At 29.9% G+C, this 250,567-nt stretch overlaps 6 protein-coding genes and 1 pseudogene across 10 annotated transcripts; 5 read left to right on the top strand and 2 right to left on the bottom strand.

The window, feature by feature from the left end:
* The first annotated feature begins 11,062 nt into the window (after positions 1-11,062).
* Positions 11,063-17,828, top strand: LOC132951998 (uncharacterized). The gene is made up of 8 exons (XM_061024100.1): positions 11,063-11,172; positions 11,250-11,418; positions 11,499-11,601; positions 11,752-11,905; positions 12,020-12,143; positions 12,207-12,365; positions 15,080-15,397; positions 17,656-17,828. Exons 1-8 carry the CDS (start codon positions 11,063-11,065, stop codon positions 17,734-17,736), a joined length of 1,218 nt encoding a protein of 405 aa, XP_060880083.1. The 3' UTR covers positions 17,737-17,828.
* A 4,387-nt stretch (positions 17,829-22,215) lies between these two features.
* LOC132951997 (calcitonin gene-related peptide type 1 receptor-like) lies at positions 22,216-137,197 on the top strand. Its single transcript, XM_061024099.1, has 10 exons — positions 22,216-22,327; positions 96,231-96,319; positions 96,391-96,513; positions 115,677-115,783; positions 115,994-116,085; positions 123,030-123,156; positions 128,918-129,135; positions 135,044-135,332; positions 136,671-136,867; positions 136,930-137,197. The coding sequence occupies exons 2-9, from the start codon at positions 96,232-96,234 to the stop codon at positions 136,827-136,829; spliced, it is 1,203 nt and encodes a 400-aa protein (XP_060880082.1). The 5' UTR covers positions 22,216-22,327; position 96,231; the 3' UTR covers positions 136,830-136,867; positions 136,930-137,197.
* Positions 136,827-213,787, bottom strand: LOC132951995 (calcitonin gene-related peptide type 1 receptor-like). Of its 5 annotated transcripts, XM_061024094.1 has the most exons (13): positions 213,587-213,787; positions 205,766-205,907; positions 205,075-205,219; positions 184,713-184,827; positions 171,195-171,317; positions 157,342-157,448; positions 155,344-155,435; positions 151,817-151,943; positions 151,420-151,640; positions 137,848-138,039; positions 137,491-137,734; positions 137,244-137,384; positions 136,827-136,994 (listed from the first exon to the last, which is right to left on the bottom strand). In XM_061024094.1, the coding sequence occupies exons 3-13, from the start codon at positions 205,126-205,128 to the stop codon at positions 136,926-136,928; spliced, it is 1,485 nt and encodes a 494-aa protein (XP_060880077.1). In that variant the 5' UTR covers positions 205,129-205,219; positions 205,766-205,907; positions 213,587-213,787; the 3' UTR covers positions 136,827-136,925. The 5 variants fall into 5 exon arrangements, with proteins under 5 accessions (XP_060880077.1, XP_060880078.1, XP_060880079.1 ...); XM_061024095.1 differs by lacking the exon at positions 205,766-205,907; XM_061024096.1 differs by lacking the exons at positions 205,075-205,219; positions 205,766-205,907; positions 213,587-213,787 and adding an exon at positions 202,935-203,060.
* Positions 213,788-214,880: 1,093 nt separating this feature from the next.
* On the top strand, positions 214,881-215,601 carry LOC132951735 (nuclear cap-binding protein subunit 2-like). The gene has a single exon (XM_061023657.1). The coding sequence runs from the start codon at positions 215,021-215,023 to the stop codon at positions 215,498-215,500; it is 480 nt and encodes a 159-aa protein (XP_060879640.1). The 5' UTR covers positions 214,881-215,020; the 3' UTR covers positions 215,501-215,601.
* Positions 215,602-217,168: 1,567 nt separating this feature from the next.
* LOC132951736 (uncharacterized) lies at positions 217,169-219,056 on the top strand (annotated as a pseudogene).
* A 167-nt stretch (positions 219,057-219,223) lies between these two features.
* Positions 219,224-222,345, top strand: LOC132951733 (exosome complex component RRP4). The gene is made up of 6 exons (XM_061023655.1): positions 219,224-219,517; positions 219,851-220,088; positions 220,173-220,307; positions 220,372-220,545; positions 220,608-220,736; positions 222,155-222,345. Exons 1-6 carry the CDS (start codon positions 219,396-219,398, stop codon positions 222,233-222,235), a joined length of 879 nt encoding a protein of 292 aa, XP_060879638.1. The 5' UTR covers positions 219,224-219,395; the 3' UTR covers positions 222,236-222,345.
* Positions 222,346-222,562: 217 nt separating this feature from the next.
* Positions 222,563-244,804, bottom strand: LOC132951734 (GTP-binding protein Di-Ras2-like). The gene is given in 4 exon segments (XM_061023656.1): positions 222,563-224,317; positions 237,498-237,614; positions 237,616-237,870; positions 243,882-244,804. Coding segments are annotated over 3 exon segments (594 nt in total). The 5' UTR covers positions 237,805-237,870; positions 243,882-244,804; the 3' UTR covers positions 222,563-224,029.
* Between the last annotated feature and the right edge of the window lie 5,763 nt (positions 244,805-250,567).

Raw genomic sequence — 250,567 nt, 5'->3', positions numbered from 1 at the left:
TCAGCAAAAATCATAATATTAATAAACGAGGATAAAACATTGAAACAGGATGTAACATTGTCGGTACAGTCGGCTGTTGTAGTCTTCGCGCGCGGTGGTTACGTTCGAGGAGTCGTTTTCACCGTTTTCAGCTGCAGCTCCGAACGTTTTATTCCATATTTACATTACCTACATTATGATACCGCGATGGCGCAACAACCGCGATGTTATATTCTACTACACAGTGCCAGGTGCCAGACGTCTACAACAGGTCACAGTATAGTAAATCACATCGAAAGCGCTTTTCAAATACCTATTAATTATTATACTACCTAACCGTCATCGCGAGCTGTAATTTTTTTTCTCTCGAAATTTGGTCAAAACCTTCCACGTATCTTTTATGTGGCTAAATGGTATACATATTATTAAAAATTTAAATCGCGTTCACGTTATCGGCACTTGGCGTCGCGGAACCGGACGCGTGTGTACGTCGTGACGCGGTTCAATTGCAGAAACGAACCGATTTGCATATTTTTTTTTGATAACGTATCACTATCGCAGTACTCGCATAGGTACGAACGGCGTTTATCAAGAAAAAAAAATTATACACATAAATTAAACACAGTACATATTATTTTATAAGCTCGAGAAGCGGTTCCGATTGCGTCGTATATTATAAATTATAATATTATTATTGTCATTATAACATCCTCATTTCGAATCGCGTATAATATGTGACCGCACAGATATAATAAGGGTACCTATTATACTACCTAACTTATATAATAAATAATAATGGGTAATAACGTATATTAGGTGGTACCAAAGTGCATTGTGCGTTTTACGAAAAAGCGATACATTTTTGTGATTATTATATGGTTAGTTGCTGCAGGTGCGAAATCAGGTCGCGGTATAACATCAACACACTATATTATTGTAATACGCGAGTACCACCTACCTAAATATGTTTGTATATGTGTGTGTGTGCATACGAAAACGCATTAATTGATCGATTTTCAAACAAACGAAAATTGGTTCGTTGTATATATTATTATAATGTATAGTTACCTACAATTGCATAACTACGCGACAGAGGTAATAATTATTACTGTCACACAAATATTGTGGTCGTATATAATATATACCCGCGCGTGTGTAAAACAGTCGAATGGGAAAACGCAGAGGTGCCAAAAGTAGTTGTTTTACCTATGGCTGCATAATGTATATGATATGGCCCGTGTCGTAGTAGGTAATTTTACGGTCGGATGGTAATAAACTTATAAATAAAATATGAATCTATAATCGGCGTGTAGTGTGTGCGTATAGAAGCTATACTCGGTAAAGCGGTTCGATGGCGGTCGGATTAAGCGCCATGTGGTTTAGGTAAATGTCGTCTCCGGTTTATTGCAGCCATAATAATATATATATATTACGTGTTTACGTGTGCAGTTTAAGACCACTACGGCGCCTCTGGGAAAACACACGAATCGGCGTGTTTTTTAAGAGGTACCCGAGTCACATTTTTGAGCGAAATCGTTTCATGGTAAATCGTTTATCTTCCCGTGACGTCGTCGTTTTGTCCGAAAAACTCATTCGTCGCATCATTTATGTTCGTATAAAATTATTGTTTTCGATATCCATAATATTATGCTAAAAGGTGTGTAGGTAACCTATTATGTCTATATACGTAACGCAGGCATAGGCAAATAATTATTTATTTATTTCATCTTTATTAACTTTGCAAGACGTGTAGTATATTGTATAACATTAGAATATTCGTTAAAATAGACATACCATAATACAGTTTTTGGTGATATTTTATTAGAAAGACTAATAAATACATTTTTTAAATTCTGAGCGTATAGCCATGATAAAGTATTGATTTTAGAATGATGTATGCGGCTTTTTATTTAGTTATTTTTGTGTGTCCGGAGATACTTTTTTTTAGTAGAAAAAGTGCTCTGGGGTCATAAACTTCGATTAAGGTTTATTGTGGAAAATTGGATCAAGCGTTGGTACTTTTAAGAGGTCAAATTTGAAAATTCTACTGTACTTTTTAAAACAATTGGGAAAAACTAAAAAACAATACGATAGTAATATTATTAAAATAACTGTTAAAAATAAAAATATGGACCGTATTCGCTGAGCATGGTGTTTTGTCTTATACAATTGTTTATCATTGAATTAAAATTTAACAGATACACTACAGTGCCTATACTCAATGACGAGGTACACTATAGACTACTATTGTACATAATATAGTGGTTACCTATATAGAATTTTCTTTTTAGATTCTGAGCGAAGCGATGGATGTATTGATTTTACAATGATGTGTGTTTTTTTTGTGTCTGTCATCACCTTTTAGGACAGTAAAAGTGCTTGGATTTTCTTCAACAGTAACTTTTCTGATAGGAAAATGAATCTAGTTGGTACTTCGGGAGGTCAAAAGTAAAAATCTCAGTAGTTTTTAAACGCGACGTGAAAAACAAAAGAAAAATTAAGGGGAAAACAGGAATTTTTACGCAAAATCTGTTTTCGAGATAATCATCATGAGATTTTGACTGCATGTTTGTATTAGCATTTTCTATACACAATAACATTTTCCAAATATTTTGAGCTATTTACGGAATTTTCAGTTTTCATTTTTTTTAGTTTTTTTTTCTATAAATATCAATAAAATTTTATCCGTTTGATAAAAAAGCTTGAAAATTTAATAGAAGTCTCCTAGGTGATTGTTTCAAAGGCAGATGAAAAAAATTAAAACTCCTTAGTCACAGTTTTCATTTATAAGCATTTAAAGTTCAAATCTTGACAAAATACGGAAAAATCACGAAAATTAGCAAATTATTTTGAGTTGAAAATTCATAAAAAATTTTCTTTTTAAATCTAAGATTTGAAAATGTAATACAAGATTATCCATAAGTTTGTCTACCATTATCAAAAAAAAAATGTCTACAAGTAAGTAAAATTAAATTTTATGAGCGTTAGAAATTCATATATTTACAACATTTGTTATTCACTCGATTTCTCATGTAACGATTTTCTTATTTTGTTGTAATTAAAAAACGTATGACTGTAGATCCTGATATATTATTACAATTATAGCAGATGAAAAATATTAAAAATACATAGGCACAATTTTTTTTTATAAGCATTTTAAGTTCAAATGTTGAAAAAATTTATCAAATTTAAAAATTTATTAATTATTTTGTAGTTAAAAATGTATAAAATGTTCAACTTTTATAGCTAAGGATTGAAAATTTAAAACAAGGCTCCATGTAAATAGGTTATATATAAATTACTTTATTCACAATAATATCATCAAATATCCTTGGTAATATTATAGGGATCATTGAATTCAAATTTAACACCATCCATTACAGTGACCCACTTGTGACCTACTGTACAACAGAGCGACATCCACTTACCCACCTTTTTTCTTTTTAATTTATAGTACTGCCCTATTACTGACTATTTAATCTAAACTACCTGTGTGAATCTTCAAATTAATTAAGTGCAAACAGTTTTGCGTTTCTCCTGACATGTTGTTTTTTTTAATGTAGGTCGGTTGTAGGTACCTACGTCCTACATAATATATAAGTACCTATGCTTGCTAACTGCTTTGCTGTAAGACTACGACTCGTCCAATTTGTAAAAAAATAATGCGTCTAGTTCTAAAACTTTACGGAAGCCCGGTAATTGTCATACCGCTAAAAGTCACTTCGCATAATTGTAATTAACGGTACAATTAACATGTAATTTACGAGCAAGGTCGATCTGTTCGGTATAATATATTTTATTATGCCATGTACTTTTACAACTTGCACCTTTGAATTTAATTGTGTTTATGAGAATTTATTATTGTTTTGGTGATTGCGCGTTTATGACACCAATAAAAGTATACTAAGTGAACTTAATTATATACATTCACATTTAAACGATAAACTTTTAATTCATATTTTATATTTTCCCGTAGATTTTGAAACATTACTCCCAAATTAATTTACTGCAATAAACTCAACTTAAATGAATATAATATAAAAATAGATACATTATATTACATTATAATATTTTGAACATAATATATATACGTGTATTGCAGAATACGTAGATTGTTATAAATTGACTTTGGTGGGCTTGGCAATTACTATTTATTTCTAATTTGATAATAATTAAATATATTGATTATTTTACAGTTGAAAATAATCGTAATAATAATAGTAAATATTAATTACTCTTTAAGTAACTTGATCTTTAAAATTACGAAAGTATCTAAAAAGCAAGTTTCCTTATACTTACCAAGATAAATCAAAAGAAATAACCATTATAATTGAAAAAAAAAAATTTAAAACGTAGAAAAAATATTTAGTGATTTTCCACATAATTACTGCTGTTTTCAAAATATATTTTGGGTTACTTGATACAAGTCTTTAAAGCCCTTTTGGTAATAGAGTGTGTCATTTCTGCGAAATCATTCAATAACCTCGGTGCAGGTGTCTTTGGTTTTATTTCTGAATGGCTTTCCATCCATAAAAGCTTATAACTCTAGAAGAACAAAAAAACCAGTCTTAGAAAAAACAATTATTAATAGGCACCTATAGGTACTTAAACTATTAATTTATATTTAAAAATGTATCAATGATGTAAAATTTGTATAACTTGTAATATGTTTGTGAAATTAAAACGACCCAATAATATATAACTATCATTTTATTGATATAATTATTAAAACTACTGAAATTATAAAAAAATAATATAACATTTTAACTAATATATTGACTATATTAATTTTTGTTTAATGTATAAAATAATAACATAGTCGATAATTGTACCTATATTTCACATTTTTCAAATAGAAAGCATACAACCATACCTACACAACCAACATTTTACTTATTTTCAGCCTTATTTTCAATTTTTAATCCTTAGCTATAAAAGTTGAACATTTTATAAATTTTTAACTACAAAATAATTAATACATTTTGTCAACATTTGAACTTTAAATGCTTATAAAAAAAATTGTGCCTATGTATTTTTAATATTTTTCATCTGCTATAATTGTAATAATATATCAGGAGCCTTGCATTAAATTTTCCCGCTTTTTTACCCAATAAATAAAATTTTATTGATATTTATAGAAAAAAAAAACTAAAAAAATTGAAAACTGACAATGTCCGTAAACAGCTAACAACGAGTCAATTTATTTTCAAAATTTTATCGTGTATAGAAAATGAAAATATAAACATTTGGTAAAATGTTCATGTATCTACAGTCATACGTTTTTTAATTACAACAAAATAAGAAAATCGTTACATGAGAAATCGAGGGAATATCAAATGTTGTAAAAATATGAATTTCAAACGCTCATAATAATTTAATTTGACTTTCTTGTAGACATTTTTTTTTTTGATAAAGGTAAATAAATTTATGGATAATCTTGTATTACATTTTCAAATCTTAGATTTAAAAAGAAAATTTTTTATGAATTCTCGACTCAAAATAATTTGCTAAGTTTCGCGATTTTTCCGTATTTTATCAAGGTTTGAACTTTAAATGCTAATAAATAAAAACTGTGACCAAGGATTTTTAATATTTTTCAAATATCATTGTAACAATAAAGTAGGAGCCTTGTATTAAATTTTCAAGCTTTTTTACCCCACAAATAAAGATTTATTGACAATCACAGAAAAAGAGACTAATAAAATTGGAAAAAGAAAATGTTCCGAAACAGTCCAAAAACAAATCAAAATATTTTTAAAATTTTATCGTGTATAGAAAATGCAAATATGAACAACCAGTGAAAATTTCATGTAGGTACATACGTTCATTAGTCTTAGAGTTGCACCAAAAACCAAAATCGATTTTGTAAAAATTTCCGTTTTCCTTAATTTTTATGTTGTTTTACCCGGCGCTTTTGAAGAATATTGGGAATTTTAAATTTTGACCTCCCCAATGCATCAACACAGTATTCCCTTTCCCATCGAACAAGATACTGAAATTGAAAATCAAAGCATTATTTCAACTACTAATCGTGTACACAGACACAAAAAAAAAATAAATACAAGAACACACATCATTGTATTATCAATACATCGTTCCACTCAGAATCTAAATAAAAATATTAAAATACGAATCATTATATTAGTGGTGATTATTTGATCTAAGATAACCATTTGTCTAATCGTCTATTATTTAAAATAATGTAATTAGTACTTATATACGACTGCAGATTAGTTGACTATTCTGACATTTTAAAACAATTAACTATATAATCATTAATCATCCAGTCCTAATGGATAATTATAATATTAATTTTATTACTCAAATCGTACGAGGTAAACTTTTATAGTATAACTATAAAAATGTTTAAAATGCATTTTTCTTTCATGCCCAATCTTATTATAAACTTTTAGACATGTAATTTACTAACTTTATACATAATAATATAATTACCTATTTAACGTGAATTTTATTAAAAATGTAAGAGTTATAAATATGATAAGGATATAGCAATTTATGTAGTTAAATATGCACACTGCAGAACAAGTGGTTTGGAATTTTAGGTGTACACATTATTGAAGTAAATATTGATTTCATAAGCTTTTATAGTTTTATATATATACCCATTAAAGGGTCCAAATGAAATTCGAAATAGTTTCAAAGAACCAACCAATAAAAGAAAAAGTAGTGATAATAGTATTGAATTTACTCGTACTTCAAGTTGCATGTCATAAATAATTGACAGTAATTTTATGTATACTTATTGACCTCTATCAAAAAAAAAAAAAAAATAACGAGGTTTACGAAAAAATATATTGCCTGCAGTAGAGTATTTGTTTACTGTTGTAGATGTTGGGAAATGTATTTCCTAATGAAGGATAGGTATTAATTTGGTTGAATTATTAAAATTAAGTAGTTAAGCCATTTAAGTTCTCTCAGGTTCACTCAGCTAACGTACTATTATATTATTTATAGTGTATTCTAAACTCTATATTATAGTTAAAAAAGACACACCCAATGTGAAAATGTTGCTTTTTTGGCACTGACGACAAGTTTTGAGTAAAAACAGAATTTATAAAATAAAATGATATTTATTCAATCAATATGATACATTAATGTGTGTGAGTATTTAATAATATTATGTAAGAAATCATAATATTAATGTGAAAATCAGTTATTTGTTTATTTTTTTGCATAAAGAATAAATAATAACGGTAGTATGAACACGTCGGAAAAATGTGAATTTCGTTAAAACTATATTGACATAATTTTTAAATTTTTTTTATATTCAACGATAGATCATAACTATTTCGTCTACACAATCTGGTGGACATTAACTAATTCGCATTTGAGGTGTACTTGATGGTTTTTGTGTCCAAGAGATAGAGCCACCTATACCTATGGCTTTATGTCTGTGTTCTATTTAAATAATTATACGTAGGTAGTGGGTACTACAAGATAATATTATTATCCTTGCTTTTTTTGTTTAGAAAAAACAATTTATTTTATGAAAGTAGTAAAATCCAAAAAGTCTCAACCTCCCCTCCCCCACAATCATAAACACATTTTCAAGTTTTGCCATATCTAAGATTTGATAAAATATTGAAATATTTACAATATTAAAATATTAATGATATAACTAAATTACACGTTTCAAAAAAAAAAAAAACAAAATCGAACATTGTGTAATACTTTTGGAACGTTTTGTATTAGGTTGATCTACGGTAGGGGCACACAATATTATGTTCCTATGAGTGTAGAAGTATGCGATGTCTGTGTGGACCACGGGTGACGATATTATTATGATGACACAGGGACTAGGAAGTAGTTAACGATAACATTGACAACCACGGGATATCGGGGCAAGATAAGTGCATGCCAAGTGTAGAAGAACAGCGAGTACTGGGTATGCATGGAAGTCTCAGTGCCAGGTAAGTGGAAGAAAAGTTAGTGCTGGAGGCTGGAGATAGATGAGCTGTATATGCAGTCCAGGAAGAAGACATTGCAATAAACACAAAATGGATTTTCAATATTGTGATATAATTAGAATTCATTCAAATTTAAGTACCTATATGAGTTTATAATTAAAGGAGTGGAATAAAAATTGATAGTTAATGTAGTTTAGTACGTCATTATACAATGGTTAATCCGTTTAGTAATAAAGACATCGTATGGCCAAGGCCGAATTTCCACCTCGTTAATTAAAATTTAAGTGTTGAAGTACCGGCGCAGGTATGAGTATTAAAGAGTTTGAGAGGGTGTCGTTACAAGTTTTAAAACAAAATAATATATTATATAATTATAAGATTATAATATATTTGAGTGCTGCAATACGTTTTAAATAAATGGACACTTTCAGATTTTTCTTGGGCAAAAGCGCCCGGTTTACAGTTTTCAACAGGGGCGTACCCAAGGAGGAGGTTTTGCGGTCTGGATCCTCCCCCCCATTTAATCTAAATGTTAATTGTTTTTAATGACATATCATTTTTTTTTTGTACTTTTTACAATTTGTACCCACTCCTAGACAACTTCCCGGGTAACGCCCTCGGTGTTCAATATAATAATACACCCAACATAACATACTTATTTGATGATATTATTATGCTCAGTTCGTTACAATCTTTGACTAATTATTATTTATTATTATTAGTATTTCAATATAAAATTCCGTCAGACCCGCAGGTAAGCGCATTAAGGCATCAGATTATCAGACTGCGTATGCGCGTGCTTCCCTTGAAGTTATTTCCCAGCGGTAAATTGCTGCTGCAGGCTTCAATAATATTACCAGATTATTATGGTCGGACGAATGTTTATTGCAGCTAAAACGGATTATTTTTTTTCTTCGAACATTACTTCTAATACCAAAAGCCGGTGAGTAATACATTTTATCGCGCTAAAAACGATTTCAAACGAAATAATAATAATGCGACGGACATATATTTTACCGTTGCAGCAGGTTCAATAATAAATTGATGCGAAACCAACCAAGTGCCGGCGAATCGACACATTTTCAAAATATCGTCGGAATATTGTGTTTTCGTTGGTTTCGGCAAGACGCGTATCATGTTCCATTGTAATATATTATTATATAAAATTATATCGATGATCGACCCAAGATTTTCGCGCTAACGTCATTATTTATGTTTAATGTAATGACGATGCGTATGTTAAATATATTATACATGCGAACATCTGAATATTATCGTCTCGGTCGGGCGTAGTTGTGCTAATGCATAATATAGCCCAGAGAAGTTTTCGATCATTTGATACTCGTTTACGCAACACGAAACCCAGCATGTCGTCGTGTTGCTTTAATTAAGTACAATTTCGTCTGAATTTTAACGGTTCTCGTTCCATTCTAATAATAATAATAATAATAATAGCATTGTATTCGAGGGACGACACGCATGGAAATTCTTAGTCGCGAAAATCTTTCACGTGAAGCTTATGCACTATATAATAAGATTAAATTCGTACGACAATGGCTCCGAGCAAAAACCATACAACACTGTACTTTGGAAAAATATTTAGCAATCAATTTTCTAGCTACCAGCTGGAGCTATATTTGGTTTTTAACCGCATGAAATCAAAAACCAGACAAGCTCGAAATATGTCATATTTCGCATGAACTATAAAGATGGGATTCGTATTATTTTTTACACAGATTTATCGGAATTTTTTTGTCAGAATCTAAATATTTTCAAATTACCTATGTAGTTGTCTGTTTTTTTTTCCCATAACCCTTACTATATTATTATGTGGCTACTATTATTGCTGTGTATGCGAAGCGTACCACATAACAATAAAATATGAATGCACGTCGTCGTGAAGTCCTTTAACTGAACATTACAACTTATAAATTATGGTTCATTTGCAATTGTTTTGCTGCGGCACAAAAGTTTTTCGCTCTGGTTACCCGGCGATCCAGTTGCGGCCCTAAAACCCCAGGAAGTCGTTGAGATGGATTTCGAGGATAATTTTTTTCTAGCAATAGTTTCTAGTTTTGTGCTTGGAAAAAATATTCGGGTGCTGAATCTATCGTTTCGCTCGGTACCTATATGGTATATCTATAAACTATTTAAACGCATGCGATAGGTACAAATGCATCGTAAGAAATCCGTAGCTGGTGGTTACAGACCCGAAACGGTATAATACGTCGTGTATGATGTGTTCAACGAGCTCGCAAAAACAAATGGTAAACCTTTGCCGGACCTTACTCGGCACATACGAAATACACACTAAACGATTACACTCGATCGGTCGAAAATATTTTTATTGTATCCTCTATAAGCGAATTTCAATAGGTAATTTCTGATGTCATGATTTATACAACATAAACATTCACCTATACAAGGACACGCGGACAATTCGAAAATACGTATAGGTACCTAATGTCTTCTGACGTGCAGTGGACGGTAATATAGTGCATTTCTGAACAGGTATGCAATGCCCACAAAAATATTCTATTTTGTTATTAATTATCTGTTCAGATTTTAATCAGTTTGTTGTTACCTATATTTATTAGGTGATGATATATACCTAACATACATTTTTATATTTATATAAATAATATTTAAAAAAAGTTATTTGTTTCATTAAAAAAGTCTAACTGACAGCAGTTTACTTAGATAATATTATTTATTTATTTCAATAGTTTTGTTAATTTAAATATTTTGTATATTTATCGGTTTTGAGTCGGATATCGTTCATGATTGATTAAAGATCATACAATATAAATACAACGGTACCTATCTATGGTTGCTAGTAAGAAGTAGGTTGGTATTTATGTACTGTGTTATTTTTAAATGTTTGTATACATTTATATAAATCTAATAATTAATTGATATTAATCATATAACATTACATTTTATTTGCAATTTATATTCAATGGAAATATTTGGAAAATGTTCAAACTTGTATGCCTGGCTCATGTTTTTTAAATAATAATATGTTCAGTATCTATGCTTACAGTTAAAATTTTGTTTTGTTCGGTCGTCAATGGTTTTTAATGTAGCTCATGAGCATACATACTAAATGTATTAAATATATTTTGTTTTAAATTTCAATAAAATTAACAGATATTATGCATCAGACAAGTAAAGATAAAATTGATCAAGAAAAAATTAAAATAAATGAAGTGGGCAAGGCATTTTTTGAAATCCAATTTGATGCTAAAGAAAAAATTATTACTAGGTTAAAATTATATATTTAGTTGTTGGTAGAATATTGAAATCGGTGTTTTGTGAAAAAACCCTTATCACGTTCCACAGGTTGAATGATGAGATCAAAGATTTCAATAATAAAAACGAGAAGTTAAAAGGTAAAATCAATCGTTTAAATAAAAAATTGAAAGATGATTACGAATATTTAAAAAAGATTTTGGACGAGAAAACTAATTTTGAAAAACAATTAAAGGCGGAAACCGCTCAACTAAAACAAGTTTGGACCACTTATTTCGATAATTTGAAATTTGAATGTTTTTAATGACAGTAGGTCTGTCATGCTTAAAAATTATATAGGAATTCGATTCTATGGACGAAACAGGCACAAGTAAATTAAAAGAACAACACGATGAATTCATTAGAGAAGCCGGAAAATATAAATCGATTACTGCTATATACGGTGGGTAGTACACTACAGTACCTGTATATACATATTGTACAATTTAAAACGTAATATTAATATTATATTTTGTACAAATAAAATAATATGTCAACGTTACAAATCTTATACAAGGTATAAAATGAAATACAATTTTTTTTTTCATATCAGTGGGAAGATTAAATAAGTTGCATGAATTTTCCAAACAAGAACAAATACTCGAAAAGAAATACACAGACATTAAAGAACAAAATGTAATCACGGATAAAAACTATGAAATTGCATTGAAAAATCTCGAGGAGAATAAATATAAAAGTGAACAAATGTAAGTACTTTTATGTAGCTGATTTAAAAAATGATAAATTAAGATGCTTCTGTGTAATTTTAATATTCGATAACCGTATAATAAATGTATTATTATTGTTTATTTTAATTTTAGCGCTAAAAGAAACATGTTAAAACGATGTGTAGATTTCTCACTACACATGAAAAAACAATCATTGGCGGTTGAATGTCCTGTTGAAGGGGCGAGTACCAAAGATGTCCTCGATCTTAAAGAAATGGTATGGTACCTACATTTATTTATTGCGGATACTGTTAGTAAAATACATTTTTACTCATTACAGGTGGACATAGGCAATAAACAGAACGCGATTCACGAACAAAAAATTCTCAATTTGAAGGAAGAAAATAAATTACTTAACGAGGCACTTAAAGAATTATCGAAATCGAACCGAGAAAAAATTATACAAAAAAATATTGATGATTATTCGAAGGAGAAAAACGTAAGCTGAATAAAGTTATTCGACACACCTTCATAATATCATTATTATTGAACCGAATCTTATCGATAGTATTATTTTTAATGAATCACTGAGCACGCTCACCTTTATTTTTACCTATGTATTTACTCAAATTCTGTTTTTTGGCATTTGTAGTTAAGACTTGCACACCATAATTTCAAATATATAGATTTTTCATGTCATTTAAAAATTAAGTGGGTCCCGCAAAAATCACAACATAAAGTTATATTTCTCAAACAAAAGCAGCCTTTTTTCTGTAAATTGTTAATCACATTATTATTTTTTTAAATTTTGATGTGTATATGCACTTATGGATATTTGGACGATTAGTTTTAAAACTGTATGTACTATTGTACTAAGCATATTATAGAGTCTATAATATAAACCATGACAATAGATTCAGAGGATATCATGATATCATGATGGTAATTAATATTTCTCTTTTAAAAATGTATAATGTTTACAAATTGTTCGAGTGTGTTAAGTATTACGCACTATAATAAATTACATTATATCACTTAGTATCTAATATAAAGATAGTACATAAAGTTTAATGGTTCAGAAACTATTCATTAGAATTTTAAATTTAGATGGATAAACGTTTTCAAATTAATCATCTGCTAAACTTTATTAACAATTTACAATAAAATAGTATGGTTCTTATTATTTAAAAAAAGTCTTTGTATTTCACACGACACTAAACGGTTTAAAAATGTAAATATTTCAAAATATAGTCATTATTCATAAGCTATACTTAAAAATAAAAAAAAAGTAAAAAAAGGTGGGTAAGTGGATGTCGATCTGCTGTACAGTAGGTTACAAGTGGGTCACTGTAATGGATGGTGTTAAATTTGAATTCAATGATAAAATATCATTGTATAAGAAAAACGATTCTGAGCGAAAACAGTCAGTCAGCCCATGATATTACCAAGTATATTTGATGATGTTATTGTGAATAAAGTAATTTATAAATAACCTATTTAAGTGGAGCCTTGTTTTCAATTTTCAATCCTTAGATATACAAGTTGAACATTTTATAAATTTTTAACTACAAAATAATTAATAAATTTTGTCAACATTTGAACTTTAAATGCTTATAAAAAAATTGTGCCTATGTATTTTTAATATTTTTCATCTGCTATAATTGTAATAATATATCAAGAGTCTTGCATTAAATTTTCACGCTTTTTTACCCAACAAATAAAATTATTGATATTTATAGAAACAAAAACTAAAAAAATTGAAAACTGACAATGTCCGTAAACAGCTCAAAACGAGTCAATTTATTTTCAAAATTTGATCGTGTATAGAAAATGAAAATATAAACTTTCAGTGAAATTTTCAAGTATCTACAGTCATACGTTTTTTTAATTACAACAAAATAAGAAAATCGTTACATGAGAAATCGAGGGAATATCAAATGTTGTAAAAATATGAATTTCTAACGCTCATAAAATTTAATTTTACTTACTTGTAGACATTTTTTTTTTGATAATGATAGACAAACTTATGGATAATCTTGTATTACATTTTCAAATCTTAGATTTAAAAAGAAAAATTTTTATGAATTTTCAACTCAAAATAATTTGCTAATTTTCGTATTTTGTCAATATTTGAACTTTAAATGCTTATAAATAAAAACTGTGACTAAGGATTTTTAACATTTTTCATATGTCATTGTAACATTATAGTAGGAGCCTTGTATTAAATTTTAAAGCTGTTTTACCCAACAAATAAAATTTTATTGATATTTGCAGAAAAAAAAACTAAAAAAAATGGAAACTGAAAATGTCCGTAAATAGCTCAAAATAAGTCATAATATTTGGAAAATGTTATGGTGTATAGAAAATGCTATTATAAACATTCAGTAAAAATGTCATGTACCTAAGGTCATTTGTTTTAGAGTTTTATCGTGTCCTAAATAATGTATTTGAATGAATCTTCTACAATCTACTCTGAGTGAAATTTATTATTTTCATAATACCTATGTATTTAATAAATTATTTGTTAATTATTATTACCAAGATTATTACATATAATTATTTTAAAACTATACAATTTATTACTATTCTTTAATCGCCTTTAACCGAGAGTATCATCACAGTCATGAATATCAAGATGATAAGTACCTAGTATACTTATTGTAGGCAGTTCATCGCAACTAGAATTTTGTGTGTAAGATATTATAAATATTGTACATTATAAATTCCCATGTATTTGTCTAAGGGAGGTCAGGCATACGATCGGTGAACTTGTCCGCATCTTTGTAAGACAGACAATTTGATCGTAAAAAAAGTTGGCATAATTAATATAATAATAGGTATCCATATTATTAAAATTATATATAATATATATAAATGCCTATACAAATATATTATACATAATATATTAAATTAGTATACCAACAATATAAAATTAAAGTCATATTTTATATTTAATTATTGCTTTAAATTATTAATTGTTAATGATTTTATTTGCAGCTCATATTAACTGTAAAATCTATAATGCTATATACAGGTTCATTAAAGATCATAGTTATATAAATATATAACCTACAGTATATTTTGACTTAATTCCAATTAATTCGCTTACTCATAATAATCTATAATTGCCTATATATGTATTATTTTTCCTATTATCGTATATTTTTCTACTATATAAGTAAAATGCAATTGTTTTATGTATCGTTATCGTTGTACGTCGACCTGGGGCCTTACAATACTCGACAGGATGTGACAATTTTGGAAAGTGAACTGACGAACGCGAAGAATTTGCCAGGAATACATCGGCAGGATAAGGATAAAGTTACGGTAGGGCGCGTGGCTCCAATATCTCTCGTGACCAATGTCGAAAAAGACGATGCTAAAATGCAGTCCGTGGACCAAAACTTATATGTGGCCCAGATGAAGTTGCGTGACAATCTGTCTGCCAACGAGTTGTTGAATCGTCGGATTTGGAAGGCTCAGGACGTGTTGTTAAGTGTCTACGAGAAAGCGTCGGTTCATTTGGAAGAGGTATTTTTGATATCAGTATAAAAAATTATGAAATCTGTTCGTTGGTAATCCCATAACTTGAAAACAGCTGGACCACTTTGGTTCATTTTTTTAAAAAATGTTTTAATAGTTTGAATAAGGTTTATACGGGAAAACAATTTGGAAAATTTGACCAAAAAATTGGAACACGTGACAATTATGATAGTAATAATAGAGTAATTACCTAGCAGAAATTAGTCGTTTTTTAAATATAAATAGTTGCCACTGGTCACTCAGGTAGATGAGTAAAAGCATTCATAAAATTGTGGCATTTGTTTAAAGAAATTATATCTTAAAACAAATATGAGAGTTGCATTTATGTTTTAGCCTATGTACTCAAAAACTAATTGACTGATTTTATGAAAATTTAAAATTGTTCTTAGAAATATCAGGAAAGTTTATAGAGAATAGTTTAAACTATGGTCGATTTATATCAAGTTCTGTATCCAATCCACCACAGGCGAATTTTCCATCTCGGTTGAATTAGTTCACAAAGTGAGGTCACCGACGTCGATTTACCGTGAACTGAGGTACACTATAACAAAAAAAAACTTATAATATATATAACGCAATATTTTATATTTTTCCATGCTAAAAATTGATGTTGGTTTATCCAAGGTTAATAGACTCAATAACTACTGGACCGCTTTAAATAATAATAGATTGCTTGTGACTTGGAGGATGTTTATAGATTTTTTTTTAACCTCTATAGGTAGTTAAAGGGTAGTTCACACAACATGTGATTTTTTCAGTTCACAAAAAAAAATATTTTTTTTATTTATTTAAATCGTTGCCATTGGTTACACATTATATTTTACATTTATATCATACTAGCTAAATATCCCGGGTTCTCCCGTGTGCATTTTTTTTGTGGCAAATTCTATATAGAATATTATACGCTTTCTAGGTATATCTCGCCCTCAGTTTGAGTGTATCTCAGTTCACAGACAAGACGGCGTCAGTGTACCTAGTTTTGTAAAATATATCGACCTATATGGGCAACTGCAAGTCGCGGATTGGATTTAGCATTTGGTTTATTTACTAACGTGGCTTAAACTACTTACTCTCTAAACATTATTGACATTTCTAAAAACAATCTTTAAGATTTTCGTCAAATTAAATTCAGTAGTTTTTGAGTATATAAGCTACATTCATACATTTGGTTAAAGATATAGTTTCTTTATTCGAGACCATAAGCGCAACAATTTGATGAATCCTTGTAACTGATATTCGTCTGAGTAACGAATGGCAACCATTTATATGTATAAAATGGCAATCATTTAAAAATTTCGAAATTTTAAAATCCATTCTTATTGCACATCTCGATCATTAAAGGAACCACTTTTCAAAATTTCAGGTTAGTACGTTTTGTAGTTTTTGAGTAATAGTGATATGTATATACTAATATGTTATAGAAAATATTATAAACATTTTGTGAAAATTTAAAAAATTTAAGGTTATTTGTTTTTGAGTTACAACAAATAATCAAAATCAATTTTGTCAAAAAATGGTTTCGTGTAAAAATTCCAGTTTTTTATAAACTGTTTTTGTTTTTATCGACTTTAAATTTCGACCTATCAATAATTACAACTTTTCCATCAGAAGTTAAAAATAAAAGTTTTTTTCAACTACTACTTTTATCACCAACACAAAAAAAAACAAATCATTATAAAATCAATACATTAATTGCTCTGCTCTGAATCTAAAATGTGTACAATAGAATGTATTTATGTAAATAATTTATGTTTTCAATAATACATGCATTTATGGAAAAAATTACGGTTTACTTATAGTAAATTTGAAACTCTATTTAGTTCATTATATGTATGTCAAGTGTATACAAGAACGGATACAAGTTTTTCCAACTTTGCATGTGATAGGGTTTTGTAATAACGGACACCTATTTTTCACCCCATACAACTAACGTTTTAAAATGACCATTATCGTGAGATTCTATGTCTTATAGTTTAAGAATTATACTGTAACGAAAAAATCTCAAATTTTAATTTTCAAATAACAATTTACACAACGCACTTAGTTATGAGTGTAATGTGTATGTCAAAGTCACCGCGAGTGTACCTACGACATACTTATATAATATAATATGTACCTATATAGCTGCAGTAGGTTGTTTACAAATGGACTATATTTTTATATTATATTTATTATAAATTTCTAACACGCTTATGTAAATTAAATAGTACATAATTAATATAATAGCATAAATCTTTCGTTTTTAGATAAAATCTAATACAGACGACTCCAGGGAAAAAATGAATAGTTTTATTCAAAATCTGGACAAAGAATTAAGAACGCTTTAGCATTAAAAAAGGCAAATTCAAAAAAATAAACCATGAGAAACTTGATACATTTTTATATAGTTCAAGGATGTTTGAATTAAAAATAATGATGTTCCAAGAAACAGTTTGTTTTAAGCAAATTGGTTCATGATAAAATAGTGCAATACAATAAGGATCTTTTAAAAACTCATGTTCAACAATATGCAGTTACAAATAAAATATATTTCCAGTAGACATTTTGGTATTTTGCACTTTACTACTTAAGTAATACTAGTAGGTTTATACTATCTAAGGACATTGAACTACATAATATTTTCTATTTGTGACTATTAGATCCCATTTCATTAGTTATATTATTTTTACTAAAAAATATTAACGCAATCGAAGTATATCCATTAAAGGGTATACAGCGAAATCTCCCCTAACGGACACCTCTTAATAGTATCGTTTTATTGGAAACCAACTACAGACTTTCTTCAATCTAAATCCTCTGAATAGCGGACAAAATTTCAGCTACCAAGGGTGTTTGGTATTTAGCGGTTTTACTGTATTGATATATAATTCACTTATTTGTTATCATCTATTATTCTATAGATAGTTATTATATTCAATGTATAAAATATAAATGCATGTCCAGTTATTAAAACGTATCAATACAAATCTTGAAGGAGGTCAGGAGTAAGATTAGATTATTAATACGGGTTTTTTAATCATATTACATTACAATTGAGTTAGACGTTCTTTTTGATTACCACATAAAACACTACTTCCAGATACACTAATTATGTTTGAAGTCGTATTCTTAGATTCTATACTTATAACTCTGACGACGATTGTATTGCATGATTGATAATAGTAACAACTGTCCATGGACATTGCCTTAAGTAAAATCTATTCCATCGTTCTGGATAAAAATATAAAAAAAAAATGTATAAAATAGTAAATATAATATGTTACCTATACATTTAAATTTATTTATTTCCAAAGAATGTGTTGACTTATGTTCACTACCGAATTCATTTTAATAATACACCTTTTGGTAGGTAGTGTGTAATAAATAACTAACAAACCATGGGCTGTAATAGATAGTGTAAGTGAAACATTTCCACGTACAATTTATGATAATGGCACGCTTTAAACATTGAGTATATTTAGAAAGTATTTTTGAACTAAAGAACGAAAAAAAAGGCGAACAGAATACACAGGCAGTAGTAGTTTGGTGGGTGGAGGAGGACACAATCTTCTAGCTTCGTTTACTTCAATTCGCAAAGTAAGGTACCTATACTGATTCAATTTTCAATATATGCAAATTAATATTTTGAGCATATTTTTCATTCCAAAAATAACGTATTTACAATTTACACATTTATCGGAATTATAAAATATAAACTATAAAATTCTTGAATAATGAAAAAGTTTATAAACTACTGCAGAATATAATTTAATCAATTTATTGAACTCTACAGTATGAAAAAAGTTAAAGGGTCTCAATATAAAAAAATATCAATAACTTTTGCGGTATAGTAATAGTATTAGGCTTTTTATATGTATGATGCGGAGATAATAGATGAATAATGCAAAAGGTTAGCGAGCATATTTCCCTGAAGTCCTGCAATAGTGCATATACGTTATAAACTGTAGATTATAATTCGATTTTGGAATTAATGTCTCCTCAATAACGTGTTGAATTTTTTTCAACCCTCACCGATCAAATACATGTAATTATTCTGTATAACTTAAATGCAATCATGTGTTATCACGTCCAAAAAAAAAATTTGCGTGTCAATATTGCGAGTCAATTACTTATTTTACCTAATTAGTATGTTCATGGTAGGAGGGAGAACTCATTTTTTTTATAAATCATATTATAATAATATATACTTAGTTGTATACTTAAATTAACGAATTATTTATAGGAATCGTGTATTATATTTTAAAGCTATTAACCAAGCAAAACCTATATGCAAAACATATTAGAAAAAAAAAATATAAAATTTATAAAATAATTTAATGAGAAATAATATATTTTGAAAATTGTATCGTGTATATTAAAATCTTAGTATAAACGTTTTGTGAAAATGTCAAGTACCTATCTAATATTGTTTGTTTTTGAGTTACACCAAAATAATAATATCAATATTTTTTCTGTTATAAATCGTGTAGGTACACACGTACACAAAAAAAAAACACACACATCATTGTAAAATTAATACATTCATTGCTCCGCTCAGAATCTAAAATAAAATAATAATTTAAAAAAAAACGACAATTATTATGACTTTATGAGTTGGTAATTGGTATAGAAAGTATAATCAATTTAGACAAAATCTCCAATAGAGTTTGTGAGTGGAGAAAAGTTTATTATAGAAAAAAATCTATTATTCACATATTTAACATACATACGCAGTATTTAAACACATGAACAGGGTGATTTTTTAAGCATGTTCACAATTATTTGTATATTTAAATTATATGCATATATGCATATTATATTAAAATATTGATTTTTGGAATTTTTAAATGTAATTAACGATGCAATTTTCAAATATTGAAATTTTCACAACATTTAAGGATTATTCTATGACGATCCTAACATTGGTTTTTCAAATGAGATACATGTTTTAATAAAAATTGTGAAACAGATGATATTTTTCTTAAAATGTTGATGTATTGTAATTATTGCAATTTAAATGAGAAGTTTCTGAGAAATTCTACTTTAACAACTAAGGATAATAGCCTATTATATATGCTTTATATATGGATACGAGCTCAGTTATTATAATAAATTAAATATATGCATATACAATATATATGTTAGTAATTACTACTTAGTAAAGTATAATAAGATAATTATTCAATATTAAAAAAATACTTATGGATTAATACTGATCATTTTCAAAACAAAAGTAAATTATAACCTTTTAAAAGACTAATATCCCTAGAATTTAAAGTACTAAGTAGAATAACCAAGTAATATCTTGAATTCCGCCTAAAATAGGTCAACATTCTCAAAAAAATCATCAGATTCACAATTTACATTAAGACATGCAGATTTCTAATACCATCAAATGTTTTTACTTCTGGGGGTAAAATTAACCTATTACGTTTTTACTGGAGAATACAATAAACCTAGGATATTTTTAGTTTTTATCCCACGGTAAGATGCTTCAGAGGGGGTGAAAATAAACTAGTATATTTTTACCCCTCAGCAAAATACATCCAGATTCCAGAAGGGGTTAAATTAAATAGATTTTTTACTCCCTCGATAACAATATACTAGGTTGTTTTTTACCTCTCTCCAGTTAAATATACTACATTTTTAGGAGCTGCTTAATAAATCACCATGTATATAATAAAATTATACAAAAAAGTATTAGTAGTAAATAATAATAAAAACCTATTAAATGCTATTTTAAATAATTAAAACACTTAGTCGATGTTTCTTTTTGTCGTTTGTGCAAATGTATTGATAATTTCACAAATGGATATAATAGTTACAATAATTATATGCTCATGGAACAAAGCCAACCAAACCTGTCAGTCTATTTCATTCCATTGTTGACCTTAACCATGTTTTCAATTTTAAAAAGGGAGTACAAATTATGCCACATTTTAAATTGTAAATGAGTTTGTAAAAAAAAAAAGAAAATTGCACCTCTATCCACCATGGTAACTATAATGTTGAAGTTTTTATTTTTTTACACCAAAATTAGCAAGTAATAAATCATCTTTCAGATAAAAATGTTCAAGTATGGCATCCACAAAGTAGAGATCAATCAACAGATTATAGACTAAAATATAAAACCACATATCATTCTTAAGTCGATTCACTTAAAAACAACACGCACTTTTGTAGAATTATTATTATATTCCTGGCATTATAGAAAAATCCCAAAAATATTGTTTTGGTATCGATCCCGAACGATATCAATTTGGCAGTTGTATCCACACGATCATGGGTTGAATACACACCAAGACTTAAGAATGCTTATTTACTACACGATTTTTGTGAAGTTTCGATGACTAGTTCACAAAACTGATAACTGAAATTTACTTTTTCGTGGTTACAACATTTACATATTAAAAACGAAAACAATTAAAAATTTTTCTTTTGAAAATAACTTTTATAAATACTGTACACCATGATGGCAGTGCATCGAAAACGTATAGTGAATATTATTTTTTTTTTTTAAATGCTTCTATTATGATTTTCTGTGGATAACTCAACTCTTACACCGAGCGACGTATTTTTGTGTTTTAATTTTAAACGAATAATTTAATAATGAAAAATGTTAGTTACCTACCACATTGAAAATTGAAAATTTGATTTGGTGTCCTGCGAAAAAAATTGATACGTATGCTAGATACATATTATAGGTATATACTATTGTAATTGTTTTATTCTCAGCGGTGGGACAGGCGTAGAGCGTTTCCATGGCACGAGTGGGAGTGGAACGGTTATTTGGGGTACGCTTCGGTTTGCCGGCGCCTAAGCTTTTTAAGTGCTCTTCAGTATCAGGACGGACACATGTTGACTCTAACGCGTCCACTGGACTTCAACGCACTGTTGGAGAATTATTTCAAATAAACTGTACCGTAATATTATACCAAGGTAAGTGTCAATAATTAATCGGTACTGAAAAATAGTTAGACATATAAAATTTATTAAAGCAAAGTTATTTTATTTTGCAAAAAATATAAATATTATTCAAAAAATAATACTAATAAAAATAAATTCCACGGTTACTTACCTACAGCACATTTAATATTTTTACATATTATAATCAAATGGACAGTATAATAATATTATGCAACGTAATATTTAATATTTGCGGAAGTTTTTTTTCGTTTTTCATACGATTACTTCATAAATTGCTCGACGATTGGTCTGGAATATAACAGTCAATTATATTTTTATAAAATTGTTGTGGTTAATTAATAATTAAATAATTACGAATCGTACAGTTATATTATCTATAGCCCTTGATATTATTAATTTAGAACGGCACTAATAATATGCAGTAATCTATACGCAAGTTCTTGAATAAAGCTTAATTAAACTTAACCAAATCAAAAGTGAAGTATGTCAAACTAAATTAAGGTAGAAGATTTTTATAATGTCATTAATTTATAAGTAGTGATAACAATAGTCAATAATTATTATAACTGCTTAAGTTGCCGAAAATGTTCATAGAAATATAATAAAATGTTGTTTTAAGACTATTAACCGTGGACAGTTATACGTCCTTATTTACGAAGGAATAATAATTATCAAGATCGAATAATACTCTTATTATTTTATTGTATTATTATAGGAATATGAGCATTTATTATAGTAAAACTTATAGCGAATACTGTTTAAAAAACAATATAACGTACAATGCGACTTATATAATCAAGAAAGTCTAAATTGATTTGATATTATATACTTACTATAGTTAGCTCAATAATAATTATTTTTTAGATTTAAGCAAAGTTTTAATTCGTCTACACTTTATTAATTATAGTTGCATTTAAAGTACAATTACGGTCATTTATATCCTAAGAACAAATTAAACTAAAATATAGTTTTCAACAAATTAGTAACAATACATTATATTCTAACTCGTTATAATAATATAAACGATTGGAAGGGATTTATTTTTCTTCGTATATTAATTTTTGTGGGTTATCGTGCTGCAAGATTTTACTGTGAAATAATAAACTATAAGTAGATAGGTACCTATGTGTTTTTTCGATGAAATTATAATTTGTTAAGCTTGGTAAATATTATATTTGCAATGATTATATTATTACTAAATACTAATAATATGTAAGTATGACATTACAAATAACTACACGTTGTAGTGGTGTGAATTTAAATTTGAAATACTTAATTAAAGAATTATTATACAAAACTATAGTAAAAAAATCACTATAGTTTGTTCAAAAAGTCAGTTCAATAATTATTGTAAATTGTATACTTATAAAATACCGATTTATGTAAATATTGAATATTTATTTCAATGCGTTGTTTATTAATTAATAAAAATTATATTCAATACGATTACCCAAATTATATTGTTACTTAATGGGTAAACGCAAAGACTCGTGAGGTGAATAATTTTTTTTTTATTCGTATAAAAACAAAAAGGATTGATAACTACTGAGACAGTGTGAAATTTTCCCATTGCCCCCACTGACTACCTTATTAAATTACATTCAAACTAAATATATTATAAGGGTCTTGCAGTAGAAGGACATTCGATCGAAAAAATATGTTAGAGAACTATTCCCATACAAAGTGCTGATTCCGAGTGTGTATCTTTATTTGCCATGATGCATTTTGTATTGCTACCACCAGCATATTATGTTATCCTACTTTCGGATTTATATTACTATTCAAATGTTATTTGATATAAATGATATGTGATTTTGATTAAAATCAACTAAAAAAATTCTTTTGTCCAGAGGTCGAAGAAAAGTATTATATTTTTCATAAAAGCCTACTTAAATACTGGAAAAAAATGTGAGTCTGCCTTGGCTTTAAATAAAATAAAAATATGTTTAATAATACATTACAGTTAATACACATCATTTGAAATGTTTGAACTATTTTAAAACGTGCATAAGACCTCCTAAATTGAATTATTAACACTCGCCTACAGTTCTTAGAAAGTATTTAAAATGGTATTAAATGATTCAATATTTGCTAAAATTACTAATATTATTTATTCGTGTTTATATTATATTTATATAATATTATCGGTATACCTTTTATACTCTGATATATATTTTGTGCAGGTGTTTGGGTTAATCTTTCGGTATATTTGAATTTGAAAATATTTTTATTGTAAATAATATCAAGTTCATGAAAATTGTATTATAACATTTTAATTGTACTTACCTAATATATGAATGATAATATTATAATGCGAACTTTTTTTAAATTAAATAATAGTAACACTAGAAACTCCCTTCATATTCTATAGGTTAACTTCCATTTAACGTAATTTTCTGTTTGACAAAATATTTTTATGAACTGAATCACTTACAACCAATTTCGATTAATTTTATTTAATGATTTTCTTTTTGAATGAACAAATAAAAATGTTTTATTATTATTTATCTACCGTACGATTTTTGTTGACAATGAGACTTTATAATATTATGGAAGTTTAAATGTAATATTGTGAATATAATATAAATAAGTTTAAATTTCATTATCAAAAATATTCTTAACTTTTTCCGTGAACAATTTTAATTTAATTAGTTAATATAGATTATAGATACTATATATAAGTAAGCAATAAGCTAAATATATATAATGTACAAGCTACCAATCACAAATAAGAGATATAAAAATATTTAACATTCGATATTTTCGTTATAATGTTTCGAAATATTTATAAGCGAAATGTCTAAATATTTATTAATTAATGGTAACATTAAATTAATATTTTGTGATCATTTTGTCATAAATTCGATCCAACTTATCCAAACATCGACAATTATTTGCTAATCATTTGACAGCTACTCTTTTTTTGTCATAATTTTTCAGTTTAAATGTTACTTAAACAAAAAAATAAAAATAATTATTTATAATTTGTGTAAATCCTAAAGAGAAAACGCATTAACGTTAATGGTAAAATTATATCAGAGGATTAAAAAAAAAAAATTAATAAAACGATTATATCATCAATATTAAAATTATATTTTTTGGGAAACATTGATAATAATATAATATATTTAAATTATCTCGTCGCAAGACGAAAAGATAGAATAGGAATTTTACGAACTTGAGACTAACTGCAAGTTGTCCGTCGATCACAACCGGAAAAGTTAACGGAAAAGGCATAATGAAAATATGAAATTGTTTGTGGGTTATCGGTGCAAAGTGCATATAATTATTATTTCCGTCAAATCTGTGTTGCGCATTTCGTGTAAGTTAGGTTAGATTTTTTGTTACACGACAAACACGCTGAAATATGTGAAGAATAGTACATGCCCAATTGTTTAACTCAAATGTATCGTAATCGTAAAAAAAAAGCGACGTGAGCCAACGACGTGACGTCACAATATTATTATAATATTATAATATTATACATTTTAATAATTACCGATCGCTCTCGGTTTCGATCAATTAATTTCGACGACACGGAGACAATAACCCCGATTATGCGACACGACAACCGCACGTTACAATACAATAGCTTAGGGTTATTTGTGCGAATCGTCTACGGATTTTCGGCGGTAAATATATTATATATATATATATAAAGGTACATTGCGCGTAACGGACGTTATATTAAATACGTGGGTGAAATATTTCTTTGATTGTTGCGGAGCTGTTTTAGATTTTTTTTTTGCTCGGGCGGCCCCGTCAATACACGTCAGTCTGGTTAGTCGTCCACCTATATAATATTATATTATTATATAAACGTGTAAAAACAATCCAATTTCGTCGTAAAATCAATACGCCTGCATTATATTATATTTTCGAGAAAATGCCAATGTTTATTTTATTTTATTCCAAAATAATACCTATAATAATGAGGTGGTTAGCGAACGTGTGCGTCTCGACGACGTGCCGTTTTTAGGATGACTCCCGGTGTAAAGCGATTATTCAGTACGAACGAACACACGTTGTGATATATGGTTATACGACGAGAAGACAACTCAGATTGGTGGTGCCGCGGAGCAGATATAAATATAATACGCCTTTAAATACGATTCGACAAAACTTTAGCTCGTGACAGGGAAATAATAGTAATTTTAATAATTGGCAGTAATATAATGATCTGTAATAATGATATGATGGCGGTGGGCTCAGTGGATATTCCAGACGGAATATTGGATGGTCGTTTGCGTGCAGTACTTCAGACGACGACGACACTTAACGACAAGACTTGCTGTTTGTGTGATAACTGCAGTGATTAATTATTAAAACTGCTGCAGACCGAGTTAGAGTTTGATAAGAAAATATAATATAATATTGTTAACATGTAGTATGTGGCTTAAAAAACAATTATATAGTTGACGTCATGTGCCGTGTCGTGACAACGTAAAGAACCGAAAGGTAATTATTTTGTTTTATTCAATAGGACAGTCACGCTAGCATTTTTTTTTCCATCATCAGGATTTGTACTATTTTCTCATTCGTTACTCTGTTCGATTCCGACAAAGGTAAACCGCGATGAAATCAACAAATTGTAATAAAATAAGTAAACACTAATACCGCCGCCGCAGTCTGAGACAGAGAACAGAGACACGACGAATTTTCGCCATTCCGCAGAAAATAATATAATATTATATAGTTGAAAATGTTTTTCCTCTTTTGTTACACGAACTATCGTTAAAAGTTAGTAGGATAGTAACTATGGAACTATATATTGAGATTAATTTCAAAAAAGTTTCTTTATTCATGACTTAAAATGATTTTCAAAAACTTTCTTTTCTCATTTTTTTCTCCCTCGCTTTTCTTTATCCTCTAATTACTCGTAAAATACGATTTAATACACACCGTCGGTCTGCAAATAAAAATACCGAAACATAATGCACTACGACCAATAAAATGTTACCCAATGACGATTGACGAATATTGACTACATATTTTTGAATAGGTATAATACTTGCAAGGAATCCATTATTTATATTCAATATATTTATCTAGGTTACATTAGTAATTTATGTTTTAAAAAAACCTGCAAGTTCAAACAATGAAATATTTCCATTTTATTTTTAACCGATCGATAAAAATAATATGAACGTCGATGAATTTTCGTTTTGTACCTACTTATAATAACAACTATTTATTTGTTTATGACGTGTATAGCTGCAGGCGCCAAGCAGTCATAATAATATACCTTATCACTGCGTTAAAATACGCGAATAATCTTGTATCTCTTTTTTTGAGTAACGGCAATATTTCGGTAATACATGTTTACGATATGAATGGTAATCGTTTTTACACAAATAGCTATTACACGATATTTTTAGTTATCATATTTTGTTTCAAACCAACTGAACAAAATAATATGCTATGTTGTATAATACAGTCTGAAATAAAACAGATGTAATCCATCGAAAACTTGGCAAACGCGATAAATAAACACGACTGAAGCGAACATGGTTTAAAATACTCAATGACAATGTTAATACTATATTTTTGTAATAATTCACAAAAGTATCCATTTTTTGTTTTATGTACTGTCATTTTTATCGATTTAAACATTCATTTAAAAAAAATATTGTATTGTAATAGCCAATAGGTACCTACTAATTCAATTTTAATGTCAACATTATTACATTAAAATATGCTTTGTATTGATAAAATAAAAAAGAAATAGGTACCAAAGAAGCGTAAAATTCAAGAAATTTATAACCCACCGTATTATGCTCTTCTGGTTATTTGGGTTACGGTTTGGAAAATAATTCACTGCAGATCAATTGCAAAATCAGAATTAAAACCTAATTCATGCTGAATCCTATGTTATTTTAGATTTAAACTGCCTATTTATTTATTGATTTAAACATTCAGACTCTGGCACCGAAGTTACCTTACGTGCGATGTGTATGGAATCTGAACTTTCATTAGGTTAAATGGTGTACTTCGCTGTTGGTTTTCGGTTAACACTTTATTGGCCAATAAAATACCACTAAAAGTTTCAGTAGTATTTCTATAGATTGGAAATCCAACTTAGACAAATTTGTTTAAGAATCGCCCCATATAGTTTTCAATAATACTGTAATAAGCAAATTTCAAATGACAAAAAGCAAAATATTAAATATGTCAATGAATTGTAAAAAAGCTCGTCCGTAGTGTTTAATATCATATCCAGACAATGTTAAGGTTAACCGTGTTTTTAAAACGTGATAATATTGTCATGTAATTCAAAAATATAATAAAACCGTTTACGAATTTCAGTCTAAATATTTTTTTTTCATTAGTTTATTTTTACTGTACACTATTTGTGAACATGTTATAGTATTTTGTACAATTGATGTGATCATACAGCTGTTTTATTCAAAACGCGTTTTTCTATGATATTAGCTTGAAGTTACTTAAAATTAATCGAATTCATAAGTTATATCTAATAATGATTACTGTCGAAATTCGGTTTTATCTTTTGTCGTTAAATAAAAAAAAGGCCGAAACCCACCTGCAGAATATAATAAAACTAAAATACAATTTACCAGACATAGAAACATCATCCACTAATAAATTTCCCTTATCAAGGAAAATATCACGATGTAATTTACAATGTAAACGTAATTTAATATGCATTAAACAATAATTAGAGTCTATTATTTTTAGTGGAAATCGAACAAAACCTCGTGCGTTACATTTATGCGTTGAATGCACTGTACAATTTTTATTCAGAGTTCATCATCTATACTTTCCATAATATTGTAATATATTATTAAGGACATTCTATAGAAAAAATATGTTCGAAAACTATTCCGACACGATTCCTTGTGCGAAACTTTATTCGTCATGATGTAGATTGCATTGCTACTACTAGCATGTTGTTTTTGTCGTTGTCGTTAGTGTTGTAGTGTCGGGATATCCATGAGGTCAGTAAGGCCACCAAATTTAGTTAAGTATTTAGTCGTCGGCTCGTTCATGACGTTGGCCGGGGTACACTGGGTGGAAGCGATTTACCTTTGTATCCCCCCCCCCCCCCACCAGCGTGTCATCGTATACTTTTGGATTTAATATGTTTCTATTCAATTGGATATAGAATATAATAATATTATGTAAAACGAATTAACTTTAATTTCAAAAAATCTACTGTGCATCGTGTACCGGCTATGCGTATAACGATGAACTGTTCTGTACGAACTATATTCAAAGTTCTGCTGTGTTGTATTATTACACCCCGCCATGTACATATTTTCTGTACAGTTTTATAATAATTTATTATTTTACATTAGATCCTGTAGACTTGTCAAAGTATATGCTACTACATAAATGAGACGTTACGACGTGATTTTAATGTAAAATATAATGTTTTCGATATTTTTATCGTGTTATTATTATACGCATAATGATGTAATGGAATATTTTTCGACGAGTTTATCAAGTGAAAATTGTAATTTAAAGTGTCTAAAAGTTTCTTTGCGTTTTATTTTTAGTAAAAACTTTTATTTTATATAGGTAGTACGTTATAATAATAAAACACAAGGCAATAGAAAAAACAAGACGTGTATTATATATATTTACTGATTGGCAATAAACTGAAAGACGTGAAATACGTTAATTCCTATTTCTATCAGTTGGTTGGTGTAAATATTACACTGCATTTAAATAACAATTTACAACTATTATAACATCCTATCTATGGTATTATAATATAGTGGACACGGTTTCTTTCTATACGCTATGACTGGAAAATTTATGAATAATCAATGAATTAATTTCAATATGATAATTTTGATGGTTTTCAGTGTTTGTACAATATTTTAATTCAAATATTAGGTACAGCCCATAATATTATTATATATTTACCGGCATTATAACACGGTATTCGAAATATCATTATAATTTGCTACTATATTTATTGTCAATATATAATTACAGTGTACTCGCCGCTTATTGAACTCACTTTGGGACCAGAATTAACTGAATGAGTGAATAAGGCGAAAGTCCAATAATTAAGATGCATATACATACTTATGCATTGCAATTACAAATAAGCAATTTAAATTTGGCCATGCACTGATAAATATACATTATTATATTGTATTTATTTAGGTATTTCACATGTACGTTGGGCTTACTCTTTAATAAAGTAAAAAAAACATAAAAAATATATAGTATTTTATTTTTTTTTAAATTTTGTTTCGTAAATAATGACTTCAAATGATGTAAAAAAATGCTTTCAAATCTTTAATACTTTTTGATGGGATAAGTCGAGGAAATAGTGTTAAACGTCAAAATATAAGCGATAAAAACGGGAAAATGGACTAAAAATTCAAAATTTATATTAACCAGTGTAGTGAGTCCAGTAGTCGAACATTTGTCTACATGAACCAGCATGTTGATTCCAATAGGTAAATTAGCTCACTAACCGTGAGTCCAATAAGTGGTGAACACTGAAGTATCTATTGATAAAATTTTGAGTTTTTTGAAAATACATATTATACGTATTAACAAGTTATCAAATTACTGCTTAACTCTACGAAAAAATACACCCACATTCATAGTTGTATAACAGTATTGGATTGATAGTACAGTATTGGAATAATCTGATGGTATCAAATGATTCCGTTATAAAGAGTGTTTTCTATAATTACTGTATTTATAATTAATACATAATATTGTATTAGTGTGGCAACAAAACATCGTTTCCCCTCCCCAAATCTGTGCTTTGGATCCGTGCATGTGACATTAAAATGTTAAGTATAAATTACATTTTTATAATGATTCTATGTAAATATTTTTGAAATACAAACAAAATAAATATACAAGACTAAAAAAATATGTGTAATAGATTCACAAAAAAACTAAATATGTGGTTGGAAAAAGAAAACACCGTGGTGGCTATTTTGGTATGTTTTAAATATTACTCATTAGTATTCATTACATTTTTCTTATTACTCACACACTTATTTTAACATAAAATCTAATAACTATATATTCCTGTATTTAATTATACACACCAAATATGATTATTAATATTTTAATAAAATAACAGTGTATCTACTATGTAATATACTGATATACTGCTTTATAATATTTAAAGTTCATTTTTATGCCAATAGTCATAAAAACCATTACCTAATCAAAATTAACCTTTTCGAAATATAATTAAAATGTTTACATTATTATCGGCTGTGATTATCTTTTTCTTAATACTTTAGTTTCAATCTTATGTTTCAACCGTAATAATATTATTGTGTCAACAGTAATACATTTCCGCACATTTCTGAGATCTTATCATTATCACAAACTGCAGACTTTCACGAGCTCATCTAAACAGGCTCTAGACATTATTTCGGTATAATATTATATCTAAATTAACAGGCGATAAAGTGTGAAATGTAATTTTATTTGTCCTGATCTGGACAATAAAATCACAATTGGCTTAAACACATTACACTTCCTAAAGTCGTATTATATTTATTTAAAAATAAGCGGTGACACGTTTGTTTGATTGTGTTAACTGTTTTAATCCACCTTTTCGTGTAACTTGACTTTGTTTTGTATTTCAAGATTATAAGGGCCGATAATAAAAAACAAAAACCTTTAATAATGTTCATTTTCAGAATGACTTTTAAAGTTCAAAATTGGTCATGCTTGTTGTCTTTTTCATTAATAAGATTATAACTTATCGGTATTCATGGTAATAATTTCTTCTCTCGTGCGACGTTTATAATGATTTACATTTTATTAAGCTAATATATATTACGAAAAAAAAGCATTTTTTATTTACTAACTTTAATTAGAGTGTTAAAAAATATAAGATTGCATAAACATGCGCTAAAAAATGAATATTTTATACAAAATTGTTGGATTCTTCTCGCTGTAGAGATTCAAAAATATTACGTTCAAGTTTATATTTTTAAATATTCAGGCACGAATACGCACATTTGTCACATAAGTTTGTAAGTATAAGTCTTAGCTTTTACTTATATAAAAAAATTCACAAATGTTCTTATATTGAGAATTGTACATTTGTACCTACACAAATAAATATTATTTAAAGAAGTGGTTTATACGCTATGTTGATTTTTAGATTCACAACCGTTTTTTCGCTGAGAATATTTTATTTCAGAATTGCCTTAATGTATTGTTGTCCTTTCTATTGAACGAATTCTTTTGCATTTTATCATTTTATATATAATAAAGTATATACGTATTCTTCACTCGGACATTAACAAATTGCGCATAATTACATAGTCTTGTAATGTTTGGTGTAAAATTCTTTAACAAATCCAATTTATTGTAAACTGATTGAAATTTTTTAGTTCCGAAACGAAACTAGTGTGCTTACATCGATGTGTTATTGTCATCGAACCTTATCAAACTAACACAGTTATGAAGTATGTTCAGTGACCGAAGGGTGTCGATAATTTTAGGTATATTACACCTATATTAAAAAATACGTAAGAATATTAATATATGCTACACCTAAATTACTTTTTAAAAATAATTTTAAAAATTATCCGATAAACATAGTTTTTGAGTTGTTTTTTTTTTAATAACTCATAACTTCATACACTATATTATGTAGTAATAAATAAATCGTAAACATGAACGGATTTATAATTACTATAGTACACACCTACCTATGTAAATAATTAAAATACCATACAATACTATTAGTGTATATACATGTGAGTGCGTTTCCGATTTACACTGCATATAGCAGCAGGATACAGGTTTAGTTATTTATACTTTATGTAGTGGGATGTGAAGCGTAATGGCACTGTCGTATAATATAATTGTCTCTAATGCGTACATTTAACAGTTTTGATATTTTTTTTTACCATAATACTTTATATTACCCATTATAACGTGTTTTAAATTTTAATATAGTTAAATAATTTACGATGTATGCTGAAAGTATACCTGCCAACTATATACGATTACTAAATTTTAACGGCGGAAATAAAGGCACTATTATGGTATCCAAAAACCATCTTTGAATTGAAACACGTCAAGTATAAGTATACATGAAGGGTAAAGTTCTGCGGTGGACACGACGAGCACACAGTGACCAGATGACTGACCCTACCCGTACGATATATGACTTAGTCGGTATAGAAACTATATATTATTATAGTACGCATTACCTTCAAACGTAAGAGTTACGTTCTGAGTTACTTTCAAGTTACAAAATATAATTCATATAACTATATTCGAGTTGTGGTTATTTCTGTTGACGTTAAAGACAAAATGAATAATTTCAAATCGGTTGTGTACTAATTTTTTAATTGTGTTTCCCTGTATGGCATTAAAAAGTCGGGTAGGTATCTTAACAATAAAAAACACATAACTACTGCTTTACTTTTGATATATTATGTTATATATAAATTATTGTTATAATATTATGAGGTGTGATGTGTTGCTAATAATAATATTAAATATCAATCTATGCACTTTGAAATGCATAATACTATATAATATTTGGAGAAGTTAACATAACCTTTTGATTTAAAATTATAAACAGTCACCTAACGTCTAACACTCTTAGTTCTTACCATAAAATATAGCTTTAGAATTTGAATTATAGGTTGCTTTCAATAAGCCACATAGAATTTTTAAGATGTATAATATTATGCGGGTATATTATATGACTCTAGTGTTATAATATTATGCAAAGCTTGTAAAATATAAATATTATGTTTTCTATATTTATTATAACGTTAAGTTAACTAAAAATTGTATTTGAAAAAAAAACAACTAAACAAACAATAACAATAATGTCGTAACTTGTAGGTATTGAAAAATTATATTATATTATACGCGTACGTATGAACGGGTGGGCCACATGTCGACATTTTACTGCTAAAAGTTTGACTATAGTTGTGGACTGTGGTGTTATAAATTAGTTTGCAAAACCGATTCTCAGTGGAGATTTTTCCATTGTGTTCCGGAAACAATTATTATAATTCGTCAAACCAAATATGTTAATGCTTTTGTTTCAGCACAATAACATAAATGGTAAGCCCATCACGTCCGAACAAATATTTTAAGGATTTCAAGTTCTATAACAATATTGTAAATTTGTTTTTAGTGTATGATACGTTTACGTGAAACTGTGGGATAACAATAATATCAAATAAATGTTCTGATCATCCTGTTATATCGAAATTCGGCGACGTTTACTTCTTGATTGAAAAACAATCGTGGAAACTATTACGAGAAAACTACGTATGTGTATATAGTTCTCATTTGGAGAATATACTACAAATAAACTCAACGCTGAAAATATTTGAATTCAAATCTAATCTACAATGAACTCGTAAAATTCTATTTAAAACCATTAATGATCTATTTACCCATTTAATAGTCGCGTCAAATAACTCGAGCGACTATACTATTACAAAGATTCGAAATATATGTAATGAAATCTCCGTATATTAGACGTAACTGTAGTGAACAATAGTAGCAAACTATTTCACTCGAAAAAAGGAACTATTGAATAACATAAGAAACTATAATAAAATAAAATTCGTATAATATTATATGGTATTGTGTAGGTGTAGCATTAACCGTGTTTTTCATACCCATAAAAACCCAAAACGGGTTGTGTACCCGTAAAAACAAAATATGTATTCGCTGGATGACCAGGACTGGTATTATTTTATAGTTATTGCGGAAAGTATAGAGGATATACAATTTTTTGTTTTTGGCTTATTTTCAGCAAGCACAAGATAGTATCCAAGCGGATATGACACTTAAAATGTGCTCGATATCTCTAACAAATAAAGAAAAAGAAAAAAGAGTGTGCACCACTGTAGGTAACTATATACAGCGTGATTCACCAAACACGCTTACTCCCAATTGTTTACATTTGATAATGAATTTATTCAAAATCTGATTTTTTTGAATTTTTAAATGATCTTTAACCATTTGTACAAAATATAAAATATGTTCATCGATTAATACGAATTGTCAAATTTTTAGGTCACCGCATAGTCCCCATATCTGCAGCCACATCCATAATCATGGACTATAGGTACGGAGTTATATTATCCTTAGTACACTGAGTTAAATAATTCAAAAACTATTCGTTCGAATTTTGATTTTGATAAGTTAACCTAAAAATTACCCGGTAAATAATTTACATTGGAAAGGTTGGGGGAGGGGTGTTCTTATCGGAAAAACAGAAGCTTGTATCTGTAAAAATCGTTAATAGAACACCTATGTTCCATTAATAAAATATGAAAAATGGGCATGCTCGGTGGATCACTCTGTACATCATTATACAGCTCTATACGTGTCCAAGTCGTAAACGAACACTCGCAACTTGCAGGGCCACACTACAACTGCGCTTCGCCGCAACATGAAATTAATAAAAGTTTTTGTACATTTTAATGCGTCCGTCGGGTCTTGCTGATTTAATTGCACCGTGCGAATATTTTTATCTGTAGCGGCCGTCACGCGATTGCTTTCGGGTCCGACCGAACGAGCGCGTTTCCTTCCTATTCGCCCCATCGTCTGCGCTTTCGTTCCGCGTCCTGACCGAGACACTCGATTACGGTTTTTCACGACGCCACTGCACCACTGCTCGTGTTGTCTTCGTTCTACGAACGCACTGCAAACACTGCGCATTTGAGTTCGGTGGTTTCAATTTTAAGGCTTAATAGCCTTCAATGATGATATAGATAGAACGTTGACCGTTGTGTCAGCCTTAAAAGGTGTTTGTCGCGGGTTTTTTTTTACAACGTTTTGTTCTAAGCGAGTTATCAGAATTCTAAAACAATTTTTCAATTTATTATTGTTATAATTCAAGGAACCAATATACTCATAAATATCTTAAAGACGAAAACATCTTAAAAAACTTACATTTCAGTCTGCTAATAGGTCAGAGAATTATTCTATCTATTATTAAAGGTCATTAGTTTGTTACGGAAAACTGAAACATCGGAACATGAATTGTATACCTCGTACGTTAGTAAGACGGAGACAACACTTCTTGCAAGAGTCTAGGGGGGGTGTCGTTTTAATGGTATTCGGATTGTTTTGCATTGTTCATGCTGGACGCGCGCGTGACAGCTGCTGAAAACGGACGACTGTCCTCGTGAATAATTTTCCATGCTCACCTTACACCTATGATACCAGGGAATCACCTAGTGATGTATATTTTCATGAAAATTATATTTTATTTATTTCTTGATATAATATTATAGTCATAGTATATTTAACCTAAATAATTATATTTAAAACAGTGTACATGTATTACCATTTACCCATATAAATATTATTTTGACAAAATTTTTTAACCACAGTATAGGGCATCTAAAATAAAAATAAATTTATCTCGGTTATAAAATGTGCATTTTTATCTATTATTAAAAATGTTGTATTTTTACTTCAATATAAATGTTGAGTGTATACATGCTTTTTAAAACTCCTACTGATTTTTTACTTTTAACCCACTCAAAGTACCAACTAGATTCACATTCGTACCAGAAAAAAATGCTGAAGTAGAAAATTTGATGTATTTCTACTACCCCAAAAGTTGAAAACAGACACATAAAAGAATTTAAAAAAAAAAAACATTTCATCATACATTCATAAATACATTCATCTCTCCGCTCAGAATATGAAATTGAGGGAGCAAAAATAAGGAAACTATAGCGTTTTGAAATTGTTGTTTATTTAAATATTATAAGATAATTATTATTATATTTATCTGAAAGGACCAATCGGGTGTGTCATTAATTACACGTGGACCGCAGCAGTCATATTAAAATTAATTTAAATTGTGTAAAACGTGGTTTTCACTATAACACAGAGCGTATCAGTTGATGTCAGTGAGCATGATCGGTTTATATTATACTTTAATCAATTGGAACGGAAATAATTATCAATTTCTATCAGTGAGTTATGTTATTACTGAATCGGCTAAAGCGTCATAGTGATCATAAATGTTGAATCATACAATTTAAATATTAAACAAAACTATCGTAATAGAATATTTTGAGATACTGATGATTTTAATCATAAAATAATACGTGGCTACATTAAATATTTACTTATATGCATCATCAGAGTTTTTTTTTAAATAAAATGAAACACTTCAATTTTTTTAGTTAAAGTATTGAATTTAGTGACAATTACGATTTCAAATATCTTAAATCGTGATAACAAAGCATGGATGATACATTCTAAAATATACATATCTCCTCCACTCTAATAAACTATGCAATTATTGTAGTTTATAAACAATTTGAACACTAATTTGGTTATTTAATATTAAGTTGGTAACAATTTATAGATAAATACGTATTATGTCAAACAAAATTAAAAATCTGAAATGTCCTTAAAAAATAAAATGTGAAAATAAATCGTTGGTAATAACCATTTTATATGTTTTATTAATAATTAGTGGTTATCAATATTATTATATATTTTTTCATAACGTAAATGTGATAAATTCGCAAAAATACTATCAACAAAACTTTTGTTGTGCGTGAAGATACGTGTGACGGACGTAGTCAAATATCGTCGATGTATTTAACATAGGTCAGCGATGAGTGGGAGACAAGATGTCTCGTTTCACCTGTTGTAATTGCCAAACTCCACGTACCAGATAGCTTTTTCACCACCAAATATGGATAAGACCGAGGGACACACATCCGTGGTATTTACGTTTGTTTCGATACGATTTTCAAACTATTAGGAATATGAATTAAATGCAACAGTGATTTACCATTATAAAAAATTCAACTATATTGTAAAATTTCAATGACACATTAGTATAATATTATTATGTACAAAAATGCGCCATAAAGAAATTCAATTTAAATATCAGAGGACACAATCTTGTTTTATCTACTAGTAGATCATACATTTTGTATTTGTTTTTATGTCAGTTCGATTGATTTTTTCTTTTATAAAAAGTAAGATGAAATATTTTATGACTTCCAACTGTTACAGTAATTGTTTGATAACTACCTAATAAAATGTTAAAAATGCAATACATTTACTTTTTGCCAATCAAATAATTGATGTACGAATTCTTGATGGAAATTGTAAATCCTGAACGAACCGAGAAATGTATTGGTTTAACAATATTGGGTTTTTTTTCATGTATATGCCTGCTATTCAGGTAAGAAAAGGAACTCTAAAAGTTTTATGTCTCAACGTTTGAGATGAAAATTTCATTTTGTGGGTACTTTAAAAAGGTCATACTTTGATTTCCACAACTATTTTCCTGTGTGCAAGAAAAAATAAACTGCCGACAAATTGGAAAATAATAGGGAATAATATATGATTTGTGTTTTCTTTTGTAATTCAAAAAAACAATAAATAATAAAACTTCATAAAATAACACTGGTAACAGGTTACAGCTTGAAATCGTCTTTGAACAATAATATTATATTATGACAATATAGGTAGATAACGTTTATAAAAACAATAATAATATATAAAACTTGTGTTTATGTGAGTGAAGCAAGCCGAGTTTTCAATACCAGTTATGCCTTGCATCTAAACTTACGCATTTTATTTTTAGACGCTTAGCGTGGCAATTAATACATAATTTATCACACGGCGCATTGTATAGGCAATTATGCTACGCCACGTTTTAAAGTAACATTTTTAGTTGTTCAATAATATCTGACTTGTATTATTGTAATTTTTGTAAAATTGGTTTTGTTATAAGTTGTAACACGGTTCGTGTCTCAGCGCTATTGTCTTGGTGTAAGATATTATTAAGTTTTAACCATCAGATTGTGTCATTTACTGTTTTCGTTACATCAAGTACTAATGGCTGAATACTGAATAGCGTAATTTGATAGTTGATTATTATACAATTATAATATTAATTGATAATTTGATACATGAAATATGTTTAAGTACTTATAGTAATATTTATGTAATACGAGTAACCTTGTATCAAAACGCATTAAAAAAAAAACAAAATCACACACTTTATGGACGAAAAAGTGAATACAAAATTGAGAGAAAAATAACAGTGTACCTATTAATAATATATATTTTGAAGCAATGGTTATTCACCGGACTCGAAAACAATTTTGAGTGGAGCTTTTATAAAGCACTTGTTGGGATTTAGGAATATAAATATTTTTCACAAAACTGTCGATAACATTTTCTCTGCTTTCAGGAATTACTGAAATAGTCGAAAAAAAAGCAATCGACTAAGTTAATTACCCTGTTATATAAATAATTACTATACAGAATTATTGGATCGTGGATTCCACTCGACGAGTCGAGGCCTTATGATGAGTACATAATTATTGTTCAAAAAAAAATATAATACTCACCCTTCTACATAATCTAAGATAGTAGTCGTGTGAAGTCGTTCGTTCATCGAAGATATTCAAAACACAGATAGCTGAAGCTGTCAATTATTCTTCGAGTTGACGTCTTATTATCAGCGGAATTAATCTGTTTTCCCCAATTCGTACATTTCACGAACAATCATATCTTTTCACAGTTGAATGCCATTTGAACCAAATAGGATAATTTTTAAGAAATTAATATCACACAAACACTGTTGATCGAATCGTTTCACGAGCAGACTGTGGAAGTTTCTCACGACTAGGACGATTAAAAAAAAAATAATAAAAAAAACGAATAGAACAACAATACGTTTTGGCACATACCATAGAAAGGTGTTGGACATAATATTATAATCGTAATTTTTTGTTTACGGCACAAACATTTTTAATATTTTCATGTACCTACCAAGTTTTCCGAATTTTAATCGCTTATATATAATTATTCATCATTCAGTTATATTTATGCACCAAATATTTTAATATAATACGATGAAACTCGATTATTTTATTTCTTATCGTGTGAATACATTCTTCGAATAGGCTGAACAATTTCACGTTAATAGAATATTATCTATCGATTTTTTTTTTTCGTTCCAAAAGCTATTAATTTGTTGTTTACTTTTTCGAGCACATTCTGTAGTGTATAGTCGACGAACCGCTGCTATCTTGGTTTCATTAATACCAGATGAACCATAGACGGTACTCACTTACCGTCTTCAAGAAATCATCAACTAGGTATACGCCCGATCTGATGTTTGTTCAGCAACGCGCGTTTGTTTACACACTCGTTGTACGTTATGTAGATCGAATTCCTTTGCTGGTGAGGCGTGATAGGAATACAACTATGACATTTTTCCAATCGAACGTGTATTATCTAATATCATGAACCTACGGATGCCAATCACTATCGAAACGACTTGACGGTGTACAGTGATGATATCGGGCTTATTAAAAACCACGAGTTGTGTCGTGGAGTTAATCCGTGACCGGTGTTTAAAAAAATAATGTTTAGAGATCTCGAGTCGTGACATTGCATTGATTATAGTGGTGATGAAAACAGGTGTGGGAAATATTGTGACAAAAAAAAAACCTCGTTCAGATAATAATCATCGTCACTCTTCATAATATTAATATCAAAAGAGTTGCGAGTGAATAATCACATACAAAATAAATAATCGAAAGACACTGATGACGAAAAAATGAGGAATCACTGTTATTCATTTAAATAATTGTTCAGTTGTTAATTTTTTTTCTCTGCACAAGAAAATACATAATAATATATATTATTATTATATCCATCATGATGATTATTGGACACCGCGGAAAAAATGTTTTATTGCGTGGCACTAAAAAAAAAAAAACCGCCAGTTATTTATCATCGGACCGAAATGCGTTTTCGGTAGTAAGAGTATTTTTGTATTATGTATAATAGCAGTTCAAATGGCTAATGGGTTTCGGCATGAATATAGATAAACTGCATTGTTAAAGATAGGTATTTTTCTACAGCCGGATCGGTTTTCCTTTACGACCGCGTCACACGCGCGGGAATAAACGTTTTCCTAGTTTTTTCTTTTTTTACAGTCCCTTTAAGATATGTATATATAAACATAAAAGACGCGCATAACGGCGGCCCCAGCGACAACGGTCGTGTATACACTTGCACAGGTATATACCTAACCTAACCCAAAGCGCATAATACGGTCGTCAATAAAACCACAAGAGCCGAGCGTAATCGTGCGATAGACAATGTAATATTTCGAACGTATCGATGACACAATAGCGCGCGCAAGAATAATATCACACGCGTACATCGTTCAAATGTACGAAATAATGAGTACCGAACGGGATAGGTCGGTCGTACAGTATAATATAACAATGTCGGTTATGTACATTGAGATGATACTGTTTTCGGTACCATACTATACATAATATAATATGTTATATTGCATTACCGCGTTCGGTATAGCTGGTACGTGGCCGCCGAAGACAAATTTAAGTCACTTTAACGTCGGCTCGAACAATTGCGATATTTTTGTCTCCATATCTCGGCCATACCCGGCGTGTCATATTGTATGAGATATTTTTTTACACAAGTTATCAATTATATACAGTTATTTAACAGTCATCGTTATTTCGAAAATTTTTTAACTTTTAGAAATTATATTTATTATATTTATTTTATGTAATTTCTACTCATTACAAAACAGCACTTTCACAATTAAATCGTAATTAATCGTTTTTTCCGTTTTTACTTTTTTAAATTATGTTAAATATACTTTTGTTTTAAAATTGATATTGTTTTTTCACGAATTCGAATTATATGAAAAATATTCCCAAAACCGTTAATAATTTCAGAGTTAATGATAGTGTTTACTGTTAAAAAGAATAACTACATATATAATATATATGTATGCATATTACATATCATAATATATGCACCTACTATACTTACTTGGTATATTATGCACTACTCGTGAACCGGGTATACAACAATAAAGAAGTTTTTCTTTTCCTTACCGCCGCACTGTTAAAATATCATTTTTCTTCTTTTACTACCGCCGCCGCCGCGTCGTAAAAACTAAAAAGTAATACGCTTTGAACGCTTTATTTACGTTTAATTTGTCGTTGGAAATTGTATTTTTGTACAACGCACTACGCTGCACGGTAGACTGGAAGTTTTTTCTTCAAAACGCCCATGTACAGTTATATAACTTTGATGTTCAGTTATGGAATATTGAAATGAAACGTACAACATCGACAAACTAAATAATATAGAAAATACGGTAATGGACGACGACGATATCGACGACGACGAAGGCTTGTACAAGAACGAATTTCGTATATATATATGATTTATTTTTAGAGTCTTATTTTTGAGGGACGCGGTAGCTGGTATTTACTTACTTCCGTTTGTATATATATAGTCAATTCGTCGTTACAAATTGCAGGGCCATTCCCGTGGTATTCGGCCGTTTTTCATTATTTACGTCTATATATACTACGTTGTTAAAATGTAGTTTGGACGGATTAAAAACAATACCTTCAGATGAATTCCGAAGAAATAATAAATGTTTAATTGTTAGCTCCGGAACGTTAATTGCTTTCGAGTCGAATGATGTACTATACAATTAATGGGTTTTATTCGTAAGGGAAAGGGCACACGCGTAAATATAGTAGCAGGTATAAGACACTCGCGACGTTCCTGAGTGGTCGCTCCATGAAAGTTTGAAAGCTGAAAAATCGTCACACACATATTATATTGTAGTACATATATACACCCATGTCTGAAAAGTTTCGTCAAACTATTCCAAACAATACCGTCCGACAGTGTAGGTGGTAATAACCACAATATACGCTGAGACATTGTGGTAAGTATTAATAAGACGCGACTAGATCGTTATCGGACTCGCTGTGAAACACGTTTCGAAATCGTTAAGATTATAATATATATATAGTGTGTCTTAAAAAGGACGCTGGATCATAAAATGATATGGATGAAATTTTTTGCTGTAAAAAAACAAAAAGAAACTTACCATTCTGTTCCTGGAAAAGTTTAAATTGAAACGTGAAAAACAATATAGGGCATATGACACCCCCCCCCCCCATATTTGCACTACAGGAGTTAATTAATTGTTCCATGAAATTGACCATCACCCGATCGCAGCAGAGCTAGAGTTGAAACTTTCAATGTCTTGTCGGAACCATTCTTGATATAATATATAATATAGTGTGTCTCAAAAAGGACGCTGAATTATAAAATGATAATATAGATGAAATTTTTTGCTGTAAAAAAACAAAATGAAACTTACCATTCTGTTCAGGAGAAGTTTAAATTTTGAACGTGAAAAACAATATAGGGAATATGACACCCCCCCCCCCCCCCACATATTTGCACTACAGGAATTAATTAATTGTTCAATGAAATTGACCGTCACCCGATCGCAGCAGTGCTAGAGTTGAAACTTTCAATGCCTCGTCGGAACCACTCTCGATATTCATTTGATCCAAACGAGGCCAATGGAAATCAGTGAGCATTGGACGGTATCGAACTCCATTCACTGTGCAGGCAGAACATTTCTTCCTTTGTCCTAAATCCGGCGTTCTTTTTGAGAATACACTCTTTACATAAGTATATATTATTTATTATAAACAATATTTTCGGTTTAGGTTTATCCGGGTTGTTTGCAGACGACGAAGTCTAACGTTTATTATAGTTATTATTTTGTGTGAAGGTTGAACATATTTTCATATCTGAAACAGACTCCAGGTCATGAATTGCGGTAATTATGTGATGTTATACATCGAAACACGAAACTATTTTCGTATAACAAAAAAAAACTCAGTATCAAGTCCAAAAAATTATAAAGTAGTTATTAACAATACTCCTCAATGCCCGTGAACAACCCCACATCAACCAAAAACACCGCTTACAATAATTTACATATTATTACTATAGACATCATGAGGTAATATTATCAAAATAATTTCCCGAGCCAAAGCGTTAAAATTTATAATGAAACAGTTTTCGAACAAATGATTCACGCTAATTACTGTCTGTTCACATTTGTAATCCACGCGCAATCCCAGTTATCATGTATATGTGGAAAGCCACGAGTATACGATTTGTTGGTTTTCACGTCCGTTGGCCATCGGAGCCATCGAGACACGACTGTCCTACCCAATGTTATTATAACGTTTTTTCAGACTGCGATGGTGGAAATAAGTAATAACTACTAACCTAGGCCCATAATATTATAATCACGCTGTATGAACGGTGAGCGAGGACGTCCGGCGCACTACTACCTATGTACATAATAATAATATTATATTATATTACATCGGTTCGCATTTTCGTACTAAATCAACACGTAATAACATGCGTGCATATTGCATACAGGGTGACTCACCGCGGTTTTCCGTTTTCCGGCATTAGTCAAACACGGGAAATCGGGAAAACGTTGCGGGCCCCACGACCCCGTATATTTACATATTATAATATTATACATTCGCCAATTTACCGGAAATACGCAATAACGGACGATTAATTATATCGGGCCGAGTGCGTTCATATAATATGATTATTGTTGTTATATTATTATAAATCGTGTTAGATTATTGTGGTATTATTGTGTTACGAGACGCTATATCGACGCAGAGACACCGAAAATAGTAAATTGGGTTTGCAGCTCGTCCATTAGTCATTACCCGCGGAAACGATACGAATTTGTAGCAAACTATATTATTATAGTTAATTCTCATCGACGACCGATGGTTTATGGTCAGTGGTGTGGGGCTTGGGTTTTGACCTGTTACACACAGGTGTGGTTATCTTTTTATCCTACCGTATTGCCTTGTAACCATTACCACCGCCAAATTTGTAATCGCCGTTTTTGTGCCATTGCAACCTGCGTAGAGCATAATAATATTATGTAACAATTAATTTACGCTATAGACTGAACATAACAGATCGTTGGCATAATATGGTAATGCCAAACGTAAGTACGTGTATTTTTTCGAGAAAGCCTATTGCGTCGCGATCAAAGTGTAAGGTATCAGCTATTATGGGAGAGACCATTTTCGTCCAAAAATGAAACTTCACTAGAAATATTAACTATTAAATATTAACATTATTTATTTAATTTGCATTATAGCTGATAAAAAACAATATAATAAATATAAATAATTATGATAAAAATCACTCCAGGCTTGAGACTGATATCCGCACTGATCTTGGATGGCGTGCATGGGGTGATTTTCATCTATATCGTCGGATCGTATTGACATTTCATATTCACTCGGTTTGTATTTTTTATTTAAAACTATACCCCAACGTGCTTACTTATTTCGGTTCAGTGTGGCCAGGTCGGAAGACGACGCTGCTGTTTGAAAATCTGCTCGTGGATTCGAGTTTTGAGGTGAGCAATGATTAAATTCTTACACATATGAACATTTGAAATCGATATAATAACAAATAAATTACAGCGCTTAAAACCCGCATCGATACAATTTGTGTTTAAATTGTCAGTGGCTTAGGGTTTCCCACATAACTTTTTCGTATCGGCATTATCGACTGGATTGAAATATTTTCGATACCGGAAACATCTATAGCCGACCGAACGGTTTTCAATTTTCAATTGCATGTGTACGACGATATTAATCGTTTTGACAAGAAAACATATTTTACTAACTATTTTGTATACTATCTAATGCTGCATTAAAAATCCTATTCCATTGTACGTAAAACCTTGAGGTGAATAATTCATGGTAACAGGGCAGACGCGTTAAAATATTAGTATAATATTTGCGATTTTTAAATTGGATTATTCAAAGAACTGTAGCTGAAAATATATCTACGTTTATATTATTTTGTTTTAATTTATGGTAATTTTTCAACTTATATTCGATATAGGTATTATAGGTATATTATGATAAAACGTTGGCCGAATTTCCAAATTAATATTTATGTGACACCTACACCGCAGAATTAGATATTATTTTCAATGTGCCTTAAACAATTAAAAAATAACTCATCGTTATAATATATAAGTATAGTAACCTGCGATGACTTTGTGGCTTGTATTCTTGTTTGAAAACCCGAAATGGGGTCCTACTTTTACGGCAGACTACGATGTCTGGCGCACAGACAAAACGATAAATATAATATGCAAACGCCTAGAAGCGTAATCGACGTGGATATTACATTATTCTAACCGGTACACAGCTGATAGGTTTTATACGTAGCTTTAGGTTATTGTTTCATTTAACATAGTGAGAATCGAAAAATTGAAATAATTGGTTAAAATGGCGACGGCAATGATAAAATACGAAAACCTCGAGCATCGAATATAATATATCCATGCACAGCCGTGTCATATGACATGACTTGCGTGTGATATTACATCGAAACAGTGTAAATCGGTTTTGCAGAAAACGAAATCGCAAACGTTTATAACGACACAGCGATATCGTCATGACGCCGCTGATATCATATTATTGTGCATATAGGTAACATAATAACCAACGTAGATACATCCACCTTGACAATAACCCCTATTGTCGACGGATAACATTATCTGAAAGAATCTGTATACGCTCTCCACGGTCGACGTATAATCGTGGACCCGATCCGCGACCGATTTTCAACGCAAAAACAGTCTTTCTCGGCCCGAGACGATCCCTCGTGTTGAAGCGAAAAAAATTGCAAGAACAGGTGGTCGCATTCTCGTAAATTCTCGGCCGCGCAGTACGATATTATGTCATCTGCAGCTGCGGACACGTAGTCGGTGAACACATAATATGCATTACATAATATTAATATCCAACGGTCCAGCGGTCGGAAATTGTTACAACCGTATAGGGTAATATGGCGAGCAAAGAAAAAAAGATAATTTTTTCATATAATTATTTACGACGAAATAATATTATTATCCCGCCACCGCTGCTGGACGGTTGACTTCGAGTTGATTTTATCAGAACCTAGCAGGACAAAACATATTATTATAATAATACGAAATTTATCAAAACGTCAAAAACATGCACGGGTATTGTATTTAAATCGTAAAAAAAAAATAGTAGATTCGCGCTTCAAGCAACAGTGACCACGACAGTCTGCTTATTTTAGGTTTTTATCAAACTGTACATACAGTTTAATACCATTTAAATTAAATAGGCAGATAGGTTGAGTTAGGTTTTGGGGAGACACCTTACAACTTCCGCAGTGATTACAAGTCGAAACCTTGTGACTTTTATAAATTATGTTTTTGAATTATTTGTTTGACTTCATTTGGAGAGAAATAAATTACTGTATTTTTCAGGATATCTGCAGGTAAGGAGTGGTAGTCTTTTTTTAATGAGTTCACCAGTCTATTTTATACGCAGTTGGGAAAATGTAATACCTTGTGCTCCCGTGTGCAACTGTGCTCTTGCATTTCGTCTTTCAGCTATTAATTAGCATAAGTAAGTATTTACTTGTCCAGAGATAAATAATTACGAATTATTATGAAGTGAGTTCTTGCCTCTGCTTATGGTGTTCGACATAGCTAGAAGCCGCCAATTGTATCACGAGTGTAGTTAGGTTATTGACTGCTTCTTCAATGCTATGAATAATTTTTAAACGAATTTATTGATCTTCTATAAGTTGGCCAGGTATCTACCAGTACCCTTATCCCCTATTAGTACGCCACTGAAAACAAAATGATGTAAATAATACATATTTTTGTTTCCTTGAATTTCAGCTTTTTAATATAATATTTGACTATTTTACAGTTCATACTGTCAACTTTAGACCATCAACTCGTTAACTAATGAAACGTTTGATGTTGCTTTTTACACGACTACATCAACATCATTATATTAAATGGAAAGAAGCATATCCGATAACATAAAATCTCTGTCAACTTAATATTGTATAATCAACTAATTATTTTTTTTCTTCTAATAATAACAAACATTACAAACTTAAATTTTAAATTTAACATAACATTATACGAGTTGAACATTGCAAAATATGACCACTACTCAACATTACTCATCTCGTTATATCATATATGATTTAATTTAAAAAAAAGATATTTTTATTTTATCAGTAAAATAAGGAAATTCATCATAACATTATTTCTTTGATTCCTTCTCTATCCTTTCCAAAAAAAAAAACAAACAAGCAATAATGGAAAATCCTCAATTATTTAAATATTATTCAATATGAAATCAAAACAATAAAACAAAATCACCTGACAATAGTGCTCGGGATTAAAAAAAAAAAAAATTCATGGTAAAATATAATACTTCAATTAGTCCTTTTACAAATTCAAATGTAAATCATGTGTTTAATAAATTAACGATTTAGGTACTGCACTGACATGGCATATATCATCGATCGTACGATTGCTAAAATGTCACGTGGACAATTTTTAATTACTCTTTTGGTCCGTTGCCAATTCAGTGTACTATACACTTTTCAATTATTTACCGTTTGTATAATACAATTAAAAATAATTTTCGCAGTTATTTATTATGTTTTTCAACTCTGTAAATCCACATATAATGACGTATTTAAATGCTCTTTAAGTGTGACGCTTGAAATAATATAAAATCGTGTGCTCCTATAATGAGCGATTTCAACTATCGTTTTTGTAAAAACAATCCAGCCCATATTGTAATATTAATATTAATAATTATAATATTGTGTCAAAATGTGTGTGCTTGATGTGGCTTAAAACTGGAATGTAAATTGAATTACGCGTTCAACTAGGTAAAGTTACAATATCATATTATATATTAGTATACGTCATACTTACACCATATTATATACATGCTATGCAAAACCACAGCCATATTAATAATTATAATACCTAAAGTTTAGTTTCGTGTGATTACCGGTGTACACATTACTATAGAATAAAACGTTCATCGGAATCAAAATATAAAAACTGAATCCAAATGATATTGCTTGTTGTGACTGTAGTAGCCAGCTAATTGAATAACTTTTATAGTATTATGAACTATGGATTCAAATTTTAAGTCAAATGTAATTATAATCATCAAATGAAATGCGATTAACTATTCATTATTTTATGCTAATATGAAAAATTAATTATGCTATTGAAATTTTCTCTTCTTTGTCGTACATTTTTTTTCCCGCAACAATATGTGTGTGTTTTTTTTTTATTAAACTTGTAAGTACGATAAATAATCATTCAAACAATTTATGTGTAAGATAAATAGAATCGAAATTATCTGCACCAGCCACCAATGTGATCACATTGAGCGGAACTCACAGTTGTTCATCACTAGGGCTAGGATTTATATGCATCGAAATGTTTTTTTTTCAACCTCTGATTACTGCTTTTGTTTATAATGTCCACAAATCACGTCACGTTAAAGCAAATGGTAGTTTATTTATTTTGCATATTACGTATTATTTTTTTTACATATTTTGAATGAAATTCATATTAGGTATTGTATGTTTCAACCATAAACACGTAAGGTGCATGTCTTATGGTATATTTCAGCAGTGATGGTAGGAGAGAGAAGAAAATAGAATTTTGTGTATCGGAAAAATACGCTACATAGTATTTAATTTATTGTAATATTATAGTGGGAACAGCAATTTAATTTATATCTCATAAATTTGTCATACAGTCGTGTACAACTGCCACATTATAGATTCGGTGTAATATTTAAGATTATTCTACAACTACACTAACACTACCTATAGTACCTACAGTAAAATTAGTATGTGTTTTGTCATGGTTGTCGTGTATTGTGAGCACTGTTCCGTGTTGTCTGGGAAATAAATTGATTTTGACTTTTGTCATTTAAAATGTCAAAAATACAAAGTATCGGGGCAATACTTCGACAGTATGTCGACTATATTTCCAATACAGTTTTTGAGACCGATTGAAAAACACTATTGTTTTTAGTATTTGTGACTGAGTAGTTGTACCAAAGTGCCACATTTTTTCAAATGTTTTGTATTCTATATTTAGTATTCTTCATAATATCGTATACGTTTGTATACTTTTAACAAACCAAATGATTATTTTATTAATTTCTATCGCATATAAGTCCTAGTCCCATTCATCGCTATACGCGTGTTTTATCACGAGAACACATACATTAAAATAAAATCATATGAACGATCGAACTTTGGTGAGATGATCCATTTGGACGAGAACTGCGCACGGGAAACAATTCAGGTACTATAATGTTATACTGTTTCGGTATTTAGCCTCGTCTGCTATCTCCATCACGTCATATCATTTTTATATATACTTTTATTATTCTCGTGAAAACGGCTTATCGTAATCGCACTGGACAGTCGTGGACCACGTCGAGTCCGTTCGCGATACGTGAACACTGATTGAAACGTTTTCGAATATAAAATACGCACACCGACATGGCGTCCAAGGCGATTTCTTTTTTCAGAAGCATACCCTAAATAATCTCTGTGTATCTGATCATAATATAATATTATATATATATATATATCTTCCCAAACTTGTTCGGTTTTTTTTTCCTCTACTTTTACGACCCACGCACAAACGTCTTTATCTTATACGACTTTTATTAACAATATTGTATACATATTGAGCATGCGATATATCATATTAGACAATATTATACTTATTGAAACATGTCATATTGTAGTCATATTGGCATAGACGACAGTTATTTAGAATTGTAGAATATGGTTTGGTTTGTTTTAATTTTTAACTGAATATATTTTGTTTTTTAAGTACCTATATATTATATTATATACACGCCATTATACTGTTCGCTAATCGCGACGCTTACATAATAATATTGGATTTTTTTTTAAAACATATCGTTAAGACGCATAACATAATAATATATATTTTTACTACACATTGTTCACCAGCAAGAGCCAAAAAGTACAATGATCTTTCGACAAACCACGAAGTATACTTACCTTGGTTTAAAAAAATAGAAAAAAGTCCATTGTCCGTTTCATAGGTACTTACATTAATAACACGAAAGCACTATATAAACTTATGTATCCAATCGAATCAACAGCACATCCATCAATATTAGCAGACGCTGACGACGTCATACTCGTTTCGCGTACATCAGATTATAACGTACATGGCGAAATGGCTTCTAGTTGGAAAACAGTTTTCATATTATAAACGCAAAGTATTTATATTGAGTTAATTGTTCATTAGTATAACACATTGTTACAAGCCGCGTTAATGCGCATAGCATCTTAAACGGTTCGATAGCTCTTAATATATTATATTATATTAATATACGTTCGAAGCTGGCCGGCGTGTTTTTCTGATTTATCGTGTCGAGCTGATCGAAAAACGGGGAAACCTGTTATGCATTTATTTTAAATTCGTAACGGAAAAAAATATTAATTTTTGGTTGTTATGTGTCAAATTTTCAAACATTTTCACCGATCGGCAGTGGTTTTTAACTATTTATGATAGTTTTTTTCTCAGTATGCTTTGTGAATCAACCATAAGTCTCGGCAGTTATTCGACATTGTTATAACATATACCTGTTTCGATATAAATAAATTAATACTATTTATTATGATACAGAATATATTATAATTTAGACGTCTTTGTCTTACACCACGTTTTCTTGTTCCTCACTTTCTGTTTCAGATATTTCATAAAATTCCTGTGAAGTATGATATCATATTTGATTATAACTATATAATATTTGCGCACGTTTAATAATTTTCCTGGTCGATTTCAGCATTGTGTGAGATACCAGTGGCGAATTAGCGCAATAGTGTCGAGGGTATAGCGAACAGACTTATTCTTATAAAATATAATATTTTTACTTTGCAGACGGAGTTGAGTAATGGTTGAATAATTGATGGCATGTCTTTATATAATAACGGAACGTGCAGAGTTTAACGTATTGCACTACAATATTATCATTGTGACAATATGTCATGATATGACTTGCGATCACTTCACGTTCGTGATTTCTGCGAGCAAATGGCTCGCTGTAAATTGTTGAGTGCACATCAAACGATCGTTCAGTCGCGAGATTATATAAAGTACATACTTAATTTAGGTGGGGGGGGGGGAAGTTACGTTTTGAGAGGCTGGTTGGTTGAAGAAGTGACGATACCGGATATATAAATTGTCATAAGATAGGTAATTTACTATAATTCGTTTAAACGAAATATCGTTTTCATTACGCTCGCACACACACACACCCGTCCGACGAGACGAGTTATATAAATTACACTTGGCGACTGTAATTTGTAAATTACGACTCTCTCTCTGTATCTATAGCGCGCGACCCCGTCGTGGTGGGCTCGAATCGGCAAAAACTGAGCGCGGGGTAATAAGGGACGCGGAAATTTATTCCTAAAACCGCGTAATTGGTAAAATTTGTCGGGTAACATTTTGGTGCGTTAAAACATAGTACAAAATAATGAAAATATATAAGGGTTCCGCTCGAATTGGTGGTGCACTGACCACGGCTAATTATTATGTATACGACGAGCGGCTGCGTGGACGGCATATGCGAACGATAAAGTATAATATACAACGCGTGTAACATTATAATATTATAGTTACCTGCCGCAGAGGATAAAAAGCGTAGAGTGCAGTTTTTGCCCCTGCCGTAGTATAATATCATACTGAAATGAACGTTTTTTTTTTCCGGCAAACAATTCGTACGCGTTTCTGCGCGATCGTTATATAGTTATAGTTGTTGAATAATTTACTGCAATAGATTTCGTTGATATATTATACAGCCGACGTGCCGTAAACTCTTCAGTTTTTTATTCGTCTCACAATTTGTCGGAAAAATTATCTCTGATAAGACTGGAGCGCGCCGACTACGTATTATATTATACGACTGGGAAAACACGATGGCACCTTTTACAGGCGATAAATTGATGACCTCTGCTCTATTGCGACTTACACGTGAGATGGTTGTATTTATGGATATGGTGTTGACAATATTTCGTTGGTAGTTGCAGCAGCCTCCCAAGTCGATATGCTATGATTAATGACGAAATACACAATAATTATAATTTAACTATATTAGGTATGTGTATTTGGATTATAATGTTGGGCAATTAAAACTGTACGAATTACGATTGATCGATGTACCACATTTATCCACTAGAGTAGACAACCGTGATCGATACTATAAATTATATTTATAATAACACATAATTTAAGACTGAATAATGTCAATATATTTTATATATTTTATTGAAATTCGTTAATACTAAACAATTTATGTGATATTATGCATATTATTGATGATATTATACAATTTGACTTTGAAAAGTGTTAGTAAAATATAATAATCATGCTACACTAACACTGATAGTATTAAATGTTATTGCGTATAACATGTTTTTTGATAGTTATTATATCGGCATTGACGAATCTACCTAATGAATGTATAATAATTGTGAAATGTAAGTATTTTAAATTGTATAAATATACTGTATAGCCCAGAACCATGTAAAACTTTAATCATCGCTGTTAACCCAGGAGTTTTTTTGCCCTACACTGCACATTATTATGCGATATTTTGGTATTATATACTGTGTGACCTGTATTTTAGGGACTGCGGCGAGACTTTTGATGACGTATCATAATAATATTATATCTGTCCTGAAGGGCGCCGTGTCGGCAATATTAAATTATTCACCATCGTACACCGGACACCGTACGCATTGTTTAATTGATGCCACGACGTCGGTTTCTCGTCCGAAGTTGTTTATTATAGGCGAAACGCAATGTTATTATCTACTCCGAACGAACGAACGGTGTAAAACGCCATAGTTTTGTCCGCACCCGAATTCGCCATGCTCGGCGCCATACAACATGCACGTAACGTATTCGATATTGTTTTCCCGGGCTAATTCATATTGCAGTAAGTTCACAGTTGCAATAGGTACATTTCGTGTTCGTCTGGCGTATTTTATAAAGTGCAATGTGTAACATTCGTTTTTCTCAATAATCTCGTGCATTCATTTAATAAACAATCTCGTCGTATTATCAATTGGTCGTCATGATATAATATACTGTAATATATTTTATTCTTATCGTGATTATTGTACACAACACAATATCGATACGCAATTTCAATCGTATATTTGTCCAACCTTAAAATTACCGACGATATATTTTTTTGTAAGCTCACCCCATTGAGTAAAGAATATTAAGCACCCCTATTAATAGACTCACCCCAATAGAATCAGTGTCGGCAACGGTTATCGGCACACACGTTGATGTCGACAAAAAAAAACAAAAACGTGGGGAAGAAAGCGATATACGAATTCAATTAGACCTGAGAGGTCGTCTCCTCCAAATGCCTATAATACGTCATCTCACCGGAAATCGAGGTGAAATTCCAAGTTCTGAGTGTCGTCTCATTTCACGGATCGTTAGAAACTAAATTGAGTTAGAAACATATTAGTATATGACGTCAAAAATATAGTTTATGAATTTGATTTCGTTACGTCTGACCGGCGTGGCGGCGTATAAAGACGAAACGTTAATTTATTTACCGATGCACACCAAAATCTATTTCCGCACCCACCGTGGAGGGGTATACCTATGGAAAAGGGTATTACCTAGGAAAAGGTCTTTGTGGTCATAGTATACAACATACTCGTGTTATAGTTTTCGTCAATGTAATTGTTGTTGTAGTTGTCGGCCCGATATAGATATTTTAAATCGTGGACCGAATTCAAGTCATGTCATGTATTATACCTATATAAGACATGGGACCGTAGCCCGTATGTGTATATACACATGACGTATTGTAGAGACCTGGCGAGCAATTTAATTAATCCTTTTAGCGAGACCCACGAAGTTGGATGGAATTTCGACGTACCTAATTTCTATGTCGTCGGGCATTACGCAACTGTATATTATAGGTTCGCATATATATTCGAAACAGATAAATTCATTTCACAGGTTGTTACTGCAGCTTTGCCGTAGTTTTTCTTGAACAGTATACGTTTGAAAAAAAGTTGTGCCTCGAATATTTCAACGTTTCCCATCCCATATAATTTTAAGATAGTTCGGTTGATAATATGTTGGAATTTAATAATTATAACCTGTTGATATTTGATAATTAAATAACATTCACAGATTATTAAAACAACAGGTGCGATGTCACGTTAAGTAGACGTTTGCGTTGCGTACATGGCACTTTTACAATGAAATTGTACGCACAAATTACTAAGCTGCGCCTCTGCACAAGTCCGATATCTCAGCTGTTATTCTCAATTCTACCACTATTGGTATGCGGAAAATAAAACTTTATTAATATTAAGTTTTAAACTAATAAATACACGAAGGTACCTGAGGTATCTTATAAAGTAAATAATTTAATATTTAACTAAGCTTATATCTATATAACAAAATAATTTAAACGCTATAAACACATATTATACATAATTAACAATGTTTTAAAGTATACTTAATGGATGGTAAATACTAAATTACAATATAAACTCGTAGATAGTTCTGCAGGTAAACAAAACAAACATTGAGAACCGATGTGATATAATAAATTCATCTTGTAAATACAATAGTTCCTACCTACTTATTTCAAAAGCTATTTGAAATATTTGCATTATTTTCAAACTCGTTTATTTATTGTGTTATTATTGATGCCGAAACGCATTGTTGTTGAGTACCTACCAATAATATCATTATTAAAATTTAAACGTAAGTACTCAAATGAGAGCTGACAACAATATAAATTAATGCGTTCTTTGTATTTCTTATATAATAATTAAAGTTTTGTATACATTTTGGTTCAATTACATAATAAAATACGATTTTTAAACTGCCTATTATTATTAATATTATAATATTCTAGTTAAAAATACTTAAAACGTTGTAATGAAAAAGCGGATTTATTGTGACTACTTAAAAATAATGCGGAAGTAAGTTATCCGAGAATATAAATAGCATTCAAATGTATGAACTTTGAAGTGCAAATTACGCTTTTGTTTTTAGATTCTCAGCGAAACGACGAATGTATTGATTTTACAATGGTGTGTGTGTTTTTTTTCTGTTATTTTTTTAGTTGAAATTCATAAACAATTTCTTATTAAATCTAAGATTTTTAAATTTAATACAAGATTCCTATTAAGTTTGTCCATTTTTATCAAAAAATAATATAATAGTTTTATAAAATGAATTCAACTTACAGGCTATAATAAATAATAACAATATAAAATATCCAGACTGACAAACCGTCTCCGCTCATAATCGTTTTTCATACACTATGATATTATTGTATCATTGAATTCAAATTTGATACCATACATTATACATTGACCCACTTGTAACCTACTTTAAAGCAAAGCAACATTCACTTACCCTTTTTTATTTTGAATTGTATTATGTATTGATTACAATTTTGTTTCTTAGATAGTCAGTGAATATAATATTGGTTACAACTGTACAGCAGAGCGATACCCCGTTTTTATCTACATTTATTTTACATAGGTGCCTACTGAATATTATTTTGGATTTTCATGAGCTGCTTACGATTTGAAACTCAAACTAAGGGCATACAAAAACGTGTACATGCAATCAATGAACTTGCGATAACTTTTTGCGACAGCTTCACATTTCAAAATATAGTAAACAACAATGTATATGTAGCGTGTTATACATGACAGCTATAACAGAGTATTTTCGCTAAAAATTGAGTTTAAATTGAAATAAAAATAACAGTGCATAGGGTGTATTACAGATAGATATTATAAAGGTGTCGTAATACTATGATTTTGTCAAATCAATGTTCATTTATGTTAATCCACACAGTCTAAATATACCAATGCGATCTGTAAAATATATATAAGATGGACAATTATTTTAAACGTATTATAATAATTCACGGTGACAATATATTATTTAATATTGTCTAGTGGCGCGTTCCGATGATTTTCCTGGGATGTTCAATTTGCTCGAAAATTAGATATAAAATAAATTCTTCATTAGATGTATACTTTAGTATTAACACTTTATACACTTGTAAACGATTAAACGATTATATAAACTCATTAGTTGGTCGCTTCAACATTAATTCTGCATTACAAGTAGTTAATATATTTTAATATATTATATTAACAATTTGTAATTTGGACTATGGCCCACGAAGCTAGCCGCTGATTATATTAAACATAATATATTATCGTGATTTATTATAGTTTTAAGTTTATTATAATTAAAGGTCAGTATCAACTAAAATATCTAATCATATTTCTTCAACAGAAATCAATATTATACTTACCAAATGTGAGGTTCTAATATTATGTGCTTCTGACGTCGAAAAAGAAGTGATATAAAAAGTCCGCCGTCACTATAGTATAAAATAAAAACAAATAAAGTGTGCAAATATTTGTTGATAAAAAAACGTGGTTAAAAATAGTGGTGCGACACGTGTACATCGCTATAATATTATTGCTAATTGCTTTATGCCCAGATATATATTGTATATAGCTATATTATATACTATCATTATGCAAGGCTGGGCATTAACGAGTTAAAATGTTAAAGTTAAGTTAAAAAGTTAAAATAAAATTAACTTTTTAACTTTACTAGTTACTTTTGCTTTTTTTATTAACTTAACTGTTAACTTACTAAATGTCTTTCTTAATTAACGGGAAATTAACGAGTTCATTTTACATTTTAAGAAGTAAGTTAAGTTAATTTACTTTTTTTATTAATTTAATTATATTTCGCTATTTCAGTCTATTTCGTTTTCATGTCAAAAAATATAAATCGTAAATTGTTTAAAGTTAAAAATGTATAACATTCGAATCTAAATTATATGAAAATACTGTTTGAAGTATAAGCACTATATCCTATAATTTAGTTTCGGGTTGGAAAAAAATTAGGTAGGTTAGCGTTGTGTATACACTTAATAAAAAGTTAACAAAAAGTATTGACTTTTAACTTAACTGAGTTAACATATAGTTAAATTAACTTTTAACTTTTAACTTTTTGTTATTGGTGCATATTAACTTAACTTAACTGAGTTATAAAAAACCATTAACTTGCCCAGCCTTGTCATTATGTGAGTAAATGTGCGATAGTTTAAAATATTAATTTAAATAATATAATCTAGATTCTAGATAATACACGAGAAAAAAGTTATTACTATGAAAAAACGTTTATTATTATTGTTATTAGGTATTATTAAAACGTTTAGTCAGTATTTAAGCTGTCAATTGTTTACTTCTGAATAATAAAAAGAAAAAAATTGAGTTGCCGTCTTGGGACGGTAGACAGAAGTGTAGAACTTTCTACTAATAAAATATTTTGATTAATGGTTTATATTAAAGTAAAAAAATGGGCGGACTGAATTTTACCGGGTAGGTGTATGTGTGATAATTAATAAGCATAGGTTTTACCGAAATCTTAGGGTATAAGAGGCGCCAATATCCGCTGACGAATGCGCGCGCACACAGATACAATATATATAATGTATGTACTTTAAGTGCATTGGATGGAAAGCGTTACATTAACTGTCAGTGGTCGCTGATTCTGTCACGTGTTTACTTCCATATACGAGCGGATGAAACTAGCTAACACGCGTATATATTATTGTATTCATACACCTTATAGAATGTGTATATATTGTATTGAAAGCGTTACATTTGTCAGTGTCGCTGATTCTGACACGCGTTTACTCCCACGATTCAAGCAAAGAGCAGAGAGTCTCCCAAGAGAAGTTTACGCTTAGAAAAAAAAAAATGATACCTATAGGCAAAAATAATCTTTTTTCTATTACGACATTTCAAAACCATTTTCATTTTGGATGTGATTGGGAACTCGTTGAAAAACACTTCTCTGACATGGAAGAAAAATTCATTACATCCCTGTAAAATATATAGTCACATACCGCGCGTGTCTATTTTATTTTATTTTTCAAATATGGCTCAGTGTAATTGAAATGGATTTACGTTGAGTTTACGATTGCATTACAACGAAGAATATCATATTATTTGTATCTGTTCCATCAAAACGTATAACATTTAATACGCTACACGTGGACTCGATGTCCCGACAGCAATCGCAATAGTACAAAATAATATACAGTGGATATTATAATATTATTATTATGTTTTCATCAATTCGCTAAAGGATGACATGGCGTGCTATTAAAATGTAATCTGAGGTTATAAAACTGACATTGCCTCTTTATATTTCGTGATTGTCTGGAGAATCTCGCGGAAAAATAGAAATATTAATATCGAGTTTGCGTTCTGCATCTCGCCGAAATATATTATTATTATTATTGTATGTTTTTGTTTCGAGGCGATATTATAGCACCGCGCCGCTACCAATCGATTGTTTAACTTTCATTTCGCTCAAAGATTTTATTGTTCGACGTCAAGCGTTTTGGCTTCGGTTGTTAATATCATACTCGTATAATAAGCATCGTATATATTTCTCGACGATATCCCCAGGGATCATTGCCGATTGCACCGGTGCGGTGTATACAAAAATCAAAATTCATCACTGGCGCGGGGATTAGGCCCCGAACAGATATTGCCGTCTTTGAAGTAGGTAATGTGTTTTTGATTCTCCCGAGCGTACCAAATCGACGGAAAACTATAACTCAATAAACATTACCGTAATAACGAATATCATTATTGTTATTAATATTGTTCGAGTGTACCGTATAAATATTATATCGCTCTCGGTGAATCGATTCCGCCGTGACGGCTTCTATAACACTGCACGCGCGTTTCATTCGTTCGTATAATATACAATGTGGCTGTCGTTGGCGCATATATTGGACTAAGCGAGATGTGTATATTATGGTTGTCAAGACTCGTAAATATAGATATGCCTGAACAGATAGGTATAGATTTTTGTAGCCCAATAGTACGACCACTTAAAACACGTTTTGATTACATTCGCATAATCGCTATAATAATATCATTTAAATATAATATGCGATGACTTCACGGCCACATGTGAGTGCGTTAAATTACTCTCACTGTTAGTAGGTCAAAAGTTAATTTAAGAAATGCTAAAGGTGAAATATATAGTTAGGACGAAATTACCTTAATGAGTTTTTGCGTAGACATTCCCGTCACGGTAGAAGAGATTATTGACAAACTGGCAAAACAGATGTCGTCGCTTAAAAAGTTTCATTAGGTAGTTTAATTATTATTAATTTACCATGGTTTTTCTCCTTTTTTTTTCACAAAGTTAATGTTTATTTTAAGATACTAAAAAAGGAAAAGTTTTGTACGTTGCTGTAATTAATGAATACGATTATTGCGGCGGCAATATTTCGAGCCCCTCCTCCCTATAATATAGTAAGGACATAACATTTTTAAATTCCGCCCCAAAACGAATCCAACAATCAACATAATATATCAACACTGCAGAGTTATGCACGGGTAAATCCGTTTTGTGTCTCTCAGATTACTTTGAAGCATATACACGCGATTGTGTACAGACACGCGTAAAGGTTTTGTAACAATTATCGGGGGGCGCCGGTCGTAGATTCCCCGTAAAGAATACAATATTAGCATTAGGCGGAAACATGAAAAAAAAAAATCTGGCCGTAAATAACAATAGACATAATATTGTATTCTATAAAATGAAAAAAAAAACTCTGGAAACGTGGAAATGTACGGGCACCTATAGGTATCCTTCATGTGTTACAATACGTATTCGTATGGATATAATATAAACAGACGAGACGTGCGACGCGTGTGCTTTTCAAAAATAACATTGGTCTTGGTCACTATAAAATTGTAGCCGGCGTGGTATACGCGATACGTCTGGGGGTGAGAGCGGAGGGGTGGCGACCGGATAGGCGGGGCAGGGGGATGATTAATGAGTATGGAAAGGGTATTCGGGTTTTCTGTGCATAGCGCGACCGAAATATGGTGATGTTATATTAATACGTGTATATATATAAAAAAAATAAAAAACATACCCCTCGATTTCACCCCTTCTCCTGACATATATCCATTGCCGTCGTGCAGAGCGCATTTGCAGTTTCGTAAAACTGTACAACATATATACCAAATACGTATATAATATAATATAGCTGGATCCGGTTATTAATTAGTCGTGCGGACGTGACCGCCAACCGATCACAAATCGATATCGATGTACATAATAATATGTTATTATGATATGATGTTAAGATAAACGGCGAATCGATCCATATCCGTAACGGATTTATCGTTTACCCGGTCAAGGCTCGTACCTTACATCGCGCACACGCGTATAATATAATAGTGTATATTAAGGGCCGCACATCGGAATAACCCTCGTCCGATCCCTTATATATTGTTATGCGGGTATACACACACATAATATATATTTGCGTCGCATTTCGCGTATCGTCCGTCGTCCGTGTTCCGAATATAATAATACATTACACAACAATATTATTTAGTGCACGTGCGAATTCGACTAGGGCGCGCGTGTACTATATACAACACTGCAGCTGTCGTAGACGTCGTCGTCGCCGCGGGAAGACGATTTTACGCATAAAAAATAATCGCACGAAAGTCCGCCGTGGTGCATAAAATAATAATACTGCCCAAATACTAGCAGTGGCGTATTCAAAGTTTGACCGGGTCACGTGTTTTTTATTTTATCATACAACTCTGGATACCGCGAGTGCCTGATCCACCCACGCCAGCTCACATTAAAAGACCTTTTTTTTATTTTATTTTTTTTTTACGATTTGCGTACGAATACGAATTACATATTAGTGGCCGTTAATAAGAAGCCAAACAGCGGTTAACTTGGAGTTCCACCGCCCACGCCCCGCATTAAACAGCTTTTTTTTTTTAAAAATACCTACATAATTTGTAAATTATTATTTTTCTCTTTTACAATTAGTGGCCTTTATAATAAGAAGACATGCAACTTGATACTGAACCGACTTCTTGAATTTTTATTTCGATTTATGAAGAATTATTTGGGTTTTTTTTTTCAAATTTAATATTTATAATGTCAATTCTACAATTTTATTGCATTAGATAAATACAATATTATTATAAATCCCTCCCGAAAAAAAAAAATAGCGAGCTTAACTCCCGTCGTTTGGGTCGAAACGGCGGTATGTGATGATGACGATAATAATAATAATAATATATTGTTATTGTTACACTCGAACGCACTGTGGTGGGGCGCAGAAAAAATATGACTGAGAAACGACGACGGGGCCCATTTAATTTATACGCCGGACGTTTGTTTTATTAACGGCTAGCGCAGACGTCGCGAACAAACGTAGATAAACATGTTATTATTGCGAGTGTGCTCCACGGAGGGGTGTTTATTTTTGTTCCAGGGTTTTCGTATGGAACGCGAGATTTCCTCGAAACAATAAAAAAAAAAAAATGTACAAATGTTTTATTTTTTCCGTACGAAAATTTGACTGCGCCGACACAGTATACTGTGACGTTATACGAATTGCAAATTATTGTATATAATACACACCGCAGAAATAATTTAGCTCGGGATTTCTCTCTTTGTATTCCAAACCACTCGGAGCGGCGGTTAGTGCGCGTTTGCAGGAACGCTAATCGTCGACCTTAATTATTCGAATTCGTCGAGCCGGCCAAATACGGCCAACCGATACTCTCATTTGATTAAAAGATAAAACGATGTTTTTCACTTATTTGAGATTTTTACACATGACATGAAATCTATACTTGTATTAGGCAAACGTATGGAAATATCATTGGTGAGTAGTGTTTTTTATTGGAAAACTACTTACTTATAGAAACTATTGAGAAGTTTGTATCAACACAGTGCACGATCAATAGTATCGAAAATTTTAGAAACTTGAAAATATGATCTAAAAGTACATTTAAAAATTTCAAAAATCAGAATTTGAATACTTTTATAATTAAAGGAAAAAATGGGGATGAGCATGCTTGGTGGATCACCCTATATTATATACCTATGTACAGTAAATGTTATAATTAAACGTAAATGCAATTTGTGTGCGCTCTTATCAGTTATGACATCTCCCCCGCAGAGATATTTCACGGGACGAACGTTCGTTAAAGTACAATTGTATCATACAAATCTGCAGTAAGTATATGCAGTAATATGAATATTTACAGAACATTTTGAAAAAAATATTCATGCTATATTATTTTATATCGTTATGGTTTTTTAAGTTTGGTTACTTTTTTTGAATGACAAAATATTAATTAATTTGATACTCCTAATTAGAATATTTTCCTGAGAATGTCTATATAATTATTATAAAAATTGAATTTGTATCTATGCACTATCCATATAATATGTGACTTCACTCCACACATTTTAAATTAAAATTTTAATTCATAACTATACTGGTTTGATAAATAAACAAGTACACATTTTAACTACAAGAAATAGTAGGTTATAATTTTTTTTTATTCAAAATATCATGTTGTAATAACTTTAAAATTATATATATGTATATAAAAAAAAAACAATAGAATTTATCCTGAAAATGGCTGTATAGTGATAGGTAGGTAGGTATAAGAATTTACAATTATTGTATTGTAAATTACTATTTTACTTATCATAACCTAACCTTACCTAAAACTAATCATAATATGTAGGTATCATATGTTTGTATATGATTTTACATTTAATCATTATTGGGTCTCTCTATCTTTTTGGTGATAAAATCGATAGCTCGGACCGAATGACGTCGGAAACATCAGACTACGTGTATGGACCAACGCTGCGAGCGCTCATATAATAGTGAAATTTCATAAATTCAGTAGCAAATCGTACATCTCCGTTATAGACACATTTTTTTCGGTTGTATGTTTCTTATAACACGACGTCGTTTAATGGCAGTTTACGAGCGACTGAGTATAAATATAAACGCATTAAAGCCGAGCGACGTTTCACGGATAAAACGGGTCATTGTGTACGGGCCGCGTACGAACAACGGCCGTATCGTATACCACCGTAGCAGTAGTGGTATACCGTTAGTATATAGGTATATACCGTACCGCTTGAACTCCGGTTAGCCAATTTATGCGAGTGCGAGAAAACCGTGGACGAGGTGTTCGGACATTGTAATCGCGATGGTAGGTAACACGTTTTTTGTGTGTTTTTTTTTCGCACATCGAAACCGTTCTATTTACGCTTGCTATCGTGATTCGTGATTACATCGGCAGAAACGTTTTTCGTTTTGATATTAATAATATTTATTTCACATTTTTTCACGCACGTTGACCACACCACGATGGAAGTTATAGCACTTTGAACAGACTGTTAAGATTGAACGTGGTACACTATGCGGCCAGTGCGTAATAATATATGATGCACAAATTCAAAAATCCAAATATATATATATTATACACGGGTTATCCATCCAATGTTTCGAAAATTATAATTACCATCCGGGCAAACACGTATCTCAATATATATTACACATTTCAGAAATGATTATCCCGTCAATAGAGAACTTACTAGTTACAACAAACTGAAGAATTTTATATTATATCCGCAATAACAACATTGTTCCCATTTTCAAATCTTGTATTTTAATTTTTGATTTGTAATCAAATACAACATATACTATTAAAATATTAAATTATTATCATAAAATAGGTATATTATATTATTATACATCAGTAAAATACCTATTATTAACATTTATAAATAATTTTTTAATGTTGTACCTGCGTTTTAGATTATAATTATTTATACCAATCTCAGCTAATATTTTTAGAGCAGCTGTCGAAACTTTTTTGTTATAAAATTACCAACGGACTGTATCAAATTTAAAAAAAAAAAACCTCTGAGACTATTAGGTCTTCGTTCTTATAGTACAGTTATTTCAAAACATTGTATTTTTAGTTTTGATGAATCATTGAGGAATAAAAACTTACAAAAATATAACAATATGTGTCATTGTGTCGTATTATATCATTATAATGAAAAAATTACGTGCGATGTGTTGCGATAATTATAACACGGCGCATTGTATAGGCAAATTAACACCACCAGTGTCACTTTTACCTTAATATGCAGCTTGTACCTACCAATATTGTCTGTGCATTGTTATAAACTATAATAATAATAATATGTGAATTTTGAACATACTAAATAATTACCTCTGTAAAATATAATATTATTATTTTACTGCCTTTTCAGATCGTTTGTTATACTACCTAACAGTTGTTACTCGTTACGTACACAGTACGCGCCATTGCGGTGCAACTGCAATAATTTGGAATAACGATGGTATTATTTCCAACGTATACGGGAAACCATGATGGACCCTATATAATTTTGTTCCGAGCACGTATCGACAAATATATAATTTAATAATCTTGTGATAACATTAAAATGTCAAACGATCACGTGAAATTGTGCGGTCTCGTGGTAAGACCGGTGGAAACAATCTAATTACATAATAATTTTGTTCGCCGAAAAGTTGTATTTATCGCGGTATTGCGGAGTTCGACATTTATATTACGAACACTATTTAGTACAAAATTAAATGTCACAACATTATAATTACAATAGTAAATAATGTAATATATTATGAAATTGATGTGAACAACGTGAATGTTATATTTTGATACATACACAAAATATAGTTCTAATATTAATATATTATAATAGTAGAGCGTGCTATAAAAATAAACCAACTAGTGAGATTTATTTTTTTGATCACGTACCTGATTATCATAGAAAATCCAAAGAGAAAATATTTCTCTGAATTTTAATTTTTGATGTTATATTGTTTTCTCATTTACTAGTCAAAAACTTTTGGAACTACTATTTCGATGATGATAATTTACGGCCAACCATAGGTATCTTAAAAGTTCTATATCTAATAAATGTACACAAAAAACACACACTATAATCCGAACTAACAATTTCTAAGAAAGTTAAATCCATGTATTAATGATATTATACTGTTATATACGGTAAAAATTGAAAATTATAGGTTTCTTTTAGAATATCCAAACCCAATATAAAATTTATAAAAGAAATATTGTTTTATTATATTTGATTATTATCAGACATAAATTATCATCGTACATTAAAAGACAAACATCTAAAATTTACCAAGTATTATGTGCATACTTTTTAAATTTCACTTTTATGCTTTTGATTTTAAAATATTTTTCTACTTTTTAAAAGTTACGGTTAGAAATGTATTATAAAATATGCTCGTCAAGAGTGTGAATGCTCATACTTATCAGAAGTTTGGATAAAATTACATTTCAAGAACTATAACCTAGGCGCGGTACTATTGTATGCATTTTGAATAGTACTAAATAACTCTTATAAAGTTATTTATAAGTTAATAACCTATAGTTAGTTGGCAATTCTACACAAGCGTGCAATATAATTCGTGGTTCATGAAACTTTAAACAATACGTTGTTAATACCTTATTAACAAATGAATACAATATATTTCACCAAATATGATAAATGCTTTTAAAATTATCAAACGTTAAATGTTAATTACTCAATTTGTCTTAATAATTTAATGAAAATATATTAATGTAAGAAGTCTTGTCTGTAGTGCAGTTTAATGCCATATTAATTGCATTGGTACTTTTTATTTTATTTTTTTATAGTGTTGCGTACAACGGTCTTTTTATTTTCATTACTGCACTTTCGCATTTATTTCCTTTTTTTTATGATACTGTATCATAATTATTTAAGGAACAATAATAATATAACGATCTCACATCTGGGCATTGAAGAATTAAATTATAATACGAACATTTGCAAATCAATTAACTTTTAAAGTATAATATCAAAAATTATTCTACTTACCAGTATTTACCATGACGTATTAAAAAAAAAACTTTAAAAAAATTCAAAAAATTATTTTCTCAAAATATTAAGGTGTGAAATAATTGTCGGCATTTTTCTTAAGTTGGCTTTGTCGCCCTTGTATGATAATATATATTATCCTTTTCGTGAAGTTGTACCTATTTCACATTCACGAACCCAATACATATTTTATTTTTTAATTTGGTTTAAGATGTTAAATACCTATGTGTTACAATAATCTGAGTGAACAGAATTCGTGTCAAATATTTAATTTTGATTTGATTATTGTTCATCGATTAATCAAATAAAAAAATGGTTACCTTCTAATTATGATTTTTTTTTTTATCTTATTAGTCGGACGTTTTCATTATTAATGTTATTCACTTTGTTTCTAACGTTAGCTATTTTTCTTCTATAACCATCGTATTGTACTGAAGTAAAACGATTTCCAGAATCGTTCCAAAAATTAGTTTTGTTACTTCCGTTTTCGGGATGATAGACGAAGACAGTAAATACGGTGCCCTCTTTAATAGTGTTGACTGTTGATAGAACATAAGCATTATGTGGCCTAATGTATATTATTTATTTATTATGAATTTAAACGGGATGAAACCCGATAGTAATTTTTACAATTATTACATTTGTAGGACTTAAATCTATTTATGTAGCCTGAATGACGGTAAAAATAATCACAAAAATAATAAAAATAATAATAAATTATGTATAACGGGTAAAATAATTACAAAAACCATCAAAAGTATCGGAATTAAATAAATCAACCTGTACGTAATAAGCTAATTTCATTAATCTATTTATAGACGAAACAAGTGCATAATTTGTCGTCGACGTAATTTGTCAAGACGTTTTACAGTCTTGTCTAATCACGCTCAGAACACTTATTATAAATTATATTATATAGCTGTTTGTGCATCTGGTATATAAATTATTAATATAATAGTCCGTGATTATTCTCATAAAAAATAAAATTTAGGTATCAAATTATAATCATTTTTTAATATTATATAACGTAATTTCAAACTAATCAATATCTGGTAGTGTCACCGATGGAGGATTTCCACCCTCATGTTTTTCGTCTCATTGTTATTCATGCTTTTATGATATGCGCTTATTCTTCAAATTTGTATAGATTGTGTATTATTTTGTTTGAAAGTAAAATAATAAAAAAAAAAAATAGGTATCAATTATTTCATTACACAAAATATAAAGAATCCTAATTGTTTAAATATAATTATATATTATACTAGCTGATCTCGCACACTTTGCTGCCCGTAAAAAAATGACAACTGACCGACAGCGGGACTTTGTTTTATATACTTATATACTATGTTAATATTATACGAGTTATACATTTATATTAATATGTCACGTCCGTAGTAATATTTTGGCATCGTGGACTAAAATTTTCGAAAGCGATATCGAATCAAAACACGATGTCTGAACCAGCTCTACATCGCTGCAGTTATTATTTTGTTAATTAATTGTTTCATGTTTTATTATAGATGGAAAATATACTCGTCGTTGTTTCGCTGCAGGTATATATATATATAATACACTGCTCAGATCAATATTATAGTTGTTAATTAATATCCTGAAAATAATTATGTTCGTCGAGACCTGTCGGGTCGTATATAATAATATCTGCACAATGTTTTCTATGTGCACAACGAAACAGATGGACGGAAATACAACGAGACAGCGTGTACGATGTTTCCGGTGTTCCCGTTTACAAAAATATCACTCTCGCGCTTCCGGCGAATAAATAGAATTATTTTCGTACAACAATATTATAGTTTCGTTAATCCTCGCAATTAAAGGATCGCAATAGAACACAAATCTGCGTTTACTTCTGCTCCATTTCACAGTAATTAAAACGTTAACTAATTTATGGTACTCGTGCGGTTGAACAATGTACTTATTGTGCAGTGTAATCACCGTCGCCCAACGTTGATGGTTCGATATTAAAATAATATAATAATTATATTATACCACGATGCAATATAAATATTATATTTTAATATCGAACCGCGATGAGATGGTATATTATCGTAGATAACATATCAGGATATTATTATCTTATACCGCGGAAACAATATTAAAAACATATATTATTATGATTACCTGCATGCGTTGATTGTTTTTTTGTGCGAGGACAGAGATCGATAATGTATAACGTCTGCAAACGTTCTTATACGATATTGATATTATAAACGACGTGGTCAATTTTCCAATATGTGTCCGCTGCGGGAGTTCCGTACTTAGACTTACGTTTTTGGGAGGGGTGTGTTAAATTTATAAATCATATCGTACTCGGTGCCACTGATTCGCATACACCAGAATTTCACGAGGGCATTCGTGCGAGCGTGTGCAGATATGCAACGAGTGTATAGTTACGTTTTGTAAAATATAACAAAATATTATACCATGATAATATGGTATGTCGTATATTGGTTATTATTATTTTATACCGCGGAAACAATATTAAAATCATATTATTATGATTACCTGCATGCGTTGATTGTTTTTTCATGCGAGGACAGAGATTAATAATGTATAACGTCTGCAAACGTTCTTATACGATATTATTATAAACGACGTGGTCAATTTTCCAATTTGTGTCCGCTGCGGGAGTGCCGTACTTAGACCTACGTTTTTGGGAGGGGTGTGTTAAAGTTATAAATCATATCGCACTCGGTTCCACTGATTCGCATACACCAAGATGTACGTATACACACGAAACCCGCAAAAAAATCAGTGGAATTTCACGGGGGCATTCGTGCGAGCGTGTGCAGATATGCAACGAGTGTATAGTTACGTTTTGTAAAATATAACAAAATATTATACCGTGATGATATGGTATGTCGTATATTGGTTATTATTATTTTATACCGCGGAAACAATATTAAAAACATATATTATTATGATTACCTGCGTGCGTTGATTGTTTTTTCGTGCGAGGACAGAGATTGATAATGTATAACGTCTGCAAACGTTCTAATACGATATTAATATTATAAGCGACGTGGTTAATTTTCCGATAGGTTAAGCAAAATCGTTTAAAGAATAACGCGTTTCTAATACGCATCGGACAAACGACGTGTGTTTTGGGTGTGCATAATATAAACCGAGGCTTAAAAATATCTCAAAAACTATTATTAAAATTATTACGCGCTCGGAAAATAATAATAATAATAATATATTACTGGGCAAAGTCGCTGCGTGTCGTTTCATAATAGTATTAGGTATGCATAACATCGGGGACCAAGAGTGTGATATATTAAATACGGACCTATGCTCGTTGTAAGTCATCCTTACTCGATGCACGCCGATGTGTTTATCGCAGATTATTGACGACGGGTCGGGGTCATATTTAGGACTTACAGCCGCCGATTCGTCGACATAATTTCGGGCCTCGGGATGATCCGGTGCGGACATAATAATCATCGTTTTCCAGACCATGGGAAATCCTCGATCGGACGTTTTCGCCAAAATTATCGCTGCGCGGCCGGTCAGCTCGATCGACTGTCGGATTAATAATACCCTTACGGACGCACGCACACTTACCTAAAATTATATTAACTTACGATTAAGCTCTAAAAAAGTACGATTTAAGCGCAGAGTATTAAATTATACCGTACTCGACCTTTGATCGAAATTCGACCAGAAAAGCCGGATTTAATTGTAAAATCATCACGTTCAAAAATATTGCATTTCTTATCACGCACACACAGTGTTCGGCGTTTGTGCTTCTTCTCCTTTTATTTGTATGTACGTTTAATGTGGGCAGCATTATTGTTTTATTTTATATAAATTATTGGTTATGTCACATTTTTTAAAAATGTTGTATTAGGTAGTGAGTATAACCCAATACTTGACCGGAAAAAAATGTTTTTTGTTTAAACATTTTTAAAAATTTTGTTAAACTGGATAAATAGTGCCACTGCAGCAGCCGTTTGTCTATTTTCGCAATTTGCTTGCCTTAATAGCAACGTATTTTGTGTAAAAATGTTTCTGGCACAGCTGTACACAACAATAGCTTTTCGATGATATATATATATTATATTTCCCCCTACTATATTATACTTATATTTTATATACAAGTGAACTTATTGGTATGACAAAAAAAGTGTTAACGTAATAATATATATATACCTAGATATGGCAAGTGGTGTAGTCATTTTTGAAATTTTTTTTCTTTTCGGTCGCGTCCCATTTTGATTACAGCTACGCGTCGATTCGCTCGGGCAGTCATATACGTATTTTATAGAGAAAGTGTGTGAGTGGTAGATGCGACGTTTCGCGTGCCTGACCAAATAGGATTTTCCGGCAAATGCAGTGGATACAGGATGACCCAGATTTTGGCTGATTCGCGTGGTTTCTCGTTGGCTTTCCACGAGTTTGAAAAAAAAAATCGTTTTACGTAGCATTTTTAAAAATAATATCAGATTACCCTGCAGTTGGTTTTATATTAACCACTTACATATTATTATTTTTTGGGTACTTTTCTACCCATTGTGTGTCGTGGCTACTCTTTTCTAAAAGTAAAACGTTCGTAGGTACATAAGAAAAAAAAAAATGTTTGAAAAACCACAATTCGTTTCGTGCATCCCTTTTTTCGTAAAACATAATATTATCATATTTATAAATTCCATAATATACAACATTCCGTTGTTATTATATTTTTTCTACAAAAATTCACAAAGAACCCCTCGTCGGGCAATATGGTTCACCCTGTACACACTGCAGAGACCTCCTTCCATGCCTGCAATATACAGCATTCGCACACATAATAATATGGTATAGCCGCACGTACCTGTTGTATTAGCCCGACGGCAGTTCTGACAGCGGACGCGTTTCGGACCAGATTTCGCCCTTATTATATCTAATAAATATTTTATGCTACCGTCGAGAAAATGCGTCATAAATCGTGCGAACCATGTGAGTTCCGAGCACGTGTGAACACATAGTATATATAATATAATATAATGATATATATTGCGTGCCCCCCGGAAACGATGTGTGCTCGTCATCCTTTACTCTGCAGCGCAATTTTTTCCTTAATTTCTTTCCCGATGCGCCGTGAGACCCTGAGACGTCACACAATCCCCGTTTAATAATATTGCTGCAGCGGATCGACAAACGTTCGAATTGAATGCACTGCGCGTGCGTGACGCGTGACTTACGGTTATTTTCCTATACGGGTGTTTCACGCTCCGATTGTAAATCAAGTCATTTTCAAATTACCACTGGATGGACACAGTTCAAACTTTTTGCATTTTCGAGCCATCCGCGATCCGAATTGTCAACCGATAGTTTTGATAAATTCAAATAAATGAATAAACGTAATAAAAAATCAAACAAAAAAAAAAACAACAAATTATTTGACGGATACAAAGCCACCACGGGTCACTTTGTATATTTTGAATAATATTATTAAATCGGCCATCGGGTACAACTGCTGTGCTAGTAATTATTCAGACGATTTGGATTTATTGACGTGTATATTTTTAATTTCACAAATGATTGAATTATTTTACCAACACTTCGCATAAATGTCCGTGTATTACTTATTACGTGCAGCCGCATAATGTATATACATGTATCTAAATTATGAGCAAAATATAAATCCAAATAATCCGGATAACCGATATTGTATGAAAGTCCTAATTGTTTTCGGGGTATTTATAACGTAAAATAATGTATATTATAATTTATAATGTCATAGTCCAATAAACGATTTATATTTTAATCGCGGGTATACGCAAAGACGTGTATTATAATAATATTTCATAACGAAATTATTTAATTATATTCATCATATTGCGTGACATCGGCAGCGCTGACCAATTTAATGTGACTTTTTAAAACGCAAGTGCAGGTGTAAACACGGTCAACCATGGTAAGCTTTACTCGATGCCGTATGCGTTTTCCACGACATACCGCATTATTATATAATGTACCTATGTAATGTGTATTACCTATGTATGATTTCATCTGTTCGTCAGGGCAGATTTATTTCCCTGCTGCACTGCAAATCCCGCGTGTTCGTAAAATCCGCGTGGCCTTAATAGTAGGTACTTGTGCTTTGATAAAAACACGTGCTCTTACCGTGCGATCAATCATGCTTTCATCTCACGCGATGTGTAATCACACCAAACACTTTAATTTAATAGAGATTTTCGCGAAATAAAGTAGCGATCGAGTGATATAATAGTTTAATATAACTTCCTACTCTACCAGCAAATACCATCAGTTATACTTATTATATTCATGCGTGTATAGTGTGTACATTCGGTCGAACTGCATTACGTATTCGGAATTCGAAGCTGTCGAACTTGTGGCGCCGTCGTCACCAACCAATGAATAAAATATTAACAACAATAATCCTTTGAAGCACAAGTCAAGTTCATCAAGTAGAACAGAGTACCTACACGTGACTTTTCGCGAAGTGTTTACACGCAGACTACAGCTGCTTATTGCGCGGATGATAATACTATCATTTATCAGAATATTTTTATTCGAATGGCCGCACGCCCACACGGCAATATTATATATTATAGCGAATTCAACTAAAGTAATGTTATGATGACAGTGTGACGTATAGTTGGCTTTTCACCGGCAGAAAAAAAAATCACATTTAGATTTTTAGTGTTACGACTCTACGGCATCGTTATTGCACAACGCGAAAACAAAACTGACGCAGATTTAGGGCGGCCGTTTGTAACGGAGAAAAAAAGTATACCTCCGTTACGAAGTGGAGGATAAGATTAATTTTATAGCGTGAAAAAAAAATGGAAGCGATTAGATACCGCCGCGGCCGTAGAGGACGCGTGGAAAACGGAACGATGATGGATTAGATAGCGGAGAAATGCGGTGTGTAATAATGTGCAGGGAAATAAACTGAGCGCACACGGCGAGGTCGTTGTGCAATTTTCGGACGATCGTCAAAAGCCTGGAGATGAAAAATTTACACATATCATAACAATATATTGAAGTGGGCTCTACTTAGTTAAATGTTAAGTGGAAAATTTTATAGAAATATTGCTTACACCGTACATTATATAACAATTATCTATCTTATATATTAGTATATCTTCTTTGCATTGGGATAGGAAATTAAACATTGATAATCACTTATCAGATATGAAATCAGTCTGACCATCTAGTGATAATATATTGTAGGAAACAATTAGAACACAATATTAAAAAAATATATATTTCATTGAAATATTTTAAGAAGGATGAAAGTTTCGAGTTTGAAACATTTCAAAGTGAAAATTGCATGTGAAATATTTCATATTCATAAGCCTAGACTCATCATATTTAAAGTTAAACTTACAATGGTGCATTATGTGATTGCGTTGTGATGATACTATAGAACGCTTAATCCGCTCTCTTTTCGTCGCGTTTACGTACCTATTGTTATTCGGTGGTAAAAAACTGTGACACGCCGAGTTGGCGCTAACAAAGTCACGTGGATCAGCACGATATGGGCTTGTTTAATGTAAGACTGTAACGATAAACTACAAAACGAATAATAGCGATATAACAATCAGGAATTTTCATTGAAGTTTACACAAAAATGTATTGTAAATTAATGTTGAGCTTTTATTTTTATAATTGAAATATGAGTAGACACTGTTCCATTGTACCTATAGTGCCTAGCCACTAAAAAAAAACGTGGCCAATATTGACATAATATTGTAGAGTGTAGTCCAATATAATATTATATTTTATTAGAAAAAGAAAAATTTCAACTTATAATAAAGTGAATTTCTTTTTTTATGCATCATTCAACTTAATAATGTTCAAAAAAAAAAAAATAAATATTGGCTACCTGCTTTTAAATACATTTACTTGGCTTAACGAGTAAGCTATATTAAATAACTTGCGATAAACTAGGTAGGTATAATGGTATATTTTAATATATTTTTAATATGGTTGACGGATTTTTCAGTATACCGGTGATTGCTCAAGACGTACCATTTGAACAGTATACCGTATAATACCAAATAATAAGTGCATTAAAAAAAAAATAGAAATAGTATAACTAATAATATTATGTGCTTTGGTTTCAGCTTAATAAATAGTATTGCAAGTATTAAGTTTAAAGCATTTGATACAACTGTGGTATTATTAATCCCACTGCACTGGTATGATCGTTATTACTTTTAAATATCGTTATTACAATATTAAAGTAGTTATAGTACAGTGGTATTAAGGTATATTATATTGATCTTACAGTATACCAGTAGAACGGTATTTGGATACGTTTTTGTTTTATGCTATTACGGTACGTACTAGTATTATAGTGATATATTATCATCACATACAGGTATTACCATGAAACCACATTACCGGTATCGAGTTCAACCCGTCAACCCTAAATATACTTTAAATATGACATATATTATATATTTATGAAATAATATAGTGTATTAGAGCTGATAAATATTGTTCGTAGAGTATTGTTCCTACGTAAATTTGTAATCCAAACATCATTGGTAATAATAATAACTCAGAGAAATATATTTTATAATGTTGAATCATGTTGCAGTTAGTTAAGGAACCTGGATTTTTTTTACACAGGTGCCTATAATTAATATAATTCAGTACTAATTAAAAGTGTAAAATTGTGTAAAAATGTAATCTTGACATTAAGGACATTAACCTAATTTAATAGCAACGTTTGAATAGTAGTTTGAACTTTGAACTACAAATACTAAATGGATTATTCTGAATTATCCAATGAGTACATAAGAAAAATTCAAAAGTTAATTTGAATTTCATATCAAATTATGTGTTGGTTTATAGAATAAATTACTTTCCTTTGTCGTTAAAAGAAAAACGCGTATGACAGAAATAATAAAATGGATGATAATGATTTGTATAAAATAATTTTGCATGTGATTCTTTATTTCGGCAATTTAAAAAAAGAAAAATGAGAATAATAATTGAAAGTACCTACATAAAAAGACAAGAAAACTACTTCAAGGGTTAATAAAATATGATATATATATATATATATTTAATACATTAATCCCAAACCACGAAAATATAATACAGATTTATACTTGTATTTCAAAAATACAAGACTAAAATAAACGTTATGAAAAAATTTTGTATATCTGTGGGTTTTTTTTCAATCGAGTAACAATAAACTAATATAATTAAGACTACAAAGAAAAAAACTAAGACCCTTCAAAAAAATTCCATTCATATTATGCGTTTGTTATAATCATATTTATTAATATTTAATGTCGATTGGTATAATACAGCCTGCGATAATCCTTTGTATCCTCACGAGAATCAACATATGTTGTGGGCCTAAGGCGTGCACAATTTAAGGACTTCGGTCCTCAATGAAAGTATGAGACCATCGTCCCTCATCTAACGCAACGAAACATTATTACGGAATATTGTGCATCTATGTTCAAATATAGATTTATGACTTTATGAGTAAGATATTATAATACATGATTTGGTTTCTGGTATACATTTTCCATGAAATTTCAGCGTTATATCGCCCATGGTTCCACATCTGCGGTCGTGAATTTGTTAGCGACACGACATTCTATAACTACACCCGTGGCCCATCTAATATAAATAAATATAGAACTGAATATCAACAGTTTTGAATTAAAACAATCCCAAACTAATAAGTTCTAAAATCTAATAATAAGTACTAATGTACCATATAAGTCTATAACCATACTCAATCACAACTTCACACTAACAACTATAAGTAGTCTATTATAATACATGTGTCCACTGCGGGAGTGGCGTACTCAGACTTACATTTGAGAGGGGTGGGTTAAATTTATAAATCATATCGTACTAGGTGCCATTGCTTCGTGCATACACCATGTGCCTATGCACACGAAACCCGCAGAAAACTCGGCGGAATTTCACGGGCATTTGTGCGAGCGTGTGCAGATATACAACGAGTTATGTATCGTTATGTTTTGCCACAACCAAAATGTTAACAATAAATTTACATAGGACACCTGACATACATGTATATACGTGTATAATATATATATGTTATCGTTATATTATAATACCCACGCAGATATAATGTAGAGAGAGGGCTGTTCCTTGGCAATGAGTTACTGCAGCACGCGTGTATTGTATTATTAAATAATATATACTGTCCGTTGGTTTTACGACACTACCCCTATGCCGTGGGGAGAGTTGCCGACGCATAAAAGTCAATGCGAACAGAATTGTTTGCGTATAATAATAATTTACAGGGTGGCCAGCCGTGTTTCGCCGTCTATATTTATTTATAGCAGCATTAAGTCATACGCCGATATAATATTATTTGTGAGGAAAAATAAAATAAAAAACATACCTAAGCGCATTATTTGGGCAGTAACACGCGTATAACGTCTTATAAGGGTTGAACATCAAATCACAATACGACAATACGTAAATAGGTATGCAAAAATGTATGAATAATATTGTCATTCAAATTTGCCGTCACTATAGGTATAATATATGATAATATAGTATGCGTTGAGGACGATTTTCATGAATGGAACGTTCGCACAAACAAACAAAATTTTGTAAACGATATTATGTATTGTATTAGCATCGGTGTCATATTTCACATTTATAACTTTATACAAATAAATATAAGAATATTATAGGACATGCCACACGTGACTCGGTGTACATTACGTCTACACATAGTCGAAATTTCTAATATTTCGTTGGGTTTTTCGTGTTATTTACATCGGCGTGAAATCTCACCGCATAACAAGCAAAGTCGTGAAATTCACCACTCGTAATTTTTACTCTGATAGTCATAATAGTTATATTAGTACCGTTTAGTTTCCAGCTCGTAACTTTTGATAACTGCTCATAAGAAAAACAAAACGTTTTCGTCCAAACTTTGTTGTGATTTGAAATTACTTATCATAATTTAATATTATACTGTACATATTTATTATTATTGTTTTTTGGTTTCAAAACGAGAATATTTTCTTCCCCGTATAACTCTTAAACTTTAATAGAATGTCATCTTTGGAATCAGAACATAAGACACACGTGAATGATAATGTATAATATTATTATTGTATATGATATTATATTTGTTTGTTTATGAGTTTTGAACTAGTTGAACCTTTCAATTTCACACATATTGTACAAATCCTTATTTTTCTATCTCATTTTTCATTTTGTTTGGCTACATATTGTTTATTTCATTACAACGATAATTTAAATGTGCATATGTAATGATTTTAAAGACCATAATAAATATATCATGATTACCTAACTCAGTATACATTTATTTTTCATCGTAAAACTTTAACAGATAAGAATAATTTTGTGATGAGATTCCAAGAACAATCTTGTATAGATAATAAATGAATAAATAATATGCAATTTATCTAGCGTTGAGAACTGTCTACAAATAGTTTGTTTTAATATTGGCATTAATAAAAATTTGAAATTTGAAAGGTAGTAAAACAGTTTTAAAATAAGTTACTTATAACATTGTGATATTATTTATAACTGAAACACTATATTATTATCAATTATACCGTAAAATCATTGAATTAGATATTAAGTATAATAGTTGACTTTTCCCTCGAGTTTCGACATAACGAGAAACATGACTGTATTACATAACGTAACAGTTTTTTTTATGCTTTATAATACTGTAAAAACCTATACGCACATAGACTAAAGAGTACGTCGATATAATACATTATGTTGATATTCCAGGGTGAAATATTGTTATATAACGATTTTGTTATTTTTAAATACGAATTAGGTTTCGTATGAAACTGTTTGAACACGTCAGACTTACCACGAATATCACACCTGTGTACATATCTACTATTATACTTGACGAAATTAACAGTTTCGAGTTTCGCTCAGATTGTACTTTAATATCCACTTTGCAGTACGCGAGTATAGCACGATTTTGACATCGGGGCGATGGTACTTATTGTTCGGAGCCAAGAACAAATCGACCTTGTACCAACAATTATTTAACAATTAGTCTGTACACGTTTTAGACTTTTGTACGTACGATCATACTGTCAGCTACTATTCACCGTACGCTTATTGTGATTTCGCAATTTCTGTATGTTTGGACGCATGTTGATGCGCACTAAAATATTACATTTACTGCGCATAGGCGGACACGGCGATAGTGAATAATTTTAGTATGAATAAAAAAACCAAACACGAGAGGCACATTATTATAATGATATTATGCGCTCGATTATTATACTGCTGACAACGAAAATAATAAATTACGATGTCAGTATACGATGTCATTAATTATAGACGAGTTGACGCTGAAAATGTGTGAAATATATGATAAGGGAAAATACATATAATTATTACATTACATTATTTTGATTTACGAAATACAGGTTTAGATAGACGATTTACACTTTTCACGACCCTTCTGTGTATATACTAATATATATATATGATATATATAAATACCTATATTTCGAAAGTGTGTTCGTTTGAAATCGTATTTTAACTCAATGTATTTTGGCATTTTACTCAATTATGCTTAAATTATAATAATTAAATAATACATTTTGTTGTATGTGTATACAAATACATACAATTTATAAATATTTTATTCCTGTGTAGCGTACACACAGTTGAATATTCAAATTCAAACTGGTTGAAATGTAGACTATATTTTTCCGCTTATTAATATTTGCACAACGATGTGGCAACAATTTACAGGATAAGGTGAATTAGACTACCTAGACCAACGAAGGTTGCTTTAAGTCCCGAAAAACGACGTAGATCGAAATAATCAAGTCCGAAAATGTTAATTCGACAATAGGTCTGGCGTGGAGGTGCTCGTCCTGACTATGTGGAATCACGTCTGAAGATGGGCCGTTTCGGGTCTCTACTATATAGTGCGAACCCTCTACTCTACTTGTCCCTTGCGACTCGTGCCGCCGTTCCCACGGTCTGTGTGGTCGATCCCCTGAATTAGCTAGCCTTAGCTATATAGTGTCTGCGGGAGTGTGTGTCCACGGGTCTGCAGATGTGTTTGTGGCTGGCCAATTTTATGATCGATGCGGGGTTTTGCTAACTGTGTAGTTTTGTCATAGCTATATTACTAAGTTTTTATTAGACCCACGGACTTCTCACAGTATAGTTTTCATTACTCATTCATAATTCTGTGCGTTGTCCCTCCTACCCCATATGCGGCTTATGCTAATTGTTGCGAACATTAAATAACGGTTATTTCTTTTACAAGGTCTCGTCGCAACGCTAAGATCATCCCGACAATATTGTGTGTGAAATAATATACGACATATATCATTTATAGTTATATGTAGGGGCGGAGTAAGGTCCGTACGCAACTCCTGCTTTGACAACATAATTACATAACTATTTAGGCATATAGCCATAAAACAATTTATAATGAGAAAAATAACGATAGAAACGAGTAAATTAAAAATTATTTTAAATTCGCAGCTCGTGGATATCTATTACCTATTCAGTAGGTGTCCTAAAAACAGATAAAATATACCATACATTTTGCACTTATAATATTATATCATACTCAAACGATATGGTGAATATTATACATTATTATGTTAATCCTGTACGTTTACATTATAATAAAATTACAATTTATGACTTCCCAATAGTACTGCAATAATAATAAATATTAAATATTATTATAACGATAAAGCGTGTGTAGATACAGAATGGTTCAAGGAGCACGCACGCTCACCACCAATGGTATCCTTCGGTTATGCATTTATATGAATTCTGTTTTTTTTTTCATCTATGAAGATAAGTTTGTAAAGTTTAACAACTGAGAAATTACTCGCTCGAATTTTGATATAGATACATCAAAGTTTTCAAAAACATCATCTCTTTGACAATAGCAGCAAAAAGTCTGTCTGTTCAGAAATTCAAAAGAGTAGTTTCTGTGTTATTAAACTTTACGAACTTATTTGCAAATAATATGATCTTTAAAAGGCGCATACTAGAAATTCTAAAATCAGAATTTTAACTAATGTGTTAGGTGTATTAAATATTGAATACGATAGGGTTGAGGATGCTATTGGTACAATTTCAAAATGTATCTACAATGTTCAAACGTACCTATATGATATATCATCGGGACATTGCATATTGTTACCACCACTTCCACGTTTTAAATCATTTGTATGTACTATAATGTTAGCATAACATTACTGTACATATCAAAGAAATCTCGTCCGGGTTTTTCAACGTCGAGTGATTTGATGGTATATTATATTCGTGTGCGGAGTCGCGTGTATAATTAAAAACAAATATCGTAGTCTTCCGCAACGTCGAGTGGGAACTACTGTAGATAATAATAACATGAAACTTATCGCAAATACATGTGTACGCGTAGATGTATATATATATATATATATAATATATATAGATCACAATGCGACGATTACGACTATGGCGTTCGCATTACGCGCGTGTCATAAAATACGATGTCTGTTCATTCCTGTGTGCAGTGATGCTAAAACGGAGTATATATATTATTATAATATTATGTATATACATAAATATATGTTTTAAACTACGGTTTTGTATATCCACGCGGTGAACACGGATACAACGCCTCCACGGAAAAAAAATAACAAAAACACACAGTTATAATAATAATAATAACTACGCCGTTCTATGTGAAAGCTAGTCTCGCTTTTGCGAGCTGTCGTCCGTGAACTTAACGTATACATTATACAGACTTCACGGTTATCATGTACATATGTATATATATATTATTATTACTATTATTATTATATATATACACACACAACAATAATAATAATGCATTCGACGCGAAAATACCAAACTTCCGGGACGGTAGAAGTTGAGCGTTCGGCCTCTATAAACGTTGTTACCATTGAATATTAGCATACAACATAATATTATTATACCAAAAATCGACAACCATAATCGTTTACGACCGCACTGGTGACATATTATACTATACGTCATATCAATATATATATGTAAGGTATGCATCCAGGGCTGAAACCAACCGGCGGCCGTTTACGCAGACACCCACATGCGAGAACTCCTCACTGACGAGTCGCCGAAAACATACTCAAGGCATGAAGACTGTGTCTACACAAATTATTATTGTAAGAGAGTGATTTTCAGCAATTTTGACATTTTCTAATATCGACTGTTGGTCGGCATAATAATTTATGATTACGACATTGCAAGACTATTGAGCAAGTCGTCAATAGTTGTATAGTATAAATACGTAATTCAATTAGGTACCTTTATCTATGATAATAGATCGCATATTTGATATACAATTGTTATATTTTATCTAAAAGCACAAACCTCAGACGTCTCCAATAAACCACGAGTTTCATTTATTATAATAAATGATTTATGACCATCGAAAATGTGACAGTATTAGTTTTATAGTAGTTATTTACCTCCACCTATATAACGATACCGCAACGTCTATGTCGAATCACTTGAGTATTATGGTGTGTGTAGGTCTCATAGATAACATGTAGTGATAAAAGTTCAAATAAAAGATCACTCCATTAGTCTTAGAACATCACGATCATCTCCGACGTTCAATTACTACTCCGAGTATAAACAATGAGGCTTATTGTGTTTAAAACCATTTATCTTTGAGATTTATCGATTAGTACAGGTCCGTAAAAATAACAAGAAATTGAATTCACTTGGCGATAAATGTCTGGTAAAATCAAATATTATAGCCAAAACTTGGAAATACGGTTAAAACTTATTATAGGAGGTGCCCAACGTTTCAGACAAGAATGCGCAGAATACTCAGAAAAATTTGTTTAAATATTCTATATCAATTTTTGCATTTAGGACTTATAGGTAGTATAACTAGCGTTATTATAAATATGTATCATATGTTCATATAATGTATTAGTTTTTACATAATATATGAATTCATTAATATTACAAGATACTAAACATTCGCCATGATTTTAATTTTAATTACAACACAATCATTTATTGAAATTATTGATTATTATAAATCGTATATCATATTATAAAATAAAAATCTACTCACGTTTACCAAAATTTAATACTATAATAAATAAACGAAGTGTAAATATAGAGACAAATGAATATAATATTGTGCAAATATATTATTCAAGTGTCACCACATTGTCTCACGCTGCAATAGCAATAACGAGTATTTATCAATAGTTGAACATTATTTTAAAAGTTTCAAGTTTAATAATAAATGATTACCACTATATATATAATTATTGCTATTACCTAAGGTCCAAGAAAACTCGGTTTATATAAATTATCCCGAGTAATGTATACACTATACACTACCCATGTAAAACATTATACTAGGAAGCGAGTACCTTAACTTCATTGTGGTGTATTGTCGAGTTCACTTCGATAAGTAGACTTTAGTACTTTAACTATAGTCTATACATCAGACCTCCACCTAAAACATACAATATGGGTAATAATATATAATATGTTTTATTTTTCAAAAACTTATTAAATTGCAATAATAACATATTTTGTTTAAAATAAATACTTTATGACAAAATTATTTACTGCTATTTTCTTCTTTTTTTCAAGAGTCAAATCATTTTCTGAAAATATTATTATTTTATTCACAATAGTATCTCTCGTTGGATCAATTATTTGGTTTTCAACCATTTGTTTATTATTTAAAATCCTTTGAATTATAGATGAAATAATCTACCCACATAACATAGTCAGACAGAGAGATTTCTCCGTGAAAATGTACTGCAAAAATATATTCTGTCAACTACCTACCTATCTTATAAATTATAAGTGCCTACCTACTTGAAAATTGTTTAAACAATTTTTTTCTAAATGACAAGTATTTTTTAAGAAATGTATTTGATACTACTACTACTACTACGATAAATAAAAACAAATTCAATTTTGCGACATTCAGATAATTGTACACAGTTAAAATTTCATTACTGATTATAATACTATTAGCATATTATTAAACATACCAAATTATTATATCATATTACTGAATACGGTGGACACTATTTATCTAAGGGGACTGGAAAGTATATACATATATATATATATATATTTCAAGAGCATTATTGGTTTTACACTAATGACGTGTGCATATTTTTTTACTCGTTTCGTTACCGAATAAAAAATAAAAAAAGTTTCATACAGCTGCAACTCGGTATAAATTACAAATATTGAACGCAGATGGTACACGAAAAATGTCTCGCTTAACGGTTTTGATCATGATAGGTAAAGAATTTAAGACAAACTGTCTAAAATCGCATTCAATTATTGTTACAACACGTAACGGTAAAATATAGTTATTTGCATGTATTATATTATAATATTATTATGTTGTGCAATATACTGTAATAATATGTATATATTGTCGAAGCCACTTGATAACTATAATAATGTATTGTGTTGGCCCTCAGCCAATACACTCTTGATTATTCGGGGCTCTCAGCCAATTTTCTCATGATACATGAAATACCGAACACGGTCAATCGGTTGTTCTGACTGCAGGCCGGTTGTAGGACGCACGGACGTTGGTACATCGGTAAGTTTGACGTCGAAAGGCTTTCTAAAGTAAACTACCACAACCTCCCACCGGCAGCTGTGTTGGCCGGATGTGCGATCTGTGAAACATACGGACAGCGGGTCTGGTCGGTGAAGGCACCAGTTGCAATATTGTGAGTACAACAAGTACAAACATGCTCAATCGATCTATACTCGATGACCACGTGATACGCGCATGTGGTAATAACGGTAAATGATTGCCTATGGTTATAATATAATGTTTGTTACGCGAGTAATCGGATGTTTTTATGAGCTACAACAACACAAATATCTGGGTTACTACCAATAAAAGAAGTGCTGCAGCCTTGCACCAATATAGGATCAAGAGATGGGGTGCTAGTGCACCACGCGACTTGGCATATTTTTTTAAGGATTTGCAATCGCAGATATAAAAAAAATTTACTGCACACTATTGTAACCGGTCGTGGATGGGTGCGCCTACTCCGATTCGGCAGTTGAGGTACACATGTTTTTCCGTAATTTTCATCACGCGAATAATGATTATACAACCGAACATCAGAATAACCGCAGTAAGCGTGATGGATAATACATAACCAGCTTCTTACGACCGTAAACAACACTACCCCGCCAGTGCGTCTCCTCTATAGCGTCTCCTCATTACGTACGGAACGTGTGTAGTTACGATGTGTACCTACTGCTGCAACATTGCATTATAATATTATATTATATTACATTACGATATTATAGATGATATTATCATTATTGCGACAACAACATCCGTTCCCGAAGCGGTCACCGCACGTATATGCACTCACGTGTGTTGGATGTAAATAAATCGGACATTATATTATGTATATAGCGAATCCAACGGGATGATTCTGCCCGTACGTAATATTATAGCGTAGAATCGGAAGCGTTTCTGAAACCATAAATACAATATACCATGAATCATAATATTATACCACCGCATACGACCTACAACCCTTATCGCACATAGGGATATTGTAATAATATATTATTGTTATAATATCGTAAGAGCAGAGCACATAGCTCTTTCAACCATCCGTTTGCACGTCACACACACGTAAAATATGCGTTATTATCCCCAGTAATATTATGCATACAAAATATAATAGTGCACCCACATGGTACATACCGGGAGTATAAATTTATTTTTAAACATCACACCATCCAAACATTTTAGTGTGTACTTACTCAAGAAACTGTGTTCAAGATAATCGAGTTTGAATATGTTGAACGATACTCAAAAAGTCGTAACACAGAAATACGCGTATTTCACATGACACATTCAGATCTTACGGTTTCGAAATCATGTCACATAATGTATAATAGTATACAAAAATAAAATACTGCTCAAGTGTAGACAACGTATTTTTATCCACGAGAAACAACCACGCACTTATAGTTTAAAATTAAAAATTTACTATGTACGTATACTAATATTATGTTATGACGGTACGAAATGTGATTATAACGCTGTGTTATTGGGGTGGTGTTTTTTTCTTTTGAACTGCACCCCACCGCGCAGTATGGAGAACAGACTCATCGTTAATCTCGTGCACGTTGCCCGCCTTAGAAACTTTTCCGGTCGATTGGGAGTGATATCCACTGCTACCAGAAAGAAGAAAAATCCACTCGAAATCACTTGAGAACGCTTTGTGTCTTGCCCGCACCTGGTGTGTCTGATAGCGAGCGTTTACGATTTATTCTCGATTTTTGTGATTTTATCAAAAAAAATTCCTTTGTTTGATTGATTTTTGTATTTTAAGTATGCAGATACATATAGGTATGTATATTATACTAGCCGACCCGTCACAGCTTCGCCCGTGATTGGTTGTTTATTTTGTTTTTGGACAATGATATGTATAATTTTTTATTTAAATTTTATCGTTTAATGTGATCGGCAAGTGAATATAAAAAACGGTTAATGAAAACGTATTGAAATGTTTCTAACGGTATTAATGGTATTAATTTTTATAGCACTTCATTACCCATAAAAAAACGCAAATCTTAAAAAAATGATGATTGTTAATCTACTTTTGGGTGTAACATGCTGCAGCCTGCAGTAAGTGCAACTCAACCACCCCGGTAGGCAATCCGAGTACGTCGGATCGCGGACAAAGGCAACTCTTTCACCAATCACCTTGGTAGACAATTTTCAACAATTCGAATTGATCCAAGCTTGTACTTGATCTGCCCAAAAAACCAATGGCAACCGATAATAAAGAAACACAAATAATTTCTACTGTTGACTGTAACCAATGGGAACTATTAATAAATAAAAATAAAATTTCCAATGTAAACTTCAATGTCCCTGTTTGAGCAACTCTTTAAAATGCGAATTTTGGTAAATCCTTTCTTATTGCACGGTGAAAATATGAGAAGAACCCCTATTCCAAATTTCAAGTCTGTACGTTGAGTAGTTTTTGAGATACAGTGATCAGTGAGTGAGTGGTATTTGGATTTTATAAGTATAGATTACACGCGACACGCCAAGTGGGAATTTGTTTAAAACGAAGACACTTTGCAAGCGATTTCTTTTTTGAGAGAGATTAAAAATATTGTTTTGTTTTTATTGTATAAATTCTGGTAATGTAGAGATACCTATACCGGCTAGGTTATAATTTATACTTAATTTCGTAAACGAATTTATCGTCTTTACCTACTCAGATTCGACTCTTGGGTACTATAAAACGGAGTTAACTTCATTTTTTTTTCAAAATGCTACCTATACATATTATATCATAATTTATCATAATATATAACCAAGAAAATGTGTATATAGAGTTATACTAAAGTCATTAATGTGGGCTGAAATAAAGAGACGAATTCAGCTAGATTCGAAAAAAAATGTTTAATGTCCATTTGCATAGTCAATTTGTGTGCCACATAAGACATAGTTTAACATGTTTTATGTATTACATAAATTGACTTTGCATATGGGTATTTGTGTTTGATTAATAATAATAACCGTCCACTGTTGTAGGTGTTATAATATCACATTATTAGCAAAACGCGGTTCACGCTAGATTTAGAATTAAGTAGACATATTTTATAACCTGGCATCTCATGACCATACATGCCTGTATATTATACTATATGGAAAATACTAAATAGATAGTATGTACAAAATATAAATAAATAACGGTCATTTATTAAACAATTTTCATTTTATTTTCACGTAAATTACTCCGTATTTTAGTTAGGTATTTTAATATATTATTATTTATGATCAACAATTCTTTTTTTTTGCATGATACAAAAATAAACTCTATTTACTTGTTTCTGAGTATACAACAGCTGATTATAAAAACCTCCTGGTTTTTTGTCCAAAATCAAATAATATAACTAAAAGTGAAAACAATTATGAATAAAAACCAATTGCGATATCGCAAGAAAAACAACAGATATAGATAATGCATAAAATCGTTGTAAGTTTATTCTTTTACTCGCGCATATTATCTATGCTACGATAAGATATTTCATTTTAGAAACTGTTCATATTATAGACAATAACCTTCTCTGGCTCTAACAACACAGTATACTTACAATGTAATAATTCATATGGTTACAAAATAAAATTTCCATATTGTATTATTTGAGCTAAAAGTGTCTTACTTGTTCCATTAAACAATAATTTATACGTATATGGTGCATTATTATACTTGAGCTTTTGTAAAGTGTAATGACAAAAGACCACAAGATCATTTTAAATAAAACGGCATTTTGCGTGTTAAAAAAATAATCCAAATGCACGGTCGGATCTGTCACGGGTCTTGAGCATTTGCCTTAGTTTAATCTTCTTAGTACTAGATAGTAAAGGATATTATATTTATCTGTCGATTGTCAATGATAAGCCATTGAGTTTTTAAACAGGTTCTCGGTGGATACAGATTTATTTTTGGGTTAATTCATTATATTATGTATGTTAAAAAGGTATGTATAGGTGTGCATAAAGGATTGTAAAAGCCAAACTGAATAGATATATGTACCATAATGTTAGAATTTTATACATTTAAATGAATTATTGTTCTAAAATATATATATGAAATATTAACTGATTTAATTGATTGAAAAATGTAAAGTTTCTTATAAATGTCAAGTTTTGAAGAATTGTACCAATTTTAGTTATACAATATATACCTAAACATTTTGGCAAACGACAGTTTAATTTTTGAAACTTGCATTAAATATTAGATTAAATTTACGTGATCAATTTGGGCCACTTCTTCTACCACAAACATTACGGTACGGCGTACGCGTAATTAATAAGAAGAAACAATGTATTGTAAAAATCTATATACATAAAAACTAATGTTTTTCTGTATGTTCAATGAATTCCTCTCAAACGTATGGACCCATTTTGATGAAATTTGTGTATTTTTGAATAAATCCTTGAATGGTTTAGACTTTAGAATCACAATTGGATCCGATAGGTCCAACCAGGATTGGTGCTCAAACAGGGATTTTGAGATTTAAGATGGAAATTGTTATTTATAAATGGTTGGTATTGGTCATATGAGAAATAATTAGTATAAATTAATATTTTAAATGGTTTCCATTAGTTGGGTAGATGAGGTAAAAGTATCCATCAAATCGTCACGTTTATAGTTTCGAATAAAGAAATAATATCTTAAAACCAATATGAGAGTTGAATGTATATTTGTAACTATTATATAGGTTCTTAAAAACTACTTAACCGATTTTGTGGAAATTTCAGGAAAGTTTAAAGAGTAATTGAAACTACGTTCGATTTATAAAAAGTGCTATATCCAATCCACCACAAAAAAATATTCCATCCTGGTCAATGTAGTTCACAAATGTCCCGGGTGAGACAGCTATAGTTATTAATAAAATTGGGTTTGCTTAAAATTTAAATAGTAATTTACACTAGTTTATAATATTGTATCATTACCAGTCATTTATATAATGGTGAATTCTATAGTAGATTTCAAATAATACGAGGACCGACAAACTTTCGAGTATCCAACTAAGTTAAGATTTTAGTTATAAATTCATCACTATAATAATGCCCCCTGGTATGTTTAAATCTTCCTTATCATTACGACTTGCGTGGTGAACATTTATTAAAGTGTGTTAACTCGCCTTAAAATGTATGAATAAACTTACTAAACTTCTACATTAAGGGTTTGGCTAAATTTTCAACTCATAATAAACTAAACAAACACTTTTCAAGTATAAAATCGTAATAACAATACTGTTTAATAAATATTATGTTATCCGTTTCTAAAATAAATTTCAAAAAAACTTAATAACCAAATCATTAGTAATTGATTAGTCCAAATATAATATTGTGAGCTGCACAAAAAAACATAATATGAAAATTATATTGAAAATCTTAAGTAATGATATTTAAATGTATTATAAGTAGGTACCTATAATAATTATGAACGTATTACTATTATGGCACAATTAATAAAATATATAAATACGGTATGTATTCGTTTTAATTAATAAGATTGTATGAAAATCAGTTTCTACACGGGCGTAATAAATTTAACATTTTATATTAGAGTTTAAAATAAAATGTTCTGAATTTTTTTACCGCCACGACTATACTGAGTAATTAATAGTTAAAAGTATTGATCAAAAAAATCTTGGACGTAATAGTTACGACGTTTTGAGATAACCACGTATAACCTTTTAAATTTATACGACTGGAAATTTGAATTTTATCTAGTTTTATAAATCAAATAACATTTAATCAAACGATCGATAGAAAGAGTATAATATACAAACTTTAAAATATGTGAGTATAGCAGGAATGCAGGATAAACCTTGATGTAATATTTCTTTGACAACCATCGTCACCTCATATGCAATTATAAGTGGCAAGTGGACGTAGGAAGACTTGGAAACCAAACCGAAAGTTTAAATAATAACTATCCGAAGTTGAGAACCGATCACCGTCCGCCGAGTTAATGCAAAGAGTTTTTGACGAGCTGAGGAACGGGTCAACTGTCGAGATCACATTGGCAGGTTGGGGTCATGTCACCGGCCCGGCGTTCAGGAGATGTAGCTCAATGCCGAACATCGCAGGGCAGACTGCTCATGCGGACGATGAGTTCGATGATGGACTACCGTCTGCCGCTACGACGCAGGAGCCGGTGACGACCGACTCTCCGCCTGCAGCCGACGACTCGGAGCCAACCGGTTCGGCCGACCCGTCAAGTGGCTCAGCCGAAATTGATGTGGACAACACAGCTGTGCAAGTCTGAAATTCCTATGCTACATTACGCTGGTCGACATGGCAAGGACGACGTCCGTTCCCGTCCGACACGTCGCCGCAGCAGGTTCGGTCTGCCGAAGCGGACGGTCAGCTGCAGTCAAGCAGCGATCTCGCGGATCCGAAGAGACGGCGTTGTTACTCGATGCCGAACATTGCGGTACTGTTTTCGTCAACAGACACAGAGGAAGACCCGTCACTATCGATACGTCTGAGTTCGGCCGTATGATGTTTCCCGTACAGACGACGGTACACGAGCTCGCGGCAGGACCCTAATGAAGTCCGCCAGCTTGATGGTACAGAACTGGTAACCGCGGCGGAGGCCGAATAACCCAAGCGCCGCCGTTCGACGTGAAAGAGAACAAAACGTTTTTTTCACCGATTGTTGTGTTGCAGCGCTTGAAATTAGTACGTTCTATATAACATACATAGTCATTAAATCTGAAATCAATATTAGAAAATGAAGACGATTTTGAAACACACTCTCCTTCTCATAAGTAATTACGATCATTAATGATAGATAGCGATGATGATGATGATGACAAAGACGCGTCTTAATAATCGCGATTATTCAGTAACTCAAAGTCTTACGATGAAACAACTTGAAGAGTATAAAAATTAATGAATACTTTTCATTAGTACAAAATAATTTATAATCGATAATTAATTTACACTCATAATATGTACTCTATACTTTTAATATGCTTTCAATAAACTATATAAAATGCATAAAATATAAAATGTAAAAATGTAAAAGTGTAAAAACTATATAAAATGTAACTTGTTGTAATTATGTACAAATTTAAATCGATATCGGTATTTTTCCCGTAATTTATAATTGATAACTAATTTACACTCATAATATATTATTATAATATGTATTCTCTATTCTATACTTTTAATATGCTTTCGATAAACTGAATTATATAAAATGTAACTTGTTGTAAATATGTAAAAATTTAAATAATAGTATGATAATGTTCGGACGCTTGTTGAAAAAAAATGTATACCTAGAATATAAGATTGCAATGCTTTCTGCAAATCCATTAATTATGATTTACACAAAAAAACGTTTATTTTTATCTATTTAATATGTTTTTATTTGATATTATTATATTATTTGTTATTATTAACAGACGCGTAAACACGTTCTAAGTAAACACGCTAGTCGAAAATTAATTTATGTGGCTTGTGAAAATCGTGGCTATATTGCAGGTATACTTTCATTTTTTTTTTTTTTTGAAACCAGTGAAAAGATCTCTTTGTTTCGATATTCAACGAAAAAAAAAAATCGAAAAGTCATATGTCTTTAATAGCTCAAAAAGTTTGAAAATATTTTGACAATTTTCGTTTCGTACAGTAAATGCTTATGTAAATATTTGGTAGGTAAAAATTTCAAGTAATAATATTACCATCTACCGTTATATCTTTGAGTTACCTACACCAAAAAAACAGTATAGATTTTAAAGAAAACTTACACATTTTTTATATACTAAACAAATATTACGACCTTTTCATCAGTATGGTGCTTTCTGGGTCGTAGATTGGAGACCTATGCTGAACAGACTGGAAGCACTGGAAGTGATGATCGAAAACCAACTGCTTATCATTATTTATGCTTGCATGCAGGGCCGTTCAGAGGGGGGGGCAACGGGACCATTTTGCCCCAGGCCCCATTGTTGGAATATTTTAGGGGGCCCCCAAAAAGTCTTGATGTATAATAATTAAAAACAAAGAACTATCACCGACCACCGTTATTGAGACAAAAAATATCTTCTTTGCGTCATCCACATAATATTAATACTTAAAATAAAATTAAAATATAATTTAACACTTATACAGTCATACAATGCGCGAGTATAAAAGCATGACGTCCAGTCACGTAGTCAAAACAATTTCCTCCACCTCTCGTCTATGCCACCGTTTCTACTTAATAATATTTTAATATATTAGTATAATGTGTATATGTGTGTAGTATAATGTGGATAGATCGCGATAACGATACTCGATTTGCAATTTGCTACGATAGGTGACGGTGCACGCAGCACGCGATATTTTTAGACAAAAACCTATAACCGATACATTGTAGAATTGATTATTCTGAATAGTAAACCACAACCTGCACGGCCGCACCAGTCGGTTGCTTATTACTCGACAGTAGACGTATACCACACTACCACAGTGTCACTGTATTTATATAAATTTATTACTAGCACAGTAAATAGCGATTAGCAGAAACACGAATATTAGTAAGTAATAATTGATTAAAATATATACATATTATTCTTTATTTTTATTAAAATGATTAATTTTTAATATTTCTATTAGTCTTTAAAGAAGTATATCTTCGTATTGGGGCATTAAGCTATAGTCTGTATCATTATATGTACCTGTACTTACAGAATAATACTAAATTATACCTAATACGGTTATACCTATTTACATTCATAATTACATGTTAAATTTATTGAAGAAAACATTTTTTTTTTACTTGTTATCTAAATATTTTATAGCATTTTCCAGTGGCAGACTGGGAGAAAAAACAGTTTACATGTCTATAAAATTGTATTCTATGATTATCATAGTGGTTTACCCCTCGTAAATTAATTAAAAATTGAATATAATATATATTATAATAATATTATTTAAAAAATATAAAAATGTATTCATTTATATTTGTGGTTTACCTCTCGTAAACTAATTTAAAATTGAATAAAATATATCCTATAATATTATTTAAACGAGAGACTTTTTTCCGTTTACTGTACTCGATTACTTAATTTAATTTATAATAATTTAATCAAATATATAAGAAAGGACTTCAAAATATACTACCTCAAATATGTATTTGTCTTCGAATACTTTCTACCATTCCCACGTCTGTGTCAACGGGAGAAAGATCTTTCAGTAAACTGAAATTAATAAAAAGTTATTTACGTTCAACTACAGAAGAAAACCGCTTAAATCATTTAATACTTCTCTCCATCGAACACAAGTTGGCAAAGACTCTAGATTATGATGATGTTATAGACAGCTTTGCTGAAAAAAAAGCTAGGAAAAAGGTGTTTTGATATACATTTTAATATTTTATTTAAAATAATAAAATAATATACGTAAATTTTTTTTAATTTTCTTAATCTACCTTATCTATTTATTTAATCCTATAAACATCCAAGTTAATATTTTCTTTGAATATTTATAACCATCTAGGAATAAATTGTAGTTTTTTGTATACATGGTAATACATTGCTAATAATGTATTGAATAATATTGATATAAATAATATAAATAATATTCAATTCTATAATGTAAGTATGTAATGCAGTAGGTACATGAATTTAAATGAGCTTGATTGGTTGAGGTTTGGAAAAATACGTTCATAAACATTTTGTTATTCTCAGTGAGTATTTTGTTTATCATATCTTATTATTATGGTCGAAGGGCCCCCAAATTAATTTGCCCCTGGCCCCGAAAAACCTTGGGACGGCCCTGCTTGCATGTCAAGCCTGAAATCGTTCAGTGAAGTAAGAGCGCTTACTCGTGTTCTAGGCCTGGGTCGGCAATTAGTATCTAAGGGGGTTCGTCGATGATTTTAGGGATGGGGGTCCAAAAAACTTTTTTGTTTAACAAGCTGGATATATTATGCTAAAACAAATAATGAAAAAAAATCAACCGTGTTATTATCCCTCTGTGACCCACGATTCGTAACGAGGGCAGCCTATTCCCAACCCCGTTAAATTCTAGATGGTAGCAAGGCCGTAATAAACCGAATAAGGCGGGAGAAGTATATATACTACTATATTTCCAAAATATTGTTGCCTAATATTTTAATTAAATATGTCTGGACACACCAAGAACGAGCACGGTTATATGTAAAAGGAAGGACTTGATGACTGAAACTGAACAAAACCGATTGATTTCCTAATTCCGAAATTCTCTTAATCCTTATAAAAATAAAAATTTCCCTGAAATCTTACCTGTGGGTATCAGAAAACTTACACGAAAGTGGAAAAAATCGTTTCCATATTAACGATATACAGTCGTACACTTTCGTCGTGTTTTTTCGTCACTCAAAGTACTAACATTTACTGGCAAGTAGCAATTACGTCGCTTAGTGGTTATATATTTTGTCAACTCCGAAAGACACACACACACTTAATTACAGGGAATGTGTATGTTTGCGTCATGTTTTTATTGTGACACTAACAACGTCGGCCAACTTTAAGATACGTTTTCTGTTTTTAGATTTATAACTAGGCAGTATAATGGGCACAGATACATTTCGGTGTTTGACTTTTGGTTTAAAACTTAAATAATTTATCGGTTTCACTTCAGGACCTATGGTAAACGGATTACATTATTATAATAGTTGGTATGGAGAAAGTATAAGTTTACGTGGTTAAATGAATTAACCAGAAACTAATGTTAGTTAATTTGCTTGTCCCGAATGAGATCGATTTTAGTATGCGTATTGATGTGCGTATTTCAAGTACCTATAGCTAATACAACTACATTATGATTCATATTGACCAAACGCAAAAGCTATAATTGAAATTTCTGTAAGAATGAAACGTTTTGATACAAATTATTACGTTTAAACGTCTTTTACTTATTTCATATTTGAATGTTGTTTTTTTGTAATTGATCGACATTGATCGACGTTTTATATGTGTTTTAATAGTCAATTATAAAAATCAACTGAAATTTAAATTATTTTACATTAGTTTATACTTATAATATATGCTTTATTAATTTAACCTATCATTTTTTGTCAAATAATCATATTGTAAGCTAATAACCATGATGTTGATGCTGTAACAATAATAAAAAAAAAAATATATGCTATAATTTAAAAAAAAAAAATCGAAATGTACCTGAGAAATATTGCTTGGGGGGACGGAGTGGCCGAGCGGACTAAGGCATCGGTTGTGACGCACACCGGCGCTGGTTCGATACCTCGGTCGCGGGCGACATTTTTCTTCGGGCAAGTCATGGTGTCCGGAGAACAAGTGCCACCATTCCCCACCCGGGGCTCGGCAGAAACCTACGGGTGCCCCATTAGAAATTCTGCCAAACACAACACACACGTGTACCAACCTACCCAATATAAAAACCTACCAAACCTACCCAATATAAAACCTACAGTTCCCTCCCCACACCCAATGGCCTATGTTGCCGCGGGTTACCCAATAAAAAAAAAAAAAAAAATTAATTATTTAATTAAAATAGTATGACAAATAACAAATAATATCACCATTAAACAAAAATACATAGCAAATGGAGCATAATATTTAGACGTGACGAAAACTAAAAATTATCTGTACATCTTCTACTATTTTTATATAATCGTCATCAATTAAGTCTTTGAGTGTGAATAAATAAAATTAATATATAATATATTTTATGTATTTTATCTTTTAATATTTTTGTTTTAGGATGTCGGACCAAACCGCACCCAGGGTGCATGATTCAAACACCTTGTTTCTTATGGAACTTCAACAAAAATGCTTACCAAACGCGACAGGTTGGAAAATATTTCTTTATACTTTTCAATATGCTTATCAACACAGTTTTGAAAACTTTAATGATTTGCAGTGAAAACTACAAAGAATTCGTGTCCTCGGTATTTCGATGGATGGGCGTGCTGGGAAGAAACATCACCTAATACCACCGCGTTTGCCCAGTGTCCGTATTACGTGGTGGGATTCGATCCATCCAGTAAGCTAATTATAATATAATCATTAATTAGTGCGAGTGTGTTTTTATTTCCATTGGAATATGTATACATTGAACTACTCTAATTACTATGTACTTTCACGACGTCAACATTTTTTAATCACAGGGATAATATTTCTGTATTTATTTTAATAAGCCCATAACAACGGATTGTTGTTTTATTCGAAAAAAAATTAACCTTCCAGCCTGCAGTGACGTTTCTAGGATTTTTTAAGGCGTGTCAACGGAGTATAATATTATATATTATATTACTATAGATACAATATAGTTAAGTAAGGTTATAAAAAAAAATGATCTAGACCTAATAGAAACAATCAGAAATCTGCAAAGAATTCATAAATAATATGTTATTTAGGAATTGATATTCAGAACGAAAATGAAACCATGATAATATTGAAATATCTATATATATAATTATGATATAATACAATATATTATATATTATATATTATATTAAAACAGTGAGAATTTATAATAATATACAATATTATCTTAGGAGGTGATATTATCTTATTGTTCTGGTAGAAGAAATAAAATTAATATTTTTATACCTAATTATAAAATAATTTATATCATTGTACACAAGCTAAAGGGGCATCATATCACCCAAACACCAACCCTGTAAATGACACTGCTTTTAGCAGTATATACCTGAATTGCACATTTACAACTCAGTGTGGTTATTAATTTCCTAATTAATTTCATTAACAAAATTGTAAATACAGTAAATTAAATTAAAATACGCCATACTTTCGTATGAGATAACGATTGAGATATTCAATAACTCGACCTCAATAACAGTATGTAGTGAAATTTCCTATCCAAGACGCCGTGTGATCAATTTTATTATTGAATCACATTAATGTTTATTTTCACCTGATTTAATTTATTAAAATAGTTAATATGTGGTATAGTTTTTGTTTTTAATACATATAATTTCAAATACCTCATTGTCGACGTGAGCTGCAATAAAATTCGAAGTTTATACACGTGTATATTTCACACTGACGAATCAGTTGTTGAGTTATCACACATAATGTAATTGATACGGTAAAGTTTTGACGGTTGTCGTTTGCAAAGACGTTTGGCCGGGTGTGACCTATATAGTAGCAAAAATAAAATGTTGCTAACGACTGCAGTCGGTCTGCTATATCCACCTGCGGATTGTAAGTGCTCGTTGTACTTCCTCGTTCATGCGGTCCGAGATCGGATGTAAAACGACGCGAGCGGAGGGCGGCTATACGTGACGTCGACAAGCAACAGGAGTCAAACGAAATGATTGATTATTTAATATATGTATATATGTATATTATATTTCAACTATTATAAATGGTATGCTGTACACCACGCCACACCGCATTTATAGTAGGAATTGGGTACATCATCCTGTTGGGATAACACGATTTCCGGTAGTTTTGTTCGAGCGTTGTTCCGGTCATCGTCCCCGTCATCGTCTCCGTTCTGGCCACATCGTATAATATATTATTATTATAATCGTCGGTCACTTTCTGCCAACGATATCCGATTATGATATCAGGTAAATACCTAACGTCAATATTATTAACAACGCCTCAACGCGTTTCGGGTTGGATGTTCGCCGTGTCCTCGACATTTCCAGTTGCAGTTATTCAAATATGTCGTGTCAAAATACACACACGAGGTGAGCGTACAAGCTTAAGTATAAAACCTTGAATTATACGTCATTGTGTCTCCGATAGAGACGCGTGGACTCTTTGGGTGACCGTAGCCATATTCCCTCAAAAATAAAATACCGTACTTCCCCACCGTTCATTTACTTAAAAAATGGTAATAAATAATAACTACTAATAAGTAATGAAATATAATTAAATAGTAATAAAATATAATATTAGTATAGGTACCTCCAAGTTAATATTTACCATGTTTATAAGGTTAAAATATAATGAATAAAATGCTTTATAATTTACAATTACATAGTATTATCCATATTGCCCAATATATGAAGGTCATTTTACATAACGCCCGGACATTATATAAAATGCCCGGCCATTGTATAAAATGACCAAATTGTATACTTTGCCCGTAACATAAATATTACAATAACGCAAGTATAACTTGGCCTCGAATAACTGACGGCGATAACACTCAGCTCGGACGTCAGCACGTCGCGTTATTTTTCAGGAATAAAACGCGTGAAATAACGGTATATGCAAACAGGCAATCGTGTTGGTCTTCGGTGAGCGACCGCTGCCGCATCCGACCAATAAAAACGATATAATATTATGGATATCCATCTGCCCCGAGCGATTTTCTTTTGTTTGGCCGTGTATATACAGCGGTTATGGTTACATAAATCTCGGGATGGAAGAAAAAAAAACGCTACCGTATAATATTACCGCCGTTTCGTCGTAATAATAGTAATAATATATTATGATGTCCGATAAGACAGGGCGGAGAAATACGCGTACATTAAACCTTTCGAGGCAGCGTCGGTACGAAAGTACGATATATTATAGTATAGGTACGTGTGATATTATATTATATTATTATTATTATTATTATTATTATACCGAGACTGGACCGTAACTTTTATTGACGTTCACTCTCATACCCGTTAAACGCGTATGATATAAAGACCAATATTATATTTTAGCGTTATCATAATATTAAGCAGCAGCATTGTGTGTGCCGCAATGTCTATGCATATGCCACGTGATTCTATATTATACTACCTTGATTTTACATCATAATAATATTATATTATACAGGGCGCTGTAATGTTTTCCGTGACACATTTTGAGAATGTTCTCGTTCCAGGGATTGCGATCGAAATCTATGTTAGGTCAGGTTTCCAATAATTATACGTATTGTATAACACCGCACGAAGTATGTCATTCAACTGAAAATCGAAAAATATCTACACACCATGACATGCGATTAATTTGGGGGAATCAAATTTGTATTTAGGGGCTTTTCGGATTAAAATCAAGGCGAATAGTTTTTTATTTATACTTTTAAAAATATAATAAAAATATATTCTTTTAGCATATCAGTCTGTTCTCAGTACCTATATTTGTTACAACGAACATCATCAATTATAATACAGTGCAAAAATTATTACGTACCTAATTTTTGTATAATAATATATTGACCGTGCATATATATCAGAACAACATTATGTCGACTATCAAAACCGTGAAGAGTTCGTCTGATGTTAATAAACAGTCCACAACAGAAATCATGATCTAGGTGTTTGAAAACTTCCGGGAAAATTAGCCTGAAGGATTGTTTAAGGGTGTTATCACCAGTTTAATGCTGCACAGGCGATACACATCGTTGCCTAACATGTCGTTGCAGTCGATTTCCGCTGGCGAAGGAGCTCAGTCCATATCCGCTTTCATGGCTCAAGTATTTAGTGATCTGCGGGAAAATAGATGGCCGTGAAAATCAACGATATCAAGAGTTTTCAAGCGCAAATGCGATGCAAATCGATGCCCAACATGGCATTTGATACAAAGTCCATGGGCGATGCACCAGAAGCGATTCCGTCCGTCGCTTCCACGTTGATGCAAGTTTTGACGTATTCGCCGTCGGCCGAATCGACTAACAGCGAAGAATTGACACCTGCCGCTGTAGGAGCTAGCGACATCGACTTGCTGTTACCCGTCTCGTCGACTTTGCCACCTGTTCGGCCGATCGATTCCGACACCCGGCAGTTAAGTTTGATACCGAACACTGAAACACAGTTAATCGGTGATGCCGAGTCGGAAAATGGATCGACGAAACCGCTGGACCACGAGACGACCGGTGGTTTACAGGACATGATTACCCGAGGTGGATGTGGAGATGCTGCAGCAACGGACACGATAGTAACCGCGGTCTGACATAAACGTCGCACCATATTTTGTCGCGGTGTTCCCGACATAGACCGTCAAGTATAGATTATGACCATTATGTAACGTTTTGTGAGAGGTGTTGGGGTAGTGGCTTTTAAACGTCACTGCAGACTTTGCCCCCTCCCTCTCGCCTTTATTGCGCCTTTGTAATACGCTACCGTGCGCTTTTGTCCCGAGTTCGCTCTTTTGTTTCCGGCTGGACGCCGTTTTGTTCGCCGGACACTTTGAACAAATCCGTTTGGGCTTGCCTTTTTTGACGTTTGCCTATCAGACATTTTTTTGTCGCCTTGTTTGCAGCCATTTCGTGCATCGTGCCTTTGGCTCTTTGTCGTGTTTGGCGCCACGTCGTGGTCGAACTCGTTTTCCCTAGTAATACGCGTTTGTACAGCTTTTTCCGCAGCGGTAATATACCCGACCGCGCGGTATCGCCCTGTTTTCACCTTATATCTGCTATGTTCTAAGCTCTAGCCCTGAATCAAAATAAATGTTTATGTAATAATATGATACCTGTAAATTATAAATATGGCTACATTGCCATAATCTCGTGTACCTCCATGTAGTATTTATTCAATGATCTGCAGTAAATCACTTCTTTTAATCGCTTAAGATAAGCTGCAGTTGTTACTTTGGTCAGAAATTCAGAATTCTACCCCTGAACCAAAAGAAATGTTTATGTAAAAAGATGATACCTATAAATTATAAAATATATGACTATATTTCCGTAATCTCGTGTACATTTAGTATTTACACTAATAAACGTTTTTATTGTTACGTAATTTATTTAGTTTTTATTTGATATTATTGAATTCGTAAACTTTTGATCAATGGACAAAAAATTTTATCGACAAGGTACATCGAAAAAACCAAAAACGCTGCGATTTTACGAAAAGAACGATGTTTAATAAAGCTCTTCGTGGATTTGGATTTCTCCAATTTGCTTAGTAATTTTATATTTTTCTCTAGAATGATCTATTTTATAATATAGTTTTGCCATTGAGAACCCTCGTCCCTCGTCAATCTTGCTAAATGCAGGCGCTCATTCAGATTGTAATGTTATCAGTATTATGCATATTTTATAATAATATTAGCTAACAAATATATTATGCTGTACATTATACATATATGTTATTGCACAGTTTTTTTTTATTCTTTTACCCTAGGTGCTTATTATTTTCTTGTTAAATACCTGCTTGTAATTTCAAATAAACAACAAAAAATTGATACAAATTGTAATCATCTGAATTGCTGGTATTATAATATATGCATAGAATTAAGTATAGGAAAAATAACACGTTGCATTATTTTTTTTTTTTAATTCAATGTTTTACACTTTTTTGATTATACTATAGTCTTTAAGATTACCACAACCACTCGGTTGTAGGGTGTTATTTATATTGATCAATTGATTCAAACTTGATTCCAATGACTTAATGTAAAGATGACGTACTGAATATTTATTACGTAGCATGCTACTACACACATACTACATGACAGTATATTGTGAAAATGTTCGTACTGTAACTAACAAGTAATTTTTTTCTCTTACCGAAGTCGATAATATATATTATAACCCAATGACCCGGCAGTATATTTTAATAAATATAATACATTTTAATAATAAATATATCAAACCAATAAATAATTATAAGCATTGAGAGATGATATTAAATTATCTGCAAGTATTATGCAATGAAAATGTATGATATTAGGTACTTCCATGTTATTGAAATTTTAAAATTCGAAAAAAAAAATGCAATTGTTACTATTAAATAGTCGATAACAAATAAAAAACAAATTTTTTTTGTATATTATGCCTACTAAAAAATGTTCACAATTTATATTATATTTCAAATAACAAAACGGAAAAATGTGTGTTATAATTTCTATATTATGAACCTATCATTTAAGTTCCTAAAAGTGTGCATAAAATTAAAATGCCTTAAAATTGGAGAATCTACAAAAAAGTTAATATATCATTTAAGCTTAAAAATATCGTCCAATATATATTAACATAGCGATGTTTTATTTCATAAAATTCAAAATATTTGTTAAATAATTTATGTACCTATTTAACATAAAGATACATTCCAAGTAGGTTTATATTGTGCAGCTTATTAAATATTTCATGGTCTTCGAATTGTGTACCATGAGGTTTTATTGGACCGACACTGCGACGTGTATGACATCGTGTATTGAATTTTTTAAATCTAGTTGGATATTTGTCCTTTTTTAGCCTACCTAAGTGAAACCGGAAATAATAAACTGTTATTATACGTTTGAATATCCAATGTCGTCAAGAATGTAAATATTTAACCTCTCACCAACTCCAAAAGTTCTCTACCGGTGGACATTCCGGAGCAATTCTCCACTGTAATAAATATTTACTGACACCGAAGTGAATTTCTGTTCTGTTAAAATTAGGTACTGTATAATTTATGTCAGTTTGGAAACGAATTGAAGCTAAACGAAACCGATATCGATACGGTTAACAGTGGCATTTAAGTTATGAATATTATATCATAATGGCAATGCGTCATTATTGTCTACGTGATTATATTACTATATCGGAGGCTTTTGAGATATTTTCTAATTAAAATATATTAAGCTCTTCCGCGGCAGTCATCGCATGTACAGTTACCGGTCATACCGTGCGAATACAAATTGATTGGGCTCACGTTTGAATAATAATAATAATGTTAGGTACCTATTCGAAAAGTTAATAACGATTGGTTCGATGTGATATATAGTAACAATGTATCAAAGTCAATTAGATAATGGATTATGTTACAACTGTGACGGTTTAAAATACAGACGTGATACATACAGAGCTGCAAGTATTTTATGATAAAGAGTAATTTTTTTTAATTACTATTCGGTAATAAAATGTTATTACAATTTGTAACGACCAAAATAGAATACCTAACAATCAACGGCTAATTGTACTACGTTTACATATTGTATTTATCCAAAACGATAATGTACAAAAAAAAATCGTGCCGAAGATTTCCTTTTTTCTTTTGTAAGTATAGGTAAACATTTTTGGGGAATAATAATTTGTAAGTTGAATGTACCAATTAATTTTTTCTTTGTTTATAAATGGCTTGTCGGTGAATATTATTTTTAGATATCGTAGTATAGTTAATTTGGGTGTATGTTGATCATTCATTATAATACCTATATGTGTATGGGTTTGAATTAAAAATGGTTAAGCGTTTGTTTGAAATTGAGGTTCAAAGTTTTGAAATATTTAGTTACTTACAAACCTACCTAATAGTTGTTGAAAAATTATTTCATACATAACGTAATTATTTATTTAATTATTTTGAGAATAATTGTTTCCTTATTAGGTTAATAATTCTAATTAATAGTTCATAAAAGTTTATAAAGTAATTTATTGAAACTGTAATAGTTTCATAAATTATAATATAACTCTTGCCATTTACTATACATATATTCTAATTTGAATGGCTTACAAGAAATAATCAGTTATTGACATTTCGTAAATTAATTTAGAATGTATATTATTTAATTTCAAATTGTTTTGTTATAAAATATACATTAGATAATTTATTATTATTTTATTATTTTTCGCCAACGCGAGTTTGTTAACTTATTTTACAGACCTGTCTTTGTACTTACTATTCAAGTATTTAAAATAATAAATAATTGTTATTATTGACATTATTAATTAGGTAGTTACTGTTGATTAATATAAACTATTAATCTTCTATTGTTCCATTTGGGTTGGCTTATAGTCGATCGTTTGAAATTTATGTGAATAAATCTGGAATAAATAATGTTATTCCTATTAACAATAATTTATTTATATTTCATTGTCAGGATGAGTACATATAGATACATGATAATATATTCTATTTTTCGGTTTTACTCATGATAGGTATGTCAATAAATAACCATAAACTGTTCTAAGGAATTTTTCACTGACTATGAATGTAAAAATCAAGTAAATTGTTTTAAACTTTTCGAAAGTAAACTTAGTTACCACGAAAAGTTTAGCAGCGAGGGCATGCAAATATATTGTTCATATTCTCGTAAATGTGGTTTAATGAAACGGTAATAGGTCCCAGAATACTAATTTAAAACTGATGCCTACTTATAAATAACTTAAATAATTATTTTTAAATCTATTTACAACTCGTAATTAATATTAAATACAAATTAGATTTCAAATTGAGAACAAAAATAACTAAAATACACAAACTAAAGGATTATATCGATATTAAGTATGTATTTTAAGTTTTGTAGGTACCTACTGTTTAGTATTCCGATCATCAAATCAACATGTTGATTAACGTCATGGATTACACTATAATGTTGTCACCTCATTTGTTTTTCTTAATTCAGCGTCTCATTTAAATAATTATACCTATGTATTTGAAATATTGTAAACGAACATCGTTGATGTTTTCTAAATAAATGTACGAGTAAAATGTATATATATATATAAAATATATAAACGATTTATGTACAATAATTATTATTATCACATCAGTCTGGAACAGTGGAAAGCGTTCTGATTGATGGGACACCAAAACGAACGAGACCGCTAAAGTATTTATCTTTTGAAAAATATTATAAAGAACTATATTTTAGGATAACAATAGACGAGTTTTAATCTCAACGCACATAAACCACTTTTTTAATAAACGAATTTGTATATATTATATGCGTGCGTGTGTACACTATTTTCTTAATCTCGTCCATGTCCCCCCCCCCCCCCCCCAGGACTAGATACAATAAGGTATTTTTAAAAGTATTTACGTGTATATATATTATATATTATTTTACAAGGCTCGCAGAAGGGGAGGATTTTTTCGTTCAGTTTTTTCACACAATATCGGTAATATTATTATAGGCCCATATTATATATACGATCCGATAGCATTTTCCAGACTTTGTTTAAATTCTATACCTCGCGCGTGCCCATAGATTATAATATAATAGGTACTACCTACGTATTAGGCTCACAAAATCGTTAAGTACCGCAGACTATACCATCAGTCGGCAGAAGAGGATCTCCTCGACGTACATCGCGCAAATTAATCCCAAAGCGTATTACGTTATCTATAACATAATATAACTATGTGCACACGTGTGCAGATGTTTGCGATCTAAGCCACGTGTACCGTTGACGCGGTATATTATATATTACCCATATAATATTATAGTACGTCCCGCGTAATACTTATATATTTATAAATGTATATGTAGTATAGACATACATAGTAGATAATATATATCGGGGGGTACGGTCAGCCTCTTTGGTGCATCGTATATGGGTACTGCAGGCTGGCTTCGGCTTATGGACCGAGAGGCGAAGTCCTTAATATAAATAGAGATGCAGAGGATTATACAATAATATCGTATGATATAATATTATTATGTGCCTCTATCTATAATAATACAATACAACACCGGACACACTCGCCCGCCACTTGTGCAGCGCTTATTATAATATACAGTGGGATTTATATTTAACAAAACATTATAACTAGGTATGTACAACGAATAAACCTTGATATTATTTTCATTCGAAAATCTTTTACATCCAACAGACTGATTTAAAAACCTTTTAGAAACGTCACAGCGCCATAGAAAAAATCGTATCGGGAGAAAGTAATAGCGTTTGGAAAAACAACATGGTACTACTAAAAGAGTATGACTAAAATGTTGTATAAAAAACATCACCGTTTAACTATAAAATAAAATTATTGATAATATTTATGAATTTATGCACTTTTTAACTTGTTAACTTTTTTTATGTAATCAATTGTGTACGTCACTACGTCGGTTATCTGACTATACCCGGTTAACTCATGCAACAAACTAGGCATTTATAATTTTCAAACCTTGTGATGCGGAATAAAGATAATATTTTTATCTTATTTTTGACATAGAACACTATTTTAAGAATATAATATAATTTAGATACTTAAAAACCAATAGTCATTTCTTGAGATTCAGAATTCCTAGAAGGCTAGAAGTAAACAAAGCGGTTTACGACATTACCATTATTAATTATGTTTATAAATGATTTTAAATGTTAATTACTTACAATATTATTGTCGAAGTGACAACATTAATGTCAAATTAGTTTTTCGTTCAACTTTATAGAATTATAAAGTTAGCGGCAGTTATAGTAACCAAATAGTTATTTGTTTCTGAATGGACGATGGAGTTAAGCAAAAAATAAATAAGGAACATTGTAAATTTAAATAACACATTAAATTCAACCTTTTTTTTCGGAATTATATATAATAATAATTTTTATATTATACTAAGCTGCAGGTTTAGCCGTAAGAATAATTATTTTTAATTGTTTTATTTTTTTTAAATGGCCCTATTTTCTACCAATTACATTTTATTGGTTTAATAATAAGTTTAATGAGTTTAATAATGAAAAAAACGTTTCAACAACAATATAATATAAATGTGAAAATTAGTAGTAATATTTCATAAATAATTCAAAAATTGCATTACATCACGTTTAAAATTATACTAAATTGTTTCTCGCTGTATATGAAGTATGTACTACTAACATAATATTATAATGAATACAATTTAAAAGCAAATTAAAGTGTATTCCAAGTAATTATTACATGGACTACAACGACATGATGTGTATTTAATAAACACATTATGCAGTTATCATCGATGTTGACTTAAAGTCATAACTCGTATATGAATATACGATGTAAGTAAATATCTCATATGATTACTGTACCTAAGTAATTAAATATCGCGCTTCTAAATGAAATTATTTTTTATACGAAATTGAAGGAATAATTTAAATATTATTTGTTTAATTTTAATTAACAAAAAATATAATCCGACTAAGTAACTAACCATATTAAGATAAATAAACATTGATTTGAACACATCAAACAAGTGGCGAGCTGGACAAGTATCGTAAACTAATTTTCCAGTTCTTCAAGGTTAGTTTTTGAGTTTTGACCATCTCAGTTTTTGGCTTAAACAATCTGAAACAAAACAAATTTTAACCAGAACTACATCCACAGTTGTATTTTTTGTATCAAAAATGTATATACTTCTTGGGTTAATGCATTTTGTTGTTTTTATTGTTAATTAAGCTAAAAATTAAAATTAATCGTAGCAGTGAGACATTATTATTACAGAGAATAATATAATAATTTGAATAGCTTAAACTGGGAGTGTCTCACTTTCTCACCCACATAGACTTGGGATGCCAGACCATTCTAAGGAATTTACGCCTTATATAATTTATAATATATACACCAATCAAATCTTGTATGCAGTGATTTAGGAGTTGGCACTATAATGCATAATATTATACTAGAAAAGCATCTTAAGGTAAAATCAAATAAATTACACGTCGTATTATTACCTAGGTATACCTATATCAAAATTACTGTTGATATACTTGTAAGTCGTCATACCTAAAAGATAAATAATGTCTACCTATGCATATTATATTATATTGAAATCAGTTAACTACACCGTAGTCTTGAGTACAGTACAGTATATTATATTTAGAATAATTTCTTACAACATATAGCGGTCATGGAAACAAGGTACATCCAAATTAAACGAAATTTAAAATACCATCCACACATGGCCTTCTCCACCAGACTTTTCAAGGAAAATGGAAACCTCAGTCAACAGAATCCGTATAGGACATTCATCACTAACCCACGAGTATCTGATGAAGAAGGAAGACCCTCCCTTATGTGCCAGCTGTGGTACTCCCCTCTCAATCAAACACATCATAACTGAATGCCTTTCATACGAAACGGATAGACGGGAAGCAGGCATCTCAAACATCCTATCATAATAACCTTTATTACTAAGTCCAACCTTATCAATAGTATTTAATATGTAAATTATATAACATGTAAATGATTTAGAGTTAAACTCATTGTTGCCGAGGCTTAATTCAAATAAAAAAAAAAAAGTATATTATATTGTCGTTATTATTGTTACTATTATTTTGATTGTTCTTGTTGTAATAACATATAACTATGCATACACTAACTGTCTGCAGCTCATGTGCTTGTTGACAAATGTTTGGCTCAATTTCGATAGCGTTCGTAATGGAAACACAGTGCACACCAGGTGTGGCTACAAGGGGGGGGGGGCTAGAGGCAGTCCCCCCAAAGCTGTATTTCTAAACAATTTTATACAAAATTACAAAAAAAAAATAATTGACATTTTCTGAAAATTATAAGTTGCCTCCCCCTAATTATGTCTTTGGAGCCACCCCTGATGCACACGATATCCGCCCGTGAAACGATCGCACCACACATATTATAATATTGTAATATCAATTCAGCTGACATGGACTGAGATTTCGGAACGACCTCAACAAGTCCAGAACCATGTGTTGCGCTGCATTATCTTCACACCGTAGTTTACTGTGTGGGTACATATTACATATTATACATAATTTATTATATTTATATATACATGTGGGTATAGGTAACTCCCCTGAGATTTTCGATTTCCGTACACACGTCACGTCGTCTCGATCGTATATCCCCCAAAGTTCATCTCGCCACGATTTGTTAATAAATTACCTATCAGGCTTTCGACGCGATCCTGCTTATTCTTCCCGCGAATTGCCTTGAAACATAGAAAAATAATAAATATGTAACGATGTACCTATACGCTTCTCAGACATGTCACATCAAACGGACAAATAGTGCTTCTATATAGAATGAAAATATAATATACATACGTCTGTCGATCGGATGAAAAACAAAAATTTGGAAGTCGATAAAATAAATCATATGTAATACTAAATACATATTATAATACATAAAAAAAATAATAAATGATGATTATTATATTATTTTAGAATGATAAAGTGATGATAAAGAATTGTGACTTTATTGTTTTTAATTTCATAAAGCAGAATTATTTTTTAAAAACCCTGTTATGTTATATACGTACAATCATGACATATTAAATTGAACGGGTACTGACACATTTTATTTATAGGTAGTCGTTTAAAATGTAAATTATAAATATGTGAAGTGGCAGGATATACCTAACCAACAAAAATCGTACCAACTACTTCACTAGGTTCTCTAAACGAATGCTTATACTCGTCGAGATAAAATATCTTAAAAAGGCATATAACATAATATTATAATATATTTTTCGTAATAATCGCTGTGGTAAATGAGTATTTTCAGAAAAATGAACTCCAATTGATGTAATTTTTAATGAAATCGGTCTAGTCGTTAGTCTTAGTCGATCTATTTTAAGAAAATGGTTTTCCTGTTACATAATAATATACCAATATACCAATATACCAATTATTGGTATGCAACATATAGGTAATGTTGTTTCGCGATTCTTACGCGGTTGGCCTGTTACTCCGACGTTTTATTGAAACGTTACATAGATGTTAATTTATAATATTGTTGAAATGTCGTGAGAAAATATGGATACAATATTACATGCATGTCACCAAAGACGCCCGATTAGCAGTTGTAGGAATATTGTTGCAACTCCAATGTGACTCACATAGCGATGTTACGTGTTTTAATAAAACATCGCTACAACATCGAAGCGATGATTAATTGCACAGTGGGATAGTCGATACAAACAAAATAATTTTTAGTCGTATAAATAATATAGAATATTATAAAAGATTGTTTTGCGTAAACACAAACTTTATCCGACAAAAATCGATCGTCTTGCAACGTTTATATACATATATTCAATAATATTATATTCACAGTACGCAAAAAATGTTGAATAATGTTTGAATTCCTGTTAAAATTATTGTAAGTGTCGTAAAATCAGTATATATCAGTATACTTACATAATATATTATAATGGTCAATCTATTTATCGATGTATTGAATCGATCGATGAAAACCTGCTATTAATATATATTATTATTTTGGTTGAGTATACAACTCACCGTGCAGGATGACGACGAACTACTATAATACATCTCCGTCGTCCGATTCAAACCGTTCCGAGACACTGCGTCGAGACTCGAGACTTTTATAGAACTATAAGTCACCGCCATGTAGAATATTGAAATCCGTTTTGGAACATGACGACTATCAGCTACATTGTTCGCGTGGTGCGTCAATCGGTTAAGAACCCTATTTCCTCTGGACTACAAAATTAATAAATGATAACATATATGATAATTAATAGTAATATACCGATACGGCAATAGTTGTATACCTAATAGATGAGTCGTTTAGTCAATCCATATGTACGCTCACTCTGTATTTTTACAAAACTAAATCTAATTTTCAATTTTATCATTATATTTATTGTTGTTTATTAGATGTTGAGCGTTGGGATAAATGTATATAAATCTTATAATGATGTGTGTTTTGTTGTGTTTTTATCGTGTAGTCGAAATAATGCTTAGAGTTTCAAATTAAATTTTTCTTCTGGTAGAAAAGTAAATGTGATTGGTACTTTTAACTTTTAAGAGATTAAAATTAAAAATTCCGAGTACATTTCAAGCTCTAGGAAAAAAAATTAAAAAATACGTTTTAGGTATATGCAATGTTCATTGAATTTAAAATCAACACATCCATTACAGTGATCCGCTTGACACCTATTGTACAGTTACATACCGGTACCTACTTGCCCATCTTTTTAAATGTTGACAAAAAGAAAATTACTTTTTTACTTTATACTCTGAAAATAATTATTTTTGTGAATACTTTGAAGTAAAAATGTCGAAAAAAGACAAACAATAAGTAGTAATATTAGTATGTTGGTTATACACATTTAATATTATGTTTAACGAACTGAGTATTTCAATGAGTCAACGGGATTCAAAAAATCAAAACTTAATGAATCATTTCAAAGTTCAAAAACAAAAGAAATATACTTAGGTACAGTATTCAATATTTGTACCTATAGGTTAGGTTATATATATATTCGTTAAAAATGTTGAGAAAAATACTGTGCTCTGTAGTTACTTTATTGATAGTTTACATTAGATAAGTATATAATTATACTAAAGTTTCCATTAAAGAAAGAAAAAACAGCGCTATTTGTATATTTAAAAAAAAAAATTAAAATGTGACTTACCCTATGAGTGTGTCATGGCAAAAAAAAAATTGCTCTACATTATAAATGTTTACATAAAAATAATAAATGTAGTGTATACCATTGTATAACTCTATCTGAATAAATGAAACGCGGGACTAAACACGGGTACTTGACATTATTTATTAAATCCTTTCTCCAAATATTGTGTACCCTCCTGCAAACAAAATTGCCATTCAAATGTGATTTATCGACACGACATAGACAAACGTATATTTGTTTTAAATAATGTTATTGGTTCTGTTGTCGGGTACCTACATGGCAAAATAATGGCATTCATATGACACTATTGTTCATTTAACATCGATTAACACAATAAACCTATCTGCATATGCATATTAATATGATATTCGTAATTATGCAATGAACGACGTTTGAGTTCACGAGAAGTTAACCTGCACCGCCGTTAAAATGGTTTTCATAGTAATTTTAAAATTGTTCGGAGATAAGTAGAGTTTTTGCGTCCATGAGTATATTATTATTACACCCTTTCGGTCCCGGGTTTATATTTTTTTCGAAAATTGTTTCCACGTTCAAGGAGTTATAATCATAAATAATAACTTTATAAAAAGTTTTTCACTTTATACGGTTAAAACGTGTTTCAATATCTGTGAACAATATTAGTTTTTGACAATGAATTCGTTTACATCAAAAGAATATATAGGTCATTACGGTAAAAACTGTATTTAAAACGTTTACTTTAAAATCGCCCACTTGTACGAGTTGGTCAGAACTGAAAGGTCACTGGATATCGTGATTTACCGGTATACCTATTGTAACTGTGTATCTGTGCTGGTGTGGTTTAAGGGATATTTTTCGCGCTAAGTTCGTATAAAATATTTTGTATTTTAGGATATTCTGCCATACAAGTATGTAATATACTAGTTATGGTTATAATAATTGTGGGCGAAAACCAGTCACATAGTATCATAACAATATACTACATTATTATAATAAACATTTATTATGTACAATTTACTCGTGTGTACTTTTGATTTTTATCCGTGACCAGCTTAAGCATTTTATATTCCATGTACAAAATAACTATGTAATACGGCATAGATAACGTCAAGATCGTTCAGTCAAATTTCAAAATATTATAAGCTCGTAGACACATACGCGAAGTATTTACGAAAATACGCCATCAGCGCATAGAGGAAAAGGCGACATAATATTTATGACGGTGACGAAAGATAACATTCCCGAATATTCGTCTCTCGCAACGCTATAGTATGCTATACAAATAATTACAAATACAAATACAATTCTATAATATTATAATGTTATGTCGCACAGTTAATATTACGTAGCGCTGCGCAAACAAATAATTATTTCGAATATACAACGGGCGTTTCCGCGAGTATTGTACACTAGCTATTATTAATAACAATCATTATTATTCTAATCCTTATAACAAATAATAATAGTCGAGACTATTATATTATTATATTACAGGGGTTGTCGTATATAGTTAGGCAAGCACTTTGTTGTTTTATAATTCATAAGCGAAAAAATCACATCTGCGTAATGTATAATATGTATACAACGAAACGATAATATTATTATTTGTTATTCGATAAATATTATAATAATCTATATTTTAATATACCATATTACTCGTATCCAAACGGCCATAGTGCTGTACCTACACGGCTACACTTGTTATACTACAGTATAATTATAAGAAAAATGTGTTTTTTTTTCAGCGGAATGACGATTATATTTACGAACTAATAACATCCGGTTCATACCGATTTCGGATTAAAAAAGGTTTTTGAACTCGTTCCAATCCGAATGATGGCGATTTATGGACAGATCAGGGCTTTGGGTTAAAAACGTTCAAATGTCGTTTGATTTCGTTTATATTCATAGAGCATACAAATTAGATTAATATTTATCACGAGTTGATTAAACGAGATATCTTTTACAAATCAGCTAAAATACAAAACAATGATGTAAAATCCGCATAGTATAAACTATGTTAAATTATGTGTATTTTTTCTATATTCAACAAAAAGTCATAATTTTAAAACATTTAAAAATAAATACATATTATAATACTTTGCAGTGCATTAAGTTGTCAGCTACGTGTATATGATGACAGACTGTGATCATTACGTAGGAGTAATTATATTAATGTTTCAGTCCATATTGTACTCGAAGTGTTGTAACGAATAAATTTGGATGAGCTGGATTTTTTTTTCTTTAAAAACTTTGATTTTGATTGCGACTTATTAGTAAACGCAGTTTGCAACGCATACAATAATAATATGTACATGATAGCCAATAAGTTATAAATATTACAATGGATGACAAGGTATCGTCTCCGTATACATAATATTAATGTTCCATCAATCGACATAATATATTACAGCAACGAGACGTGTAATATAACCAATTGTTCAACGTCCGAACACACCACGAAAGCGTATTATTATTATGATCTCGTCGAAACTTCATCGATATCGCATATTTTATTATTATTACTATTAAATAAATATTATAATAAATAATAATATATTATATTATAGGTATAGTGGGCCGGTTTATAGAGGCGATATCGTAGGTATGTAATATTATGTTGTACATATAGAAACGCACATTATTGTAAAATGTATACAGATCATAAAAATCATTATGGTTATCGGATCGGATTTTTATACATTTTTTTATAAAATATCGCGTGTATAATATGCGCGCGCGATGGTATATAATAATATAATGGCCACTAAAACGGAAGCCCGGCGGGTGTACGCGAGACCATAAAAAAAAATCCGTTTAAACGCAATTTTCCGTCTTACTGGGTTTTGACGTAAGCCTATGTATACACACACACACACACACACACTGTGTAACCTATACAATATATATATAATATGATGTACATATACATAATATATAATAATATAGTCAAGTGTGTTTGCTCTGGGAACGAACATTATTTTTACTTAAGACAAGTCTCGTGGTTCATTTCAGACGGTTTTGGAGGGCCATGTGAGGTGTGCGTGAGAGGGAGGGAGAGAGAGTGGATTGCCTGTCTGTAATATACCGGAAGATACCGGCTATTATAATATCGCTAGCGCAGGCAGTCCCAACGGTGAAAGCGATTTCAGCGGGATAAACGCACAAAGGGTTTGCGACGAATATTTTGGTAAAACCCAGGTGAATTTGGCGAATTTAGTCAATTTATTGTCGTAGTATATGGAGTAGCGTTCGAAACTTTTCTATTGTAATATATATAGAGCACATATCCGATCCGAATGCGAGCCATTTTCGGCGTTTTCGCAAATCGTTTTAAAAAGCACACAATGCAGATTTGTTCGCAAATAATCGATAAAGTACGCGATATCATCCCATTTTAACGTATATGATAATATAATATTGCGTTGACGGAACTTATACCCGCAAACCGAAATGGACACAGAACGTTCAGAATAGAAATGGAGTTATGTAGTAAAATATAATATAATTGCCTAACCTAACATTATATTGTTTCTGGTAACAATATAATGTTAGTGGAGTCTGTGGAGTCTATGGTGTGCGTGTATAAAGTCTGTAGACCCTAACCTGTCGGTGTAGCAAAACAATTAATGGGGTTCGGAAAAATATAACAATATAATATTATAAACGTTTTAATTTAAAAAAAAAAAGAAAAAAATAACCTGCAAATATTAAAATGTAATATATACTTTTATAATGGGATTCCACAGTTCAGACCCCTTTACCGTCTCTTCTACCGACCAACCCTTTTATGCGACCAGGTGGTAGCGTCGTTCAAATAAAAGATCTACTACAATATATATATATATATACTATTGATAGGTACAATGTACATTAATTCAATGTATTAAATGTATATATTGTGTTGAACTATATAAACCATACATGTATAATATTATTGATGCTAAAACAATAAAACGAATTACATTATATTAGCTCAGATATATTTATAGATAATGTTGTGTATATTACACATTTACACATTATAATATTATATATAGTAATAAAATATATAAAATATTATACTCATATCAACTTAATCGTCATCATTGGTTAATCATAGCATATTTTTCAACACTTGCTTCAGGTTTGCTGATAATATAATAATATATCGTTTACCGATCGAAATGGTTTGTACGCAGTATAATCTATAAATTGTCCATGTTTGTTTTCCAGGAAAAGCCTTCAAGAACTGTCTGTCAAACGGCACATGGTACCGTCACCCTGATACCGGAAAACAGTGGGCCAATTACACCGGTTGCGTGGACATTGACGACTACGAGGTATTCTGGTCGTAAATATACTTAAATATCAATATATAATAGTAATAGTAATAATAATTCAATAACCGCAAACGTGGTATTATACAGGTATGTGAAAATACATACGTGCGCAGGGACTTACCCAGCAGCTGTTTTCAGAGAATTTAATTTTGTCATCAGCTGTATATCGCTCAGGTATTGAAACTCTTCTCGTTGTGTTTTTTTTTCCAGTTTCGGGAATTGATAAACACGCTGTACATCTTTGGTTACTCCGTCTCGCTGGCCGCTCTGCTCACGTCGTTGCTGATTTTCTTCACGTTCAAGTAAAACTAAAAACAACATAATATCATATTAACGCTTTTGCGAACCGCGCGGGTTTACGATGGCAAAACTCTTAAAAAAAACATTATAATATCACATAGGTATGGTCTCCCCCGCCGCCGCACAGTATAGCTGAGGGCCGAGTAGGCGTACGACATAACGATATAATAACACATACCGTGTGTATAAGTTCAACAGTAGTCGCAGTAAACTTGTTGGTGTAACATCATGGCGTGAAAAGGTTTTCCAACGATTCTTTCCGCGTTTGCAGTTCTCGCATTCCGGTCAACATTATACACACCCCCGATCTTCCGCATTCGCACGCGTGTACGGTATTAAATAATATTATATAACACGTTTGGTGCATATTGAAAACGTGTCCGGAAAGTTTAAAAACTATCCTAGAAAAGCGTAGTGCGAAGAGAACACAAACGTGGACGCGATATAGTTCGTTCTTTGTTCCCAAACATTTCAAAATTTCCCGTTTGATTACTAATGTTTATGCACTACAATATGTTATAATATATGCGATCGTTTTGTTGCGACTGTGAGTTAGAGCCACATAACAAATACGCTATAACACTTGACTATTACGGTTAAAGACGAAACCGAGGAACAGTTAAAGCGGCGCTATTTTCGAGATAAACTTAATCTCAGAACTATGCGGTGATAATATATAGAATCATACGAACTAAATAGATGACCACTTTGAATCACTGATAAAGACAAATCGACTGATACAAAAATTGTCAACTAGGTGTCGCTAAAAGTGGATTTTTTACCATTTTAATTTTATAAACGGTATGAACAGACAGCAAAAATGGCCCTCGTCGCCAACGTGTTAAGTTTGGTATGCATAAATAGTGTTTAAATTAAAGTAAAGCAAAGTAATGTTTTTAATTAATTGAATTATTTTTCTTCGACTTAAAATAACTGCCAACAACGTATACTAAGTTTCACGCGTAAAGTGATATTCCGTCAACTAATTAAGATGTGACTGCAGGTCGTAGTTTAGATTGCATTAATTAAAATTAATTATACAATTATAGGTGCACTTATGATAGATTTTATAAGCCAGATTTATTCAAAAACAGCTTTTAGTTCAATAATTTATCAGCGAAAGGCCCATCAGCCATGGGCTCGTTATATTATGTTTAAAACGTATACGAGACTAAATTCCTTTCTAAATTCAAATCCTAAGACCACTTAGGGTTATCGTAGTAAATATTAGAACTCATATTATTCTTTTTGTCAAGTCCGGTTTTATAACACTCCAATAATAATAGTACTAATATAATATGAACATTTTTTTATAAAAACACACTTAATAAAAAAAGGAAAAAAAATTCATAATACATATAAAAGTAACAAAACACAACTTAATAATGGAAAAAATAAATTAATACATTTGGTAACGGATTTGAAAAATCATATACTTATTTGGTAACGTCCTAGATGTTGTATTTTTAATGTAATTTTGCTATAATAATAAGTTATTAGGTAGATACAACGCACACTCTACAAAATATAAAATATTTTAGACATAATAATATCAGGTCTATATAAAATGTAGGTACTTAAAGTATTTGATTAAGATTTTTTAACTCATTAGGGTTACCTAATAATTTTTAATTATAACAAAAACACCAAAATAAATTTAATTCAAAACTAATATTTCGTAAATATTTCGGTTTTTCCGCTGTTTTTCGTTGCCAAGTTGTTACCTATTATTTTCAATAGTTAAATAGGTATAACTTATATTTATAAATATTTTAACCTTGTTTTGAACTTTTAGTTCTTAGCTATAAAAATTGAACATTATATACATTTTTAAATACAAAATAATTTGATAATGTTCGCGATTATGATGGATTTTGTCAAAATGTGTGTCTTTAATTTTTATATGTTCAATACTTTTGAACTTCTATTATGAAATAACTTATGGTCTATGGGTAAATTTTCAAGTTTTTTGATTCAGCAATCCTTTTATTATCCTTTTTTGATACATATCATATTTTTTAATTATTATAAATTATAATACATACTATTTGTATACCTACATCAAATTTTTAATAGATCTATATATTTTGGGTTTTTTTAAATTTTGAGCAATGAAAAAATACTTAATAACCGGTACACATTTGATCCCTAACGATTATTAGGTAATAATTAAACATAAATTAACATATTTAATTTTCTTTTTTTTCATATAATATACTGTCACACTCTGTATAGTGTCTCGCATATGACATAGTGAATTGTGGCAAGTTAAAAATAATGGCGTGGAATATTGTCCAACGTTTTTACTAGCTAATAACCATGCAGTTTGAAATCTTAAAAAAAATGATACTATAACCTCCTAGTTATTTACCCAAGGACTTAAAATAGTGTTTGTACCTTTTTATCTGCTAGTCAGCAATGTCAAAAAAAAAATAAAACACAATGTTTCTTTAAATTAATAGTATTCGTTACAAATGTAGTAAAATGTATAATAGTATAATAATTTGAGATTAATTGATGTTTTCTCAAATTAAATCTAAACTGACAATAGCAATGAACACATTTTTAAATTATTTAAAAAATAATTATCTAGTTTAAATCGTGATGCAATGTAGTTGTTGTAATTTGTAAGACAATTTAAATCGGTGGTGGGTTGTTGGTGGTTGTAGGTTGACATCCCACTGCTGCAGTGTTCGCGTGATGCCCGATGTCAATTATATTACTATAATACAGACAGTATGTGTGCTCAATATGTACGTTATATACATGTCGTGGGTATTGTGACTTGTGGGACGTAGGGTTTACAAGCAATTCAAAGAAACGTTATGCACGAGACACTACGAAAAATATTACAAAACACATATTATTCTATTCGATTAGAACTAATTGGAAATATTTGATTTTTATCGTGTTTGAAAATATGTGAGCATATTATTATCTAAGTGTAATATTCTACGGTAAAAACAATTTGTATTCAGTATTTTTACTATTTATTAATTTGTAATAGTTATCTATTCCCAACACTGGAATCATTTCGTATAAGCATTTAAAATTCATTTTTTTACGATGGATATTCAAACGTTAGTTAATAATTTCTCCTCAAACGATTTTCGATATTTTGTTGTAATTCAAAAATTTACTATAAATAGATACTTCAAATTTTCACAAAATGATTAGGTATCATAAAATATTATAATTGTCTATAGGTACCTACATGATAAAATGTTCAAAATATTTCGACTCTATTTGACCTATTTAAAAACATTTGAAATGTTGAAAAAAAATCAATCAATTTTCGGCGGGTCTAAAAGTTTGAACAATTAATACAAGGTTCCTCATAAGTTGTTATAATAGCAATTTTTAGATAATGAAGATACATTATGTACGATTATTTTTTTATGTAAGTATTTTAAGTAGGTACAGTTTTTTACAAAATTAGTCAATACCGCGAACATTTGCAAATATTTATTAAAAACATAGTACATATTTTAAACATAAAATAATAATAACAATTTATAATATAATATTTAAAAACGTTTGATAGTAATTCTGTTTTTTCCATATCCTGTATTTTACCTTTAAGTATTGTTACGTCCCGATTTATCTTTCTGATTGCTTCCCAATTTTCGTTGTTGGGTCCCTATAAAAAAAACATTAAAAATAACTATAGTTTTTATACATTCTAAACTTGGTACTTACTGAAGTTGGCTTTCCTCTCAATTCGGCGGCTTGAACAACGTTGCCAAATACACTTAGCACCATTATTGTAAATACAATATATTTCATTTTATTATTAAATGATGCTTTTTTTTTCGTGATTTATTATATCGTCTTCAATCTAAAAAAAAAATACGTAACATTATTATTTCCAGTTATAAATTACTTGAAAAACATTAAAATATTTATTTACGTTTATAATGCAAGATGAATAGTTTTTCATAGTACACAATGTGTACTACACATGTTCAACAAAATGAGTTGTTATTTTAATATTTTCCCAGCCTTGCAAGGTCACCATTTTGATATTTTCCCTGTTATAATATAGACCTATTAACTTAGTAATGGCCAGTTGTACCACAGAATAATATAGAATAGACACTCGATCAGCTGGTCGGGTTTGTGTATCCCTGGGGGTATGAAGTATTGGGCTCAAAAAATTGTACCGTATCCGTAATCTGATAAGATATTGGTAACGTGTATCCCTATTTGTCACGATATTATAAAAAACGGATACAATCCATTGACCACGGACGACGACCGTTTTAATTTATTCAAAGTTTTTTATGCATGGTATTGTCAGTATTGTCACATTTTGCTATGAAATATGAATTAAATATTATAATATTGTTATTTGACATGAATATTTTTAAAATATTTAAAAACTGGTATATTTATCGGTGAACTGAGTTGTCTGCGAATTATTGGGATTCGGCAAAGTGGGTATGAACTCATCGAATTGCCTATACGCGACCCCTTATTAAATCACCGCCTTCAATCCCCTTAATTCCAACTATTTAACACATCCGTTACAGCAACCATTCATAAATTGTCGTTTATCCGCCGTTATGTGGACATCTATACCAATGGGCGACGGTAATACGTCGGAGCATTTTATCGCGTAAGGTGACGCAAGCAACTGGTCTACCTTTTCACCAGTACAGCACATCGACTCCGCACCGTGATGACAACTGGGAACGTTATCATCACGGCCTTCACGATAAGTTGTGGATGTTATCACGCGATGCACACTATCGTGCATACATGGACAAACATATACGCAACAATATAATATATTTATGTAAAGGTAAAAATGTCAAATAACAATATTATAATATTTAATTCCTATTACATAGTAAAATGTGATAATACTGACAATACCATGCATAAAAAACTTTGAATAAATTAAGACGGTCGTCGTCCGTGGTCAATGGATTGTATCCGTTTTTTTATAATATCGTGACATATAGGTATACACGTTCCATATCTTATACGCGTTACATAGTGTGGTTGTGTGATAAGTAAATGATCATTAGTATGCGTAGATGCGTTCCGAATCCGTCGTGTGCCACTTTCGCACGCACACGCACAATAAATCGAGAAAAACGAAATATATTCTTCTATGTATCCACCTATAAAAACTACCAAAAGCGGCAGTAAATTAAACATACTTCCTGAAGTTTGATTGTAATTTCGAAAAAAGCGTTGAATTCGTAAGCTCCTAGACTATGCTTTGTAGGAACCACTTTTTTGATATAAGACCCAAAAAGCCCAAAATATATACAAATGTATTGCAATAATTTCATGAGATTTTTTTAAAAATATCTAAATTGTATGGTCTTTTAAAATTTTAAATTGAAATTCGACTTTCTAGAAAGCCTAGGTATTTTTCTAAAGAATTCATACATATATTAAAAATTAAAATCGGACATTCGGAAGTATGTGAAATTTACCACCGCTTATTGGTCTAAAATGTACGAAAAATACGTGACATGCGATCCCCTTAAATCATATAAAATCTTAGTAACTATACGAAAAACGATTCTGAGCGAAGATGGTTTGTCAGGAGTCAGCCTATAATATTAGGTACTTAGCTGTATATTTTATGATATTATTGTTATTAAAGTAATTTATTTTAAAATTGGATATTTAGTAAAACAATAGGTTGAATTAATTTTGAAACGTCATTGTGTGTAGGTATACAGCATAATAGTATACTTTAGAGCTTCAAGTGTCAATGAATAATATTTTTTAATTTATAACAAAATAACTTGAATCGTTATTTTTCATTTAAATATCTAATTTTTCCAATAATTTTAAACTTTTTAATTTTGAACAGGAAAAAAACTGTTTTTTTAGATTTTTTGTTACAAAAAACATAATTTTGTTTAAAATGTTCAATTTATAGTTATAAAAATTTTAAATTTTAACTACTAAATTTGAAAATGTTCGGGTTTTTATGAATTTTGTCAAAATTTGAATTCTAAATATTTATTAAAAAAAATCGTGTTGTGCAATTTTATTTTTTAATAGTTCCCAATTATTGCTAATTTAACAAATGATGAGGGTGAAATTTAATTTCTTAATGTATTTCCTTAAAAAAATTAATCTGTACCTACAACCGAATTAAAATATTCCACATAATACCTATGTACTATATTATAACTATATTATTATTCCTATTACCAAATTAAATTTGTTATATTATTGTTATTGGTAATGTTATATAAACATCACAGGTAATACCTGATAAGAATGGATTGGAGGGGGGATAGCCGAGCACGTATACGATAGGTATTAATGGGAGGGGAGGCGATAAAACCGGACACGATAGCATAGCTCGAACCATTGGATGTGCGGGGAGGGAAGGTGGTGGTTACGTACGTACGCGATCATAGGACGGGCGGGGTACCTGGATTCCCTAGATTTGCGGGGGATACAGAAGGAACTAAAACACACTACTATCGTATTTATGCTATCGTTTTGTGACTGTGAGTGATAGCCACATAATAAATACCCTACACTAGACTATATTACAGTTAAAGACGAAACCGAGGAACGGTTAACGAATCTATTTTGGAGATAAACTTAATCTCAGAACTATGCGGTAATATAGATACCTCCGTACCTGATCACATAATAATACGAACTAAATGGATAACCACTTTGAACATTGTCTCAATTTTATAATATTTTTGCATTCAATTCGTTTTTGAAACACATGGCAAAAACTTTGCGCCATAAAAAAAAATCTCGACTAGTAATCAGAGAATCACGCTGTAGCTTCGCACGACAGTGCCCGACGCCGCAAGATATTAATTGTTGAGCCTCGTCTTGACCGCACGCAGGCCCAACACTGGCTCTGGTCTGAGTTTAAATTCAATTCGTGTCGATAATCTATCGTGAAACACGTCGATGATATTATAATATTGTTCAACTGTGTTTACAGGACTCTGAGGTGCACCAGGATCGCTATACACGTACACTTGTTCCTATCGTTGGCGCTGAACAATCTCACATGGATCATTTGGTACAAAACGGTCGTACAAGACCTGTCGGTCGTCCAACAAAACGGGGTAAGCGGTACTGGTAATTATTTTAACTATAATTGCGAAATCAACGACAATCTCCTCCCCAGCTCAAAACCAACACACAACTTACTGTATATAACGCTATTGGCACCAACGCGTGTGTAGAATTAACAACAGATTTCTAACTGGCATACTGTTGTAGGCACAGGTAGACCATAGGTAAACAAAACGGATTCACAGAGTATAATATGAAAATGAAGAATAATTATACTATCTATCGGTGATTCTTATATATAGTAAAACCTCCTCATTGACGCTCGGTATACCAAATGATTTTTCCGCGTTATAAAGGAGTTTCCATTGTAGAAAGACTAAAATATAAGGGATATAGGTTATACTGGACTGTTGTTGTTTTCATAACGTAAGGAGATTTCCGTCTTATATGGTGTCCGTTATAGGGAGATTTTACTACATATTTTTTTTTTAATTCTTGTATACATTATTTTATTATATGTTACGTATCTAATAGTGAGCTATATTATAATATATTCATCGAACATTGTCATACCCATTTTTTCCTTTAATAACTCACCTATATATCAAAAATGGGTGGTTATAATTTGAAGGAAAAAAGTTTATATTTCCACGAGACACTCTTTAAATTATATAAAAGAGTATTTAAAAATATGGTCAAGCATACTTAAAAAGTTAAAAGCAATCTTAATACTTGAATAATGTTGACCCCAGTATATTATTATGTAGAATGTAGATAGAGTAGATAGTGTACTGATCGATGACTTAAATCTGTTTGAAATTCAAAGGTGTTATCAGCCACGGTATTCAGATCTATCATTGGTTATTTGAAATTAGATGTTAATTTATTTCATAATATTATCATAGCAGTCCGACTTGTCGATTTGTATGCTCGAGGTGGTTGTGTATAATATATAGGACAGCGCATACACATAATAATTTACATAAAGCCATAAGAACTAATAATAAGCGACTAACCCTGAAAGATTTTACTCTTGCTGTATGGTTTTTTTTTATTATTTCATTGTTCATTTTTATGGGTTTTCATTTGTCTCAGTAAGAGAAAAAAGTTTTTTTAGTCAATACACATAAAACATGTCAATAAAAGCCTCCGGAATAAAATACAATTTATGTAATCCTGAAATCCATTAATCACGCACTCACTTAATAGGCACGGTATGTATACGATATATATGCGTATGTTATGTTTGTCGCTGCTATGGGTTCGGCTCAGGAATAAATTACAATTTCTAACGATTCCGAATGAATTAAAAGCCGCAAAAAACGTCAATATTCACTAATACACTCGCGATTATAGGACCGACTTACGCTTGTTCAGTGCTGATATCGAGTAAATAACGTAAGCCCAGGCATTATATTATATCATACGTTATACGCACTATATATTGTCATACGATTTATTTCTCTCGCGCAAGACGTTCATCATTTTCTCAGACGACTCGTTTGTACTTAAAAATAAAAATAAATGTGTATAGTACAATAATTATATTATTATACAGCAGCTCATACAAATATTATATTTCTGTAAAAATTAGAACTAAAAATACGTTTTCATTTAATTATGCAGAAGGTTATTATTTTCGGTTTGATAAGATTTTTTTAACGGTAATATAAATTTAATTTAAAATGATACCTATTATTAGAGCAGCAAAGTAATAAACGTATAAAAGATGTACTAATAAGATAATTAATCAATAGTTTTCGTCGTCTTTAAACGTTTAAAAAACGACAAACAGAGCAGTAAAGCAAGTTATGGATTTTGTAGTTCATAAAATTACGAATCAGCACCAGGGACATGGGACAGCACTTGGGACCAACGCAACACGTTAGTTCAAAACGTCTTCTACGCAGCAAGTTTATATATTGCCTATACAACACGCCGTTTAACAAATTATGTGATAGTGTTTGCTCATAATAGCGAATGAAAGCAAAGTATTCTGTACTGTCACGGATCACGACGAATTCAAAAGAAACGATAGAATGATTGTGATCCAAGCAATGTTTACTTTATGTTCGCTGCCACCAATTGTATAGGTAGATCGACTACTATACAATATTATATCGGCTTGATCATTCAGTCGCCTAAAACTCTACACTGCGACACTGTGGACTAACAAATTTGATAAAAATTGCAGTCTAAATTTGAAACTTCGACGTATTAGTATAAAATGTTAGAATATATTAGTTAATAAATAAATAATAATAATATAAGATTATCGAAATAATAAGTGTTCACTATTAAAATGTTCATCTGAAGGTTTAACAATACAAGTGATACAATATATTATAATTATTATCGTTTTTTTTTTGTTTTTTTTTTTCATCGGTGATTACTCATTATTTGAATAAATAATATAAGTATATTATATTGAACAATAGCAACTTGACAATCTTATCTTCTACAAAGTACAAACTTATATTATGCAACATTGGACGTTATAAACTTATATACCTATCAAATATTTACGAGTATAAGCGATTCCATAACTTCTGTCATTAGTATTTATTATTTATTAACTGTACCTAGACTAAAATGAGGATAAATTTGTTTCAAAGAGAAATTTGTTAACTAAAATAACATAATAGTTATTCAATGTAAAACGCGGTTTTTCCAATCTAGAACCAATAATTATCTAATTTGTAGAATGGCTGAATAAATATTAAATCCACAGCACCCTTTACATTTTACAACTTGATAGTAAAACAAACTACTTGTTAGTTGCAAAAATGTTTTATTTACATATAATTCATTGAAACATTTTAATTAAAAGTATTAACTTAATTTATTTTTTATGTAGTTGAAAAAAAATATTATAGACTTCATTCATTTTACGTAAATAAGCTAAGCACTATTACATTATACAATTAATATTGAAATAAACCATTAATTTAACTTTAAGTGGGAAGTATTAATATATATTTACACTAAGTAATACATTTTCTCTTAATAGGTATTATGTTTCTTTACAATAATACTACTTCGTAGGTAATGAAATATTGTTGGTTTTAGTTTTTATATAGCCTTGATCCTATTTCCTGTATGTATAATATTATAACCTTTTGATCAGGGCAATACAATATGTACCTACTAGTTTTACAATTATGAGTGTTTTATATTTCTTACATTTTTTTTTATGTATATCTGTTATCACGTCTTATCCGATTTAATTTAAATGATTCAATTTTAAATTTTGAAATGAAAAAAAACTAAGTAATTTTCAAAATAAACAGGAAAAACAACAAAAATTTGGTTTAAAAACCAAGTTAGCAAAACCAGTTTTAAAAAAATAGATTTTGTTATATTTGTTTTATTCAAAAATAAATAAACATATAGACTTAAAATTGTTGTAAATTACGAAATGTTTAAAATATTTTAGCTCAATATAGGTAGTGCTATTTGTGGACTTTTTAAATTTTCTGCCTTCTCTATTTTTTTACGACTTACGTATGCATGATAATAGGTTTGTCCAAAAGCTTGAAAATTCTATACGATTATGCTATAATCCGATTTTAAAGTCAGTAAAATATAAAAGTTTGTTGAGCACTGAAATTATCCGCGAAATACAATCATTTTTGTAATTATATTAATTTTAAAATATGCAATATTGAATTTATAGAATAATGGATACACACTAAATTCTATCTAAAGGTAATTATTATCGTTAAGAAGCAGCAGAATTTTAATCATATAAATTATAATATGAATGTGCGGAAGATGGTATAAAGACAGAACGGTTTAGTATAGCTCTAAATTACTTTTACCTATTTTTAATAATGGTGGTAATAATAATAACAGAATGTATATTAAATGTATTAAATAAATTGGCCACGGTATATGTATTAGTCGTAACCAATTTTACGGTTCAACTAGCATCAAAGGTTTCCAGCAAGTTGTTTTTCAAGCATATTATGAATATTAATACGAACTTAAAAATAAAAAAAAACTATGAAATATAATATAATATTTTAGTAATGGTGCCACTGTTGGATTAATATTTTTGTATATTACCTGTCTTAAAGGCTACATTAAATTTTGTATTCCATTTTTTTTTTTGTGTATCTCTGGATGACAATACCATTACAATGATGTATCTATTTTTCTCCTACTATATGTATATATAGGTGGAGTCATATTGGTATGACATAAAAAAGGCTTGCGTATTAATAAATAGATAATAGTGAATATCATAATGCAAATATTAGGCACGATATAAGTTATATTATTCGTATGAAATTAACAACAAAATAAATACCAATAATAATAATAAAAATAATAATATAGGAAACAAAAGAATAATAGATGATGTACATAATACGACAATGTCTACGGGTGAATTGTACCTTAAACAGGTTTAATTACATTTGAATATAATTAGGACGAACAATTAATGGGCAGTACTGCAGGGAGTCGCGTTTACAATACTTTATTAATAATAAATTGCATTGGACAATGGGCATATAATCCGATAGTATATATGTATAGTTGCATCATAATAGTTTACGGATAGAAGTAAATTGTTTATATTCAAACAGAATTAATCTTATAATTTCACATTAAAAATCAAAAATTTTCTAAATACCTACGTCACAACTCACTGCCGTCAATGGTATTTTTCACACCACCTACTGAGAACATTTTTATTCAAACAAATCTAAAGCATTTATAAATCGTTGCTGGATAGGGGTTTTTCTTAAAATATTTAATTATTCTGGTTTTAATTACGTCTTAGATCGAGCACTGTCCCATTTAGAATATTAATTAGAATATACACTGAACAATCCTTAGCACGTTTTTGATATTTCCATATAGGTATTGAAATATTGGAAAATAATTCAATTTTATGAGTTCTATAAAACCCACGGCAGACCAACATATTTATAATTATGCAACGTCGACGTGATATACACAGTGGGGTAGCTGCAGTATAAGACAATTTCCACCGCAAATAAATCCTAAAAATAGACAAAACAATACATCATTGATTAAAATTTAGTAGAAATGTATGATATTATAATCCAGGCATGTCAAACACGTGGCCCTTGTCTCATTTTTTTATGGCCCTTGGATAGCAATATTAAAGAGCAATAATTAATTGAAAAAACAACTAAACAATTTTCCTTTCGTGTGACAACTATGTTAGTGAGAGAAGAGGTAGATATATATAGGTATCATGTTAAATACAACCCTACCATGCCTACAAATTTTTTCGATACATTATTATGTGCGGCCCGTAGGTATAGTAAACCATTCAATATATTTGCCCCAGTTATTACTTTGAGTTTGACATGCCTGAATTTCAATCACTGGCGTAAATGCTTCTAGGACAGAACGACTCGCGAGTCCATCGACAGCTAACCGATTTACACTTTTCGTGTATTCTCTTAATATTATTATCGTACTGAATAATAAATAATATCTATACATAGGTAATCAATTATAATATCTGTCCTGAGACCATGTTAAAATGTAAAGTATAATTTACTATTCGTTAGTAATAATATTAAAAATAATATATTTAACCTAGATTTTAGGAGGTGGTTCGTGGGTAAAATTATTGCATCGTAAGGCTGCATATAAATTGTTGGCGCCACAGACACTGCAATCTAACTAACGCACTTTCCCAAATTATAATATGTCCTCTCGCTCCCATTTTTCGTCAACGAATCAATAACCATAATATTGTTATCGCATGAATATAATACCATCGTCGATATCGTAATAGCATACAAATTTGATCCGTCCGTGATTTAGATGTACTGCCGGTCCTTGCACGTGGCTCTGCAGTTCTTCATGGTGGCCAACTACATGTGGATGTTCTGCGAGGGACTGCACTTGCACATGGCTCTGGTGGTGGTGTTCGTCAACGACGTGAATGCGATGCGCTGGTTCTACGCCATCGGCTGGGGCGTACCTGCCGCGCTCACCGTCCTGTACGTGTCCTGGAGGAGCAATTCCGAGGACACCGCTCAGTGAGTGCACCGATAAAGTCCATCGCTAATAATATTAGTCATCACCGAACGCGACTATGACGTTTCTCGTTATATAATTATTATACGATATGATTTATTCATATTATTATATTATAGACCTGCTCAAATTTTGTAGGCACGTTACGCGTGCAATATTTGGTTTGATCTATGCTGACGGGCACTTGTGCAGCTGCAATGACGTCGATAAACCTCCTCGATGACCTAATCGCGAATTAGATCACTATTTCTATCGACGAAAAACAAAATCCATTATGTTAATAATAATAATATAATATTATGCGTCAGTCAGTGCACTTACGAACACGAGCTAGTGTCTTTTCGCGGTATTGGAATACCGCACGCCTGGAACGTGTGGTCCACCCCATAAGACTTGCATAACTACGTTAATTAATAATTCCGCTTCTAAAATATTCACATGGTATAACATACATGTCTCAAAATTCCACTTATACGTCACGGAAACAAAATTTCCAAATATTTACTTAAATTTATAGAGAACAAATCTTTATGTATCGGGGTTTAAAAAGTCTTCCAATCCCACCTTAAAACGAATTCGGACACATAATATAGGTAACGTAGATGATTTGTCGTGGCCGGTATGTTATACTCGTACTAGGATTAGGAGGTATCTCACGTTTTTAAAACAAAAGAGATTGCCAAGGGTTTATATAATAATAATAATAATAATAATAATAATAATATGAACATAATATATATCTATGAATGCGATCAGAGGAATGTGTTAGTGGTTTCAAGTAGAAAAACATTTATTACCGCGTGCAAGTGTGTGTGTGTGTGTGTGTGTGTGTGTGTGTGTGTGTGTGTGTGTGCGAATTAAAAAAAATAACGGACGTCAGTAGTCAGTCGATTTATTAGTTGACACGAATAATAGTTTCCGTCTAGGTCATCGTTGCGAAACTAATATTACGACCATACATCGTGCGGAATTGGAGTCACCCTCCTAGGTATAAGGAATTTACTCGTTCATATCGTGTAGGTATACCTATTATTTATATATACATATAAATAGCAGTTACTATTTGCTACACTTTCCTCCACCCCGAACTATTTACTCGGACGAATCTTCTCCGACCACCAGAGCCATTGTGCATTGCACACACAGTGACCTGCAAAGTTTAAGACAAAATATACACTAAATAATTGTGTGCAACACATTTCAACCTTTTTTTTTGGTTCATATGTTTTTTTATTCAATTTGTTACAAAAAAAAAAGAACAATAAGAACAACTGATGGTTTATAGGTTAAAATAAATAAAAATAAAAATAAAAAGGCAGATTAGACAGACTGTAGAGGCCTCCCAGCGGAGGTACTACGACATGAATAACCTTTCAACTTTAATCGGATTATTATTTTTCACGGTTCGAAAAAACATCGATTTTGAGAAAATTACAAATTTTTTACGCTTTTATTCTACTAACAAGTAGTAATATACTTCCCTTGTACTAACAAAAAGCACCGACTAGAATTGGAAGGCCAACGATTCACAACAATATATTTATGTCACGTAGACATTTTCTAAGATCAGTTCCGACATAATTTTGATCCACGATAAAATAATATAATAATACAGTAAAATCTACAAACATACTACTAATAAAACAGTCAACTTTTAAACGCGTCATAATATTATTGTAACATGTTTGTGTGTTTAGATTAATAAACAGAGAGTGAGTGGTAAGTTCGTGGGTTTGTACTAACCATATGGACTTACAAATAATAATCGAGTGCCAATTACGTAAATAAATAATATAAACAGGATTATGTTTATGAATTTAATTATTTCGGTAAGACAATAATTTGGCGACACACGAGCGCGGAAGTGTTTTGAAGACCATGTTCGTTTTATTTACAGTGTAGGTACATTATTACTAAATATTTTGCAAAATTATACATTCAACTTACCCTGGTGGCGAGAAGGATCGCAATACTGTTTTTAGTATATTACATAATATACAACAACATGAGTACCATCGGTTGTATCACTTGTCAGACATTCCAATATTTCATAATATATTTTAATAAAACATAATATTATTCATTGTAATAGGATTACATAGGAGTTATTTAAAACGCGTACATTAAAATACAGTAACAATATTGAACTTATTTTGGCCACAAAAAAATAAGTTGAGGTGATTGAAAAAAAAAAATTTTAGAATACAATAAAAATTGTTGAGCGACAGTTATACGAATGTGATTTCTAATTTGTTCACGCACTAGTTTCACCTACACTGACTATAGTAGCTACTTATATACTTTTAAATTATGACTAAATCGACTACTCCGATGCATTTCGATGACCGATACACGTGCAGTTACGAATTACACGATTATAATGTGTTAAGATTAATAACTTTTCACTTTGCGATTGACGTGTCATCGGATAAAAATATATTTTTAATCAAATTAAATAGCTTTTTTTCATCGACAATATTATCGTTCATATAATAATACATACAACGATGGTTTATTAAACACGCGCTCACTTCATTTTATAACGACAAGAACTAACTTTTTATTGATAGTATATTATAATTTTATAATTTTTTTATTAGACATTACTGATAATTACACATTTACCATACAATTTAATTATTTAGATATTACATCCTTTTGTTAAGTCTATAAGAGCAAAACTATCAGTTTTCAATAATCAATTGTTGATTATAATCGTTGATACAAAAATTTTAGAATAATAACTTCAGAAATCATATGTTTAAATCACAGTGACAATTAACAACAGCTAGAAACTAGAAATTACCGCATCTGAGTGGCAATAAGTCAAAACAAGTTTTCAAGTATGCTTAAATATGCTATAAAGTATAAATATTTTAAATCAAAAATTATGTAAGATATACCTTGCACATATCACGTGTTCATGCCTAATATACGGATAATGGTTAAAAATAATAGGGTGAGCGTGTTTATAATATGTTGTCAATTATAAGTATACATTACATATTTACATATTTTATAAAATTATACTAAATTATTATGATTTCTTTGCAATTCGATTACTGAAAGAAGACAATTTGTACACATAATTTACTGCGCAGCGACGACGGAATCTGATAAAACTGTTACATCATATTCAGACACAATATTTGATTATTGGTTTTAGATTCTGAGCGAAGCGATGAATGTATTGATTTTACAATGATGTGTGTTTTTTTTTAAATTTTTTTTTACTGTCATCGCCTTTTAGGACAGTAAAAGTGCTTGGATCAATTTTTTCAGTTTTTTTTCTATAAATGATAATACAATTTTATTTGTTGGGTAAAAAAGCGTGAAAATTTAATACAAGGCTCCTGATATATTGTTACAATAGCAATTGAAAAATATTAAAAATACATAGGCACAATTTTTTTTGTAAGCATTTAAAGTTCAAATTTCGACAAAATTTATCAAATTTATAATTTAATAATTATTTTGTTGTTAAAAATTTATAAAATGTTCAACTTTTATGGCTATAAGGATTGAAAATTGAAAACAAGGCTCCACGTAAATAGGTTATATATAAATTACTTTATTCACAATAATATCATCAAATATACTTGGTAATATCATAGGCTGACTGGCCGTTTTCGCTCAGAATTGTTTTTCTTATACAATGATATTATATCATTGAATTCAAATCTAACACCAACCATTACAGTGACGCATTTGTAACCTACTGTACAGCAGAGCGACATCCACTTACCCACCTATTTTTAAATGTTTTTACATTCATTTTGTCGTGTATATAATCTCCAATTTGCATACTGCAGATCCAGCGATGGTCGATGGAGATGCAACTCTGTTGAGGGAGAGAATGGTTGCAATGACATTTGTTATCAGCGTAAATCCAAATTGGAAAATTAATAATAATGTTTGCCCTTTTTGATGCCCTCAAGTACCTGCAGCGTTTAACGGCGTTTCTATCGCGATCAAAACGTTCGGCAGACTACACAGCAAACCGCACTTAAGATACAGATTTATACGACCTCGTCTAAACGCTAAACACACTCGTAACCACGGTTTGACTCTAAAGTGCATCGTTTATAGAATTACATATTGCCCAGTTAGAAATAAAAACTAAAGTCTCCCGGCTTGACCTATCTTCGGATCACTCTGTGTAGTATTACTGCAAAATAGATCGGATACTACTCTACTACATTAATCTTAATAAACATTTCTTTCAAATCGTATAAAGTATATATTATTTTATACATATATTGCTGTTATTTAGTTAACTGTTATGTAAGTAACTCACCTTCCTTTTACAGCAGGGGTTTATTTCGTGAAAATATGATTTTCGAAAAGAAAACGAAATACTGTGACGGTACGATAGACAAACCGACAAACACTCTGTAAAAAAATGTTTCGTTATAATTTTATTTTATGCACACTGCACTGAAGACCATTTGACATCAGTAATTTTCCAGACCTCTAGTAAAATAATTATTTTTGAATTAGTTCATTTTTCTTAAAGAACACCAGATTTCTTTTGACTTTGAACCCCGTTGTTTCTAAGATTGAACAAAATAATACTTATTTATTTATGTTTGGCCATACCATAAAACAATATAATTATAATAGAAATATTTTATGATCTTTTCGTATAATACGAATAATAGTTTATCTGGTAAACATCGATTTCAACACTTATTTAAATCAACATAGTCACATAATAATATATAGAATATACATAGGTATAATATACATTTTTAATACTAAACTTGTCAAACAATATAGTTGGCCGGGAATCGGAGCTGTATGCATTAATTTATATTTAAAATCAGGTTCGATTGTACTCCCACGAGATTTTAATTCGAATATTTTTTTTATATAAAATCGCCATCTTATACAATTTTAATAGTGTATTTATATTTCTTACACTATCTATGCAATATTATAGTTTATAATTATTTAAATGGTTATTTTATACGATTTCAATATCATAAAGTGCACAAAACTCCAAGCCTGGTGTACATTCAAAATTAACGTTAAACATTCATTAAATATGCTAAATACAATATAAAGGAACAACATCTATTAATAAATTTATAAAGGAACATAAATTTTATTATACTCGCCACATCATTAATTATTGTTATTTAAACATCATTATTGGTACTTAATTTATCTTACGTTCACTGGCATTTCTCGCACCAGTTACCGAGACTCGATGCAGAACATTAGGCCACGTGGATCATATTATTATAGTTATCAACTTTTATTTATTATATGAATACCTACATTACCACTATACCGAATTTAGCGTGAATTCAAATAAACCAACATTCTTGTTGTCGAATATAACTATAGCAATAAAGAAGATCTCGAACCCAAGGTCTGTCCCGGGCAAAAGCGAAATATTTTTACAATATTTAGATCCGTCACCGTATTACTGCAGTCATCAGTGTTTATTTCAAGGGGAGGGGGGTGACCCCGGGAAAAAAAATGTATACCACACCGAAAATATATTTTTACTTCCCTTTATTATTTACCTATGACACACCTCCTTGGAAATTCACAATACCCCCCCCCCCCACCAGGATATAAAGTTGAAATAAACACTAGCAGTTATACAATTTCAATCGGTTATCGTGAACGGACTTACGCATAATAATACGATAAACCTCTCATGTATAATTTTTGTAACGTACCTGCGGATTATACCATCATCGCAAACAATTAATACAAATCGTGATTTTTAACAAGTTATCACTCTTAAAATGTATAGTGTATATAAGATCGACACAAACCGTAATACCATTTTATATAATAATAATAATGTATACTATAATATATGTTTACGACACGACAAAAAGATAAAAAAAAAAAACCGTTTGTAATCATAATAATAATATTAATAAATCGCAGGTGTTGGATGCACGAGAGCCACTGCCAGTGGGTGCTGACCGTGCCGGTTTTCGCATCCATACTGACCAGCCTGATGTTCCTGATGAACGTCATGCGGGTGCTGCTCACCAAACTGCATCGGAACTCGACAAACCCGGCGCCGATCGGAGTCCGGAAGGCGGTCAGGGCCGCGCTGATCCTGGTTCCCCTGTTCGGCATCCACTACATCCTCATACCGTACCGGCCCAAGCACAAGACCACCGTGGAAACGGTTTATCAGATATTTTCCGTTGTACTGGTGTCGACCCAGGTGAGTGACACACGACTGCAGTCGAGAATACGCCTGCGTTTCAATCGCCACCGTCAATAATTTTGCAAAAATAATATATTATTAACATTTCATTATTACACCAGTATCTAGACACTATTGAGATACACGAGTATGGATATTGACTACGATCCGCAAAACGTATATATGTGAATTTGATACCACCATTGACCGAATGTGGAGTCGATCATCGAGCTCGGCCTCGATATCGCAGAATCCGAGAGAATAAAAATTATTTATTCATCGTGTAGCTGAGGAAAAAATATACGGCCGCGAACACTGCGAATCCCTGTGGATTCGAGGTCTATCCATACTCGTATATCCATAACACATTATTATCCATTATCTCTACGGTTGGATATTGGGTGTAGTCAGTGCCGGGCAAAAAATCTCCGTGGTTATTGGCCAACAATTACAATAATTGTAATTGTAAAGATTATTAATTTGTAATCTATATATTTCAATAAACTACATCGTCCATTATAATACATTCAATGAATTTTCCAATACTAATAATAGGGTTGGATTGATGTGTATTATAATTGATGGTAAAATAAATTAACTTTCACTATAAAAAAAATAGTTAGTAAAATTAATATAACTCCGTAATTAAATATTAAATCATTGTCCATGGTTATTTTTGTTAAGCTTTATTTTTTATTGATTGCTAGTGGCTTCATCCCCTGCTTTCCCACCACCATAGATTTTGCCAATCCTCTCTGATGTTTTATTTAAAATGCTTTTTAAACTTCAATATTCATAACTGTATATTATTTGTCTTTTTTTTAAGTCATTATCAATTTATTTATTTGATTGCCATGGCAATTATAAAACAATAAATAATATTTTAATACATTTTTTTATACTAGTTTTTTTATATAATTAAAGTGATTATTATATTACATTATTGCCCCATTCATAAATCATATAATATATTATTATATTATGATATACATGATTGTATTTATTCTTATAGACGTTATAATTGACTACTGTGGAGTTTTTTGCCCAACACTTAGTATGGGACGCTCAGATTTTCCAAAATAAAAAATTGACAGTAATATTTTGACCTCAGGTCAATAGACTTCAGGAAATACAGCTTGACGGGTTTTCATAACATTTGGTGGGACACGAAGAAAAAACCCGACTAGCCAAAAATAACACAGAAGTGTTGTTTTTTTTCTTCAAAATTTAAATCGTTATAAAACCGACGGTTAGTCGGATACGGGAGTCCATGAACGCCTGAGCACACCCCTGCCTGGTAGATATAACCACCGCCGACGCATTTTTCTGACCTTGTCGTTTTTTGCCATGTTCCAGGGCCTTTGCGTGTCAGTGTTGTTCTGTTTCGCCAACGTGGACGTGCACGGGGCTTTTCACAAGTACATCCGAAGGATCAAGAGACGTGGCACCACGCACACCAACGTCACAGGCACTACGCAACCGGTCCAGTCGCAGATAAGAGACGCAGTCGTCTGAAGAGCGCCGGGAAAATATTATATCATGATATATTACACGTATTATATTGTACAGGAAAAAAATAATATTAATGTCGTAACGCGTGTTGTGTGTGTCCTAGAGTTGAACGTTTTGAAAACATTCGGCAGAATCTTTTCGCGGCAATACTTGTATGCTTCCGGTCCTCTGAAAATAAAAACCAAAACCCTTTGAATAAACGATAGTGAATTAGTAGAGAGCCATTGGCCAACAAGTATTATTATTATTATTATTATTATTATTATTATTATTATTATTATTATATCAAACGAAGTGAATTTTTTTTATCGTAAAACGGTAATTTTCTTACTCGTTTTTTGAAAACTTGGTTATTTGAAAATACTTCGAATATTACAGTAAATAGAAATTAAATACGAAAAGAGTTGTATAAGTCACCTGGGTCTGCTGATCTTCGGTCACCAATAGCCGTGGGTGGTGTTGCGGCGAGGAGACGGACGTGCCTCTCATGCAAGGATTCCACGACCCGTTCTTGTTGATCCAGCAGTGTTTCCACCGTTTCTTCATTTCGGAGAGTACCTGCGTGAAGCCAAACAGAAAACTGTTGTTATTTGACAGCAAAATATATTAATGTGTATGAAAATATGATTATTATTATTATTGTTAACGTAGTTGCCGTCTTCACCTCTCCGTTGCAGAAGCAAAACAATAGAGCCACGCACAAACCCTGGCACGAGGCGACCACCGCGGATGTGACCTGGTACACGGGTTCCCAGGAAGTGCCGGGTTCCGGTCGGAACGGCGTAACGATGTACTGCAACCCGAGTAGTGGTATCAGGATGAGCGTGGCCCGTACCGCCTTTCCGGTCCTACTCGACGACGCTGGCGCCTTGTCGTAGCTGTCCACGCTGCAGTTGTTCCGTTTGAAGCTGTCGGACACACCAGACAAGTCGTATTAATTGCGGTTAAAGTCCGATAATACCGCGCCGTTAGCTGCTTTTCCTACAGACATCGAACCGGACGGTTTTCGGATCGTACTCACCTCCGGAGGCTGAACGATTGCGCCCGTTCCCTGGGCGCCACGTGCTTCGGACTGGACATGGTGATCTGCCGGGCGTGCAACTTGACCAGCAACAGTCGGACGATGTTGATCAGAAACACGAGGTTGGCCAACATCGACAGACACACCGGACCCGATAGTATCCACGAGTAAAGAGATTCGTGTATCCAGCAACTTTAATTGTAAAAATAGATAAATAGTTAAAAAGCCATGTATATTCTATTATAATATTATTATGTACAAGTAGTGATAGCATGATTATAAGTGTTTTGGTGAATATAATAACGTGTGTTACATGTATGATAAGTAATAACGATACAGTTAGATACTTTGATATGATGTTACGGCTTGAAATGAAAAATATAAAGTACGATTTGAAAAACCGATAAAACTAAAATATCTATTTCCGTACGAAGCCTGATTAAAAACAATGACTTACATTATACAAATCGACTGTTTTTGCATTAAATTTAATATTATTGTCTGAATCGTCTTCGCAATGTGCAATTAAACATTTTATATTACATTTATATTTTTTGTTTCAAGACGTTAAAAAATTTCACTATTAACGTATTTCTCTCTTTTCTATTTAAAAACCGTATTTCTAGTCATTAAAATAAAAATTGTTTCAATCAATTACATTTTTATATTTTATATTCTCTTAATCAAATGTACCCATTTTTTTTACATACATTTATGAAACAAAAGTCAGAGTGAAAGTTAACGATACTATAGAACAATATTTCATAAATTTATAATAAATCTTACATTTTTTTTTTCACAAAAACTGCTTGTTTAGTACACATACGTTGGTATTAATATAATTCTATTATTGATTTATAATAAACCCAAGTGTTGTATTAACTCCTTTTATTGTTGTTATTTTTACGTAAACCCAAGCTAACCTCGTTTTTTTTTCATAAATATTTAACTATTAAACATATTATTAAGTTATAACATTAAGATTAAAGTATGTTGTAAACAAATAATAACAATAAAATAATACAAACACTGTACCTGCTGTATGTTATTTAGCCAATTTTCACTCTGACAGATACACTCTAACATATTGCAAAAGAAAAAATATATTTCGATATCGGGGTAGAAAAATATTTTTGTCCTCTCTCTCTTTATTGAACACAAGCCGTTTCATTGTTATTCGATGACGATTTCATCTTGGAAACATATTTTATTTATTGCTTCCACGTGGGAATAATATTATACTGAATGTTACATGAATATTGGAAAGCAAACGAAATATTTCATTAACATATACAGCACAAAGTCAAAATGATATACATAATATACGGTATGCATTATTTTAGTGAAAAAATAAATAAATAGTATACAATATATGCACACTACATGTTTTTTATGATAAAATGTACCTACGTATATTTAAAACGAAATGATTCCAAGTCTTTCAAATCATTATGCGTGTGAATAATAATATTGTGTCTTGCAACAAAATTACGAATTTGCAAAGCTATATTGGGTACGATGTTTAATAAGTTGATATATTTTTAAAACAAATAATATTGTAAGAATTTTATTTTAGTATTGGATACTGTTAAATTTAAGTTAGATACAAATGTACAATACATAATGCAAAATAATATACAGTATCATATTATATAAATAAAAAATATTTTTCAAGTTGGATCAAATAAGAATATGCATAGACATTGTTAGGCGGCTGTTCGTAACACTTTTTAGTTTTGAGAAATTATCAAATTATTGACATTAATAAAGTAGGAAACAAATGCTTTCAAATTTCGACTTAAATAATATCTAAACATGTACGATATTACTGTAATGCAAAACGACGGTATGGTTCATAAATAGTATTTCTATCATAGCTTTTAACTTTTCCGGACTCACCGTAAATAAGTCGGTTGTGTATGATAGGTACGTCTAATGCACGGTAGATGGCGTTACAAAATTAGTTTAAGACAACGGTATAAATTTTCTGTCGAAAAACCCATGACTGTTGAGTCGACATTTCCAACAAAAATATTTTTTTAAGTGCCTATTGAGTTACTTTTTTATCCACCTACACTAGGGTTCGTCTACAAACCGGTAAAACCACCGTATGCGTATTCATTTGTATCTTTGGAGATTGGACATTAAGGATAAATCTCTTAGCGTCGTGTAATGCAGTTAATTGTTCGACGTATGTTCTGGTGACGACCGGCAAGAGAACTTCTGCGATCATTTATCACATTACTTTCGCAATTAAATATAAACTTCGCAGACGTCTGATAAACGGGTCTCCTATAAAAGATGAATTCAATTATTTTTCTCCGTCTAATTTTAAACGGTTCATTGTGCTCAATCGCCCGAGGACCAACTTTTGAAACGAAAATTAATGAACTATATTGATTTTCAAAACGGTTTTCGACGACTACTATCACAACGTCGCATTATGTGATTCGCATATAATTATATCCCATATTTCATTAGGTATAGACGTTTCAAACATAATCTATAAACAATAAATTGAATGTCTCTCGTCTGCACGTACAGTGCATCCAAAGAACATAGTTCCGATCTGCATGCACTAAAATAGGTATTATTTAGTTATCTACTGCAACAACTATATGTGAAAAACACAATACATCGATTGTACGTATGGTCCAACTTTTGTTCTTTTCACACTCCAATCAATCACTATCACAAATAAATTGTGGTAAAATATTTTTTATTCGTAATAAAAATAATGAACATATAGCATGTATTCCAGCGATTTTATAATATTATAATATAACGATTATATTATTTCGATGCAAATAAATGGAACGTATCAAAACTTATAAATATTGTTGAATATAATTAACAACACTATGTTTTATTAAAGTTGAAATTAAATTTTCATGATAAAGAAAACATTGTTATTAAAGTTATACTGTTCCTATAATATTACTATGACTGAGTAGCAAAGAATATTATAAAGTCAAAGATAATAATAATATTAATAACTCTCAACTGTAATGTTGAGATCTACGTTTGATTCTTTGAGGAGAAAATAAACTTTTCTATAAAATATGGGACCGTCAATGTTATAACATTCGACACGTAACGAGATAATGGTGCGGGTTACTTCGTTAGTTTATTTCATTAAAATATCTATAGTAATTATTCGTTAGAAATAATGTCTATTATAATACGAATAAATATATATATTAAATAAATCAAACTTTCCTAACTTAGAGCGCATAATCATAAATTGATACTACTATAGGTTTAATAAGTAAATAACGTAATTCGATTGTATTTCCATCGTCGAATTACTGACCTAAATGTGGTTTAATCGAGCTCATTCAACAATATTATAAAGAAAATTAATTTAAAAAAAAATTGTATTTTGCGTTTTAAAACTATTTATGTAAAAATATGCCGAGTGAGGTGAAAAGATTTTATATCTTTTTAGTATTTTAAATTCATTTTTTTTTAGGGCAGACAAATGCTCAACGATTTCCGTGAAATTATTTAGTTGTACCTAAAAGAATCACATAACTTTAAACTTTTTTCAGCATTTACACTTCATATATTTTATTACACAAAAAGTTGTATTTTATTTTTAGTTTTATTTTAGATTCTGAGTGGAGCCATAAATGTATTGATTTTACAATGATGTGTTTTTATTTTTGTCTGTCATCAACTTTTGGGGCAGTAAAAATACTTCGATTTTCTACAACCGCATCTTTTCTGGTACAAAAATGAATCTAGTTGGTACTTTTTGGGGCGAAAATAAAATAATCCCAATAGTTTTCAAAAGCTTCAGGAAAAACAAACAAAAAATAAAGTAAACTGTGATGTTTACACAAAATCAATTTTGAAAATATCGATTTTGTTATTTGGTGTAGGTACCTCTAAAAAATAACCGTAAATACATGACATTTTTACTGAATCATTTATATATTAGCAATTTCTCTGCATCATAAAATGTTCGAAACATTGCGACTCTGTTTGATGTTTTTGAGCAACATATAGGCATAAGAAAAAATTGAGTTTCATTTATTTCTAAAGTTTTGAAATGTAATACGAGATTTTCCTTAGTTTTCTTACATTTAACAACAACAAAAAAAGTTTACCGGAAGGTCAAATTAAGTTTTACAAGCTTTTAAAGTTGGACATTGGATATTCACCCGTAAATTAACAAATTCTTATACAACGATTTTCCTATTTTGTTGTTATTCAAAAACTAATAACTGTAGGTAGGTACTTGACATTATACGTTATAAGTCACACTATCCAACACAATCGCACAAGGAAAAGCCCCAAAATAGTGACCAACGAACGTAAAACGACATCTGGTTTTAAAAATACATTTTTATTTTTCGAACATGCAATAATGATTGCGGGTTTTGTTAGTGTACCGTAATATTATGTTAGGTATATTAAAGTTTTTGAATTTATCTTAGTGATGGCTGTAGACAATTCGTAGGTTACACACAAAATAAAACGAAAGTTGTTTTAATGGGAAAAGTTTATGATAAGTCATGACAGTAAATATGACAACTGTAGTTAAACATGTTTTATAGCAAAGAATTATGGTAAAAGGAAAATTATTTTTCATCGTAATAAATTCTACGCAACAGCCGGGTGTTATTACAAAAAGTGAGTACAAAATCACGGTTAAGCTGATAACATCTTTCAATGACATTTTGTTTAATTTTCTATGAATTGAACCTGCAAATGTCAACTACAAAACTGTTGTCACTGAAAACATAAAATAATATAATACTTACGAATATATTCAGGTTATTTAAGGCCAACCAGATGGTTTTATCAAGCTTCTAATTCAGAGTTTGACAAATCATTTGAATGCCAAGACATAACATGTCAAATTCATTTTTCACATACAATAATAACTCCCACATTATAACATATAAACCATTGGCCGTCATTTCAAGCTTATATTTTATTTTTTCAAAGACACATTGCTGAGGTGAAATAGGTAATATTTTTTACTCTCAGAGTTACACCATTCAGTCATTATAATAGAACAAAAACTCTGAAATAAACGAACGATATGTGAGTATGTACCTATCGACATAATATTAATACAATCTATAAATATGGTACTCCATCGCAATACACAACAATATCACACAGCCTGTCAAGAAATACTTTGAACTTTCCTGACCACTTGACACGGCCTGCGTTCTCTCCTCAACCGTACACACTGCCATTCTGGCCTGAGAGATAGAATGTCGAGGCTAATATCATAAGATTGCAGTAGTCCACTGTTATGCGTCCGGCGAGTGAGTCGCGGGTTCAAATCCTGTACCCTGCTTATTAGACCGACGCCATACCGAATGTCCTTCAGATTGAGTTGATAAGACACCGTTCGATACTTTTCTTTAGAAATTGACAACATTTTGAATTTACGCATGAACGAGTTAAATAAAAATAAAGTTATTAATATACGAAAAATTATGCTATAGTCAGTTTTCTTAATATTATGATCTTATTCTCCTGCAATATTATCCCATGCAGCTATATTGCCTGTACGATAAGCCGTGTTACAAATATTATGCGAACAAAATAATATATTTAGACTTTTCTTCCGTTTTATCATAATTATTAAATTATGTTTATATAATATGATAGCGTTAAATTTTGTTTTCAAATTTTTACTTTTATAAATTCATAGAATATAGTGCTTTACGGCTGAAATTGTTTTGGATTCTCTCCATTTTTTATTCAACTTGTAGGTTGGTTTACAGTTATTCCATACTTCCACTTATCCACTTCAACCGATCAATTACCATTTCGTTTAGTTCCTCATACGAGACAGCTTCCACGTCTTTCTTCAACTGTTCTATAAAGGAATTTTTGAATCTATAAGGAACGTACACCCTTTTATAGTTAAAATTTAATTTTAACATTAAAAGCGCAGCTGTAGATTGATCAATCATTTTTTGGCAGTTTTTATAAAAACCCACCCGTAGATTTTTATTTATTAATATAAACTGAAAAATGTTAAATAGGTACTATATTATTTTAACGTTATTTTTTGTTTTACCTATTCATCGAACAGCGTCTGAATATTAGTACCTACATCGTATGTTACTGTGTATAGAAACTTCAGACTATAAATATTTGTATACGTTTTATACATACTGAATAATGAGCACTGAACAGAACTAATTACTACTATTAAAAAAAACATTATATATATATGAATGTTTTATTAAATGAGTTAATTTATTTCCTCGTCCATTGCCGAAATCCCATAAGGATTGCGAAGTTTCACGAAGCCATCCGGCTTAGACACGCAGTCAAGTGGGTATTTGAATGATACGGATCACGAAACCCCGAAAATAATGACATTCGATAGTACCCTATACGCCTTTCAAATGAGCAATTTCGGAGGCTGAGCGAGTTCTAAAGCTAAACATCAGACCGTACACGTTTTATACATGATCGGGTTTAATATTGACCTTAAAATATATTACACGGCTATTAATATTAAAAGCTTTTGAAACTGTTTATGCTCGAAAAAATCGTTTTACCGTAGTCATAACATATTGGTAAATTTGAGTAATATACCTTGGGAAATGAAATAATACAACTCGACGACATGTGCGACGAATAATGCAGTTAAGTTTTAATTAAAATTCATATTCTTATATTTTCTTAAATTCAATGTAACTTGGGAAACTCCTTATTTGTATAAAACGAACGTATTGATTTACATAAATTTAACTATATTATTATACTAGGATTTTCCTTGATTTTCAACGAGTCCCTTTCTCGATCAATTTTTTTTTTATCACTACCGCATTCGTTGTGAATGTCAACAATAAAAGACATTGCGTATAAGCAACATTAAACGCATCGTTTGATTACTTTTCTGACAACTAATCGCAATATTAATAAAATATTATCGATTTATAACGACGACGTGTATCTAGAACGTTGTATGTTTTATAATATTATGTTAGTGGTTCTATATAACGTCTTTCCGATTTCCACGAACATTGAGCAGAATATAACTTGACGGTTTCAGCACACTGGAAACAATATTATTAAAGTCAACAAAATGGTGTCACCGCGTGGTAAACGACGTTCTGCAGTGACCTTACGTGGTTTATGAACACTCTATATTACATTATATTTCGACAAAACTGTAGGTATTCCGTTTGGGAAAATGTGCGCGTAAGGCTGTTTGATTTTTTTTTCCTATATATGTATAGTTATTTAATTATTATTGAAATTCACGAGGCGCTTCGCATAATCGAGTTTTGACTCAATCACGGTATAGCATGTGAGACGCGGGCGACAGTGTGTCTATCGCGTACAGTGTAAGTATTTGTTTTCGGAACGAGCAACCACGAACCAGTGACGCGGTAGCAGGTAGCTGTCCGCGGGGATATTCATGGACCGCAATTACGGGAGATTGTTAGGAAGGCTATAATGTAATGACAATTTTATCGCGTTATTAAGACGCGCTCCGATTTATAATTCAATTTAAATTGATTTGTCCTGGTTATGTTGGGTTAATGGCGGGAAAATTTCGCGTTCGCGACTGTGACACCGCCATACTAGCCAGGAAATTAAGAACACCCAGTAAAAAGTTGTCGAGATGAATTTATTTTGAAATTTTTACATTTGTTACAGAATATAGAATATGCTTAGTTCGTCCCAACCGCCTATTCCTCTGTGAATATGGCAAACTTGTAACGCTGAATCTGATCCGTTATCTTGCAGTTCAGTCACGTAACGTTTTAAGTACCTGTTTAGTATAAAGACGTGCCACATTGAATTAAAATCTAAAAACAGATTTTCACACCGTACACAAATACCACACAACCCACGCTAAGTACAATATCAGATGATGGGCACAAGACCGTTAATTATACTGTCGTACTATATTAAAACTCAACTAAATTGGAAAATTAATTTTTCGATATTGAATTAGTCGTATTGATTTATTTTTTTCCACGCTCATCGACATAATCATCATTTACATCTGACAAACAATTAACGACGTTAACTATTTATACCGATGACACGGCGGTGGCGCTTTTTCGATAATCCCGTATCAGCTTCACAACGTCACTTAAATCTAATTGGAACTCAAACTGGCGAATAAAAATGAATACTGACATATCGATAATGGTTTCTTAATATATGTTTCACCGGTGAAATATTCTATACTATTCTTAGGTACATCAAAATAGTGTAACTGTCGACACGGACTTATATATGATTAAGAAAAGTTTTGGATTATAAAATAAAAAAACATAATGTATGGAAAATATTCTGTTTTGGTATAAAGAACATTATTTTCGCTATCTGTCGTATTTTGCTATCTGTAGATTACCTTTTCTACGTAGTGCCACTAATATTATAGCAATATAATATGATTACGACATAATTTTGCATCTTTACTTGCCAATAAAATATGAAAATAAATAATAATATAATATATTGTTATAATAACATAGGTAACTGTTAGACATTCGTAATCAATAAACGTAGATATGAAACTTTACGACTCACTCTATATGTTGATATAATAATTTAAAAACAAACACAAACAAGTAATTTAATTTTGAAGAACAAGAAAAAAACTTATTATTTTATTGGGTGCAGTAATATTAGTAAAGTATAGAATATATCAGATGCTGTTTTTAGATATTACGTAGTGTATGGTATTCTACTTAGCCAAAATTAAATATCCGGTCACTATTTAATTAAAATTAAATTTAATTATAAGTATGGCTGAGAGGCATGGGGTATACTGTATACATTATAAGTGACAATACACAACAGACTGTTTAATTCCAAGAATTCCAGTTCATTTTACTGACTTACGAATATCCATTTCTAAATATAATTACTAAAAATGCTTTGAATCAAAATATCTAATACCTACAGCACAGGAATGATTTATTTCCCTAATTTTAGCAATATTTAAAAAAAAAAAATTAAGCTACATGTGAAAAGTATATTCCACAATCCCTTATAAAATGCCATTTAATTATTATGTAACTGCACTGACAATCAATTATGATTTTTACCAATAGCTGATAGGTACATCGAATAGAGAAAGATATCAATAACGACTGCTGCTATTGCTGCTGCTGCTGATAATATGCTTGTTTCAAAAACAAACTTTAGGTGTAAGTATCATTGAGCATATTATTATTCCGTCCAGTCCTACACTACATACGAGAAAGTCGATCTTAAAAGGTAATATTACCCGAAAAATGTGATGGAATAATTCAATCTAACAAACTAAAACAGGACAGATACAAAAATTAATGTTTAAGTTTAAATTTTCTAGGTATATGATAAAACTGATATAAAACATAGAATATTCATAAGAGAATAATTTTGTTAAAAAAAAACAACATTGAATACTACGTTTATAATGCGTAGTACAAATTTAATTACTCGTTCAAGAAATAATAATAAAAATGTCTACAATTGCTTATCGGAAAGTATTCAAAAAAAGTTAGAGACAACGGTGACAAAAGCGAATCATTGCACGATTGGTGATAAATGATAATGATAAACGAAAAATCAAATGACAGTAAAAAATTGTAATTTACAAAAACGATTCTTGTTTAAAAATTAAATTCAAAATCAAAAAAAGACTTGGAACTGGAATTGGATGCGAGTAGGTAGGATTGCAATTGGTTATACAATTGGTATTGAAATAATCTGCGGGAAATTAATTTTAGACTTTTTTCAACATAATATAGTTTAGTATGCATAATATAATTGTGTCGTCGTCGTTTAATATAGTTAATAAAGCTGTAGAGTTTGTTTATTTGTTTGTTTTAACGCGCTAATGTCAAAAACTACTGGTTCGAATTAAAAAATTATTTTTTTGTTGGATAGTCCATTTATCGAGAAAGGCTATTGGCTATATAACATCACGCTACAACCAATTAATAGAAGCCTGGGGAAGTGCTCAAACAGGGATTTTGAGATTTACGGTGGAAATGTTTGTTTATATAAATGGTCGCTATTGATTATAGAAGAAATAATTAATAGATAGAGTATTTATTTAATATTGGTTGCCATTGGTGAATAGGGCAGAATCAAATTTTCGCACATTGCCTACCAGGGTGGCTGATATGCACTTACTTATCGGTGAGTTACGCCAAAAAGGAGTTGAATAATCACAATTTCTTAAGAGTTATAATTTTTTACGGGCCACGAAGTGCGCAGGAGCAGCTAATCTATTATATATATAGACAATAATAATTATTATTATCATAATATTTTTTTGTAATTAATTACAAACATTTAAATAAACAAAAAATAAATGTATTATAATTACACAATCAAGCATTTTCTAGGTACGACTTTGTTTTATTGTGCCGATATTCTCATTAACAATACCATGCCAAGACAAAGGCGATCAAATACTTCACGACAAAGCCACAATGCAACTAGGATTCAATTATATATATATATAAATTAATGTTTGTGTGAAGATTAGACCTATGTGAAAAAGATAGACTAATCTAAAAAGGGTTGAATTTGGTTTTCTTTTACTTTTTTAAAAGGATTGAATTTACTTTTTTTTATCAAAGTTATACCAAGTAAAAACGACAAACTTGGTATAACTTTGATATTTAGAGTTAATTTATACACTTACGTAGAAACAGCACGGGGTCCGATATCTACCACAGGTAGATTGCCTACCTGATAATATACTGCTGCGAATAAGAATTTTATTCCAGGCAACAGAAAAATTAAGATAAATCTAGAACATCATACATCGAATATTAAATAACACATTGAACAATGTTTGAATCAAATAAAAGTTTGTACATTTAACGGGTAACGAAGTGCACGGGATCAGCTAGTTAAATTATAAATATCAAATGTTCAAAGAAATGTACTCACAATGACGTGTTATACAATATTAATAATAACTAAAATAATTAGTGATATTTTGAAACTTGAATTTAAGCTAAGATGAATCGTAAATCCACGTTTAAACCGCATCGTTGCATCAGTATAAGCAAACCACTCCAAGAGATTATACGTAAACAAAATTAATTTTATGTGATAATTGCTTAACACGGGGAACGTTTTCCAAAGTCACTTGTACACTACTACCTACTGAATAAATATAAGTTTGGGCTAAATCGGTAATCTTAAATCGTTAAAAATATCGTATAATTAATTAGTTTGTAGAAATACATTGATCTGTACCTATGATAATATTTAATTGACTCTGTTGTGTATCTAACATATTATTACTATACATATAATAATTTACAGCCATTTTTTTTTTATTTTCCATTATTTTACATCATTGAGACCATTAATAAAATATTAAAATAATTTAACCAATTTCAATCGATCTGACCTAAACAAATATTGGGTAAAAAAACGTCTGACAAGTAATAATACCTATGTGATTTTAATAATAATATATTAAAATCTAAACAGCTTCAAAAGCAATTTATTGTAATAATAGTTAATACTGATTACACTTACCAAATTTTCACAAAATTCATTGAATTTATTTTGATTCAATTTAAGCCCAAGGTCTTTCAATGAAGCTGAACCGCTTAAAAGATGGTATTTTTAATGGAATTGTTTTAATTTATTTGTGGTTTGTAAAATAAATATGTACACATTAGAATACCGAAAAATGTATAAGCTATTCGATGTATAATTTGATTTTACTTGGTAGTGCGGAATAACTAATAACAAAAATATATATTTTAAAAGAAAAAATATTTTTAGACAATACGTTTAGTATAAGATAAAAAGAATTTTTCAAAGAAAAAATCGTTAAATCGGTTAACTATAAGTTTCAATGTTTGATAGCTGACATTTTGATTTATGATAGGAAGTTCTTATATTAAGATCAGTTATATGACTTTTTGGTGAAATACATTATAACACCACTTTAGGGATAGTTCAATATAAAAGTATAATAATTTATAAACTTTAAATATTATTTATATTATAATAAACCATAAAATAAATTCATGGTTATTCGAAGTAAATATTTGAATTGCATTCTAAATCAATTAGAATTTTAGTCATCAAATCATCGCATTAAATAGTTGTATTTTCAACGAAAATATAAGATTTATATTATGAAGTATACAGTAATCATAAATCATAAAGTATTATATTGAAAAAAAAAACAAATAATAATAATAAAACAATGATTTTCCAGTGATATCTATAAACAATTTTTTAATAATTAACAATAAGAACGGTAGAATTGAAGTTATCAACATCAATTTAAATTTATTAAATTCTGTTTGACCATCCTACGTAAGTACGTAATACTTACTATTGTTATGATAAATGTATAAATATCAAACGTTTATATTCAAACAACTTAATATAAAAGTAAAACTATATAAGTTGGTAGGTCAACAGTTTGTACAAATCATAATACTATTATATGAATATAAGATATTTATAACTCAAGAATATTATCTTTTGAAAACAGTTTTACCGTGGATCACATAAATAAGACTGTAGTATGGTTTTTCATGTTTCATGATAATTAAAGGGGTATCATACTATAGTATTAAAAGCGAAAATTTAATATTTATTCAACAGCATTTTCTGATGGTATTAAATGCTTATGAAATTATAATTGAACAGAGTCACATAAGTACATAACTAGGTTTAAAATCGTAATCACTTTTATTTTTTAAACAGAAATCTTGTGTAAATCTCAAACGTAATCCTAATAAGAACTCGAAATAAAAAACCTTAGATCATGTATTGATCTATTATGTGCAATGTGCATAATGGTATTATCTACATGCATGGCATTTAATAAAACAAATTCTACATAGCTACAAAACTACATAACGCAAATTGCAAATTATCAAAAGATATTTTACTTAGTCCCATTAATCCATATACGTACATCGTAAATTCCTTCTCAAAGTCATCATGCTCGTTAAATGAAAACTTAAAATTGAAAACCTTTTTCATTCATTCATTATAATATTACAGTGTGCACCAAAACGAAAGGTCTAATATAAACTTAGAGCTGTTAGAAGTCGGTCAGGTAATACTTATGAACATGTTACCGGCAAAGACGAGAGTAAAGAAACAATCAGAGACAATATAGTCAACCAAAACTATGCATGTGGATCTTAAAAGTATATTCCACGAAAATGCTTATAATAAATCCTTTCCTACAGCCGCGAGCAGTCTCGATAGTTATTTTTATCCGAATGAAATACGCAGTGACAACTGCTGTAGTTGTTAAGACCCTGGACATTTACTGGTCGTTGTTATTTTTATTATTATGGCGTATAGGTATTACAGCGGGTCGACGGTTTTCGGGCAGTGATATCGGATGGAATAATAGTTTTAAATTTGTGAATCCCTCTATGAATCAAAAATAATAACTTTATACATTGCCTACACCATGATCGTGTTATCTAAAACGTACTAACTGTAAATTATCGCGAGGAGTGGCTGTCCTGAGGATTGAAAAATAATTATAAATTTGTGAATTTCTCTATGAATCAAAAATAACAACTTTATACAATGCCTACACCACGATCGTATTATCTAAAACGTACTAACTGTAAAGTCTCGCCGGGTGTGGCTGTCCGGAGAACCGCGTACGTGGACACCAACAGTGCCGGTATGCCCCAGCCAATCGTGTGCAGGAACGGCATCACTTTGGACTCGGTGAGGAACGTGACCACCAGCAATGTGTGCAAGTACAGCCCCTCGCAAAACATCCAAAAGTACGTGGCCACCAGAAAGTACTGGACCAGAACGTGTAGCAATTTACAGCCCAGCTAAAAATTTCGATTTTCAGTTGGTTTGCGCGTAACGACCGTAAATTATTTTCTCGGATTGATGATAAAAATATATTAAGTATATCATTAATTGAAAAAAATAAAAACAAATTTGTTGTTCATGTAAATAAAATGTTGAGATCTCGTTTTTCCGGTTCGTGTCTTATACTACTTACCCCGTTCGTCATCAGTACCGGCAAATTGTCGACCACCGCTTCGTACCACACCAACCACAGACAATTATTGACGGCCAGCGATATGAATAGATTCTTGTGTATCTGTATCCTAGTGCACGTGAGGCTCCTGGAAATAATATTAAACCCAGACCTGTAGTTAGTGTCTATATCATTATGTAGGTATATTATTATACAGGATAGGCAGTTTTAAAACAATACATTATTTACGATAAAAATCGGGCCCCGACATTTCTGAGAAAAATTTGATTTTATATTTCGAAACATTGTGGACAGTAAAACGAGATCAAGGGTTTTCCAAATCCATCCTAGCTGACCCGTTGTTAAAAAAAACTAATATAGTATTCTGTATTAGCCATTAGGAGTATGGTTGTCAATAGTATATCTACAATTATTGATGATACGAACAAAAACCCCAACAATTCGAAACTAATATGGATATCAACGAATTTATTATTAATCCGATTCAGAAGTATCTAAGTGCCAACCAAAAACTCTGGATAAGATATCAAGACTGGGTGTTTAGCATTAGTGTCGCTTCGCTCATCTTAAAACACGATAATGGTAAGTATTATGAAATAATTTTTAAACCAATAATAGATTATAATCAAAAAACAATTTTGAACGAAGCTTATGGAAGTTAAACAGTGTTGGAAGGTTACAGAAAATTTAAAAATAAAAATCAGAAAAAATCAGACCTATTCAAAGGACCATCAAGACTCGATTTTCCATCTTTAAAACTGCAACATCATTTTTTTTCGCTCTCTTTCTGTCTTAAAAGTATTCACGAAAATAAGATAAAAAAACTTGTAAAAACAATACATTCCTTGTTCCACTTAAAATCTGAAAACATTTTTTATATCACTTTATTTCTGCAATAAATCAAATTTTTGGAATTATTTTGTTTTACTTAATGATTTTCATTTTCACCCCTAAATTCGTATTTAACTGGTCATCTTAACCGAATTTCAATTCTCCTTTTTATAATGTATCGCATTATATAATTTTTTTTAAATGCATCTACCTAATTCATACATATAACATACCATTCGTATGCTGTATAAAAATCATACTACCATAATATATATCAACTAATTAAAACAATCGAAAATTTAGTTTACCTGAGTATACGAACATGAGTCAACAGAAAGTTCAATGGGCTGTAAACTCGTAACATAATATGATTACATGTAAAATGTTCTACAGAGAAAAGGGGGCATGACCAAGTATTAAAAGTGGGTACAATATAGATTAAAATTTAGTTTTACTAAAAGCTTATGGAAATTAACTTAATTATTTAAAATAGTTAATAAACAAACTAAAAAATATTGTACCTCGCAGCCTGCAGGCTAAAAATACAGTATTTTAAGGTTTGACTAAAGCTTTCAAATATAGTCATTCTCTAAATGATTTTAAAACCTACCAAATTAAAAATAACTTTCATAAGATGTATTTTTATTTTTGAATTTAATTCCTAATACATAGGTTACAGGACGTATCTGAAACGCTTGAATGTATACATTTTTAGAGCGTAATAGAATATTCTCAGCAACTATAATATTATTATGTCACGGGTACATATTTTACAGTTATGACTTATGACACTTAACGTAGATATCTTTTTTTTAATGCGATACTTTTTACATCTATGTTTATGGTAAATGTATAAATAATAAAGTTAATATTTTAATAAAAAAAATATTGATCGCTGTAACCCAGCATCGATGACATAAAATGAGAAACGAATGGCTTTTTTCGCACGTTGGGCAGTTATCTTTTTGTCATTATCATTTGCCTACACATTTATTTGGATTAAAAAAAAACCTTTTAAAAATATATGGCAGCTAATCGAAAAATATAAATTGACCGTTCGGCTGATTTTGAAGTAAATATGCGTGTTCCAACGCGAAACTAAAATAATTATTTATCGCGCAACTAGTGATAATTTATATTTACTGACGCATCCCATGGGCTGAGAACTGTGCGGGACCGCGACTATACTACATCACTATTGCGTTATAGATAGGTTTAGGTACCTAAATTCCTGCCCCGGTCAATAGTGTTATTTCCAGACCATTTCCCCCACACACGGACAACTACAACTGTACAGCACACCACCACCACACACACCGTATTAATAATTCCGAACGCCAAATCATACCAAACATACAATATATACGAGCAGCGAACGGCCCTGTTTAAAAGATGCATTCGCGAAGGGTAGTTTATTGTCTCCAGGGGCTTAATGCGGAGTTGATTTTAGTTGAAGAGTTGATCCACGAAAAATACGAACGTTTTGGTAGGATTACAGTGTTTTTCTTTTTGAAAAATATTCAGTGCCCGTAGTAAAAAGACATCGTTTCGCGTGAACTTGATTGCTTTGGGGATTTGATGAGAGTCGTTTGCTTGACGTTCGAATCGTCTAATAACAGTAATTATTTAAACTGTAGAATGAAACTACAGTTGTCATCAATTAATTGTCTAAGATTGAAATGGTTTTAATCGCTGGTTCCAACTTAGTCGTCTAGACTAAGAACTAAGTTTTCGAGCGTGACGTTTACTTATGCTATATCATATACACAGTACACATAATACAAAATAAGTAGGTACCTAAATACTAATATACTTATATATTTACTATTTCTTATTGTTGTCATTTTTTAAATTTCTAACTTTTTTTAATGACAGCATGCATTTTTAATTTCTTATTCCAAGGCAGACAATATTTTTTTGAGTACCTCCTTCGATACATAAAAATCGAATTTTGGAAGAGTAGCTTATAAGCTATAAGTATTTTAAGTTTAGATGAGCGGAGTGGTGTGGTATAGAAGTACCCCGCAAAATGTTGGTCAAATGATCCGCTAAACTAAACTTTAAATACTTATAGATAAGTTATAACTTATAACTAATAAACAACTTGTCCAAAATATTATTTTTATAGGTGGAAACACTCCGAATAATATTCTGCTTTGTAAAATAAAATTAAAAATGTATGTTGGCATTCAAAAAGTCAAAACTTTTACAAAATGGTAACGATAACAAATATTAAAATATATAATTATTTTTTGTAAAAACGTAGCTAGTCTTGTTGATTTAAAATTATATTTTCATATACCTTTTTGTTTTCTGAAATAATGTCTCACGTTAAAATGTAAAAGGATCACTCCGTATAGCCACATTATTATTATGGTGTATCAACGTGCGACTTGTTGATCTTTCCTATTATAACATATACGTCTTCGGCAGTGAATATTTGACGTGCAAACCAATAATGTACACCATGTACCATTTTATATCTGTATTAAATATCATAGAGATATTTCGTGGAAAATGGACGATGATACGTTTTTTCCACAAATACCGTTTTGTGGAAATATTAAAAAATTCCAAGCACGTAGCCGAGCCAGTATACCTGCACTTTATGTGTGTGAAGCAATAAATCGAGGGGAGTGGCGACGACAACGATCTATTACGAAATTGTATTATAAAATACGTGCAGCGTATAGTACCTGAAATAAAAGAATATGAATATGGAAACCGCCAGCGCAGCCAGCGATACGGTGTAGCCCCATTTGTAGATCATGTTCACTTGATTCCTCAACTAGAAAAAAAAAAGAAAAAACGCGAAATAAAAACCGTCCTTTGTTCTCGTCGACAAAGTCCACCGACGGTGTGCAGGCCATCGATATATTAACGTACACACACGCAAAATAAAATAATTTTCCTGCCTAGGTGAATGTATTATATTACAAGTACAAGCGTATTGTTGGGGGTGCTTAAAAATGTATACCTATTGCCTGTAGGATTAATATAGGTAATTGGGTATACACCAGTTGTCCTCGGTTACTGTATTTTGCATTTAGAAAATGTATCAGCTGACAGTTTCCCTCAACCAAATGTACCAATTTATTGCTCTCATCGTATATAAAAATACAAATATTGATGGATTACATTTTGTAAAATCTGTTAGTCATTATAACAACAAAAATAGTTGTATTAATGGTTATTAAGCTAGTTAGCTTATCCTGCACCGAGTTTTATGTGATAAATTAAATAATGCCAGTGGATTTACCCTGTCTTAAACTCCTTTAAATGAAAACTTCACATATTTTTAACACATTAGTTTGGATAATTCGCCAAATGTTCACTCACATTTTTCCTTTAATAATAAATGTATTCAAATTCTGATTTTTAAAATTTTTAAATATACTCGAAGACTATTATTTTTCAAACCCGTGAATTTTTTTATTACTACTTAAGTCTTAAGGCCTTAAGAGGTATCCTGTGCTGATATAAATTCCTGCTTTTCAAATCAGAACTTTTTCTGTAAACTACTTAGAGATATTTTTTTTTAATTTTACCTAATTCAAAAGTCATACGAGTAATTTCTCAGTTATTAAAATGTTTGCTTGTTTCTTAAGATAATAGTCCTTAAAAATAGTTTTACAAAAATATAAAATAGATCTAATATTGGATCTAGTATTTATTATACTTAATCATTTTTAAAAATGTATAATGTAAACATTATGTGAAGGAGGTGGACTCGTACATAATTATGAACTCTCTGATCATCTGAAGCAACTAGTGTGCTTATGCAAACCTTATTTACGATAAACATGGGAGGCAATTCGTATATTTTGGGAGGAAACTAGTGTGCACCGAATATTATAGAGCCCACATCCACTACGTCACCGCTAAATATTTATCTTTACCCTATTTTACGACAGGTGGTGGTATTATGGTATGCATTATAAAAATATTTAGAGGGCAATTGGTACATATTTTGCTCTAAATACGCCATTCCCACATAACTTTGCTGGAGGCATACATTATATACCTACAACATACATAATATTATACCTTTAATGTATATTATACTATATCATGGTAATTATTGGTAGGTACACACTACACTGAATTAGTGATGATACAATATAATGTGTTCACACGTTATTATCGTTATAGTTATACATATAAAATGGTTATTATTACCGTTGTATGTATTGTTCGGCGCGTCAGCGGCTTTTTTCGAACGATAAATATCCGCGGCGGTTTCAATTACGCACAGGTATACAGAACATACAGTTTGGACAATGGACGGCGTACCACATTTTCCATGAATGTGCATTATTACGACGTAATAATAATAATAATAATTTGTATATACAAGCACAATAAACAGAAATTATACATATATATAAAATTATGATCACAGGACTTGTGTGTACGCGGCAGTGTAGGGTACAAGTGCGGCCATTAGTCACGCGGCAGTCAGCGTCGTCGGCCTATAAATCGTGTCGGGGGGAGGGGGTGGAGGAGGAGAGTAGGTGATAGTTAGGGTTCGGTAAAAATGAGACGTATATAGATAATGCCACGTCGTCGGAGGCGCACGTTATCATAGTAGTAATAACTAATAATAGGGGTGGCGGCGGGTGAGCGATGAGCGTTCAATACCACCACCTACCACCGCTGAAATTGAAAACTGAGATATTTTTTACGGCACCGACCTTAAGATCGTCCAGATCGACGCACGTAGTGTAGTTTGACCACGTCTTGTTGCTGTCCGGATGCTTGAACCACGAGCCATCTGGCATGCACGTTTTCTGACCGAAACCTGCAAAAATCATTACCACAATTATGTATATAATTACTGTGATCGCATTTATTTTAAATTGAGGTTTTTGCACACACGCTTGGTAATAACGTTAAAAAAACTATGATATTATATTATACGTATTTTGTTAGGTTTACCGAAAACTTTTAACGTGAACGTGAACGTGAATCTAAAATTTAATGTATTATGCTAATACAATAGTCACATATATTATACCGGGCAGGTATTAGGGTAGGAAAAAAAGCTATTTTTATTTTTTCACCACACCTAAAAGCCAGACAAAGTCACTCAAACACGAGCAGTTTAAATCGAAAATATACATCGACCTTTATAAAAAAAAAAACATTCCGGTTAGATTACGCGGTAAAAGAAAATCTAGTTGATTTTTCGGGCAGAACAATGGTGTGTGATATCAGTTTTACTTCGCGTGTAGGTCCTTTTACCTTGAAAAAATACAGCTATAGAGTCTTATATTGAGGTTGAGCATTCGATATTTAAAAATGATATAGAACAAATAATAACTGACAATCATCTTTTGAATTCGGTTAAGTAAAAATCTTAACCATGCTCCATTGTTTACTCAAGTACAGACATGTACTTCAATATACTATGGATCCGGTTATTATTATTTTTATAAAGCTCTTCAAATTGCATGAAGATTTCAGCAAATATAGCAAAAATGTACAAAAGTTAAAATAAAATAATAACATATGTGCTGTAAATATCTATAAAAAGGTATGTCCTTTGTATTTTATTTCAAGCATAATTTGCTTTTTTCATATTACGTAATATTTGTTTAGGTTATCGTCATTTATCTTGTAAATTAACTACGATAATAATATATGCTTGTGTATAATACATTATTTTTGAAATAGACGAATGCGCCAACAAATTTAGAATAATAAAATATATGGAAAAAATGTTGTTCGTTAAAAATGACTAGATATGTAATAATATGTACCTATAGAACTATAGAACAGAAAGGTCCAAAATATTTTAAAATTTTAAATCTCTAGAAAATTCTAGAATAAATCCAAGTCTTCACTTATTCATTTTTGAACAAAAACAAAAACAAATTCGAAATCTGGTTTTGTGTAATAATTCTCGTTGTTTCGTCATTTTTTCCCTCGATTAGATAATTTTAAAATTACTAAGAACTTTTGAGTCATCTATTTCCGATTACCCATGCAGCAGAAATCTCACTCAAAATATTAATGGACGAACCATTTTTGTTGATCCAAACGGTGACAGTCAACGGACACCAAAAAAAAAAAAAAACACGTATCGTTGTAAAATTTAATTCATCGCTCCACTGAGAGTATAAAATATATTAAGATTTAAATTGGTCACAAATTTAGTGAGATATTTAATCAATAAAAAGTCTGCATTAACATTAATAATAGTTTTTATTTAATAACACAAAAGTGTATTTTTCCAACATAATAATTCACATATTGCTGCAGATACAAAAAATAATATACTTGTTACGTATATGTATATTCCGATTGGAGTGATATCCTTTGTTAAGAAAAATTCATACATTATATAGCATAATATATATTCATTTACCATTTTTACAATTTCATAGTCATTTAGAGATTAAAATATTACTTTAAATAAATAACTAAAAGTCACATTTTAATAATATTATATACATTATATAAACGGTATACGGTGTACGGTTTTTTCGATTTTCAAACAAATGTATGGAAAAACATCAGTGAAGTTCGTGGAGCATTAAAATAAGAGGTGATGTGGATAGATAAAATTCAAAACTTTTTTGAGATTTAGGGGTATTTGATTTCAAGGTAATTTTATAGGTATACCTAGGTACTTATTTTATTAGGGAACAACCACCATTGACATAAAATATTATGTAAACCTAGATATTTGTCTAGTATTTATATACTGTTCCATGTTTATCTAAATTTAATATTTACTTATTCAATACATGAATAAGTAGTAAGTAAAAGTGTAAAGGTGTCACGTCTTTTCAATAGATCAATCAAATTGTAATTTTATTCATGTAAAAACCACAAGTGATAAAACCACATGTAAATCAAATATATATGATAGACTACCTATAATAACACAGTTCCGTTCCCTGGATGCGACCCACTTGATTCCTTTTTCTTTTGAGATATGTACATAAAAAAGGTATTTCACAAAATAGAATAATACCTACACATTACGATTTAATCGTGTTAAATACAGTTCTTGCCGGGGGATACGACAGAAACTTAAGCCTTAAACCCTGCTGCACATAAACAAAATATTTTTAGTTGACCTTTTAACTTTATACAAAGAATAAAGATTTTTTTTTTATGTTTCAGAAAAGGCAACGAAGAATAAAATTATGTTATTATTCAAATTTTAATTTAATTTAATTTTCATTGAATTATGATCTCTCTGGCCTAACCTCACGACCACAAAAACACAACCTGCGTACGACAACGCCACAACGTACCTAACGGTTTTGATTGTACTATTATGAAAAATATTATAAAAAGAGACCTTTTAAAATATTAAATTCGCGTGACGTACATTATAATATTACAATATTTTATGTTATATTACATTTTCACGTGCACGACTCGAATATTAATCAAATATTGTGTTTCACAATATCATCGTTTTTATGCGTTTCCGTCGTCTTTCAAATATCACATGGCGTATTTGGTATTTGGTGCAGATATACGAGGAATATTATGACGGCGATATCATTTAATACAAGGGGGATATTAGAGTGTTGGAAATGTTGTCTCTATACAAGCCGGTTCAGCGGTTTAGCGCGGGTCTCGCAGGTCTTCCGCGTTTTAAACAAATTAACTTGACGCGTGCACGTTATTCTCTGCCGGTCTTAACAAATATATTTAACAACCGAGGCCGACCCTCGGTACGTACACACTAAAACGGCTAATACACTTTGAACGATTCCGGCACGTTTATACCAAAGTACGAGGCAAAGATGGACGTGACGGATGAGATTGATACAGAAGCGACAATGTAATTTAATAACATTCATGATGCATCTTACTTTGAGTGCGCGATCGCCTGCTATGAGGTGTTATATTTTTCAGTAGGTACCACACATTTTTTTTTTCATCCATACAAACAAAATCGATTAGGTTTAACGCGTTTAAGCGGCAGTTTTCTTCAGTTCCTCGCCATTAATAACACGTATAAAATATCATCTCCAACGCGATTTCTATATACTGCTCGTTTATTATTGTTGCACAAATCTCCAAATCTGGGGCAATGGTTTGGCGATCCGCCACTGCCTGGAATTGAACTTTGTCTGTACCTCGGGGACTGGAATCTATTAGCCGAATCCTGCAGGTCTAATGCACATACACTCGCCGATAGCTTACGATTTCAAACACACTATAGGAAATTTAAAAACGTTCACTTCTACAATATTCTTTTAACTAAATACCAAATATTTTTCAACGGTGTATTCCCAAATGTCTTGATGATATTTTGTGCGACAACGCTATTGTTTATGTTGATGCAAATAGTTAATTTAAATTATGTTCCGTATTAACTGTTGCTTATTACGAAAGAAAAATATATAATACGCATTTATCTAAAAATATTGATTACAGTTTAATAAAAATATTTTATTTTTTCATAACATTGAAAAATATTAATAAAACTTATTTAAAAGCTGAGGAAACGTTGTTTTTTGTAACATAAATATAAAAAAAAATTAATTTTCATAAATATTAAATATTAAATTTATATCAACGAAATAAATAACTATTATTGTGATTTGTGGAAGTGTGTAATTTTGTTAATTAAAACGACATTATTATGTATAAACAGCAGGTTACAAAATAAATTAGAATATTTTGGGGAATTTCGTGAAGGTTATAAAGTTAAATTTGTAAGTTTAATTTTTGTACAGTAGGTTATGTTTATTATATAATCATGTTTACAGAAGGGTGTTTTGACTCTATAACACCCTAAATAACAAAAAAAAATCAATGAACCGAAATTCATAAAAATTAAATAAATATTTGATCTTATAATTTGGATTATTATTATTTTTTAAAGTAACTAAATAAATAATTTTTCAATCATACAACGGTTTATTGGTTTAGTGATTGAAAATCTCTATAAATAATAATATGCTACACAAGTACCTATCACAGTAGTACAGTATCGCGTGACACTATAATACTTAATTCGATAATTATTTAAGTATTAAAAACGGGCACTTAACGAAATCAATAAAAACTAGTAAAAATATTTTATGAACTGATATTTTAAGTGATGTCATAAAATGGTTAAATAAAAAAAACCCCCGCTGATTCAGTTTCAGTTTGACTGTTTAGGAAAATTGATTCTATAGCTAACTACTAATTTTTTTCTGATATTATCGAAAACTGCAATTTTTTTTTATTATTGACTAACATTGTTTACTGTTTAGTAACTCCTATATTATGCACTTATTATATGCACCATATTCAGATAGTCCATATATTTTAAAACAAAACTGATAACAAAAGTATTTTAATGTAATAACTAATAAGTATTGTATTGAGTTATTTATAATAAATAATAATTAGGTAATAACTTAAAATTATATCAATGTCATATTTAGAAATGTAAGAGAACTCAGATCGTATTTTCTATCTGTCAAATTTTATTGAAAAATATATGCGAATGATGCAATTTTTCAAAAGTATTCATAATCCAGAGGTTTTATTTAAGACTTTTTAGAGCAATGGATATCTCTTGGGAAATTTTGAATCCCTCGACTTTTATTCCTACCGAAGCCAATAAATATTTATATCCGCTTCGGATATCTACTCAAATAACCTCATTGCTATTTTCGGGGAAGTAAATTAATAACAAATTAACCTTGAAGATACACAAACATAAACAACAAAATATATTAAACAGCATGTAAATAATTTATACCCTGTAATTTAAAATTGATAATTATATAACATTCTTCAAACAGCCAATACAATCTAAGTCGATCAAATAAATATATTTTGAAACATTGTATATAAATACGAGTATGCGATTATTTCGTATAAAAAAGTATACCTATAGGTATCAATAAAAAATAATTTTAAATATTCTTATTCGTACCAACTGTATACGATTTAATCATTATTCTTTACCTATATTAATAAAAAAAGTATCAACCCAATGTATACGGTTGTAATTCTAACCTCACTAAAAGTGGCTACCTATATCCAATTAATATACTATTTCAATAGATTGTTGCGAAACAACACCACCTGCGGCGTTTATATAGACTCGAGTAACACGATATATACTGTAAGTACACTAAAATGCTACCTACCTATATAAACAACTGTTGTAGTCTACGTTAATTACTCGGAACAATTTTCTTATTAATCTGCAATAATGAAATCAAGTCGAGTTCAGACCACAATACTGCGAGGATTAAATCTCGTGTTGGAGAAATGCGTTTGTACTCTCAGCACACCTGCACATTATATATCTAGGTACCTTTTAATACATACTATTCGTTGAACTATACGTAGTTAATTTTTTTCATAGATATTATCATATTCTAAATTTGTTTGAAAACAATTACGATAATATTATATTCTACAATCACCATAATATAATAATTTATTATTATTATTACAAGAGTGAAACTACGACTACTCATAAAATCACATTACTCGTAATATTTTTTAATTTCACATATGTATAAATAATTAAATACAATATAATATAGGGAAATGCGTACATACTATTCTAGTATCTGTATCTCGGTATAATAGGTATTATGTTTTTGTTATTGTTTAATACATAGAAGTTTTAACCATTATAAAACATTATTTTGTTATTTGATTAGTTGATAAAAAATATTCAATTCAAAAAAATGCACGTACTACTTATATGATAATAATATAAAACTATTGGAATATATTGTTATATTACCTGTCTTAATATAACTGTCAAAAACATTTTAAAACAATAAAAACGAAATGTACCTATTTAGTTTTATAGAAATGTTATAACTACGTAAAATGGCCAAAAATTATTGATATTAGAATATAATATTCTAATGTTGATCAATTTATTTTTCGTTTTATGAAATTTGTAATTTTTGATATCTGAATAATTCATGATTTGGAAAAGTACATTTTAAAATACAATTTTTGCAATAAACAAACTCTTATTAAAATGTTATTATTTAATGTACCTTCCAAGTAAAATCATTGATTTTTTATAATATGAAAAAATAACAATCAAATATCTATTGGTATTTCTAAATTTAAAAATAAAAGATAAAGTTCATTATAATATTTTTTTACTAAAATTATTAAATAATATGTACAAAAGAAATATTTTTTTTAACACGTTGTGTTATATAATTGTACAAATTAATAAGAAATATTTATGAAATGAATGAAAGTAAATAAGTTAGGATTTGTTGTTATGCAAAATAAATCCTTTCTGTAATTATTGTCGAGGTAAAAATATATTTTTCATTACTAAACTTAAAAGATGATAATATCAGCGTAACCTAGCCATCGTCTTACATCAATCATTTTTCGTGCTTTAAAATTTAAGACAGTTATAAGTTATGATCAATTAAAAACTTAAAAATAATTATTTTAACATTTATACAAAAAATGTAATATTTAAAAAAACATCAGCAAGGCTATAAATATAGGTGGTTTACTCCTCCATAATAATAATTATTACAATATTTCGTTATGTCGTTATCAGAATTATACATTTTATACTCAAAAGATTTAGCTTGTATAATTTGAATCATTTAGCTGCAAAATAAAATAATACGTAGATACATACTATTGTTTAAATTTAAATTGTAATAGATAGGATAATGGGAATTATATTATGTAAAATACTGTTACATAAATATAGCAAATAACACCGTCATCACAAAATGCAAAATATGATATATTTTGTATTTTTGTAAGAAGCAATTTCAAGTCTTCTGGTTCAATCTTTCAGTATTATTTCATGCCATTATTTCTATACATTTTACTATCAAATTACTAAAATCACCTCTAGTAAATATTTTTTTTTAATTTCTAAAATCATTAAAAAATGATTACCTACTTGTATGGAATGTCAGAATATTTAAAATAAAAAAAGTAAGAATACTATTATAAATTATAATAGACCAAATTTTTGTTTAACAACTATTATTTACTCAAGAAAAAAACATTTAAATTTCAGGAGGATATAAATGTTAGCAACATAAAACAATAAAATATATTTTGACATTTTTGGATAAAAAAATACCTATGCAGTGTAAATTAAAATATTACGATTTTAGGACTTTATTAATTAAAACAATGAAGTAAATAGATTTATATAGTAAAAATACTAATTAAGTACGGTATACCATATGCTTGATAATTATTTTATATAAAATATATATATAATTTATCAAAGTATAAATCTTGGTTCTAATAGCAAATCACTATATCATAATAAAAATACAATCTAAGATTTGAAAATGTAATATAAGATTACTCATAAGTTTGTCTACCTTTATCAAAAAAAAAATGTCTAGAAGAAACTTAAATTAAATTTTTATGAGCGTCTGAAATATATATTTCTCGATTTCTCATGTAACAATTTTCTTATTTTATTGTAATTAAAAAACGAATCACTGTAGATACTTGAAAATTTCACTGAATGTTTATATTAGTATTTTCTATACACCATAAAATTTTGAAAATATTTTGACTCTTTTTGAGCTGTTTACGGACATTGTCAGTTTTCAATTTTTTTAGTTTTTTTTTCTATAAATATCAATAAATTTTTATTTGTTGGGTAAAAAAGCGTGAAAATTTGATATAAGGCTCCTGATATATCGTTCTAATGGCAGTTGAAAAATATAAAAATACATAGGCACAATTTTTTTTTATAAGCATTTAAAGTTCAAATGTTGACAACATTTATCAAATTTATAATTTATTAATTATTTTGTGGTTAAAAATTTATAAACTTATAAATTTTTAACTTTTATGGCTAAGAATTGAAAATTTAAAACAAGGCTCCACGTAAATAGGTTATATATAAATTACTTTATTCACAATAATATCATCAAATATACTTGGTAAAATCATAGGCTGACTGACCGTTTTCGCTCAGAATCGTTTTTCTTATACAATGATATTATATCATTGAATTCAAATTTAACACCATCCATTACAGTGACCCACTTGTAACCTACTGTACAGCAGAGCGACATCCACTTATCCATCTTTTTTTTTTTTTAAACAAAAATCGCGATTTATCAATACATTTTAAGCTGCAGGTGATATTATTTTAAATGTTGATATAACTAAATCAAAGTTTTAACGAGTAGTTCTGAGTTATTTAACTGTTTGTGCAAGGAATATAATAATAGTTCTAAATAATGGTTCAAACATATAATATATATGATATATTGTCCAATACTTATTATAATCGGACTATTTTTAAAAATTATGAACTATTATTAGTATGGTACGCAAAATTTAATAACTCAAAAGCTACTTGTTTAAATTTAAATTTAGATACATAACATTTACAAAAAAAATGATACGCTTAACAATTTGCAGTGAATGGTGCTTATATTTTTTAAAAAATGAGTTCGATAGTATCAAATTAATACATTACACGACTCTTCAAATGGCATAACAAATCTGAGTAATTGATAATATGGCTTTAAAGTATACCTAACAATTCCAAAAATCAAAATTGAATAAATTAAGTTACAGGAAAATTGGATGAATCACGTACTATATAATTATTTTAGTTAAAGGTCTATTAATTACAATTAAACACACTTTGTTACATTATATTAGATAGATACAATTAATAGTTGGTTATTTCTATATAAGTTCATCCACAGTGGTCTGCGAACAACTAGGTACTATCTGTACTCTGTAATAATAACCATTATTTTGTATAAACTTAAAAATAATAGAAATACGCTATTATGCATTGTTATTAATTGTTAATGAATAATATCGTTAAAGCTAATAATATATATAAATGTAAATTACAAAGTTACATTAAGACTTTGGTTATTGACTATGATTTACCTATATTATGTTATCTAAGAATGTCATACCCACAGTACAACTGTTTATTTTAAAGCTTTATATAAGTTATATAATAATTATGCTAACATAAACATACAGACCAGTTATAGGGATGCAAATTATAGTGTACCAAATAATTATTTTTAGAACCTCGTTCCTCTCTACTATCATGAATCGTTGCATTTTTAATTTATGGTTAGGGGTTTCATGTTTTCCTCTAATTGGAGAGAAACATGTTTGTCTTAAGAGAGCATATTATATTATTATTTTTGCGTACCTTTAGTTCCATTTTCCCTCTAAATATACATGTAACAGAGAATAAATAATCTTGATGAATTTTGGATTCTTGAGCATGAATATAATTACTCCCTTTGCCGGGTAATATTTTAGTTAGCGAATATCTACCATCATTATAACGATTAATCTCTTCGTCTCTGTTTGTTTTTTTGTTTTTATGACATGGCAAATAAATATAATGTATTGCCTACTTGAAAATATAGTCAACGCATGGAACACGATTTATTCAAAGTTAATAACTACAACGATGCTTATTTGTAAGTTAAAATTTAATTTGTATAAATAAATAAATGAAAACGTATATTACATTTTTGTTGTTAATGCCCTAAACACGAGACAGTGTTTCATTCGCAATTCTCTATGTACATAGAAATACAAAATATCGTGTTAAAAAATAATATTCATTATTTCAATAGGATATTTTTGACAAATTACTATGTAATATTTTTTTTATTTGTTATTAAGTATACACAATCTGTAACAGTCGGCACAATACGAGTGATGAGTATGAGCTATATAAAAAATAAAATATGAACAATTTAAATGAAGAAGCCACCAATTGAGGACACTTACGTCTTTTATTTATTTTGATTTTTTTTTCTTGTTTGCTTTGGATTAAGGATTTTTGTCTAGCACAACTGCACCATTTACGCTTAAGGCGACCAGGAGGGTTATTGTAGCTAAGTTTTTAATAAGTGGATTTGGGTGAGAGTTAAGGTGTAGGTGGAACCGTGTATAGTAACTTTTGGGCTCTTCACGTATGGTTTTCATGTAACAATTTAGTACGTTAAATAAATATTAAAACTATAGGTAGTTGCAGGAATATAAGCATAATATGATTAAAGAGGTCTAACGTGTTTATTTAAAATATAAACATAAAAAGTAGCAAGTCAAATAAATCAACGAGAATAAAATGTGCATGTCATAGAAATTTTAAGAATCGATTATTCGTTTCGATAAATACCAGCTATACTTGGAAACAAAGTCTTTCTAGAAACCGATCAAAAATTTATCGTCATGACATTTATTTGTCTCGACTCGACACTAATATCATGATCAAATTTATTGTGTTTGATCTTGTGTTTTCACATAAAATACGTTGTCTTCACCTTAAACCTTCTTATAACTCTCCCCCTCACTACACACTTAACAAATCATTGGTGTGGTTTGCACTTTATCGAGTCACAATACTAAATCCTCAGTTTGTAGAATGTTTATGGTTCACCCACCACCTCTCATTTGTACCCACAATTGTTTATGGTTCATCCATTTATTCTTACCCATCGTCTAGCTTATTGAGACATTTGCCTGTCAAATTTAAATTCGATACCATTTTATTTATCTTATACTTGTTGATAAAATTCAAGTATACAATTTGGACGTACCTACTACCTACTAGCTTATCGTTAAACAACATTCTAGTATAAATTCTACACAGTAAAAAAAAGTTTAAACTACGGAAACAATTATAAAAAATTAATGCATAAAATATATTTAAATACAGATACAAAATAAATATTGAACTATTTCGTTAACCATTTAAATAAAAAAACTACCGAATATTAGTACACACATACACACAAATATGTAATACACCTATACAAAAATACTTGTATTTTACTAAAACTGTACAATTTTTAAAATGTTATCATTATTATATAAATATCTAACAATTGATTATTATATGAATTGCCTAAAATAGTTAGTTCCAAAATCTAAAGTTTATAAGTATTAAACTAAATAATAATATTATATTAGTTATGTATTATGTATATATAATTCTAGATATAAATATTACACGTGCAAATATTACTTTAGTTAAGTAATAAGTTGAAAAAAGTATGTCAATACATTAAAATAAAATAATAAAGAATTCCTACGAACAAAATATGTTTAAATACCCAATGAACTATATCCAACATGTTACGCTTGCTGTGGATTATACATTACAGGTTCTATATTATGATTTAAGGGATTATAGCCTACAGGAGTTGGAATTGGAATATTGATTTTGTGCATTTAAAATGAGTACTCTGATTGCCCATTTCAACGAATTTTTTTTTTTATAAAAAACGTCGAATATTTATGTTATAGGTAGGTATGATTCATGTAACAAGTTATTGAAGTTATATTATATAACAAGAAAAACCTATCCAATATAAAGCAAAATATTGCTTCTTTAATTTAAAATAAAATTAAAACTTGTTTTGTATTTATTATTTATATTATTTAATTGATTTAAATTAGAAATGTAATAATGCCACATAAACATTTAAAAATAATTGAATTTTCAAATATTTATAATATTTATAAACAATTGAAATAAGTTTGAACTTCATTCACTACCTACTAAATAGATTTTTTTTGGTTTCAATTAACTGGAATTAATTATATTTTAGCTTGTTTAAAATATAAAAATCATACTTTCACAGCATCTAATATTAATAGTCATATCTAATAGTCAATTTTGTAACTCTTAACTCGAGTGGGATGAATACCATGAAACCTGATTTCTGATTAAACCTATGAAAAATGTATACTTGAATATAGTATATACTCGTACTATATAGTTGTATAAATTCTAACGATATCGTAGAATAGCTTAAACATTACTAACGAAAACTTACTAATTGAACAAGTAAAACAAATTAATCCCATTAAAATGCGGAAAACCCAAATTGCATCTAAGGTAATTTTCTAACAACAGATAGAAATATGATGAACACAGCACATTGTACGACAGTATACACTACTGGTAATTAATATAAAAGGAACACTTAATTGCATGTATCATCAACGTCATGATATCAGGTATGACATGATAACATTCATTATTGTATTTATTTGTGACCGTGTGTATAATAATGATGTTTTACTATTTTAGACATAAGCAACCGAAATAAAAAAACACCATTCAGATACCCATCATCATTATAGTGGATCTAGAAAAGTGTGTGCTTGGGAAGGCCTATCCCCTCAGTTAATTCTATTTATTTTTAATGTAATGCATATTTTATTCGTTTACATAATCAAGCTTATGACAAAATAGACCTGTGGCTCAGCACCTCCAAATAATTTTATCAAGCTACGTGTATGCTCAACACAGTTTTATAAACCAGCATTAAACGAATATCTTATATTATAGTTGTTTATCCGAGCAAAATAAAAGGAGGCATGAGATAATTGGATAGTAATATTTCACGACACACCGGTGATAGTGAAATAAAATCTCAAAATACTGAAACGTATTGTATAACAAAAAAAAAACACAAATAAACCTGTAACATTTTGCTTGTTAGTGGTGTTTTTCGATAACCCCGTATTGTTATTCTGTGCACTTCTTGGTTTTCGATGTGAACGAATATGAATAACAATTTTCACAAAGGTAAGACAAAATAATATTCTATAAAACATAATAAAACGGCTTTTGTTTCTCGTAACCCAACACCCTGCTGGGTCGTCACTTAACTCATAAAACTTGAAAAAATAACGACTAGCTAGTATTGTGACCGTAAACGGCACGGCACGGTTTTCGCGAAACGTGTAAAGTAATTCAAACAGTATTAGACATTCAAAGGGGCTTAAAAGTTTTCTTCTTTTTTGCCTTTCACCTTTAGGTGCTGAAAATAAGAGTATCGACGAATCAATCGTCCGAAATAACTCATTAATCAGAACATGTCTATTATTTCTCCCCCTTCCGGTCTTTTTAAGGTTTCGTAAACAAATAATATAGGGAAGAAAAGAAAAAACAACCGACGACCCATCCTCCGCCGGTTCACGACGAAATGTGACGTCTATACCCATCTGAAAACTTATTGGTTTGGATTAACCGGGATAGGCAAAGGTAAACTCCCGAGTCAAATAAATTGCCCATAAAACGTATACGCCAACGTATATAATCCTGTACGATAAACCATTGTTCCGAGGGCGGACAAAAATGTTTGTCGTGACGGAGTACACTCAGTTCATGGCCTCGAGCTACGCCACTATCAGTTATTATAATATCTGTACACGCATATACCTAATAGTATTATAATAGACCATTTTACCGTGTCAATGCAATAGTTAAAGTAGTTTTAATCCAGACGACATGCAAGTATTAAATAGTTCATTGCAACAAATGTATATACACAGCGTTGCAGCTTACCACGGTTGGCATTATTACACTTGATTTTGATTATTTTTCAAGGTTTAATACGATTTATTACGGTGTTTAATTCAGTAAAACTTAATGCTGCTGTAGAGTTGCGTGCAGCATTAAAAATATTGAGGTACATACAATTTAGTAAAAATATTCGTACATAACATATTGTTTCAAACTATAATATAATATGATATTTTACGGTACGTAATTGATTTTATAGATAATGCACTATGTACGTACGTTTTGTATCGAACCCCAAAATAAAATAAGGACATGGAAATTTTGCTACTTCGCCAGCCTTTGTCCGGTTGATACACGTCCAGCCATCAAATTCTCCGGGACACCAGGCGTCACTGTCCGACACTATAAAACAATAAAACATTTTAAACACTAAAAATGCAGCACTTATATACTATAATAATATCAGGTAGGTTCCTACGTATTATATAAAATATTTTCAAATACAATAATAATAGTTGGTTTAAAATTAATAATTATTTTATTCATAAAGTATAAACAAAGTAAATCATTGTTTACGTTTCATATTTTTTTCTTTTTCACTGGGTAATGGCAAACTAATTGTATTAATGTTTTTAATTGAATAAAAAACCCTATACAATTATGACTATACCTACCTAATACAAAATAATAACCAAACTTATTAAACTTCTCCTGTACAATATGGTAATACAATATTTAATGCCTACTGTTGCATGAAAAACTAGATAAAAATATACGGACTTCCTAAGTGCCATTTAAAATGTTCGAATAATTAAATAATTTTTTTTATGTAGATGAATTATACATTAAAAAGGTACTTCACTTTTAAGTCCACGCGTGTATATTTTCTACATCCCTGCTTATTGTAAATCCTTCTTCGAGGGAATTAACCAAAAGCTGTAATTTATGTACATTTTTTATGCGTTGTTTCTCTAATTTTTTTTAATAAATATGATACACGATAAAATATGTATGAAGTCAAAGTATGGATATCATATATTATGTATTGTATTATAGATATTTTTAACGATGTAAGAATCCTGAAAAAATAAATTTTTTTTTTTATTTATTTATTATTAAGCCACAACAACAAAGATTATTGGCTAATATTAAATTTTACATAAAAAATAAATTATATACTGCAATAAGTATACCTAGTTCGATGTTTGAATTTGTATGTATAATATTATACATTATTTTTAAAATACAATGGTGAGTAATAATATAATAATATGACGTAGGTATATAATACAGCTAACTAGTACCGATAATTACAGCCGCAAGTAAACGGAGCTAAAAACTAAGCTAAAAAGATTGTAAATTCTAATCAAGATACATCATTGAAACAAAAAGATCCTGCTGCATAAAATTATCTTAAAAAAACTATAATATATTATATATAAATGAATAACAATAATAATCATGCTAGTAATTATGTATGTCTTATGTATAATAATTAAACTTACATCTTGAAAAATATTAAATAATGAGTTAAAATAAAATGAAATTTTTATTTTTATTAGAATACCAATTTAACTATTTTTAATTATTATTTTTCAGTACTTATAGAATTTCAAGCTAATATTATAATAATTAACGTATTTTCAATATGATAAAACCTCTTACAATAAAATTGTTGTTACTGAATGGCGTTATAACGCTGGATAAATAATAAGCTTTCTAAAACAGGTATTTGATTTTTAAACGGTTAAATTGCCACTAATTTAAATAAAAATATAGGGTTGCTTTGGCTCTCACAAATTACAAACATTCTTTCCTTACCAGTAGACCTTTTTAAATACCTCGTAATGCCTTTCTAAACCCATTCAAATGCATATATAATGTACTAACATTTACAACCTAGTGTATAAAGATACTATTCAAAGTTAAATGACTCGATATTAACTTCATACACTATACATTATCTTTCCAAAATTTAACTTAAGCACTGCGAAATTGAATCTTGATAACTTAAAAATTTTTTTAGTAAGTAACACTGAAATATTAATACCAAACCACATCATCTGCAATCAGAATATCAAGAAATACAAAAATTAGATTTTTCTGACATAACAAAATATACTATTATCAACACTTCCTAAAGTGAACAAGGTGTAGCCGTGTAGGTATAGCAGTTATCATCAATAATGAAACAATAATGCATGAATAACAAAAAAAGTGGATGTCGCTCTGCTTTAAGTTACAAGTGGGTCACTGTAATAGTGTAATGGATGGTATTAAATTTGAATTAAATGATATAATACCGTTGTACACGAAAAACGATTCTGAGCGAAGACGGTCTGTCAGCCTATATTATTACTAAGTACCTAAGTATATTTTATGATAATATTGTGATTAAAGTAATTAAATTTTAGTATTAGGCATTACTGCATTAGTATCTACTACGGTTTTTAATAAAAAAAAAATACATTTTAAGATGTCATTGAGTGTATAAAATATAATACATATCTACGAATAATATTTTTAAATTACAACAAAATAACTAAAATCGGTATTCTTGGTTTTAAAATGTATTTTCGTCCAAATTTGAGTTTACAATGTCTGTAAAAAATAACTGTGTTTATATATTTTTTTGATTTTTTGGTAAAAGAACTAGTCTACAGTATAAACTATTTATGAGAATATTTGTTTTAAATTTCCAATCCTTAGTTATAAAATTTGAACATTTTTTTAATAACTAATTATTTTTATAATGATGAAATGCAGATTCAATGAACAAGAAAAGAAAACAACATAGCAGAGAACCTCTAAAAAACAATCGAAACCGATTGCCAACGAGAATACGTTATCTAAATTCTCAGGAGTACCGAAATAGAGAAATATATATAAATATATAATACAAACAAATATTTATAAGTATCTTTTTTATTATTATTAAATTGATTGTATAACTATATATTATATATATATATTATAAAAAGCTAAATAATGATCTCTGTGGCCTCGCTGTCAAATCTTATGATAAATATAAACTTTGAATACGTTATCTGGTAAAATGTATATAATTTATGTTTATACTATTATTATCATCCTCAAATAAATTCTTTCCGTTCAACATTTACAACATCATGTATTAGTATGTTTATCATTTGAAGTTATTATAAAGAGGCATATGATTCTATAATAATGCAGAAATTATTTTAATTAATAGGATTTCGATCATATGAAAATGTATTTTTATAAATGTATAAAATTACATTTAATGTACCATAAACTAAAGTTTTTTGTAGTTATGTATTTCTTAATAAAACACTTTTCAATTTTTAGTTTACTCAAAAAAACTTTTTTCCTTACTCATGCCAATCAAAATATGATTAGATATTGGCTAAGTGTTTACCTGGCGGTTCACTAAGCCATTTTTCATAATTTACGATATTTTCCAAAGTAAATTGGAAAAAAATGTAATTTTCCGCGTCTGCGGTAACTAAAACTTTTTTCATCAATATGACACGTTAAACAAATTAAACTCTTCGTATAATTTTATATTAATATAATTATTTTTACTAAAAATATAACAAATAATCCAATAATAAATTACATACTTACAATTCATTTGATATTTGATTCTTATCAAAACGATTGTTTTTGAAAACAATGATTTTATAGGGATGAATTAATTTGTATATATTTTATGAACCTAAATCGTTACCTATGGGATAATTAATAACTACATAGTTACATTTAAAATACAAATTTCTAATTTAAACATGTTAGATATATTATTATAATATTAATATGTGATGTAATATATTTGTATATGATACTACAATACATCAATAAGATATTTTTATTTTAAGTTTAAAGTTAAGTCTAACTTTTTTAGGTTTAGTTTAAACATATAAAAAAAATTTTAATTAAAATATAAATTATGCTTGTAAAGTTTTGATAGGTACAGAAACACACACATTACGCCCACACATCGTTAATTTGAGTAGGTAGGTACCTATTTTTTAATGAAATCACGTATATTATAATTGTTAATTTAGGCGTGACAATTAAAACCGTACAGTTTTCTCGACAACTTTCAAAGCACCTCAAAACATCATGCTCATTATAACGACACGGCGTTAACAAATCTTAATAACAATACGTAATTGCACGCCCTATTAATACAATATATATTTGACGTTTAAACTTTAAACTATATATGCATACAATACGACTATTTACATGACAACAACAGTCTGCGGCCTGCTCCTGACTTTGAAGTTGATATTACTATAGCAAACAACGTACCGTGTAGGTAATTATAATATTGTGTACATTTATCGAAACGAACGTCATGGGTGCGACCGTGGAACCTGTTTTTCTATCGAACGGGGTGAGGGGTGTGTATAAAATTATATTATTATAATATAGAGGGTAGTGAGGTTTCGTCAGACCTAAGTGCGAAATCGGTTCAAAACGATAGCTTAGTCGGAACGGTTGTATTTAGTGTTTACCTGAGGAGAGTATTCGCTGCGTAAAGTTTACACCACCCCAGGGCTCAGTTTGTTCTGCACATGCATTTAACGTCAACTGGATGTGGCGTAATCCGATATTCGCCAAATCGCGAGTTGTCGAGACGGCGGCGCGCGAGAGGAGGTGAATAAGGGTTAATGTTATTGTTATTGAAGTTGGGCTGGTAATCCTAATTGCCTGAACGTATGGTGTGGTACATGATTGTGTGAGACGCCCCCTCTAATGGAATGTGAATGGAGGCAATAAGAACGACACTATCGCGTTGAAAAAAATAAATTGGTTTAATTGCGTAAATGCGCGCGCGCAGTAAAGCTGCAATGTCCAAGATTGGTCGGAATTTGTCGAAAACTACAACGTAACGATTAGAACAGACTTTTTGAAATATCACAAATGTCACTATAGCTGCAGGTGTTTTTCTCAGTTTTCTGCCACCGACCAGGTGGATCCAATTGACAGGCGTCTATTCTACAATATTCTCCTCTCTCTGACGTGTGTCACCGGACGCGACCTAACAGTCGGTTTCCGGAGTACTGGACGGTTACAATTCTTTTTACCCGATATAACCACTACTATACCGTATAGCGTGGACATGTTTATAACATACTCGTATTGTTCTACCAAAACAATCGATTCTATGACAATACAGTTACGTCGAAACGGATTATGTCGGTAACTCAGCAGCATCCTTCTCTGCACCGTATTATAATGTACGACGAGTAATTCTGTTGCGACGAAAATGTTCGGTGGTACTGTTTAAATATAAATTATCTTTATTTAAACGAGTACATCAAAATATATAGTAATATGAGTATTAAAATATATTTAAGACAGATTGTATATTTCCAGACAAGAAACGCCAACCACCGTTGGCGCCAGTCGTTCGCAGTGTTCGACTATAACTTTTAGACTAGATAACTAATATTATGTGTAATCGCCAAAATCGTTTCAGACATATAATACTATACAGCCGATAAAAACAGAAATACAAACACACAAATATTGGAGTGGTGGAGTTTATTTTTGTACGTAGTCATAACGTTTTGAATTATATTGGTATTAGCTTTGTAAATACTACATAATATCAGCAAACGTTTGCTAAATATTTATAACTCACGCCGATGGTTATCATCAAATTGTAATCCATTATATGGTGAAAAAATAATTTACTGTTTTATAAAGAAGCGTAATAGACAGTGGATCATACAATGATTAAAATTTAAAACGGTCAGATTATATTATATTATTATCATCTATATATAAATATTATGGTTAAATATAGTTAGTCCTTACACCTTTTAAACGATGATCTATGGAAAATAGAAAAACCCTTATTTCATTTCGAGTTTCTACACAAATAAAAATCGAAAACTAAAAACTTTTATGCAATCAAAATAATATTATTTTTTAATCGTGTTTTGTTACAAAAAAAGTAAAACAAATAGTTTAAAATAATATAAGATTAGATAACAGGTTTTTTTTTGTAGTTTTAGCCTAACTTATTTATATAGTTTTAATGGTTCACACGAAGAGCGTAAAAACGTTATTTATATATATACAATTTAATTTAATTTAACTACTTTTTTCATTAATATATTATTAGATTTATTTCTTTCTTTATTTACTATTACTTTTTTTTTTTATTAAATTGTGTTAACAGCTGTTTGAATGGTAAGCTTTAAAATTTATTTATTTATTTGCAGTTAATTATTCTACTACCCTCACATAGCAATTTTTAACTATACACAATTCAGTGCGTATAACTTTTACTATGCTCATCGTCACAACTACACTGCACACAATGAACTATAAGTGAATATCGTTATAATATGATACAAAAAAGTGTGCTTACACAAAAAAAAATATTAAAATGATTAATTCAAAAAAAAATAATATTTACCACGTTTTAATTTAACTGATTATAACATAAGGTAATTAGTAAATTTTAATTCAAATTATCTAGAACAAGAAATTAAAGACGCTCAAAAGTCGACCTCAAAAAAGTATGGAGGATGCTGAACTAGCATGTATCGTCTTACAAACGTAAGTACAACCAATTCAGTATAATTAACTTAATTCTAAGAGTGGATTGTCCTTCAATCAAATTTAAAGATAAGATTATTATCGAAGACAGGGATCAGCAACTAATATTTTTGAAGTGCTGCTTTAGAAATTCAAAAAGTTTTGGGGGGCGATCAAATTGTAATGTACATGTTTGTCCAAAGAAAAAAAGGGCATAATAAAAAAGGTACCGTTCTGCTGTCCATTAAGTGTCATATGGGTCACTGTAATGGATGTGTTAAATTTTAATATTCAATAATATAAAGTCATTGAATACGAAAAATAATTTTGGTTGAAGACGGACTATATTACTTATCTAGTATATTTGATGATATTATTGCTATTTAAGTAATTTATTTTACTATCCTTAGTAAAACAGTAGGCTCAATTATTTTTTGCTGAAAACATTGCATTTGAAAAATATGTCATTGTGTGTGAAAAATATAATAATATAGTACATTTAAAGTTTCAAGTAGATTCCCACGAATAGTATTTTTAAATTACAAAAAAATAACTAAAAACGTTATTCTTCAATTAAATATCTAAATTCGTCTAAATTTGAACTTACAATATATTTCAAAAATTGTGTTTATATGATTTTTAGATTTATTAGTTAACAGTATAAATACTTATAAGAAACCTAGTATTGAATTTTCAGTTTTTCGACAGAGCAAAAATTTTTTTATATGCAATTTAAAAAAAAACTAATAAAAATCAAAAATGTCTTATTACTATAAAAGAGTCGAAATATTATTGTGTAAGTGTAATCATATACAGAAAATGTTAATATATACATTTGATGAAAATATCAAGTGCCTAGTATTCGAGTTTTGTCAATAAAACAATATGGATTTTGTCAAAATTCCCGTTTTTCCTTTATTTTTTTTTGTTTTTGTTTTTAAAAACTACTGGGAATTATCAATTTTGACCTGTTAAAAGCACCAATTAGATTCACTTTCCTGCAAGAAAAGATACTGAAGTTAATCTAAGATTTAATTCGGCTATTATCATGCACAAACACACAAAAAAAACGGATCACTGAAAAATCAATACATTCATCACGCTGTGCAGAATCCAAAAATAAAAATGAGTAAAAACTCCATTTAATTCAACATCAAAAAAAAAATAACCTAGAAAATACATTTTTTGGCTGCGGGCCAGATAAGGTTCGTCCATGGCCCGTCATTTGGTGACCCTGATCTAGAGTATTTCATTGGTTTTTATTGATATTGAAAATGCTATAATTTTAAAATGCTTTTAGGTTTAAAATTTCAATATCATTAAAAACCAATGAAATACCCTAGATAACATTATTTTCACCTTCCAATTGGATAGTAGATTAATTCACTCTTGTATTAAAGTTAACAACATAAAATTGGTTCTTATGTACGCAAATTTACTAAGTAGTACGCATTTTTAAGGGATCAAACACAATATTTATTATGCGGGTTCGGCATCTTCTTAAATAATATATTCTCTAGAGGTATATTATTACATTATACATTTAAATATATTTACTTATACACATTTACGGAAATTTTGATATTTTGTATTCATCAGTCATCAGTCGACAGTCATCACTGTTTTAATAAAATAATAATTAAGATTTCTTATGTATCTATAAGTACGAAGTACCTAATAATATGATAGTATAGTTTGTTAAAAAAAATATAACAAAAGTTTTAGTTCCATGTTTTTAAATTAACTTATAAATAATGTGCCATATACATTTTTTACATAACTCGCTAACAAAATTTAAGCTGTGCAATTTATTAAAATCCAATCACAATCATATAATCTTGTGTAGGTATACATTATACCCAATGTATTATATTATTTTACATCATTAGTCAGCCGAAAATACTTCTGTTTTTACCAATGATATAATAATATTATATTATACCCTTAGTAGTTTCATACGGTAAAAATATATAATATACATGTATAGAAATTAGTTGAAACTTGAAGTAATTAATACACAATATTATTTTCGCTTGCGTACGGCACAGATGAAACTAAATGTGTATAATCTAACGCAATGTACCACTTGGTAATAACAAGCAATTATTTTAAATGAATTAGGTACTTATATCAAACAGTAATATGTTGAAGTGATTGTGCATTCACAAGTAATTAAATTACTAAGGTAAATGTTGCAAATATTTTTTTAAGCGTAATTAAAAAAAGTACTTTTAAATTGTATAAACATTTTGTTATACCAATTCAAGTAGAAAAATATAATTTATTAATACATGTTGGCAAATAAATAGATACCTGCTATGTGTACGAAATGAAAGCAAGTGGTAAAATGAATATTCTGAAAACCACCTAAATTGCATTATCGCTTTAATAATTATTTTATTGCGCTAATATTTTTAGCCGTATACGTTCAACTTTTGCTCACTACAAAAATATGACCCTTTAAGTCTAAAAAAAACATTGATGGAATTAAATTTATTCCGAGCATAAAATATTGTAACCACGCGAACTGAATTCATTACAAATATAATGGATATCGAATTTAAAATATGTACGTATGACATATGTATTTTATCTCAATATACTTATGTAGTAGTTTTATCTGCAAATAAATGTGGTGAAATGTATTACTGCACATCTGTAATATAATAAATTGATTTCCAATACTAAAATATTGAATAATTATTTTTTTTGGTATTTTTTTTTGTAGAAGTTTATGTACGTTACCCGTAGTACAGACTCAACGTAAAACTTAACAAAACTAATAATTTATTTATTGTTAAACAATAATTTTATGTAAAGGTAAACATAAATTGTAATTTATATTTAAATTAAATAAAAGAACATTCTATATAATATTATGCTCTTTTTTGAAATAAATCTTTTAAAATCATTGTTCGTGTCGAGTCATCGAGATGATATACTAACACATTTTGATATTGTTTATTTATTTATATAAAGTATATTTTATTTTTTCTATGAACTCAATGTCTTTTCAATAACTTTTCCAATAATCAACAATGTTGTTAGTTTTTCAACTCAGTTGATGCTCAGTTGAATGCTTACTGATGTAAGGTGTCATGACATAACCTTGCAATATCAGTCAAATGTATATTTAATTATTTCCAATATATAAGTACAATCCAAACAGATGATTGTTGTTAGCAGAAATAAGAAAACTTTTTCACCCCTTTCTGTGGACTTCAATACACGAAAAGTTTTTGCTTCAGAACAACAGCGACAATACCATTTTTATAAGAAATAAGTATAATCTTTTCCATCGTACAATTATAAACAACTAAGAATAAACGGCAAAAAGCAAAAAGCATTATTTTTTTTAAACACCTATGAAGCGTGATGATAAAAAACATTGACTAGATAACTTAGAATGCGAATTAATACCATATTAACAATGGTTTACACTTTATAGTTTATACCATTATATGGTTTTTAATTAAGTTTTCATGTTCAACCTATGTCACTATCTAACATAAGATTCATAAAATAAATTTAGGAATTTAAAAAATATAGATATTAGATATAACCAAGTACCAACCATCATAACTCATTAATAATTTACTTTAATGTCAATTTATGACCTTTTCGATAGTGATATCTTAAACACCTGATGTATAATAATACAATATGTTTCGTATCCATCATAATCCTTATGTACACAATGTTTAGTCTGGATAAACATGGTTTACTATATGTATGACACATGTTAAAATACTTTTAATAATTTATAGGAAATTACATTTCATCAATGCAAATGATAACAATTTAAAATTTAATATTCACATTTTATTTATAATGTATAATTATTACCGAAGTACTTAATGGAGATAGATATACATGATTTTAAAATCAATTCAATTTAGTTTCATATGTTTTTTTAAAATAATATATAACCACATATTGAAGTTCAATAACATATTATTACATTCAACATACTAACATACTTTTAATTTGATAAAAGTACATTTTTTCGTTTGTAACATAATAATCAATAATTTGTACCTACCTATTTAATTAAACTGATACAATAATATTAGTATATTATCAAAATACCAACCAATTTAGTTTTGAAAAATTTAAATTAATAATTTGTTTTAATAATAAAATGAAACCTAAAAGAACTTGGGTAATAAGAAATACAACAAAAATGCATTTCAACATATTTTATGATGAACTATTTTACTCATTGTAATAATAAATTGCTATATTAATAACAATAATAAAACAATTGAATTCATATTAACATTTTTGGGGAAAAAATATGCAATTTTAGTTAACACTGAATTAGGTTATAGCTGTTTTTTATTTGTAGATCTATAATAAAATGGTTAATTACCAATCAGTTTATTACAAAAAAACATGTCTAATAACCATATTATATATCATGTTAAAATGGTCGAATATTGAAGTTTAATCTAAAGTTTGCAAAATGTTTGGAATATAAACTCACTCATATTGGCATTTAAACTAATATTGCGTAGGTACTTTGTTTATTTATTTAACTCGATATGGTTTTCATACGAATAATCAATAACATTTCATTTAATTACATACTATATTTTTTGCGAAGTTTTCGGTTTTCTTTTACCTTTTCGCCGATAAAAAAACTTATTGACGTATCAATAATTAATTGACACACTTTCAATATAAGCCATAGTGAAATGTAAAACTAAATTTAAAATAATACAGCCTATTATATCCGGAAAACCGACTAAATAATATTCGTGTGTGTTTTTTGAAAGTTTGTCGTTTAAAATATTCACGTAGTATAGTGGTAACCACCTACGTAACGTTTCATAACAGGTAAATTTCATTTTAACAGGATCCTATGCTATAATCCAGAATATAGAAGTATATTTAAATTACATAAATAATCTATTTATAAAATAGCAATCTTATAACTTAAATGTTATTTAAGGTTAAAGGAATTTTAATTTGATACGTATTATATTTTTTTATGCGCAAACATTTTCTAAACTTAGTGGTATTATTTAAAATTAAATAAATTATACAAACAAAACAATTGTATTTAATGTTTTTATTACACATAACACTGGAAAAAAAGAACAACTCAAAAATAGCTCAAGAATAAGATAATATTCTTAAAAATAAAAAGTACCTATAGTTATCTTTAAATAATATTTTTTTGGGGGACGGAGTGGCCGAGTGGACTAAGGCATCGGCTGCGGCGCAGCCGACCCGAGTTCGATTCCTCGGCCATGGGCGGCATTTTTCTTCGGACAAGTCACGGTGTCCGGAGAACAAGTGCTGCCATCCCCCACCCGGGCATGGCAGATACCTACGGGTGCCCACTTGAAAATCTGCCAAAAACTACACACACGTGTTTACCAACCAACAGTATCCTCCCCTACAAATAAATAAACAAACAGCTAATGGCCATAGTTGCCGGACTTAAATGATCAATTAAAAAATAAAATAAAAAAATAATATTTATTATTATTTTAAACTAAAATTTAACAGGATGATTAATAATAATACAAATATCTAAATAGTTTTCGTATATCGATCAACTATCTTATTATGATCATTAATCGAACATAGTCCAAAAACCGTATGATTTGTCTGATCCATCAAATCAACATTAAGAATTATATTTCTATTTGTATAGCAACAATTTAATCTTTGCAGTTTGCAGTACACACGTCTATACTTTAGAATTATTACAAATATGTATTTTCCAAGTGAACGACGTGCGAATATATCATGTCAAATTAGTTTCATCCTAGGATGTCACGTTGCTTCAACGAAACCACGAGAGATTTGTCAAAAAATATCGACAGATATTGTGTATAAAAGTCACAAAACAAAGTGCTTAACATTATAGAAGAAAATGTATTAAAAGAGGCCAATGTATACTATAGTTATCTAAAATAAAAACAAATACGTCTTATCACGTTAGTTTGTTTAAAAACCCGTTACAAGTTTGTATTGGTACCTACTCAAAACTCGTTGTTATCTCTCTATCATTTCATCATCAATATAATTTAAAGTCTTAGCGGAGCGATCAATGTACTGGTACTACATTGATATTCTTTTAGATTCCAAGCGAAGTGTTTATATATGTATACTTTTTAAAGTAGAAAAAATGCTTTGATTTTGAATTTCAATATCTTTTCTAGTAGGAAAATGAATCTAGTTGGTACTTAGAGATGAGTCAAAAATAAAATTCCCAGTATTTTTCTTACTAATCAAAAAAAAATTAAGGAAAACGGATGTTTTTAAGCTATATTTATAAACAAATCATATTTTCAATTTTTTTTCTTTTAATATCGATTAAAAAATGTTCGCTATAAGTACTCTAGGTCAAAACGCTTGAAAATTTAATAAAAGTTTCCTCATAAGTTGTTTTTATAGCTATATAAAAATATTAAAGATACGTAGGAATGGTATTTTTTTTTTATTAGCATTCGAAGTTAAAATTTTTATCAAAATTTGTAAAAATCACAAAAATTTGTGTAGTTAAAAATTTATAAAATTTTCAATTTTTATAGAAAAGAATTAAAAACTTAATACTATAATAATAAAAGTTCATAATGAAATCAAAATATCAAAATAATATTATACCATATTATTTATTTTTTTTTATAGACATTTTAAGTTTAAATTCAAAGTATTTCGAACGAATACAAATGATTTTAGTAATTTTTCATTTATTTATTTATTATTTATTTAGACGGGTAGCCCATTTAAAATATAAATTGTTTTTAGTACTTATGCAATTTATGCAAAATTATGACATAGATAGTTTAAGAAAGTAAATCATTTAAACACACATTAAAAATATGAACAGTTACACGATTTTGTAGTAATTAAAAAATATTATTCTTGGGGACTTGAAACTTTTGCCTATATAATATACTACTTATAGTAATGTAGGCTGACTGACCGTCTTGGCTCTAAATCGTTTTTCGTATCATTAAATTAAAATTTAACACATAAATGGCAGTGACTTACTCAATGGATACCTACAACTGTACAGTAGTGATTACCTGGTTTCCAACTTTTTTTAAATATTTTTTATTAATAAATTTCCATGCAATTAATACAATTTATGTATGAATTTTAATTATTTTTATTAGAATAAAATATGAGTTTGTTTTTCATCTATGAAAAACATTAATCCACCGTATAATATGAAAACAATATAGTTTATAAATATAAAAGTAATATTAAAAAATAACGTTTAAGAGAAACACTCACTTGATGGGTCATCTATGACGGATTCGCACATTTTTCTTCGTTCAGCAATAACTTGATGCAGAATATGATTGTCCTGGATATTAGACAATCCATATTGATAATCAGCCATCGTCAACTGCGAACAAAATACATTTATATTTTCTTATATATTATGTATGTCTATCTTTTTTTGGCATTTAAAGCATTGTTTTTAATTTAATTTAATTCACTGTATTCAATAAATTGATTGACAAATTACTACAAATGATACACGAATCATATATTATAATATACAATATGTATTACCCATAGGCTATAAAGGTCAATAAATGGATAAAATATAAATAATTTATAAGTTATGTAAAATACAGCTAATAACTACCTAGTATGTAAAACTCTTATTTGATTTTTAATTTAAAAAAACAAAGTAAAAATGTTGATACATATGTCAATTAATAGGTACAAACGTTTATAAAATAATAATAACCAATTATATATACAATAAGAATGAAATGTTAATTAAACAAAACATGTGTAGCCTTCAACTAACCAAACTGATAATATTGGATTATACAATATAAAATATTTATCTATAGATTAGGCTATAGTATACTAGTTTTGATTTTAACTTTAACTTTAGGTACCTACTTGTAATAATATTGCCATGTTTAATGTTTATAAATCGCATATTGTTCACAGAATAAGATGACACTTTTGCCTATATTTATTACTGAATCTAATAATTAATACATTATTTAACAATTTATTTATATAAGACAATTTTAAAAGAAAATTAAGAGGTTTTTAAATTGAGCGTTATGAACGACTTATACTTAGTTATTACATGAAATAATTATTAATTGTATGTTTATGCTATATAACTTATAATTAAAACAGATATGAAATAATCATACCTATGTACTCAATTTATTATTAAAAATAATAACTGCTAATACGATTTCTGTATCTATTTTATTATTTTTATGAATACAATTTCATGAATTCCTTAGTATTATTTTAGTTATATTGAAATACATAAACTGTGAAAAAGGAATTCAAGAATTTTGTCTTTGATCAAATATTCATTATAATTAAAACAAACAATCCTGGTTGAGTTACTGCATATTTAAGACATTTTAAAACAAGAAAACGCACAACGAAAATATTAATGTTCTATAACTAAATGTACTATTGTACCTAGATACCTACTCGTATTAATTTACGAAAACATTGACACTACGTACGAGACACTACAAAAATAATCGTGTGCATTTCAAAAATAAAGTATGTCCAATGGTAAGTAAATGTCGGACATAAATACATAATATTAATAAATTATAACATGTATCATATAGATCAGTCGATGATTACAAGCTTCGATATTTCAACAATAATAATTTATAATATATTACTATGATGAGAACAACTACGTTTAAATTATTTTTCAATCGCCATTAAAATAATAATATGATAGCCCTTCCGGGCCTTGTTGACAGAAAAATATAGCTTTGGCTTAAGTCGGATAACTGTCACGACTCACGATGCACGCCTAATAGCGTCCATCAGCGTCTATTCGGCCATTTTCCACCTCGTCCATTATACGGTCACGTGTAAAGCTATATCGTGATAGTCCATTAGGTTTTACCTTTCTATTTTCCATCCGATTCAGCTATATTGTTCGCGGCGGATTGTTATTCCTTTTTATTATTACGTTCCCCTGCGATTTGTTTTTTCTCTGTGCCCTAAATTTCTACGAATCCGTTATGTATGCCCGTTTGCGATAATATACGTTCAGTGTTCACCTAGCCATTGTTCAGCCGGTAATCTGCTGAAACCACATTATATTATCCCCTATATTATATTCCATTATCTGATATAACTGAGGCGAACAATATTGAATCTCGAGTGTTTCTCGTGTATATTGTAAGCCTGCCAAATTATTTATCGTTACCGTCCATACTGAAATTAAAATTATACACAATTACTGGTGTTTGTTTTCTAAAGTGATTCTTCAACCCTAAGAGACAAATGTAAAAAGTAAAACACACACACACACGTATATATATTATATATATTACATTTTACATCCCCGTCGAATAACCAAGAAACACTTTAAATTATAAACAACAAGTCTTGAAAAAAAGAAGCAAAATATTTTTTATTCATTATTAATGACATAGGTATTATGTATTATCATTTTATAATTTAAACTATTACTAGTTGTCTATGCGTACCTTTTAAATACCTCAAGCACATGAATATTAATTTATGAGTAAAACAATAATGTTTATGACGATAAGTACTTGAAAATAAATGTCCTTTACAGCCTTAGTTGACACTATTATTTAATAAGGTGGGTTTAAATTAAAAAAAACCCATAGGTATCATACTAAAATAATCAAACAGTTACCTATGAATTACAAAATTACGATTTAGTTTAACGGGTTAAGTGAATAAATTACATCTAAGATTTATAGTTAATACATTATTCTACATACATTTTTTTTAAATTAACCAATGTCACAAATATATATATATATATAGGTATATAGGTACATCATATTATATACTTGGCATGAACATTTTAAATGGCAATTCCACAGTTGCATTTTTGTGAAAAAAAGAATGGAAAAATAAATACTTAACTCAATATCTAAAAGGAATATGAAAGGCGATAATAATGGTCAACAATGTTGTTTTTTGTTGCAATAAGATACATCGTTGGTACGAATAAAACAAAAATTATATTTGCGAAACTTAATTAAAAGCTAAGACTTGAAAATTGTTATTATCAAATGATTTATAAAACATTTATTTTACTCAAAAAATAATCAAATATTGAAAAGTTACAATAAAAAAAATACAAATTCAATTTTTCAATGATTTGATTTTAAAATGTTCACTTTGTTTGCTTACAACCCTAAAAATTATTTTGTGAAAAATATCAAATTAAAGTAAATAATAATTTAAAAATGAATATACTATAAATATAGTTAAATCGAAATCAAATTAACCAATATACTTTTGATGTGGGTTTTAGTATTGAGTTATTTATTCCAAAAATTTTTGTATGTGATACTAATCAACTACTAACTTGTTTTATTGCTTAGGTACCTGTATGAAAACTAAAATTCGACTATGGGATAATTGCAGTAGCGGATAAATCCTAGTTCTGAGGGGGGAGGGGGGAGGGGGGAATTTCAAATCCACAGAGGTAATGACGTTCAATCCCTCCCATTATTTTATATTGTAATAATGTATAGTTGTGGTGAACCCCCCCCCCCCCCCCGATATCCACCGCTGGATAATCAACTAGAATGTACAACACAATCATGATCAGATACGTATTTTATCAACAACTATAACTAAATAGATACCTACCTACTTATAATTGAAAAACTCAAACTATCAGACGAACATTAACTATCTATTTACGACCTACCTACTCTATAAGTGTTCAATTATTATCTAACCTAATATTTGTATTGGCTTCTTTTATTTCATTAATATAAAAACCATTTCAAATTCTTAATGTTATTTTTAAATATAAATTACCTGTGAGTAATATTTTATCAGATGAATACTTATCATTTTTATTCCAATTTATTCGAGTTACATATAAATTAATTTTCTTTTTCCCATAGTTATTCGTTGAGAACAATGCATTCCCTGTCAGTCATACACTACCACAAAAATTCGTTTTTTCCTGACCTTTTGTTTATTATTTAATGTAATATCGATATTTTAATTTAATATATTTATATACAACATCATGATTAAATTACCTACATTTTACGATGGTTCTAGTATTTCAAACATTTTTGTTTTACACCCATTAAAATAGTTGCAATATTATATTTATATACAAAAACTGTTTAGTAGTATTGAACTTAGTTAGATAAGTAAACAAGTTTTAATACATACCTACCTCAAAGTTATCATACATCACAAAACGCGTTTTTAGTTGAATTTTAACTTTATTTTTTCATGTATATACCTACCTACACAATATTTTTACATAAATAAAAACTGGACGTCCACTACACGTTATAAGTTGGATTATACTCTTTTTTCCGTATAACTATTTGATGCAAGTAAAAGTTTTTATTTTTATTATTCATAAGATAAATTTTTCAATATTATACGAAAATTATGTACTTTTTATCCATTATATATTTATTTACTATTAATAATTCAGAAAACGGAAAACTTATCGTACAAAGTATTCCATTGATATAGGTACCTACTTTTATTATAGTTTTTAATCACTGAGTAACAACTTTTGCAGTATAATTGTTGACCTTAATTTGTCTCATTCGATATTATTATAGTATTTTATTAACTTCACAGCACGTTCCGCAGTACCATTAATAACTTTTAAACTATTCATTATTTTTTGACCGTTATTTTATAATCAAAATTAACTTTTCACGAATGAGGGGGTCTTTTTTAAGACATCTACTATGATAGTATGATTGATATTAAATACCGTTCAGAGAAACTTCGCTTTGTCAGACAAAAATGTTCGATCATATTCTTCCTTATACACACGGTACTGTCAAAACAATTACGTAAAAATACAATATTATCAGTGTATAATATTATGATATATTAACAATACAGTTTGAAATTTATAAATTATAATACCTATCTAAAAATTAAATAATAAAGTAAATCTAAACAACCAACATAATAAATACATAGCATTATTCATGACATTGTAACCCCTTGTGTTCACTTGGACACCAACTTTCAATGTATCGTATCTCATCATGATTTAATAACAAATCACTCTATACTATATTATTAAACTCATTGCATACTTAAGTGTTTACTAAAATCAATATTAAACTGAATGATTTATTTGAAAATCAGTGAAAAACTATATGTAAATTACTGTAAAAGTTAACTTAACAAAGATTTTAAATTCATATCTTTGACATCCAAATATTACATATTACTAATATGATATTACCTTCTCTAGAATATTTACTCACAGTTATGAGATTATGAGACAATAACGCTTTCAACAGAAAATTGTATTTATCAGTTTATTCCGTCTACAACCGTTTGTTGACAACCACCGATTTTTCGCCATCGAGTCATCAAAAGTAGTTTTCATATAAAATAACCCGTAAGCGATGTTTAATGAGATTTTTCTTTAGAAATATCATAAATCCGTGAATAGGATGGGTCGGTGAATTTATTAATGATATGAACCGATTTGTCAAAGCTGACATAAGAAAACTTCTTCACCAGCATTAAAGACATTACGAACGAATAATTATTACTTTAAGGTCATCCAGTGATAAATTACTAGTATAGCATTGAAAAAACTGTTTTATCATCTATCTCGCTGCTTGAAATATAACGATATTTTATAACATGTGTACTAGTTTGTCTTACAATCAGTGTACGCTAACTCATGCCAACAGTGGTTTATTTACTTTTGCAACATTAACGACCAAACCAAATACAAAAGCTGGACATTCCAAATTGTTATTTGTAACAGGCGATAGTTACAATAAATTCAATCAATTTTATATGAAAACAGATAAAAGTGAATCATAAATCAATCATTTCTTAATCTGATTTTCCACGAAACAATCACAACCACCGACTAGTTTATCTATAAGTATATAATAAATAATAATATAATTAAAGTCACATTGGAGGTAAAACAAATCATTATGATCCATAGGTTTTCAATCTCAAAAATCCATTGACAAAATGTATTGTTATTGTATTTTAATTAATGAGAAACAAATGATGAACAGAACTATTTGATGGACAAAATATAAAATAATAATAATTTTTAATTTAACAATTAACAAATCAAAACTATGAATGAATTGATGGTATTGTAATCCACTATTGTACCTACAATCGAGTTGAGATTTTTCTTGAAATAAGAATATTTACATATTCGTTCTACAAATATACAATAAACGAATTGCGGTAGATACCATATTATTATTTATATTATTATACTATTATTATAAGCATTGACAAATACAATTATGTATATTATATATATCGTATCGCGTACGTAATGTATATTATAGACTAACTAGCAAAACCTTCAATTTATTATATTTAGGTATTCTAGACAGTCCTAAGTTTATATAAAATGAGGAGGAAATTGTTGTTGGTTGAATATATCATAATAATTTCAAAAGTTAATATAACATAGTTCAATAATTGTATCATCATTATGAAAGCTGGTCCAATTCGTATGTTATCTGTAAACAACCCAAGAACTTAGTCGTCCGTAGATAACGTATAACTTATTTGGGACCCTAGTGCTATATAAAAACTGTGTGTATATAATCTAAAGTTTAAGAAAAAATGTAAAGATCCTAGCTATATATTATATGAATTATTATAATAGAATTAGTTCAATGATTATTTATTCTTTTATAAAATTATAGGTGAATAAAACAATAATGTGGTGTTAAAATGATTTTTCTCTCTTATCTATCTCATTATATCTTCTACCACATTCATAAAATGTTGGCCAATGATGTCAAATCATATCTTAGTTTAATCCCACCGTAAAAGTAAGATTGGAGACAACTGAACTAAACCATTGCTCACAAAATTAAAAACTGTCTTTATTTAAAATTAAATTAAGGTGATGTAATTTATCTATTATAGGGATTTTCTTTATTGACTTTGTGAATGAGGCTCTGGAGTGATGGACGGACACACCACAATTGTTATGGCACTGACTTTTATTAGATTGTTAAAATAATTATGTTAACAGTTAACCCAAATATGAGTGAATAATAATATTTTTTTCAATTTAAAAGGTTAGGTTAGGTTTGCTACAAGTATTTTTATCTGTTATAAATGTTGGAAGTTTATGCCACATGATTTTGAACTTAAATTTTATAATACTAGATATAATTTAGTATATAATTATGTTATATTTGTTCTACGATATAAATAAAAAATTATGATAATAATAACGAAACATTTACCTGTATTTAAGAAAAAGAAAATTGTCTAGATTTTTTCTTACACGGTATCTATAAATTAGTTATTATATGTATCTATTAAATGTTATACTATGACACCTAGAAGTGTAAAGTAGACAGTAGTTGACCATTTTAACCCATTTTATTAGTTATTACATTATTATTAATAATGTTATTATTATTATAATAATACCTATTATTATACATATAATAGTTTAAATCATACACTTCTTAAAAAATTTTGTTTTATAAATTATTCGGACTTTATATTACTATAGAAAAAATAATAATTAACTAGGTAATGATCATCATAAGATAATATAAGACAAAAAACTGATTGTTAAATGTAGAATCTAGAAATTATAATTAACTATTGATAAAAATATACTTTAGACTTTTAGAGATTTAGAGCCAGTTAGAGATATATTTTTATGTTTACTAATAATATCTAATAATTATTTTTATTATTATAATAGGCACATTTTCATTGAGTACAAAATTCAATTTTAATACTTTCAAACACAATTTTATTTTTAAAAGGGGGCGTGGGGATTAAAAAAATTAGAAATCCTTAGAAATTCTACAAAATATTACATTCAATTTGCTTAAAAAAATATTCCCAGCACATGCCTTATACTAAATTGTAAATAAATTTCTTGTAAATGAAAAAATAATAGAGCAAGTTATAGGAAGTTGTGCGCACGTAATGTAATTATAATATAATTTACAAATAAAAGAAAGAGAAATACAATAAATATACTGTACAACCTTATTGAAAATAAAAATAATATTTTACTACTACTAAAAAATAATATAATAACATTTATAAAATATTAAATATTAGGTACACAACTGTAAATCCATTATATTAAATAGATAAACCAAGAATCTATATTATATTGATGATAATCAACAAGGGTAAAAATTTAACTTTTACAAAGCTACCTAATCAAATAATGGCTAAATTATTGTGAATTGATTAGAAATATAGTAAATAGGTAGATTTAATTCAATAATTACCATTAAAAAACAGAATAATATTATATTAAACGTATGTATATAGTTGATATTTTTAAATTTCAATTAATAACAATATATAGATTATATTATTACATCGTTTATTTGATAAAGTTACGTCATAGATCAATTTTCTGAATATTATAATTAATATGTAAAATATGTAAAATATGTCAATATAGTATATACTATAATAATTTACGTTATTATAATAGTTAAAATGGTAGATTATGAACTCTGATATTATTATGATTATATTCAGCTCAAATGGACCATATTATTATATATTACCAAGTCTGTGACCTTAATTCGTATAAGAGTAGAAGGACATAGGTACTATGGATTTATGATTTATTCATATTAGCTAAATAATAAACTTATATGGTAATTAATAATTATTAACCTTTCCTATCAAGTTACCAAAAATTTATTTACAATATTAAGCTCTAAATAATTAGTAACTCGATAAATCACTACAATTAACTTTTTACCAACAATTAACTATTTTAGTTGATACGATATCTTTGCATTTTACTAAAACAATAAATTAATCAATTAAAATGTTTAAAGCCCTTTATATTTCAAGTAGGTATCTATAGCAAATATTAAAAAAAATAATGCAAATTTTCATTGAAAATGTAATCAATATTTTAGGAAATTTTATATTAAAATGAAATAGTAATTACTAATACTAACTAACGTTTCAGTTTAATACACATCGAACAAGTAATTCTATAAAACAAATCAAACAAAGGTTAAAAATTAAATAACTCAGAAAAAGTAATTGTAAGAAGAACTACTGCTTTGGCAGGAAAAGTTATAATTATTTTATCTAGTGGAGAAATTAATTTGTAGTAAGAGTCATAGTCATCCGAGATTGTGAAATACCCGTATTGTACTTGGAAATAACATATTATTCACATAAATTGAATCTAACCTATTTTACATGGGAAGTACCTATATCCAACAATATAAAATCACGTACCAAAATTATTACCTACATTTATTCTAAAATATATTTGTGCCTCACATCTAAAAATAATCCCAACCACTCTTAACCAACAATAAAAAAAAAAAACGAGAAAGCAGTTCTGCTGTATAGTAGGTATCGAGTGTATTCGTCATTGAGTAAGGTTAATGATGAGTTAAATTTGAAATAATTGATAAATAATTGTATACGAAAAACCATTCTGTGCGGTGACTATATTTTCCTAAGGAATATTTTATTATATAGTTACTTATATTGCAATTAGTAATTTATTTTTGTATTAGTATTATTGTAGGTTGAACTAAATTTTGGCAAAAACAATTCACATAATACATCAATTATTATAATATTATTAAGTGTAATTACTTATAAGTCAATACCAACGACCCGTAGAAAGGTTTGTGGTATAAAATAGCTTAAAACTAATCTAAATACGTTGAACACTTCATTTTATATAGTAAATAATAATATACATACCTAATGACGAAAAGTTTCAAACCCCTACGAATAATATTTTTTGAATACTAGACTGTGTAACTAGACTCCTTATTTTTCGTTTAAATATCCAAAATTATCGACATTTGAATCATAAGACTATGAGAGAGGGTAGTATAAATTAAACTAAGTATTTAAAGTATTAGTATATAAATAATATAAATAGGTAACACATTTATTAGGGGGGAAAGGCAGAAGGGTAAACACCGCTTCCCCGCCACTTGACTACGCCACTGCTAATGGTTGGCTTCTTAATCATGTAATTCAAATTTCAACACATAATTATGTCATGTTTTGCAAATTATAATATAGGTATTGTCGTATTGATATTGTATTATAACATTGTATATTCAATATTCATATTCTTATTGAAATAGAAAAAAAAAATCTGGCAAGTGGATGTCGCTCTGCTGTACAGTAGGTTACATGTGGGTCACTGTATAATGGATTGTATTAAATTTGAATTCGATGATATTATTATTATTATTATTATTAATTAATTTCTCAAGATATGAATACTGGGCCTCACTGAGTATTCTCGTGTACATGAGTATAATTATTACTAGCATATAAGTTACATGTTGTATCGCGTTTAAAAATTATTAATTATTATAAAATACCAAGTAAAAATATGTTTCTACTGACTAATAAAACATTAAAATTAAACAAAAATTAAAATAATTAAATATATTAACTTGAAAAACACTAATAACTAGTGAAGAAAAACATAAATTGAAAAATAGGATTTGTATAATAATATAAATTCAACTAACAGTTAAAAAAATGGTATTTGTATAATAATAGGTCAGTAATGAATTCATAAAGAAGCCATTTCTTAAATTCTATCTTAAACCTATGTAGAGGTAATGCGTGTAGGGGTTTTGATATTAAGTTTAGTATTTTTGTCCCGACGAATTTGTATTGTTTTCTTGTGCCCGTTCTGTGAGGCCATTGCATTTTGTAATTATTATTTTTAGCAAAACTGGTATCAATATTATGACTCAGGGGACATCATGTTTTTTTAAGAAAAATCCTGCTGATTTCAAGTATAGGTTTTTGATATTTAGAACATTGAAGTCTTCATTTAGGTGTTTTGCATGGTATGTTTTTTCTTTACTTCAGGCGATCTTAATTAGTGTATTTTGACTAGTTTGCAATCTAGAGAGATCATTATCGTAGGATCCTCCCCAGCCTATTATTCCATAAGAAATTATTGGTTCAATCAGTGCCAAGTAAATTAATCTTAAGTCTCTCTTATTTAGGATATCTTCTCTCATTATATAAATTATTTTTCTGTTTTTTTTTGTGTTAATGAATTTATTCTATCATTCCATTTCATGTTCAAGCACATTTCTATACCCAAATATTTAAAGTTATTCACTACGTTTATTTTCTTACATTGGCACTTTATATCGTATCACTTTGTATCTTCGTGTAGTATGTAATCTTTTTTGTTTGGTAACATATCAACTCGTTATTGAATAGATCACTGTATAACTGAAATAGATGTGTTGAATTTAAATTCAATGATAAAAACTATTCTAAGCAAAGACGGTTCGTCGACCTATATTACTAACTAAATTTGTTCACACCAATATTCATATTTAAACTTTAATAATTTATTTTATTATAAGTGATATGGTAGGTCAAATTAATTTTTGCTGAAAACATCGCATTTATTATATTACTTTGTAAATTTAATTCCTGTGAATATAACATTGATCGTTGATGTTGTTCGATATATATCTTTGTATGAATTGATTATATTTCTTATATCATCCTATTTGTATAGAGACTCTATTCATTTAGTTCAAGATTCTATTGGTTTTGATCCCTGTCCATTAGGCGTAATTTAACGGAAATATATTTATTTTTGAAATTTTAAATAACTTTAATATCTCCCAAAAATTGTATATTTAATTGATTTCAGAAACCTAAGTAAGAATACTGTGAATTTAGATTTATTCTGTATTTTAAATTTAAAAATTTATTTTAGCAGAAATTTATTTTTTTCCAGAACTTTTTTATAATATTAGCCAATGAAATCTACAATGTTTTATAGATTGTTTTGTTTTATTTCGCTATATTTTTAAATCTAAAATGTTATTATTTTTTGAATCCTGATTTTTTAATATTTATGCCCATACTTTATTTTTTAAGTTATCAATTACAATCTATTAAATTAATTTTTTTTCGTCTTTCATATTATCTATTTATTAAATGTGATTTTAGACTACATATTATCATCTGCATGTACTTAGTATATTATTTTTATACAGTTATAGGTTTTACTCCCGTTGAATATTTCAATAAATGAATATATATTTTTATGCACTTAATCACATTGTACGTGTGGGGGTTCGTAAATATAACACACGCGTATGTGTGTACTTCACATCAGTGTATACATTGTTTTCATCACGTATTATAGCAACCATAGTTGTACAATACGCCTCTGATCAACGGTTGACCAAAGTTTTAACAAGATTTTAAATTTTAACAATTCTTCAAAATATTTTTGAATTTGAAATGATATGTTTGAATATTTTTAAAGTTATGGATCAAATCTAAAATTATATCAATACTAACAAAATGTACTGTTTTTAAACAAAAGCTGTCAATTATTTTTTCTAAACAATAGTAAAATAAAATAAAGATTATGACGTGTTTTGAGGCATAGTGGCACACCCAATGAAAAATATGTTTTTCAAAATATAAATACATATTATATAACCATGTACATGTTACTCGACAATAAGTTTAGAAGATGATATTTTTATATATATACAAACTGAGAAACAATGAAACAATTAGGGTGACAATCAATGGAAATGATCAAACTGATAAGCTCTGCAGTGTTAACTTCAGAAAAACTATACTTGGTACTCAAAAGAGAAAGCTATACTCAAATAGAAGATTTATTGAGAGAATCATAAACTAATGAAATAATTCAAATAGTATACAGGATGAGATAAAAATGTTTAAATGCCAACTATGCTTATCCAACCAATCTCTAAGGGTCGGCTTTGTGGTTATCTATTGAAGGAAAATGAAGAATTTAAAGTAAGAATTTGATTTGGACTCTAAGTTCAAAACTAATAATAAATATAATTTAATAATTAAAAAAAAGAATACAATATACTTTATATTTTCTTGGATTATTTCTCCTTATACGTTTCCATTATATATTTTGCTTTACCAAATGTGATTCAACAGATCTGAGTTTCAGTTATTCAGTCACCCCTTGTATTACTCGTTTATACCCACAACTGAATGTCTCGCAACAATTTATCAAAATGACTAGAAAAAGAGTGACATTTTAAGAGCATTTCTGGTAAATCATGATGGGTTAAAGGTAAATCCACCTTACAACAAACAAAAATAGAAAAAATTAAGAAACGAATAACAACTTGTAAATTTTAGAATAATTAAAAAAATTATCGGTAAAAAAGATTTTCTCTTATAACGTCAATTAGTTTATAAAATCTTATTATATTGTTTAATCTAAATGATAAATCGTCCAAAAAAAATTTAAAAGGTTTTCTGGCAGTTCTCTATATTTAGGTAGGTACCTACATTATTTGTATAGTTAAATGACTAATAAAAAAACTCGAAAAACTGTTTTGTACATTTTTAGATAATAATATAATATTATGACGATGAAAAACAAAGAAAATAAAAAAAAATAAACTTATTTTTATGATCATTGATTTTGGTTAGAACTTAAATATAATATACAACCTGCACATACAATATAATATGTAGCTAACTATACCAATTCAAGTATTATAATAATTGTACTAATAAGACACTTATTATATATAATTTACGTAAATCCAAATAAATATCAAAATAATTATTATAAATCTAAATTTAGAATTAAATAAAATTTTAAGCACAGATATAAACATTACAAGCCTTTACTAAATTTACATTTCAGAATAATTTTGTATAGAATGTCACCTTATAATATAAACAAAGGTACTTACTAGACATTTATAATTTGGTTTTGTAAATAAAAAAAGGTCAAGATGTTTTTAATGTTTGAATTAAAATTTCGTATTATCATAATCATTTTCTTAATACAAAATGTACCTACAAAAATAAAACAATAACTTCAATTAAATTAATTTTCTATATGATAGAGTATTATATATACAATACACTAAATAGACATAAAAACCACCGAATACATTAAACGCAAGTTTTTATTCTTTATAAATGGCGGAAATAAACCTCCAATATTTTAGCTTCTATTTTTAAGTTTATGTAAACACTGTTGCTTTGATTTTTATAATAAGATTAATTTAAACAATTTCGCTAATTTGGCTCATAAATTAAAAATATTTATAATTTCAAATAATACTACTGTTTAGTATCTAATTAGTAAACAAATATATAACACAAATACTGAGTAGTGCGTCTAATTAGTAAATAAATAAATAATTAATAAATAATAATAATTTTGAAACACTTATGTTGTGTATTATTTCATTTAAGATAAATTAGTATAATACATCTTACCTAAAGATGTTTAATTTTAATGTAAGGGGATAATTATTATTACAAAATATATAATATTAATTTTACCTTTTTTATCTCATTAAATATCGAACGTCTTACACCAAATGATAATAACTAGTAATGAATTGAAAAATGAAAGATTTTAAATGAAATATCAATATTTATATCAACACAATCTTTTTCTTTTTTTATTACGTTAAGGATTCAACATCTATGGTTATAACTTATTATTATCATAAGTCTGAAGGTTATTTTGTAGGTGGTATACTGTGGGGGAGGGTATGGTTGGTTAGAACACGTGTATATGTGGCAAGGATTTGTCAGTTTGTCACTAAAACACGGGTGGTCACATTTCCGGGAACTAGTGACACCGGCTGTTGCTTAACTTCAGAACACGTCTATGACTGAAGCCAACTACCAAGCCACACCAGGCCACACAATCTATTTTGTTTTTATTTAAACGAAATAAATATGCCTATACTCATAAGAATCTTCAAATTAGATTATTTATCATCACTTTAATATTAATAAATATGTAAAACATTAATACAACTTTAATAATCTAATTTCTGACAATCTCTTTGTATTCTGTCCATACTTATTCTTCTAGTCACGTTGTTTCGATCACATTAAAAACAGTTACTTAATGAAATTTATAAAATACATTGCAGTATTATTTATTATACCCTGACAATAACGAAAAATATTAAATAAATAAATATGACTCAAGTATTTTAAGCAATGTGACGAAAGTAGTATAGCCATTATACCCACGTTCAATGAAGTATATGTTTTTAATTTAACTTACATTTAAGTATATACATAAATACATTATAGAAGCCTTTATTGTCGAATGAAATAATATCATTTTATTTATCTTCTTTTTCAACATTTTTTCAAAAACTATTTTCTCTTTTTCTGTAAGTTGTATAAACTATAGACTATCTTCTGAACAATGGACTACTCGGTTCACCTTATAGCAGTGAATTCAATTCTAGTCGACGTGTACCTACTATACTACTTTATAATTTTATATTGCATTCTCTACAAGAATACTCAGCAAATCACCTTAATGTCATTAAACAAAAATCTATTTTCCACATTTTTACATTGGTTTTTTTTTTATATTAATGCTAGAAATATTTTTGAATACTTTTTGATGCTTTAACAAAAAACAATATTGTCTTTTCATCAAACTAAATAAACTATTATCAATTTATGTATTTTCTGTGAACAACATTTTTAATTCACAAACTAACTTAAGCTTGTAAACAATACACACCACACATTTTAAATATTCAGTTTAGCCAATATTAATAAGATATAAAATGTACATTTCACATACTTTTAACTTTGAAATATTTATCGTATTACAGTAGGTATAGACTATAGGGACATAAAAAATACCAAGATAAATACCCAAAAATGTATGCTGGGGCAGATTGCATATTTTGTATGTGTATCGCTTTGACAATAAAAAAATTCCATTATATCAATAGCTACGGTTGTTGATAATATTACTATTTTAACCATACGCATAATCTCGTATAACAGCTATAACAGCTAAAACAGCTCTAACAGCTATAGAGAAGTTTATCAAATTATTTATATATTTTAAAACTATAGCTAACAAATTGACCGCGTATACTATACGCACTTAGGTACACAAAGCAGAATAATTCAAACATAATTACCAATGTTTGTTAATAATTATTATTCTTTGTATTACCTATATATTCAATGTCAAAATCTCAAAAAAAATATAGAAGAGGGCACTTTAGGTACTTACACCTAATATAATATTCTTTATGTAAAATACAAATTATAAACTAATAATTACTTCATATTTTACACTTAAATGTAATATCACTAGACCCATATAACTAATTAATGTAGGTACTCTAATATTAACTAGGTAAGAAAAAATTAAATATTTTAACAGCACGGTGGAAAATCAATATAATAAATCCCATCGAGGATATGTTAAAAGTAAACTACATGTATGTACTTATTTGATACATTTTATAACGGCTAATTTGTTTTGTCCATATTATAATTATAATTATTATGTAGTAGGTAACCTACCTACTATTTGATCATGAATATAAAAAATAATATATCATAAGTTGTACAATTTTAAATTAAAAATTATTATTATTAATTAACAAAATATAGTTGTGACAAACAATAGATAACTTTTTTAAAGCTGTGAAAACAATTTACCCTCGTCACGCATCGTGTATTTGGTTGTTCTTTACAGTATAATATTAGATTTACAGTTAAAATATTCAAATTTAAGTGTCACCCTAGCCATTTTTTAAACCTAAATACTTCATTAAAAAACTTAACTCGAATGTACACCCGTGCTCGCGTGTGCTTATGTACATTGTAATTCTATTTGTACAGCAATAAAAAATATGAATAAACCAAACTATAATGTATTCCCATAAAAATAAAAATAATAATCATGATGAAATCCTATTCATTTATAAATATTAGAATACAGAATACGTTATATATTCGGAGGACAGAATACAACGCGTATAAACTCTATTGTTACTATATTACGATTTGCGGTCCTGTATGTCATAAAAACAGCTGGTATCAACGCTGTAATTATTCCCAATAAAAAAAAGGTGGGTAAGTGGATGTCACTCCGCTGTACAGTAGGTGACAAGTGGGTCAGTGTAATGGATGGTGTTAAATTTGAATTCAATGATATAATATCATTGTATAAGAAAAACGATTCTGAGCGAAAACGGTCAGTCAGCCTATGATATTACCAAGTATATTTATTATTTGATGATATTATTGTGAATAAAGTAATTTATATATAACCTATTTACGTGGAGTCTTGTTTTAAATTTTCAATCCTTAGCTATAAAATTTGAATGTTTTATAAATTTTTAACTACAAAATAATTATTAAATTTTAAATTTGATAAATTTTGTCAAAATTTGAATTTTAAACGCTTATAAAAAAAAACTGTGCCTATGTATTTTTAATATTTTTCAACTGCTATTGTAACAATATATCAAGAGCCTTGCATAAAATTTTCACGCTTTTCTACCCAACAAATAAAATTTTATTTATATTTATAGAAAAAAAAACTAAAAAAAATTAAAACTGACAATATCCGTAAACAGCTCAAAAAGAGTCAAATTATTTTCAAAATTTTATCGTGTATAGAAAATAGTAATACAAACATTCATTGAAATTTCCAAGTATCTACACTATCTACAGTCATACGTTTTTTAATTACAACAAAATAAGAAAATTGTTACACGAGAAATCGAGTGAATATCAAATGTTGTAAAAATATGAATTTCAAACGCTCATAAAAATTTAATTTGATTTCTTGTAGACATTTTTTTTTGATAAAGGTAGACAAACGTATTTTTTATGAATTTCTAACTCAAAATAATTTGCATATTTACGTATTTTGTCAATATTTGAACTTTAAATGCTTCTAAAAAAAAATTGTGACTATGGATTTTTATTTTTTTTTTATCTGCCTTTGAAACAATAACCTAAGAACCTTCTATTTAATTTTCAAGCTTTTTTAACAAACAAATAAAATTTGATTGATATTTATAGCAAAAAAAACTAAAAAAAAATGGAAACTGAAAATGTCCGTAAACAACTCAAAATATTTGGAAAATGTTATGGTGTATATAAAATGCTAATATAAACATTCAGTCAAAATTTCATGTCAAATTTCTACGGTCATTTGTTTTAGAATTGCACCAAAAACCAAAATCGATTTTCGCAAAAACAGATTTTAATTAAAAATTCCCGTTTTTCCTTAATTTTTCTTTTGTTTTTCACGTCCTTTTTGAAAATTACTGGAGAATGTTTACTTTTGACCCCCCCAAAGTACCAACTAGATTCAATTTCCTATCAGAAAAGTTACTGTTGAAAAAAATCCAAGCATTTTTACTGTCCTAAAAAGTGATGACAGACACAAAAAAAAAAATAAAAAAAACACACATCATTATAAAATCAATTCATTCATCACTTCGCTCAGAATCTAAAACAATATTTCTCGCGTGTGAGTTTCATACAACTCTACAGTTAGTCTGACACAAGATGTTTTTTTTTTTTTTGAAATGCGAAAAAATCACGCATCGACAAAATCTAAAGAGATTTCATGACACGATAACGACGGGTTAGCAGTTGTAGTTTGCTTATCAACTGCAGTGCGAAAGAAAAATATCGAGAAAAAAATAAAGCCCATACCTTGTCGATGAATATGGATATATTATGGCCCCGACGATTTGTAGTGTTTGGATCACAGCGACGACGACGACGACGACGTACGGTCGGTACGCATATACCGGACTTAAACACGCGCGTTGTGGTGGAGCGGGGATTTGTGTATGTGGTGCGTGCGCGCGTGACGACATTGAGGGCCCGCCACCCGAACGACGGACACGACAGCGCTATTGAAAAACCGCGGACGTTGAGCTTTTCCGATTGGTGGCGGCGGTGGTGATGCAAAAATAATGCGTACCTACATAATAATATATAGATACCGTGCACTGTAAATCGGAGAGCGACCAATAAATTTCACCGTGTTATCATATTGGTATATTTCTCTATTTAGTGCTTGTTTTTTTTTTTTTGTATAATAGGTTATAAGATTTGATTCAAATATAATAAAACAAAAAAAAGGTTCGTACGCCGATCGCAAGAACCGACATCCCTCAAATTAGAACCAGCCAATGGAAAAAACACCGATACTATCATTATTCGATCAATAGTAAAGCACTAAATCAGCACGTATTTTATGGTCATGTACTGGTAAATTTGTCACTTCCGGCCTAAGATGACGGATGGCCAGAAAAAAGGACTTACCACCGAAGAGGGAGATTTAAGTGAAATTAAAAATTCCTTTGATACATGCCACTCTTTGGACTTTCGTCATCAAGACAAGGTCATCATTTTCATCAATGCAATACCCGAACTTATCAGAAGTCTCAATCTTGTACTATTCAATTCGTGTCAAAGCTGGGCACTAACTTAACAAGTTAGTTTTATTCGTATTAACTTTGCAACTTAACTAGTTATTATTATTATTATTTTTTTCATTTCAAAATTCTAAGAGCTGTTCCTCAATCATGACATTATGGCTTAATGCCTGCCTATACATGCCTACATAGATTATTGGCTCATATAATTAATTATTATTAATTATTAGTATTTATAATAATGCACGCAAAGGAACCACGGCTTTTCCGCGTAGTCTGTAGAATGTTGATATCTACTAGATATAAATAGTATCTATACGGGTGGCTTAACCAATTAGTGTAGACACGATGCCGAATTTTCGTGGTAATGTTATCTAGTCATAGAATATAGTCATATAGATTATATTATGTATTATTATTTAATATTAATATTTTAAGTTGTCATATTGTTATATATTTTAGATTCTGAGCGAAGCGATAAATGTATTGAATTTATAATGATGTGTGTTTTTTTTAAATTTTTTAAATTATTTTTATTTTTGTGTCTGTCGTCACCTTTTAGGACAGTACAAATGCTTGGATTCAATAGCAGTTAAAAAATATTAAAAATACATAGGCGCAATTTTTTTTTAGAAGCATTTAAAGTTCAAATTTTGACAACATTTATCAAATTTAAAATTTATTAATTATTTTGTAACTACTTAAAATTTATAAAACGTTGAACTTTTATAGCTAAGGATTGAAAATTTAAAACAAGGCTCCACGTAAATAGGTTATATATAAATTACTTTATTCACAATAATATACTTGGTAATAGGCTGACTGACCGTTTTCGTTCAGAATCGTTTTTCTTATATAATGATATTATATCATTGAATTCAAATTTAACACCATCCATTACACTGACCCACTTGTAACCTACCGTACAGCAGAGCGACATCCACTTACCCACTTTTTATTTTTATTTTGTTTCACTATATATGTTCTAATAACTGATACGTGATATACCAATTAATTTCAAATTAATTGAAATTATTACTTACCTAATTAGAAAATTTTGATCAAATTACTAGGTGTTTAATTCAATTTTTCAGTTTTAATCAATAATTTAAGTTAGATAACTTATTATTTACATTTCAACAAAAATATTTAAAAATCTATAAAAAAAAAAACTAACTGCTAATCTAACTTAAGTTACTATTTTCACCAAACTAACTTTTAACTAACTAAGATAGAAATTTGGACAGTTTCAGAAACTAACTTAGTTAGTTTTTTTATAAAAGTAACTTAAACTAGTTGAAAAAATGACCAACGCTTGCCCAGCTTTGGTTCGTGTGTACTTATAATTTATATTTTTATGTATATGGTGTAGCTTAAGATTTATACAAAAATTATAGTGTATGGTTTACTTGTTCACTGTTCAGTTCCCGAACACATGCAGACCTCGAATGCGCTCCGGACATCTAGAATATGATTCGTAAACTTCAGCTTTCAACTTTTCTCTATTCACAGACTTTAGTTCTTGATTTTTACGTTATGACAAGGAACAACCATCTAAAAAATGTAATGTTTAAAAAGATTTAGAGAAATATTTAACATCCATGCTCATTCACCAAGCATACTCATGCCCTTCTATGATTTAATATAAAGCATTTACATATTCAAATTTTTAAACAAACTTAAAAGACCATATTTTTAAATGATTAGATTTTTTATAACATACAAGGAGTATTCTTTATTTCTGTATTATATAGATGTGATAAACACTTTTTAAAGCAAATGTGAACAAACCATTTTAAACTTGAAGTTATATTAATCTGATGATTTTATAAAACGATGATGCAACTAAATCGATTTGAAGTAGTTCCTGGAGTTATTATATTATATTACATACTAAGTGTCTAAGCAATAAGCATAATAGTCTAATGGTTTAACATGAAATATAAAATAGATGTAATACTTGATTTATAGTAGCCAGTAGGTATTTATTAGAACGAATAATAAAATTTGAATAAATTAATATTAATTACTAATTTACAAAACATTATATGGACCACTTATCTAAAAACCTATTTTCATAAACTATAATATGGTACCTACTTTGGTTTAATATTTTCTTTTAAGAAGTTTATGTGGATGCTTATATATGCTAGTAGTCTGGTTGTAGTGCTTCTCCTATCTGTTATTGTATGTGATGTTTGGTTCTTATATCTTCATATTTTCGGCATTCTGTTATGATAGACTGTAAGTTTTCAGCACCCAGTACATAAATAATTATAATTATAATATAATAATGACGATTTGTTAATAAAATTTTGAAGTTTTTAAATTACTTTAACGTAAAACAGCTATAATAACCATTTAAGTTGAAGCCTAAGATAAAATATGTACGTCGTCTATGTACCATGTACGTCCGTGTATACAATCATCAACGATGCGCCACCGCACCATAGTTGCTCTATTTACTAGTAGGTATATAAGTATATTACAATATAATATACACACAAGATATTCAAAATATGCGAGACAATATATGTATTATTCATATTATAATAAAACGTATATTATTATGTACATATAATATACCTCACATTATCCTAATACTATACGTCTATACCTAACCGATGAAAACATGTTTTATTTACACTACTACCCACGTGAAAAAAAGCTATACTGGAAAAAAAGATAAGAATTGAACGAAATACATGTGCTTATGTTTGACAGATTTACGCCAAATTCAATAAATTATACGAACAAAAAAAAATGATACATACTCGCGGGTATACATTGAAAATGCTATACAAGGATAAATAATATTAAATCTTCGAAAAATTGGTTATCTTTTTGGAGTCTGATAGTACTACAAGGTGTCGTGACATTTGGATTTTGGATTCGATCAGTTCGACGCAAACAACGTTTCAAGGCGTATAAATTTGACGCAACTACATATTTTCGTGGCATGTCACTTCCAAGTATTGGTAGATTACTTACTGAAAAATATTCGGAACTCAACTATAATGTAGTACCTTTTTATCAAAAAACTACGCAAGATAATACGATGCCAGTTACAGGCTTACAGCAATTCTCCTGGTCCTATACGCATCGTTCATTGTGAAGAACTTACGTTTATTTACAAACTCCTTATAAGTTTATTACAAAGTAAAATGGAGCCCTAACAACTCTGATAATGATTGGCCTTCGGCGTACATGCAATGAATCTTATCTAGTGTAGTACCTAAATTAATCCAGGACCCAACGAGTATATGTATACTAGCTGTAATTATTATATCCTTAATGTCTAACTAGGATGCGCCGCAAATAGCATGTCGTCGACGCAATACCAAATAAACTTGGCTCGAGGGGATTTATAAAGGAAACTTTTTTATTTTATGCCTTACAAATTTGTAAAAGAAGAAATAATCGATAAATAAACGCAATAAGAAGACCGTAAACCTAACCTTGTTTATCAGCTTTTATTGCTATATGTATACTAATGTAGTTGCATCTATATCCAAGGGTTAAAGTATAGTAAGTTGAAGTATAATAAATACGTTTCTAGTTAAAGACGGAAATAATCAAAACGTTTTCAGCATTTACTGAATATGATTAGTAAATCTTAACATTTAAACCTAGTTTTTACTAATGATCAGAGGCGTATTTCCGATTTTGGCACCCTAAGTACACACATTTTGGCGCCTCCTTTTTTCTCAGTTTCCTTTTACTCATTGTCGCAAAAAACTTTTAAGCCCCCTCTAATTTGGAATTTACTTTTTCTCTCCGTTAAAAGTGCAGTGCTTGAAACTGGTATAAACCGTTATAAAACCAAAACCGAAAACAAAATTAAAACCAAAACTGAAAAAATTGGAAACCAGTATTAATTTCAAAACCAAAACCGGAAAAAATTGGATATCGGTATTAACTTTAAAAAACAAACCAAAAAAAAATTGGATACCTACCGGTATTATAATTAAAAAACAAAACCGAAAATATAATTTTAAAAACGGTATTTTTTTTTGAAAATCTTTGTGTCTTAACATTTTGAAAAGTTTACTTTACACACCAGGCGTACGCTCGATCCGGCAATTCAAAAAAATTTATAAACTAAGAATGAAAGTAAATAGTCCAGGCTTTGAAACCGATTTTAGAAACCAATATGAACCGTTTAAAAACTGAAACCGAAAACAAAATCGGAAAAAATTGAAAACCGTTATTAAATCCAAAACCAAAACCGAAAAAAATGGGAAACCGGTACCTATACAAAATCGAAACCAAAACCGAAATTTCCTAATACTGATATTGAAAAATTTAAACCAAAATCAAAAAAAAATTAAACCAGTACACAAAATTGAAACCGAAACCGAAATTTTTTCAATCGGTTTCAAGCCCTGTAAAAGTGATAACCCGAAATGTATATTTTTCCCTTATTGCATTTAAGCTTCCACTAATTTAGAGAACACTTTAATTTTACCATTTACACTCCATTTATTCCTAGTAAAAAAGTCAATCCTTGTAATCAAATAAAACAAATTCTAATTTTAGATTTTAGCCTTTTTAATAATAATATAATAAAATACATTATACATGGAAATATGTATAGAAACGTAAAAAATATAATAAGAAAGATACAGGTTATCACTATTATCAGTTATCACTAATATCATTTCTCAACAAATCCAATAAAATAAAAAAATTAATATTTTTTTTTTGTTATAACCTCTAGCAACAGCGCCCATTTAAGGACTCAGAATTTGGAGCCCCATAAATACGTCCCCCCCTAAATACGCCACTGCTAATGATCAGGCTTTTACTGAAAATAAATAAACGTAAAATCATTGATTATAAATACTAGTATTTATAGTAATATTAAATTCGAACGAAAAAAAAAGCCAGGAAGTAGTTCTGCAATCTGCTGTATACCTAGTAACATTCAAGTGTACCTTGTCATTGAGTTTAAGACGCATGTATTAAATTAAATTAGATTTAATTAAATATTGATTACATTTAATGATATGATTTGTATTGGTACGAAAAATGATTCTGAAGAGACGTCGTATCATATTTTATAAATTATAATTTATTTATAATATTATAACTTATATATTACCATTAGTATAGGTATCTTATTTATTTATTTTGCTATAAGTATAATACGATATAGGTTTAACTAATTCCTGCACACGAATTCGCATAATATATTGTATGATATTGGCAATGCCAACTTTCCACATAGAAAGGTGCAAACAATAAGTTTCGTAAAATAAATAGCTTTGAATCAATCGAAACATTTTAAAATTTTTTTCGCGTGTAGGAAATAATAATATGCATATAAGAGCAAAAAGTTTCAAGTCCTTGCTACAATTAATATTTTTCAAATAAAACAAAATACCTAATTTAAATCGTTTGCGGGAAAATCCAAAATATTCGTTAGAATATTAAATGTCATCAACATTTGAAGTTCAAATGCCTATAGAAAATAATAATTGTACAAATTATACTACCGTCTACCACCTCAAGTAAATAAAAACGAGGGTTTTCAGTGTATCAAGTTTCTTTTTTTTATATACCTATTTAATTACATATGACACATATACAAAATAATGGGACAGTCGAGTCGACCTTTATAATAATAAACCTGATAATGGGACCTGATCAGGCGATTAGCACGGGCCTTGGTCCTAGTAGCCTAACCCTAGTTACAATGTTGGCTACAGTGATGGAACGGGACCACTCCTGCTCATGTAAATGGTGATGGTGGAGTGCGTTGGTCCGGGGACGTCTATAGAGGTCTGCATTGGCTGCAAATTTTCAGCACAGATAGGTACGTTTTTTTTTAATCAATCAGGGGAGTAAAAATTAAAAATTCCCTGTAGTTTTTGAAAGTATCGGGACAAACAAAAAAAAAATTAAGAAAATGGGAATTTTTACTCAAAACCAATTTTTGAAAAATTCGATTATACTTTTTTGGTGTAACTCACAAATAATAACCGTATACACACTTGAAATTTTCGCCAAATATTTATATTATCATTTCCCATACATAGTAAAATTTTCAAAATTTTAATCAATTTAGCAACTCTTTTTGAGCTATTGATACCCACGAGATATTAAAAAAAAATTTTAATTATTAAAATTTGATTTTTATACATGCAAGCTAGGATGACACCACGTCTCAACTCAGAATCGTTTGCGGTATTCAATGCTATTAATATTATTGAATTAAAATATAACTCATCCTTTACAATAACATGCTCGGCACCTAATGCATGGCTACTGACACTGTACAGCAGAGCAGTGCCCACTTATCCACCTTCTTTATTTTAATATAATATATACCTAATATCATTTAATAATTAGTTGTTATGCTGTAAATCATAAATTACCTCAAATAGTAGTTACCCATGCAAATATAATATATTTTGACATTGGTTATAATTTAAAATTTTCCCCGAAGACAAGTATAATTTTTTTAATATCTAAAACAAGAAATATTAGATATAATAATTAGATTAGAATATAGAATATAGTATTTTAAATCCTTTATTCAAAATACTATTTTTATGAATAAAATATAGTATTCGAATATGTCATATTCGAGTATTTATTCCAAATTATTTTCAAAAGTATTTTACCCAAGTCTGCTTAGAAAATAGAAATAATAGAACCTGACTACCTGAGTGCTGACACCGTTTCTGGTTGGAATTGTTTTTCTTATGCATAGTGATAGTTATTATACTAGTTACTAATATTGTTGAATTCAAGTTTAACACAAATAATTTCCATTACACTGACATCTGAACAGTTTGAATTCCGATTGACGAGGACACGATATTATATTAGGCATAAGGCATATAATATAATGCTCAATGATCGAACCCTAGGCCTATACCTAATACTAGAGAGCCTAGAAAAAAAAAGAAAAAAAAGAAGTTTTCATTAACTAAAGCACAAATCTAACATTTAGAGTACAAACAATTAGGATCTATATTTGAAGTTAAAATAATAATTCTAAAAACACAATATATAATGTTGATTTAGATCTTGGTATAATATGTTCTTGTCCGCAAGGAGATACAGGGAAACTGTGTAAACACCAAATGTTCGTAGCAACAGATCTTAAGATTGATCTTTCACTTTGTTTGCCAACCACTGAAAATGTAAGAAAAAAATTACATACAAGTGTTACAGGTAGTACAGAAATTGATCCTGGGTGGTACGGAGTACATAAAAAAATAAACATTAGTAATATTATTGAAAAAAGTACAAAAACCACAAATGAACAAGTATTATCAAATAAATTAGAAAAAACAACAGATAATTACTTAATTAAAGAAGGTAGTGATAAATGGTTGAAGTTTCGGGTGAAGTAGATCAATTAAATAGTAATATAAACACAGAAGATGAATGTCCAAATATAAAAAATAATGGACTTGAAGTATTTGAGACAGTCGTTAAAAAAGTAAGGGAAGCAATAGTCAGACTTTTTATCAGGGATTATTCTTTCAAGAAAAATATAAAAACATACGCAGCAATGATGACCTTTGGAAAGTATTCATGTATTGATCCCAATTCTAAGCGAATTAAGCTGGTTGGAAATAAACGGATTGGAACTCAACCAACCGCCAGGCCTAGAAGAAAAACAGAAATAGGTGGTAGAAAAAATTTAACAGCTGGGAGAGTACCCAAATGTGCACCTGAATATAGTTATGGACAAGAACCAATATCTAGCTGTTTACCTAAAAAACAAAAATCGTTTAATCCTGATGTGATTACAACAAAACAATATCAAAATCCTCATAGTTTAGCACATTGCACATTATAAAATACAACTTTAGGAACAACTCACTGTAAAAAGTTTTTTTTTTTCCTTTATTGTTAAATACACAATGTATTATTACCACATGGGCACAACAAGAGTATTAGCTGAAATACAAAAATATAATACATGAATAAGCTTCATAAAAACAGCCACCCAGTAATGACACTTAAAAACTGTTAGAAGTAAAATATAAAAATTAATTTACCTCAAGGATACTTTTATAACAATTAATAAACTTATATTTAAAAAAACTGTTGACTTTAATTCAATTTATAGGTAATAAAATATTTTAATAATTTAATACCAAATTTTCCACTTAATTAATAAAGAATATTATATAGTTTTAATGTACTTACCTAAATAATATTTTTATTTTTTTATTTTTATTAAAGAAAAAGAATGTTAAATTTCATATTCATTTTGCTGCAACTATCTGGAGTTACATTATAGAATATAGGGTGATTTTGGGGAGAACTTGTTGGAGCATTAGAGTTCCTAGCAATGTCATATTTTATGAACAACAACATAATGAAACCATCTGATGTAGGTATGGCTTGTGTGGGTGATACCTAAGGAACAATTATTATTACTATACACAATTTAAAATATCTGAAATAGGTACTTATATTGTGGTGCCTATAGAATAATCAATAAATACATTTTAGATATAATATTATAATTTAGTATTTACCCTTAAAGTCATTTTGTTGAAAATCCTATATAGGACAGGAGGTGTGTTATATAGAATCGATGTATGAGTAAAGAAAATAAACACATTTACCTTTTTTATTTCCACGATATAGATATTTAAAACATACTAAAACACAAAACAGGGTAACAGGCAATAAGTTGTTAAAATTCAGACATAAATATTACCACAGACTACCTATATAAACAAAATATTTTTATAGTGATACCTTTAACAGGACCTAATGAAGCAAAAACAGTGATTGGCTGAGTACAATTTGCAGTGAAACTATTGAATTAAAAAACCAAGCCATGATTAGCTTTTAAATATGAAGAGTTACATTAACCTAATCACCTCCAAAATCTTCTAAACCAACATAATATGTTAATATATGTTAATGTCTGTGAGTTTACACGCAACCTTTCACCAAGGAATATTTCATCATATTAAACTAATATTCCATAAATTTGTTCTGATCTGAGCAATCAACTTTTTTTTCATTAATTAGAAAATTGTATCATCAAACCCACACTGTTTCTTAACTAATGATAAATATTTTCTTATTGTACGTGGGCAAGGTAATGGCAAAATTTCCTGTATTCTCAGAAATTAGTAAGTTGAAGATGACTTTTTAAATAACAAGTTTATAATTACATTTTACATTATTGGTTAAATTTTATTATTACATACTGAATATAAAGTACTTAATTAAGTTTAAATTTACAAAAAACAATAGTTAAGGTTTAAATTAAATACCTACCTAGTATTTAAATGTTTTAAATGTTTCTTTTCACTTAAAATTGATTTTAGTACACCTTATCTCGTTAGAGTGAGAGTTGATTCAATGTAAGATATTTTTTTTAGTTTGGAACCTTTGTTTATACATTCTAAAGCATAGAAATAGTATATCACACATTTGACAATTTTTTTTAAGTCAACAGCAACTTAACATTTTAAATGACACCATGAAGATTTATTTTCTACCAGGATTACAGTTCACACAAATTCCTAAATATATGTCAGAGTAGGTATAAAAAAAATAACTAAGCTTGGACCTCCTAAGCAAATGGTTTTAACTTCAAACAATTTTATAGCTGAACTAATTTGATTTGGGTCAAGAGGATACTGTAATTATTAAGTATATTTTGTAATATTCCATTTTAAATATTTGGTTTATAAAATTAAATTTCATTTAAACTGCAATATATGGCACATCCTTCAGGCAAAAACGTATAGGATTTTAAAAAATATGCAATATTTTAAATAATATTAAAATTATAAATACACACATTTAAAAAATTATATTTAATTATAGTTAAACGTAGTAAACCGTATAAATGGTACATTCCTTTAACAGATTGTATGCAAATTATTATTATTTATTTTTCATATAAGTTAATTAATTTAAGTATCTTACTTCAATAATATCAACCACGGTCTAATATACAGGTCGGGCAACTCGCCTAAGCACAATGTTAAAACTTTGATTTCTTAAGAGGATGTCAGCGCACTATTGGTTTTCTCTCTCTGGCCCACGCGCAACATAGACAAAACGCATTAGCGCAGAATCGTTTTTTCCATGTGTTTAGGTAATCTTAGAGTAAAATCACCCATTACAAAAAAGATAGAGAATAATATTTTTGAGGGAATGTCATATCGATTTCTCTAAATATTGTTTCAAAACAATTAAAACATCATTTAAATTTACAAAATTTTTTTGTTTATTTTGAAACTCAAATACAAAGTCAAATAACAATACAATCTAAAATCGATATGACATTCCCTCAAAAATATTATTCTCTATCTTTTTTTGTAATGGGTGATTTTACTGTAAGATTACTTTAAAACATAGAAAAAACGATTCTGCGCAAATGCGTTTTGTCTATGCTGTGCGTGGGTCAAAGAGAGAAAACAAATAGTGCGCTGACATCCTCTTAAAGTCTTAATGGTTATGTAAAATTGTCGAGAACACAGTGCGCGCCCTCTATCATTGAAATTCATCTATATTGTTTTATACACATAAGTACAGAGTGCAGCACTTAATAACGTGATTGTTATATTAATATTGTGTAGTTTAGGCGCCCGCCCCGGTGCCAATGTAATTTTGTGCAGAAAAATATGCTCAAAAATTATGATCCTGTTCTGTAGAAATAGTAGAATCAACCAAATTTGAAAATTTTTTTTAAACTAATAGAGGGTAATATCAGAATATTCTACACCCTGTACCCAATAAGAGCGCATCCAAATGAATCGCGGAGCGACGTTCGGACACCCCTGGCCGGGTCTATTGGCTCTGTCATTGGTCGCCGATCGTCGGTCGTTGGTCGGGTTCGCCGCCGACGATGCCGCCGTGAATACAGGGAACTGAAGTAATAATGCGTTTCACGCGTATTAAACAGTAAAATAACACATATTTTTCATTTTTTTTTCTTAATATGGGTATTGTACAATATATTATAAACGTTTTTATCGATCCTACCACCATTTTTTCCCTTTTTTTTTGTATCTACGTAACCGCGTAATACCGTTGAAATAGTGTGATAATATACAACACTCTATATACTGTATACACAGTTGACCCTGCCGCCGCCGGAAAACGCTGCGGTAACGCTCTCTGTCATGCGCGAGTTTCGACCGGTTTTTGTGCGTCGCCCGGTGCGCTCTTATTTGGTACAGAGTATATGGTATAACCTTTAATATCTATGGTGTTATCAGCAATATAATAATATTGATAACATTAAACAATATGATATTAGATGATTTTGTCGTTTTGTAAATAGTAAATACAAATTTTTTTAATTATAAATCTTTCATATTTATGGAAAAATAGCCATTGCGAAAAACAAACGCCATGACTGACGTAAGCTCGTACAGAGACCAACACTTTAAAGGCTCTCGAGGTGAGCTGGACAAGATGTTGCGTTTGTCAACGACCATGTACATTGGAAACTTGGCGTTTTATACAACGGAGGGACAGATATACGAACTGTTCTCAAAGTGTGGCGATATTAAGCGAATCGTCATGGGCCTGGATAAATTCAAGAAAACACCCTGTGGCTTTTGCTTCATTGAGTACTATACAAGGGAAGATGCAGAGAATTGTATGCGTTTTGTCAACGGAACCCGACTGGACGACCGCATCATAAGAACAGACTGGGATGCCGGATTTATCGAAGGCAGACAATACGGCCGTGGAAAAACAGGCGGCCAAGTGCGGGACGAGTATAGGACTGATTATGACATTGGCCGAGGTGGTTACGGCAAAAACGCTCAACCCAAAGCAGACATGATAATATTCGGCAGAAACAAAGATTCCCTTCCAATGGAATAATGCACAATTTTAACAAAATCTGCACCGAATTATTTTTTTTTCCAATCATGTGTAAATTTCCTACCTACCACTTGATTTTGTAAATAAATAAATATTTTATATGTTGTAGAAGTGTATTCATTCAATTCAAACTCAAATTATCATATTATGATCATGTTTTATAAGTTTATAACATTGGGATGTGACATTTTTAAATTGTTACGCACAAACGAATGATCATGCATTGCTGTGAATATATTAGCATGAAAGAAGAACCTTTGTATTTGACCAACATTTGGAAACTGATGTTCAAAGTAAATATACTGAACCCTAATCATATTATTGGGCACTCTTTATTTTTTTTTTAACAATTTGTAGCAATTATTTTATAATTTATAATAATGAACAATCAACTTGTTCAAAGCTGTAGCCATAAATTCAATATTTAATAAATACAACTGTTAGTGAATTAATGTATAAGTTACTACTTAGGCACCCCGCCACCATTGGGTGACTTCCCCCTCCCGCTAATCAACCCACTCCCATTTACTTACTACATGTAAATACAGATTGTAAATAAAATTTTGTTCAATAATAAAAAAAAAAAAGTTGCTACTTACCAACTAAGTTTAAAATTGTTTTTGACCTGAAATAAAGTGTCGGTTGTAAAAAATAAAAAACTACTAATATTAATTATTAATACATTTTCATTTTAAACTTTTGGTCCAGTCAATAAAAATGTAAGTCGAGTAAAAGAAACAATCACAAATTTAAAGTTATGACTTATAAGTGAACCAAGCTAAATTGGATAAAACTGTATTAAAATAATTAAATGTATTATAAATATTTATAATAATACGTTTATCATACATACAAATGTACTTCTTAGTATTTTTCTTATAAAATCACTAGATTAAATCTTTAGTATTTATATCAATGGTATTGTTGTTTCAAATATATGTAGAGACCAGTTATAACTTTATAAGGAAGGATAAAAGCCTTTTATTTCATCACTCATAACAGTCAAAAGCACGAGCTCTCAATATTATTCAAAAACGTTTCATATTTAAAAACATTTGCATATGCATAACCAAAATGACAAAATAGATTTTAAAATCTAATGATGCAAATAATTTATTAAAATAATTACATAATGTGACCATTATTAATGATGTGGCATCTTGTACTTCCATCCTGCTGTTGCTAGTTAAAATAGTAAACCAATATAAAAGGGGTATTTAGAGATGTATTTGTATCTGAGCACCTTCAGAAAAGACAATATTAAATTATTTGTGGAGTGTACAGTAAATTTTAATCAGAAATAAAATATAATTATTTAACAAATCAACTATTCTATATTTCTACTTATTTAATACATTAAAGATCAAACTTCTACTAAGTGATCACCACTTCTGTACTTACATTAAGACATTTTCTTTATAAAGTTATATTATTTTTTATATGGCTACTATATTATCAACACATAATTTGTTTACATTGTTTCAGTATGCTGAATAGTAATCTAGATGCATAGAAATACATTTTATGGTGGCAAATTTTCAAGATCGATTTAGAATTTCTTGGCAGGGCAGAGCAAGATGTATTTCTTTAGATTCTGCGGTGCCATTACTCCTCTTTATTTTGCTCCACAATAGTTTTGGCCTACCATATTAATGTTTCCGTTGGTTACATTGTTTCTCAATTCCACTCTTCATACTCTGTCTGCTAGTACGGTACAAAATTCTTTTATATTTGAGCATTGACATCGGCATCATTAGTGTTTATTGTATTCCAGTTTCTGGTTGTGCCCCTGCCCATGTTAGATATAAACACCAATTGTTGACGTGCTCAATGCTTGGTGTATCAATCGAAACACCCTCACGCCTAATGAATAATAATAAAGTAAGAAACAAGTAAGGTAATAATAATAGTGTTTATTGTAAGCCTCTGGTGATTATAAGAATAATTTACACATGGTGATGGCAATAACAAGAGAACAATATATAATGTGCCTGTTGGCTAATAATAAAAGTAAACTATAATAATAACAATGCAAAAAAAACAATTTAGCAGTATGCCTGGTCGGCTGACATAAAACAATGATCTGTGCCTGTTGACAACTTACACAATAACAATATGAGCCTGTTGGCAAATTTATACTAATGACTAGAGCCCGTCGGCTCCAATACTAGTTTATACATTAATGGTTAACTAATACTCACAAAACCCGACAAAAACCATAACAATTAACAAATGATGTCGCCGAGACGGGAACGCTGATGCATTGGACACCACCACCTCAATGAACACAACCACACGTTGACTCACAAACACAATCGCTGGTACTTTGACCACCCTAGAATAGGGAAAATACTATTAACAGTTATATCGATGTGTATACGTTATTACCAGACAATGTAAGTACATGCATTGTGATACACAAAATGTACCTAAAAACATGGTTTTTGGCTGGCGGCCATGATAAAATAAAATTTATTTTTTCATGCTGGCGGCAACACAGGAATGATGAAAAACAAAACAAACACAAAGACAAAATGCCTGAACGGCAGTTGAAAAACGAATGATCTGGTGCTCGTGAGACAAGTTTTACTAACGAACAAATCACACACATGAGAACATTATAATTACAGTAACTATTATAGCCACTGTGGCTTGTTTCTATTTTACCAAGAAACACGCAATCAAATCTCATCTGAAATATGATCTGGAAATAACAAATGTCAATGAAACAGACGAAAATAAAGTTTTGATAAATGAAACTGTAAATATTCAATTCAATATTTTTAAAAGAGGTGTACCGTCCAGAACATATCACTGTTTTGTGCGTAAGAGTAAGACCTGTGTGATCCAACAACACATACATTCTTATTGGTATGATACTGAGGTCTATCGATGTATAAAAATCATAAATAAATACAATTATAATGGTGTTTTATTTATTCATACAGGGTAGACCGACGGTAGACTGTTGCGTTGGACAGCATAATAGAAAACCGTATATAGCTGGTCTGGTACTCGGTTCAGTTAGGTTTATATTCTGATCAAATCTCATCCTGGCTACGCTTTGTCAACCTTTCAATGTTTTTACAACAATCATCTTACTTGATGACTGCAGTGATGTATATAATTACAATGCATGGCTTATTGTATTTAGGCATAATATTATGTAAGATGATGTTAAATATATTATTATATATTATCATAATACTTATTGATTTGTTAAAATGTATACATATTTACATTTTTATATCAAATATCGAAAATATACCTCTTGGACACAAATTAAAAACACTTATGACATTTTTAAATAATTTATTTTTTATAATAATATAAATAATCTAAAATAGTTTACGTTTAACCGTGTAATTTCTTGTATTACATTTGCAATTATGTAAAAACTTCTCGTGATTTTACTAGTTTTATACTTTAATTCAATAGTTTACTCTTATACGCAGTAATATTTGGGACCTATGAATTTAGAATTATGATTATTTACAATAAATAATAATTATATTATTAATTATTATTGTAAAAATTATTTAAACTTATGCGGGAAATGTTGTTATATTATATCTTTATTACTTATCAGTATTAATATTACGTCCAATCAGGAGTCAGCCGGGCTGGACGTGAAAATATTACAATATTGGCGATAGAAATTGATAAGCTAACGGGCACGCTGCGATTGTTGTGATCATACCACGGACTAAGATAGTATTTTTCCATGTGGCCCTTTACTCACCAACCTCCGCCGGCCTAAACAATGTTTTTAATGTTTAGTAAACATTAAAAATATTAATTTGCTTTTTTTTGTATTATTAGTTTCACGCCAGACGTGAAAATAGCCAGTATCCACTGCGCTTATTTTAGGTCGGATGTGAAAATAGACGCAGTCATGAATATTTCCATAAGCTTAGCGTCAAAAAAGACCCGGCATGCCGTTCTAAAACCTTCATCCAATCCGCCGATTATTTTTACTCCTGGTGAAAAAATTAGAGATCAAACAGGATTCATGAGGTAAACATTTGTATACCAATACGCTCAAATTATTTTTCTGGTTAATTATTTATATTAAAATAAATATGGAACATGCTCCGAATATAGTATTATGGTTTTATTGAGTTATGATACAGTTAATACTACCTATCTATATTGCAATATTAAATAAAAATAATAGAATTCCACGTTTTGGTTTTACCTATATGTAGGTAATAAAATAATGGGTATATAGTAAGTTATTAAACTTATAAAGGAAATTAATAGTTGCCTCTAAATAATTTGTTTATGCTACCTCTGATCTATTAACTTACCTATAGCTATTATACATTTTATAAAATATTACCAATATAGAGGTCATGGAACTTATGTATCGGCTGGGTCATTGAAGGCAACTGTAGCAGGTGTAGAACAAAATATTAATAAACTAGTCACAGTTAGTCCATTACGGTGTCGATATAATGGAGAGATTGGTGATGTAGTGATTGCTCGTGTAACAGAACTGGTGCATAAGCGTTGGAAAGTAGATATAAATGCTAGACTGGATGCTGTGCTACTGCTAACTTCTATTCAACTACCAGGAGGAGAATTAGTAAGTTTAGGTTGTAGTTTTAAGACAATACTACAAAGTAATATTACTATTTTTATAGATTTGTGTTTATACTATGTTTTATAGAGAAGAAGAGGTATGGAAGATGAACAATCAATGAGAAGTTACTTGAGCGAAGGCGACTTAATTAGCGCTGAAGTTCATTCTGTATTTGCTGATGGTTCTTTATCATTACACATGCGGAGTTTAAAGTATGGCAAGGTAAAAATTGTATAATTCCTTATTTTACTGATACAGATGTTTAATTAAAATTTTGTTTTTACAGTTAGGACAAGGAGTATTAGTAAAAGTACAATCTAATCTAATAAAACGTAGTAAAAATCATTTTCATAACTTGTCAGCTGGAGTTAGTGTTATACTTGGTAACAATGGTTACATTTGGATTGAACCAACAAACGACAATAAAGATCCTGTTGGATTTGAAGTTGATCTTCAACAAGTATATTATTAATTTAATTTAATATATCATTCAGAATAAAAATTACTATTTTATTTGTATAGGTAGTTGATATTGGTGATAGACAAACAATATCAAGAGTACGTAATGTAGTATTAGCATTATCTTATTATAAAATGCTTATATATGATACAAGTATACAGTATGCATTAGAAGAATCAAACAAGTATACTGTAAGTATTAAAAGTAAAATATGAATAGAAAAGTTTTATTGTAAATATCTAGTATATCTAATACTAAGTTTTAATTAATAATATTTTCTTAATCCGGACACATTTTCTTTCCAAAATTGAATTAATGAAAAATATATTGCATAAAATATGTATTTTATTAAAAAATAAAGTATAATGATTTAAAATATTAAATTAATTATTAATTTAAGTCTTACAACACTATTACACTTCATTATATAATTAATAAACTATGTCTGTCTTAAACATATTACTACAATAGAATTTAATTGTTTATTTTTAAGTTTATTACTGTAAGACATGTTTAATAGAATTTAAACATATAAATAATTAAATAATTTAAATAACCATAATAGAAGCTTAGAATCTATAATACACTTGGAAGAAAATATGCATAAGTAAAACATAAATTACTTAAAATATCGTAAAATCAATATTTACAGAATAACCGAATGTAGATTATTGTTTTCAATGTATAGCACAATACCTAAGACTGAAAATGTAAATTATTTAAAAAAAAAAATCTAAATAACACATTTAGTTTTGATTTTAAATATTTTATTCATTAGACTTACCTATTTTATTGTGTTTTATTTTTAATAAATTATTTTATCAATAATAACCATACAAAATTAAATCAAAGAAACATTTATTCATATGATTATAATAATTTTAATATAATTTTTATAATTTATTAAAGATTCTCAATATCACAATTTTTACTTATCTAATTTCTGATCTTAAAATATAAGCGTAAACCTAAAATCCGATTCCAATTACTAAATCAAATTAACATTACATCATAATTCTATTATTTTGTCATTAATATTATTTGCTTGTATCAATTGAAATTTAACAGCTATTATAATCAATTACCATTTTGTAATGGGAAAATTATAATAATTGTATTTTACACTGTATTTCATATGTTTTTTTTCCCTTTAATTATAGTTATTGTATGAAATTAATTTTTAGAATTATAAGGATAAGAATAACAATTTAGGATAAAATTTACCAAACATGGATAATATGAAAAATGAACAATAAGATTAGGAAAAAAATATGATAAGAGCAATTTTAGAATTTTACACTAACCGTTACATTTTGATTTGCATTACTTAGATATTTCAATTTTCACTATAACAATGACTTAAGTCTTAAATTTCTGATTTAAGTACACATTAAACATCAAAAACAATGTAATTACAAGTAAATCTTATGAAATATCGACTTGCACTACTTCCATTCCAATTAAACAAGAATATTATATAATTATGTTTATACATTTATCTTAGTAAAATATGTATTAAACATTATTCAATTTTATTTGACATAGTATTTCTAAAAAATCTGAATTATATCTACAGTAGTAATGAATGTATGCTCCCTTTGTCTTTTAGGTATCAGATTTATTAACCGCAGAAGCTTGTTATGATATCGCAAATCTTACACGCCATCGTTTACAAGCTATGGGTGAATAATAAAGGAAAAAGCATGAAGAATATAATGATATACCAGAATTTTGAAGTATTTATTTTTATACTTAAACTTTTTATATGACTATATTAAATAAAAGTTTTATTCTGTGATATGTTTTCTAAAAAAAATTAATTGTGAATTAAGTTCAATAAAAATTAAAAAAGTTAAAAGGTTGACAATATTGAGTATAATAGCTATACATATTAAATTCCTCGATATACTGTCCCTTTTTTAGTGAATTTATGTTTAAATTGTGTTCGTTTTGGATTTGCCATAAATGATTTCACGTGTGAGCACTCAGACATTCAGTATTACATTTTTATTGAACATTCATTTAACAACAATTTAAAGCTCTTATATAAATGTCTAAATAATAATCAATAATACTGTGTTTAATGGACAATACAAACTGTTTGAAAAAAAAATTGTTTATCTTTTTCTTTTATAAATTCTTATTGAGCATTAGGCTAACATTACAATAAAACTTTTTTTTTATACTCTATAAAATACCAAAAAAGTATGCAATACCTAATTAGTAATTATTAATAAATATCAAATAATCATGTTCCCATCTGTAGGTTGAATATTTCAGCTAATTATTAGCCTATTAAATTAATTTAATAATAATATGTAAAAATTAAAAAATGATTCAATTATACAAATATTAATTATTTCATTAAAATTAATGAAATCTACAAACTATAATAATATTATATAAGTGAAAATATAAAAACAACAAAATTGTGAGCGTAAAATTAATAATGATAAAAAAAATTATTTTCAGGAACTAAATGTTTTTATTAGAATGATTTCCAAAAATCATTTCCAATTTTTAAAATTGATCGACAATACACTTATACAACTAGAATAACAAATGAATCATATAAAGCTGTAAACAATAATAACATGTTAAAATATTTATCTAAAAAAACAAAGGTTACCAAATGTCATGTATTTAAAAATATAATTATAATATTGTTGACTAGGTAACTACATTGTTTATTAAAATATTATGTACAAGGTGCAACATACAATATATAATTCTCATATTTATAAAGAAAAGCAATATTACTTGACTAGAAATATTAAAAAATAAAAATTATTAATGTTTTTATGGTACTTCATGAGTGTTATATACAGGACAATTTAGTACACTACAACTGTATATAACACCCGTTACAATAATTAAAATTTAATTATGATAAAAAAGAAATATAGTTTATATTCTGTACGCTGAACATTAGTCATAATGATATACATATAAATTATAAAATCTAGGGTTGGATTCTTGTTTCTCTCAAATAATCACTGCACAAATCAAACCACATTATAGTACTACATACATAATTACTCAAACAAATGTTTATTCTATTGTACTGTGAAAACTGATTTAACCATTGTATTCACCATTATTCGTATTCCCTGTCTGACTGATATAGTAATTATGGATAATATATACAAAGTAAATACTATGCACTACATCTTTGCTAGCTATATATGTCTATGACATATATAACTGAAATTCATTTTTATATTTGCACCTCCAAAAAAGTCCATGGTATAGTTGTGTTGTAACATCGCTCTAAAGTACTAATCTAAATAAATTGGTGTTGTCAGCGTTTATCAGTCTCACTAATAAAAAATTTTAATTTAATTTTTACTGTGACATTTTATAATAATTCTCAATGAATTGTGACTTAACAAAATGAAAATTATTTTATAAAATATAAACAACACGAATGTAAAACTATATCCCCATGTCCGATGAGCGTGTCTTGGTAGTACATAATATACTACTACATGAGCGTGCATTTCTCCCGTATCTTACGGCCGCGCATGGACTTTTTTTCGGGCTGCAGCGATATGTTCCTATTCTTCTCTAGATTGAGAAGCTCCTGAAACAGCTCCTTGACGTTGTGGTTGGTCTTGGCTGACGTCTCCATGAAATGACAGCCCCACCGTCGAGCCTCAGCATCACCTTCTTCGGCTGAAACTTCTCGAGTGTCATTCTCATCACACTTGTTGCCCACTAACATGATTGGTATTGATGGAAGCTCCGACGCACCTTTGGTCTCTTTGATGACCTGTCAAAAATGTATTATTTTAATCACAAATAATGATTCACACTTGGTTTTATTTTATGATAAACTGACTATAACTTAATAGTAAAGATAGGATGGTAATAATTAGGGCCCAGAACTTGATGCATTTGCATCTTTTTTTTCTAATGCTTACATTCGAGGCTTGTCTTTACAGAAATTTTATTCATGTAATATAGAATTTAATGGTACAATTTTTATTTTTCATTTTTAGAGAATATTTTGCATTACGGTCAATTTTTAGTATTTTTGGTGCATTTTATTAATTTTGTACTTTTTTTTACATATATTTGCATTTTTCTTGTTGAAACTTAAAAGATACACTTTATTGTAACACATTCAGTTTCCATTAGCTTCTTTATCGTTTCTTGTTGCAATCTGTGATTATTTAATAAACTGAAGACAGATACTATTTTAGGCCCGGCCAATCAGAAAAAATTTCCCAAAACTCAATCAACATATTTCAAATTGCAAAAAAGTATTTTTGAAGGTTCTACTGAAAATAAAATTTTTTAAAGAGCTAGCACCTATATAAATTGTGGTACATGAATTGTATGAAACATATATTTTTAAAAATTGTAAGTCATTATTGAGTAATATTTAGTATTTTTTGATGTTAATAAGGAATTTTTAAATTTTTTAAATTGTTTATGTGATCAAGTTCCGGGCCATAATAATAATTTTTTAATTTTTTTCTCATTTTTTTAAGCTACGGTAGACTAGCTACAAACTAAATTTGTTCTGTAATACATAGATTCAAAATATATTGTGTTTAGGTATTTCACTTTTTAGATTCTGAATTGAGCGATAAATTAATTGATTTTACAATGATGTGTTGTTTTTTTTTCTGTCTTTCATCACCTTTAGGGCAGTAAAAATACTTTGATTTTCTACTTCAGCATCTTTTCTTGTAGGAAAGAGAATCTAGTTGATAGTTGGTACTTTGGTAGGTCTAATAAGTAATAATCGTAAATACTTAAAATTATCAAATATTTATTTAATTTAGTTCTATACGTGATAACATTTTTACGAAATATGTTGACTGAGCTATTTATAGATATTTGAAATAAAATGTTGATAAAATTCATCAAAATCACGTACATTTGCAAATTATTTTGTAGTTAAAAAAGTATAAAAATGTTAAATTCGTATAGCTAATGATTAAAAATTTAAAACAAGATTTCTCATAAGTATTTCATACTTTAATCAAACAATTTTAGTTTTATCGTTGTAATCAGGGGCGTACCGAGGAGGATTTTTTTGGGGGGCCAAAGTTAGTAGTTTGGCCAACTCTAAAAATTGATCCAAGACAACTTGTTTTTGTTATTTTGTCGTCTTTTCATCGTTAAGCTGTTATAATGTTTAATTATTTAAATAAATTAAAAATTCAAGCACTTATAATATATTCCATTAGGTAAGTACCACATTTGCAATGAAATAATAAATAATAATAAAAAAAAAAAAAAAAAAACAAAGTAAATAATAAAAAGTGAGTAAGTGGATGTCGCTCCACAGTTAGTGGGTGGTCACTGTAATGGATGTTGTTAAATTTGAATTCAATGATATAAATTCATTGTTTAAGAAAAACGATTCTGAGCGAAAACGGTTAGTCAGCCTATGTTATTATAATATATAACTATAACTATAGTTATTACCAAGTATATTTGATGATATTATTGTGAATAAAGTAATTTATATATTTACCTATTTACGTGGAACCTTGTTTTAAATGTTCAATCCTCAGCTATTAAAGTTGAACATTTTATACATTTTTTTTTTTTTTTTTTTTTTTATTGGGTAACCCGCGGCAACATAGGCCATTGGGTGTGGGGAGGGCACTGTAGGTTTTATATTGGGTAGGTTTGGTAGGTTTTATATTGGGTAGGTTGGTACACGTGTGTGTTGTGTTTGGCAGAATTTCTAATGGGGCACCCGTAGGTTTCTGCCGTGCCCCGGGGTGGGGGGATGGCGGCACTTGTTCTCCGGACACCGTGACTTGCACGGAGAAAAATGCCGCCCAGTGGTCGAGGATCGAACTCGGACCGGCTGTGCCGAATCCGTCGCGTTAGACCACTCGGCCACCTCGTACCCCCTATACATTTTTTACTACAAACTAATTATTAAATTTTAAATTTGATACATTTTGTCAAAATTCAAACTTTAAATGCTTATAAAAAAAAATTGTGCTAATGTATTTTTAATATTTTTGAACCGCTATTGTAACAATATATCAGGAGTCTTGCTTTAAATATTCATGTTTTTACCCTACAAATAACATTTTATTGATAATAACATTATCAGTTTTTTTTTTGATAAAGGTAGACAAATTTATGAGGAATCTTGCATTACATTTTCAAATCTTAGATTTAAAAATAAAAATTTTTAATGAATTTCTAACTCAAAATAATTTGCAAAATTTCGTAATTTGTTCGTATTTTTATGTTGTTTTTCCCGGCGCTTTTGAAAACTATTGGGAATTTTAAATTTTGACCTCCTCAATGCACCAACAATATTAACTTTCCCATCGAACAAGATACTGAAGTTGAAAATAGAAGCATTATTTCAACTACTTATCGTGTACACACACACACAAAAAAAAGACCACTTCATTGTAAAATCAATATACATTGATCGCTCCGCTCAGAATCTATTCTCATTTTTCCGATAATAGACAATAGGTATTATTGATTATTCTAGTCCAGACAGTGTTAGAATATAATAATATTAGTATATTCACTATATTTTAATAACCTTGATTCTAGTCAATATCAGTATATCACTATCACAATCGTATATAAATTATCAGTTGGCCATTATGTACAGTTATTGAGTTTTTCATAAATGTAAAATGGCCAACTGAAAAGTGAAGAAACCAATTATTGGGGGGGGGGGGGGGTATTATAACTACCCTACCCCCCACTAGATTCGACCCTGGTTGTAATTTAAAAATATTCGTGGGTACTTGAAACTTTTAAAGTATATTATTATATTTTATGCACAAGACATTTTCATTTGCAATGTTTTCGTCAAAAATTCAACTGTCTGTAATAATATCATAAAATATTATAGGTACCTAATTAGTAATATAGGCTGACAGACCAGAATCGCTCAGAACCGTTTTTCGTATAGGTACAATTATTTTACATTATTTAATTTTAATTTAACATATCCATTACAGTGACCCACAGGCCACAAGACAACTAATGTATAATATTCCTATCACAGTATTACCACTCTTATATTATTCCTTATACCTATTCTAATAATATTAAGTATTGCATAATGTAAAATGTTGGTCATGTTATTAGTAAGTTTTTTATGAACAACAAGGAAAACATTTGTATTTACTACGAGCTAAAAAATATTTTTTCTCTCCTGATGTTGAGAAAACATTATATAAATTATAAATTATAATACTATATACAAGCTTAGTGTCTACATTTTTTTAACCATAGGTATAAATATAGATTAATGAATGTCTAGAATTTATTTAAGAAGTACCTATAAAACTGTATTTGTATTAGTTGAAAAAAAACCTTATACAATATACCCATATCGATATCATAATTTATAGTAGCTACCTAATAAAATAATCACCTACGTATTTTCAACATAAACTGTTCTGAATGAATTATAATATGTGAATATATTATTGTCCGAAGACTTTCGGGCAAATAAACATAAACCAACACGGTTAAGTTTTTCTACCCACATGACAATAATATGTACCTATAATACATACATGGCTCTTCCTATCTACCTCGAATAACAAATTGTACAAACATTTGCCGGCGGTGTAGTTTTCCTGCGGGGACGAAAAATAAAAGCAACCGAAAACCTTTCAGCACTCCTCCAGTCCTCCCCTACTTAATACAATCGATAAACATGCGCCAGTTTTTACTTCCTAGTTTCTACCAGTTAATATTATCATCATATTGTAGATGTTTGCGGTATTCTGTAAAAAATATTGGTATACAATTATTATTGGACTTGGGCGTATATTGTACCGCTTTTCTAGTTTTCGGCCAACACAATATTAAAGACTGGCACGTAGCCATCATATATATTATATATTTTAAACGACGAGGGCCAAACGATAGCACAACGTTTATGGGCAATGTATAATTATATAAATGTATCTGCGTGTTATAGTTACCCGGACAACAACGACGGGCTGACTTTTAAATTAGATGGCGTAACGATATGAAACCGTAGCGTGGTAAATATCGATTCTCGAAATACCTATATTGGCCATGGTACTACATAATATAATAGGAGGTACCTACGGGCTACGACTATATAGTTATTTAAGCATAGGTATACGATATACCTACCTTAACATAGCCGTTATTGGATCACCAAACACATCAATTAAAAGTAGCTAGATATCCGCGAGAGAAATAGAAATTATTATGCAGTAATAATGATTTGCGTTTTGGTGTTATTTTTTTATTTTGATGGGAAACATTGGCAATTTTTTATCGCTCTTAAATGATTTACGTAGTTGCTGTATTTCTAATTATAGTATCTAATAATAATATAGACCCGAATCAGAAAATGCTAAATGTAGGTCGTTATGTTATTCTCGCTTGTCAACGAAACAATGTTGAAAACTTTAATAAAGAAATGCTCCTGAACTTAAATAAAATCCATCACTGTCTTTCTGGAAACTAAACGCAGCATTCAGCACACTGCACAGGATCGTATTTTGGATACAACGACTTATCGTAGATTTCAAATGTTAAGACATCCATCTAGTTTCCCAACTGCGTTCATACGTAGGTACCATACTTTTTGAATATTATAAGCGGTACGATTATGTTTTTAGCTTAAAATAAATTAAAAACTACTATTGAATATTAATTATTATTATAGGTAAGTAACTACTATTAAATATACAATCCTGAATCTCGTAAATGTATTTTACTGAGTACCTATTGAATATTCAAGTAAACTATAATGGAATACTAATTAATATTGTATCTTTGGGATTAAATCAGTAGGTAGTCGTTGATTGTCGGAAAATGTGTACAGTCGTTTCAAATGAGGAATATTGGTACGGTCATTAGACATCAGGATTTCTCAAACTACAACAAGCCGCCAAGTATTGAAATAGGTATAGCCGTATAGGTAACTACTCTGCTGTAAGTACTGTGTACGGTTGTAGGTGTCAACTGTGTTTGAGTAGGTACCTCGTTATTGAGTAAATCACTGTAATGGTTAATTAAATTATAAATCATTGGATACAATGAAAAACGTATCTGATCGAACTCTGTCTAAGTTGCGTTTCCAGAATGGGAAAAAAACTATTTGATAAATTTCTGGACATTTCTACTCTGGATTCTGGAACATAGACTTCCAGTAGGTGGGTACTATAGAATATAAACCTAACTATTTATAAACGAATTGTTTATAATTATTATTTTCAAAATAATAATAAAAACGTCAATGAATCATTAGGTAAATTTAATGTTATTGGCATCCGCATTATAGACATTATTATACTATAGTGTCTGCAATCTACATATATTTTGACACAATATTTTATAGTAACCAGCTACTTCCGGTACTGGCTTATTATCAATGACATGGAAAAAATTGGAATTTATATTATTTTGTTTTATGACAATATAAGTCTATATAAGAAACATAATACTATGAAAACAATAATATTCTAATCAGAGGCGTATTTAGGAATTTTGTTAGGGAGGGGGGGGGGGGTGAAAAATATAATAATACACCCATAAATATACGAACATAATATACGTTTTTAAAATCCACTAACTTGTTACCTATTGAGGTTAGTGTGGATCAAGGCGAAATAAGAATTAACACAAATTGTATAGTACCTAATAGCATTTATTATAAAATAATACTAGCGCTAATCCCGTGTTTAATACGATAAACAACAAAAAATATTTATAATATAAAATCCTGTTTTCTATTTTTTTTGGATGCTCATTTCATCGATAACATCATCTGGCATGATTATTGTTTTGGCCGGTGACATGCCAATAAAGCCAACACATTAAGTCGGTATAATAATTTATTACTACCTACCTAATTTATAATTATTATTTAATATTAGATAGGAAAATTGATAAAATATTTACTTCTGTCATACTATTTATTAGGTAAGACTTAATCCTCTTCAAACTTGTAAAACATCGTTCAAGTGTAGAAGTTGATACAGGCAAAGTACAAAATATTTTCAAGAGTTCATGAATATTTGGATAAAAATCTTTATCACAAACATCAAAAACATGTAACCCAGAGGTGAATACCATTTTTTCAGTCACTAACTACACTTCAGACACTAAAAATGGTAAATCTACGGTAAATAACGCATGGTAATTTTGTTTTATTTACCGACTGTTTATCGGGTATTAATAATTTATAAATAAAATTATTCGCAGAAAAGTAAAAAATACAGTACACCATACTACCATAGAGGTATATGTTTTGGTTGTCCGATAGTCGTATATATGACGCGAACGATTAGTGGCGATTAGTAGGTATATCAGAGCGGTACAATTACCACGGCTAGAACATTTAGAAAACAGACATACTTACAACTTTAAAAGTAATATCATATTGAAAAATACAGAAAATTAGAAAACTTAACTTTACAAATAAAAAGGTCAAGGGGGATTTTTTCGTGTGTCTGACACATTTAATATACCTACCTAGTAGAAAAAATACTTCGGTTTTCAACTTCAGCATCACTTCTGGTAGGATTGTAGGAATATTAATCCCTGTTGGTACTTTGAGGAGTCAAAAGTAAAGTACTTTTATTAATAATTGAGAAATAAAAAAAACAATTTAAAAAAACAAGAATTTTTACTCAAAAAGTCAAAACCCGTTTTCGTCATGATCGATTGTACGAATAACCGTAGATGAGAACAATTTGAAATATTCACTAAACGTTTATATTAGCATTTTCGATACATGGTATAATTTTTAAAAAATGTTGTATCTTTTGAGGTATTTATAAGCTTGGAAAATGTACGATTTTTTTTCAATAATTGACGATAAACATTTTTTGGACGGTCAAAAAGCTTATTAATTTAATACAAGATTCCTTATAAGTTGTTATTATAGCTATTTAAAAATATTAAAGATAAATAATATTACATAGGTACGATTTTTTTTCTTCTATAGGCTGACAAACTGTCTCTCAGAATCAATTTTTTATGTAATGATTTATCATTAAGTTCATATTTAACACATCATTTATACAGTGATTTACCCAATGACTAGGTACATTCGATACCTAATGTACCTACCTACATCAGAATAGTTTTACCTACCTATTTCCTCCCGTTTATTTTCAAAAGTACTGAGAACTTTTAATTTTGACCTCCCAAAATTAGATCCAATTTGCTACCAAATAACCTACCTCGAAATTTATGATCGGAGCATTTTTTCTACTAGATAAAGTGTCTTCAGCAACAAAAATTCATTTTAAAAAAATCATTTCAAAATCAATACATTCTTTGCTCTGTCGAGAATTTAAAATAATAACTCGTATACGTCGCAGTCATGAATTTTATTTATGATAGGTACAATATCTCATATTTCATGTGTAAGAACAATAATGATCAATCATTTCGGTTAGTTCTTCACTTCTTCAGTATGTACACCTGTACCTACCTGTATTAAACAGGATGAATGTACTACGTACAATGCAAATCGAAAGAACACGTCATGAATCTGAGATGCATGATTATAATTTAATGCCTATATAGGAAAAATAAAATATTGATTTTACTTCAAAACAACCTCTGTCATATTATTACTAGTTGGCAGTTAAATAAATGACAATGAATTTCTTTTTTAATACCAAAGAGTTAACTATTAAATTAATTAATTGTATTCTGATTTATCACCTATTGTACATTGATAATTGTTTTTAATTATATTTGTGTGTATAATTATCATTATTATTATTCAATTTCATTTCATTTTAATATTTTTGAATGTTAAATTTGTATTGAACCACTGTAAATATAGAATATTGCAGGTATTATACGTCCATATTATGAGCATATTACTTTAATATTTACTAATAATTAAATAGTTACAATATTCCTCCTGTTAACTATTTCATTTATTTTATTCAAAAAACAATAGACCACACCAATGTTCCGTTTACCAAATCGCTAATAGAGTTTTAATTTTTATCCTAAGGGCGTGGCAAATAATCTAGCGACACGACTATCTTATAAACGTACACAATCAAAATATAAGATCAGATACTAAAAATTAAGAAACCAACAAAAAAAACAAACATTATATTACCTATATCCTCAAGTAACGAGAAAATTTAAATTCAATTCATCTATCCATATAGTGAACATTTAATTTTAAGTCACGTACATACCTAAAGTCATCTACTATTTTTATAATATTATAGTTATATTAGTTACCTATTTGAAAAAGTAATGATTAAAACTTATATGACAGCTATTATAAAAATATTCCCGATGTTGGTATTATTTTTATTATTTTTGTAATATGTCTTACAATCAGTGGGCGTACGCAGGGGTAGGATTCTTGGGCTCTGACCCCCGCCTGAAATTTCTTCCTTTTACAAAAAAATCTTATTTACTACCATTAAAATACTCAGAGTCGATAGTTTGTTGGTCATTTTTAATAGATATCAAATAAATTGTTAAATATAACAAAGACTTCGATCATAGTTTCAGTTTTTTTGCTGATTTAGAACATTACAAAACGTCTGCTATAATCGTCATATATGGTGTATCATCATGTATCGTCCATCAATTATTTCCAACGATTATTACCACGTTTATTACGACCCGAAGAGCTCTTTAAAGATGACCAGGTGTTCTAAATGTATAGACTATATTTGAAATTAACTATAATTTGTCATAACCAATTATAGAAAAACTGTTTAGAATAAAATGGGTAATGTAAATTAATTTGCTCACGTAAAACCCTAACCGAACTAAAATCCTGTGTACGCTACTGCTAAAGAACATATAATAAATATTTATAAAATTGTAAAGATATATCATTAAGCCAACAAGCTTAGAAGTAGACAGCATAGAGGAAATATATAGGTTGTAGGTAGTACTATATTATTAAGTGTTTACTTAACATTCACGAATACGTATATTCCCGCAATACGCAACTGCCAGTGTATAACATAATATTACATATTATAATATTATTATAGCATACCTATTACCTAGTATAATAATGAATAATAATAGTATAACACTTAACGTATGGTACCCGTAAGTGTATCTATGGGGGGGAGGGGGAAGCTAGCTCTCCGCCCACCAATAATTATTGTTGTCTATTTCGTTCAGGTAAATTTTACTTATTATAATATTAAACTTGTGGTGGATGACAATAATAGATGCTAAAATAATCACTATTGTAATTATTTATTATAATCATGTTTCACAGAGCATAAGTAATACATATCATTAAAAGATTCTGAGTGGAGCGATATTGATGTTATACAATATTATGTGCTTTTTTTTATAAACGTCTGTGTATATAATACAAAATGTAGAAGTAAATATGCTTGAATTTTCAACTTTTCGGTTGGTTTCTGATAGGAAATTGGATGTTTGGATCCAGCTGGTACTTTTAAGAGGTAAAAAATTAAAAAATCTCAGTACTTTTCTTAATAATTAGAAAAACTGAAATTTTTTCGTTTCTTCAAAATCAATATTATTTTTCGGTGTAACTCAAAAACAAGTAACCGTAGATATATAGGTAGGTTAGGTACGTGCAATTTTCATCAAATGTTTTAATAAGCATTTTCCGTACATGAATAATATTCAATAATTTTTTACGCTTTTTTAATTATTTCAGACATTTGACATTTTTCAAAAAATGTTCGTTGGGTCATGATAATGTAATACATTGTTCCTCATAAGCCGATTCATTATATTCAGCAATTTAAAAATAATGAAGATACATGGTCACAATTTTGTATTGAAAAATTAATATCATTAACATGAATCTGGTAAATTCAGGGCTTCAGCCCCCTCCCCCCCCCACCCGGCAAATATCATCTAACACATATGGGTTTACCTAACATTTCCTACTTTCCAAGATCGGTATAACATTATATTATGGTGTATTAGACTCACATAGATATCGCGCATATTAATATAACGAGCCAGTGAATATGTCTGACCTACTTCGCGTATACGATTATTACAACATATTATAATATACTATATACTCGTATGTATACACAGATAGAATGATATAGGCAAAATCAAAAACCACTCTCCTGCAGCTGCATATATTAGTGCATATATTAGTGCATATATTATGTATAAGGTAGGTCGGTATAGTTAGGTACCTATATCAAAGATGTGATAATTTTGAATTAATTTCGTAGCAGATAATATTATTATCTATACCTGAAGATTTGTATGGTTCAGAATTCTCTAAATAGAGAACCCTTGATAATTTTTATCAGCACGTCAAAAATCTACCATTTGTGTAGTAAAAAGGTAAATCACTTCAACCATCAAAAAAGAAAGGAGCTTGGTGGAGACCCCGACGGAGACTTAGTAGGTGTCTGTGACTTATATTATTAGTGTATGTATACACAGATAGAATGATATAGGCAAAATCAAAAACCACTCTCCTGCAGCTGCATATATTAGTGCATATATTAGTGCATATATTATGTATAGGTAGGTCGGTATAGTTAGGTACCTATATCAAAGATGTGATAATTTTTGAATTAATTTCGTAGCAGATAATATTATTATCTATACCTGAAGATTTGTATGGTTCAGAATTCTCTAAATAGAGAACCCTTGATAATTTTTATCAGCACGTCAAAAATCTACCATTTGTGTAGTAAAAAGGTAAATCACTTCAACCATCAAAAAAAGAAAGGAGCTTGTGGAGACCCCGACGGAGACTTAGTAGGTGTCTGTGACTATATTATTAGTTAAGTGCCAATATGCACTCTGTGGCGTCCGACGAAGACGGGAAAACTGTTTGATCATCGGTAAATTGTCGGCGATAAACCGCGTTTTTTTTAAGACGGAAGCCAGCTGCACACCTCCTTCGTGTTTCACGTCGTGTTTTTATACAACGAGTATACCTCTAGTCCTTACTATAATATTATGTATCTACTGACTAATACTAATAAAATATACACATCATCGCCGTCACCCTCTGACATTTTGGCAAAATCTGTCGGCCCCAAACGGCCTCATCCATAATAACCAAGGTCTAATAGCACTTGCAGAGGCAGAATTAAATTTCACTCTGGGCAAGATTAAAATCCAACGACCAAATTAATATATTATTATAAATTGTATTATAGTTTTCTATACTAATGTATTATCTATTCTAATATGCGTAACCACTGTTAACACATTTTTATTTTAGAAATATTTTAGAAATTAAATGATACGCCAACATGCCATGTGGCATGTAATGTAATATGTAAGGTTTGAGCCTCGGGTTTTCTATTCCATCTACGTGTACTGTGTACTGGCAGCTCCTGGAATTGAAGGACACCAGGAACTGCCAATACCTACACGAAGATAGAATACTAAACCAGAGGTTCAAATCACACTGATTTGTATCTTCAAAGAGCTCTGACCATAGCTGAGTCGAGGAATAAGATTATCCCAGTGTTGGGAAAGTTCCTTTTAAAAAGGAACTCGTTCCCGTTCCTCGTTCCTACTGTAAGAAAGGAACTCGTTCCCGTTCCTCTTTCCTGTCCCGAAAAAAGAACGCGTTCCCGTTCCTTTTTAAAAAGGAACGCGTTCCCGTTCCTTCATGTTCCTTTTTTTGCAATTTGAGTGGTGGTCAATGGTGTATTTTGCGAACAATTTTTAAGTCAGAAATAATCGAACCGAGAGAGTTAACCGATTATTTCTGACTTAAAAATTTTTCGCAAAAAACACCATTGACCACCACTGAAATCGGTTAACTCACTCCTTTCTAGGAGAGCACCGATTTTTAACAAAAATGATTTGTCTTAGATTTTTTTTGTTATAATTCAAAAGTTGTATAGCGTAGACTTGAAACTTTATATATATACATTCATATTGCATAATTGCATAATATTATACATGTATATTACTATAGTAGTATAGTATACAGTGTATAGTGTGTACTATACACGATACACCACACATAGAGATATGCTATAGGTTATAGGCTTATAGCCCATAGGAGTATAGGACATAGTATGATACAACAATCTGTTTTTTTTTTTAATTCAATTTATTTGAAAAAATATTTTTATACTGACATTTTGTTTTGTTTGAGAAGAACTAATTTGGCGCGCGGAACCGGAAACGACCCGGAACACGACACGTAGTCGACCGACGGCGTCGCGGCTCAGTTTTGGCGCGGAAACACACTATATGCGCTTCATAAAATATACTGTGGCACTCAACGTGTTAAAATTTTTTCATTATTTGAGGAACGGAAATTTTCGTTCAAGTTCCTTCAAAATAGGAACTCGTTCCCGTTCCTCGTTCCTATATTTTAAATGGAACGCGTTCCGAGCTTCGTTCCTATAAAAGGAACGCGTTCCAGGAACGCGTTCCTCAAGGAACGCGTTCCTTCCCAACACTGGATTATCCCAGATGCGTAACAGGATAAATGGATGAGAAAGAGAGGGCATCCATATAGATAACATGTGCACTCCAGTCTCGACATTGACCTAATGACCTCTCTAGGAAAATCTGGGTCAGACCTAACCGCATACGTATGTGACTAGGAAAATATAACGAACTCGTTTACTACAAATTGAAATTTAGAGAGAGGCTGGAGTGCGATTGAGGCGCAAGTGTGCAGTCGATGCAGCACTTAATTTTGGACTGAACTAAGGATTGGGATTTGGAGGACTTCAGTAACCCCTAAGGCAGTGGCCTGGCCGAATTCTTTGGATGTTGAAATATGCGAATAATGTGATTTTTTATGTGTTATTTTGCTAATTTATACTAATAAATAAATATGACGTAGGTACCTATGCTATTAAATTACTCGTATAGTTGACAAAAAGCTTGGGTTGGGGGGTGGCCCTATTAGCCCCTCCCCTGCGGACACTCTTGCTACCATGTAGTATTCTCAGAACGCGGCGCCGATATAAGGTAACCGCAATAACCAAATATAAAACCGTAAAGTGTGTACGCACCTGCCATATAGGTCGGAGTTCCTCGAGAGACTGTCTGGACGTGCACGAGTACACCAGTATGAACGCGTGTCCCTTAGACATGGACAACCGCTGCATGGCGGGGAACTGATGCGACCCCCGTCGTGTCGGTGATCTGCAGCGTGCAGATGTTCTTGTTGCAGCTGATCACCTGCCGGTACGTGTCCTCGATGGTCGGTATGTACGACTCGCGGAATGTGCCCTTGACGAACCTGAGCACTAGCGAGCTCTTTCCCACGCCGCCCGCCCCGAAAACCACCACTCGGTAATCGTTGCTCTGTTCCGGCATTACTACGTCGTGTCGAAGGATATTACACGGCTACTGCAGTTGCAGACGATAATACGCGTGCTGGACCTATAAAATGATATGGTGATTATTGTTATTATTTGTTATGAATTAATAATAATTATGGTACATAAAATATGAACAATTTACAGGGTGATTCAACCCAAGTAGGTATGCTCAAGGTTTTTGTAATTTTTTAGTATACTTTTACTCTTCATATCATATTTTCAAATTCTCGATATATTATTATTTGTATGTACGATGTACTACTTTAAAATTGTTTCTGTAGAGATACAAACTTCTGTTTTTCAAATGAGAACCATTCAAGCATTCATTTCAAAGGATTATAATATCCTCAGTATTAACATTTTAATAACTTAAAGAACTATACCTACTCGTTTGAATTTTGAATTTGGCACATCAAAACTTTTAAAAAAAATGTTCACTAAATAATTTACAGTAAAAAAGAAAGGGGATTATCATTTGGAAAACAAATGTTTGTACCGCCACAGGGCACTCTACAACTAGTAAAAAAAAACCGCAAGAATTAAAAAATATAAGTCTTTAAGCATATTTCAAAATTTCAGAAATCAGAATTTTAATAAATTCATTATTAAAGGAAACCATAAGTTTGATGAATCACTCTGTATACAAATGATTTATCGATACATTATTATTCAGAGGTGCTCGGAAGTGTATCAGTTCCGTCGTGGGACGGGATAGATGCGTATTATTGCAAATTAGGTATATTATTTTATTAAAAAAAGGTCTACAGAAAGAAGGGTGAAATCTGAAATTTGGAAACCAACCGAGGATATGGTGCCAATAATATGCAGATTCTTAATATTCGATAAACTAAGAATGACACTTATACCTAAATTTATTGTATTAAATGGATTAGGTTTATAATGTTATAGTATCCGTACTATAGTTGCCAACCGCCGTAAGTAATAATATACCACGCATAAGCATTACACCTAAATGTGTCATACCCAAACTGTATAAAACAAAATATTAAGTTCACTTTACGGCAACAAAAAAAAGGTTATAGGTAAACCAGACACGGTCGCCATTCGTACATTTCGATCGATATCTAACCTTATATATAGGGTACCTAATATGGATTAACCACGTTTACCACGTTTTATTGTTTTACTTCGCATTGTATAACTGTAGACGGTATAATGGCGTAAAGGCATACCTTCAAGTATATCGATATAAGAATTATAGTTAGGTTATAAGGTACTTGTTCAAAATTGACGTTTCCGGTAAGTTCTATGTACCACCTATCTCACGGTTGATCCCAAAAATCGTGTAATTCCCGTGCAGTGAAATCAGTTTCCAATTTTTAATTATAATGTAAACTACGAGTTACAAGTTAATGACGACACCTTAAAATATAAATGTTTATAATATTATGTACTAAAGACTTATGCACTTATGCTAATCTAAATAAAACACAAACACGAAATCAAATTACAGCAGTATACATATTTTGTCGCTGATTTAAAATATAAACATCAACAAATATACACACAATATATCTAGATATACGTAGAATATTATCAATCAAATAAAAATTTAATTATGGGTTATGGGTTTATTATGAGCTGTGCATGACTGTGAAGTACACAATATATTATAACGTATTATTATGTAAGTGCTCCTCACTTAGTATTTTATTTTTCATTTGTAATATTTTTAAAAGTAATAAAAATAAAAATAGTTGATAATCATACTTGATAATCATATTTGATTTTCTAAAAGTAGTATACATTTAACTACCTACATAATATAATCGCAATTAGTGTTAATTTATACATATTGACTAGAGTGTCATCAATAATAAACCGTCAATAAAAAAGTTACATTGTTGATGTGATGGTTTTTTTATATAAATTATTGTTTAATTAATATTTGTTTATTCTGAGTTTAAAGTTTTGACTGGTACTTTTTTATGCCTACGCAACTTTAAGAAATATACTCATTTTCAAAGAGTTATTTAGCTTGATTTTAAGTTTTATATTTTTTTTCACGATTAAAATATTTCCTTTATAAAAGAAATAATAACAAACTTTCAACAATTTTAACAATGGAGCAAATTATCTCGATATTTATCTCTGATAAAAAATATAATTTAATAAAAAGCAACTAATAAAAAACAGTTGAAAAGAGGGATTAAAGTAAAAATCGTTTTGATTGAATATCAAACTCAAGAAAATACCTACCATAAACAAATTATTTTGTTGGTAAAACTTATTATTATTTTCATTTATTAATTTCTCCTTTTTATGATTCATTTACGCAATTATTGTATACATAAATAAAAATAATTGGGGCATAATCGAAAAAAAATGTATACAAAGGACTTTAAATAGATACCTATTATATCCATCAATATTATATAACTATAAATAACGTCACCAATCATCAGTATTTATTTAGGTAGGAACCTATTTCTAAACCTATTTTTACAGTTTATCATTGAAATTGAAGAATTCTAAAAAGCTACACATTCATTCAAATATTTTACATTTTACAATAGGTATATTAAATTCTTTAAAAATAATTACGCTATGCTATGAATATTATGATGTAATACTAAATGGCTGCATTTTATTCTTGATTAATTAAACATGTATATATTTTAAACCACATCTATTATACAATTTCAAAATAAATATAATTTTTAAAAAGATTATGTTCTTATTTTCATCAATGTTGTATAGGTAATGAGAAAAATAAATGACTAATTACTAATAAATAATGTTAAGTAAGTTATAAAGTTTTATGGTTCTTCAATTTAATTTTCATATTAAGTAGTAACCAAAAATAATTCTCTTTCTTGATCAATATGTTTATACTCTTCCAATATTGTAGTATAACTGTATAAGGTTAGGTTAGTAGTAAATGTCAGTTGGATGATTTATTTAAAATAAATCTCTTGGTCCATTACATTAAATTGTTTTTCCTTTATACAACGAAAACATTTATTTATTCTGTATCAGTTTCAAAAATAAAAATGTATAAAGTTTATTTATTTCCTAAATAACCAATAGATTAAGTGCAATTTAAAAATTAACTATGTATGATATATAATATATTATATTGTATATATTTTATATTTTATTATTTTATTTATTTATTTATTTATTAACAATTAACAGGCATTGCTCTTTGAATACAAAATAGGTACTTCGATTCGTTTTTGATATAAATAACAATAGGTAGTAAACATAATAATAAAATATTTATAATTATTTATACAAAATTATAAAGAATTAAAAAAAAAAATGAAAATGAACAAAATTTGAAACTTCTTTAGCGATAGACATTAAGCGTCATGTCGTAGTTTTGTAAGAAATCGTATTGCTTTTAAATTGGGGAATATGAAATGACTTAGGTAAACGGGGAACTATTATTTAGTTGGAAAATTCCTTTAAAAAAGGAATTAGTTGATGTTGACGTTTATCTTGTTGATGAGGAACTAAATCGTTTCTTTGGCTTAAATAAAGGAACTAGTTCCTCGTTCCTAAATAAAGAAAACTGTTCGTTCCACAGTAATTTTAAAATTGTTTTAAAATATAATTGTATAATTTGTTGGTTGTAATTAATGTTTAATTTTTTATTTCATACAAGTTAAGACCTTTAAAACTATCGTGACTGATATGACATTTTATAAACATTGTCAATATTTTCGTATATTGTCGAAGGTATATAAGTTTAATTATACAGGCCATGATGTTGAATAAATTTCTAAAATAAAAATTATAAAAACTTTTACTTTACAAATTATTTAAATTATTATTTTTATACTTAAGAATAAATGAACGACAAAAAGAACAAACAAAATCGTTTATGTTCCTCTGAAATTTAACGAAATCACTGGAACAAGTTTCTTCCAAGCACAGATATTATACACCTTTAGGCTATAATAGTAAAAAATTATTTCCGTTAAACTACAAGTTAAAAACTTTTAATAAATTTAATTTAATAATATACATTTTGAATTTGATACCGATGCCCAGTGTTCAGGGTAAATTTCAATTATAACGATTATAAAATTTTTGTGTATATCAATCTATCACCTTCAATGATAAAAGAGTAAATTAATTAATAGATAGTAAATTAGTTAATAGTAATATAATTATTTAATGTAAAGAAAGCAGCACAATATTACTTTAAACTTGTATATCGATTATAGACTATAAACATATTTTTAAAAACTACCTAATGTATATAAATTAACGTATTTTTTTAAAAGATTACAAGAAATTGTCGAGTGAATATTAATTATTCAACGGTTAAATAAATAGAATAATTAAATTTGAAATAAAGAGCTGAAAATCGTTTAGGTTAAGGCAGCTAAATTGCTTTATTGACAGACGACCGGAGCCACACGCAGAAAACAAAGGGTAAGCCAGAAAATATTCCACTATAAAGTCTAGAAGCGTCGTTTTTTTCTTTTTGTTTGCAAAGAATGTATTGAAAGTTTGCAGTTTGTTGTTTTCCAGTAACCCACCCACTCGTAAACCTATTCATTCAACTATCCAGGTAAACTTTCATCAAAATCCGTCAACCTTTTAAATAGGTTACAGACGGCGCATAAAATAAATAAACAAAAATGTAGGTCACCAAATTAAAAAATGCATGTCCCTTGTCAATGGTTCATAAAGTTGTATACGCCTGATAAGGCATACTTATTTCTATTTTTTAATAGTCCGAACATAAATCTACCATCAGCATTTATATCATTAAACAATAATATATTTAATGCACTGCGCATGATGATAATAATATGTGTTTCATGAATTCACGATCAAACGTAAAATCGTGAAATCCTCGAAATTATAATATTTCCAAGATAATTCCCATACCGTACCTAAAACCTAACCCCGTGAATATACCCCACCAGACGGCCTAGCCGTAAAATAATAAAATATGCGCACGTCATGCACGGCCATTAATCATTCGGAATCGGCTAAACGCGATTTATTATTTAATATTTGGCCGTTAACAAATACCATAAGGGTATTATGCGCGTCTTATATAATAATATCTGGAAAACCAGCTAACTCCAAGGACCCACAAGTTGTGACTACAACACTCTGTAGTATAGGTACACTTGCATAATATAATATAATATAATGTCACTGCACATTATCATAATATAATACATAGTATTGTACCTGCTGCAGTAGTGGTGGTCGATCGACGAAATTCGTCACTTTCGTGTTCGTCGGTCGTTTATCACACGATACCCATTCAAAGTACGCACAGTGAACGTGCACATGGTCATTACCATACGTGACGTATCGCGGAGTAATAACACACATAATAATATTATATAGGTACATAGTACATACCGCGTAGTTCGTACACAGCAGAACATACTTTGAGCGCCACACACACAAGCTATATTATATGCGATATATTACTATTATTATTATTATTATTATTATTATTATAATATAGTGCATGCACATGTGTATCGATCGTTTTCGCAGCATATAATATCAAATGTATGGAAAATAGGCAAAAGATAATATACTATTATTAATAGAAGCGTTTACCTATTTTTGATTCACCATTTTCGTATTACGGTTTATATTAACATACACACCGCAGGTCGTTGTTGTATCACCACATAACAATATATTATACCGTCGAAAATCGCGTATGCTGGGTCCAACCTACACATCATGCACTTATCTAATGGTGGGCGTGAATGCGTGATGATCGGCCAAGGGTGTCGCACAACAGTGGCGTTATGTAGGAACGATTATTTTTACCATCATGGGCCAATTACATTTCTCGGCGCGGGGGAGGGGCATACATACAGTAAGACGTATGTTTTAATTGAACCCGAAATTGTACTATAGGCCCCGTCCCAGTGTCAACCCCCCCCCCCCCCCCCCCCACACACACACTATAGCCGCCTCTGGTGTCGTAGAACTGTTTTGTGGTTTTTTTCTACTTCCTAGGCGCTAGGCAAATAAAACGTCGACTACAACTCTCATCACAACTACGCGTATAATACGCAGCATAATAATATTACTATTATAGTGTTGCCTACTGACCTGCGATCACGTCTTGGCTCTGCGGCCCCACTCGCGTCCTCTTAAGACGACGATCTGACGCGAACCTTGGGTGGGCGTAGCGCGGTCGTATTATTATAATCACAACTGTTCGTGTACACTATCACTGTCGTCGTCGCTCTCGTCGTATTCGTCGTATCTGCCGTGCCCAAGTCCGCCGTACCAGCAGCTGCCGCGGTGGCCGCGGAGTTGGTCGTCTCGGTCGTCGTCTCGGTCGCCGCGGCCAACGCCGCCACGTCCATAACCCCGAGCGCAGTAGTTATGATCGGCGCGCGGCGAGACAACGGACGGACGGACACGCGACGAGTACGGTGCACGCGCCGGTGACGGATGTGACTGCGCGACGAGGACGGGCGCGCGGACTGGGCGCGCGCGGATCGAACGCTGGTGGCCGCGTACGATATTACGGCGACGACGGCGACGATATTATAATAATATTATGTTTTCTCCGTCGCGCCGCCGTTGAATGGGGATCGCGTGCGCTCGTATAAATAACAACAACTATACGATCCGTATATTATTAGGTGTTATTACATATATACGTGTATCAGATGATTCACTCGCCCCCTTCAGCAGGCGTGTATGGTGCACTCGTACTCTGTATTAATATTAACACAATAATATATACGTGTCTTGGACGTGTCGTTCGACCGTACGCTCGGACGCGCGCGTGATATTTGAAATAAATAAACAGAAATAATAATGTAACTGCAACGGCGGTAGTAATAATAGTAATAGTAATAATAACAGTAGTAATAATTTCGCACGCACGACGATAGGAGCACGACGCGTTGGCGGTGGCGGTCGTCGTCGTCGTCGTCCTAGTTCGGGGGTTGCCGACGAATTTTATTTCGTTATTATTATTTTAGATTTTTTCCTCTCTTTTCGCGTTTAACGTTTGCGTCGCCCGTGTGTGTGCGTCGCGCATCGGTTGATCAATACAAAGACGTAGTCGGAGGCGTCAGTGGACGCGGGGGTGCAAGCGTGTGTGGGTGGTCGGGGGTTGGAATGAAACGGGGGTTAAACGGGTACGCCGGAACACCCGACTCCGCCGCCTGGTCGACCCGGTCAACGGCGTATACATAATATAATGTAATATGTATATAATGTGTACACAGGGTGATTCGACGAACACACGTTCGTGCCCCCGTTATGTCGTTATGTGTTTGGCTATAACATGGTGCAGTTAATATTGATGTATGTTTTTGAATTTTTTCATAGCTGCAGGTATACGCTGCTTGAAGACTACATTGTCAAGCGCTTATAGCTTCTTCGTGGCGTTTAAACTTTAAAGCGGCTGTCGTTTCCAGCCGTTGCATTATTAAATTGTTATTCTACAAATGAGCATTCCCCTCCCATTTGCACTGTAAATTCTCGAGCAGATATGATTAATTCTACGTTTGAAAAAAAATCTAAAATTTGAAAGACGGATAAAGCAGTAAAGGTACCTATATATTATCATGTCTACTCGACTAAATATATGACGGATTGCAGAAATAATATTATATTATTCTTAGGGCGTCGAGCAGGGTAATAAACCCCAAACTCGGTCAAATTGCAATCTCAATGGGGTTAAACGATAGGACGAAAAAATGATCTGCTAAACGGTTCACACTTATAATTATTAGAGGCACTTCTCGCGGTTGGAAAATAAAAGGACTGTGTCCGGAACAAGATTGGTACAGCATTCCTCAAACATGTCGGTATATAATAGAACATATATAGTGTATTTATGAAATATTCAAAAATATATTTATATAATAGCTATAATAGGAAAAATATTCCCTAAATTCGAATTCCCACACGCACATACAATTATAATCAAAGAGTAAATCGAGTGGAGGTGAGCGCGGTTTTTGAACTACCCTGTATACACACAACGGCGATGGGCTGCGTGACGTCACGGCAGTGGCAGCAGTGGCAGCAGCAGCAGCAGCAGCAGTGTCAATGATATTATGCGCATGCGCCCGCGACTCCAGTGGCGGTTGTATTATTACGATATACGCATAATATAGTAGCCGTGCCGCCGCCGCGAAACAGACGATCCTCCGCTGCCATTAATGGAGACGACCATCCCGTTTCACCCCCCCCCCCCCCCCCCCCCCCAATGAAAATCGCATCATCTGCGGCGGCGCGTCGCGTAAATACCGTAAACTACTATATAATAATGTAATATATAGGTAATATTATTTTTAGGCGAAAACGAAAAGGCCCTTTGAACGAACCAGCCTCCACACGAGTACCTACTGGCTACTATACTGTTATATACACCTACGCTCTGCTGTGCCCATTGATGAGTTTTTTATTTCACAAGCGCGTAGGTTTCACGCCAACACATAATATTATGCAAAAAAAAATTAGGTTTAAAATGTATTTTTTACCATCGTCGTTGTCGCCGTCCTCGAGACTATAATATACTATAATATATACGGTACGGGCTGCGAGTGTGCTCCGGCGGACGTTATTATTCAACCGTTAATTTTATTGTTGTTCATAATCGTATAATAAATTATTTTAAAATATTTAATCAATATGAATTCATTTTTCGTTAAATGTTTCGTGTTTTTATATTATTTACTCATTCGCAGACATATCATATCGACAATATAATCATATAACTCTGTGGAAAATAAATATACGTATTTTTTTTTTTACGATTAAAATTTAAAAAAAAATGAATGTTTCATAAAAACTTTTTGTCGATACATATTTTGGCAAACAGAACAACATAAATATGAACATATTTTGACTTTTCATTACGTAAAAACCCGTACCCTAATAATAATATTATTAGGTAGGTGTAGTATACCGATGTAGTATGTACAATGTAGGCATACAATATTATTATTTATTATAATATTATGACACGCAAACGTCCGACCTCGCTGACGCGAGTGCACCGAGTTTGACTATGCATTACGCCGTGTGACGAAAAAAAAACTCGTTATCAATTAATTATTAATAATTATTATACGATATTATGTTATTATATATTTATATAACTATGTAGGTACCTAAATGGCATATTTTGTCCGAAACCATCGCTCTCCGATGAAATAATTATTCAACAATTCTTTCGATTATTTTCGGTGTTATTAATCTTATGTACATATCATAATTCATAAGTCGTATAAAAAAATATGATTAATACCTACTTTATGTATTTAATGCTGCTGAACACATCATCGTTTTATCGTTGCACGATCTGCCTTTAAACAACCACTGTTAACAAAAACAATATATTTTTATTAATTTTATTGGCACAAAAAGACTATGATAATTTTATTATTTTGCAATGTGGACTCATGTTATTGCATTGAGATCAAAACCGAATTCATGTTTTCTAATATTAATAATGACTCGAAGCTAGTAGCAGGTAGTTATTATTTCCTCAGTGTGATTTGAATTTAAATTATGTTATAAAAACTTTACTTTTATTTCTTTATTACAGTGACAAATCAATATTTAATTGGATAATATTACAGCTCTAAATAAACGTTGAACCATTATATCTTTGCATTTAAAATAAAATGCTTAATATTATTTTTAGATTTGACACAGAAAACCAGTCACGTGTACAAGTATATATTATATACAGAGTGGTTCACCAAGCATGTTCACCACTTTTACTTCTTCAGTAATTCAGTTATTCATAATCTAATTTTTGGAATTTTTAAATATAATTAAAGACCATATTTTCAAAATTTGAGATTTTTGTACTACTCAAGGGATGTCTTATAGAATATAGATGTACAAACTTCCGATTTCTAAATGAGAACCCCCCTTTTCTACTGTAAATTATTTAGCTGGTGATTTTTTAGTCCAAGGGTCTATAACAGGTCCATAGAATGAATGGGTTTGTGAGATATATAGGGGCTGCTATGATGATTTGAAATTTGTAGTGATTACCTAATACTAATCTATCAACATTAATAATTTGTAAAAATGGGCCAAGTATAATACATACTAGATTCAATAATAAGTCTATTTTATATTTTTGTAAAAACATTTTTAAGAATTGTTATCATTAGTATAAACATTTTAATAACTCAGAAACTCAAATTTTAAATTTGGCAGGTTGATCAAAATGTTCAAAAAAATTATTCACTAAATGATTTACAGTAAAAAAAAGGGGTTCTCAAAATAATACTCCTTAATATTGGTACAAAAAATACAAGAATTTCTATAACAATATGATCTTTGAGTATATTATTTAAAAATTCCAAAAATCAGAATTTGAATGAATTCATTATTAAAAGAAAAAAGGTGGATAAGTGGATGTCGCTCTGCTGTACGGTAGGTTACAAGTGGGTCACTGTAATGGATGGTGTTAAATTTGAATTCAATGATATAATATCATTGTATAAGGAAAAACGATTCTGAGCGAAAACGGTCAGTCAGCCTATGATTTTACCAAGTATATTTGATGATATTATTGTGAATAAAGTAATTAATATATAACCTATTTACGACATTTTTTTTTGATAAAGGTAGACAAACTTATGAGTAATCTTATATTACATTTTCAAATCTTAGATTTAAAAAGAAAAATTTTTATGAATTCTCATCAAAATAATTTGCTATTTTTCGTGATTTTTCCGTATTTTGTCAAAATTTGAACTTTAAATGCTTATAATTAAAAACTGTGACTAAGGATTTTTAATTTTTTTCATCTGCCTTTGAAACAATAACCTAGGAGCCTTCTATTAAATTGTCAAGCTTTTTTACTCAACAGATAAAATTTTATTGATATTTATAGAAAAAAAAACTAAAAAAATTGAAAACTGACAATGGCCGTAAACAGCTCAAAAAGAGTCAAAATATTTTCAAAATTGTATTGTGTATAGAAAATGCAAATATAAACAACCATTGAAAATTTCATGCATCTACGGTCATTTGTTTTAGAGTTACACCAATAACCAAAATCGATTTTGTTAAAAATCGATTTTGCGTAAAAATTCCCGTTTTTCCTTAATTTTTCTTTTGTTTTTCACGTCGCTTGTGAAAACTACTGGGAAATTTTTACTTTTGACCCCCCAAAGTACCAACTAGATTTACTTTCCTATCAGAAAAGTTACTGTTGAAGAAAATCCAAGCACTTTTACTGTCCTAAAAGGTGATGACAGACACAAAAATAAAAAAAAAAAATGTGGATAAGTGGATGTCGCTCTGCTGTACAATATACTATTAATTTAGAAACTTAAATTCATATCGCTGACTTTTCACTTCATACCTACTACCTATATATTTTTAAATTTACAAATTCATTTATTCAACTAATTAATAATTTTATACAGATGTTAAGTAAATTTGGAAAACCGTAGGCACTTTAATTTTCACCGAATAAATTATTTATTAAATAACCCCATTACGTTAACAGGAATTGGCAAGGTTCGTGAATCATATTAAGTTTTTTACACACATCCGATCCCTCAAAGAGCCACCAATGATATTATTCTCTATATATTAACAACTACTATAGGTCCACTAAAATTACTAACAACTAATAAGGTAAGTAAGTATATCGTTATATTAATCCAATAAATGTTGCGGTAATATGAGATGTGTATTATTATACATTATTATTATAGCCGTTATATATTTTACACAGTTTTAAGTATACCTCAAACGGTGGTTTTAACCTAATCGACTCGGTTTTACACAATAATAATAATAAAAAGGTGGGTAAGTGGATGTCGCTCTGCTGTACAGTAGGTTACAAGTGGGTCACTGTAATGAATGGTGTTAAATTTGAATTCAATAATATAATATCATTGTATAAGAAAAACGTTTCTGAGCGAAAACGGTCAGTCAGCCTATGATATTACCAAGTATATTTGATGATATTATTGTGAATAAAGTAATTTATATATAACCTATTTACGTGGAGCCTTGTTTTCAATTTTCAATCTTTAGCTATAAAAGTTGAACATTTTATAAATTTTTAACTACAAAATAATTATTAAATTATAAATTTGATAAATTTTGTCAAAATTTGAACTTTAAATGCTTATAAAAAAAAATGTGAACGTCGCGTTTGAAAACTACTGAGAAATTTTTACTTTTGACCCCCCAAAGTACCAACTAGATTCACTTTCCTATCAGAAAAGTTACTATTGAAGAAAATTCAAGCACTTTTACTGTCCTAAAAGGTGATGACAGACACAAAAATAAAAAAAAAAATAAAAAAAAAACACACATCATTGTAAAATCAATACATTCATCGCTTCGCTCAGAATCTAAAATTGGGACAAGCATTCTTGGTGAATCACCCTGTATATGCATTTTATATTACTTACAGAATGATTTACCAAGCATGTTCACCTCGTTTTTTGTTTTAATAATTTATTAGAATTCTGCCTTTAAAAACTTTTGAGTTATTCGTCATAGGAACAATATTTTCGAACACTTATATACTTTTTACACCATTTAAGGTTTTTACTGTGGCGATACATTTTAGATTCTGAATGTAACGATGAATGTATTGATTTTACAATGACGTGTGTTTTTTTTAAATTTTTTTGTGTCTGTCATCACGGTTTGGGGCAGTAAAACTGTTTCAATTTTCTTCAACAGTATCTTGTTCGATGGGAAATTGAATCTAGTTGGTGCATTTGGGAGGTCAAATTTTAAAATTCTTAATAGTTTTCAAAAGCGCCGGGTAAAAC

Source organism: Metopolophium dirhodum, chromosome 9 (genome assembly GCF_019925205.1).
Source record: "Metopolophium dirhodum isolate CAU chromosome 9, ASM1992520v1, whole genome shotgun sequence".
Taxonomy (NCBI): domain Eukaryota; kingdom Metazoa; phylum Arthropoda; class Insecta; order Hemiptera; family Aphididae; genus Metopolophium; species Metopolophium dirhodum.
This window is presented reverse-complemented; position numbering and strand designations above follow the sequence as displayed.

Coding starts and splice junctions, on each gene's coding strand:
- LOC132951998 (XM_061024100.1), top strand. CDS start 11,063: ATGCATCAGACAAGTAAAGATAAAATTGATCAAGAAAAAATTAAAATA. Junction 11,173..11,249: donor AAAGAAAAAATTATTACTAG/GTTAAAATTATA, acceptor CACGTTCCACAG/GTTGAATGATGAGATCAAAG. Junction 12,144..12,206: donor TCCTCGATCTTAAAGAAATG/GTATGGTACCTA, acceptor TACTCATTACAG/GTGGACATAGGCAATAAACA.
- LOC132951997 (XM_061024099.1), top strand. CDS start 96,232: ATGTCGGACCAAACCGCACCCAGGGTGCATGATTCAAACACCTTGTTT. Junction 115,784..115,993: donor TGGACATTGACGACTACGAG/GTATTCTGGTCG, acceptor TTTTTTTTCCAG/TTTCGGGAATTGATAAACAC. Junction 116,086..123,029: donor CTGATTTTCTTCACGTTCAA/GTAAAACTAAAA, acceptor CTGTGTTTACAG/GACTCTGAGGTGCACCAGGA.
- LOC132951995 (XM_061024094.1), bottom strand. CDS start 205,128: ATGTCCGGAGCGCATTCGAGGTCTGCATGTGTTCGGGAACTGAACAGT. Junction 151,944..155,343: donor TTCATATTCTTTTATTTCAG/GTACTATACGCT, acceptor TATTATTTCCAG/GAGCCTCACGTGCACTAGGA. Junction 137,385..137,490: donor TTTGCTTCTGCAACGGAGAG/GTGAAGACGGCA, acceptor GGCTTCACGCAG/GTACTCTCCGAAATGAAGAA.
- LOC132951735 (XM_061023657.1), top strand. CDS start 215,021: ATGACTGACGTAAGCTCGTACAGAGACCAACACTTTAAAGGCTCTCGA.
- LOC132951733 (XM_061023655.1), top strand. CDS start 219,396: ATGAATATTTCCATAAGCTTAGCGTCAAAAAAGACCCGGCATGCCGTT. Junction 220,308..220,371: donor GGAGTTTAAAGTATGGCAAG/GTAAAAATTGTA, acceptor TTGTTTTTACAG/TTAGGACAAGGAGTATTAGT. Junction 220,737..222,154: donor AAGAATCAAACAAGTATACT/GTAAGTATTAAA, acceptor TTTGTCTTTTAG/GTATCAGATTTATTAACCGC.